Raw genomic sequence first — 228906 nt, forward strand, 5'->3', positions numbered from 1 at the left:
GAGCTTTTTTTATAAAGTGATTGTGTCCCAATATGTCAAAAATTAAATATACTCTAAGATTTCCATATTTATGAAAAATACTATAAGATTTACATATTTATTATTTATAGTAGTCTTTTTGAAGGATACTTTTTTTTTAACATTAGTGGTATTACTGTATGCTTAAAAGTAAATAAATTAAAAATATGAATATAATAATGATTAAAATAGGTAAGAAGAAATAGGAAGAAAAGTGACTTATAAGTAAAGTTTTTGACAAACAAAACCACCAGAGATTTGGTTTTTCATTGAAGTATAAAACATTTATTTTTTTTATAAAATAAACTACTAAAACTTCTAATTAAATATGATTTCTCGTAAAAGTAATTTTTTTTTTAATATTATATATGTAATAGGTGATGTATTTTAACGTCGTGAATATCTATTAAACTTTATAATCCGTTCCATAGTTATTCTAGGAAGTGGTTTTAGTGTAAAAATATATTTTTTTTAAATATATATATTTAAGGGTCTATTTTATCTGTTTTCGAAAATAATTTTGAAAAATGGCTTTTAAAAATTATTTTTTAATTTTTATAAATTGAAAACTTAAAATATTTTAAACATGTTTTTAATATCTTTAAATATATTTTAACAATAAATTTTATATATAGTGTTTTATTTTTAATCATTATATATATTTGTATAATTATTTTTTAAAATAATTATTAAAAAATAAATAAAAATAATGTAAAATAATTAAAAGATGTGATTTGGGCATAAATCGTCTTTCTAATATTTAAAAATAATATTTTTAATAAAAAAATTTAAATATTAAACAGATTAAAAATGCTTTATAAAATTATTATGAGATGAAATTTTAGAAAAAGAAATTATGGGAAAAAATAATAAGAGAAATTAAGAGGAACCTTTTTGATGTAATTATTATAAATTAAAATACATGAAAATATCATAGAGACCAATCCATTTGGAATTGTGAAAGTACTTTTCAAAATTAATTTCCGAAAACACCACGTGGGGTTCGTATTTAATGCCCACAAGTATACACCATGGGTTGGCAGTGACCGAATCATTACCCAATTACAAGTTACGAGTTACAACCACCGCCGGCGTATTCCTCCCTACCACCTATCCGCTCCTACGCTCGCCACGCGTCCCCACCGCGTCAAGGCCCCACATACATACAGTCTTGAAATTATAAGCCAAGACCACACCTCGTTTCCTCCCTTCCGCCGTCTCTACATCGGCGATTATTTATTAGTATTTCTTAATATTTTTATTTTATTTTCTCTCTCTTTAATGCAAGCCAACCGGAGATCAGTAACAAACTAACAGTTTCTTGCTCAGATCCGGTTCGTGCATTTATGGTCCTCCAAAGTTTCTCGTGATTTGCGAACATTCCACATGTAATTTTCCGTGTGTCCGTACTATCTATTATCTTTCTTCGATTTCTTCTTCACTAGGGTTTGTTGATTCAGAATGTGTCTTGTGTTCTATGCAGTTCCTGTTGGTGCGGTGATGCTCGTTTGTGTCTCTGGAGTTCTCGTGTGAAGAAGGATTCGAGAGATGTCTGGACCTCTGGATCGATTCGCGAGACCTTGTGAGTGCTTCTTTTTTTTCTTTTTCTGGTTGATTTGGTTGTGGTGGTGTTGGAGTTGTGTTGACTGGAATTGCATGTTTTGGTTCGATGAGGTTGTGTGAGCTGATTCTAGGGTTTCACTTTTTCTTGTCTTTTTTTTTTTTAATAACAAGTGTTTTAGAATTTTCCTTTAGTATGTGTTTGGTTGTTGGGTCGACTGGGAAGGAGTGGAGAAAGGAAGGGGTTGAATTATGTTGTTTTGTTTGCAATGATGAAAATGGACTCTGTTTGGTTGCTGAGAAAGCTGGGGAGAAGAAAGGGGAAATAAAGGAAGGGCTGAAAGATTGACCTAAACTGAGGCAGATAGTTGAGTTAGATTTGGATGATTCTGTTTGGCTTGTGAAGATGAAAAACGCTTTTTTTTTGGATTATGTTTTTTAGAGACTGTTTTTGGTTGTTGACAAAGCCAGGGAAACTAAAAGAAAAGGAAAGCAAGGGTTGAATTGTGTTATTTGGTTTTGGCAGATGAAAGATTGACCTAAATAAGCTGGGTAGTAGAGCTAGGTTTGAAAGATTGTTTTGTTGCTGAGAAAACTAGGTAAAAGAGAAGAGAGGGGAAATAAAGGAAGGGCTGAAAGATTGACCTAAACTGAGGCAGATAGTTGAGTTAGATTTGGATGATTCTGTTTGGCTTGTGAAGATGAAAAACGCTTTTTTTTTGGATTATGTTTTTTAGAGACTGTTTTTGGTTGTTGACAAAGCCAGGGAAACTAAAAGAAAAGGAAAGCAAGGGTTGAATTGTGTTATTTGGTTTTGGCAGATGAAAGATTGACCTAAATAAGCTGGATAGTAGAGCTAGGTTTGAAAGATTGTTTTGTTGCTGAGAAAACTATGTAAAAGAGAAGAAAAGAAAGGGTTGAGTTGTGGTGTTTGGTTTTGCTAGATGAAATATCGACTTAAACTAAGCCAGATAGTTGAGTTACATTTGGATGAGTTGATGCCTTTGTCTTCTTGGTCCTTGAATAATGAAAATTCTATAGAATTCTGTTTTTTCTGTCTAGATTTGCTCAAGGATCAGGCAGATCATTATCTCTCATAGCCTTTGTTTGACTACTAAGCAAATTAAGGAAAGATGAGGAAATGAAAGTAGTGGTGACTTGGGTAATTTGGTTTCCATTGATGAAAGACTGGCCTAAACTAAGCCATATAGATGAGTTGTTTTCTTGGTTTGTCTTATAGTGACAATTCAAAATTTCTCCCCACATTGTCACATCAACTAAGCAGTAGTTATCTCTTTCAGCCTCTGTTTTATTGCTGAGTATATCTTGGAAGAAAGGATGGAAGGGGTTGAATTCTACTGTCTCATTTTCATACAATGAGATACTGACCTGGACTAAACCAGATGGTTGACTTTGGATGGTTGGTTGGTTGTCTTTGTTTGATAGGTTCACAGAAAACAAGCAGGGCATTACTTCTTTCCTCTTTTTTGCATTGTTTTTGTTTTCATGATGATCGATTGAAGCAACTTGTTCATTGGTTTTGCATTTCAGTTTTAATGGTTGTCCATATGTGATTTTGTTAGGGTATGAGATTGCAGTAAATTCAGTTTGTTCTCCAGACTAGGTTTTACTTTTATAGGTTTCTTTAGTGATGCAATGAAAATTCCTTGTTTTGGGTATTTTAAAGATTTATGATATAGTTTTGCCGTGTCTTTCATGGGATAATTTATGTTACATAACAAGAATGTGGTTGTTTTGCATTTTTTCAAATTATATGCTTGTTCATGATTTTTCATTCTTTTGCAATTATCTGCCATTATAGGTTTGATATCATGTTGATGATGCGGGCTTTTATTTGTAACTTTGTTTTTCACTCTATATGATTCTATCTAGTCTGAAGTGGCATAACATAATGAGGGACTGGCTTATATGAACACCAATTCAGACAGTAAACATAACTCTGATGGTTCTTTATTGATATTCTGCAATTTCATTGCCTACATTTTCTAAAGCTACTTGTGAGAACTTTCTTTTTTAGGGGAACTGAATTTTAACTGTTTTGATTCTTTAAATGTTTAAGATTTGCTGAGATTAAAACTTATAAACTTGTGTCATTAATTACGCGAGTACAAAATGTTATAAATTTGTGTAATGCTTGTAATTTATCAATTCTTGACTAATATTTCGACTATGACAGGCTTTGAGGGATTCTCTGGTCATGATGAGAGAAGAGAAAGAAAGTCTGATTTTGAAAACTCGGAAGACGAAAGGAGGACAAGAATTGGGTCTCTGAAAAAGAAAGCTATAAACGCATCTACCAAATTTAAACATTCTCTCAAGAAAAAGAGCAGTAGAAGAAAAAGTGATGGTCGAGTCAGCTCCGTATCAATTGAGGATGTTCGGGATGTTGAAGAACTAGAGGCTGTTGATGCTTTTCGACAAGCATTGATTTTAGATGAACTGTTACCTACAAAACATGATGATTATCATATGATGTTAAGGTGCCCATTCCTTCAACTTTTTAAATTTTTCACTGCATGGTGCTACTATGTTTAGCTCCCCAAAATATTGGACTTTGGGACCATTGATTTGATTCCTGTGTTAGGAATCAAAGGTAAATTTGGTTGCCTTTGAGGTTTTGTTCAATGGTAAATTTATTCTTGAAACATTTATACTAAAGAAACATTTTTTGATTTGTATTCCTGAATAAAGGGTACGTAGGTTTGATGGGTTGGGTGGCATTTGGAACTCATTTGTGGCTTATGCTTTTGGGGCGACATAGTGCTCCTTTTGGGTGTCCTTGTGCCAAAATTTAGCATTATCCTCTGGATTGTATAAGTTGATTGGGTGTATTCGAGTAGGTCATTGTTGCAAATGTCCCACTATAAGTGCATGTATGATGGCACAAATAGGGTAGATTTTGATGGTGTATGACGAATGGGAAGGCTACTTTCTCAAGAAGTGTTATGTGACACCATTGCTTGCTTATACTTGGATGTTCACCTCTCCTCTCACTTTAACTAAAGTAGCTTGCTTAATCATTTTGGATTGAACAAGTGAAAACTTGACAAATGGTTAATTAAGTAAATTTCTTTTGGTAAGCATTAATAAGTTCATTACAAGGCACCAATAGAAGGGTCACAACCCAATTACACATGAAAGATGCATGAACACCTTGAAAGGGAGCTTAATTAAGTAATGAACTAAGCTTTCTATAGGGATTGCTTTCCTACAAATCACGATTATGTTACCATACCTTCTTTCCTCATGTTACTTTCATGTGGGGTGCATGTTACCATGCTTTGCAGCAAGTAGTCTAATTTGGTTCAACCATCTCATTGTTTTAATTGATTTCTTTTTCTTGTTCTTTCTGGTGTGATCAAGTTGACTTGTTTCTATAGTCGGTATCAAGAACATGCTAAATTGATTTATTATCCAATTGGACGACATATTTATAGTTTAGCATGATATAAATATTTTATGTTCCAACTATTTTTTATTATATGGTATTGCTTCAACTATGTTTTCATAATGAGTAGGTATAACATTGTTAAGAGCATTATATTACTTGCAGGTTCTTGAAAGCAAGGAAGTTTGATATTGAGAAAGCAAAGCACATGTGGACTGATATGATTCAGTGGAGGAAGGATTTTGGTGCTGACACAATTTTGGAGGTATCGATATCTGATGATTTGCCTGAATTTGGTGATGGATTATTCAAAATACTTTTGGCATCTGGCTTTGAGTTAATATATTTTCTATGCTTTTGTAAAGTTGGCATCCAAGCAGCTATTGTAGTTGTTATTCTATCATTATATGTTGTTATTATCAAATATGTATGTATGTATGTGTCTATCTATCTATATATGCATATATCCTTTCTTCAATTTTATAAGTGCTGTTTTGTACCAAATTCTTTGACATGTTTACCTGTTTGATATTGTTATCAGGATTTTGAGTTCAAAGAGTTGAATGAGGTGTTGAAATACTATCCCCATGGTCATCATGGTGTGGATAAGGAGGGAAGACCTGTTTACATTGAAAGACTAGGAAAAGTTGATCCTTACAAACTTATGCAAGTTACAACTATGGATCGGTATGTTAAATACCATGTGCAGGAGTTCGAGAAAAGCTTTGCCCTAAAGTTTCCAGCCTGTACTATTGCTGCAAAGAGGCACATAGATTCCAGCACAACTATTTTGGATGTTCAAGGCGTGGTATGCTTTCTGTAATTTTTTCTTGGTCACCATTGCAAAATATATTTTGGCCCAATCAAAATGTTTAAACTTATCTTTTCTATTTCTGATCATCAATTTTCCAGGGTTTTAAGAACCTAACAAAGGCTGCACGGGATCTCATTATGCGGCTGCAGAAGATTGATGGGGATAATTACCCTGAGGTATTCAACCTTTTTCTGTTGACATGATAAGCTATAGTTGTAATCCATTTCAAAATTGATATAGGTGACTGAATATGTGCCCTGGATCTTGAACTCTCTTAACTGCTGCAGACTCTCTGCCAAATGTTTATTATCAATGCTGGTCCTGGCTTTAGGCTGCTCTGGAACACTGTAAAGACTTTTCTAGATCCCAAAACAACTTCCAAGATTCATGTGCGTGAAAATGTTTTTCTTCTATTATTCTTACTTCATAAATTCGTAGAGCCTTCAAAATATGCTGTATAACTTTGTCTCTGGGGTTTGGAATTTCTCCTCAGGTACTTGGAAACAAATACCAGAACAAGTTGCTGGAGATAATTGATGCCAGGTAATTACAGTTGATTCATCTGTCATGGAGATAGTTTATTTGTTCTACTTTTATCCGCTAAGTGTTTGGTGATTACTTGTCACAACTGCATCTACCTGTCTCTAAACTTCTGGAAAATTTTGGGATCATTGCAGTGAGTTGCCAGAATTTCTTGGTGGTACCTGTACGTGTGCAGATCAGGGAGGTTGCCTCCGGTCTGATAAGGGACCATGGAATAACCCAGATATATTGAAGGTTCCATACTGGACTAGGATTTTTTATTTTTATTTTTTTTAAATAAATCCCATGATTAAGATGTTATTGTTTCCCTTATCCTTCATTTCATGAGCTTCATTTTATTGCTTATAATGAGAAACAATTGTGTGCATGTGCAATTTGTTGCAGATGATGCATAATGGTGACGCACGACGTGCTAGACAGGTTGTAAAAGTTTTAAACAGTGAGGGGAAGGTAATTGCATATGCTAAGCCACAGTACCCAATGGTAAGACCTCCTTACTTGGACAGAACCAGGTTTTATTTTTTATTTTATTTAATTTATTTATTTATTTATTTTCAATTAATATTGTCACATTCTCTATTTTGTTATCATCTTTAAGCAGATGAAAGGTAGTGATACATCCACAGCAGAATCAGGATCTGAAGCTGAAGATATTGCTTCCCCAAAAATGACTAAGAGTTATTCACAACTGCGGTTGACTCCTGTCCGTGAAGAAGTAGGTTTTTGACTTTTTAACTTGTGATTACTTTATTATTTAATTTTATTGACTTTGAATTTATGTTGTTTCCAATGATGTTTTTGGAGGATGCCGATTCACACATCTGATTTGAACTATTGAATCTTCAAGAGTTTCCTTTGGGATTCTGTTTGTGATTCCTAGGATAGTTTTTGTGAGGATGGATATTTTAACCATTTATCCTTCTCTAGGAATTGCAGTTGCACTCCTCTGGTTACTAGATTTGATTGATTTTCAAACTGGCGAAATGGTCATACATGCATATATAATATATGTATATGTAATTGTATATTAATAAAGGGTTTAAAATATAAGGGTCGTGTTTAACTTATTTAAGATCACTCTAAAGATGGATTGAAAATAGTATTGAGGGCATTTCTTGAGTGCAATGTCTAAGATTGAAAGAAGCTCACATTGTATAGTAGTTACTTATTCTTCAAATATTTCTTTGGTGGAAATGCAGGCTAAGGTAGTTGGAAAGGTAAGCTATGCTGGTAGCTTCGGGGGGTATGATGAATATGTTCCCATGGTCGACAAAGCTGTTGATGCAGGTTGGAAGAAGCAAGCTGCTCTTCAAAGGCCTTCCTCATCCAAAGGTTAGTAAGATCTACTTAGATGGTAAAAAAATGGTTTCTGTTTTCCAATATTTATGTTCAACATTTACCAATTTACTCCTTCGTTCATGTGATTATTCATCTCTTTGTCATGAGATGTCTTTTAAGCGTCCCTTTGAAGTATAAAGTATGGTTATTTTTTGGATGAATAGCTTGGGCATTTTCTATGGATTGGCAGAATACATGAATTATGCCTCATGTTTGGCTACCTTACTTGTGCCCTTTTCTTGTTGGAGTAATAACAGAATAATCATGTTTAGAAAAATGACTTAGGACATGAAAAATTGTTCATACGACCCTATAGGTTTTTTTTTTTTTTGGCTAGGAAACAGAACAACAATTTATTAATGCAAGGTTAAGCACAAGGGGGATGAAGGAACTCTCCTGATTCTTATTTTTGTTTTAATACATTTCGGTAAAATGATCCCTTATCCCTCCATTTAGTTACCTTAATTTTAGTACATTCTCTTGTACCTTTTAATCCCATTGGTGGTTTCAATCTCTCATGGCTTTGTTTTGCTCTTTATGCAAGATGTATGACGAATTTTCATTTCATGGCAACAAATAGAACTCTCTCTCTCTCTAAATTCAACTACTATCCCATAGACATTATGGTGTATTGAGGTTTTGTTTTGAACCTAATACAAGATATACTATGAATTTTCAGTTCATTACAATAGATTGAAAGTTATGGCAACCTCATTTCCCTCCCACACAATTCTTTTTAATTCTATACTTGTGAAAACACACCATACCATGAATGTTAGTATATTGTTCTTTTGTTTTAATCTGGTGTTTGACTTGGTATACTCTAGAAGATGAGTTAAAATAATTCAATGCAGGAACACTCCCCCTACTCGATACTCAAAAGTCTCCAGAAGGAATTCATACTAGGATTCTGTCAGCATTACTGGCATTCTTCATGACCCTTTTCACACTCTTCTGTACTGTGGCCTTGCGTGTAACTAATAAGCTTCCTGATAGAGTGGATCATGATGAAAATATCCCTCAACTCGCCCCTGATGCTACACACAAAGAGGATTTCCGCCCCCCTTCACCGATTCCTGCATTTACAGAGGCAGATCTCCTCTCCTCTGTTTTGAAAAAATTGAGTGAGCTTGAGGAAAAGGTTGATACACTTCAAGCAAAACCATCAGAGATGCCTTATGAGAAAGAGGAATTGCTGAATGCTGCTGTATGCCGTGTTGATGCCCTAGAAGCTGAGTTAATTGCTACCAAAAAGGTATGAAATCTATGGTATAAGTTGTTCATTTCCACTGACAGAAGCCCAATCTTGGTCATAATAATCTTTCTAGCTTCCTTCACACCATTTCATGATTAATATAAAGTGATTTCAGGCAATTCATAAATAGAGATAATTTTATTTTTAAATTTTTGATTCACAGACATTCACCAGTGATCTGTTTTATCTCACTACAGTGTAGTCCCCACACCTCTGCATGGCCCTGAAGCATTGGTTTCCTGGCTAAGTTCAGCCAAACCAAAATCAAAAGTTATATGAATAAGAAAAAAGAGAGTGAAAAAGAGGTGATGAACAGGTTGGCTGCCAGCTGTTCACCAGGCTTTATAGTGCCTGAATCATCTCTCTATGTCCATTTCTTTGATGGACATGCTCAATCTTGATATTGATTTGCATAATTGTAGTTCTTGACTTAAATTTTGAGTTCTCTCTTCTTCTTTTTTTCCTTATTCTTTGTGTAACCGACTTGCTGATAAATTTAGGTTGTTGCTAAGAATGCAACATTGGTCCTTTACAAATTCATAATACTGATGTATGTGGGACTGGCTTTGTGGGGGGTTTGCACATCACTATTATTCTTAGTTATCTTGCATGCCAACAGTTTCTCAATAAATGCATTGCATATATTAAACTCATTTGCACTGCCTCCTGTGCAGGCCCTGCATGAAGCTCTATTGAGGCAGGAGGAATTGCTTGCTTACATAGACAGTCAGGAAGAAGCTAAGTTTCGGGTAAGTTGAGTAGTTTTACACATAGGGGTGAACTTCTAATTCTTTCAGCTCTCAAAAGACTCCTCCTAGGTCAATGTTTTGTGAAGCTTACATTGCATAAAGATGCATTCATGCTTTTCATGCTTGGTAAACACTGTCAAGTTGATTGGTCTGGTAGCCTTCCAATTAACAACCTCATGTTTCCTTCTACTAAATATTGAAATAGAAATCAAATTTAGAACACAATATGGATGAGAGAGCTCTTAATGTCCCCAATCAACTCGGTTTCTGTCAAGGATGATGTGCTTGTGTGGTGACATCTTATCCAATGATTTGTGAAAGCCTGGAACTCAAAAAAGAGTACTTGACAGGTGTAAAATTAGAAGAGTCTTACTGATGTAATTTAATCTATATATTTTCAAATCGCCTTATGTTTTGCATTGAATGTTATTGCAGAAGAAGAAGTTTTGCTGGTGAAGTGAAGGACACTACACAGGAGGCATTTAGCTGTTACTTACATTTGTGGTTTGGATACACATTTAACAGATGTTTTTCAGAGGCTTTTCTGATTGTAACAAGGTGACTTTGTGTCTATTGAGTAGTAATGCAGAACCCCATTGTGAGAAAATACATTTGCTACCTCTCTTGCTGCTATGGTTTGTATCTATTTATGGGTGTGGTTTGGTTTGCTACAACTTTGATCCCTTTTCAATGTCCAGTGGGGATTTCTACATACTGTTCAATCTTCCTCGATCATTTTCTAGTTTGAGAAACCAGTTTGATACCATATTCAGTCTATAACTTGAGATCAATTTCATAGCATCAGAAAATATGATTGAGTGACAATGTTTTTAGAACAGAATTATTACTTGGCAAGATAAATGAACAAATGCAAATGCACCATGGGAAAAGCCAAATGGAAATCATCAATCAAAACCCAGGACCAAAGCAGTAACCTGGGAAAAAGATTAGCTTTTATTGAGAGCATTTGGCTCTATATTATTGTAATTTTGTAGTCCACAAAGAAGCATGGATATCTTCACTAAAACTAAAGTGATACCCAGATTTATTATGCACAGCTCTGAAATGAATATATGTTATACAAAAGCTTTGAACAGAGTATTTTTCACAAATAAAACATGGATTACGCTCGGTTGTACAGCATTCGGAGCCCCCAAAATCACCATTGCCACCACCTTCACTTCCTTGATTCTCAGGTCTCTTTTTATCCTCAGCATTTCACAGCTTCCTGCATCCGGTGCTTATCCCCCGCCCTCGTCACCAGCAGAATGGGTTCTGCAGTTAACAACCCGAAAAAACTTAAAGATAAATCCACTTCTCCCAAAGATGATACATAGACTAATGAAAAGCCATATGAGATGTTTGCAAACTTACCAACTTCTTTATAAACTTCTTTTTCTTCTTCTTCTTCTTCTCGATGTAGGTCATCAATTCTCCCTGTCGTATAAGAGCCTCCTCCAGAGCCTGCACCAACACAAAGTTTCAGTGAAGATGATACTTCAATATTTGCAGTGTTGGACCTAATTGAGGACAATAACAGAATTGAACATAGATGCATATGGTTACCTTCCTGTTTGCTGCCAGTTCTTGCTCCAGGGCATTGGCGCGGTTTATAGCAGCATTCATCATTTCCTCTTTCTCAGCTAGCATGGCCATGGATTTAATGCTTAGGACGCTCATCTTTTCTTCCACTTCAGCTACACGCTTGATGATGGACATGTAATCCACACTGGAAACTTCTGGTGCTGGTGACTTCTGGGGATGTTGTGCATGGCTTTTTACTATTGTGTCCACGCAGTAGTCTGGAGTAGAATAAAGGGTGGCATCTGTGAGCCTCTTTGGCATGTTTTTTGTCAAGCGGATCATTGTGATGATGCCCACCACAAAGCTCATCAACCCACTGAAAATTTGATCAGTTACTCGTCCTTGAGGCCTGCAAGGATCTCCATGTGTGGGGAAACAATCTGTAGGTTTGGAAACATAAGTGAGTTTTTTTACCGTATTGTTGGATTAACGACATGTTTCGTTCAAAAACTTCTGTACCTCTAGAAAGGGCAAATTGGGGGTTGTTGTTTACAGCTTTAGGCCAGGTTGCATCCACAGCCTTGTCAACCACTTGAATGAAGCCCTCATACTCATAACCACCATAGTCCTTTGTGTTGGGATATTTCTGCAAAAGGAAATACAAGGAAAATTTACATCAATCACTCCGTCCTTTCTGACATTATCCTCAAGAATATGTGTCAGAGTTCCAACTTGATTTGAGTTAAAAATGTGGGTCATGCAGATCTAATCTGGACGAGAAAACTTACTTCTTCTTGAACAGGAGAGAGTGGTTGATGTTCTACATGCTCCTTTGCAAGTCTGGAAGAGTGAGACCACTTATCTCCTGAGTCAAAACTGATGTCTGAGTCGAAAGAATCACATTTCTTCATGTTTTAACATGCAAGGAAACGTTGGGCAATTAATCAATAATCTGAATACTGAAACTGCACCATGCTGTCTGGCATTCAAAATGTAACAGAATGAAAGAAAAAGGGAAACTTAATAAGAAAGAAGAAGTACCTTATGTGCCATCTCTTCCCCAGAAACCGTATTCTCGTCGATGACAGGAATTAAAATTTTCTTAAAGCTTTTGGCGTCATAATTTTGAGCCATCTGCTCATCAAATTATCAAATACATGTTACTAACACACACCTTGATGTTGCTCATTCAAAATATTCAATTGGAGTCAAAGCAGAGAAGTCTCTGTTTGGGAAAAATAGTAAAACATAGTAGTAGCAAATAACCTTCAGTATTTCTGGATCATTCCAGGGGCCCTTATCCGAACGCATACAACCACCTTTATCAGCACAAGTACAAGTACCACCCAAAAACTCTGGCAGCTCACTGTTAAAAATCAGAAAAACACGATGCTGTGAGACTCTATAGGAAAGCTCAAAGAATCAATAGCAAAATTTAGACCATGGAGACTAGAAATCCTAGCAAAATTTAAGTGAAAGTGATGAACAACAAATTACCTAGCATCGATTACTTCAAGCAACTTGCTCTGGTATTTATTACCCAACACCTGGTACAATAAAACCGTTAGATGGTTAAGTGGATTTTGTTTGATCAAAACAAGTAATAGTTTAAGGTAAACAGAAGACAAATGGTCACATGAATCTTTGAAGTGGTCTTGGGGTCAAGGAAAGATTTGACAGTATTCCATAACAGCCTGAATCCAGAACCAGCATTAATGATGAACATACGGCAAAGTGTCTGCAATAGATAGAACATCCACATCCACATTGGATCAGGCAAAGTCGAAGCATCCTTTTTTCCAAAAAGGAATCAAGAAGTTCTGGCACATCAACTTAGGCTAACAGATAAAATGAGTACCTCAGGATAATTTTCGCCATCTATCTTCTGAAGTTGCATAATAAGTTCCCTTGCAGATTTGTTGAAATTTTTAAGTCCCTGAGGCAAATTTTTGAATATTAACTTACTGAAATCTTTTCACAAGCAAAGCTCAACAAAAATAAAACATCCACTTCTAAGACTTTCCAGGAAAAATCTTTTCTCAGTGATATTGATATGTAAGTAGTTTTTCTCTTGAGCCAAATTCGAACGTACCACTCCTTGCACATCCAGAATAGTGGTGCTTTGATCAATGTGTCTTTTCGCTGCTATTGAGCAAGCTGGGAACTTGACTTTGAAGGTCCTCTCAAATTCCCGTACATGGTATTTCACATAGCGCTCCAGTGTTGTGACTTGCATTAGCTTGACAGGATCGACTTTACCAAGTCTCTCAATATAAACAGGCCGCCCATCTTTATCAACTCCATGATGTCCTTGTGGGTAGTATTCAAGGACATCATCAATTTCCTTGAATTCAAAATCCTAGGAACAGAGAATTATAAGGTTAAGAACTCAGAAAATGTAAATGGTTGGACTCCACCCAATTGTGGTTTCTATACAAGTGATCTAAACCAACTATAATTGACTTTTTCCCAAGATGATACCTCCATGATTGTGTCAGCGCCAAACTCCTTCCTCCAATTGATCATATCAGCCCACATTTGCTTTGTTTTTTCAATATCAAATTTCCTGGCCTTCAAGAATCTGTCTCATAACACACTAAGTTAACAGCCCAATCAATGCGAGGATGTAAATGCAATCTCATACAATAATCTTCAGCCCGGACCTTTTTTATCAACAAAACTGATTTTTCCAAAACCTAATTGCTTCTGTTTTGATGCTAAAATCATAGACTATCATTAAAAACCTAACAAGGAAAAGAAATTAACCTTAGCATCACTCGGGAGTCATCGTGTTTTGAGGGTAGCAACTCCTCCAAGATAAGTGCTTGGCGAAATGCATCTACTGCCTGTAGTTCTTCTGCATCAAGGTCATCCTCCTCGACTGCAATGTTCATTACTTTGCTGTTTCTTCGGCCCTTTTTTGTCAAAGAATTCCTGAACTTGGAGGAGGCAGTGATTGCCTTCTTCTTGAAAGTCCCCATCTTTTTCTTCCTCTCGTCCTCGGAGTTTTCGATGTCGGATTTTTCATTGACTGTGGATTAACAATCAAAAGAAAGGACTCCCATACTCAGACATATGATAAATTGGAAATTAACAGGAGATATGAGCTCTACACTGGAAACAGGAAGTTAATCTCAACCAACATGATTCCACTAAAACCGAGCAATTAAATGGTCAATCAAGAAAACAAACCAAATAGTTTCAAGGTTTTAGGGTTCTGATTTTTTTTATCATTATCCAAACTTTTACAACCTACTGTTATAGCTCAGAAATAAAGCAATTGGATGCAATACAAATTGAAGAATCTACTGAAGTTGGATTCCTTTGTAAGCAATATCCTTTCCTCTATTTTTCTTTTGAAAAAGTTCTATAAGACTCGGGATATATAAGAATTCCAATCTAATACAAGCTCATGTGGATTTGAAGCTATTTGATTATCACCCAGGAAAACGACAGAGCATAGAATTTAGAATCTTATGTTCATTTTTCATTGACCTTGTTCCTTCAGGACCCAAATAGTGAAACATCAGAGACAAAAAATATCAATTCCTTTTCCTTTTTCAACCTTTTCTCAGCAACTAAACAGAGATAATAGATAAACAAAAAGCAACAAAAATCTATTCGTTTGAATTCAAAATATCACTTCCATCTCTGCAGGAATCATTAAAATCTCCCATAGGAATCCTACAGAAACATTACAATCAAGAAAAGGGAACAGCCTAGAAATGAAGAACATGACTAGCAAAGGAAAAAAAATTCAATCAAAGAAAACTCACCAGGCTTATTGCTTCGTTCCAGAGGTCCAGAAAAATAGTCGCTCATGACTGAATCTGTATGCTCTCCACGCGCAAAACAGTAAAAGAAAAGGGAAAGATGATCAAGCACTCATATCAGGCTGCCGGAATCAATGCCCTTGCCAACGCCTCCGTACCCTTCACCCGAAAAAAACCAACAAACAACACAATCAGATGACAATATCCTCGAAAATTTTCACCAAACCCAATCTATAAACATCAAAATACCACGACCCTTTTGAAATGAACAGCCATCATGACAGATACATATCTTGGATCTCGTTGAAACCAATTCACAAACAATACTCAGACGCCAAAAAGTAATCAAAGAAGAGCTGTTCGGGGTCGAGAGAAGAATGAAAACAAGGAAGAGAAGAAGGCAGGAAAGAGATTACCTGTGGCAAGAATGTAGGGGGGGTTGAGAGAAGAAGAGGGAGGGCTATAAAAGACCGAATAAATCTCTGAAAAAGCGGCCACCATGGACAGCCACGATGAGAGTATACAAATGTTTGTTGACAGAGTCTCAATGAGGATATTGGATTTTCCGTTAGAGAAATGCATGCCACTACGTTCAAATTACTGTTAACAGTTTTCTCTAACGTCTCTGCCTTTTCCCGGTAAAATGCTGTAACGGTTTTTTCCATTTTCACTACCCTAATTGGGAAGTGGGTCACATGTGGGATTTTCTAAACAAATTTTTGTTTTCATTTATTATAATAATAATAATTATTATTATTATCTGATTTTAATATTTAATATAAATATATATGCTTCATTTTTATATGATCAACACTTTAGGATGAAGGTCAGAGGCTCTGCATTGTGGTTCTCCACTAAGCTTGGTCATATGTCATATGCCTTTTTATTTTTATTTTTTCCTTTTTTATTTATTTAACTTAAATTTATTAACTTTAAATTGATTTAAGTCATTAAATAATATTGATATTTACCATTTTTTATTTTAAAAAGTACCGTTATTAATGTTGATAATTAAAACTAAAAGGTAACAAAAAATTTAATCTCCACAATTAATTATGGCTTTTATTCATCAACTCTTTCAATGGGATTTGAATGTAACTGTGATGACACTTTGATTTTTGGATTAATTATAGGAATATAAATTTATAAATAATATTAAGAGAGAGTAACATGGAAAAGGCTTCATAAATTTGTGGGATTTTTGTTTCAATATCTTTCTGAAGTTTTGATGTTGTTTTTAGCTTTTGGATCTGGATTCCAAGTGTATAAATCTAACTCAACTCTATCATGGTTTCTATTAATGGTTAATTAATTTTGTAATTATTCCACTATTGTTGTGATTAAATTTATATTTGCTACGTGTTATTTGATTATTTTCTTTTCATTTTTAAGCATAATGGGATGCGTTTATTATCATCTGTTAATAATGTATTCCCGTTTCATAATTGTATAGCGATTTTGCGTGGTTTCTCAGTTTTTAGTTAGATGGAGGGGATTTTTAGTAAAATTTAATACTTATTATTTAATGGATTAAGTTGATTTTAAGTTAAATTATACTTAAATTGTTAACTTAAAATTTATTATTTAATTTTTACTTTAAGTTGTTTGATAAAATTGACTTAAAATATATTTTAAATTATAAATTGATATATTTATTCTCGTAAATTATAATTAGGATAAATGAGGTAATAATGGAGGTTGTAGAATAGTAAATAAAATCATTGAGGTAATTAAAGTAAATAAAGATAAAAAGGTAAAATGAAAATACAGACTTAAAAACAAGTTAGTTTTTTTAAATATTACCTTGTTTTTTACTTTAAGTCATATAATTAAATTGTTTTATCAAACATACTTAATTTACTTAATGATTTAAATTAAGTTATTAAGTTAGTTTATTAAACATCCACATAATCTTTCTCTGTACGTATTTTTCTTTAACTATGTTTTCCGGTGTTTTACTATTATTAAATCTTGTAATTATGAATTTAGAGATAGTGATTTATTGATGTTATATGTTGTTCTTTTGAATTTCTATATAAACTCCATGTATGCTTCTTTTTCAAATTCTTGTAAAATAAAAATATACATATAGCTATTTGTCTTGACCATCTACAAATTTGAGGAATACGACCATCTTCGAGTTTAGAGATAATTATTCATTGGAATGTGTTTTGTTAGTTCTCAAATACGAAATGCCCAATGACCTCAAAAATAAATTTTTATTTGTTTATTGGTGAAAATTGAAATTTTTGTTTGAATCACCATCTATTTATTTGGTTTATAATGATGAAATTTCAAGGTCAAAGATCTTTGTACCTATAATTAACTTAAATATATATAAATTTAGGTAATTATTTTTCGACTAAATAAAAAAACCCAAAATATTTAACTTTTTTATTCAATTAAGGGTGCGTTTGTGAGTGATTTTTAAAAACATTTTTAATATTTTTAACACTTAATGATAATTTTTTTTAAATATTAAAAATATTAAAAACACTTCTTAAAATTATTATCAAATGAACTTTAAAAGTAAACAAATACCACATTGGTAAAACAAATTTCAAATTAAACTAAAGTTGTGATAAACCCATTTCAATCTAATATCCAAACCAATATTTTTATGATAATATTTTTATTAAACTCAATATAAACTTTATATTATAATAAATTAACTATAGCAACATTTTTATCAATTGAATGATCCCATTTGAGATCAAATTTTGATTTATATTAAATTAATATAAATCAATAAATTATAAGAATAATAATTTAAAATATGTAAAATTTTAAAAAATAATTTGAACAATTCTTTTATATATATATATATATATATCTTTGACAATTTTCTTGGATATCATATTTCAAGAAAAAAAATCTCATCCAATTTGATTAAGTGAAAAAATAATTATATAATAATTGCGCAAACCCTAGAGACTTCACGTGCGAATCTGTTGTTAAATATTTTTTCAGATTCCAATTAAACAGGAGTGACCGTCCGTTTCTTACTGGTCATTACTGAGTCAACTCTGGAATCTCAGCCGCTCACCTCAGCATTCGGACCTATACACATGTGGTCCCACGTGTTATCAACGGCAAGGATGCAACTAAAGCATCCATACCCTAGTCACCTTGTTCCATTTAGCATTTCTCTGCTGCTGCTTCTTCCTCATCAATGGCGGCTACTAACCTTCTCCCTCAAGCTCCCACTTTCTCCAAATCCCTAAAATACCCTTTAAACCCAAAGTCATTTTCTCCATTTCCCAACTTACTTCTCAGACCCTCCCCTAAAACCCTGACGCTCAAAGCTGTTCTATCCCAAAACCCTGCAAAAACCTTAACCCCAGACGCACAAGCCCAGAAATTTCAGCATTGTTTCAGAAAATCCGAAGATGGGTTTCTCTACTGCGAAGGTCTCAGAGTCCAAGACGTCATGGACCAAGTAGAGAAAAGGCCATTTTACCTGTATAGTAAACCACAAATTACGCGAAATTTTGAAGCTTACAAGGAGGCTTTGGAGGGTTTAAGATCGATTATTGGGTATGCGATTAAAGCCAACAATAATTTGAAGATTTTGGAGCATTTGAGGGAGTTGGGGTGCGGTGCCGTTTTGGTGAGCGGGAACGAGTTGAGGTTGGCTCTTCGAGCTGGGTTTGATCCAACAAGGTATAATTATAGATAGAAGAGTGTTACATTGTGCATTGAGGGAGAAATTCTGAGAGAGGAAGTGTTTGCTTGTGTATCAGTATCTATAAGATAATGTCAATGCATAATAGCATCAATGTTGTATTTTTAATTTGTAGAACTCTGGAAAGAATTGAAAAAAGAAAAATGCAGTAGCGGTTTTATATTTTGTTATTGCGGGGCTATGTTATAGTGGAACTTTAACCTTACCTAGTCAAGGTTAAGTACGTGTATGCAACTTCTGCGTTTGTTTTATGGGTAGACCGAATTCTTGGTTTTGATGGGTGATATTGGGAAAGTATCATAAAAGATTGGTTTTAGTGTTTGGGTGGTAGAAATCTAGGTTGTTCACTTATGTCGCATTTCAATTTTTGTTTTTGAACGATGAGTGCTTAGAAGTTTATGATGGGTGTTGTAAAGTGTTTCAATTTCTCCTTATGCCTTTTTACGACTGCGGTTTCTCACTTAATTTGCAATTAACTTTTAAGTTTTCCTACTTAACAACTAACAAATGGTTAAATTTATTTCTTGTCTGCTAGGAGAGGTGGCATCCTGTTTGGTTTTCGTTTGATCACTATTGTAGTGGGGAGATTAGTTTATTATTTGTTGGTAACTTTTTTACCCCATTGGCAAGTGAACATGGAAGCTCCTGCATCCCCAAACAATCCCTTGCCACTCAACCCAGGCCTCAAGGGCTGGGAGATTATATTATATTAAGAGGCAAATCATAAAAATGAATGCTTTCTTGCAAATGAAGGCAGCCTCCATTAGCTTATTATTTGTTTGATCATTAGGAAGGGGGAAATGCAACCAAAAAATTGAGACTTTGGTATGAGTGTAGAACAACGTAGTATAGGTAAACTTTGTGTAAATCAAAAAGTGTACTCAATTCCTGGTTTCTCGCAATTTCTAATAACCACAGAGGAAATTGCACCCTAAAAGTTAGCCTTTGATGTGATTATGAAACAGTTTAATTAATCTGATCAAAAAACAAAACAACTTAATGAACACTCTGCCCCCTGACTAGAGTGGGATCAATCAAATTAGTATTTTAAATAACCTAAGATGGCCCCAACTTTAACCCATGATGGCCTTTTTATCTCTATCCAGTGCATTTGGAAAAATTAGAATAGAAAATATTTTTGTGGACTTTAGAGGTTCGATTTATAAGAAATTAGGAAAATCGTATTAGGATAAGCACCTAACAAAAAGGATGCACAACCCTTAAAAACATGAAGCATACAAGCAGTGCACAAACAGAAAAGAAAAGCAAAACCTATGATTCTAACTAGCTAACCAATCCCCATAATATCAGCAAGGTCCAAGAAAGGCCAAGCAGTTTAGCTCACATCCCCTTTTGCCCACTAGAACCATCTTTAGAATCACATACTTGACCATTGAATAAGATCTATCCATTCCATCAAATGATCTATGATGATGCTTCTTCCAACTGATCCAGAACTACATAGTGGAGCCAGCTTCTAAATTGTCTTGTGATTGGCTCCTGCAATGCCAACCAAGAAAGAATCCTTAACTGTTCAAGGAAAAACACAAGAGATGCCAAGCATTGAAAACACCTAGGACCATAGGCCTGAAGTTTACTATAATGAATATTTAGTCAGCAAATTCGAGGTTTGGTTGGCCTTGAAAAAGCTCTTTCTCAAATCTCTGCTTTGGTGGTTGAGAGGCCTGCATGAGGTGAAAATTTGTTAACACTAGATTTTATAGATCTATTAATTTGCTTCTTTATTCGGGTTTGATTTAGTGTTATGCTTGTGCAATTCCCTGTTTAGTTTAACTCCTTGTGTTGATTTCTGGATGAACAGGTGTATCTTTAATGGGAATGGGAAGCTTTTGGAGGATTTGGTGCTAGCTGCCCAAGAAGGTGTCTTTGTCAATGTTGATAGTGAATTTGATTTGGATAATATTATATCAGCTGCAAGAATTGCTGGCAAGAAGGTCAATGTTTTACTTAGGATCAATCCAGATGTGGATCCTCAGGTATGTGCTGTCACTGTTTAATTCTAATGTTACGAATAATGTAATGTTGTAGGGTGTTCATAGAACAGGTATTGCCCTTAGGTTGGGTAAATTTGGTTATGAGACTTTAACGAGAAAACTACATGGAACTCAACTGACTACTTAAAAGTTTCTGTTGATTAAATTCACTCAAGGGTCAAGTTTTGGTTAAATATGTGGTGCAACCCCTGAAACATGTGAGAATTTGGAGTGGTCAAAATTTTATGCATCGATGGTCCTTTTTAGTTATTTTAATCTCTAGGAGAAATCTCCTTGGTGCTATTTAACTACTTCATTTTTAGTTGAGTAAATATGTTCATGTTGTGGGCTGTTCATAGAAAAGTTTTTGCTCATTCAGTTCAAAGTTTGGCTTTGTTCATTTAGTAATATGAATTGAAGAGAATAAAACATTCAAATGCAATTGACATCTCAAAAGTTTTCTGTTGATTGAATTCATACAAGAGTTGGTTTTAGTTAAATGTACGAATCTTGGAACTTGTGAAAATTTTGGGTGCTAAAACTTTATACATCCATGATTATGGTTTAGTTGTTGTCATTTTAGAGTTAATTATTATTAATTTCTTTAGGCAATAAAATTTATAGATATGCGAAAAAAGCAATACACCAAATTGCACAGTATACAACAAGCACCAAATGACAATCCCAGAAAGGAAAGAACATAAAAATCAACTCTCTCCCTCAACATGATCCCAACCAATCAAAACCAATCAAAGATATTGAGCATTTTTTATTTACAACCTAACCCATACTAAAGGATTACTTAGGAATGAACATTTTAGCTTTTAATCTAAATATTTCTTGTTTTCAAATGCTCTTCAATTTCTTTCCTTCCAAATTGTCCACAAATTCATAAAGGAGCAATTCTCCATACCTTCTTCATTTTCTTCCCATAGAGGCCAACTTAAAAGAGTCTCTTTGATCATGGAAGGGAACACCCAAACTATGCCAGATAAGTAGAATAGAACTGTCACCCTCTCCTTTGAAGTTGATCTAACGTCAACACCTTTCTTCGGCTAGCTCCCTAAGCAAAAAAGCTCGCCTTAGATGGGACCCATGAACTCCAAATTATACTCGTTGGGAAGGGAATTGATCTCCTTGACCCTCAAATAGAATAAAGAGATTTGACAGAACAACTTCATTCCTCAAATCCATCCAACCACATATCATTTTCTTCCCTCTTCACTAACTTATATTGGAATCTTGAGAAAAAAAAGTCTCAACTATATTCAATTCCCAATTGTTTAAGTGTCTAGAGAAACATGAATTCTAATGATCCTCTTCTCATCCCATAAATCTGCCACCCAAGCCTCTTTGGATAAGGCTAAAACATACAAAGAGGGAAAGGACACACACAAGGGCCTTGGTGAGAAAAAGGTCCTTGGTGCTACTTATTTGATTTTATGTCGAGTTAATTGGTCATGTTTTCCATCAAGTCAAATGTATGTTATGATATATTTGGATTTGGGTTTGGGAATAATATCATGTAATTCTGACTAAAAAAAAGTGCAATCATAGCTTTAATTGCGGTCTTGTCAATTAACCATAAATTTTAAATTATCTAGCAGCAGAAATGATTCAAAGTTCTCTAAAACTCCTCCAGAATCATCCTTCAAAAAAAAAAATCATTTTTTAAAACCCAAGCTGAGAGTACTTTATTAAGAAGTTGTTGGTGCCATCTAGTTAAGAAGGTAGATATTTGGGTATTGGAGGTTAAGACCTCTGTTTGCTGCAATCCTGTGTGAATATTTTATAATAGAGCTAGCTAGGTTCGAATTTTTCAGTGTCATAATCTTCAATTTCGCACTTAAATAGTTATGTATGTATATATTTTTTTCATAGGTCCACCCATATGTAGCTACTGGGAACAAGAACTCCAAATTTGGTATTAGAAATGAGAAGCTGCAATGGTTTCTTGATGCTGTAAAGGCACATCCCAATGAGCTGAAGCTTGTGGGGGCCCATTGCCATCTTGGGTCTACCATTACCAAGGTATGTCATTGACTTTCTTCCTTTTGTTTTTTTTTTACTATGATTTTTCAAAGTTGACTTGAGTTAATCAAAGCTTTTTCTGTTATTTGATGATTACTTGTCTTTGCATGGTTAACATTTTTTAAAAGATTAAATTATTTTAGATCTGTTTCTACTTATATCTCGCCAAATCAACTATGCGTATATGTGAATTGTGCATTCTGGAAATTGACAAGGACATCTATCTGCTAACTTCATAATAGTCATTTTGTTTTTACGTGGCAAAACCCCTATTCCTGTAAGCAAACATTAGTGTCCCTCATTGTGATAAGACAATATTGTCTTTGAGATCTTTCTTTGTTGCATGTGTCTTCTCAGCCTTTCAAGTTGATTAACTGATCTGGTACTAATACTTTCTTTCAATTGATTGGTTGAAGGTCTGTCATACCTTTTTCCTCTTGCATTCATGATTTATTTGTTTTGCTCTCTTAATAGACCTTTTTATTCTCCTCCATTTTCACTATTCTTCTTTATCAATCAGTCTTTCTAGCTTTTAAATTTTGAATTTTATTTTTCTTATTTTCAGGTGGACATATTTAGGGATGCTGCAGTTCTTATGGTCAACTACATTGACGAAATCCGAGCTCAAGGCTTTGAAATAAGTTACCTAAATATTGGAGGTGGTCTTGGGATAGATTACTATCATGCTGGTGCTGTCCTTCCCACTCCAAGAGATCTTATAGATACAGTGAGGATCATATTTCTAAATCTAGGCAAATAGCTTGTGTAATACGCAGTGTGTGCATGGTATCATGATTGTCCATATCTTCACCATGGTAGTAAGCATGTTTAAATAGGTTTTGAAAAGGACAATTCCTAATATGTGGCTAGCAATTATACTTCTTTACATTCTTGATACCTTGTGCATAATGCACTGAATACTATTGACAGAACTATAATTATAAATCTGGAAACTGGGTGAGGAAACCTTCCAATCTGGCACATCATAAGTGGGCCTTAGAATTCTAGATCTACCTAGTCCATGCCTTATTTTGAGCTTTCAGTTTTTCTGTTCCACCGTTCAGAAACAAGAAAGCAGTAAAAGACATGTAAGAAAAGGAGGGATTTAATTCATGGGGGAAACAATTGCTGCCAGCTGAATCCCGACTAAAGTGAAGAAAAAAGGACTTTTTTTGTTAATAAATAAATAAATAAAAATTGATGGATTCTTGGATGATAATGATATATAGGCGGTTAAGGGCCCCCTAATTTAGAATACTTTGATGCTTTCAACAACTTAATTCCACACACTTTTATGATATACTGTATTATAGATGTTGCGTTCATGCATACATATTTATGCATCTGTTGGTATGATTTTGGATTAAATAGGGAATCAGATTTGTATGTTTGTGGGTATCTAATGCTGGCTTGGATATATTGATCATGCCAGGCCCTGCATGTTGCAATCTTGATATGGCATATAAACTCCTAGTTCAATTTGTTATGTGGTTTTCATCGGTGCTTCCTTTTTTCAAGCAATAATCACTAGCCTAGGTTGTAGACCTTAATGCATGTCAATGATGCTCATTTCCCTGCAAGACTAAGGGTTGACTACATTGAGATAGATACTTTGAATCTTTACAAGCCACTTGAATTCATGAACAATTATGATAGTTAGTTTTATTTGAAAGGTTTCTGAGATTGGGTGAAATTTTGGGATTTCTTTTCATGAAGGATTGAAAATGATGCTCAAATGCTGATTGAGACCAAGCTTCCTAGTGGAGTATGGTCATAACGAGAATTGTCAGAATTGGCAATTATTGCTTCAAGCAACAAAAGGTCAATTAATATTTTCATTTTGGGTTACTGATAAAAAAATATATATATTTTCATTTTGGGTTGTTACTGTAGGTTCGGGAGCTGGTTCTTTCACGAGATCTTAATCTTATCATTGAACCTGGGAGATCACTTATTGCTAACACTTGCTGCCTAGTTAATCGGGTCACTGGAGTGAAAACTAATGGAACAAAAAATTTTGTTGTGATTGATGGCAGCATGGCTGAACTTATCCGTCCTAGTCTTTACGATGCTTATCAAGTAAGTAATTAAATTAGATTAGCTACTCTTGCTGTTGAATCTGCTTTTGGCTGCATGTGGTGATTAAAAATGATGAATATTCTGCTTTTTAATATAATTTTTGAGTTATTGATTTTGATTTTGATTTTTCTTAAAGAAAAAATCTTCTTAAGAGTCTGTTGGCCATTCACATCAGAAAGTTTTTGGTGGGTGTTCCTTTGGCCCTATTCCATGAAATACACATCCATACCAACTTTTTCTTGTAGTACCATGAGTGTCTTCCTGAATACTTTCAATGAAGTACTCGGAAAGCGTGATTTCTTGAGGTGTCAAATTGAAATATGCTGGTGTAGTAATATTGCATACTAATTGATCATATCTCATTCCTTAAGAATGGATCTACAATTCAGAATCTGTGTACTAAATATAAATTGTTGTTTGAGCCACTCTAGATGACAAAGGCGAATTTCCATTGTGGCAATTCTGATGCTCTCCTTTTTCACTGGAAAAGCATGCAGCTGTTTCCCACATGATATTTGGGATTAGCTCCATTACAAGTCAGGGTTTTTAGAGCACCTGAAACAGGACTTGCATTGAGTAATGAACACCTTCTTGCACACATTAACTGCTATGCACTTGTGACATCCTTTCAAAGAGCACATTCATGCCAGATGTCATCTTATTTTGAGGTTAGCCTCATTGCATTTGTACACTCCATAACTGTGGCAAACACTGACATTCATGTCCTCATGTACCTGTCTTTGCAACTTACTGAGCCGAAGAGTTTATTTGCCCCTGCCTTTTCTCCACTAAAAGCTTGACCCCTATTTTGATAGATTGATCTAGTTCTTCATGAACCAGGCTATTAATCTTCATTTTCTCAAGTTTGTCTCCCTTTTTTTTTCTGAAGAAATTATGTGGTGGTAAAGAAAGTTAGCAAACACAATTTTATAACTTGAACATTATGCTCTTGTAATATTTTCTTACAACAGTTACGTTTTTGGCATATCTTGGTTACAGTTTGCTTCTCTTTGTCTGATTGCAGCACATAGAACTGGTGTCTCCTCCACCTTCTGATGCTCAGATTTCAACTTTTGATGTGGTGGGCCCTGTTTGCGAATCTGCAGATTTCTTGGGGAAGGATAGAGAACTTCCCACTCCACCTAGGGTAATGAGCTTGGTCTTTTCTAGGGGATGTATGGACATCGGCCATATAAATTTTATTTATTTATTTATTTTTAGGCTGCAATAATCGTCAATAGTTTTGCTGATTTAGAGTTCTACTTTTCAGGGAGCTGGCTTGGTTGTTCATGATGCGGGTGCTTACTGCATGAGCATGGCATCAACTTACAATCTCAAGATGCGCCCACCTGAGTACTGGGTATGGAAGTTTCGCTTTGAATTGTTTTTACCTGATTTTTATTTATTTTCTAATTTGATTTCATCTCTTAGCTATGTCTTAGTAAATAATTCTGTTCACATTCATTGATTAGATTAAATTTTAATCGACCTTCATTTCATTAATGGCTTTTCTTTGGAGTTAAACAATCTCCTAAGATATCTTACTGCTTAGGGATCTTATTTCCATTGAAGGGCAAATCCTAGACGTGGCAACTCGCTAGTTGTAACATCAAATGATTTTCAAGGCCTCATGATGGTTTCCTTATAGAAGTCATCAGTTGGTCCATGAACCATCATTTATCACTGGCTTATAAATCCAACTTTTCCTTGTAGTAAATCTTAAAACATAGAATTAAAGTGGCTCTTCCACTCATCTCTGCCATACAAATGATGCAACAAAATTCATGATAGTGTCTGCCACTAAATTTCCAGCATGCCTCGTGCATTTAGTTAAAATTTTATTTTGCACTTTCCCAAATTCTATTCTTTCAAGAAATAAGTGCTGGGATTTTGAATTGATGTCCTAGGTTGAAGATGATGGATCCATGTCCAAGATCAGGCATGGAGAGACATTTGAAGACCATGTAAGGTACTTTGAGGGGCTTTGATTGTATGGTGGCAGACATTGACATTCCTACTTGGGGGTAAGAAGCTTGTTTGTTGCTTTCAATCTATGCATGGTCTGTTGGTGGAAATTGTGTATCTTAATACTCCATGGTAGCTGAATTTTATTGATCAGCTGATGTATCAATCTATTATGATCCATTATTAGACAAAACAAAATATGATGATGATGATGATGATAGAGAGAGAGAGAGAGAGAGAGAGAGAGAGAGAGAGAGAGAGATGTTGACAAGTCAACTTAACTATCTCCTTAAGTCTTTCTTAAACCACCCTCTATTTTTGCCAGTTGCTAGGCAAGCATGCAGTGTGCCATGCATTATCTTTCTGTTAAGAGTCATTTCCATTGTAGGCAGTTACATATGAGCATGATCTCATTTCTGAAGTAGTGCCTTTGGTTTTGCTTCACCCATAATCATCTGAAATGGGGTAGGTAGATGAGGGAGAAAAATGAGATGTTGGTAGACTATGTAGCATAGCTAAAACTCTACTAAAATGCTAGTATACCAGTAGAGGTTGTAATTTCAACATCACATACCTCACCCCACCTCACCTCACCTCACCTCATCTTTGTGAACTAACCAGGGATCACCATCTTTTCATCTATTGAACCTGGAGATTGGAACATACTGAGATTTAATATTGTGCTAATGACGATTGGATTGGTTGAGCCCGGTCTTTCAATTGGACAAAGACAAGACGTGGGAGATGGGGTTGGCATTGATGAACCCCACCACAGCTCCATAGTTTGGTGGAACACATGCATGCTCTTTAATAGACAGTAACCCTTAGGTGACACAATATTATTATTAATTTTCGGTTCATCCGTCAATTCAAACTTGGTTTGAATGGAAAAATGAAGATGATGTTCCTACTCACCCAATTAATGCATGACCTACCCCACTCTTGTAACGCGGAAAGTAATGGTGTTTGTAGAAGACAGACCTGGGTTTTTAGCCATTTGAGCGGGGTGAAACAGGGGAAAGCAGGGTGGGCATGTTGAGATTATAGGGGACCAAACATGGACATATTGTTTGTTGAGATGTTGCTCCCTTTGATTTATTGGTTTTTTTTTTTTTTTTTGTATTTTGGAAAAGGAGAATGCTCATCATTTCACCACTTTTACCCATCTCATTAGATAGAAAAAGATGATTGGGTAATCAATTAGAATGTGATCGATAATGATTTTTAAAACAATTTTTGAAAATAGTTTTCTTAAATAAAGTTTTTAAAAACAGTTTTCTATTGTAATCATTCTTCTGATAGTTATTTTTTAAAACAAGTGAAAATATATCCTGTCTTTAGGATAAATGTTCAAAACTAGTCTTCTATTAAAAATTTGTCAAATATGTTTTTGAATATGAAAAACAATTATTTGTTTTTTATAACAAAAATTATTTTTAAAATCTATACTACTTATAAAAGTACGAGTTGTTTTTCACTTTTTTATTTCTAGAAATACTCTTATTAATACTAATAATTTAGTTGGATTTTAATTACTTGACGTAACAAAAGCTATTCTTGAAATTATCTTTCAGAACTTAAAAGGTAATTCAAAATTTTTTGTTTAAGATTTTAATTACTTTAAGACTTAACAAAAATTTGTATGATCATAACTTCATTTTGATTTTATATTCAATTTCAATACTTCATCTTAATTTTATACTCAAATTCAATCTTGAAACTATTCTAAATAAACTATAAAGGAAAGGTTAGGCTTTGTTTGGGAACTGTTTTCAATAACAATTTTTTGTTTTCTAGAACAAAAAAACTTGAAAACACAGTTGGCGACCATAAATTGTTTTCTATTTTTTGTTATCATAAAATAAAAAACAAGGTGTTTTTAGAGAACACCTATTAGTTATTTTCACTTGTTTTTTTAGAGTTATTTAAAAAAATAATTATACAAACATATATAAATAATGATTAAAAATAAAGTTGTGGACATAAAAAATGTTTTTAAAAATATTAAAAATAGGTTAAAAACATTTTAAGGTCCCAAACAGATTTTTGTTCTACAAAACATTAGAAAATATTTTTCAAAAACTGTTTTTAAAAACTAATTTTCAAAATTGTTTAAAAAAACAATTACCCAACAAGACTTTAATGTTTGTGGGAAACCTCTCAAATTAGGCATTCATCTTTGGCACAACAATCTCTCATATGACACAACTACTCCATTTTTCTATTTGTTTAACGAAATGCCCTATGATTCACTAATATAATGTTTATTAGTCTCAACCATTGATTTTGGTTTATTTATAATATGTATAGAGAGAAGTTTGGTTATGGTAGGAGATTATCGTAAAGAGTTTTTCTGATTTTAGATTTAGAATTGAGATGAAGGACAGTTACGGTTTGTTTGGAACTCTTCCACGAATCAGTTTTTCTTTTTTCTTCTTCTTAATAGCAAATTTTAAGTATTTTAAATCATATTTAAGTGTGTTTTGAGAAAATAAATAAAATGTATTTAATACTTATATTTATTATTAATTTTTTCTTCTTATCATAACCTATCTTTCATTTCTTCAATGATTTTTTTTTAATTAAATTAAACTTTTTACTTTTTATAACTATAATAGTGGTTTTTATTCATTTTGAGATATTTAAATATTTTAAACTTTTATATTTAATTAAATAATAGTGAATTAACAATAAAATTTATTATATTATAGATAATTATTGAATAAAAAGTTTCATCACTCATTTACATTATTTATTTAAACAAATTTAAATATTATTAAGAAAATTACAACTTTATTTTAAAAATATTAAGATTTTGATATAAAATTTATCAAAATGATAAAAAAAAATTTATATTGAGATTTTAATTCTTTTTATTTTTTTATAATATTTTTAGAACAAAACTTATTTTTCCTTTATAATTTTTTCGTTTAATCGAATAATTTGATATATTATATATTTTTAAAAACAAATTAAAACTGTAATTTTGAAAAATAATTTTTAACAACATAATTTAAGTCAATAATTTTTTTTTAAGAAATTTAAATTTTAATATAATTTAATTTATTTTATTTTATATTTAAAAGAAAATGTATGAAAATCAATCATTATTTTTTTATTTACTCTTCGATTTTTTCATTCCAAAAATGTTTTAAAATTATAATTTTTATTTTCTTTAAAACCACACTATTAATATAATTAATGTTATAAAAATCTACTTTTAAAAGTTTGAAAACTTTTCAAATTTCTCATCCATTATAAATTTTATTCTCTTTAAAGTTTGAAAAATTTTCTTTTCCTTTTTTCATTCTCTATTCTTTTCAAAATTTTCTCTTCAACTCTTCCAATGATTTTTGTCTGATATATATATATATATATATATATATTTTAAATGTTTTTTTTTAATCCACAAGTTTTTTGCTCAAATTAATTCATTTTTATTCTATTTTTATTAAAAAGATCTTATATAAAAGGAAAAATAGTATTTAAACTATATATAAAATAATTAACACAATTTTTTTTTTATAATTTTAGTGCAAAAGAAATAAATAATGTATTTAAATTGAAATTGGTAAATATTATGACCAATGACCAATGTGGTATTTATTTATTTAATCTAAGAAAATTGGTTAAAAAATAATTTTTTATCATAATTTTTTGTATCGAAAAATGTAATCTTATTTGTATCTAATACTAATTATTTTTTTAATATGGTCTCATGTTTAATTCAATTATTTAATTTTGAATCTCTAGTTGATTTTCTATGTAAGTCTAGAAAGAATAAATTCCCATACTATTTTTTTTTTAACTTTTTTTATCTTTCTCTCACATCCTTTGGCACGTGTACATAGTATAGTAGTTCCTAAAAGTCTCAAAAAAAATTCTCTTAGGGAGATGATAGTTGGAAAGTTGGGTGGGCTTTAGTAATTGTGGAACACCGCAATTGCCTTTTGAAATGGTGTGAAAAGTGGGATGATCAATCCATCAATCAATATCCCTTTCAACCCCCACCAATTTCCCTACGAATTCATCCCTATCTAATCTTTTACCCTTCCCTTTATTTTTTTTATTTTTCTAATTATATTTTCATCATATTAATGGCATTAAAAAAACTTCTACTTTATCAAATTTAAAAATTTTTAAAAGTAAAAATAAAGTGATATTTATTTTTTACCGAGTTAAAATATTTAATTTTTTTTATTCACTTAAAAAACAAATATTATTAAGATAACGTCATAGTTTTTATATTAAAATTATTTATTAATATTTTTTTTTAAAGAAAATGGAAAATATGAAATGTACACAAATGAGGTATAATAATTCAATAAAATTATTATTAAATTAAAAGTAATAAATTTTTTAAAATCCAAATAGATTTTATATTATATTTTTTTTTGGACAATTGTGCTTTTGATCCAATTGGGTCAGAAAAATAAGTTTTGGTTCATATAAGTTACATAATTGATGGAGAGGATATGAAATATGAAGAGACCAATATACCCTTTAAAATTATATTTTACCATAACATTTAACAAACTTTTTTATCTTATTTTTTTTAAATAATTATTCTGAAAATTTATTATTTTTAGAAAACTAATTTTATAAAAAAAAATATTCTCAAAATATATCATTTTTAAAAAATAAATTTGAAATATTTTTAGTTATTTTTTATACACACAATTTAAAAAATAGATATTTTCCAAGATGTTTGATTTTTAAATAATAATAATAATAATAATAATAATAATAATAATTTATTTATATTTTTTTGGAAAATAGTGTATTTTTTTTCCAAATCACTAAATTATATTAAATTTTATTAAGGTTTACAAATGGAATAAAATTTAAATTAATATTTTTTTTTTCATAGTGAGCAAATGTTATTTTTGAAAAGATAATAAATTTATATAATTTTTCTCAATCTTCACACTTTTTCTAGGTTTTGCGCTTAAATGATGAACTTATATAGACCAAAACTTAAATTTTGGGTCAAATTGGGTCAAAAAACAACTATCCCTTTTTTGAAAGCTCTTGACTCTTGACTCTTGATTCAAAATTTCAATTTTCTTTTTTAGATTATTATTTAATATTAATAAGAAAAAATATATCAATTGGGCTAATTTTATTTATGTTCTTAAGTTTATTCTAAATAAAGGTATAATTTTAATACCATAAAACTATGTTTGGTTTGGAAAATTATGAGGAAAGAAAAAAAATAGTAAAGAAAATATTTTTCTCATATTTAGTTTTATTATAAAAAATGGAAAAAAAAAGTTAAATATAATTAAAATTATTAAAATTTTATATATTTTTAAATTATCTAAATTCAAAGTGATATATAAAATTAATTTATTGATTTTAAATAATTTATTTATTTATTTTCTATATTTTCTATGCCTCGTTTTTTTCTTCAAAATTTGTAGGAACAAAACAAAGCTCAAGTGTTTTATAATTTCTGATTTTAAATATATTTTAATGTTATCTAATATTCATTTTGAGAGGGATTTTGGTCACATTTTTCAACTTCCACCTCCACTAATCACGTAGTCACACGTGGGCATCCACAAACTACAAGTCTCGAGATCTCCCGATACGATAAGCACACGATAAATTAGGTATTAATGAAACCCACGCAAAATCTCATATGACATGGACGTCTAATAAAATACCTATTAACTATTAAATATTCGCCACCCGAACAAATGCCAAGCATTGACCCGGGCGTTCCGATCTCTGCCAAGTGGACGGCTGAGATCTGACGTAGACTGCTCCCGTCTCTGCTTTCAACCTTGCACACAGCTTTTGCCCCTGGTTTTTATCAGAAACGCTTTTACCTTTAAAACGCGTCGTTTTATGGGAAGACCGTCTTCGCAAATTCCGGATATTAATAATACAAAGAATAATTCTAGTTTTTAGATAAGATTATATTCTATGTTTGATTTATTGATATTAATTATTTTAAATTCACAGGTATTATCTAATGGGAATCTAGAAATTTCAGTCAAAATATTCTTAAAAAAAAAAAAATTAATTAATTATTATAAAATGTGTGTCACGTTGTAGACTAGAATAATGAAGTGGATAAGGTCTAAATTTTAAAATGTTATTTTGAAATAAAATTGAAATTATTTAAAATAATCTCGACTTTCAAGTTGAATTCAAAGCAACCGATGACTAATAAAAAGGCTTTAATTTTTCAACTGAAATTTGGTGGGTTGTTGGATGGAATTTTAGATTTAGGTACTTTTTCTCTTTCTACTTTATATATATTTTTAAAATAATAGTAAAAAAAAAAAACCTTGTATTTGAAAAATTTTACTGAATTTTAAAATTTTTAAGAATATAAAATAAGTTCAATGAAATAAGACTTATTTTACCTGAATATGAACGTAAAAGTACAATTGAGATACAAAAATTTGTCTATTGGGTAAAAAGAATGTTACTCGGATATGAAAAATGTCACTATGATTTAAAGAATTTGACAAAATTCTATTAATAAAAAATGTAATTAAGATACAAAGAATACGGGAGTTACAAAAAATATAAAATTTTTTATTTGCATAAAAATAATATAACAAAGTATTAAAGTATGAATGACATGTATAAAATGATAAATAAAAATTTTATTTATATATTTATAAAATAAATAAATAAATAAATAGAATAACATTAATTTCGAAAAATGAGATGTTCAACTTATTTATATTTTCCTCATCATAAAAAGGAATTTTTATTTGGCATGTCCAATTTCAAAATTATAGAATTTATTTAAAATTAGATAAATATTTAAAAAAATATATTTAATTAAAATCACAAAATAATTCCTTTTATATTTTCCAAAATTAATTAATTTTCAAAATTAAATTTTACAGTTCAAAATATATATATATACAGAGTGGGAAAATGGGGAAATGGAGAAAGAGGGTAAAATGGGAAAAATAAAGATTGGATTGGGAGGGAAGGGAAGCCACAATAAAAAGACAAAGAGTCATTGAGTGAGGTTGGCGGTACTCCGCGTCAACCGTGCTTTTGGATTTTGTGTTTTCCGCCCAGCTTCCTTTTTTTCCTCTCTCTCTCTCCCCCCTCTCCTTCTCTTCTCTCGAGTCTTAACCAAAGTGCTTTTTTCTCTCCACTTCTCTTTCTTCTTTCACCAACTTACTCTCCTATCTTTTCTCTTCCAAACCCTAGTGTCTTCACTCCAATTCTCTTACTTCCTCAGATCCACCATCGCTGCTACATTTTGGTTCAGATTTCCTCCGGTTGGGTTTTTTTTTTCATCAGATCTCTGTTTGTTTTTTTTTTTTTTTAAATTTTTTTTTTACTATTTTGCCATTTCTTTTTATTTTGGATTTTCCTTTTCTGGGTTTGGTTTGTTTGTTTTAAATTGTTTCTTGAATGCCTTGTTTCGGTTACATTTTTTTTTTCTTTTAAGGAAAAAAATGATATTTTTGTTGGTTTGTGTTAATATTTTGAGGGGAAACTCGATGAATTGATGAAGCTTACTTGTCTTTTCCTGAGCATTCGCATTGGAAATATCGCTTTATTATCATTATTTCCTGCTGTTATTTATTATTACGATTATCTATTTATTATTATTACTATTATTATTATCATAATAATAATAATAATATTGCAATTAATGTATGTTTTATAATTCTTATATTTTCAGTGTTAATCTGTGCTCTATCTCAACATTTGGGATTAGATTATGTGTTGTGATCTTGTGAATGGAAAATCTGGGTATTTTCTTTGCCTTGTAAATGTGGGTTTCTTCCTCGTTCCTGTGATATAGCTTGTAAGTATTGTTGTAAATTTTGAGAAGCTCAAAACTTATTTGTTTATTTTTAATTTCCTGAGAACCTTTTCATTTTTTTCTTTCTGTTCTGGGGTTTTTTTGGGTGTTTTTTTTTTTTGGATTAGTAGGTCACAGTGGGATCCTACTTGATTTGTACGGATGAGTTTTTGAATTTATTTATTTTTGTTGAAAATTAGAAAGAGTTTGTGGGGTTTATGATGGTTCTATGTCTTGTTGGCTGATTGCTCTTTCGATTGAGTGGAAGTGTTGTGTTTATGTAAATGCACCATATAATATGCCTGTGTGCTTGTTCTAGGGTTCTTAGTGGCATACCCAGAAACTTTACATTCGCTTGTGGAAAAGATAACATGGATATGCGGGCAAATTTCAACCAAAATGGATTGATTTCTTAAATTCTCACCAGAAACATGCATCTTGAGCAGCTTTTCGAAGCTTTGCACTGACCTTGTGTTTAATGAAAAGTCGCCTCAACTTCCGGTTCCTAAGCAATTCCCTTGGATCAAATATAAATTCCATTGATTTACACCAGGGATTGGTTAGAAAGAACCATAAGCTTACAAATCTTTGCCGATTATTTAAGCGTTGGCTGTGTATCAGCCCAGTTCAGTTTGAGGGCAGAATTTTCAGTTTGATAAGCTTGGTCCGCCACTTTTTGACATTTAAGTGGTGTCTTCTAAAAGGAAAAGCCCAGATATTAATAAGAGATTGTAATCACTGCTTGAATGCTTTATTTCTATTATCTGATTTAAATTAAAATTGTTGATGATTATGTGTTGTGTAAGATGTGTTTACATTTGTAGGCTTCCACATGATTGTACATGCTTGAGAAGTTCAAAAAATAAATTGCTGAATGTGTAATTGCCTGTGGTTTTGCTTTATGAATTTAACGGATCTAGTGTTTCATTTATTCCCTTTGTTTTCATTTTTATTTTTCAATTTCAGGTTCTACTGCACTTTTGCAAAAGTTGGTTGTGCAGTCTCAGTTTTCAGTCAACATCTTTAAGTCTTCATTGGGTTCAGGATTCAATTATGGCCAGTGACACTGTTGTGAGCCTTCCTAATGGCAATGCCAATATACAGCCTGATCCACAGAGGACGTACCAAGTTGTTGTGGCTGCAACTCGAGATATGGGTATTGGTAAGGATGGGAAACTACCCTGGAGATTGCCTTCTGACATGAAAATTTTCAAGGACATTACTATGACTGTAGCAGATACTGTGAAAAAGAATGCAGTTATAATGGGTAGAAAAACATGGGAAAGTATTCCTCTTGAGCATCGGCCTCTGCCTGGCCGCCTAAATGTTGTTCTGACTCGTTCTGGAAGTTTTGATATTGCAACTGCAGAGAATGTTGTAATATGTGGAAGCATGGCTTCTGCTTTGGAACTATTAGCTGCATCTCCCTATTGTCTGTCCATTGAAAAAGTGTTTGTTATAGGAGGTGGCCAGATACTAAGGTGTGTACTTTGTTGATCATTGCTGTATTAAGGAGCTTTTTCGTTCTTTCAGTTGATTATCTTTTCAATACAGGGAAGCTCTCAATGCACCTGGATGTGATGCTATCCACATTACAGAAATTGAGACAAGCTTCGAATGTGACACTTTCATCCCTGCTATTGATTCCTTGGTATTTCAGCCTTGGTACTCATCCTTCCCATTGGTGGAAAACAATATTCGTTATTCTTTCATGACTTATGTTCGTGTGAGAAGTTCTGCAGACGAATCCCAAATCCAGAACAATGGTGACAGTGGGTTGGAATCCATTAAATTTGAAGTAAAGAAGTTCTCTTTCTTGCCCAAGATGATCTTTGAGAGGCATGAGGAATACATCTATCTGAGATTGGTTGAAGACATCATCTCAAATGGTGTTCAAAGGGATGATAGGACAGGGACTGGTACTTTATCAAAGTTTGGTTGCCAGGTACTGCTAATTTCAGATAATTGAGAGAGTTGGTCATGTTCCTCTTCTGAATGTATGTTTCCATTATATGGTTTTATATTCAACTATTGACCAGTGTAGTAATCAATTTTTATTCACAGATGCGGTTTAATCTACGAAAAACTTTTCCGCTTCTTACAACTAAGGTATATATTTTTCAAAATGAAGATTTCCTTTACAAATAATTGTATTAGTTTGTTCTGTGGGTATTTCCTTCCGTTTCTCAGAAGTTTGGTTTTATTTGATGCATTATGAGTGAAATTCAAGTGAAAAAGGAATATTTTTTGTCAATTCATATGTTAGTTTACACATTTTTATTGTTTGCTTTGATAGAAAGTATTTTGGCGAGGGGTTGTTGAAGAACTGCTGTGGTTCATCAGTGGCTCAACAAATGCTAAGGTATGAAATGTTATTGAGTATTATGGATTGTTTACTTCATTTCTCCTTCTTTCATATCTTTCATGGTATTACCAGAACAGACTTGACTTGGCTTTCTAGGTCTATTCCATTAAAATGAAAATTTCTTAATTACTTAAATTGTTGAAATAAGGACTTATTGTGACGATTCTATAGAACCAGTCTTATAAATGTATGGAAATTTCAAGATCGAGGCTAAACCATAGTCTTAGAAACGTATGGAACTTTTAAGATTGAGACTAAGGAAAAGCCTTGAAAGATAACTTTATAAGCTTAAATTCACTAGACTTGCACATGAAGTGGAGGTTCTTATGTGGTTTTTAAGCATGCCTTGAACATCAATTGAGTGTATTGGAAAATAGTTTTGAGAGGCTATGAAAAAAATTTGAAAATAGTTTTAAGATGCATATCAAGAAAATAGAAGGTAGTTTTAAGATATGTGTTGGATGGGTTCCTTGCAATGTATATTGGAGCCTGAGATAATTGTGGTCTCATGGAGAATTCTAGAGAGTAAACTTGCATGCTTGGGGATTTTGAAGGGGTTTCCTTCTTGATGATTAAGGGACAATATGGTCATGATATGAAGATGCTTGGTCAGATCTGGGTATGATTTGTTGGTGATTGGTAAAATATTGCATTTTATGATATCCTGGATTTCTTTTCCTTTTTTTAGTGAATCAAGAAACAGTGTTAGGGTTAAAGCTCAGAACTGCTTGTTTGAATTCACTACATGTAACACCAAAAGCACTAAAGGAAGGTCACCTGTTGCAAATTTGTAAAGAACAAGGTACTCATATTATAAAATGTAGGTGATCCTTGCTGGCGGATTTTTGTAAGGGAAGCTTGTTAAATGCACGGGGCCCTTTCCCCATATTTCACATAATAGGCATAGTGACAGAATAATGTATTCTGTTCTGTGAGACACATAGAAGACTATACATGAAATGAATTCACTTAGAAGCTGAGTTTATTTGGTTGTACATGTCAGGTCATTATCAGGATTTTAGAAGTGGTTTTAGGTCTTTATTGTAATTTTTTGTGATAACTCCAATCTTCTATTTTAAAGAATCCACTATAGAATATACTTTGTTCCATTCAATCATTCAAATGATAATGTGAGCTGAATGGAACCATTTCTTCTCTGTAAAGTGTCCAAATACCTTGGTCAAGATTCTCTTCTCTTCCATCCAGTATAGATGTGAAATTCAGATCTAAGTGTACATCATTCTAAAATGTTTGTATTGTTAACAGGTCCTACAGGAAAAGGGAATTCATATATGGGATGGCAATGCATCCAGGGACTACCTTGATAGGCAAGTGGTTGTCTATCCATATCTACTTTGCTAAACTGGTGTGTTTCGTGCAATTCTTACTGATATATTCAATATTCTCTATTTCAGTATTGGCTTGGCAGACAGGGAAGAGGGTGACTTGGGACCCATATATGGGTTCCAGTGGAGGCACTTTGGTGCTAGGTTCGTGGATTTTATTCTTTGAAAGTTTATGTGGTGGACTCTATTTTTCTCGAGTAAGGATTCTGTTTTCTCGAGGTAGTTTTTCTCCAGTTTTAACCTATTGCTCATATATTTTACAGCTATATTGACATGCATGCTGACTATACTGGCCAAGGATTTGATCAGTTGTTAGATGTTATTAACAAGATCAAGAATAATCCGAATGATCGACGGATTATCCTCTCAGCTTGGAATCCTTCTGATCTCAAATTGATGGCACTTCCACCCTGCCATATGTTTGCACAGGTTAGTATTAAAGTGGCTTATTTATATTTCCTTTATCATTTATGTCTTTGATTACATTTTTCCTTTTTCTTCTTGCAGTTCTATGTAAGCCATGGGGAGTTATCATGCCAAATGTACCAGCGATCTGCTGACATGGGTCTTGGTGTGCCGTTTAACATTGCATCTTATGCGCTCTTAACATGCATGATCGCTCATGTTTGTGGTATGCATTTGTGACAAATCCAGAAACCTAACCAGTTTTGTTCACATGCAAATTTGCTAGAACGTTTAAATATCTAGATAGATGGGTACATGTAGGCATCTGAAAATTTGATAACTGCAAATGTTTCTTTGATAACATTCTTGTGGTAATTAATAGCAACCTAGTAAGGATCCCTGTGCAGATATCTACACAAGTCTTTGGACCCCTGCATATGCAATTGATGACTCTATGTGCAGGCAGAGGGTCATATCTTTACTAAACAAGGCCATCACTCGTGATTACCACACATGATTATGTTATGCAAGTGTTAATTGTAACAATGGCCACACATGATTATCTTCTTCTTCTTCTTTTCTATTTTTAATATTCAGCTCATTGGTTTTTGATTATTTGTATTAAAGAAATGTCTTTAATTGTATTTTATCTTGTACAGACCTTGTTCCTGGTGATTTCATCCATGTTATTGGGGACTCTCATGTTTATCTGACTCATATCAGGCCTCTGCAGGAGCAGCTTCAGAAGCTTCCTAAACCTTTTCCAGTTAGTATTCTTGAATTGATTAGTTCTATTCCAAATTTTTTATTTGTAAGGAGTATAATTCCTTTCTTCTTGTGTTTTTCACTCTTATTCTTTCGTATTTTTCTCTCTATTTGAGTTGTTCCATACATCCTCTTACTCGCACTTTAATGCAGATTTTGAAGATCAATCCACAGAAGAAGAACATTGATTCTTTTGTGGCAGCTGATTTCCAACTCATAGGTTATGATCCTCATCAGAAAATAGAGATGAAAATGGCGGTATAGAGCTCCAATCCATTAAAGGAAACATGGAGACTCTTCCTCCCCTTTCAGGCAATATATGCTTGTAGTTTTGAGGCAAGTACATGTCTGCTTATATCTCCTATAAATTTCACATCCTAATATAGATAAAGTCACACATCATGTGCTTAAGCGCGGCTTGTCCCATGGCATGCATCTCTTCTGCCATAGCAACTCAAAACGTTGGTTTCCCCACTGTCAGTTTGTTACCCCTTTGGCAATGAGATTCGTGTGTGTGTGTGTGTTTTCCTTTCATACTCTTATAGAAATTTATAATTTGGTGGGTTAATGTCATTGGGTGGTGTGGAGAATGATATCCCTTGCGCATGCTAGGGTTTTCAGTGTATGATTTACCCACTTGGAGATTGATGTGGTAGGGATATAATTCTGTCTGAGAAAGAGTTAGTCGCATAAAAAATTGGAATTTAAGATTTGTGGGTAGGATTGTGTTTGGATAGGATAGTATTATTTAATGCTAATAAGTACCTGAAATGAAGAAATAGGTTAACAAATATCTTCAAAATCAGGCAAATCCGATTGAGGCATAAGGGTAATAGGTAAACGGTTTGCTTCATGGTAGTATTTCGATTCACAAACAAGTCAGAGTGCAACTTTGGTTTCTACTTGCCCAGAAAGGTATCAGCTATTACCAGTGATGAGAAAAGTTGCTCCCTCGCTGTGTTCTGTTTTGTTTCATGCTTTAGTCCCACATAGTGTCACACTACTGTCTATCTTCTTGAGGATTTGGAACACACCATGTTAAATGCTGAGGAATTCTAGGTTATTTAGTTCGATTATCATCAGTTTTAATAGGTAATCTTGAATTTATTTTGCGTGATTAAAGCTCTCTGTTTTTAATGATGTTGCAGGCACGGCTAATGGAAGTTAATGTTGATAGTTATATACAAATAAAAAATTCCTAGAGTTGGATACACTTGAAGCTCTACATATGTAGTAACTGAGAATCCTTTAGTTCCTCTTACAAAATGTTGGTTCTAAGGTGATTTAGGATATATATTTATTTTCACTTTTTGGAATCTGTGTTGTTTTGTCTGTTATAATTGCTGTTTTCAGTTGCTACAAATACCTTTCGAGCACTGTTGAGAAACAAATGGGAACCTGAGATGACCCAATTTTTCATCTTGAAGTGGTTATCTAGTTGGTGGAACTATTTCTATTTTGTTGCTTAAAAGAATTCCTTTGTAGCTTCATTTGTTTATTTCTTACACCATTCTTATTTGCAAAATCATGAAAAACATTTTTGGGAAACAAATTTGATAGGGTTGCCAATCGGTCTATTGATCATATGGGTAGATTCTGGTTGCCTATTTTAGACACTGAAACTATTAATTCTGAATATGCTGTGGTTTCAATGGCTTAAAATATCCATACCTGCCTTGGACTCATTCCAAGTTTTTAAAAAAATTTACAAGTCTTCTCATTCGTTTACTTTTATCCCAATACTATTGTACTTAGATAGGACGAGTAGGATAAAAAAAACACTTTTGTCTCATTCTCATCCCTTCTGATGGGCCAAAAGTTAGAAGTGTTTTCCAAAACAGTTTGGAAATAGTTTTTGAAAATTGTTTTATAATATTTTGAAGAACAAAATCTGATTAGGAATTTAAAATGTTTTTAAATATATTTTAAAATTAACTTTTATATGTGGTGTTTTATTTTTAATCTTTGTATAATTATTTTTTAAAATTATAATTGGAAAACAAATGAAATAGTTAAAATTTGTTTTCTCAAAACATTATGTTTTTTGTTTTTTAAGAAAATAAAATTGTTTTCTATTGTTTTTTTTTTGTCAAATGTGTATATGTTTTTTATTTTTCATTTTAGAGAATGAAAAACTATTACCAAACAAGAGCTTCATTTCTTATGGTTGCTTTTCAGTTGATAGTCCTATCTTTATTAAGGCATGCCAAATTGATTTCTTTAATATTAAGACCTCAAAAATGATTTGTTTTGATATCAATAGTATTTTATTGAAGTTTTTGTACCATTTGGACTTAAATTGCAAGGTCTTTAGCCTTTTCTCTCTCTGAGGAAATAAATATCTTGAATGAATACACTACAAGATTTAGTGAGAGGAATACCCTTTGGGATGTTATCCTTAAAACCCAAAAGAAGTTAATAGGGTGGAAAATGTTTGTAATGAGACTTAGGGTGCGTTTGGGAGTGATTTTAGAAAGTGTTTATAATATTTTTAACATTTGAATGATGAAAATTTTTAAATATTAAAAATATTAAAAACGCTTCCTAAAATCACTACTAAACGAGTTATTAGTGAATTGTTTTAAGTTTAGAACTTCTTTCACAGTGATTTTAGAAAGTGTTTGTCTAAAAAGTGCTTTTGAAAATAAAATAAAATTAGTGTTTAATAAATTTTAAGAAACACTTTTAAAAGTATAAACAATTACTTGAAGTTTTGGAAAATCTATTTTTTTGAAGAAACACTTAGCAAAGTAAGCCAAATCTTGTGGAAGTCTCTCATACCTCACCCCTTTTAGGAAAGGCAAAAATAATAACTCTATGGGCTAGCTCTCTCGGGCTATTCTAATGAGTGCTTCTCTGTTGGTTCAGGTGAAGTGCTTTCATCCTTTGTTACATCAAGTCTTCTAGTGAGACCCTTTTTCAAGGAAGTAAAAAAGCCCAATTGGAGTCTTAAGGTAAAGGTGCTCCTCTTGTTGAAAGCCCATCTAATCGAGTTGTAGTGCTATCTCCTATTTCTAAAGAATTGAAAGGAAGAGTTGATAGGTGATTCTCTTAAAAATACATTGAATAGAAACATTATTAAATACGCTCTTATAAAAGTAAATAACGAGTCCTTAAAATGGGAATAACACAAAAATTATTTATGACAACCAAACATGTGATCCAATGAGTTTAAGGGCATCCCCTTGCTAGTGAGGATGTTTGTAGACCCAAGGTAAAAGGGAAAAAAATTATTTATGGCAACCAAACATGTGATCCAATGATAAGGGCATCTCCTTGCTAGTGAGGATGTTTGTAGACCCAATGTAAAAGGGAAAAAAATTATTTATGACAACCAAACATGTGATCCAATAGTTTTAAGGGCAACCCTTTGTTAGTGAGGATGTTTGTAGACCAAGGGTAAAGGGGAAAGAAGGTTTGTCACTAAAGATAAAGAAGATGCTAATGGACATTGATGAAGTATAGGGGAGATAGTGGAAGCATGTGAGCAAGAGGGAGAAGTGTATTAAGATAACATTATTTTTAGGATTCCTAATAAAAAAGGTTATTAATCATATAAAATACATTGGAGTTAGGTTGAAATGGTGGATATGGGATGATAAAAAAGTCAACTTCTAAAAGGAATTTTTAGGTATATCTGACACTTTTGGCTTTATTATTATTAGTAGGTTAGAATCATTTAAAATTGGGTATGGAGTATTTTTTGTAACTTATCTTGCTCCTAGATGAATGTGGGGAAGTTTAGTCTTAATAGGATGGGGTAGGTACAAGAACTTAACTTTCTGCCTGCCCTGCTATGCTATGAACCCACCCCCTTGACCTTTCCAATTCTAGTGACTGGAAAGGTATCTATTTTTATCTCTTTTTACTATTTTTTTTTAATTTATGCAAGAAAGAAAAAAATATCAAGTATAATAATTTTTATATAGAAAATTTAAAATGGGAAAATAAATTTGAAATAGCATATAAAAGTAATTTATTAATTTTAAACCTATGAAATAGGCTATCCTTAATTTGCAAAATTGGTAAGATTGTTTGATCGATTCTTCTCTTTCAAATGAAAGACTTGTTGTCTCGAATTAGTTTGAAAAATGGATGCGATGGATTCATCAAATTAATAGTAGCCTTAAATTGAATTTTAATAGATTAAAATCGAGATTAAAATATGATTAAAGACTCTAATTGGCTCATAAAATGATGATAAGTAGACAATCATTGCCATATTTAACACAAGAACTAAAGAAAGGGATTTTACTTCAAATTTTCCTAGAGATATTATAACAAGAATAATGATACCAAAGAGAAAACAAAATCTTGTGATAAGATTTATTTTCCTACATAAAATTTATGTCAAAGTTCTGTTACATAAATCTAAGGAGTGAGCTTCATGAAATAGATTGTATCTCCTCCAACCCACCTGCAGCAACTCACCGGATCATTTTTATTTCCACCTCTCCCCCCTTCTCTGGTTTCCCATTCTCATCTTTCTCCTTTTCCTCCTTATCACTAGCCCTGGCTGCTTCCAGCTCTGCCTCTCTAGCTTTAGCTGCGTCACTTTCTTTCTTCTCCACAAGGAACCGAATTAGGCCTTCTAGGGTGATATCAGGCTCCTCACTCTTCATCAGTTGCTCACCCACTTCTGCAGGGGTTACCTTTGCTTCCAAGATCAAGTCTTCAACCTCTGGGAAAAGAGGGTGGTTTGTGATCTCAAGGTAGTTGGAGGCTAGCATTTTGAACCCACATGGGGTGCAGTAAGACATGTTGATATGCATATCCATGCGACCAGGGCGCAACAGAGCTGGGTCAAGCTTGTCTTTGTGGTTGGTTGTGAAGACTATGATCCGCTCATCTCCACAGCTTGACCACAGCCCATCTATGAAATTGAGCAGCCCTGATAGAGTCACCTAAAATTGATGGAAATGTGTGAGAATGGGTAGGTTGGGTTATGCCCTTTTAAGGCTAAAAGGTCCAAAAAGGCACTCCCACCACCCAGAACATTTTCTTTCTACCCAAAAGACACCAATCTGGGGTCATGTAAATCCTCAAAAGACCCCTTATAGAGTCACCTACCTAAAATTGATAGAAAATGTGTGAGAATGGGTAGCTCTCTCAATTCTCAGGTAGGGTGGGGTTTTGTGTTGAAAGCTAAAAGGCCCAAAAAGGCACTCCACCACCCACCCAGAACATTTTCTTTCTGCCCAAACAGACACGTTCAAGAAACCATACAAAATTGTTTGAAAGTGTTTCAGATTTTATTTTTAAATCAATTGAAAAGTCATTGATAGTTTCCTAATAGAATATATTCTTGTAACGGGGTTTCCTATTATCATTAAAAAAAAAATGCTATTGTGAGATCTTATTTCTCGAATAGGTATCTTGGACAATTATTCAATCAAGTTCCTACATCGAATCTTCCTATACAAATAGAAAAAATATAGTAACAGATTTTGACTAAAAGAATGAGAGTCTCTTTTTGGATGTAATTGGGACTTTGGAATTTGAGGGTTTTTAGGTTATAATCTCCTTCAACAATAATAGAAGTTCTTTGTTCTATCTAAGCTACTAAGAGGGGGACCTCCTAAAAGGATCTACCAAATGAATCTGAGTTGTGCCAAAGGACCAAAACAGCCAGGCCAATCATTAATGGAATTCCTTGTTGGCTGTCTCTAAAATACTCGTTTGGTTGTTTTCACAACTATGTAAATCATTGTATGCTTTGCTTGTTTTTATTCTTGTTCTCTTGTTTTCTTCACCCTATTATTATTCTTCTTGTAGTGGTTTTTGACAACAAACTGAAATCTCAAAGTTCTAAATTCTCAAACATCATTAACAAATAAATTTGGGGATCTAAAAAGTTTTGTATGCAAGATTGATTGAAGACAAAGAGAGAAAGACAAGATGTACCTGGCTTGTTTGGTATCGATGAGGATTCATCATTCTGGCTTGAGCTAGTCTATCTTGCAATTCAAGGGAGCAATCAATATCCTCCACCACAAGTATGGATCGGTTTGCAGTAGAAATCAGCAATTTCCTGAGCTCAGAATTGCATCTAAGATCTGTGAGCTCCAAGTCATAGATATCAAAATTCAAATAATTAGCCATGGCTGCAATCAAGCTCGATTTCCCAGTACCAGGAGGCCCAAACAGCAAGTACCCCCTCTTCCAGGCCTTGCCAACTTTCCTGTAAAACCCTTTCCTCCTCACAAACCTCTCAAGATCATTCATTAAAGTCCTCTTGAGCTCCGAGTCCATCGCCAGTGTATCAAAAGTAGCCGGATGATCAAGCTTCACCGACTGCCATGGATCGCTGCTCCCTCCCTGCAACCTCTCAAACTTGAGAGTGTGGATTTTCAGGGTCTTGTTTGTTTCTTTCATGGCTTTGTATTTCTCCAGTACATATGGCAAGTAAGCCTCAAGCACCGTTTGCTTGTGCTTCTTGTGAAAGCTCAATTGAAAGAACTTGAGCTCTGACTTGGCCATGGAGTAATAATTGTCTGGATCATTGAAGTACCTGGTTGGAATGCTCCTTGAAATGAATGTCCATTTCAAGGAAACCCCATTGAAGGTATCGGCCACATCTTCATTCCGGTCCATGGTTACCGACATCTTGCTTTCCTTGTTGGGCAATGTGACTCGAAGCCTTTGAGCATTTGGGGAGATGACAGATCCCAGGTAGACCTCTGCAGCTCGGAAGAGTTGGTTGTGTCCAAACCCATCAAATTCCTCGATTACCAAGGTAAATTCGGAGGTGAATGAGCCTAAAAGGCCTCGAAATCTGGAGAAGAGGTAGTGTTGGAGCTCTGGGGGGATGAGGTCTCGGATGATCGAGCGAATCAACATGGCTGAACCAGCAAGGGAGGCTGCGGCCGAGATCATGGTTTTGGTGGAGGGCATTTGGAAGTTTTTGCGATCCATGGCCTTCACGGATTGATGGGTCTCAAAGTTTCTGATGGGGACTTTGGGATGGATGGTAAAGGGGATTTAAGGAGGGTCTGGAGATGGGATCATGGGGTTATAGGGTTTGATTTCTAGGTCTTAGGAGAAAAACATGGAGAGTTGGAAACGGTGATGCAGTGGGGGCAGTGGAAAGATGAGAGGAAAGGGCCCTTTAGCGCCTTGTTTTTTTGTGGAGACTTAGAAAAAATAGATCCAAAGGGTCTTTATTCTATGAATTTAAATATTTATTTATTTCCTCTTCTGACAACCTTTTTGTCATCCTTTGATTAGTTGGCTTGGAGTGGTTGAGTCTCTGAAGGCTCTTCACCCTTAACACAGGGCGTTTCAACGTTTCAAAACACTACACTCCACTCATTCTAAGTTGATAGTGAGGTGTTGGAAGATTTGGTAAGCATATATGGCCCATCCCAGACTAAAGTTTTGGACTATTTTGCTGAATTCTCATCCTAACTCCTAACTTCTTTGTAGGTTCGAATGAAGTTCCTAAATCCATTGCCATCCTTTTGGAAATTTTCTTCCATTGTCAATTTTAGCTTCCATTTATCATATCTTCAAGAAAACCAAAAAGTTAAAAAACCTTTAATGGGAGATGTTTGGCATTGCTTTCTTGCTAAGGGAAAATTATGTTAAAAGTGGTAGATGAATGTGGCAATGGCAAGGCTACATATTGCATATTGCATAATCATTCCCAAATCCATAAATATTTATAGATAAACTCGCATTTTACCATTCATATAGCTCTATTTACATGTTTTTTTTAATTCATATAAACTATCGGGGATATTATTTTCATATCCATAAATGTCAAATATAGTGTTTTTTTTTTCCGAACATTTTCACGCATGTACAAGATATTTGTGTGTATAAGTCTGCCTATTGTAAATATTTTTGCTCTATTTTTCTTCCTTTACTTTTTTACATCATTAGAGTCATCATTTATACACATGCGTAAATGTAAAATATATTTTTTACATATTTACAAGACATTTGTATTAAATGTATAAAACATTTATATTAGTTATATAAGACATGCATAAGCCTGTCAATTGTGATTATATTTGCATGTTTTTATTGATATTAATAAAAATGTAAAAAATGTAAAAAACGTAAAAAAATATCTTGTACACTCGGTATAATTTTCATATGTATAAATATATATGTCAAAATGTGAAGAAAATATATTTAACATATGTGCATGCATGTAAATAAATTTTTTTAATAAGAAAAATATGTAGGTAAATTCATGATATACATATTTATATATGCCTTATATAGTTCTAATTTGATTAAATTTCAAAAATAAAAAAAAATTCAAATTTAAGAATAATAATAATTGAATATTAAATTAATGAAAAAATAAATTAATGATAATAATTGCAACTTGGAAAAAAAATTATATGAATATTAAATAATTTTGGGGAAGATTTTATTTATTATTTTTTGAAAAGGTTGTCAATTTTTAGAAATGTATGTTGAATATTTTTAGATGATAAATTATTTATACATTCTTTAGAGCATTCGTCTACCACTTTAATATAATTGTTTGGACAATGCTAGTTAGGATTAGACGTTACGAAACTTCTTGCCAAGTTTCTTTTCTCACATTAATGAATGAAAATTGCTTCTTGTCTTCTCTCATCTTCGGTAGGCTCCATTAAGTCAATGTTGATGAAAAAGTCTAGTCCCATTGGAGAAACAATGAAAGCTACAATGCGTATATTGCTTTGTTAGTAGTTATACACCAATTCAATCATATCTAACATGTAATTTTGGTGATGTACCAAACCTCTCCAAATTTAAACTAAAATGACCATTGATATCTAATTGATTTCAATATTTTTAATAATTTCTCTAAATATTTTTCATTTTGAATATAAAGTTTAATACGATTCATCAACTCGAGCTGAACACGTTTTTCATGGATTTGAATTTACAGTATATAAGAGAAATCTACTATATAAATACGACCTATCAATACGAATCACTATCCCTATTTAAGAGAAATCTACTATTAGATATGATATTAGAAACTTTTTTCCTTTGGGGTATGACATTGATCTCTCATGCTGACAGCAAGTCCCTATTGTGGAGCCAAACAAGCCTTGTGACTTAAAAATGCATTACTTAGTCCTTATTGGATGGTGATATCACACTTCATCCTTTCCTCTCACTGAGCCTTCCCTGGTCGCTGCTTTCAAAGAAAAGTGGGTTGTCTTGATCCAGTGGGCCATGCTGATGTGGAAATCCGTGAAGCCAGGGCAGAGCAAAGCAGGGTCTAGTCTATTCCGTCTTTGTGAATTGTCTTTGAACCATCTTACATAGTACTGACATTTTGTGGACGTGGTTAGGCCCATCCCTATTGGTGGGGAGGTTTATGAAGGGATAAATCATTGGACTGAGGAATGAAAGCTTGAAGACGAAGGGAATTCCTGCAGCTTTCCCACACCCTTTGATCATGTCGTATACAAAAAGGTATCTTCCACTTTCCCACCAAGTCTCCCCTTATTCTGCCTAGGAGCATTGATTAATCAATTTAATCTAAGAGGAATGTCAGTCAATTAGGAACTCAGATTTTCTGATTTGAATTGCCCTGAAGCTGCATTTATTGCATATTTAAAGGAGGCCCTGAAATTGGAACTGGAGGCTCTGAATCAAAGTAATGGATTTGGAATTGATTTTAAGTTCTATGAAAACCAAAAAGCTTAGCAAAGCATGTGTTTATCAAGACCTCTGAATGCTCTTGTTAAAGAAAAATACTTCTCAAGCACAAACATGGAAGGCATATGTGCCCATACCATAAGCATAAACCTTGTAGATGAATATTCAAGCCTTCTTTGTCAAGGAAATGACCAGATTTAGGTACTGGCGTTTCTCTCTTGCCATGCAATCAATGACCTTCTTGGCAAATCTAGCAAAAAGATCATCACTGATCTCTTCTCCAATGACTTTCGAGTCTCTTGAGAGTAAATGATCCTTCTGCCTCTCATCACTTTTCTTACTTCCTCTGCAGTAGGTGCATAGTATGGCAGATTGGAAGAGTCCAATTTCGCCTCTTGGATCAACCCCTGTACTTGACCGAATAAATTATTAGAGTGGCGCATAATCAACCTGAGAAGTTAGATGTGATGTCTCACATCAGATAGGGGAGAAAGTTCCTGACGCTATATATGTAGAGGCTCCTCTTAATCAAGTAGACGCGTTTTAAAGTTGTGAGGATTTCTTTGGATCCAAAGCGGACAATATCTACACGGTTAGGAGCGGGTTGTTTGTTACATTAGATGAGAATCGGATGATATGCCAAGAAAGTTTGTTTGGGAACCGGGAATTGATGTAAAGGAAATTGTACAAGCAAAAAGCAAAGAAAATTGACAACACAACTTTCTCCCTCTTGTTTGTTTCTAGAAAAGATGTGCTGATCTTGGGTGGGTTGTAGAATGGGATGGTCCCAGTACCTGTAAGACCATGTCATTAAGTGTGATGCCAACCAACTCCCAAATGCTGCAAGGGTCATTGCTCTGGATACTCCCCATGACTGTTAGGAGCATGCCACCTCCAGCGGCAATTTCTTCTGCACGGGACTCTAGAAACAATGTTAGGTCTCTTTCAAATTGCTCATAGTATGCTTTGAAGACACCGGGAGGGCTTGTCTTTGCTATGCATATATTTCCCTCGTTCATTACTTGACCCGTTCCCAGTTCTTTGGGAACCTGTTACGCCCAATATTCAACACATGGATTCAGTAAGCTTATCAGTAGGCTAAGACAGTTCTAGTGAAGTCACCCACGATGGCTGGCCTGAGACAGCCAATGGAACTATAAGAAGAACGAACAAAATGCATGGTATTGTTAGGGAAGAGGCTGCCATACAAAGACCCAGGCGCCCCCACAATGAAACATGCCCCAAATCTTCCTCCCTTCTCCTTCTTCACCTCCTCATAAAAGCTTGGCAATGAGTTGAAAATGGTGTTTAAGTCATTTCCAGGAAGATCATTAAGGAACACCTGCAGTGCTGGTGGCTTACGGTTCAAGTGGGTGCAAGTGGTGGGAGATAGCATCCAACATCTGAGAGACTACTATAAGTGTGTTCAGGAGAGCATCCCAAGTCTGCCACCTTCAAACACTCCGGAAACATGTTGCAGTACACTAGATGTTTATCATCACATTATCCAACATATATATCTTTTTTTTTTAATTAAATAATTCAGTCAATTCTAATCACCTATTATTATGTTCTGTAAATCAAGATTTGAATATTTGAAAAAACCTAAATAATTAAATTTTATTTTTTTAAATAATCCTAAAACTACAACTCTCAAAAATTGAAATGATTTTTTAAATACTCGTCTCAAGCTATATATGTGGATTTGAAATATTAACATTTGGATTCAATACTCTAGAGAATTGGCCCAACAATGCTGCAGACATTTAAAGTCTAAACCAAAGTTAAGATTTTAATATACGCAAATGGTCTAATATTTTATTTTCTTAAATTAAATATAAAATATTGGTTTTTATTGATATATCATTAATTTGATTTTACAGATATATTAAAAAATATTGATGAGATGAAAATTGATAAAAAGTCATGAAAATATTGAGAAAAATTCTAAAAAAATGATATGAAAAATAAAAATAAAAATTTTGAAGTTGTTTTATTAAAAAAATTAATATGTATGACATAATTTATCACATTCAATAATAATACTTAGAATTTTAATTCACATTTGATAGAAATTCATATAATTTGGATGTATTTAACGATATAAAATAAATGATGATTTATATAAGTATTTTTTTTTATTTTAATATGTTGATAATTTTATTTATTGCTAAATTAAAAAATAGATTAAATTTCTTCAAGCGTTCTTTGTCAAGGAAATGAATAGATTAAAGTAGTGACATTTCTCTCTTACCATTGAATTAAGGGACAATTATGTTTTGGACCTAGTTGGACCTAAAAATTAAGTTTTGATTCATATAAGTTCATTATTTAAGTGCAAGACCTAGAGAAAGTGTGAAAATTGAGATGAAGGATATGAAGTTTTTATCTTTCCAAAAATGACATTTATTGACTATGAAAAAAAAAAAGGAGTAGAAAAATATTAATTTAAATTTTATTTATTTTGCAACTCTCAATAAAATTTAATATAATTTAGTAATTTGAAAAAAAAAAACACTATTTTCCAAAAAAATAAAAATAAATTATTATTATTTAAAAATCAAACATTTTAGAAAATATATATATTTAAAATTATGTATACAAAAAATAACTGAAAATATGTCAAATTTATTTTTTTTGAATGATATATTTTTTTTAAATGATATATTTTTTTTAAAAAATAGTTTTCTAAAAATAATAAATTTTCATAATAATTATTAAAAAAGATTTCTTCATATTTTATATCTTTCAATCAATTATACGATTTTTATGAGTTAAATCTTAATTTTTGGGCCTAACCCGATCCAAAAGACAATTACCTTGTCGGTGAATCTAGCAAAGAGATCATCAATGATCTTACCTTGTCGGTAAATCTAGCAAAGGGATCATCAATAATCTCTTTTCCAAAGTGGCTTTTCAGAATGGGCTCTCCCGCTGCTCTCACGGTATTGGCAACAATTTCTCCCCTTGTGTACTTGTCACGGGTCATGTTTGCATCCGAATCAACACTGGAATTTTGGAGTCTCTTGAGAGTAAATGATCCTTCTGACTTCCTCTGCAGTAGGCGTATAGAGTGGCAGATTGAAAGAGTCCAATTTCGCCTCTTGGATCAACCCCTGTACTTGATTAATTGAACAATCAACCTGAGAAATATACAGACAATGCAATACATGCAGAGAAAGTCTGTTTGGGAACTGGGAATTGAAGTAAAGAAAATTGAGAAAACTAGTTTCTCCCTCTTGTTTGTTAATTCTAGAAAATATGGGGTGATCTTGGGTTGTTGCGTACCTGTAAGACCATGTCATTAAGTGTGATGCCAACCAACTCCCAAATGCAGCAAGGGTTATGGCTCTGGATACTCCCCAAGATTGTTAGGACCATGCCACCCCCAGGGACTATTTCTTCCGCACGGGGACCTTAGAAACAATGTGAAATCTTTTTCAAATTGCTCAAAGTATGCTTTGAAGACTCCAGGAGGGCTGGCCTTTGATAGGTATATATTCCCCTTTTTCATTGCTTCACCTGTTTTGCTTCCCAACCCTTTAGAACCTGTCGTATATATGCAATGGGTGTGTTAAATTGCATTATGTTTATTACATCCAGGGCTTTGAAACACTGGGTCATTTTTTCCGGACGCACTGACCTGGGAAAGCCAATGAAGACCACAAGAAGAATGAACAAAGTGCATTGAATTTCCAGGGAAGAGCCTGCCTTAGAGAGACCCGGGTGCACCAAAAATGAAACATTGCCCCAACTCACCTCCACTTTCTTTTCCCATCTCTTTATAGAAGCTTGGCAATGACCTGAAAATGGTGTTGAAGTCATCTCCCTTATCATTATCCTACTTTTTTGTCATGCTTGTATCTAAATCTTTCAGGAAGAAAATTGCCTTTTGTGCTAGAAGTTGATACGAAACTGGTGATCTTTCCGAAATTTCAGATGAGCCATCCATCAAAACATTTTATTCATAAAAATGCAGCTAAATCTATATTAAGGAAAAATAAGAGAGGGATGAACACGGTTAACTGTCCCAACAGCTAAAGCCACATTTCAAATGAGCATCGAAGGAAAAAAAAAATGGAAAATATCTTGTTAAATCATTTGATACATGCCATTAGAAAATATGTCAACGATATGTACATATATTTTGTCCTTTTATACATGGATATGGCGTATGGAACTGCTGAATATTAAAGAGAGATTGAATTATATGGAGGTTCGAAGTCATGACTGGTGTGCATTTGTGTACGTAGGGCAGTGTAATGGCCGGCTCTCACTACTTTAAGAGAGATTGAAATAGTCTATGGAGGTCTAACGTGATTGAAATATTAAGTGTATAGTGTTTGAAACGTGTTACTAAACCTAAGATATCATAATTATCCTCAATAAATAGACATTTCTTATAGGATCAAAAAAACAAAATTTCCACATAGGGTAGGGATTCGTATGATATCATTTTTAATGTATGACTCAGTCTATAGATATTATTCATTATAAACCCCATTAAATTCTTATAGATTTAAGATACATGTTAAAAGAAGTCTACTTCCGTATTGGGAAAGTGTTTCAAATTCCTATTTAGAATATATATATTTTTTATAAAATGAGTATCATATATAATATTTTTAATTTTATATGTAATTGTAATTAGATTCCTTATAAAATAAGGAAAACGAATGAAAATATTTCTATAAATATTTTACGTCATGAGCCTAAAAAGTTACGAGAGAGATGACATAGATATATGAAGAAGAGCGAGAAACACCTAGTATGAAGATATGAGAAAAAGTGAGAGAGACACCTAATCAAGTAAAATGATTTATGGTTTAGGGTGAAAATACAAAAAGACCCGTATCTAATTTTTATCTTTTATAGTATTATTTATCATATAATGAAATATTCTATCACATTCGTAGTGTAAGTATTGTTGAGGCCTCGCGTCCCTGGTGATCCATGTAGTTGCCAAATGGATGGACGCACGATCTCAACCAATATAGATTCCTGGTTCAGTCGTCACCTGCAAAAGATGCCCGGACGAGGGTCCGGGCACACCCTCCGATGGTTTTGTTAGCCATGGATGGAGAGATTAATCAGTTGACCTTTTACTAGGTATAGCAAGCTTACCTTCTTCCTTATGTGAAGGTTCCTTTATATAGTGTCAGAAGCTTGTCCTCCCTCTTTAATGATGGAAAGACTTTTTGGTTCGTCATGATGCCTCTAGGTGGTGGCAGGGCCATCATCACCCTACGGGCGGCTGTTAGAGATCATGGGAGGTGACTTGCCATCATTCCTGTCCTTTCGCTCTGCAGGCGGCGGATCGTGGGAGGTGACTTGCCACCAACCCTGTCCTTTCGCTTTGTAGGCGACGGATAGTGGGCTGTGGTAGGATGTCGGAATGATGTAGTAAGACTTGCTTACTTTTAGTCAACGATCCGGACAAACATATCTGGATAGGATATGTCGGTCGTCCGGATGTGATGTTTGTGAGTGCCGTGTGCCTCTCCCTGAGGAAGTCCAGATAGGGGAAGCGCGCCACGTGTCCTCTTGGGGGAAATCCGGATGGAGCTAATCCGGATAGAAATGTGCGCCACGTGTCACTAGGGGGAGAGGTCCCTACAATGCCCTCCTTTTAACCTGCCCATTTTGTCCGGGCAAAATGAGCGGGTTAAAAATAATTTTTTTTTTTTTTTGAAACTGAGACTTACTTTTTCCGCTCATTGGGCCAAGTGGTGCGCGGGGGCGAAGAGGTAGAAAAACATTTATGATGAGCCGCCGACTCTGGGTATTTCCAAGCAGCATGTCGTTTCAATGATGGCGCAGCTGAACGTTTGGGATACCGAGGGGCTGTCTCTCTATAAATAGCAGACTGTGCCATCCTCTTGCATTTTTCCTTCTGCGTTTTTTCTGGTAGTGCTTTCTTTTCTACCTTTTGCGTATCTTCGTTCTCGAGTGAAGCTCTAGGGTTTTCTGCTGGCAATACTCATGTCGTGACGGTGACTGCACTGCGGATTTCATCTCCATTCGCCAGTTTACACTCGGTACGTTCTCTATCTCTGCCTTCTTCTCGTTTGTGTTTGCTTTGTTGGTTGTTTCTGGCTTGCTAGGCAAGTTTCTTTGCGACTGGGAGTCGATATTGGTTTCTAGGGCTTTTTTCGGGGGGTTTGATCGTGTTCTGGGTGTGTTTAGGGTTTCTGTTGCCCCCCTGTGCCTTTTGTGGGCTACCGATTCTTCTTTGTGATAGAGCCAAGGGTTGGGATGGGGATGCTGGTGATGTTTAGGTTTTCTGGGCGTTTTTGCTGTTAGGGTTGTGGGACCGGGTGCTTGTTTTTTACTGTTGGATTTCTGCCATGCAGGTTCCATTTCAGCCCCAGCCTAAAAAATGTCTACGAACAAGGAAGCTACTTCATCCAGCTAGTCCGGAGATACTCATGCTGAGAAATCCGTGGATAAGTTGAATGTGAGGGAGTTTCGCGAACGCTTCTGCATCCCGAATGGCGTGGTGTTCGTGGAACTTATGGACGGAGAGGCTGCATCGACCGAGAAAACTGAGGACAACGCTATCTTTTTTACCAAGGAGCAATTCAATGCTGGCCTCCGGTTCCCCCTCTTGTCGCTGTTCAAGGAATTTCTGCACTTCACCCAGATTCCTCCGGCTTACATCCACCCCAACATGGTCCGGGTGCTGATGGGGTGCAGCATTCTGAGCATGCTGTTCAATCTGGACCTCTCACTATTGGAGGTTCTTTTTATCTACTCTATCAAGAAGGGGAAGAATGATATCCACAGTTTTGTCGCCTGCCTTCCATCCCTTCAGTTGGTGACTAGCCTTCCGGACTCGACCAAGGGGGCCGCCAAAGGACATGTGCTGGTCAAGGGCCTATGGGCGGGTTTGTCGATGCATCCGGATAGGCAGTTCGCGCCCAACCATTCATTGCAGGTGCCAGGTATGAATAAGTTACTTCCTGTCCTTCCGAGGTTGCGAGTTAGGTCAGCATTGCTAGGTGGCTGACATGCTTTGCTTTCTTGGGTGCAGACAAGGAAAAAAATGGGAAACTGGTAGAATGGGTGGAGAAAGCCTTGTTCGACTGGTTGAACAAGCTTTTTGAGATTGGGGCAGCCGAGAGAAGTTCTGAAACGCTTCTCTTCGCGCAGAATCTCCGCTCTGTTACCCAGGAGCCCCAGCCATACGTGCTCAACATACTTCCGAGGCGGCTGCCCAAAAAGGTGGTGGCTGGGGAGCATTTTGTTCTCAAAGATCTTTATTTTTACGCGACGGCGCGAAAGGCAGACGCCCGGGCATGCAAAGCCCGTCTTAACGACTGGGAGGGGAAAAGACAAGAAGGACTTTTGCAGAAGGCTCCTGGTGGTAAACGTCCGACGTCCTCTCCACCTGCTGGCGCCCCAGCGAAAAAGAAGAAGAAGTTGGTTCTCAGCAAGGGAAAAGAAATAAAACTCCCAACTCCCCCAAGGGAGGTTGTAATACCACCTCTAACTTTCGTAAAGGAAATAACGATAAGAGAGCCAGACCCCTCCGTCTTGCCCTCTGTTTCAAGCGGCTCCGGACGTCTCGCGGGTCTAAACCATTTGGGGCCTTCAGTGCTAGTGGCTGGATGGCTGACTCTTTTGGCTGAGGAAGCGACTTCAATAAATCAACCCGGCCCTCCCCATCCGGAAGCGGATGCAGCCGGGGCCTCTTGTGCTGAAGCATTGCCTCCTACAGCGCCCCGAACGGAAGAAACGGGGGCAGAAAGTCAGGGTTTGCCTTCTTGATAGCCAAGCCTCCTTGCCTTTGTACCGGCGAAGGGGCCAGCTACAAGAAGGTCTCGTCCGGCGCGTGACTTAAAGTTTGGCCTCATCGGGCGGCTTCAGGATCGTTTTCTGGAAGCCATCGAAGTCAGCTGCTCGTCCGTCTAGGAGGATCATCCGGAGGGGAGTGAGACGGAGATGGTAGAAGAGAACCCAACCGCCCACGTGGTGGTCCCGGATGGGGGTTCACCCGGAGAGACCCAGCCGGCCGAGAATGATGGGGCCCCGGACCCGGGGGAGGAGTCACTCCCTAATGCCTCGTCAGGGGGAAGTCCAGTTGATGATGCGGCTTGCATCTCCGCTAGCCCTTTCGGCTATGCGGAGTTGGGAGAGATGCTGAAACGGATTCCACCCGGCTCAGATGTTGCTGTGCCTTCAGCAAAAATGTTCGAAGCGGCGGAAACGGTATAGTTTACTTCTTGATTTTTCTCGCCATACTGATGTGTTTGTCACATGGGTTGTAATTTTTGCACTTCTTGTTTGTGGGTTTTTTTTGCAGCTGGTGAGCGGTATTCGCGGCATGGCTCAACAACGTGATCTTTTTTCTGACCTGCTGCGGATTGCTGATTATATGAAGGCCTTCGTCTCTCAGTGCATAAACAGTGAAGAGGAACTGCGCTTGAGATTGGAGCAGGTCGAAGCCAGTTTATCCGATGCTCGAGATGACAACGAGGCTCTCCGGATAGAGCTAGCTGAGGCAAATAGTCGGGAGGAATCTACAGACACCCGCCTGCTTGAGGCGGAGGACGAGATGGTCCAGCTGAGAGGGGAAGTGAGACAACTCCGGACAGAGGTGTCTATTGAGAAAAAACAGAGAGAGGATTTGTAGTTGCGTTTATCAGCGCAAAAAGAAGAGTTGGAGGCTGAGTTTGCTGCGGAAAGGGAGGAACTTGAAGCGGACTATCAGAAGCAGGTAGACGAAATGTACTTCTTCGGCTACCGTTGCTGTATGAAGAAACATGGTAGCAAACGGGACGTCCCTTCGATTTCCCCGGGTGAGGAGAAGGAGCTGCGCGGCAAGCCTTCCCAATGAGAGTTTTTCTTTTTGTAATTTTTACTGTTATCTTCTCCCTGTATTTTATAGTTCGGAGAACTCTTTGTATACAATTTTTACAAGTATTTAATAAAACATACTTATTCAGATTGCACTTCTATCTCTCTTTCATTGGTAATACTGCTTTAGATTAGATACATTCCATGGTCGGACCAATGGGGTTCCTTCTAGCTTTTGTAGATGATAGGCTCCACTTTTACTTGTCTGAGATACTATAGAGGGGCCTTCCCAGTTGGCTTGAAACTTTCCCGCTCCTATCTCAGCAGTATTTTCGAAAACCTTTCTAAGGACCAGCGTACCATTTTTGAAGCTTCTGGGCCTTGCCTTGCGATTGTAGTGAGCGGATGCCCTTTGTTGATAGTCTACCATCTGGATGGATGCAGTTTCTCTTACTTCGTCTGCCCAGTCCAAGTTTCTTCCTAACTCCGCATTTGCATCATCCTGTCTTCCTGCCTCGGTCCGGATAGTGGGTAGCCCTATTTCAGTAGGAATGATCGCGTCCATACCGTATGCGAGGGCGAAAGGAGTGTTTCCTGTCGGACGTCCAAGTGTGGTTCGATAAGCCCACAGGACGCCGGGTAGCTCCTCCACCCACTTTGCTTTGGCTTGCTCGAGCCTCTTCTTTAAGGCAGTTATTAGGGTCTTGTTTGTGGCCTCTGCTTGCCCATTACTTTGAGGATAACGTGGTGTGGAGTATGAATTCCGGATGTTTAGTTCCGAACAGAAATTCCGGAAAGCGATGTTATCGAACTGTGGATCGTTGTCGGCTATGATGGTTTGGGGGATGCCAAAGCGACAGATGATGTTTTTCCATACGAACTTGGTGACATCTTTGTCTTTGATGCTAGCGTATGCTTCAGCTTCCACCCATTTACTGAAGTAATCCGTGGCGACGAGCAAGAATTTCTTCTGGGCGGGTGCGGTTGGTAGGGGTCTTACTATGTCCATGCCCCACTGCGCAAAGGGCCAGGGGCCTGAAATTGGATTCAACGTCTTCGACGACACATGTGGTATGGGGGCATGCGTTTGACATTTGTCACATTTTTTGACGTAGGCTGCCGCATCCTTTTTCATCGTGGGCCAGTAATACCGTTGCGAATGGGCCCTGTGCGCCAGAGATCGTCCTCCAGAATGGTTTCCACATACTCCCTCGTGCAATTTAGCTAACACATACAGGGCCTCTGAGTGGTTTAGGCACCTGAGATAGGGACCTGTAAAGGAGCGCTTGTACAAGTGCCCCTCAATCAGGGTGAAACGTGCGGCTTGCACCCGGATCTTGTGTGCCTACTTGGGCTCTTCGGGCAGAGTGCCTGCCCAGAGGTACTTTATGATGACTTCCATCCAGCCTTGGCTGTCTGCTTGGCTTGCCTCAATGGTATTGCAAGTGGAGGCTTCCGTGACGGAAGGATTGGTTTGCAAATGCACAGGCAATAATATGGCTTCTTTGATGGGGAGGGAAACAGCTATGCCTGCTAGGGCGTCAATGCGTTCATTTTCAGTTCGTCTAATTTTTTCGATTGTCCATTCGGTGAATCGTTGTAAGGTGTCCCTTACTTTAGTCAGATATCGCGCCATGCGCGCATCCTTAGCTTCATATTCCTTCTGAACGTGCCTTATCACGAGTTGGGAATCACTATAGACCCGGAGCTTGGAGACGGATAGAGCCAAGGCGAGGTCTAATCCGGATAGAATGGCCTCATACTTCGCTTCATTGTTAGAGGCGGGGAACCCCAGCCGGATGGATTACTCCAGATGTTCTCCTGTTGGGGACTGCAATAGGAGCCCTACTCAGGATCCTGATGCCCGGGAGGCTCCATCGACCCACAAAGTCCACCACTCTTTTTCACTTGGTTCCTTGTGCTGGATAGGCTTTCGGGAGTATTCCAGCACGAAGTCATCCATCACTTGTCCTTTCATGGACAACCTGGGTTGGAACTCGATTCCATATTCACTCAACTCTATGGCCCATTGAAGCATTCTTCCGGTTAAGTCCGGTTTGTGCAGAATGTTACAAGAGGCTGGTCAGTTAGCACGACCACTGGGTGGGCTTGGAAATAAGGGCGGAGCTTCTGGGCGGCACTTCGAAGCGCTAAGGCCGTTAGCTCCATCTTTGAATATCTGGTTTTTAGTCCGCCAATGCTCTGCTGACGTAGTAGATAGGTTTCTACTCCTTAGGTGAGGGGCAGCGGAATAGAACAACGCTAATTGCCTACTCCGATACAGCCAGATACATATACAGTTTTTCTTCAGGGAGGGGACTGCTCAGGATGGGCGGTTGCATGAGGCAATGTTTAATTTTTTCAAAAGCGTTTTGACAGTAGTCTGTCCATCTGTTTGCTCCAGCTTTTCGTATTGCCAAGAAGAAGGGTCGCAGTTCATCAGTGAAGCGGGCTATAAAACGCCTTAGCGCGACGAGCTTGCCTGTGAGGCACTGTAATTCCTTTTTGTTCCTGGGGGGTGGTGTTTCCATGACTGCCTTGACTTGGTCCGGGCTGACCTCTATCCCCCTTTGGCTGACCATAAATCCTAAGAATTTGCCAACACTTACGCCAAAGGCGCATTTAGAAAGATTCAACTTCATACCATACTTCCTTAAGAGGTGGAAGACTTCTTGCAAGTGGAGGACATGTTCCTCCCGGGTTTTGCTTTTAACCACGATATCGTCAATATATACCTCTACTGTACGGCCGACCAGAGGTTTGAAGATCTTCGTCATCAGTCTCTGATAAGTGGCGCCAGCGTTTTTGAGTCCGAATGACATGACTTTGTAGCAATAAAGACTGTGTGGCGTTATGAAGGCTGTCTTTTTATCATCAGTCGGGGACATGGGGATTTGGTGGTATCCGGAGAAGGTGTCCAAGAAGGAGAGCATCCCTTGCCCAGCAGTGGAGTCCACAATTTGATCTATCCTTGGCAAAGGGAAACTGTCTTTTGGGCATGCATTATTGAGGTTGGTGTAGTCGACGCACACCCGCCATTTGCCTTCCTTTTTAGGTACCACCACTACATTTACCAACCAGTCCGGGTACTCCACTTCTCTGATGAATCCAGCTTCCAGCAACTTGTCAATCTTATCCTGGATAATCTTTTTCCTGTCCGGGTGAAAACGTCTAATCCTCTGTCGGACGGGTCTTGCTGTGGGCAAGACGTTAAGTCTATGAGAGACAATGGAGGGATGAATTCCCTTCATATCAGAATGTGCCCATGCGAAGACGTCATGGTTTTATCGGAGGGCGTTCTGAATGTTCCGGGTTTCTTCAAGTGTCAAGAGGGAACTGATATATGTAAAGTGAGTTCTTTTTTCCGAAATTTGGATCGTCTGCAAGGGATTCGCTACCGGGGGATCTTTGTCCGTCGGACTCAATAATTGCTATTGGTCAAGTGCATGGTTGGACTCAGGGAGGGGTGTATCCTCCTAGCTGGTCCCTGCTTCTCGTGCTATCTGGTAGCATTGGCGAGCGGCTAACTGGCTGCCGTATAGGTCGATTTGCCCATCTTTGGTAAGGAAGCTTACCATTTGATGATACGTAGAGGGGATGGCTTTCATGTAGTGCAGCCATGCGTGCCCCAAGATGACATTATAGGGTGATAAATCTTATACCACCGAAAATTGTACGTTGAGAGTGATTGGGCCAGCTTGGACCGGCAGTACAATATCTCCCAAGGAAGTAGTTGACGCCCCGTTGAATCCGGACAAGATTCGCCCAGGATTTTCGAGGCCTGTGAGACTGTGCCCCATGTGGCTAACGACCGATGCTTGTACAAGATCGGCCGAGCTGCCCGGGTCAACTATGATGCGTCTCACGTCGAAGTCTCCCATCTCTAGGGACAGGATGAGGGCGTCGCGGTGCGGCTGTAATATCCGTGTGGGGTCTACTGGTGGGAAAATGATTGTCCCATCTATGGGGTGAGCCCCTCCCCCCAGTTATCCCAAGCCGGATGGAGTTGACACGCTCACGCACCGATGCTGCCCGCAACAACCTCTGTCTTTTTCGTTTGGAGTCATACTCCTCGTCGAATGGGCCTCCGTTAATATAGTTTATAACGGCTTTGGGGGCGGCTGGGGCCCTAGAGGTTCCAGAGTTGTGATTTCGGGAAGCATCTCCACCTCTGGCATCTGAGTGGAGGTATTGCTTTAAATGTCCAGCCTTTATGAGCCTTTCGACCAAATGGTGGAGGCACCTGCACGCCTCCGTTGTGTGACCATGTTCCTTATGGAAGGCACATGTTTTACTATGATCCCTTTTGGATGGGTCCGTTCCGAGGGGTCTAGGCCACCTGAAATCGGACATGTCTTGGATCATAGGAGAAGCTTCTCATAGGATATGGAAAGGGGTGTGAGGGGTGGCATTTCCGAGCGACTTGGCCCTTCCTGCCTTCGATCGGACGACCTTGGCCGGTTCGGAAGTTTGGCACTTCTTTCCGCACCCCTTCTGGATGCCTGTCCGGCAACCAAGACTTGCTGGGTGGCTGCTCGCACGTCATCTTCGAGCATTGAATATTTACTTGCACGTCGGAACAAGTCGTCCATCGTCGTAGGAGGCTTCTTAGCAAGTGATTCGAAAAATGGGGTGCCTGGACAGATGCTTCGTTTGAAGATCTGCAGGACAACGTCCATGCTGCAAGCCTCTACCTATAGCACGACTTGACCAAACCGCTTTACGAACTCCCTTAAGGACTCGTTATCTTGCATTTTTATGTTTTTTAGAGTGCTGATGTTTTGCTTATGTCGAGCGGAGCACAAGTATTATCCCACGAAGGCTTCTGATAGGTCCCTGAAATTATCGATAGAGTTGGGAGGTAGGCGGTGAAACCATGAGAGGGCCTGCACTTGTAGGCTGACGGGAAATACTTTGCATAGCAGCGCGTCGTTTTCTATATCGAGAGTCATGAGTTGACGATAGTGCATGATATGGTCGAAGGGGTCGTTGGACCCATCGTACGTGGAGAATTTAGACACGAGGAATCCCCTTGGGGGCTCATAATGAATAATATGAGAGCAGAAAGGCGTGGAGAGCATGTCGTCTAGCATTTTGCTAATGGAGCCAATGGGTGGCTCGTTTGGGAGGTTTCTCCCAGCTTGTCGTATTGTTAGGTGCAGTTGAACGTTCTGCACCATAGGGGTGACCATATGGTCACGGTACGGGAGAACGTTCTGCACCATAGGGGTGACCATAGGGTCAGGGTGCGCTCCCCAGGTTGTGGCTACTGGCGGCCTTGGCCTCCCAGGCTCCTGTGGGCCTAGTCTCGCGTGCATTGAGTCTGACAACTGGGGTTTTTTATCGTGTTGTCTTTTTGCTGAGAAATGAGTAGAGTCTGAGCTTTCCTCATGGGGAGCTCGGTGCATGGGCGTGTGTGGCTCATGTGGCCTAACGTTGCATGTTTCAGGGATTGCTCCTACTGCCCCAGGGTATATTGACTCTGGGTCAGGCCTTGAGTTTGCTACCTGGCCTCTTGAATGCTGACGACGGGGAGGCCCTGTCAATGAAGCTTGTATGCGCAACACAACATTTTCTTCCCTTAATCTTACTGTCTCCTGGAGGAAAGCTTGCAGTTGTCGCTCGCTTGCCAACTGTCTTCTTTCGATGGCTCGACGCCATTCAGAATTATCTTCCTCTTCCCTAACAGACGAGCGACTTCTGGAAGGTGTGGCCATCTTTGCCGGTGACTGAATCAGCGAAATGATTCCCACAGACGGCTCCAATGTTGAGGCCTCGTGTCCCTGGTGATCCACGTAGTTGCCAAATGGATGGACGCACAATCTCAACCAATATAGATTCCTGGTTCAGTCGTCACCTACAAAAGATGCCCGGACGAGGGTCCGGACACACCCTCCGATGGTTTTGTCAGCCATGGATGGAGAGATTAATCAGTTGGCCTTTTACTAGGTATAGCAAGCTTACCTTCTTCCTTATGTGAAGGTTCCTTTATATAGTGTCAGAAGCTCGTCCTCCCTCTTTAATGATGGAAAGACTTTTTGGCTCGTCATGATGCCTCTAGGTGGTGGCAGGGTCATCATCACCCTACGGGCGGCTGTCAGAGATCGTGGGAGGTGACTTGCCATCGTTCCTGTCCTTTCGCTCTGCAGGCGGCGGATCGTGGGAGGTGACTTGCCACCAACCCTGTCCTTTCGCTCTGCAGGCGGCGGATAGTGGGCCGTGGCAGGATGTCGGAATGATGTAGTAAGACTTGCTTACTTTTAGTCAACGATCCGGACAAACATATCCGGATAGGATATGTCGGTCGTCCGGATGTGATGTTTGCTAGTGCCGTGTGCCTCTCCCTGAGGAAGTCCAGATAAGGGAAGCGCGCCACGTGTCCTTTTGGGGGAAATCCGGATGGAGCTAATCCGGATAGAAATGTGCGCCACGTGTCACTAGGGGGAGAGGTCCCCTACAAGTATGATTGATCGAATCACATTAAAACCCTATGTGATAAGCATATACTGCTAACACACACCATAAAGGAGGCCGGTGAAAATGGTATCTCTTGTATTGTGAGATGTTTGTATAGGTGGCAGTGGTCTCCTGACTTTTAGTGCTTTCAAGAGAAATATTCTAATAGAGTAAGGGGTTGATTTGCTTGTATTGGAGAAATGCCCTGTGAATACTCAAAAACTTTGAGAATGCACATGCCATTAAACCATATATAGGCCGTGACTGGTTAAATTAATTGAGAGGAACTTCAACTGATCAGCAAGGATTCAATCCCTAGAATGCATATATAGTCAATCATGTTGCTAACTATGAAAGATGAGTGGCTGCTCCATCTCTCTCTCTCTCTCTCCCTCTCTACAGCATGCCACTTGAGCCCTTAGAGACCTTTTAGTTGGGAACTATCACAAAAGAACACTACTTAATTTCGAGAGGAAAAAGAAAATCAGGTAGATGTTTTCAATCATAAATTATTGGTCATGGCATATAAGTTATTGCACATAAACCTTCAAGCACCCTTCCTTGTCAAGGAAATGATTAGATTAGTGGACTGCCATTTTTCTGTCACTATACAGTCAATTATCTTCTCAGTAACCCTACTGAACAGATCATCCATAATTTCTAGTCCAAAGTGATGTTTCAGCATGGGCTCTCCCACCGCTCTCAGCATATCTGAGACAAGTTTTCCACTTTCTTGCTCGTCAAACCCCTTGTCCCTGTTCATGTTGGGATCCCACTTCATATTGAAAACTTCAAGTCTGTTGAGAGTAAAAGATCCTTGTGCCTCAATCAACCTCCTCACTTCCTCTGCAGTAGGCCCATAATATGGCAGATTGAATGAGTCCAGCTTTGCCTCTAGGACCAACCCCTGGAGTACTTGATTGAACACAATGTTTTAAGAACCGAAATTAAGGAAATTATATATACCACCAAAAAAAAAAAAATGAAATACCTGTAACACCATGTCATTGAGCGCCCTTCCAAGTAACTCCCAATGGAAACAAGGGTCATCACTCCTCACACTCCCCATGACTGTTAGGACCATGCCACCACTAGGGACTATCTCTTCTGAACGCCACCTCAAGAACAACGTGAAGTCTCTTTCAAATTGCTCAAAATATGCTTTGAACACTCCAGGAGGGCTTGTCTTTGCTATGCATATATTCCACTTGTTCAATACTTGACCCGTTTCCAGTTCTTTGGGAACCTGTTACACACAATATTCAACACATGGATTCAAAAAATATCTAAATAGTTTCTAAATTTCTACAATCAAGCATATTATGAAAGGGATCGATGGCTGACCCGAGAAAGCCAATGGAGACTATAAGAAGAATGAACAAAATGCATGGTGTTGTTAGGGAAGAGATTGCGATAGAAAGACCCAGATGCGCCAACAGTGAAACATGCCCCAAATCTTCCTCCCTTCTTTTTCACCTTCTCATAAAAGCTTGGCAATGACTTGAAAAGAGTGTTGAAGTCATTTCCAGGAAGATCATTAAGGAACACTTACAATGCTGGTGGCCTACGATTCAAGAGGGTGCAAGTGGTGGCGATAGCATCCAACATCTGAGAAACGACAATAAGTGTGTTGGGACCAGAAGAGCATCCCAAGTCTGCTACCTTCAAACACTCAGGAAACATGTTGCCGGCATACACCTCCTTGATGTTTTCCTCTAGTACAGGCTTTGCTTTGGCTATCACGGCTCTCTGCAACAAAATGTAAGCATTTTCATGAAGAAGTTTTTGGAAAATAATACTGGAAACAACGATAAAACAAAAGCCCTCGAGAGAGAGACCGCAAGACGTGAATTATTTGCATAGCTAGTCTTTCCAGTTCTATCATTCATACGGAGGACTCGTTCTACTTCCATTGTTGGCTTACTTCAAGATGCGTATTTTTTTCCTTCTTGAGATTAGGCTATCGATTGTGAAGCATCTTATAGCTCAATGCCTTATGACTGACGCTGATGGTATGTGATTCTGATCAAGTATGGCTTCCTGATACGCAATATGGAGTTGGGTGCCCCATGTGCCCCTTAGGTATATAGCAATGTCATTGTAGCGGGCATGCCTAAAAAAAAAAAGATTTAAAGTGAATATTTTAAATATGGCTCATTCAAAAATTATATAAACAAATATTTTATTCTAATCCACTTATTGAAACTAACCATGTTTCTTAAGTAATGAGACTTATATTAATAAGCTAATTTCCATGGTTTTAAAAACAGGACTATCGGTCCATCACCATTCCGGTTCGTTTGGTGATTTGAACTGTCCAACAGTTCCCCTGCTGCCTCTCCACCTCCAGAACAGTGGAGCTGACACTGTTGGCCAATGAGGACGCCGATGTCACCGATAGTCCTCTTCCACGTGGAGTTGTAAAGTTCCTAGTTCCATTGTTTTTAAATTTTTATTTTTTATTTTTGATATTTAATATTTTATTTTTTATTGCATTGTTGCATATTTTTAGTATTCATGGAATCATTTCTATTTTCTACATTTTGTTTAGAATCTTTAGATTTTATATTTTTGTGTAATTTATTTTTTTATTATTTTAATTTTACATTAATTTTTAAAATTTCTTATTTGAGTTTAAATTTAGGTAGAATTTATTATTTTTATTTTTATTTTTATAAATTTTAATACTATATAAAATATATATATATATATATATATTTATGAGGTTACCGATTCAACCATTGGTCCAACCAATGAACCATGAATCAATTAATCTTTCGATTCAATAACTAATTTCCGATCAATGAATTATGAACTGATAACTTTTTCGGTTTAATAAACCTAATTCTAAAAATATTACTAATTTTAATTATATTTTTATTCACAAATAAAAGCCAATAACTCCCATATTTTCAAGACTACTAATATTTTATTACTATTTTCCTTTCTTCCTTGTGTCTAATCCATACCTTGCAGCCATTGCAACCACAATTCTTCATCTTCACCCGCCACATCTACCCCCATTCTTTTTTACTAGCCGCCACAATTCTACAATTCTTTATTGTTACCATATCTTATGGTTTTACTTTTCTTGACGGCAGCAATTCCTCCACATTTTAATCCGTCCCTTTCATCCACAGCAACAGCCACAATTCGACCAATCAGACCGTCGACCATCAGCCCAACCGCTAAATCGGTGGGCCAGCTCGGCCGGTTCAGAACCCAAGAACATCCATTTCAAAGCCCAATGGGCTTCTTCTTCTTCTTTTTTTTCCCTTTTTTCAAAGCCCAATGTTCAATGTCCAATGTTTTTAACTTCTATTCTTCCAAAAGCCCACTAAATATAAGGCCCAATGTGAAGCCCTCATACAATCGTTTGACTCGGTTGACTGATGCACTTTGAATGGCATTTTTATGGGGCAGCTTGGGACCTTTGGGTCACTGCATTTTGATGTGGGATTCAAAGGGGCCATTTAGAGGGCTAAAAACAATGTACAAACAAAGGGAATATGCACAACATCTTTAGAAAAAAATAAATAAATAAATAAAAATTCACCACTATATTATCTTAACTACTTTTCATAGGAAAGGATTTAATATATATATAATTCAAAAATTTAAAAGTAAATATAAAAATGTGGACCCCGTATTTCGGCTCATGCGTTCCCCACTCGATGGCGAGCTCGATTTTTATTTGAAAAATTGATTTAATCGGTTAAAAAAAAGACTTGGAGTCGCCACTTATTTTTATTTTATTTTTTAAAAGGGTAAACAAAATAAGAAAGAAAACCCTAAGTGTGACTCCTTATTTGGAAAAGGTGATCTGCGAAAAACCGGATCGGGTTCGAGGGTCAGGTTACTTATCAGGAAGGTACGGTGGAGACCGTAGCACCCCTCTAAGTCCCTAGAAACGGGTCTCTACTAATAAAATGAAGCTGACATGGCAATTGATGAGAAAATCAATGAATACTCGATTCGATCATGCACATATGAGTATCAGAATATACATAGAGAATAACCAAAGTGGAAGTGGATGCATACCTGGGTGAGGAGCCACAATAAGCTATCAAAAAGTGAGGTTAGTGCACAATTAAGAAATAATTTCGAGCATGTCATGGAGCAGGATAAATCAAATATGAATAACAATCAAATCAACCAATCAATCAATTAAAAATTCACTTATGTTGGGCCCCCACCAAAGCCCGTTTATTTTGCATGAATTAATTCCATAAACTCCATCACTCGGAATTACAGAATTTAAATTCATGCTTATTTTAAATCATTTTAAAAACATGAAAAATTCGAAAGTTGCTCGCCGAAAAGAAAATGGAGGCCAAATTTATTGAAAATGGGATCTTGGGAACCTCAAGAAAATGCTCTAAGGATGGAGAAAAAGGTGGAACGTCGGCTGGACAGAATTTCGGATGCGAGATATCCGGGGAAGGTTGAATGTCAGCAGACAGGATTCCGGATGTGAGATATCCGGAGAAGGTGGAAAGTCGGCTGGGTAGAATTCCGGATGTGAGATATCCGGGTGGAATGTCGGCGGGGAAGAATTCCGGATGTGAGACATCCGGGTGGAATGTTGGCGGAGAAGAATTCCGGATGTGAGACATCCGAGTGGAGTGGCGACGGAGGAGAATTCCGGATGTGAGACATCCGGGTGGAATGTTGGCGGAGAAGGATTCCGGGTGTGAGACATCCGGATGGAATGGCGGCGGAGAAGGATTCCGGATGTGAGATATCCGGATGGAATGGCGGCGGAGAAGGATTCCGGGTGTGAGACATCCGGATGGAATGGCGGCGGAGAAGGATTCCGAGTGTGAGACATCCGGATGGAATGGCGGCGGAGAAGGATTCCGGATGTGAGACATCCGGGTGGAGTGGCGGTGGAGAAGGATTCTACAGGTAGGTGAAAGTTTAGAGGGAGAAACGGGTTTGGTGGGTCGTATGGATATGGAGGCTTGGGTGAATGGTTTTAATGGGTATGCGAAAGAGTGAAGGATAGCATGCACCCGTGAGACTCCATGTAAGTGGGGGAGTGGGATGGAGAATGAATAAGAGGAAAATGGGTGCAGTGGAGGATGCCTAATTCCTGCAAGCTTGAGTGAGGAAATGGGTATGACGACCTAGAGAGAGAGGTGGATAGATGAACGATGGGTATGGTGGATAAAGGAAAAAAAACATGGGGATGAGATGACGACACGCTTGCATGAGAATAGAGATAACAGGATAGCAACAAGAAGAAGAACATGAAGACTTTAACCATCATATCGGACCCATTTCATCGTGGCATCCACGGGTCTAACATCCAGTGAGTTACAATGGAAAATACTCGTCAGAATAGGGCATAAAACACAACAAACTCTTCCAACATTTAATCAGTAATCACCAAAACAGAACAACCCAACAAGCAGACATGAAAAAAACACTGACAATCAGATCTGGACAGTATGAAAAAAATGGAAAATATACAAAAAAACAAATGGTCATACCTGGAAATCTCCCTTCTCAGCTTCGTGTCCTGGACTCTTTCCAGCAACTCTACGCTTCCCTGTTCTTAGCTCCCTACTGCAGTTCAACCCCTACTCTTTCCCTCCAAACTCTCAGAAAAACTCTTTCTCCTTTCTTTCTTTTTTCTTCTCCCCTTTCTCTGTATCTCGGATTTGCCTTCCCAACGATCTCTACCGCAGCCACCTTTTTTTGCCACCTTTTCTCCTGCAGCCACCTTTTCTGTCCCACTTCTTCTGCAGCCGCCTAACGGCCTGCGGGACTCCCCCCCAAAAAGTTCCTCCACGTGTTAAAGCCCTACTACAGCTTCAAAAAGCGAGGTTGATTCCTTATGGCCACTAAGGATGTGACACGTGGCCCGCTGGGATAGTGACACTTGGCTAAAAATGTGATCTGCAAAAACAAATAGAGAAAAAGTGACCCATGCCTAAATGGGGGTCTACAAAAAATTTATGATTTATGATAATAAATAATAAGATAAAAGTAAAACAACTAATAATTTGAAAAATAATAAAATATATAGCTATTAAAATCTAAACAACTTTAAATAATAAATTCTTATTTTATAAAAACAATTGTAAGTTAAATATATTTAATAAAATTAAAAATATTAAATTTTTAATGAATCTTTTTGTTATCCTTATTATAATTTCATCACTCAATATTAATGATATGAAATGTGTTTAAAATTTTTAATTTTTATATATTTAAAATTTTAATAATATATAAATTCCAGTTCGATCGTGATTCAATCATCGATCAAACTATTGAACCATAAATCAATAACTTTTTTGGTTTAATTATTAGTTCGATTATAAAAAATATCAGTTCTAAGTTCGAAAAAGAAAGTGAAAATGATAATAATTGATATTCCCAATGGATAAATTGTTGCTATTATTAACTCGTATAAAGGGCCCTTTTTACATTTCGAGCCTATTATGAAGAAAATGGATACCTAAAACACATGCTTAAGATCATCCTATGATAATGTTTAAATGCTTATGTGTGATAATTATTTTAGGTTCTAATATTTAGATAGTGTTTCTTTGTTTGTTGAATTTGAATAGATTGATTTTAACTTAAATTTAAATAAAGTTGAATGTCATTAAGTGTTTAAGTTATTTATTTATTTTATCAATATTTGAATTTTTAAAATTAAAATTATTTATCACCATAAGAAAAAAGTTTTATTATGATTAATTATTTAAAAAAAATTATAATGATTAATGTCATTAAGTGTTTAAGCTATTTATTTATTTATTTTTATAAACATTTGAATTTTTTAAATATTAAATTATTTATTTTTATTAATATCTAAATATCATTAGAAGCCTATTTGACACTGCGTCTAGTGGAAGCGTTTTTAGTGAAAGTGTTTTCTTCTGCAATACTTCTATAAAAAACGCTTTTATGAAATCTAAAAAAGTGACTCTAATAATGTTTTTGATAATACATCGCATAAGTACAAAAACACTTTAAATAGTAGTAAATTATTAAAAATGACATTTATTACAAAAAAAAATTATAATAAACCATAAACTTTATTACAAAAATATATATAAACATCTAATTGTTAAAAAAATTCAAAAATTATTTTTATGAAAGAGCAATGAAAGAGAAAAAGGAGAGTGAGAAGAAAATGGAAAGTGAAATGAAATGAAGATAGTGGGAAAAGGGTATTTTAGGAATACAAGTCAAGTGTTTTTCTAAATTTTCAAAATATTATCAAACACCTATTTTTTTTTTACTTTAAAAACACTTTTAAGGATTTTTAGGGTTAGAAACACTTTTAAAAAGCATTGCTAAACGGGCTCTAGGTATTAAATCTATTTATTTTCATCTATTAAAACTATTTATAAAATTAAATATTATATTTAAATTCATTTTAATTTCAAACAAAAAAGTATTTTAATATATTTGTAAATATTTCAAAATATCATAATTTATCACCATAATAAAAATTTTGAAAAGTTGTAATAAATTTACTAATAATATAAAATTTGGTATTCTTTGGATGACAATTTTACTAATTTATAATAAATTCATTTCTCATTCAAATTGAATAAGTTTGATAGAGTTTAATTTGTTTTTAAAATAAGAGTTACTAAAATTTTGAAAAATGAATTTAATTCTATTTTATATGAGAAATTGGATTGGAGTATTATGACAAAAGTTAGAAGGTGAGACGAATTAAATTTTTTTTAAAAAGTGACTTTTTGTATTAAGATAAAAGAATAAAAATTTCTTTTTTTGGCTAAGACAAAATTATGATTAAAAAATGGCGAGTTAAAAAATAAATGACTTCAAGTTAAGTCTTTTTAAAACTTAAAAGTTAAAAAAACAAACAATCTGCAACTCTTTCAAAAAACAATTTTAAATACAAAAATCATTTTTTCAAAATGAAATTTTAGTATGAACCCAATTTATAAATTTGTACTAAAATCGTTTTTTCACGAGACGATTTTAACATAAATAATTGTAGGGCAAAATTGTGTAAGTGGACATTTCCTTTATTAAGGTTAAGCTTTAATGGGCACTAGCCCAATTGAACCATGCCATCCACTTTGAGGTTGAAATTGAAACAAGACTCAAACATGCTGAGACATTGATATTGATTATGTCTCTCCTTAGTCCTTAGTCATTAAGTCTCATCTTATGAATGCTTCTACAAATCTCCCCCAAGTTCCACTTTTTGAATTACAGTGATCACTTTTTGAATTACAGTGATCAAGAATGAAAATCAGGGATGGGTGACACGAACACTACAAGTGGTGACTAAGTAGCATGTGGGAGACTGATGGGAAAAGGTGAGGGCCAAGGGGTCATGTCAGCTTCTTTCTTGACACCCAAATTTAGTGGACATATATTTTAGGGTCAAGTCATTTACTATGTATCAACTTTTGCCCTTTGTTTGTTTTATACCAAGTTTGTGGATTCATTCTTTTGAAATTTGGTTTTATTGTGTTTTTGAAATGTAAACTATATTATTTTTTATAATATTTTAATTAATAAATTACAAATGTATATAAGGATAGAGACATGATAGTTAAATTATGGTTTAACAAACAGTCCAATTGCTAATTCATAACTCAATATTTTTTTTTTCAATTTAATGAGTAGTTCATTTTTTAAAATATTAGATATTTTTACATATTTCATCTTGTCTTTTTTGTTAAGGAACTTGATATGTATATCATATTCCTTGATACCCTTTCTTACATGCAGCTCCATATCGACACGTGGAGAGACAACCAGAATTTGAATTCATATCCAATAGACAAAATTTGAATTTACATCCAATAAAATAAATGAGATAAATAAAAATTGCGAAGATGTGATTCAAACACGAGATTTTCCATCAAATCAAATTCTAATATCATGTTGAACTATCAATTTTTTTAAAAGTTTGCGGGATTTGGGCTCGATATGTATATTATGCCCCTTAATTTTTTTTTAACTCGTTTGAACGTTTTTTTCTAAGTAATATTTTGGTGTCCCTTGTTGATATCTTAAGGTTGCTTATTGGATCATTATTATTATTCCTCTTATTGTTTGCTTGTTGCCATGGTAGAAGAATTTGGTTTGTATAAGTAAAGGTATGCTATTGGACCTTTTTTTTGTGATCTGACTCAATACTGATCTAGCATGTGTTTAAAACCTTCAATGACAGTGAAGAATATATCAATTTTTGTTTCAATGAAGAAATTATTATAAACTATAACTATGATATATTAGAGGTAATTGAAGAAAATTAATATTTATAGTAGCCAAAATTAAGGGGTGCCATAAAAGACAACAAATCTTTCAAGATCAGCCTTCTGCCAACTTCCTCAAGACAAACCCAATAACAATGTGGAGAAGGGCTTGGGTTCACATCACACTCCCAGCTCCCAGCAGTCTTAGTGGGTGTGAGGCCACTCCACTCATTGCGCCTCATTATACTTGTTGACTGTCTCTTATCACACCCAGAGGCGTGAAAGCAACAGAGGTCTTATCTTGGTTCAAGTGATAAGGAGACACCAGCATTGAACTTCTATCATTCTGTTTTGTTTCCCATCTTTCAAGCAACCCCTCGTTTTTTTCATTGTAACCACCTCCCATGCTGTGATGGTTGATGCCCGTGTCTCCTTCCCACTTCACACACCCAACTTGAACAGCTTAGTGGGTGACCAGCCTCTTTCATTTAATACCCAAATCATCACTCAGAGAGAGAGAGAGAGAGAGAGAGAGAGAGGGGTGTTTTCCCCTTCACAATTCCTTCTCCCATTCACTTAGACATAATCATTGTTCATATATTATACCGAACTTTGCTTCATATTGTGGCAGAAACTCACATGAGTCTGTCTGCTGATCACATTATGCCTGAAAATCAAAGTTAAGAAGCGGGGTTTCCTTTAGCAACACCTGCCCTTGACAAGGCACAGTAGGAAATGATGTGAGTTTCTCCCAATTTTCTTTTTCCTTGTTTTTTCTTTCTCATCAGTGTTTTTGAGATCTAAGTAAAACCCAGAATATGGAATGGCTTTATCTACAGGAAAACATATATATATATATTTTTTTTTTCCATCACTCCCAAATGGAATATATGATGAGTTCAAGTGTGAAGAAGAAGCCTCCATTAGTTATGAAAAAAAGCAGACAAAGTTGGTGCAAGTGGGTGAGAGACATGATGCTAATAGTGAGAAAATAGCTGCCCCATCATCCAACTGTAGAATTTATCCAGTTAAGCAACGCTCCTCCTCTCTCAGTTTTCCATTTTGGAGTAAAGATAAAGATTCTTAGAAAATACCATACTCCCTTGCCAGCACAGAAATTCCATAGACCTAGCATCTATTCCTTTTTTTTGTTTTTTTCTTTATCTTTTCTCTTTTTTGAGGCATAGACAACCAGTTTGATTGTAATTGAGAAGAAATAGATGGTTCAGATTTGGGTCTTCTGAATTGCACACTGCCTTATTTTGCAAAAGGTCTAAAGTTTATGTCACAAGCCTGAAACTGTAAAGATCTATGATATATTCTGAACCCCTCATTTCAAATCCTAAAATTCGATTCTCTTCCATTACTGAGAAAATATCACATGTTACAGCTCAAATTCAAAAGACTTTTGAGAATTTTATCGCAAAGAACAGTGTAGATCAGAGCTTTCCCAGTTCAATAGCATACAATTTTCTTGTTTCAGACAAGAGTAAAGACTAAAGAGTAATCTAACAGGAAAATTTCTATGGGTTTTATGATCTTAAGATTACTGTACAAATCCATACTAAAATGGACAAAAAAAAAAGAAAAGGGAAAGAAAAAGCTACAATAGTTGATGTTTTTGGTGTTGAAAACTGATTGATTTGGCTATGGATCTAAAGAACAACAGCCATGGATTCTTCTTCCCTTCGGAACCTCTGCTGCCTAGCGATGAATGCCTCTACTGCCCGGCGAAACTCCTCATTACTCATGTCATCTTCAGAGTAATTTTTCTCACAAGAATCAGTGTTTTTCCTGCATTTTTCCGTCACTGACCGCCTCAATTCCCGGCAAATTTTATCGGAATTGTCTTTGATGGGATTCTCCGATTGAGTTCTCCGATAAACCTTTGCCTCATGAGTAGTATAAGTATCCACCATGACTACAGTCTCCTCAGTACTTGTGCTAATTTCCATCCTGCCTTTTTCACTCTTCTCCACAATTTCATTGTAAAGATGGGTTTCATCGTACTTCTCAGCTTGGTTTTGGCCGGAGAACTGCCCGGATTTCGCAAAGAGAATGATGATAATGGCGTTACCGACCACAAACACAAAGCGCGGACTGATGAGGGTGACGGACAAATCCCGGAAGTACTCGCCGGAGACCTTGATGGCAAACGGCAATTGAAAGGAAAATTTGGAGACCAGGATCAGAACAAGGCATACCTCGATCACCCGGAACAGATTGGTGATCTTCCTAAGCTGGCGGTACCTCAGGATGGCGTTGGCCTTCTCGACTTTGATGCTATCGATCTCGAATGAATCCATATCAGTCGCCCGAAACTGGGAAAAACTGAGAAAAGTCTGGACAAGAAGATGGAATTGGAGGATATGTACGTATATACACACTCTCTGGTCTTTCACTCGAAAGAGAACTGGTTGGCTACGAAAACTTGGGAGCTGGCCATCTTCTTGAGCTGGGAGGAGATGGTGATGACTGCCATGTTAGAGATTTTGGTGTTTGGGGTCATGGAAAAGAGATTGGAAAACAAGAAAATCTATGGTGGAAGAGAGGAAGGAAAGAAACAGAGAGAGTGAGCTATCTGGCTGATGTTAGCGCGTAGTTTTTGTGTTTCTTCTTCTTAAACCTTGGCTCAAGGTTGGGGCGGTATTTATAGGGGCTTTATCCCTTTGATTTTTTAAAATTGGGGATTTTTCCAAGGCAAAATATGTCTTTTTATTGCCTCATTGCCTTAGGTCATTTCCACCCTTCTAGATGACTTTTTACTATTTTTGAAGCATTTTGGGGAAATTACTAGAGTGAAGTTGAAGTAGGCTTTCAAAAAGGCTTTTTTTTTTTTTTTTTTTTTTTTTTTTTTTTTTTTTTGTGAAGGTTGTGGGATGTGCCAAGCATAATAGCATTATTCCAAATGGCATACTATTCCTATTGATAAATATTTATAAAATCTATCTCAAAGGAAGAATTTTGAACCAACAAGGAAGTTGATGTACTATTTGATAATAATTTTGACAAATGATGTATTATTTGAGAATAATTTTGATCAATGATGTATTATTTGAGAATAATTTTGAATTCCAAAGGTATCTTGAAAAGAATTTACGTTTAAATCCTTCAAAAACTTTCCTTGCTCTAAATTATTGTAAAGTACAATTTTTTTATATTAAGTGGTTAATTAAATAATCAAAGGCACAATTAAAGACTAAAGATTTTATCCAAATTAGACATCATACACAGGGATGACAATGACTCTCCGTTGTCCTTATGTTAATCTCATTCTATTTATATAAACTTATTTTGATTCCCGTTTTAATAAAATGTTTAATCGGGTGGAAGGGATGCGGGTACAAGAATCCCATCTTGTTTATTTTTTTTTTAATTTTTTAATTATATTAAAATTAATATATTTTATAATTGAGCAAATATTATAACTTTTTATGGGTTTTTTTTGTATATAAATATTTTTATTATTTTATATTTATTAAAATAAGAAAATAAAAAATTAATATAATTTTAAAAAATTTAATTATATAATAATTGGATTGCCACAAGACAATATCCAAACTTAGTATTTTAAAGAAAAACTTCAAATATGCTTTGAATCCATATATCTTCATTCTAAATCCATCTCATTAGGGTAGGACAGTATCTCAAAAATACATTTGTATTCGAGTATCTCTAATAATATGTTAACTTTAAAAATTTTGTTGACTGTTGATGTTATCGTGCAATTTTGTTTAAATAAATCACACTATCGTAGTTATCCTACAATTTTGTTTGAATAAATCTTATGTGAAAGAAAGATTAAAAAATAAAATAAAGTCAATGTATAGATGAAGAGGGAAACAAAAGGGAAATGAGAGAAGATATGAGCCTAATTCAAGGATCCCCACATATTTCTTACTCACTAAGGAAGTGCCACATAGCAACTACTTTTCTTCTTTCTTTCTTTTTTTAATTTTTAATTTTTTTTCTTTTCTTTTTCTAAATAAAAACTTTTAACTTACAACTGACATTCCGTTACTCAGCTCTCTGTAGACCAACCAATAATGGAGGGAAAAGTATTTGGCTTTAAGAAGGGGAAGGGAATGTGGAAAGTGAAGATGTTGGTTTGGGCAAAGCCAAGGCCTCTCTTTCACTATTCCTAGCTTTTGAGGGGGAAGGGGACCAAGATTAGGACCCCAAATGGTGCCTTTTTCCTCTAAAGAAGACAAACCACCTTGTCTTATTGGGGTGGGGAGTCTCAATCCCACCCCTTCTCATACTTTGTGGATCTACTATTTGGTCACATTATCAATGGCCACTTCCCCTTTGCCCCCCTCCATGATATGGGGGGACCTTCCAACGCTTTGGGGCAAGTCCACCCCCCAATTTCGTTTTCCAACTTGATTGGAATGACTAGTGAGGAGAAATTGAAATTTTCCTATTGAAAATGAATCCCATTTTGTGAGTATCAAAGTCCAAAGCAACTTGTATACATATATATTGCTGATTTATAATTATTTAATGATTTAGGTGTCTAAATCATATTGATAGCTTAATATAATATTAGAATTTTGATTTATAAGTGATCATAATTTAAATTTTTCTATCAAAATATCATCAAAGGTCGATTATCCATTTTCACATAATTTCACTCTTTTTTTGGTCAATTAAGGACTTTTATCTTGTTAAATTTGATTAACGCATGTGGTCGAATGATTAAAGACTGATTTTATTCACATTTTCTAAGGTTTAGATAAATATAGTAACTTACTATTATTTTCAAGTTTTGTTGATCAGTATCACTGTAAACGTATTTCATCTATAATATATATTTTTTTTAAGAGAATAAAATTTAAATTTTCAAAAATTGTAAAGCATATCTACTTCAAATTTCTTTGAAAAATAGATTTTACAAATAAAATAAATTTATAATGATAGATGAAATTTGAAACCAATATTAGTATGTACTTTCCATTTCTAATTTAAAAATAATAAAAGTAAAGTAAATGTCTATCCAAACTATACCCTATTTTTATTTTTATTTTGATAAAAAAAATTAGGAATACCCATCCAACACATTCAAAAAAGCAAATCAAAAACACATCATCACTTTTTACAATCTAAGAAACAAAATCAACCCTACCAATTGCAAACCCACACCCACCACCATAAAGCCACCCAACCATATGAGTCAAAAACTACTAAACAGGCATTGTCCCATTCCAAAAATCAGAAGAGAGAAAAAAAGAAGGCAAGGAAAAAAAAAGTAGGATAAAACTAAAAGACTTTGGATTTAAAATAAAGCAACCCATCAACCCACAAAGTTGGTAGACAGATTGAACAATAATTGGGCTTTAGCCTCCCAACTGGGCTAGATCTCTGGGCTCCATTTGCCCCTTAATTTCTCTTATCCAATAGAGAGGCAGCAGTGGGGCCATCCCACCTGGCCTTTTCGGTCTTTGAGTTTTCACTTCTCCTACCCACAAGCACAAACCCCTCATCTGTAACTGCAACACAATGATTTGGAATCTAGTGTTGATTCAAAGCAGAAGCTTTCTTTCTAAGATCTCCCTTTCTTGCTTGTAAAGTCTCCCATCAACAAAGAGATAAGGCATATTTGCCTTAAAGTTTTTGCTTAATTAATTTAATTATGATTTTATTTATTTATTTTAATTTAATTTAGCTCATGCTTAGTATTCTTTTTGGGGTTGATGGAACGTCAAACTTTTATTTAATCTTTCTTTTTTGTTCATGGAATGGAGACTGATTCGATGCCACATTGCCACAAAGATGCCAAAATCCACAATATATATTTGGTGTTAAGAGACAGAAGTAATATACCTGCATGCACACGGCCTTCCCACGGTGGATACACTCAATAGTGAGTCAGGATTCCACTTCTCATGTTTATTCTATTCCCCCCTTGTTTTCTTTTTTTCTCCCCTTGAATCGAAAATTATAATAATTAAGCATCATGGTCCCTTTTTCTCCCTATTTGGTTTAAGTGTTGGTTTTAAGGATGAGATTCGGAAATTTTGAATATGTTACTTTGCCGGTCAGTATTTGTTTAAGGGGTATTTAGTAAAACTTAATACTTATTATTTAATAACTTGAGTTAATTTTAAGTTAAATTATACTTGAGTTGTTAATTTAAAACTTATTACTTAATTCTTATTTTAAGTATTAAGGTTGTTTGATAAAATTAACTTATAATTTATTCTAAATCATCAAATTGACATATTTATTTTCATAAATTATAATTAGGACAAAAAAGATTGAGTAATAGTAAAGATTGTGGAGTAATAAAAAAAAATTATGGAGATAATTTGGGCAAATTGGGTAAAAAGGTAAAACAAATGTGTTGATTTAAGAAAAACTTAATTGTTTTTACTTATTACTTAAAGTTGTTTTTAACTTTAAGTTATACCATTAAGTTATTTTATCAAATATATTTAATAACTTAAATTAAGTTATTAAGTTACTTTAAATTATTAAGTTTATTTATCAAACACTTATTCAGGTTTTAAGAATGTTTTTGGCTGAGTTGTTATTTCGTTAATAGGATTATCTAGCGTTGGTTGGGATGCATTTTCTATTTTATAATTTTATATAAAATACAAGAATTCTCAAAAATTTACATTGAAAACATAACGATTTTTTAAAAATTAATATATTAAACTTTTTTATTTTCTGGAATTTTTATTTTTTAAAAAATAAATTTTAAAGATGTAAGATAAATTTATACTTTTTTTTATAAGAATTTATATTTTAGATAAAAAATTTATTTTAAAAATTAAAAATATATTCAAACAAAGTTTAAACCTTGACATCCTACATAAGGCAGCCAGATGGATAGTCTAGTAATACACAATTGAAAAGTAGGTTGAGAAACATTAGATACTTATTATTTAAAAAATTGAATTTACTTGAGTTGAATTATTTGTTAGTTACTCACATAAAATTTATTCTTTCTAAATTTTTAAAAAATTATTAAATTAATATATTTACTCATCTCATTTTTAATTAATATTTATTTTTATTAATTTTAAATAATAAATTTATATGTTAAACATTTATATTAAAATACCGTAAGCACATAAAAAAAACTATAAAATACAATACGTGAATATGGAGTCATGGATATAAAAGAGAATCTCACTAAAAGTGGGAAATAGGGCAAAAAAAAAATTCAAAATAAGTTAATTGTTTTGATTTAATATTTAAAATTATTTTTAACTTTAAGTTATGAAATTAAATTATTTTACCACACATATTTAATCTATTTAATAAAATAAATTAAATTATTAAGTTATATTGAATCCATTCAACAAATCCCCTATCTTTTTCTTAATAAAGCTAAGAATGCATATGCATAGCTTCTACAATTTACAAATAGACAGAAATGCAACAGAGAATGAGCTGTAAAAGCTCTATTTATCTTCGTGATAATGTGGGATACAATGACAGCTTCTTTAATGAAGAGTAGAAAAATCCTAGACAGAGCAGAGTGGTGGAATATTGATGAGGATTCTGATCATAGATGGCACCATTGAGCTGAGACCAATATGGCTTTGTTAGGAGTCAGAAACTTGATAGATGCAGCTTAATTTAACTTCAATCTCTGTATCCTTATCATGGTTCTAAGTATTTGCCATCACCTGCAAAAGATTTTGCCACATCCAAAGTCTTTGAGTACTTCCTATGGAAGGATAAGAACAATATCACATTCAATCACAGTGTTCCAAATTGAATTGGCAAGCCATGGAAAAAGATCTTGCTATTGTAGGAATCTGATTTTAGTGCTTGAAAACGAAATTTTGGGAAATAATTCTCTTATGGCCTCCAGATCAATTCGAGCTTCTACGAAAAGAAAAAAAAAGAAACAAAACAAAAAACAAACAAATGGGCCCTTGAGGAATCACCCAACAAAAATGTCCATTCATGTTATTTGGTAAGCCAGTCCTATCTTTCTGTGCTCTGCCCTGCTCTGCTCTCCTCTGTCCCTTTTCTCTTTGAGCTCCAAAGTTACATGTGGCTTGCAAAGAGTTGGAGTTATTTGGTAAGCCAGTCCTATCTTTCTGTGCTCTGCCCTGCTCTGCTCTCCTCTGTCCTTTTTCTCTTTGAGCTCCAAAGTTACATGTGGCTTGCAAAGAGCTGGAGTCTATTTTTCATGGCCATCTAGATCATGTTGTCAAATTATACTGCTAATTTCCATTAACCTTATCATGGATTGCTTCATGGCTTATTATGTCAAGGTTGGTGTGTTCATAGCATGGCTTGGCTCATTTCACCTTTCCATTTGCTGCAATTTGAAGCAAAAAGTATGAACATAAATAGTCTCATAACATTCTTTGCACGGTGGACAGAGAGAGTCTTACATCAAGGTCGGGCAATCAACTCTTATACCATTTATACTAACCCGCTCTCTCATGTATAAATATTTTAACTCAAAACCTAATGACTCTTACAAAAAGATGCGTCCAGATATGTTCTGGGCAGACCTCTCCGATGCTTAAATTGGCTTAGATGATTTTAGAGGAATAGATGGGAATAATTATTCATACCTGTATTTTTGTCATTCTATTATTACTATTTGATGACACATGACAGTTAGATATTTATGACTGCTTAAGGCTCGGATGAGCCTTGGTCGCATGGGACCAATCGGGTTGTCTGCGTTCATCATCCCCCAACCAATCTATCAAAACAAAAGAAATGCAATCGGATTGGCTTCCCAAAGTCAATATGAGTAGTTTAATTGCTCATAAGATTTTAAGAAAGTGCAAGGAAGTTGATCAATTAGTGATTCCCCCAGCTCTCAAGGGCTAATCCACTGATTTAGTCCTAGTTTTGACACTCAAATCCAGGTTAATCTAGGACAGCACCTCAAATGATTCTCTTATTCTTGTTTCTAGATGATCCAATCTATGCAATTTTATTTTTTTTTCTCAATCCCCTACTTGTCAGTATTCAAGAGGGTTGGATCAAAAGTAAGTTTAGATTCTGATGTCTGATTTTTCTCCAAGTGACTCATCATCTTCATCAAGTAACTGACCTACCTTAGAATTGCTTAAATTTTTTAGTGGGATGGAATACAGAATACAGTCTCCAAGTTCAAGATTTGGCATCTAGACAGTTGTAAGATAAATGAAAAGGCATCAAGTAAATTGACTGATGATGTGTTCAGTTGTATCTCATCCCCACCACCATGTTCATTGGGGTTTTGTTTTCTTACTTGTCCACTGTTATGGCTTATCCTTTGAAGATTTGGACGACCTTAAAGAGAGTAGGGATCATACTTCCGTATATAAATAGGAGTGGCCTTTTTCCGGGATCCTCACCAGTCACCACCAAAAGCAGCAGAGAAATGGCTAAATATGCTGCCTTCATTGCTTTTCTTTTTGCCTTGGTATTCAGGATGGCAATGGAGTGGGTTCAAAACGGATCACCCAATCACACAGTCCTATTTATTTAAAGCAATTCCTATCCCCGCTAAAAAAATTAAACACGGTGGAGCGGGATGAGTATAGGAAATCAATTTCATTTTGAATCATACAATCTGATAAACTTGACTAATCCGTATAACACAAGCTTAAAAAAAATGAAATTGAGTTGGGCTTAAGTTTGGTACTTTGAGGACCCGACCCGACCCGAACAAGCTCCAAGTTGTGGTGTTTTGTGTTTTCCATAGAAATGCCAATTGCCAGAAGAGAAGCAAGACATGGTCTTGGATATGTGACAGCTCCCCCAACTGTTGCAGCAAAAAATTGCAAGGAGAATGAGAGGATGCAAAGCATGGCGCTTGCCAGTGGGACTTCCCTGGATTTGCATGGTTCTGCTACTTCCCACTTCCCATGCTAGAAATTCATCTCACTACCACACCCTTTGCCACTATAAGTATCAAACAACTACTAAAAGTAACCATGTGAGTGGAGTGGGTGCTGCTAAATAACAAGCCATATGCTTTTTGGTCACATGTTGTAATCTACTCTATGTTAAGTTTGTAATAAGATGGCTCTGCCCAGGATGAACCCAAGACCTAAATGGTTTGAAAAATCTTGTATACCATACTTTGGAATGACAAATTGTCTCCTATTGGTTATTTAAATCAATTTTCATTTGTAGGTATTGTTTGTTTTAAAAAAATTTTGTTGGAAGCGATTTGCTTTCAGATTTCAAATAATTTATTTATTTTTTTATTTTTTAATTGACTTGTTATTTATTTCTTAAATTTTTAATTTTTTTAATTCTAAAAGTAAAATACCATAATTAATGTGAAGTTGATTGTTTATTTTTTATTTTTTAATATTTAATAAAAATAAAAAATTTAAAAACTAAATAATTTAATACTTAACAATATTTAAGTGGTATTTATATTTTTTGTTACTTATTTAAAATAGAACTTAATTAACTTCATACTAAAAGTACTTAATGGTATTAAGTTATTTGTTTTTTTTTAAATATTTTTATTTCTATTGAGTGTTAAGTTGGTTGTTTTTTACATGCTAAAAATAAACATCTTAATGTATTAAGAAGGAAAATTTTTATTATGTGATTTTGTGAATATTAAAAATAAATTAAATTGAAAAGTAATGAAGAACAGTCCCACATGTAAAATACAACATTTTGGCTGGATGCAGGCCTATTGAAATGTTGGTAACCCACGACTGTGAGACGACGTCGTTTCAGTTCGTTAAGTTGTCGAAACCCTAGCTAGGGTTTATAAACGTACAAGGGCTGCGCTTTGGCCACTCCTGGTTCTCTCTGCGCCTCTCTTTTTCTCTGCTTTTGCTTCTTCATCCGATCCAAAATGGTATGCATCGCTTCTCATCTCAGTTCATCTTTCTCTCTCTACTTTCTATATCTAACGGTGTTTAGGGTTTTGATTGTGTTTTCAGGCTCCGAAGAAAGAGAAGGCTCCTCCACCCTCGTCCAAGCCCGCCAAGTCCGGCGGTGGCAAACAGAAGAAGAAGGTTCTACCCATAAAACCCTCATATATTCTCTCAATTTTCATTTTATTGTTTCTTCACTTTGTTTCTGTTTGTTCCTCGGTAAAAAACTGGGGACGAGAAAAGTTCTCAATCTTTGGCTCATGATGTGGGTTTGTGTTTGTGGTGGATTTTGTGAGAACAGAAGTGGAGTAAGGGGAAGCAGAAGGAGAAGGTGAACAACATGGTGCTATTTGACCAGGCTGCCTATGACAAGCTTCTTTCTGAAGCTCCCAAATACAAACTCATCACCCCTTCCATTCTCTCTGATCGTTTGAGGGTATTTTTCTCTTTTTTATTCATTCTTCATGCTCCTTTTAAGAGAAGATCGTGCATAATTCTGTGGCTTAAGAATTTAATTCATTGTCTTTCATGCGCTTCATAAACAAGTATATCCACCATATTCTATTGAGGAACCACAATGACATGATCCTGATTCATGGAATGTAGAATTGAGGTGACACTACAATTTATATCTGTCAATGAAAATTTTCAACGAAAAGAAATGGGCGAGAAATGTTATTATAGCATATAAAATGGAAATAGATTTTGAAACATCAAGGTGAGATTGAGAGGCTTTAAGAGACAGAATTAGTGGTATTTGAGATGATTGAAAAATCAGTGGAGGTGGACCTTTAAAAGAGATATCCTTCCATGTTTAATGAACCAAATTATTCATCATGAGGTGAAGAAGGCGGTGAGAACTTAATATGACTTCCAATTCCCTCTGCTTAGCTTGCATTGAATGAGCTTGGGCTGCTTAGTTTAGGGATACATGGATTAGAGTTTATTTGGTTAATTTCATTAATAATAGAGTGAAATGATCAGTTGGATGATCCTAACTACTTAGTTTGTGAACCCATGTGGGAAGTACAACGACCTGCTTTGTATGATATAAGAGTCTTTCTAGCGCTTGCTGCCAAGACCACAACACTAAAAACATAAAAAAAAGGCTGAGTAAGCCTAGTTCATAATTTTTATAACCTAGCATAACAAAGAAGCATCAAGCTGAAATCTGAGTTTCTCTTATGATAATTAATTATCAAGTGTTAGATTTATCAAAAAATAAAATAAAATTATCAAGTGTTGGATGGTCTATGTCAATGGATTACTACACCTTCTACCAATCACCATAGTTTGCTAATCTGTCATATTATATATCCTATAAAAAACAACATATTGTAGCATGGGATATTAAATAAAATATAGCATTATTTGGTTGGTTCTTAGGTAAGGTCTGTTTTCATGACCTGTTAACTCAGAATAAAACCAACCTGAGCAGGGGCAGAGCCAGGCTATGCCCAGGGGGTGCCAATGCGCTCCCCTCCCCCACCCCCTTTTCAAATTTTTTTTTTAAAAGTACTGCTAAGTAGTGGGCCTTGATTCAGGCTCAAAATTATGCACATTAAACATGGTTTCCACTAGGATATAAAAGCATTTTGGTCTCAATTTGTCCCCCCACCACCGGAACTAAAGTTCATATGTTGCCCCCCCCCCCCTCTCCTCAACTCCTTCTCTGGCTCTGCCACTGAACTAGGGCAGTTCTCTTGTGTTAATGGGGTACCAGTCCAAGCCATGTAGAACCAAATGACTACCACTCATGGAGGATGGATTGGGTCTTCTTTCTTTCCTTCTTTTTTCTTTGAAAGGTAGGATGGGTTGGTCTTTTGCATGTTGAATCATCCCAAGTTGCACCCTAGGTACCGTTAACTTGCTATTTTGGATTGTCAACCCATTGATGTTAACTTGTTCTGTTTTTGTATTAATAATTATAGTGATATTTTTTCTTATAGATGCAATACTCTCCAATAATTAATCTTGTAGATTAGGTAGAATGGTTTTGTAGTCTAGTTAGTATATCCATCTGTTCCTTAAGTTAGGATTAATTTGATGTGGCTATCATTAGCTTCTTATTTTTGGTTAGGCAAACAGTGTTGTTAGTTCAAGCCATACAATTTTTTCCTCTCTCCCACATGGGGGTTTACTACATCCATGCGTGAATTTAGCCTGTGTCGATAATTAGTCCTAGGCATGGATGGTTGGATATACTTTCTTCACTCATATAACTCTTCTCATGTTCTTCAATTTGAGATAAGACTGATGTTTTAAAAGGTGAAAGGTGGCCTTGAGGCATTTTGCCCGAATGAGATAAAGTGTAAACCTTGAGATAGAATGAGCGAAAGCCTCAACTTAAATAAATAAAATCTCAAAAAATCAGAAAAAAAACTAATAAAGTCACAAGAAAATTGAATAACAAAAAAGGCATAAACTGCATAATAATCAAATTAATTATTTTTCATTATTAATAGTTTCTAATTTAGTTCATTTTTCTCACTTTTGAAATTTAGCAGTCTTATAGCTTCATCAAATAATTTATAACACTATTGTTACTATTACTAATGGGATCCTTCAAGGAATATAATCATGTTCAATTGCTATATTATCCTCCCTATCAATGTTAATATCCACCTATTCTTCTTTGTCCACCGATTATAGTGCTATTTTTCCTTATCTATCAATAACAAGCTAATAATTATATATGAGATTAGTCACTAGGGTAGTCAACAATTCCCTATTCTTTCTACTCAATCTCTTTTTTTCCCTTCCATTTAAAGAGCCCTTATCTCATAAAACGTTTAATTCAAGCTGAGACCTAATACAAAACTGATGAAATCTATACCAAAGGCCTACAAAAGCATAGGCCCCACTAAAAACACTCACTAAATATTGAAGCTTAAGCCTCTTATAAAATATAACCAACAACCGAAGCATGCAACGATTAAAACCCTTTGGATATTTGAGTCTTAAGCCTCAACAGCCTTGAGGTTATAGCGTCAAAGTTGTAAGTCTCAACAAAGTGAGGCTTAAACCTCAGTTACCCTAACTGAGGCTCTCTATAACCTCAAGGCTAATTTGCAAAGCCTTGCAAAGACTACAAGATTTTTTTATTTTTTTTATTTTTGGCTTTCCTTTTGTGTGAATAATTTCACATGCATGACTATATTTTAGTTTTAAGTTCTGCTTTTATATACCGGCTTAACTTCATATGTGAACCTCACAGATCAATGGCTCACTGGCAAGGAGGGCAATTAAAGAACTGATGGCTAGAGGTTTGATCAGGATGGTGTCTTCCCATTCAAGTCAGCAGATATACACAAGGGCTACAAACGCTCCACCCTAGGCGTCTCATTGCTGCCTTTGTTTTATGCATTGTTGATTTTGAGTGCTACTTTCTCCTTTTTCGAATTAACTAAAATTTTCTCAATGCTCCTTACAGCAAAGGGATACATGCTATGCTGCCTTTTTCATTATACTTTGTAGGTTTGGATCCAGACAAGCAATCATCTCCTTTATGTTTAATTGAGATTTATCAGACTTTTTGATAATGTCATTGCATGTTCAATTTTCATGGTCACCATGTTCGATTGGTTTTGGTATCCAGAGCCCCGCATTATCTTAAGGATTCTTGTGAAGGACGACTCTTTTTACATCTTGAAGGGGTCTACTGTTAAATGGATTGTTCTGATCCAATAATAGTAGTTTGAATTCTCCGGTCTCCAATAAATGGTTATCAGTATAGGATTTGAGGGAGAGATGACTGGGGAGTTTGAGTGGGAAGCAAAAGCATCACCTCATTGAGGAGTACACAGTGAACGTGTGATAGAACCATGAAGTAATACATAAGCATCCATATACAAAGGGACGGCCTCTTTGGGGGAGAAAACAGAACTCCGTTAACTCTTGAGTGATCAATTGAGATCTAGCTTTTAGAAACCATGACAACATTTCCCTTGGGGAAACTTGGAACATATTCCAGCATCATCCCTGCTAGTTTCTGGGCAAAATGAGATCAGAAATGAAGTGTATAGGTCAGTAAGAATGCCAATGACTTAGCCATGTTACCAATGCAAACAAGTTTTCATAACATGGGATTGTAGTGATTCTTTTGTTTATCAGAAAAATGACATTTATAAATCGAGAATATGTTTAGAAAATAGTTCTACAAAAATAGGTTTTCAGACCAGCTCTTTGATGACAGAAGGCCTAAGGCCTAAGGCCGAAGGAAGGGTTTTGGAGCTGCACCCACTATTTACAAACATAGCATGTGAAAGTTTGGTCATCTAATGGCCTCTTGTTTTTTCATCCTTGCTCTTGTTTGTATGTATTGTTGGGGCAGTGAGCCCCTTAATTTTAAGGGACATGTCCCATGCCCCTCTCATCAATGATGATCAATCCACATCCACTGTGGGCCCTGCACTTGAGCGATTTGGTCACAAGCCTATGTAAGCCTCTAACAAGAATGGACGGCCTTCAAATTTTCTTGTATTTCATTATTTTCACTTGTTTGGAGCTTTCACGTAACAATATTATTACGTTAATCAAACGCTCAATTGGAGTATGGGAGTTCGTCCGCCCTTGACACGTGTACGGACGCAAAATTTCCGGCCATAGTAAATTATTGGTTGTGTGTCAGCTGTCTCCAACATCATAGATTCACGAGTCAACATCACCCCATGGATGTTTCTGCAGATATTCTTTTCAATGCAGTGGTTGATGATAGTGATTGTTTTTTTTTTTTTTTCTAATTTTATACTAAATTATTAAGATATTTTCGTCGTTTGGGTCTATGACTCTATGATAAGATATCATTATGATTAAAAAAGTATAAAATTGAAATTTTAATGATTAATTTTAATTTAAAAAATAAAAATAAAACATCATAAATAAAACCCATCTTTAACCCGTATTTAAAATTATAATATATTAATTAAGAACTATTTTATTATTTAAAATTATTTTTAAAACTGTTTTTAAAAATACTTTTCAAACAAAGTCTTAATTTCTATTAAATAAAAAAAATAAAAACATTATGAAGTGTTTTTACATTTTCTAAAATCATTTTTAAATAAATTCTTAAAATATATTTGATAGTAATTTTAAAAAATATTTTTTCTTTTTTTTAATATTTAAAGTTTTTTATTTTTTAAATATAAAACAAATTAAAAACACTTTTTAAAATTACTGTGAAACACACTCTTAACTTACTTCTTTAATATCTTTCAAAATATCTATCTTGTATCTTGTTTTATTCCCTTCACATATGATTTCCACCTCACTCCATCTCCTCAATAATTTTGCTTGCTTCACAAATCTAGTTGACACGAGTGATATTATGAGGCATTATCTAATCATATTATTACTATACAACTTTGCTTCATTAGGTTAAGATGAATGATGAATACAAGGAATAGGCTTTATGTTATAGGAGTCCTAACATTTATTATATAGAGAATGATTTGAATTGAAGCATGGTGGGATGGAGCAAATCTGATTGATTTGATTGGGACGGCCTCAACTCTCATGTGTAAGCTAAAGACAAATAAACCAAGAGGCACATATGGAAGAGCACGTGGGCCAAGTGAGGGCAAATTATGGGGGGCTTTTTATTTCACTCTTTGTTTAATATCAACCCCATATGTGACTTCAAAAAGTTACGTGTCCCAAAAAGACCCTGAGACATGGACTCCAACGTCATTAGAGAATCAAGTCTTTTTCATCCCACATATTACTTATTGGGTCCTCTAGCGCATATTCATGAACACACTCATTACCTATGCCAAAACTTTTTCCGTTCAATGTGTTTTACGGATTACAAAAAAACACTCGCTCAGAATTTCATATCACTCATGTTATGATCTTCTACATCTTAGATCTTCTCGTTCCGTCATTTGACTTATATTCTTCATATAGCAGACCAAATGACTATATGAAATTACGTTAATACTTTCATACATTATGGGTAACGTAGGAAATATCTCTATTTTTTCTCTAGAAAATCTTTAGAATTACCACTGCTTAACTTTTCAATTCACTTTTGACCATCAAATGAAATGTGAATAACCCGAGTTTAAAAATCAATTCTAACACCATATCGTGAAAATATTATCTACTTTATATCTAATGAGTTCTTACAATTTTAAAATATTTTTATATAATTAATTTATTAAGAATTTTTTCTCTAAATTGATACGAGATACTACAATTATGTAATAATGTTTTTAAGTCATAAGGACTCATCAAGCCAAGAAATAACACTCTCCATGATTTTAGAATCAATGAACACATCATGGATGATGATGATACAGTTGTGTTGCACTGCTTGCTCATGCACCCCAAGTGGTTCTAGTTGGTGCCCCCCTAAAAGCATTTTGAGTTGAAATAATTGTGGGGAAGGGGGCTTTCAAAGACAGGGATTATTTTACTTGTCCAAATAACAAATGTCCAAAGCCACAAATCGCATCCCAAACATATACATTGAGCCATTTTCTTGATGTAAAGGCAAAGTCTTGGGAGAATTTAGTGTACTTCACTAACAACCACCGGAAACCTCCAAATACAAGATGAACAAGGTGAATATATCTTGATCAAGTCATTGATGATATGTTCTATATGCATGAACCCATAATTTGTACTAAATTAATATTTATATTATTTTTACACCCAATTGGTTGGAATATGCTTCAAAGACTAATCTTTTGCTAGGCTTATTTGATGTAATTTTTATTTTCCATGAAAACTTTTGTGGTGAATGTATGACCAAAGGGTACGTATTTAGTTTTAGGTTCTATTTAGAATTAAGTAAAAAATACAACCACTATCCATTTTTCATATATTTGAAAGACTTGTCTTAGTCGTTATAATTGGATTTGGATTTGGAGGTATGTATAATACATTAAACTAAACCTATTAAGATACATGTCATTTACGCAATCAATTGAATATGTATTTTCTTCAACCTACTATATTACATGTATTTTTTAATCTTCAGAAGATTATATTAAGTTAATGTTAAATTAATAATTGCTTTGAGTCCATCTATGAGTGAGATCCTAAAGTAATTATTTATCCTTTTTTTACTTTGATGATTATTTAATTCAATATGTAATAAAATAGATCTTTAATATAAACAATATACAGTTTGTTTGGTAATAGTTTTTGGAAACAATTATGAAAAATAGTTTTTTAGAATAGCTTTTTAAAACTATTCTCTAAATTTTGTAAAACAAAAGTATGTTTGGAAGCCTAAAATATTTTTAATATTTTCAAATATGTTTTAAAAATAGTTTTTATATCTAGTGTTTTATTTTTAATCATTCTATATGTTTGTATAATTATTTCTTAAAGCAATCTTCAGAAAACAAGTAAAAATAACATAAAACCACTAAAAGATGTTATCTAAAAATACTCTGTTTTTTGTTTTTAAAAATAGAAAATAGAAAATAGTTTTTTATTGTTAAACATGTTTTCTGTATTTTTTATTCTAAAGAACAAAAAACTAATTTAAAAAACAATTACCAAACAGATCCATAATATCTCAAAATTTAATACAATTATATTTTTTTAAGTAATTCTAAGATTAATGATCAAATTTAATCCATACCTAAAAAATACAAGTGTATCAATTGATGATAAAAGTAAAATAGACTTATACTTTAAGGAATAAAGATATAATTCAAATAATGGATAGGAAATTCTAATTTGAATTATGAATATAAGTTTATGAGGAACATCACCCAATACTAGAAGGTTAACAAAACATTTATTAGTTAATTACTTTATTATAATTTGGAGTAAAATTACTTATAAAATTTTTGTAAAATTATTCTATGAGAGCTTGTTACTCGATGGATCATAGAGGTTCTTAGTTCTTACTTGAATTATTAACTATGCAATAACTAATTAAATATATGTTTTGATATAATTCCTATTTTTTATATTGTAAAAACCGTTGTAGTAACTTTTCTATAAAATACAAAAACTCTCAAAGATAATAAAAAGTTATGATTTTTAAAAATTATTAAAATTTTTGGGGTATTTAATCATTTTTATTATCTCAAAATATTTAAATTAATTTTGAAAAATATAAGAAAATCGTATATGTTTTTATTAGAGTTTCTACCTTTTATATAAAATTATTACTATTTTTTATTTAAAAAAAATAAGACATGTATCCAAATAAGACTTAAGCAATTAGGAAATCAGTGTTTATCATAAGGGTCATGGCTAATGTCAAGGCATTAAGGATTGTTTAGTTTTTATGCCATTTCCGTGGTCTATAAAATAACACATTTTATGGAAAATATACTTGAAAAAGAAAAACCCCATGAGCAGCCACCGTCTCTCCTTGTGTGGTGAGAAATTTTTCAACCATGTAAACGTTTTTTCAAGGTCTTTTGGGTTTTAAATCTATAATATTTATTATTTTGAGTCCCATCGAGATGTTGTGTCTCCAAGTGATTGTGATATTTTATATGGGTCAAACTAATTTATATATATGTATTGATACATTTCAAGATCATTAGGTAGAAAATATATAATATTAAGTAAATAAGTGATTACAATTTTTTTTTAAATTGTGGATGTCCGGATCAATTTAAGCACCTCGACTAATTCCACAAAGTTTTGAAGTTAACGATCAGGTAAACCTTTAGTAACTTTGAGGGAATTCGAATTAGTAATCATTGAAGAGCAAACCCACAATCGAATCAACTGAGTTATCCCTCAGAGTTGAAGTGATTACAAATTTTTTGAGTCCAATTTTAATACATGTATTGGCATCAATAATTCTTTTTGGGTCCTACTTTCGATTATATTAGCATTAATCCAATGTTTACAAGAAGTAATTATAACTTAGTAATCATACACCCCCCTTGAAATGAGAAGGCACCCATCTCTTTCACGGAAAATTAATCCAACAGTCCACATATTTTTCAAGCATCTCTCCATCCAAATATTTTCATTGGGTGGACTGTTTGATGACCCATTTTCACCTTACCTTCTAGTTCTCTCTCCCCTTGTACTTTTATAAAATGCCAAAAGTCAGGATTTGACAGGGCGTGAGCTGAATTAGAATCCCATCTTTGAAAATCAGTTCTCATTATCAATTAATTGTCTAGCACCGGGAAATGCTTCAATTTCAACCGTCAAATGAAAAGCTCACAGCTCCTTGGCCTTCACAAATGAGATCAGCAAAATATTTTCTCTCTCTCTTGTGACTCAACTTGTATCAATGTACGAACCATAATATATATGTATTATAATTGATATTTCATTTTGAAAATTCTCATGAAATGGACAGGTGTTGAGTCCATGATGAATTTTCCAAATGCCTAGAAACTTGGACTATAGAAAACAGTGGAATAGCAGAAATGCAGGGGCGAAGAGTGCCATTTTGTGAGAGAGAGATACATAGCATTATATATTTTATGCGATAAAGGCCAATATTGCTGGATTTCTCGTGAGGGCTCACGAGCCAATAAAGCTAACCGCTTCTCCTTCAACATCATTCACGCATTTCACTCCTAATCTCCCTCCTGATCTCATTTTCGACAATCTAAAACCTCTCTCGTCTCTCTCATCATTACTATCAAAACACATACTTCTTCTTCTTCTTGAAGCCACCTTTTGAGTTTTTATGGGTTCTTTTTGTCAAATTTCTGGTTCTTGAGCATCTGGGTGGTTGAGTTCTTGGTTTCTTGGGAATTATTGTGATCTGGGTGCTTGAGTTTTTGGTTTCTTGGGAATTTTTATGATCTGGGTACTTGAGTTCTCCTAAGATATTTCACCAGCTTGCTAGATTCAGCTTGGGTTTTGCTACCTTCTTTTAGGGGTTGCTTAGGTTGAGTTCTGTTGTATTATTCTATGCATGTTACTTTGAATATGTGGCACAACTGTCGGTCTATTTCTTTTTAATTTCTACCATCTTTGTGTGATCTATACTTTACTTGTTTACTTAGACTACTTTATTCAAATTTAGGTTCTGTACTTAGTCAGTACCTTCTTTTTAATCCAAGGGCTAGTTTTAGGAGTGGGGCAACTATAATGGATTCTTGTTGTGTGACCTTCAAAGCCAAAGCTCATCTGGCAAAAGCAAGCAGAGGTGGACTCAGCAATGGAGATAATGAATTTTGGGGAGAGAGGATCAGGGGCAGTCTGAATAACAGTGGTTGGGTTAGTCAGTTGGCTAAGGGTTTGAAAACTGAGAAGAGGCCCAGAAAGATCAAGCCTGGGGTTGCTTGCTCTGTTATTACATCAAACAATGGCAAAGAGACTGTGGTAAGTTAATTTAATTTAATCCAATCCTCCATTTCAAATTCTTGGGAGGATCGCTGGATCATATGTGCTCATTCTTGTATGTTCAATCTGAGTTTTGTCTGATCAATGAGCTATGAGTTTAGTTCCATTTTTTGTGATTTAATTTAATGTGGGTGTCTAATATTCGTACTCTTGGATTCAATTTCAGACTATTCAAGCACCAATATTTGAAAGAAGAAGAGCAGACCCTAAAAATGTAGCCTCCATCATACTGGGGGGAGGTGCAGGGACTCAACTCTTTCCTCTTACCATCAGACAAGCCACGCCTGCTGTAAGAGAATACTAATATTGATGACAGTTTAGATAATGACTTTTATTGTGATATTTTGAAGTTTCTGTATATTTTTAGGTGATTTGTTAAGGTTAAATTATGGGTGGTTTATTGGAGGAAATCGTCTTTTCGTGTGCTGAAGGTCTAATATGAGTCCATTGCTCCAATTTATTGGCCTTGGCAGCATCCATTTTATGTTGAGATGGCAAATTTTCAAAAGGGTCGGATTATGTGATGATTTGGTATGATCTGCAGGTTCCAGTTGGAGGATGCTATAGGCTTATAGATATTCCGATGAGCAACTGTATTAACAGCAACATAAACAAGATATTTATACTCACCCAGTTCAACTCTGCTTCCCTCAATCGTCACATTGCTCGAACATATTTTGGAAATGGAGTGAATTTTGGGGATGGATTTGTAGAGGTATGAAATCACAAATCGAGATATTCCTTACAGATAATATGAACTTAAAATCTTCTTATGGATACAAACCAATTCATAACTTGTAGAAAGATATAAACTTATGCAGTTATATCAAGCTTAAATAATTATTTTGGTTCTCATGTGAAATCCTGTTTGGGAATAGGTTCTTGCTGCCACTCAAACACCAGGGGAGGCAGGAATGAAATGGTTCGAGGGAACTGCCGATGCTGTGAGAAAATTTATTTGGGTATTTGAGGTGGGCATTCAAAATTATCATTTACTTCTGTTCCATCATCCGCAGAAATAAAACAGGAAGATTAGTTTATTCCTATCTAAACTGGAGTATGATTCTTTTTTTATTATTCTTGCAGGATGCAAAGAACAAGAACATTGAGAATATTCTGATCTTGTCTGGTGATCACCTTTACCGCATGGATTATATGGACTTAGTTCAGGTATAAGTTTTACTTCCGTACTTAGAGGCATGCTATCGTCTTATTTTCATGCTTTTCAAACCTTGCTTACCTATTTGCAATGCACCAACAGAATCACATCGACAGAAAAGCTGATATAACGGTTTCATGTGTACCTGTGGGTGAAAGGTCTGTTCTTTTTTCCTCTTTGTCACTTGGTAGCATTGTGATTTTGACTTTCTAATTCATTATTATTTACTTTTGAGGATCTTTTGATGCTCTATCTTACCTGTGTGTGGTTTCCATAGGTTTCTTTTCCTAAAAAGTACAACTATATGATAGAATTCTAATTTACTTGAACTTTTTCCCCTCTTCTGGCTCCGGGATTTCATCTGAAGTTTAATGGTCGTTTTCCAGCCGTGCATCAGATTATGGATTATTGAAGATGGACAACAGAGGCCGAATTATCCAGTTTGCTGAAAAACCCAAGGGTGCTGATCTGAAAGCAATGGTAAGCATATCTCTTTCTTGGAAGTCAGACCTACTTCCGTTTTGTCTGTTTCCAAGATAATTGCTAATTGTTATTATTCTTAATAGCCTTATTCCTAAAGCACTTGCAAAGATCTAATCAAATATGAATCCTAGACGATTACAGTATGCTACCTTTGGTTATTGGACTCCCTAAAACCTTGCAGACAACATAGCCAATTTAGCTCGTAGTGATATGACTTGGCCAGTTGAAATACCAATTGAGTCTGAAAGTTGCCAACCTGGTCTTTCCTTCACCCTTTCATTAGTCTATTTTGGTTCCAGATGGTATTAACATATTTAATCATGGGTTCTTGGTTGGATGGATGGATGCAGAAAGTAGATACCACTCGCCTAGGGCTGTCTCCACAAGAAGCCATGAAATCACCATATATTGCATCAATGGGAGTATATGTATTTAAGACAGATATTTTGTTAAATCTTCTGAGATGGAGATATCCTACATCCAATGACTTTGGATCTGAAATCATCCCCTTAGCTGTGATGGAGCACAATGTCGAGGTAAGAGAACTCTAAAACCTGAATCCCATCTTTCATATCTTTTCATTTAACTTATATACCTGTACGCTTTAAGTATATAATGTGGAAAAGACAATTTACTCTGCAACTGATGCATGCCTCTAACGTGGACAGGCATTTTTATTCAGAGACTACTGGGAGGACATTGGAACAATAAAAACATTCTATGAAGCTAACATGGGCCTCACTGAGGAGGTTGGTGATATTTTTATGGAGATGATATTTTCAGGCTTTATGTCCCTTTGGTTTCCCCATTTTTTTTAGGCTATTGAGGTACAGAATGGGGTACAATGTGCTATGCCCTGTATTTCACCCAAAAATTGAAAGCATTTTATCATCACTTTTCTTGGTAAAGTGAGCATGGCCTCCTTAGCAGCTTAGCTTGCCGTGACACCCCATGATTGCAAATAGAAAGAACGATAAGACAGGAAACTGCAAAAGATATGAGTTATTTTTATAGTATTGTGTTCTTGAACATCTAAAGCAAATAAAATTTGGATCTTCCTAATATGATAAAGAAACTGAATTTTACAATTCTATTTTCCTTTTTGAAGTGAGGCTAACTTCTGTGAATGAATCATAATGTTCTTTCATGCAGTTTCCAAAGTTTGAATTTTATAATCCAAAGACTCCCATTTTCACATCTCCTCGGTTCTTGCCACCAACCAAAATTGAGCAATGTCAGGTATGCTCATATACTCAAAGATTAGATTTATGTCATACGCATAGTATCTTGATTCTCATGGTTTAGTTGGGTTTTGCAGGTTGTGGATGCAATCATCTCACATGGGTGTTTCTTGCGTGAGTGTAGTGTCAAACACTCTATAGTGGGTGAACGCTCACGTTTAGACTATGGTGTAGAGCTCAAGGTCAGTTCTTATTGTTCCCATTTTCCTTCTAAGGGGCAAAATAACGCCTAATACGGAAGATATATATATATATATATTCATTTTTTCTGTTCTAACCCATCCCATGAGAAGCTGGATTGAGTGGGTGAACATGTTTCTTCATTATTTTCTCTTTTACAGGATACCTTGATGATGGGTGCTGACTTTTACCAAACAGAATCAGAAATTGCATCTTTGCTGGCAGAGGGGAACGTTCCAATAGGGATAGGGAGGAATACGAAAATCAGGTAAACCAGACTCAGATATTGAGAAATTTGGAAAAACTTGGAATATCAGAATGTAAAGTTTCTGACCATAATAATTTTCCTTGAAGAAACTGTATAATTGACAAGAATGCAAAGATAGGAAAAGACGCCGTCATTGTGAATAAAGATGTAAGTATAGCTACTAATTTTTTGTAAAACACGAACATCTGATATACAGTAACTTTATTTTTAACCTTTTACCTCAAACTGCTCTGGCTTTTTAGGGTGTTCAAGAAGCAGACAGGCCAGATGACGGATTCTACATTCGATCTGGAATCACCATCATACTGGAGAAGGCAACAATCAAGGATGGCACAGTTATCTAAAAGGTTCTCAAGCACTTGCATGGACTTGTATAAGAGTGTAGTTTGGAAGACGATGTAAAGCAGTCTGCATGTGGCTGCAGGAAAAGCCAAGACGATGGCGGCAGCACTACATTCTCAATAAGAAGCAAGTGGTATCTGTCCTGTATGTAGATTAGAACTTCCTCCTTTTGTATGTAAAAATTGGGCCTATAACGGTTCCTAGCTGAGAGAAGTTCTGTATGTAATAAAGAAAAGGGCTGGCTGGGCTGATCGGCTGCTTTCTTTCTTTGTTTGTAGAGGAGCCCATCCATAGGAGAGAGCTGAAGCTCAAAAAACTTTTGCTTCTGATGAGGGATAACAATAAGGAGTCAACTTGATCCTTGTATTAAACTTTCTGTCCTTGATAATGAATAAATAGCTCCACAACTACCTGATTGCCTATCTAAAATCTGCTTCAAATGCTCAGAAATCCATCATTCCTCTTCTGGATTAACTATTTTCTTTGAGAAGTTGGCATAAAAAGTTCCTTGCTTCTTATGGGACATTTCTTGATTCAGAGATTTGTGATTACATCTAGTTTATCGGTAATCAGAAAACAGAAAACCAGTAGCTGGGCTGCTGGTTCCTTTCAGAATGAAACCCTTTCCTTCAACAGATGGAGTCTTGGAAACTCCATTTAGAACCAAAATTCTGTAGTGTAGCACAGAGTGCCATTCTATGCCATACTGATCGAAGCCCTGAATTCTTGGGCATATTCAACATGGAGGGAGTTATGAATCTAGAGAGATTTCAGGTGAATATCATATATCTGGTACACCACCAGTAGCGGATTCATTCTCTGGTTCAAATTGGCTTCTACTTCTACACCAAGAAACCTTTCCCCTGGTTTTGTTTTTCTTATTGCAAAGTTCTAGGAGTTTGATTAGCACATCATATTTTCTAAGAATAGAAATTTCTGTCCCAACTGAAGACATGGTCTTCACTGCACGTGGAGGATCATGGGGAAAGTAATATCAGGAAGGACAGTGGTAGAACTCTAGGAGTTTGACACTTGGCTGTTGCATGAAACTGGAAGCACATGGAGAAGAAAGCAGAGGAAAATATATAAAAAAAAAGGGTAAATAAGAACAGGGAAATGCAACTCGATAGCTGAAGAAAAAGATGGATTTGGGGCAAGTGGAGGAGGTGGTATTGCTGAGAAGAAAGATGCCCTCATCTCTAAACCCACCAACCAACTCGACTCTGGCACTGCCCTCCAAGTCTTTCTTGATCACATCCCAATCAGCTCCATTCCCGGCCTTCAAAATTCACTCTCTGGTACCTATTCTATTTGTGTGTGTGTATATTCGTGGAGTCCCTTTTCTGTTTGATTCATTTGACACCCTTGTTGAGATTTGGATTTCCTTTTCACAAGTTCTGGAACTGAAAACTGGGGATTCTGTGAGGGATGCCATTCATTTTCTGTACGAGAAGAATGTGCTTGGAGCTCCTATAGCAGATGTGTTGGAATCATCAGATGACTCAAATGCCATCTCCAGAAGGTTTTCTGATCAGTATGTGGGTTTCATTGATTTTGCCAGTATGGTTCTTTGGTCTCTTGAGGTAAATCATGGGTGTTGATGTTCTTTCTTCCAGTCCTATATATATGGAGGCCATAACCATTGATACTCATAGAATGGCTTCCCAGGAAAGTGAAAAGGCTGAAGGGGATGGCAATTATAACATTGGCAACAATGGGATCTTCTCCATGCTAGATCAGAACCCCCACATCGGCCAAACTAAGGTGTTTTTTCTTTCCTTTTGGTTGAATCGGTTGCATCTACAATAATCAGTTTCTGGGGAAAAAATGAACAAGAATTACTTCTTTTCATGGGAACCAAACATTGGCTAAGTGTGGCATTGTTTTAATTGTTTTTATTTGATGTGTTTTCTGTTGAATGAAATGATCAAGCAGATTGGTGTGCTAGCAAAGTCATTCCTGTGGGATCCCTTCTTCCCTATAACCCTAGATGACTCCCTAATGCATGTCCTTCTGCTTCTTTCCACTCACCGGCTTCAAATCTTGCCAGTGATGGAGCAGCCCAACTCTAAAGTCATTGGCTTTGTCACCCAGGTAGTTCATCTGCTTCAACCTTACCCGGATTTTAGCATCAAGTTAACTTCCTATTTGATGAAAAGTGATTCTCATTCTTTGAAGAATAACTGCTTGCCTTTCGTAGAATGCAGTGATCCAATTGCTTCTTCAATCCAGTGGACTGGAGTGGTTTGATAACCTTGCAGACAAGGCTCTATCCGAGTTTCGGTACAGCAACTCTTTATCATTTCGGTTTGCCAGTATGCCCAGTTGCTCCATCACCCACCTGTTTTCTTTCTCTCTTCGGGTTTGAACAAGACCATGCCATTCATGTATATGAAGACCAAAGCATCGCTGAGGGTTTTCATGTCTTGTGGAAAAACCGAACTTGCCCCATTGCAGTTCTGAATAGAGAGAATAAAAGGCTCATCGGCAGTTTGAGGAGCAGCGACATCCATCTTCTTCTGGACAATGATGATCTCTTTCACGGTAGGAAGTGAGTTCCATCCATTTCTTTTCTCAGTTATGAAGAGAAAATCCTAAAGCCAGACGGAGTTCTGATGGGATTATTTTGTCAACAGGACTCGAACTATTGAAGAATTCATTCATTTGGATGCAAGAAAGTCACATGCCGATGCATCCATTGAAGGAGACCTGGGAGCTCTTGTTTCAGCAGGGATTCTCCGTCTGAGAAACAGCGTCCTTCCAAGAATGGACTGGCCGGTCACCAACAGGAAAACTGACACTCTCAAGCAGGCCATGAAAAACTTGGCAGAGACCAGGAGTAATTTCAGCTTTCTGGTTGATGAACTGCAGCACTTAACAGGAGTGCTCACAGTGAGAGACATGATCACCCAGTTTGCTCCACCTTGTGTAGATTCAAGGTTCACTGGAGGAGGTTTCTTTGAATCTGCTCTAGAACAGTCTGGCTGTCAGGTCAAAAATGGAACCTTAGTTTGTGATCATTGACCTGTTTTTCTCTGTTCAGGGTTGAAAAATACCTAAACTGAAGTGAAATTCAGGTGATAGACCAACTGGTTATAATCAAAAAGTAAAATAAAAAGAACACCTGCAAATAGAATTCTGTGTCGCCTTCAAATAGGCCATTGCCCAATGAAGAAAGAGGCTGCATTCAAAACTTCAAACTGTGAAGTTGCGGTTCATAGCTCCACACAGCATTCAGGAAATACACAAGCTCAGTTACATATTACAAGCCAAACACCGACATCTCTCTCAATCTATGCATGTATGTAGTTTTACCAACTCATTTCAGTGTAAAATAACTACTTTTCTGCTTGAGTTTACGTTCCTAGTTGATTCTACAGTTTTTGGAGTTGTGTTATCCATCCACTGCCATCGTTTATTTTTGTTCCTGCAAAGATGCATATATGCCTACCATTCTTTTCCTACTTATTTGTGTTCTTTTTCTTTTTCCCTTTTTGATGAGGAAGCGGGTGGGTAGGTGGTTGGGGGATTTTCTTTTGTATTGCAGCATGGCAGTTGCCTTCAAACTTGCCACTATGGTTGATCATTTCAGAAAAAAGGGCTTGTGTAGAAATGTTCCTCCTAGAGGCCTATCCATAATAAACTTTTATGTTTAAAAAGATACAGGAAATAGAAAATATATACATACCGATGCAGCATTTGAGCTTTCAAACTCCACAACCTGCCTACTAATTGATTATGACATGCACATGGCACCTCTTCTCATTGTTAAACAAATGTCAAACCACCAAGAGAATCAGCATGATCCCACAGATTCCTTTTCCTTCATTTGCAGCACCAATTGTTCACCAGAATTATCTCAGAAACCCTTTGGCATCCCAAACTACAAGAGATCCCCTTTTCCTGAATTCACATGGATGAAAACTGGTCATGGCCTTCCCCATCAATGCCATTGCAGCAATGCTTGGAAACTGCTTCTTTTGAAGCTCGTCCAAAGCTGCCTTTGAACTTTGTGGTTCACAAACTACCACAGCGTCAGGCTTCTTCTTTGGAGTCGCAGACCGATTACGACACCACCTCCGAATCCAAGAATGAGAGAGTGTTATATCTTGACTTTTTTTCAATGAGTCAATGGAAGAGGAATCACCATTTCTTAGCAACACTGCAGTCTGATCTAGTTCCATTGGTTCTTTACCATGACGCCTACCCCGAGTGAATTCTGAGCTAGGCATGTTGTGTTTCATAATTTTGCTGAAGAACTTATTTACCTTTTCATTAGATGAGGTTTCTCCCATTTTTGAGGTCTTAGTACCATGTGCAAAAGAATCTGAAGCACCCACCCTGAGACGCTTAACCCATCTGCTGCTTGGGTCAACTTCCAAAGAGACATCTGGGTAAGGACTAGATTTTGAATGTATAGGTTCCTCAGCATGGGCAAGGATGTGGTCCACATCAAAACTCTGAGTTCTTGATGTGCTTGCTTCCTTATCATCCATTGAGCTTGCAGGAGCCGGAAGGGCAGGAAGCTCTTGGTTCATATCAGGCAGGTCAGAATTTGGCAGTCTACCTCTAAATTCTCTAGCTGGAGCAACTGTAGCCACAGATGTTTGTTGATTCTGAGATCTCAGAACATCCTGAAAAATACAGAATTGACCACGAGACATGAGTGGTATGTATTTTGATGTGTAATGTTCAAAGACTCAGTTCCAGAATACAACCAATCGATCCTGATATAAGAAATGGCCTACCCCTGATATAAGCTCTTCAAATTACAATGTGCCTAAACATTTACTAGTTATGATTTTAAAAGTATTTTGTTCATAAGTACAAGATGTTGGAAAAAAATTTCATTCCTGCACCAAAGAGCACAAGCAGTAATCATGTTCATTTTGGTTGCATAGGAATAACAAAAAGGTAAAAATAAAAAGATCCATGTACAGATATCTAGAATCAGGATTCATAGATAATAGCTGAGGTCCCCCAAAATCATTTTTCTGATTCGGAAAAGTTCTTTCCTTTATACCTTACATTATGTTCTTCCTGGATATTTGTGCTAGGACCTAATGGGGCATTAGAGTGAATTATCATCTGCCATTGGCAGGCGACCAACACAGAAGCACTGAGATTTGCTGTCTGACTTATAAAATTAGTAGATTGCAGATAAGTGGAAAGGAAACCTACACAACCAAATTAATCATTGCCCAAAACACTTGTATAACTATTTCAGGCCAGTTTGGATCAAACCTCAACCAATCCAAAATTAAGACTAATTCGTCGAGACTTATGGAAGTTCAAGACAATGCAAAATAAATATATGTCATCCAACAAGTAATTAAGACCCATCCAAGCATGATAATGGTATGTGGCCAATCTTGCCACCCCTAACTGTGCAATGGCCATATCATGTGATGCCCTCAAGGGATTTGCGTATCAACAAACCCCCACTGGGAAAAGATTTAAGGAAAAAGAAAAAAGGTAAAGCCTGCAGGAGTTTTCTCCACCCTTTTTAGTTAGCAAATAAATCAACCAGCTTTCTAAACCCTGTTTCACTTTCGCCTCAAGGAATCTTTCTGACATGACAAAACTAATGGAACAATTGATCCATCCTAGTGCACTTTTACAAGTACATCACTTACATAAACACTATTACAATAGGAAAGACAAATACTGCTTATTTATATAAAATGATCATCTTAGGGGATGCATGTACCAAAAAAACTACTAAAAATGCTTGCGTCTTACATAGATTACACTAAAAAATGATGAAGGATTGAGTAGTTCTTTTAATGATTTCTTTTTCTTTGTTTTTCTTTTGAGATGTATCTCAAAACACAATCATTTTTTTTTTCCTTTCTGTGCTAGTCAACATGGATGCCAGCATTGGGGGGTGGTTCCTAAGACCACATGAGAGACTATACTCCCATGTTCTGCAACATAGCAGACAAACCACCAGGTCATGCCCCAGTACAAGAGTTAGACACCACATTTTTTCTGCTAAACTGCACAAACTGAGAAGCAAGCTCACCGATCTTAAAATGTCCTCAAATGACAATTTTCATGGGCACCCACATCATCATTTTCAGGCATGAACTAGCATGCAACAGAATGCCATCAAACATACAAGGGTTCAGCTCCTCTACAACCATTAAAACAGTGTCAAAATAGCCAGCATGTATCTATCATTGTACAATAGTTCACCATGGCAAGCCACTGCTGTCAGTTTGAGAGAAATTCATCCTTGTTTCCTGCTTTTTTTGTGAAATGATGACAGCTAACCTCCTTGACATGGCGTTGTGAGTTTCAGGATCAAGTTTGCAAATGCAAACACTGGATAAAACCAAATGCAGTGGAGCCAAACCCAGTAAATGGAGCCTCTCCTAATTCATTTCAGATGTATCTGAATACTAAGCACATTATGAAGATTTTATTGTTGCTTTTACATATTGATGCATCACATGAGTTTCTACACATGTAAGTTTCAAAAAAGGCTTACTATTAGAAGGTTCCTTGTCAATGTTATTTGTAGCTTAATACAATTGAAATAGATAAAACTATATGATATTAATCAGAATTAATGAATTTCAAATTACTAAGAAAAACTTCCTTAATCTTTTGCTAATGACATTGCTTCTACTCTTTTTCTACATAATGAATCTTTCCTTGTTCTACAAGACTTCACCCCTTGCCAATGCTATCCTCTGCTTCTCAATCATAGTGTTTTATTGTACCATTTCCTAGCCTTCAAACAGTGATAATCATGGTCATTCCAATTGCAAGCAAGGATGTTGCAGTGGAATGAGCATGAGTGAGAGAGCAATAATTTGTTGAAGTGTCACTAAAGAGAAAAGAATGCCTAACAGGGACAAGAAACCAGAAAGAAAACATATGCAGAGTCAGAAAATGAACATGCCTAAAAACAATTTCTCATAACAGAAGTAGCACAACTAGGTCACAATGATAAACAAGGAAATGAAATGATGATTTGGAGACAACAATATGCAAGAGCTATACTAATTGATGGGTGACACATAATATAAAAATAATAGTAACAATAATAATAAAAACAATAATCCAAAGGATCAAAATAAAGAAAAGATTACCTTGTTTAATGGAGATGAAGTGGCACCTGTAATGGAAAAGATAGAACAAACTAGTTAGATAAAACAATATATGCATTATTAACAAATAGCCTAATGCAATCCACAACTTCTTGGGAGTTACCTAAATCTATATGATGTTGCTGAACCTAGAAAGCAGTCAACAGCAACCTTATAAGAAATGGAGTCAAGTAGCTCCTAAGTAGATAGGATAGAGAGAAGATATATACCAGAAAGATGGTTCTCCTCCTGGAAAGCATCCATATTCATGGTATCAGTTTCAGCAGATGACTCATTCTTTGAATTAATTGCAGAAATTCTGACTTCTCCAACATCTTCTTTTCCTTGACTGTCAATGGAGCCTTCTATGGGTTGAAGCTTCACTCCATGCCGACCATGGGAACCAAAACCTGGAGATAAATTGAGAAGAGCCTTCAACGTATTTCCTGTAAATTCAGGGGATACTTTTGAGTCCCTAAAAATTGGACCTCCTTTAGGCAAGTTATCATCATTTTTTTTTGTGATCACCACATGATGAGTTGTCTGACAAAATTTGGGAGGGCATCCACCTAATCCATCCAGAGAATCCACAGCAGTGCATATCCTTGTAGTCTCCACATCATGAGCAGAGGCAGAGCATGGCATTTTTTGTTGTGAATAACTTCTATGATTTAACTTTTCCAATTCTCCTACAATAAGAGGACTACTCCTGCTAGGAAATGATTCAATACCATCTGGGTTTTGCATCTTCTGCCACCGTTCTTCAAGAAATAGTGCTAATTCATTATTGCTAGTGGAAGCATCATGCAACAACAGATCCTTGTCATTTTGCCTAAATAGTGAAAACTTAGAATTTCCCGGTTTTAGGTGGTCTTGCATTTTCTTCTCACAAACAAAAAACGCAGAATAGCTCTCATAATTATAATGCTCACGTTCCACTTGTGTAAGGTTAACATCCTTGAAGTGTTCTTTTGATGCCGAAATGAAGTTTGACGGATTGACTCTTTCTTGGTTACTCATGAAAGGCAGCACTGATGTTCTTCCGTTGTTAAATCGATTTGGCACAATGTTAGAACTTGACCCAATAAATTCATCGTGCAAAGACTTTGACACAGCTAAGCTATTCTTTTCGATAAAGTTATGAACCTGTGGCTGATGCTCAGGATTCTGTGCCATACCTTCAGGCTGAAAATGACATTCTCTTGATGATGTTCCCTCTTCAGGAGGAGCCCATGCAAGTACCAAGGGAAAATGGCTCTTTTTTGCAGCTAAATTAGTAGCATCATATCCAGATTTGTAATCTACTTGAGACCTTAATACTTGTTTATGAGTAGTAGTTGGATCATTCTTTCGAGCCAAAATGCTTTCTCTGTTTTGGCGAGGATTGAATATCGGAAAGGTCAGGTGATCTAATCTTTCATTTTTTGACGCCTTCATACTCATTGGCAGACCCTCCTTCATGGTATTAACTGTTCTGGCTTCAGCAACCTCTCTAAATCCTTTAGCACATTTAGAAACATCAGACGCAATCTCTAATGTGCTTGGTAAAGGATGTTGCATGGCATCACGATCATCTTCCCTATTCTCACAGTGATCAAACAAACTATTATGAACCTTAGGAGCTGCCTTACAGCTTGTTCTTGTCCAATGAGCCATCCAAGCGGATTGGTAAGATCGAATAGATTGGCCAGTTGGTCCATCAGTGTCATTATATGTTTGTACAACACGATCAGACATGACAAGTTAGAGTATATAAACCACGTTTGTTATCAACAACTTCCCTTCAGAGGTTCCTCAAGAATTTCCTGGCATTGCAATCCAGCAGTTTTCAGTGTCATATTTTGATCAAGAACATTTTCAACATATTTGATGTTAGAAACTAAAAAAAACCAGAAAGAAAAAATGCATTGCAGAAAATATTTAAGTTCTCAAAAGAAATTCACATATACAGCCAGGACAGTGAAGCAAAAAATAATGGGAAACATAAACAGAAAACACTTTCATTTACATGTATAGGGAACTTGAATTGAGAAAGAATGTAGAAACAAATGGGGAACTTTAATAAAATAAAAGTAAAGCACTAAAAAAGTCATATGGAAAATGTAAGTTTGGGGTTCAGCCAAATAAAATTGCATCACAGCTTATGAACCATCATGCATAAATGCTTGAGAAACATGGAATGGAGAAATAGGAGACATAAACAAGTTTCTATTAAGTTTGCCTAGAATTCCCTTGGCTCTGTTTGGATCATGAGGAGTACTAGGGAAATGAAAAGGAAAATAGAACATAATAAAAATTATGTGAAAACCTGCAGATTTTCAATTTTTTTTTCTACCAAAACTTCCTAAAATCCAAATAGAGCCTAGTAATTAAAACCAAAAAACCAAAAAAAAAAAAACAATCTTGCTTCAAAGTTTGTTTCTGTTTTCTCAACCCAAAACTGAATTTCCCAGTAATTGTGGGCAATATATGTCACTGTGGTAACAAAGGATCTGCAAATACAGCATAATGAATATTGACCCAGTCCAGAGGGGTAGTTCTTGCAAGTTCTATAAGGGCCAGCTTCCATTTGGAATTCACAAAGATATTTGGATCGATGTAACTATCCTTATTTATCCCATGTCGTCTATAAATCCAGACAGAGGTCCCCCCTGAAGAGGACACAATCACGGGACGATTAATTTAACACAAAAATCAAATTTATAGTCTTTATTCTATTATTTTTCGTTTTTTTAAGCTTGTATGTATCTTCAATGAAATTCATCATTAAATTTTGTCCCAGCTACTCTGGTGTTCTTAAGCAAATTTTGAATTCCAAGGATCCAAAAAAAGACCAATAGGTGAAACTAAATTTTCGTTAGTGACTCCCAAGCCATTTTCAGCAATTCGGTAAAAAAACCGTTCAGTTTCAGGAACAAGACACAATGCAGAAATCTCATTGACTTTATAATAAAAATAAACCTTCATACCAATTTGAACCAGAGTATCATTTTCCTTTCATTTCCGATCCATTCTCTCAACTAAAAATGGCAACACAGGCTAATAAATACATAAACGTACACACATCCGTGTACGGAGAACTGGACTTACAGACCGCCATGTGCAACAGAATCAAACACAAAAATACTCTCGATTTCACCAAACTATAAACCAAAACAGAAAAATAAAATAAAACAAAATAAATAAAATTCACGGTCAACAAACTTAGACTAAGCATACCAGCTCTTTCAGTTTCCGAAGAGGCAGAAGCAGAGATTTCGAAATCGGCAAACAAATCCACCATTAGAGCAACAGTCGACCACCAGATCACCAGATCCAGAGACGAAGATCCAAGCAGAGAGAAATCGCAGTAAGTTGTAGCGAGAGACAGAGAGAGCAGTGCTCGTATTTCTTGAAGCCAGTTATGGTGAAGGGCTATGGAGATTCTGCTGAATATATGCGAAAGAGAAGAAGTCGAAAATAAGGAAGGCGGAAGAGGAAGCAAAGTGAGGCATCTGAGAGCCGAGCTTTGGTGATTGTCAGCCACATTTTTAGTTCCAAGCCGAAGACACGGCGGACACAGAAGGCGATGCTGGCCCCCCCAACACATGCACTTTTTCCTTCTTTTTTTTTTTTTTTTTGTCCTTTTTTCTGGTTTGTATTTTTATTTCTTTGACAGAATTATTTTGCTGTTGCTCTCAAGGCTCTCGACAGGTCACGGGCTAGAAACCGAAACCAAAACCAAAACAAAAAATAATAAAATAATAAATAAAATAAAATTGTTTGGCACAATTTCCTTTTTATAAAATATAATAAAAATTTATCAACATTCAAATATTTTCCAAACAATTGGACACGTGTAATATAAGTTACAACACACGTGGCTATAAATTATGGCTTCATATTTCATTTTATTCTATAATTCATACTTTGTCTAAATTTAAAATTTATTACTTCAAATACTAAAAGTTAAAAAGTCAATTCCATGGCATGACTCATTTTTTATTTGAAAAAATAAAATGATTTTTAAAAAGGTTTTTAAAATCGTCATTTATTTTTATTTTTTAAAATAAATAAATAAATAAATAACCTTAAGTGTGCATTTAGAAAATGAAAAATATATTTATGAAAACCGAGTCAATGTAAAACATAATACCTCTCTAAACCTTAAAATTAGGTCGTTGTTACTTAAATTGAACAAGTATGACAATTGATTAGTTAATCGATACATATCAAAAAATGAGAATCAAAGTATGATAACAAAACATACATGATAATAAGGAATAAACAAATTGACAAGACAAGAGTGAGAGCATACCTATACAAAAAGCAAAGTGTCTCATAGAAATAAGTCATTGTATCCAAACATAAATCGGATCAAAGTCAATAAATATCTAACCATGCATCTCACTTTGATTATTATAAAAAATATATCATGGATATTGGGTTCCACCGAAGCCAAATTTTAATAAATATGAATTAATTCCACAAATTCCACTCCATATAGAATCGTGGTTGTAACCTAACCTATAAATTATGACCTCTCATCTTATTTTATTATTTAATTCATATTTTGAATTCTAAATAATTTAAAATTTTGCCCTTGTAATTACAGACATAAAAAAAATCGATTAATTAAATTATCATTAAATTGATTATCAAAATTTTAATTCTTCTAGATTTGATAAATGGTAATCAAACATATTCGACATGTGACATGTAATTCAAAATAGTAAACCTGACAAAATTTGAAAAGTTATAAAATCAAATTAATTATTTTGAAGAAATAATATTTTATTGGTAAATTTTCTAAATGAAAAGATTAATCATTGAAATCAATGAGTCAAATTTCTTAAATTGAAAAATCAAATTTAGGATTTTAAATTTCTAAATAAAAGTGACCTCCTTTAATGTTGGAGAATTGAAACGTTATTGGAAACTTATGGAATGTTATTTGCTATTTAAATGAAACCTGTCTCAAGGGTCATTTACGGTTGAGTTTGCAAAGTGAAACATCATTTAAACAATGAGTGACATAGCTTAGGATGATTGAAGTTAAATTTTATTAAATTCATTAACTTATAATTTATGAATTACTTTATTTATTGAGATTATTTAATAAAACTAAGATTTTATTGAAGTTGTTAACTTCGAATTTATTTTTTTGGTTATTATTAAATAATGAGTTCATGATTAAAAAAAATTGAGGGTTGATTTAACTTAAGCTAGGGGCAAAATATTTTAAATTTCATTAAAGTTATTAATTTACTATTTATGACTTAATTTATTTATTGAGAATATTAAGTAAAATTAAGATTTTTTTAAAACTGCTAAATTTGATGTATGGAGGTCTTGAGTGTAACCAAGTATAGCATCCGGACATACTTATCAAGTGCTCTAAACACACACCATAACTCATTACTCAATTGGGTGGTTACCACCAACATCATGCTAGATTTCACATATCAACCAAATAAACCAAGGTACCTAAATCATCCCTAGATTATACTGGTCCAAGGGGCACACTCATAAGGGTCGAACATATGAATTTGACCTTGAGAAGGAACCACTAGTGCTTGTATTGGTTTTGACATATCAATGAGGTGATCATTGCCCAAGTATCGAAGAAAGGTTCTCAAGTTGATGAGTCTTGCATACACAGGTGATGAGCCACAAATCAACGCATCCAAGCATACTTGGACTAAGTACTCCGAACTCGCACCATAACTCGTTACTCATCCTAGTGCCCATTCACAATCTTGCTCAAAAACCATCTCCTAGCCTAGGAAGGAACCACTGGTATCTTGTAGATTTCACATATCAATCTAATAAACTGGGTATTTGAATCGCCCTTGGATCACACTAGTCTAAGGGGCACACTCTCATGAGGATCGGACGTATGAATCTAGACCTAAAAGGAAACCATTGGTGCCCCTACTGAATTTAATGTATCAACTACGTTATCACTACTTGAGCTACCAATGTGCGGTTCTTAGGTCAATGCATCTACGTACTTGGGAAACGACCCATAAATCAATGCATCCTAAACTCTTATGTCATGGAATATCTAACACTAGCAACTCACACCCATAACTCATATGGAAGCTCAATCCTATGCCAAGCTCACATCCCATCAAATATAGACATCCTCCTAATAATTTGTTGAGCACTACCTAACATGGATCTAATCATTTAATAACGAACCAACTTGATACAACACCCTATGCATGCTCATGACTTGCTCGTTCACGAGGAAGGAGTTGACCATCTCATGAGCTAATCAAGATATGACAAATAAATACTTTATAGTAAATTTTAGCCTTAATCAATTGGCAAGAGGTCAATGATTACGTGAATTGCTCAAACAATCCCAATCATCCCTCTTTCGGTGGAAAAACATATAATGACTATTTATACTAGAATAAATGGTTATCTTGATTCATTAGAAATTCAGGTAAGGAAATTTTTTGTTAAGTTATATGATTACTTAAAAACGAATAAACCTCAATTCCAATAAATCATATCTTCTACCAAGACAGGAGGGTCAAGTCTATTCCCATACATTTTAACTATCTTCTCAAACTTCCATCTTATAGTTCGACCAATTTATATCCATTAGCTTCTTTGCAACTATTTTAACTTGATCATCAGACAAACATGTATAGTTAAAGGATCCCCTTGGTCACGCCTAGTTGCAAGCACTAGAAGGTAGTGGGCAAATCTCCCTATCACCAATTAGCATTGTTTGGTCGAATTAGTAGTAAGCCCAAATCTCCAAAGTGTATGTATTAACAATATATATTGATATTTTTTTTTTTGTTACGCGAAAAACAAAATACAAAAGAATTGATAGTTGTGATAAAAAGTTGATGAACAATTAAATGTTTTGACAAGTACAAACAAGCTTTTATTTCAAAACGTTGTCTATTACTTTAAATTAATTTTGATTCTAATTAATATTAATTAAATATATTTAACATAATTAATGCCTAAAATTATATCATTAAATCCTCTTTTCAAGTCATTAAATCGATTCAATTCCTAATTTTTATAAATTTTTAAAACAGTTCTTGATGAAAAATAAAAAATAATATTTTTCAAAACAAAATTTTTTTAAATTATTAAATGTTATTTTTCGAACCCTCCCATCCCACTCCCAAATAAATGTCTTCGATGACAGGAGACACACTTCTGACTTTTATTTTGAACCGGGTTCTCACGGTCTGAACAGTGGCCACAGCCTTCAAGGCCCCGTAAAAATATCTGTTCCCTCTTCTCAAAATATCTTCCCATGGCCTTATCCAACAAAACCAAATTATCATCTTCACTTTCACCAAGATTCTTCGATTCCCTCACCAAATGTATATTTTTATTTTTATTTTTTTATTATATACAACATATAATTAATATATGTTGTATTTATTTGTATTTTTTTATATCTTATTTTTATTTATTTGTATCATCGTCACTAATTTAAATTTTACACGTATTTAATGTTCCAGATGAAGAATTCAATTATATTAATTCGGTAATTTAAGGTTTGATTAGAAAAGATTTTAAAAATAGTTTTTAAATAATATTAATACGATGATTTAGGGTTTGTACAAAACATATTTTAAAACCATTCTAAATAATTAGTTTTTAAAAATAATATTCAAAAATAGTGTTCTGATTTTTTTTTTCTAAAATAAAAATTTGTTTGAAAACTTAAAATATTTTCATTATATTTTTTGTGTTTTCATTTTTTTAAAAGAAAATTAAATTATACTTTTAATATATTATTTTCCATCATTTTATGTAATTATTTTTTAAAAAATATTCTCTAAAAACCAATAAAAATACTTAAAATATGTCTTCAAAAAATAAATAGATTTTTTTATAAAAAAAATTATCAAAACACTTTTGAACCTATTTTCCGAAAAAAAAAAAAAAAAGCATATTTGGTGGGCCTTTTTATTGCCCGTCATATCATTAAAAAAATATTTTTTTAAAATTTAAATTAAACCTTAATTATTAATTTTATTTTTTTAATATAAGTTTTAATTAAAAAAATGATGCATTAATTATTAATCAAATTTTATTTTTTAATTTGAAGCCTCCATTGATAATTATGGTTTATTTTTTAAGGGAATTTTCAGTTTGAAAATTGAGATTTTATGGGAGGATGATGTTGACACTCACGTGTCGCCGGTGTAATTTTGACCCAAAATTCTCGTTGGTGGCCATCCGAAGATAAGCACACTGAGCCATGGCTGGGCCGGCTGGTGACGTCGAGGAGAGCCTAGAGCCGAGAGCCGAGAACGAGGAGAGAGGAACACATGACTGACTGTACAAAAATTATTTTTGCTGGAAAGCCGAATGCCACGCAACGTATGCGCCAACCAAGCGTTTCAACCCGTGGCTCTTACTTCTCCACGTCATCCACTTCTCCTGTTTATTTCTTTGAACTTATCTTAGGACAGTATTATATGATATTTTAAAAGCATGAAATGAGAAATCATTGTACGAGGCCACCTGTTTCTTTTTTAGTGACGTGGCAACAAATTATTTGATTTCGTCTTTTTCTTAGTTATTCGTAATTAAAAATTTTCATAGAAAAAAAAATTCAAAAAAAAATTAAAAAGGTCACATTCTATGATAAGGGCACTGTTCCTACCTTATTGAATTCGAGAGACTAAAGGGTGGTGACCACCTCTCCTTTCGGCACATGGAAGATTGTCTTTTTCATTGGACTTCATTTGGATTGGATTTGGATATGAAATGATGAAATTGAAATTATTATTTATGAGGATTAAAAAAAGTAAAAATAAAAGTTATTTTTATTAATTTTATAAAAAAATTATTTTATTTTTTATTTTTCAAAATGACACTCGTCTAGAAAGTTAATTTTATTCATCTTTCCTAAAATTTTGATTAAATAAATTTCAACAAATATCTCATTTATCTTTTTAATTTTTAATTTTTAATTTTCACTTATTTCCCATATAAAATTATGAAATAATAAAAAATAAATAAAAAACCAGAGGAGAGAAAACCCTAGAAATTTATAATTTTTATACTTTTGAAGACACCCCTGAATATCAATCTCGGTCAAGGTAAGGTGGACAACTAGAATTTTGGGCCAAGGCCCGCCAAAGCTTGGCCCAAAACCTCGGGGCACCATTTCAAGCCTTGACTCTTAATCTAAAGTCAACATCGTTATATCATCTTTACCCATTCTTCAAACCTTAAACTTAATGAAAAATTGAAAAAAAAAAAAAAGGGTGGTGCTGGCTTGAAAACGTTTTTTCAAATAGTAATAAAAAAATAATTTTTAGAAACTATTTTCAAAAAACGGAACTATTTTCTATGTTCTCGAATACTTTTAAAAAATAATACTCATTTAAAGTGTTTTACATCGTTTTTTATATTCTGATAATTATTTTTCAAAATAATATTAAAAAAAGTGAAAATAACTTAAAATAATTAAAATATGTAATAAAAAATACTTTTTATCAAAAAAAAAATTGCTAGATGTGTTTTTGAAAAACAGTTTTTTATGTTTTTAACAACAGTTCACACGAGGGGGAGGAGTGATAATAGAGGGCGGGTAGGACGTTGAATTGTTGGAATAGTAAAGGGGTAATTAATGGATGCTCATCTCCCATTTGTCTGATCAAATATTAAACATGGGATGTTTTGTGGAGGGAATTGAAGTTATCAAATCACGTGTGTGTTTGGAGAACATATCAACATGTTTTCTCTTTTATGGAGCAAATAGTAAACTTCAAAAATTATACGGTTGTTCCTAAATTTCGTAATCAATAGGCTTCTCTCTTTTTGAAACTTAAAAAATGATAAACTATCGATGTGGTACTTTCTGAATAAAAAATAAGAAATATTAAATATATGTGATGAGATTTAAGCCGTTAAACAAATATACAAACGAATGATAGTAGAATATAATAGTACAAATAAATAAAATTAAGATACAAATAATAAAATCTAAAAATATATATATAACATTACTTGATTGATGATATTTTTTTTTGTAAGTAATGAAAATTGATACATTTTTTGTAAGTACTGAAAAATACATTTTTGTTCTTAGAGTGCGTTTAATAGCATTTATCTTTAAAAGTGTTTGTACTGAAAATGTTTTATTTAAAAGTATTTTTAGGAAAATCATTTACCACTAATCTGACTCAACAAATGCTAGACTTTATTACATCTTAATAAAAAAAAAATGAATGAAGGAAAAGAATGAGAGCTAAAACTAAGTAAAAATGTACAACGATCACATCCACACCAAGCATGCAAGCTCGTCACGTTGAGTCCTTAAGGCTTCTTGAAGTGTCTCTAAAGTCTTGACATCGACATCAGTAAGCACGGGGGTTTGGGCAATAATGACGTGTTCTTTCCTCAAGCGAGAAACATCATTCTGTTTATTGGCTATAATTTCATCGATCTCCAAGATTGAGTTGTGAAGACACTACTTTTGTATACCTAGTTGCTCCAATTCCTTCTTAAGTGCTTCCTGTTTAGCATCAAGAGTAGCTAAGTCGACCTTTAATGATTGATGACGGTTTGCCTGTACACCCTTAGAGTTTAGAGTATCCACAATCTGAGACACAATAATAGCTAAACATTTGCTTTGTACTTCCAGATATATCTTCATAGAATGGGTGTGTTGCACTGCATCGAGGTGATCTACACTTTCCATGTACTTCTCAATCTGAAACTTCAATGGTGAAGGGTTCACTCCAATCTTCGTGATAGCATTGAAAAGCTTATCAATTTTTTCTCTCAATAATGGGAGACGCTCATTGGAAGTTTTGATAATCATCTCCTTAATGTCTTCTCCTATCATAAGTGTTGCCTGGCATTGGGCATTAAGGATGATTTGTTTGACATCGAACGTGTGAATGGAAGTAGAAGAAGCAACCACAATAGGGCATGGAGATTGTTGTTCAACAATTAAACATGTAACTGCTAAAAGTGTCAATTCATTATATGTTGTATCTCCAATTGTGGTGTTTTGACCTTGAGATTCAATCAAAACATCACTTAAAATGTTAGTAATACTTTCATCATCCAAACGAGAACGAGGTAAAGGTGATGGGATGATAAAGTGATTATCTCGTTACATAGTCGAGGTAAAAGTTGTTGACTCCCTAATAGCAACAACATTTTCGAACCGATCCTTAGAAGATGACTCATCCCCTTCATCGACAAATTGGTTGTCACCCACCACCTAAGGCAAATATTATTTTTGTTAGTATCAATGCTAAAAAAATAAAAAATAAAAAAAAATAAAAAATTACCTTTTCACCATCAAGATCTATCGGTTAAGTAGAAGTTGGGACGTCAGCAAAAAAAACATCTGCATCAAGAGGATGAGAGTTGGTCTCATCATAGTACACAGGGTTGGGTTTAATCTTTCGGCATTTGAAGTGACATTCACTTGTATTTTCAGAGTCGTCGTCTGATACACAAAAACCCTCTGCATTTTTATGTTGCTTCAAAGTCTTGTGATTGTGAGTATTACCACCATTGAAAATAGTTTCCTCATGCTCTAAGTATGTAAAGGTATTAGTTTGGTGTCCACCCACTGAGCGCTTAGAAGAAGCTCTTGAATCATCAGGTAAATCATCAAAATCATTCTCAACATTGTCTTTAACATTCTCCTTAGTAGAAACACTTGAGTCATTCTTACGCGTTCTACTCTCTAAAGATTTTGAGGGTATTTGCCAAGAAGAATCAGGAGGGGGCTCTATACAAGCAGTAGTAAGAATTTCCTTACCAGGATTACGCACTCTAATCCACCAATCCACATAAGCCTTGGTGACTGAAAACTCTTCAAGACTATGATAATCTGGTATAGTAACTTTGGAGTAGGTACCAAGCTAGGTGCATGACTCCCAATGTTGATACACCGCTTCTAAAGTTCCAATGCAAAAAATCTCTGGCAAACTTCCTGGAAGGTCTTGAGGATACCCAAATTGCTTGGAAAACCGATGAGGATAATACGGTTGGGTCACCCGATGGTTACCTTCTTGCAAAGATAAATAGCTAGAGTGAAGACTTATGAGATAAGAAGCTTTTGTAACACTAAGATTCATTATCAATCCAGTGCACACACTCCTTGCGGCGCAATGCGAAATGGTCCAACTTTATGCTTTTACAAGACATTATCAAAGTCTGAGCTTGCAAATCATCAAAACACTTAGCAGAAAACTCACTAGCGTAATAAGTCATCCGTGGGGGATGGTTCCAAGAAGGAAAAATGAAATGGGTGTTGAAATATTCATCTAACCATCCATATAAGTAATGAATAGGGAAAATAGATGCATTAGTCCTAGGTTTCGAAAAACAAGCAATTTCACTTAAGCCATTGTAAATGCTTGCCAACACCGGAACAACAAGGCTAAATGTCTCACCTTGAGCCATTCTACTAGCTACTTTGAAGACTCCAAGACGAATCAAATTGACACCCCCCTAAGGAAGAACAAACTTACATAACCAACATGCTAAGAAAGCGGCTAAGTAAGTTTCTTTAACATCTGTCTCAGCTACGCCAAGGTTGTAAAAAACTTCCATCTCCGACTGAGTACGGGATTTAAAAGGATCAATTTCCCTGGAGGGGTTATGAGTCTCCTTAGGCCTCTACGCCTTATTCCTTGTACTTTTATTTGGAGATTTTGCATACTTCATAGAGTCTTTGTACCAAAATGACACCCAAGAGGCTAACTTGACTGAAGACTTCCCTTTCATCTCAAAGCAAATTTGATGATATGCAAGGAATAAGTTTCAACAACTTGGTGGGAGTGAGGACTTTGTTGTATCATTACATAACTCTTCTGCGCTCAGTACCATCTCATCATAAAAAGATCCACTAATGGGTAGTCCAGCAATACGATACAAGTCCCAAAGAGAGATGGAAACCTCTCCAATGGAAGTATGCAAGGTGTTAGTGGTAGGACACCAACATTCGCAAAAGGCCCTAATCATAGAGGCATGACGATCATACCTGAATAAGGATGCAAAAATAGCTTCATAAAGCTTACATCCTTTAAGGAATGGTCCATGCTAACCCAATACCTCCTTAACCCATTCCCAATATCCTTCGATAAAGAAAGATTCCCCAAGTACTTTGAATGAGCTTCCCCATTTGGCTTCTCCATCACGAACATGAGAACCCAACAATCCAAATTCATCATAAACCTCAGTAGTAGTTGGGTGAGAGGAATTCAACAGCAGAACATCAGAAATAGGTTTCACTTTATTAAGTTTTGAATTGCTGATATTTGTAAGCTTGCAATATGAAACTCGGGACCAAGAAGAAATGTGTAATGGGTCCTTTGTCACTGGCACTAACAAAGTAGTCCCTTCCTCAAAATCTTCACTATCATCCTCAAGAATGGTTACAGTCTTCTCCTTAAAACATTTGAAGAACACCATCCTACACAAAAAAAAAAGGTAGAAAAAAAATGAATAAAATATGAGTCTAGGTTTTTAAATGTCACTATGCGTTTAAGTCAGACCAATTCACATGGCTGAAGACCTTAGCACTTAAGTCGTATTAAGTACTGAAAGTACAACACCGTGTAGCATCAAGGTCATAACTTGTTTGCATAGATACCAAGTATTATTCTGGTTTTAATTAAATATTAAAACTTGAACACCACTCTGCATTCAAGTCAAGCCAATTTACATGGGTGAAGACTTTAGCACATAAGTGCCGAAAATACGACACCGTTTTGCGTTAGGGCTACAACTTGATTACATGAGGGTCAAATCTTAAATATTCATTTTTTTTACGGATATTTAATTTTGTTAAAAATTCCCCTCAAGTATTAAGGTATTTTTTTCAATTATGAATTAATTAAATTAAAGTAAATTACCTGAAATCAAATTCGCCTTTGCGAATAATAGAGGCCGACGTGCGTTCAAAAAATGAAGGTCTTTTTCTCCCTTGAAATATCACAATGCATTCAAGTCAAGCCAATTTGCATGAGTGAAGACTTTAGCACATAAGCGCCGAAAATACAACACTGCGTAGTTTCAGGGCTATAACTTGTTTGCATAGATACCAAGTATTATTTCAGGTTTTAATTAAATATTAAAACTTGAACACCACTATGTATTCAAGTCAAGCCAATTTGCATGAGTGAAGACTTTAGCACATAAATACTGAAAATACGACACTACTCACATTAGGGTTACGACTTGATTACACAAGGGTCAAATTTTAAATATTCATTTTTTATGGATATTTAATTTTATTACAAAAAAATCCCCTCAAATATTAAGGTAATTAAAAAATTAATTAATTAATTAATTAATTAAATAAAATTACCTAAAATCAAATTCATCTCTGTAAATGATGAAGGCTCACACGTGCTCTAAAAAGTAAGTTTTTTTCTTCCTTAAAAAAAAATTAAAATTAAGGAGAACACGTGTAACATGTATATATAAATGTATGGAAATCACATGGAATGTTGACTTTTTCCATTCATGTTATATATATTAAAAGAAAATCTCCTTTCACTTTTTAGGAGATCACGTAAATGGATACTTACTACATCTTCATCCATACACCAATTGAAGCTCAAATATATATATATATATATATATATGCAGGTGAACCATTATGGCATGTTTCCATTGAATTTGACATGCCACCCACGACATGGTCTTGGTATGGCATGATATATATATATAACAAACAAAAAAAAAAAACTTACAAGTTTGAAGAGATGAAGATTTCTCGTGGTGAAATCAAGTCAGATTTCTTAAGTTGGGTTGAAGAACACTCAATGATCAAAAGAGTTCTCTGAAAAAGTTCAAGTCAAGTTTTTTAATTATTATTCCATTTATATAATATATATATATATATATATATATATATATATATATATATATATATATATATATATTTTGGAAGAGAATTGAAAGTGTAAAGCAAGAAGAAAAACGAATTGAAAGATGATTTAAAGTGTAAAACAAGAAAATGAAGTGAAGTTTGAAAAAAAAATGAGAAAGAAATATTTAAAAAAAAAATAGAAACTTCCTATTAAAATATGCGTCTTGAAGTCTTCCTTAAAAAAAAAAAAATTAAGGAGAACACGTGTAACATTATATAAATGTATGGAAATCACTCATGAAATGTTGACTTTTTCCAATCATGTTATATATATTAAAAGAAAATTTCCATTCACTTTTTAGGAGATCACATAAATGGACATTTACCAAATCTTCATCCATACACCAATTGAAGCTCAAATATATATATATATATATATATATACATGCAGGTGATCACGTTTCAAGGCAACACCATTATGGCACGTTTCCATTGAATTTGACATGTCACCCACGACATGGTCTTGGTATGGCATGATATATATATATAACAAACAAAAAAAAAAACTTACAAGTTGGGTTGAAGAATACGTAATGATTAAAAGAGCTTTTGAAAAAGTTATAAGTCAAGTTTCTTTGTCCTTTTTATATATATAAAAAAATATATATAGAAATGACAAATTGAAAGATGATTAAAAGTGTAAAATAAGAAGGAAAAATGAATTGGAAGAGGATTCAAAGTGTAAAATAAGTAGAAAAATGAAGTGTAATTTGAAAAAAAAAGTGGGAAAAAAATATTTTTTTTAAAAAAAAATAGGAAACTTCCTATTAAAATATTTCTTTGAAAAAAAAAATTACTTCAAGACTCACATGGCCACATGACAACGCATGTAACTGGTGCGTCTTGAGGTGGGGGCATTTGTAGATATAAAAAAATTAGTAGATTAAATTGCCACTAATTTGATCTTCAAAATAAATAATTTTATTTAAAAAAACAATCTTTTATGGGTAAGTTTCTCTAATCTCCGATTATAAAAAGGATAATTATCTTGTTGGTAAAACTTCCCGTAGAAGAAAATTTGCTAAAATCAATTAATTAAATCCCTTGAATTAAGCAACTAAATTTCGGGAATTTGAAATTCAAATTCCTTATCTTCATCTATTAATAGAGGTGTCTTCCATCAGGAGGAGAAAATTCAAAAATTAGAAAGGAAAATCCTAAGGAGAAAATTCAAAGATAATTTCGTATCAGGAGAAAATCCAAAGGTAACTTTGTACGGGAAAAATAGGCTTCACAACAAAACTTCATACAAGTTCGGTAAACAGAAAAGAAACTGCTACACGTGTTCTTCGGGAATAAGCCACTTGTAACCCTCAATTGATCTTCAAAATCAAGAAAACGTTATCATCGTCTTCCAAAATGTGATTAAGGCAAAAGAATCAGAGAGAAAATATTATTTTAAAAATAATATTATTTTTGAGATTGTACCCACAATATATTTTAATTTCAATAAATATTTTGTTTGCATTATTTTTCCTCTATTTTGTTTTGCTAGTATTTTCAAATTGACTTAAAATGTTTTGAGAAAACAATGACCCTTATGGAACATCGGATATTTAAAAAAAATATCTTTTAATTATTTTCACTTATTTTTTTAAGAATTAGTTTAAAAAATAATTATATAAATATATCTCATAATTAAAAATAATGTAATAAATATAAAATTATTTTTAAAACATATTTAAAAATGTTAAAAATTGATTAAAAACATTTCAGATTTTGATACAGACACTTCTATTCTATAAAATGGTTTATCACTCTCCAAGCCTTGCTCATGACTCAGTTTGGCGTAAAAGTTGGAAGTGGTATTTTATTAGGCATCTTAGGTGGAAATGTGGGAGATATATGGATTCATAACTTGCAATTTTTAAGTTAGAAATATTATAATAGGATGAAAGAGAGAAAAAGGGAGTAGTAATGCAAAAACGAAAGAAGAGGAGGAAGCAGCGGAGACTAAAAATCTGGTCAAAGTTCCTAACTTGACCATCGTAGCCGGCCATATTCCAAGATGCCTATATTCTATCTCGGTTAAAAGCCCAATCCTGGATAAGTCTAATTAGATTTAGGTGATATTTGATTTTTGGCTGAATAAAAAAAATTAAAATATTTGATTTTTTTTATTTAGCTAAAAGTAACTTATTGACATCATCCAATATAGCTAAAATAAACTTATTATCAATAGGTTTAATTTAGTTATGTTGGATGATGTCAACATGTTACTTTTAACTGAATAGAAAAAACCAAATATTTTGACTTTTTCTATTCAGCTAAAAAACAAATATCGCCTTACTGTTTACCAACCGCCGTAATTTATCTGCATTTGTTGAATGTAAAACTCAAAAAAAAAAAACATTATTATCTAAAAAAATAGTTTAACAATAAAGAAATAAATTCAAATATTAAAAAGATAAGATAAAAGACTCATTAAAGATATCTTATCAGGAATATTAATTTTTTTCAGTATAATTAAGATAAAAAATATTCATTTTTTTAGATAATTAATATAAAAATTAATTGATTAAATGTAACGACTTGTATCCAACTATGTACATATTATTCGACTCCTTCACGACTTTAAAATAAGTCTACAAGGTTAAAAAAAATTCATTTTTATATAGTGTTAGAAACTTTTTCCATGCAAATAAATTTAACTTCTATCGTTTTTGAATTTGAAAAATAATTTATTTATTTTTATATAAATTTAATTTTTAAAATAAAATATTATTTTTATAATAAAAATTAATGTTTTTTTAATAAAAATATATATTTTGTTAGGTTAAAAAATAATGGAGGGTTAGAATTGGGATGATTTCATCCTTTTAATTAAATAAAAACCTTTAGGCTATGTGTTGGTTCCCAAAAAATGCTACAAAAAAAATATTAAGAAAATAATTTTCTCATATTTAGTTTCACTATAAAAAAATATAAAAGAAAATAAAATATAATTAAAATTAATTTAAAATTTATATATTTTAAAATTATAATAGACAGAAATAAATAAAATGAGTTTGAAAAAAGATATAAAAAATAATTTATTAAATTTAAACTTATTTTTTATTCTCCTTTTTTTTTAAAACTTCTTATCTCTATTTTACTTCTTTTGCATTTTCCTTCGGATTTTTCAAAAATCAAACATAGCCTTAATAACACACTCATGTGACTTTATTGAAATCTAAATTGCATCCATAAGAAACAAACCAAAGTAATAAATTGATTATCTGTCAAATAAGTAGTTAAAATTATGAAAATGGTGAAAATCAAATTCAACTTTATATTATTACTTTTAAAAAGAGATGAAATCATCTTACTTTATAAATCTAATCCTCAACTTTTCTTAATCCTAAAAAATATTAGATTTGGACAAAAATATCCTTATACATTTTTTTACTTCTTTTTAAAACACATGTAAATAATTAATATGTTGAGGACAATTATGTAAAAAATTGGTCTATATTTTTTCTTAAAGATTAATCTATTTTTTATATAAATTTTTTTTTTTATCATTTTAAGTATTTACATGTAGATTTTAAAAATATATATTTTTATAAAAAAAATAAATATATTTTTATCAAAATAAGTCTAAAGGATTAAATTTTTTAAATTAGGTTTCAGCCACCCATTTAATCAAATATCCCTATTTTTAGCAAGGTACCATTTTTGTTTTTTCCTTTGAGAAGATCAAGTCAACCGAGTCTTTACCAAGCGGTCATTTTTTTTCTTACCGCAGTAGGAACTGAAAATTACCACGGGAGTAAAGAATCTACCCTAAAAATGCCGGTGATTCCGTCCACAAAAACGCGTCGCTGTCGGGAACTGGAGACAAAATGTCAAAAAGGCCCCCAAGGCCTTCATACACTTGCTTTTGCCTTCCGTTGCCAAAAATTTATCTCCGTTCTTCTCTGCTACAGCTCTCTGCAGTCACTGAAGAGGTGGGTTTCAGTCCCCACAGGCCGATTTGTCTTGGTTTTCCATTGGATTCCTCTTATTTGTTTTCTTTTGCTTGATCTATCAATTTTTTTTTTTTCTGATAATATTTTTCAGATTTTCTGTTGATTGGAATATAGGGTTTGGAGATTGTGGATCTGTTTCTTCTGAGGCCATGGGGCTTTTTTTTTTGTTTGGTTGCTGAGAAAAGATGGGGAAGTATAAGAAATTAGAGATAGAGAAATCATGGGTCTTGCTTTTATTTTTTTATTTTTTTGGTTGAGGTTTCTGAAAAAATTTGAAAGTTCAACTCAACCCAGTCAATTAGTTGGGTTTGGGGGTTTTCCGGTTCCGAAGCAAGGGGAAATTATGGGATTCCAATTTCTTTTTCTTGCATTTTCCCTTGTTTAACATGAGCAAATGCTTGATTTGTTGGATTGCTAGATCTGATGGAGGGTGAAGCTTAATTTATAGGGAGGCAATGGAAGATATTGGATTGATTTTAATTTGTTCCGTACATTAAATTTGAAACCAAGTAGAAACTAAGTGATAATGTGTGTAGTATTTTTGTTGTAAGTGTGTTTGCTTGAGTTGATTGGTGCTTTCTATTAGATCTACAGGAGTGTGAAGGTTGATTTTCATGGAGGGAACCGGAGGTGGTGGCCCCTCGGCAGTGTCACCTGTGATCCAATGGAAAACTGATGCGTCCAGGCTTTTTCAGTATTATCTGGATAAAACTACTCCTCACCCGGTGTATAGATGGGTTGGAACCCTAGTTGTGGCTGCGATTTATGCTTTGAGGGTTTATTATGTTCAAGGGTTTTATGTTGTTTCTTATGGTTTGGGCATATATCTTTTGAATTTGTTGATTGGGTTCCTATCTCCTCTGGTTGACCCAGAGCTAGAAACTTCGAATGAGGCTTTACTGCCCACAAAAGGTTCAGATGAATTCAAGCCTTTCATTCGCCGTCTCCCTGAGTTTAAGTTCTGGTATGTGTTTCTTATTTTGTTAGTTTGGTGCCTTGCATTATTTTGCTTTAAGGTTTCATTTATCAGTTGTTTTCATTTCAGCATGCAATATCCTATCCTATGTACTTCATTTCATTATGGGTGGCGTTAATTTGATTGGTGGTTTGTATCAAGAGAGCGCTTAGATTTCATTCATTTTTGGATTGTTGATGCTGTAAGTGATCTGTAATTTGTGCTCAATGATGGCAAGATTTGACAGAGAATCTAGAATAATCAGACAATGCAAAATTATATTAATCATTAATATACTAAAGATTCTTGAGGCTCAAAAGATTTACCCACCTTTTCAAGGAGTCGATTTGCACATTACTTGACTTTACATGATAGAGTTGTTTCATATTCACATGATTTAGTGATTTTCTGCAAAAATGTTTTGGGAGTTATTGAAAACCTATTGCTGCAAACTCGGCATTGGAATGCAAGACTCAAAAACTCTGACTTGAATTAGGTTATTATGCTTCTTGTGACCATACTTTGTAAGTTGTAGTGCCCTTCCTCACCTTTTCTTAGTACAAAACTCCTCTCTTTATCTCACTAGTTTGGATTTGGAATCACTAGTGATGTTGTCTATATACCTATTTTGTTATGTATGGGTCTTGGAATGCTGTAATGCTTACACCTATTGTATGGATGTACGGAATTTTAGAATTTTATAAAAAGATGAAAATGTGATTGTGGTTTGCAAATATATCAAACTAGAAGTCCAGCTGTTTGCATTTATAGAAGTTAATTGCGGAAGCAGCCCAAGCTTCAAAATTGTACATTATTGTTGGCTGGACTCATAATGTTTGAAATTCCTATTTCTAGCAGAGTGTCTTGCATTTGCATGTCAGATAATTCTTGGTCAGCCATGGTGGGGCAACTCATGTAAACAAAGAATGTTCTTACCTAATGTGGCTGCATACTTATATTGTTTAACCTTATCTCATTATCTGATGCTCAACTCACACTTCAATTATATATGTCTGTGCACTTAGGTGGGACATGACAATGTAATTTTGTATGCTGTTCATCAAAAGATTGTATATGGCAGGAAAAAGAAAGTGCATTCCTAATGATAGTAAATTGTTTACTCATTTAATATCTCATAGTTCAGTTCATTTATACGCATACCTGATTCACATGTCAAAGGTTTGTGCGACTCGTGAACTTCTGAAAAAATCGTTTTTAATGCGTAAATCTCTCTTCAGATTGTGCATTTTGGTAGAAGAAACAGTTTCTTCAACCTTTATTTTACCTGATTCAGTTCTCAACAACCTTTGTTTTGTTTTCTTTATGAAACATACAAGAAGTCACCCTTTGGGAAGGCAACAAGATGCATAAAGTGGACTGGTCTAAGGTTTGTAAGGACAAAAAAGTTTGGAGGTTTGGGCATTAGAAGATTGGAGGTTCTTAGTAGGGCCTTACTTGGCAAATGGTTGTGGAGGTTTGCCTTGAGCGGGAGAGCTTGTGGAGGAAGGTCATTAAAGGGAAGTTTGGGGAATAGGAAGGGGATGGAATTCCTATGAGGTGAAGGAGACTGTTGGTCTGAGTCTGTGGAAAGACATTAGAAAAGGTGGGGAGGAATTCACCCAAAGAAAAACCTTTTGGGTTAAAAATGGTGGACAAGCAAAATTTTGGTGGGACAATTGAGTGGGGAATTACTGTATGAAAGAAGCTTTTCCTTTGCTGTTCAGTTTGGCTTCTCATAAGAATGCGATGGTTTCAGACCTGTGGGAAGGGGGAGGTAGTGGAGGTCAATGGCTGGTGCAAATTAGAAGATCCTTTCAAGTTTGGAAATGGAGGGGTATCCCAATTTTTGGAACTTATTTACATGACAAATGTAAGAAGTAGAAGAAGATATCTTAATTTGGAAAGAGGGAATTTTCAGTGTAAAGTCATTCTACAGTTCTTTGTATGCATGCTGAAACTAGAGTGGAGTTCCCAGCTAAGGAAGGCTGCTTGTGCTCCTATGAGACCTTGTTGTTGTTTTTTTTACCCCTCTCTTTAACTTTGGAAGCAAGATGGGGGAAGATTTTAACTATAGACCTGTTAATGAAGAGGGGATGGTTGATGGTTAAAAGATATCTTTGAAAAGAGAGAAAAAAGTCTACTGACCACATCCTGATTCTCTATGAGAGGACAAAAGGGTTATGGATGTCTCTCTTAACAATGTTTGGCATGAATTGGGCGTTTCCAGTGATAGTGAGAAATTTGCTCCTCAAGTTAAGGGATTGGATAAAAAGAGATGACTTGTTTGGCAAATGGCATCCGTGTTTGTTCTGGTGCATTTGGAAAGAGCGCAATCATTGAATCTTTAAAATGGTGAAGAGTTCTCAGATCATAGGTTGAAGGAGAATTTCGTTAGAGCCCTCTTGGACTGCTCAAATGTTTCGTTAGATTTGGGAAATTTGTAAATGTTGGACTTCTTAGATAGTTTTAGTTGTGGGTTGTCTGGGTTTTGTGGCTGTTTTTTGTAGTTACGTGTTGGTGTTCTTTGTTTGTTTTTTTTTGTATACTTCGTGTATACATAGGGTCGCTCCCTTTTCTTGGCACTCTTTTATTTGAGCTCTATTTGCTTATCAGAAAAGAAAACATAAAATTCACCCCATCATCTCTGCAACCATTCTTTTATGATTCTTATGTTGTATCTGAATTCTTTTTAAGATTTTTTTTTTCTTTTTATGGTGATTTATTTCCTCAGCTTCAATCCTAAAATTCATGTTTGGCATTACTGTATTTTGCTTTCTTTCATTCAACACCTGAATTTCCCAGATGAATTGATAGAGTTGTTACATTATATATTTGAATCCTATGTGATATGCTTGCCAGGGGATAATTTTGTGTTTTTATTTCATGATTCTAGGTACTCCATTACAAAGGCTTTCTGTGTGGCATTTGTCTTGACCTTCTTTTCTGCATTTGATGTTCCTGTATTTTGGCCTATATTACTGTGTTACTGGATTGTTTTATTCATCCTTACAATGAAGCGCCAAATCGTACACATGATCAAATACAAGTATGTTCCCTTCAGTATGGGGAAGCAGGTGAGTTTCAAGTCCTAATTATCTTTGCTCCCATGCAACTACCTCTGGTGAAGCAGCTTTGGATGTATTTTTAAGGTAACCCACTGATTTTCATGGATTCTTGACAGAAATATGGCGGCAAAAAATCTTTTGCAAGTAGCAGTGGCTCCAATATGGACTGAACCTCGGCTGATCAATGACCACAGCAACTGAAATAACAACCAAGAAAAGGAGGGAAAAGAAAAGCAAAACAGGAATTAAGATGATTTATGGACTTCAGAGAATTTCTTCTTTCTGAAGTGACATGTATCTACTACTTTATTATGGATTTAGCATGTAGTTGATGCCTCTGCCATGTTAAAATTTGCAGATGTTGCAGGATTGAAAATTGTTTGTACACCAACATAATTAAGGTTCAATTATCTTTTTGATTGGGAAATATATCATCTGTAGGATTTTGTTCTTGACTGATTGCTTCACTATTAGTCCCCATGGAACTATAATCCTATTTATTAATTTGTATCCTCCTATTTCATTGATAACTTGTTCATTGCATTCTATCTTTTTGGGGCTTCAGGCTGTGTTTGGATGGATTTTGATGGGTAAAAGCTCTGTTTTTAAGCTTGGGTTGAGTAATTTTTAAAGTTTGATTTAAAAGGGAGTTTAATATGAAAATCCATTAATATTTTACATTTTGAATAAGCTTGATTCTACAAAAAGTTATTTTGTGAGTAATATTTTTTTTAATTATTTATAATAATAATATTAATATAATAACTCTTTAAAAGTAATGGTAAATAAAGGTTAGCATTAACCACAGTCTCCAATGGATTTCTGGACTTGATATAGCCATGGTTAAGGAATTTAGGTCATCATCTGTTTCTGCCTTCTAAACAAAATGTTTTCAAAAAGTAAATTTTAGTTGTTTTCACTAGGATTGTTTTAAAAAATGATTACATAAATAAATGAAAAATGCTTAAAAATAAAACATTATATATCATAGTTATTAAAACGTTTAAAAATATAAAAACATGTTGCAACAATTTTTTTTAGTGGAAGTGAATAGGGAAAAATCATATATGACTTTCACAACATGCTTTCGAGGTCTTTTAAAACAAAGGTCGGGTTTTAATATCTAAAGATTTTTTTATTAATTATATGGTATCGGATATTGCATTTATTTATTCTAATCATTTATTTAAATAATATCAATTTTTTTTTACAGTTTAATTAAAAGTGAATTGTTAAATTAAACCAAATGTTCACAATAATTCATATTATTATTTGATTTAAGCAATACATGAAAATTTTAAATTTTTTTAGTACATGTACAGTGAGTCAAAAGAAAAGATATAAATTAAAATAAAATCCAAACAAACCTTTAAATACCAAGGAAACGTATGCAAACAAACCTCAAAACCCCCAAAACCCTAATACCCCCGATAGCCTCTTTCGCACTGCCAAGTCCACGAGAACCCTAATCCTAACCCTAGCCTGTAACCCATTGCGAGATGGGGAAGGTGAAGGGCAAGCACCGTTTGGACAAGTTCTACCACCTCGCCAAAGAGCACGGTTACCGTTCTCGAGCCGCATGGAAGCTCGTTCAGCTCGATTCAAAGTACAACTTCCTCCGCTCCTCCCGCGCCGTCCTCGACCTCTGCGCTGCACCTGGCGGTTGGATGCAAGCCGCCGTCGAACGCGTTCCCGTCGGCAGCTTCATCCTCGGCGTTGATCTCAATCCTATCGCTCCGGTCCGCGGCGCAATCTCCATCGAAGAGGACATCACGAAGCCTGCGTGTAAGGCTAGGGTTAAGAAGCTGATGAGTGAGTACGGATGTGCCGCTTTCGATATTGTTCTCCATGACGGTTCTCCGAATATAGGAGGCGCGTGGACGCAGGAGGCCACGGCTCAGAATGCGCTGGTTATCGATGCGTTGAGGCTCGCGACTCAGTTCTTGGCTCCTAAAGGTGCATTTGTTACTAAGGTATGTGCTATGCTTCTGGTTTCATGGTTCTGTGTGGTTCTGTATATTCTAGTTTTGAGAGTTTATTATAAAATTCAAATAGATTCTTATGCTGTTAATTATCCTTCATTTGTATTGGAATTGAAACCCACGGTTCTTGTTTCTGGTTAGTTTGCTTTATACACTAATGATTTGGATTTAGAAGTTGGAATTGAATTTACATTTTGTAGAGCTAGAATCCACTAAATGAATTCGTCAGTGAAACATGGTTTTTGGATTCCACGGAATTTGGCATCCAAATTAAGTGGAACTATGCTCGAGTTCAGTTCTTTAACAACTGAACCCAATATGTTGAATTCATGTTTATTTCAGTTCATTTTATTCATGCAGGCTCCATCTGGTTTTTGAAAAGCTTAAAAGAAACCAAAGTTGAAATGATTAATACTGGATTTCTTTCTTAGATATGCTTCTCACTGTGCTAAAAAATACAAATCTGTTCATAGATGATTATCCTCTAACTTTAGTTAGTTTTGTTGATTGGTTGGGCTCTTGTTGAGGTTGTTTTAGCCCCATCTGTTTGGATGTTTTCTTTTCCTCTTTTTGTGGTTTTTGGTGGCGGGTGTATAGGTATTGCATACCTTGAGTCGCTCATTTGGCACCTCTTTTTAATAGTTCTTTTTCTTTACCTGTCCAAAAAAAAAAAAAAAAAAAAATACAAAGCTTAATAGTTATAGTTGGCTTGATACCTATCAAAAAAAAAAATATTATATTTGGCTTGATAGTGATTCTTATGTTTTTACCTTTGCATGAAATGGAGGATTTTTGTATATGAGGAGGAATTGTTAGTGTTTTATTGCCCTTCACATTAGTTTAATACTACGGTGTAGTTAATTTCCTTCTTACTTGTTTTGGTGTATGGATGTCTATGGTCGATAGTTCACAATTGTCTTTGTGTTTTGGTGCTTGGTGTTGTTTCCTATGGATGTTGCATTGGCATGAAGCTGTTCAATATTTTTTTTAGGTTAACTGAATCTGTGTGGTTTAGAAATGGGAAGAATTAGGCTTTTAATATGAGGTGCTTCGCATCTATTGTCTTGTTATAGGTTTTCAGGTCACAAGACTACAATTCAGTCCTCTACTGCCTCAAGCAGGTAATGTTTCTTTATCATTTGCTAAGATATCTTGGGAAGATTTCTACGGATGATGTATGTTTGTGATTCTTGAATATGATATGCAGCTGTTTGAGAAGGTTGAGGTTGATAAGCCAGCTGCTAGTCGTTCAACTTCTGCAGAAATTTTTGTTTTGGGCCTTAAGTATAAAGCTCCTGCAAAGATTGATCCACGCCTTCTTGATGTGAAGCATTTATTTCAGGGCACCATAGAACCTCGAAAGGTAATTTTATTGAAAAAAATTTGAGAACTGCTTGCCTTTCTTATTTACCTTCATATTCCTTTTCTTTTTCCTTTTCTCACCTTTAATTTGATGTTGTGTTTCTTGTTTGTATGAATTTCCACAATTTAGGTGGTGGATGTACTTAGGGGAACAAAGCAAAAGAGACACCGTGATGGGTAAACCTTGTTCTTGAGATGATTCTTATTTGAGTTTATCAGTTTCTTCAGATTCACATATGATCAGCATCATTCTTGCTTTAGTGATTCAACAAACAGAAAATTGCCTGACTGCCTTTGCTTCTTTGTGTGAATGTTTTTTGTATTTTAGTTTGTTAAAAAATGTTTGTGCCCATGAATTTAAAGTAATGGATCTTCTGGCTGCAATATTGCAAGGCTGGGTCCTTCTTTAATGTTTGCACATGAATTTAGAAACTGTTTTGAGATTCTTATATCCTTTTATAGTTACTGTGGTAGTGTACAGCCTTGCATGATTTTCAGTTTATACTTTACATTGTTGTTATTTGTATGCGTGCATGTAAACCTGGATCTGTGTTTTGTTTGTTGCTAATTACATTCTTGTTGCAGGTATGAGGATGGGGACACAACTTTGAGGAAAGTTTCTTCAGCTACAAACTTTATCTGGTCTGATACTCCTCTTGAGATCCTTGGTTCAGTTACTTCTATAAGCTTTGATGATCCTGCTTCTCTGCCTATAAAGGATCATGCTTTAACAACAGAAGAGGTAATTTTCTTGTCTTGTCAATGATGTAATTTATGTTGTCCTTTTCTGGAAGTTCTAACTACTTGAGTGCTGTTTTCTTGGAAGGTTAAAACTCTTTGTGATGATCTGCGTGTTTTGGGAAAGCAAGACTTCAAGCATCTTTTGAAGTAAGATACACAGACATGTCTTCTTTTTCTCTGCAATGCTCAGTATTTGTTTATGTGCTTCATTGTTTACTTTTCTTGGTTTTTTCTCTCTTCCCCCTCCCTCCTCTCCCTTTGTTGTTTTGGTTTCAGTCGGTGATGATAAGGTTTTTGGAGGTGGTAGTGGTGGTTTTTTATTTATTTATTATTATTATTTATTTACTAGATTTTCAAGGTTTTGGTGTGGCCAATTGGATGATGGTACTTGTACCATGGGATGACATTGTAGCCTGTATTGCCTCCTAATGAGTTTGGGCCTATGTGATGTAAAGCTTGATTTGAGGTTAGGATGTGGCTGGGTTTCATCAATTTTCATTAGCTTATTCTTATATGTATTTTTTCCCGTGATAATGCAGAAACCCACTATCAAAATTGGGAAAATCCCTGATACAAGGCTCCTCTCTCAAGGACCTTCTAAGCTTGAGACCCAACTTAGGACCTCCCATTTTTAAATAGCAGCAATGCCAGTTGAGCTGCTCATGGGGCTTCTTGTCTATATATATATATATATTCACGTAAAGAAGACATGTTGATGATACCTTGGAACACACTTTTATCAGGTTGACATGACATGGCTTTGGAAAGTTTTTGGGTAAAATTCTTAAGCTGGATGAGGATTGGATTAAGTTTAGTGCAGCATTATCTTTACCATTCTTTCAGAATTCATCACATTTGTAGCTTGTGGTCCACATAGCCTGTGAACCTCTATTTGAGGAGTCGTTCGTCAGAGTTCCACTAGAAGGACATTCATCTAGACTTTACAGATCTGTTCTATTTCACTATTTATTTGGATGTTTCAAGAGAATAATGTAATGGTTCACAAACAATTCATAGTATAGTGCAACTGATGATCTAACTTTTACAGTTTTAGGACGGGAATCCTGTGCTGGTAATCATTAGATGATGGGTGTCACTCCAATTCATTGTTTTGGCTATAATTCTGGAGAAGTGGGTTCTTGATATACATTTGAGGAACAAAATAAAAATTGTTGTATCCATATCATATCCATGTATTTGTAGCTCATGCAATGTGTGCCTTTTCTAGTCAATCATCTGTTCAAGGGTGCTTGAGCTTCATTATTTGACATAAGATGTGGTTCATGTTGCATATTTTCATGTTTCTGTTGTTGTGTAGGTGGCGGATGCATGTAAGGAAGGCTTTATCCCCTGTACAAAAGGCTACTTCTACTGCTGCAGAGGATGACCATGAGAAAGTTGTTGATGAAGATGAGAGAATGCTTAATGAAATGGAGGAGTTGACTTATGCTATGGAGCGCAAAAAGAAAAGAACAAAGAAACTTCTTGCAAAAAGACAAGCAAAGGTTTATAGCCTCCTTGAGGGCATTCCCTCCCTCTCTCTCTGTATGTGTGTATATATATATAATCTGAAGGTGTGTGCATGCATATGTTTATAAATGTAGTAAGTATATATAGTACAGAGACACAAGCAGCGACCATTAAGAAGGTGAGTTGGGAAACCAATGCAAAGTTATTTTTGCTGTGCTCTCCATACTACCAAACTTAAGTTATTTTATGTTTTAATACGAAAATTGATGGGTATCTTGGAACTTTAATCTATAATACATGATAATTTTTGGTGATACTAGAATTAATGGTTAACCAATATCAGTGCCTATTTTTTTATTGAAAAAAAGAAAAAAAAATCAATGCTAACAATATAGTCTACCACAACCACCTTACTGCCTTGACTCTTGAGTCCAAGATATTGATGGGCCTGGGTTTGGATACACTTGGTTGAAACATATATAGATCCATTATAGGGCCTGAATTTTTGACCTGAACTTGCAAAAGCTGTACTTGGTTCCTTGAATACAAGCCTTCATTGGTGCATTCTTTTATCAGAAAAGCTGACTTTATGTATGGGTATGCATATGTTTTAATGGGTTTTGACAATTGGCTTACCCGAGCTTGCTGATGATTGCCATCTCTGTCACCATCATTACTCCAATATTTTCAGATTGCATTAGCGTTCAGTTTTGATCCTTAAAAAAACATTTCAAAAGTTCTGAGTGTTCCATTTTGAGATTATAAATCATGGCACACAGAATTGTCATAAATTTTTAGCTGATTCTTTGCTTTACTATATTTCGAATTTCTCAGGATAAGGCTCGGAAGGTAACAGGAATGCAAGTAGATGCGCTGGAAGAGGGTTATACTGACCATGAATTATTCTCTCTTTCTTCAATCAAGGTTTGCTTCCAGTTTGCCATATATACTTTTTAAGAATTTGGTTTCATAAATAAAATCAGGTTTCTGATTTTTATTTTTTATTTTTTATTTTTTATATCTAGTTATGCTTCTACATCATGTCACAATAATCACTGCACTATCAAGTACTCTGAAATTGCTGGAGTTGGCAGCTGTATGCAATTGCATACATGTTGTGCCTATGCATTGTTTCCCGCACAGATTCTTTAAGGCTTTTTACCAATTGCTTTAATCTATATTTTGGGCATAAAATGGCAAAGCAGCTGCCACATTTGAGTTTTTGAAATGTTTTCAACCTGCTGCAACAATGTGCAAGCTTTTCTCATTAGAAGATGTGACGATCTATTGTGAGGAATTCCTTGGTGTGTTTTAATGTGAACTTGGCTGGTCATGCAAATGGAAATTTCATTTGTCTACTGAAAGTTAAATTAATCTTTACTGAAATTATCACTTTTTGATATCTATGCTGGCTTTCTCATCATTTTGTGTTTGTATCATTGCCCTTCAGGCGAAGAAAGACCTTCTTGCTGTTAATTCCACCGAGTATGATGAGGGTGATGGTGTGGTAGATAGTGAAGATGAAAGAACCCGTGAGGAAACCCAGGAGCATTCTGCCAGTGATATGGATTCTGATGAAGAACGGAGACGGTGATTCTCTTGTTCCTTACATTAAACTTCTGATAGCTTTAGAAATGTCCACACTAAAACTATGTATTTGTTGCTTAAATTATGATGTTAGATATGATGAGCAAATGGAAGAGATGCTTGATCAAGTATACGAACAGTTTGTGGCCAGAAGGGAGGGAAGTACAAAGCAGCGTAAGCGTGCAAGAAAAAAGCATTCTGAGGATGACCTTTTGGAGGTATGGTTAATGTGTTTATCAGTACAGATACAAACTTTATCTACTCTTCCACCTTCTTCCATCTCTTAGACCAACAGAGCTTGCTTGTCAAAATATGCATAGATGCCTTTCTCTTTGGGTGTTTTCATTTTGTTTTGTTTACTTTTGGTTTTTGGCTTGTTATTTTTATGACACACTTCTCAAAGACTTCCCCCTATGCTTCCTTAAATGCTTCTGATTTTCCACTTACGAGTCAGTGACTTTGCCATCACCCCATGACTGCTTAAATGTTTCTGATCTGTTTCAAGGTTCTGTTCCTGCATGCTTCTCTTTCTTCTTATTTCTGAATCTTCTTGTAGGGGGATGAGTAAATCCAACTATTATCAAATATTATTATGGAAGGGCAATGTTGGTATTAGACCTGCTTTGGTTGTACAATTTTGTTTGTTGACAGCTTGGGTTTTCCCTTTTGGCCATGCAGGATGGTGATGATGATATAATTCATTCTGATCATGATTCCGATAACGACAATCAGGCTGATCTTGAAGCAAATCCTCTCATGGTCCCACTCCATGGAGAGGAAATGCCGACTCAAAGGGAGATTACAGATAAGTGGTTTAGCCAGGACATCTTTGCTGAAGCAGCAGAGGAGGGAGATTTGGGGAAGCACGAGAGTGAAGATGAAATGGAGGTGGACAGACAGGAGAAAACACTCTCCATCCCAAAGAAGGCCAAGGAAAATAAAGCACGCAAACCTTCAGAGATCAATCCCCCTCAAATTGAAGCTTCCAAGGCAGAAGAAGATTTTGAGATTGTCCCTGCTCCAAGTACAGATTCGAGTGATGACTCATCCTCGGACGAATCAGATGATGAAGATATTCATGCAAAAGCTGAGATATTGGCTTGTGCAAAGAAGATGCTAAGGAAAAAGGAGAGGGAGAGGATACTTGATGATGCTTATAATAAGTACATGTTTCATGACAAAGGCTTGCCTCAATGGTTTGCGGATGAGGAAGCCAGACACTGCCAGACTATTAAGCCTGTGACCAAAGAGGAGATAGCTGCAATGAGAGCACAATTTAAAGAAATTGATGCCCGGCCTGCAAAGAAGGTAGCAGAGGCCAAAGCCCGAAAGAAAAGGGCAGCAATGAGGAAGCTAGAGAAGGTTAGGAAGAAGGCAAACACTATTTCAGATCAGACTGACATCTCTGATCGTTCAAAGGGGAGGCTGATTGAACAACTTTATAAGAAGGCAGCGCCTAAAAGGCCTCAAAAGGAATATGTGGTTGCAAAGAAAGGGGTTCAAGTCAGGGCTGGGAAGGGTAAAGTCCTTGTTGATCGGCGCATGAAGAAGGATGCCAGGTCAAGAGGAATGAGCAAGCAAGGGAAAGGCCCTTCAAAGAAGGGTGGTTTCAGGAAGGGAAAGAACGCAAATGGTCAAAAGGGTAATAAAGGGTCTGCAAAGGCTTCAGCTAAGAGCGGAAAGGGGGGAAGGAAAGGAAATAGGATGAACATGCACGACTGACCTGCTGATAGCCTGTTAGTCATGAAATAACTAAGTTATCGCTTCCCTTCCAAAAAGGGTTTTTGGCCTTTTTTAAAAAAAAATTATTTTCCTTTATGCTTTTTGTTTTTAATTTCTAAAGTTAACAAGAAAGATTTATGGCGGAAGTGTTGGGCTTCTGAGTGCAGGGTTCATGCATACTTTCTCATGTTCCCCTGTTGTTGTGTGGTTTTTTGTGGTAGAGGATGAACCAAACCAAGCAGATGAGGAAATTTATTTATTTATTTTCCCTTCGCCTAGAATGATTTTTCTCAAGCATAACATGCTCCATATCTTATTAGATTAATGTCTGTTTTATTATAGGAGTAGCCCTGCAGGTTGTCTCTGCAAAGGTATCGAGGTATCTAACATCATAGATTCGAGGGAGGCTGTCTCTGCAAAGCAGTATGACCCTCACTAAGATCGTAGAATTAGCTTTTACCTTTATTAAGGAGAAAAAGGTTGCGGCTCTCCGCCTTGATGTCTCAGGCAAACTGATTGAGGTACTCATCCACAGTTGTGTATTTGACGTCAGGGTATAGCTCTGAAGCTTCTACTCCAAATGATGGTTCAATTTCGAAGTTGGTCTGGTCACCCTCTATAAAAACAGAGTGACTGATTGCCATAATCACATTCACTGGAAATTCGGCTTCTGCAGGAAAAGGAAAATAAACCAAAAATAAAAACCCATCAATATGAAAGATCATTCAGATCAATCGTAAATTACCAAATAGTAAAATTAAAAATAAAAATAAAAATTTAACTTTGTTGGTAGGTATTATTTCTTTGTAGTTGAATACCATTTTTTCAACGGTTTAGATTTATTCATACGCTTTAGATATGCCTTTAGTACATGGAAATAAAAATGAAGACAGGAATGACCATGGAACCAACAAAAGTATGGAACCAAAATTTTATTAAGGTGATATTTGTGTTTTTACTTAAATCTAAATAGAAGTTAATTTAAATTAACTTTAAAAACAACTTAATAATATTAAGTATTAAATTATTTATTTTTATTAAATATTAAATATTAAATAAAGTGAACTCAACTCCATCCAGGCCAAAAAAAAAAAAATTATCGTTTTGCAGTTTTGAATTGTCAGTGTGTCATGTGAAGCTCTTGGTCTTGGGAACGCTTTAATGGTATGGAACACCATTTGGCATTTTCCAAGTTAAAACATCTGAATCAAGAATAAATTTCAATTTAAAAATTTAATGTGACCAGGATGTTATATAAGTAGATACCATTCCCATTATAAATACACTACCGAAGTAGAGATTTCCAAATGCTTCCTAAGTACTTCCCAGAAAAATAATTCTAACTCACTAACCTTGGATGTTCTTCAGAACTTGCTCCTTTGGAACATGGATCCTCTCCAGGGTTTTTCCAATCTTCTTCTCCCACAAGGAGACAAGATCGTTGAATGAGTAAATGTTCTGAGGGGGCTTGATGTAGAGGATTTTATTCAAGGTTCTCGGATCATCCACAGCCCTGATAGTATAGGTGCCAATGTCATCCTCCTTGTTAAAAACAGCTGGAGAAACAAGGATGAAACCAGTAAGACACAGCTGAATCATCTTCCACCTTTTTTGGACGCCCAAACTGTCCTGTAACTCAACTTTTCATTTATAAAACACAAAATTAAGGTTTTTTTTTTTTTTTTTTTTTTTAAATGTGAGATACAAGCAATTGTTGTCATTTTTTCCATATATGGAGAAATTACACCTGTAAAGCAAACCCTAAAAGGGCTGTTAGACCAAAAGGAGGCTGAGTATGTCCAAAGTCATTTAAAAATGGAATGCCAATAATGAGTAATTGGATATGAAGGTCCCTTTTGGTTCAGCCACTCAAGGCCATTAGCACATTCTAGTCTGGATCATAGCTCAATTGCACTGTTGTACCCAAGGGGTTGGCCAAACTGCTGGAAGGTTTTGTTTCTTGTTCCGACTGTTTGGCCAGCTGAGGAAGGAGATGGGTTGTCTAAGTTTCAATAGCCATTTGAGAGAACGCAAACCGTTCTCATCTCAACAACACAGGCAGCTAGCTTCATGGAGTTTTCTCCCAGAAGAAAATAATTCGCAGCTGGCTGTTGATAAATGGTAGATACTAAATAACGCTTTCATATGGATTACATACTCATTGAAAAACCCTTTCATTACCATTACTGTTTGGAACCACCATCATGGAATGTTTAATGAAGATGCTGTTGTCATAAAGAGAAAATATAACATAAAGTTAAATTCATCCATCATTTCCAAAAAGATATATTGCTCACCTTTTGGATTTCCATCACCTAAAATAATAACTTTATCTTTGGGGGGAGCAGTGGCTCCAGGTTGTACTAATGTAGGAAGGAAATAGCCAGCAAAGAAGTTGGAGGTCACATAGGTATAGGGAATTCCTTCAGCCTCAATAGCTCGGCGGATTTGAACTTTGATAGCAAACACTGATTTTGCTGGCTCAACAGCATGGAGACGGTCCACATCATTTCCAAACTCTGATGGGAGGAATCTCTGGATAAAGTAAAGCATTATGAGAAGAAACCATGTCATTCAATGTATGAAAATTAATCCCCAGTAGTCCATTTAGTCATATTAGTTCTCATACAGACATCATATATATATATTTGATCCACACACTTGCTATCAGTTTTAGTTTGAATGATGGAAGGAATAAGAGATCCTATCAAGATATATACCTGTAAGAAAAAGAAAAGAGAGACAAAAAGGAAGAAAAAAAGGAAACGGTAGGAGGAAGAAGAACCAAGTATTCTGATGATAAATTGGGAAAAAAACTCCTGATACTATACATGTTGTAGGTTTTGTTTTGAATTGGGAGATCCATTGGACCCAAAATGAACAATAACTGTGTGGGAGGGAGAATGGTGTTCCGATCCCCTGCAAATAATATCTACATGGGAGGGAGAATGGTATTCGGATCCCCGTCCGTCGGACTTTGTCTACCCTCCCAAATCGGAAGTTATTTGCACTGTATATGTAGTGATACTGGGATAATGAGCTCTCTTAAGTATGTAGAGGCAGGTTTAAACTTTTCCTTTTTATGTTGACTTCGTAGATCAGAAAAACGCTCAACATCCCTAACCTAGAAGAAGATTTTATTGTATTATAGGATAAAAATATTTCAGAGACATTGACAGTAATTACAAAATTCCGTAAGATTTGCCAAGAAAAGCGAAAATAGAAATAAATATCATCAATTTGAGCAGCTTTACCTTGACATTTCCAGCTTCTTTGATTGCAGCTATGATCTTCGCTTGATCCTGCAACTGCCCGCCACCAACGGTGGATATCACCACATCTACTTCCTTGATCGCCTTTACCAAACTCTGGTGATCGTTTAGATCTCCCTGTACCAAACAATAATTAAGGAATCAAACAGTTATACAAACCTAAAGCTAAGAAGAACAAATTAATATGTAAAACTCAAAGCTAGGTGAGTTTTTCACATTATTGAAATCAAAACAACCTAAAACATAAGATCCAAACTCCTCTTCTCCTGTCTTTTCTTTCTTTGAATTTTCTCATCAACCAAGCGGACCATCGTAATTCCGATGATCCCAACCCTTTTAGCCGAGTTACGTTTATGATTTTTCGTTTTCTTAGTAACTCAAAGATCCGAAAACCGAAAACGCCACGACTAGAAATTTCCTTCATTTTCTAGGCAACCAAAAGGAGCCGAAATTGGAAAAACAAAGAATGACGAGGCATGAGAGAGGATTGTACACACATGGACCAAAGTGACGCCGGAGCTCTTGAAACTCTTGATGATTTGGGACTTCGTAGGATCTGAAAGGGTGGTGTCTCTGACGAGAGCGAAGGTAGGGTGACCGGACTTGGCGCTGGCGGCGACAATGAATTTTCCTATGTATCCGGTGCCGCCGATGATGAGGATCTTGTCGGCCATTCTAAACTTCCACGTTAATCGCCGGCGAGAATTGTGGAATTGCAGAGACGACTAAGAGGTCGATGGTGCGAAAACGAATGAGCACTAACGCCAGGGACTCTTTCATGCGCACTCCTTATATACAGGAATATGCAAGACGCGTAATTACAGAAGTAACCTCATTGGGTGAAAATCTCCGTTGTGGTTATTACGTCATTTTTTCTAAATTTTAACATTCTATTAGGTCATATTTCTCGCGAAAACGAATGAGCACTAATGGCCAGGACTCTTTCTTGCGCACTCCTTTTATAGAGGAATATGCGAGACGTGTAATTACAGAAGTAACCTCATCCTTGAGTGGAAATCTCCGTTGTGGTTACTACGTGATTTTTTCTAAATTTTAACATTGTATTAGGTCACATTTCTCTTAGATGGCGTGAAAACGGAGTTTTGGGTCAAAATGGTACATTTTAAAAAAAATTTGTAACATCTAACCGCTTTTTGAAACTATGTTCAATTTAGCCTTTTTGGTGACACGTAGGCACCATGCCATTAAAAATATATTTTTTTGGTTATTTTAATTAAAATCGTAGTTCGTAACTGCGACTTTATTTTTGAATTAAAACTATAGTTGTCAACTGAGGCTTTAGTTTTTTTTTTTTTAAATTTAAAATTTAATAAAAAATTATTAAATTATAATTTATGATTGAAATTTAAAAATATACTTAAATATTAAATTATTTATATTTATATTTAAAAATCTAGTATTACTTCAATAAACATAAATTGATAAATATAAGATATTATAAATGAATATTTTATTTATTAATAATCTTAAAATAATAAATTTATATAACATATAAATAATATATAAAATTGTATAATTTATTAATTTAAGATATTTAATTTGTTGTTTTTTAAGATATTAATTTATTTGTATTATGATAAATTTATCTTTATCGAAATAATAGTATACTTTTAAGCTGCAATTGATAACTGAGATTTTAATCATAATTTTCTTTTTATGTGAAAAAAATTATAATTGAAATTTCAATTATCAACTACGACTTAAAAGTATACTATTATTTCGATAAAGATAAATTTATCATAATACAAATAAATTAATATCTTAAAAAACAACAAATTAAATATCTTAAATTAATAAATTATACAATTTTATATATTATTTATATGTTATATAAATTTATTATTTTAAGATTATTAATAAATAAAATATTCATTTATAATATCTTATATTTATCAATTTATGTTTGTTGAAGTAATACTAGATTTTTAAATTTAAATATAAATAATTTAATATTTAAGTATATTTTTAAATTTCAATTATAAATTATAATTTAATAATTTTTTATTAAATTTTAAATTTTTTTAAAAAAATAACAAAAGTCTCAGTTGGCAATTGCCGCAGTTGTAAAAAATGAAGCCGCAATTGGCAACTGCTGCTTTAATTAAAATGACGAAAAAAAATATTTTTTTTTAATGATATGACGTCTATGTGGCATCAAAGAGGCCAATTTGAACAAAGTTTTAAAAAGTGGTTAGATGTTACAATTTTTTTTTTAAAAGGGTCATTTTGACCCAAAACTCGTGAAAACGCATAAGTACTAACGATCAAGTACTTTTTCTTGCGCACTCTTTATGTACAGGAATATGAAAGATGTGTAATTATAGAAGTAACTTCATCTTTGTGTGAAAATAATAAATTTTTAGAGTAATTATTAAAAAAATATATATAAGATAAAAAAGTTTTTCAAACGTTATGGTAGAAAATAGTTTTAAAAGATATATTAGTCTCTTCATATTTTATATCCTCCCCATCAATTATGTAATTTTTATGAGCCAAATCTTAATTTTTGGGTCCAACTTAGTCCAAAATACAATTATCCTATTTTTTTTTCTTCTAAATTTTAGCATTCTATTAGGTCACATTTGTGTCTTTTGTTTTTTTTTTGTCTTAAATTTAAATAGATCTTAAATTAATTTAAATCTAAATAGTATTTAATCGTATTATATATTAAATTATTTTTAATTTTTTTTTAATATTAAAAAGTAACTTTTTTTAGGACTTAAGCGATTCTTAAATTATTAATTTTTAAAATAGTTTTATCTTAATAAAAAAGTAAATTTTGTTTATTTTTATATAAACCCTTAAAACAATTTGTTTCAAAAATTAAGAACATTGAGCCGTTGGTGTCCAGAAGAAGGGAGGGAGGTACCAAACAGCGTAAGTGGTAACTCACCTTCCAAAAGAGTTTTTGTCCTCTTTTTTTATTCTCTCTCTATTTTTTTGGGCTTTAATTTCTGAAGTTAAAAGAAAGATTTATGGCTGAAGGGTTGGGTTTCTAAGTGCACTCAATCACTCATATTTCTTCTGTAATGATTCTCATACTTTCTCGCATTTCATTTGACATCAGGGTATTCCTCTGAAGCCTCCACTCCAAATGATGGTTCGATCTCAAAGTCGGTGTGGTCTCCCTTCACAAAAACAGAGTGATTGATTGCCAATATCACATTCACTGGAAATTGGGCTTTAGTTTCCAATCCATCATAAGTTGCCAAATAATAAAGGGAGACCATACCAACTTTACCTTGAAAATAAATACAAAATTCCATGACTCTGTTTTTGTTTTGCAGTTGTGAATTGACAGTGTGTCATGTGAAGCTCTTGCAGAGTGATTAATGCTTCCTTTGTGCATTCTAGCGGCCATGTCAAGTTGCTTAGCCTGTCAACTATTGTAATGATAATGGTTGCTTCCTTTGTAAGTTGTCCAAGTGTTGCATGAGTGCTTAGGAAACACCAAAGTCTTGAATGTCCAAAAGTAGAAAATGCAACAGGGAAGTTATCTCTTTATGATTTTTTGACAGTTTGATTACCTTTTGGATTCCCATCTCCTAGGATAATAACTTTATCTCTTGGGGAAGCAGTGGCTCCAAACTGTGACAAGGTAGGAAGGAAATAGCCAGCAAATAAGTTGTTGCACACACAGGTGTAGGGAATTCCTTCAGCCTCAATAGTGCGGCGGAGTTTAGCCTTTATCTCAAATGCTGTTTTTTTTTGCAGGATCAACAGCATCGATACGATCAACATCATCTCCAAACTCTGATGGGAAGAATCTCTGGACAAAATAAAGCACTTTGAGAAAAAGCCGCTTAACTCGATGGACAAAGAACCGATTTTATCTATTTCGTCGTATTAGTTCACAGACAGAGTGGTATACACTTTGACAAGTTGATACAAGTGTTCAACAACACATTTTTATTTTTATTTTTTTTATGAATAAATAGTAGTATATTAATAAAAAGAAAAAAAGCACATAAAAGAAGCACCCCAAAGAACACAAGTGATATACAAAAGAGGTTAAAAAACCCCTTAAATAGAGTCTAACCAATCTACAAAATCCACACAGGAAGGGGGGTTAGAGTCTAAAAAACCCTTGGCTCACGCCCATAGGTTACAAAGGAAAAAAAATTTACATCCTTGAACCAAATGACCCTCATTTTCAAAGACCCTATCGTTTCTTTTCTTCCAAACTATCCAAAAAATACATAAAGGAACTAAAAACCACACTTTCTTCCTCTTCTTTCCCACACAAAACCCAAACCACCCCAATAACGCCTCTTTAACTGAATATGGGAGAACCCACAATACCCCAAAAAAGGAAAAACAATAAGTTCCATAAACTTCTTGCCAGCTCACAATGCAAAACCTTTTTTCGATCCAAGGTTAAGAGCTTTTTTCATGTAGCCTCTCAAGCAAAAAAAACTCACCCTCAAAGGCACCATAGAGTTCCAAAGCCTTATAGAGAGATTTGACAGAAAATCTACTGTCCTTTGACTTTGTCCAAACTACTTGATCTTCCGCATCACTATAAACCCTCATCCCTTGCAATCTTAAGAGAAAATGTTCCATATCGAACACCTCCTAATCGTTAAGCTGCTTAGAGAATCGAGGAACCCATACTTCCCCTCCAAAGTGGCTCCACATATCTTCCACCCAAGCCTCCTTAGCCAAGGAAATAGAAAATAAGGATGGAAAAGAATTATACAAAGAATCGTCTCCACACTACCTGTCATTCCAAAATCTAACCCTCCTACCATTCCCCACAGAATAAACCATATTGTTGCCTATCAAATCCCAATATCTACTAATAGCTTTCCACAAACCAACCCCAAAGCTACCTCTTACATCATAAGATCGCCAACCACCTGCTTCTTCCTTATACTTCCCATAGATAACTTGCCTTCACAAAGTCTCTCTCTCCACCGCAAAACACTAGCTCCATTTGTATAAAAGAGCCTTATTCAACAACGCCAAATTCCTCACACCCAAACCACCCTTTCATTTATCTGAGCAAACAATAGACCAATTTACTAAATGAGGCTTCCTTTCCAAGGCCCCTCCACCCGAAAGGAAATCCCTTTGGATATGCTCCAACTGCAAACTCACACTCCTTGGTATATAGAACAGGGACATACAATAGATAGACATATTGGATAGAGTGTTTCAGATCAAGGTCGACCTACCCCCTTTGGAAATAAATTGTCTTTTTTAAATTGAAAGTCTTTTCCTCATCCTTTCCTCTACCCCATCCCAAACTGCTATCTCCTTAAATGAGCACCCAAAGGAAGACCCAAGTAAGAAGAAGGAAGCGGCTAAACTTGCAACAAAAAGAAATATGAAATAAATTACTATATATTTCCAATTAAAGTTCTATAAATCACTTTAAGTTCCAAACATGGACAAATATCTAAGTTTGATTAACTACCTATATGCAAAGAAAAAAGTAAAGCAGGACAACAAAATATGCTCTGAACTTCTCAACAATGAAAGTCCAGAACTGAGTTGTGAGATGTAAGAGTTTAGGTATCAACAAACTCATTTTCCTTATATCGCTAATCATTTTGTTCTTCTACCTTCTTTTCCTTATTTCATATATATATATAGTTTATATGTGAATGTGCTTTGCAAATTATAGGATGATGGAAAATCCTAGAGAAGGGAAAAGAGTGGCAAATATTTTTTTTTTTCTCTTGACATGTGAATTACTCTTTTTAAATTGGTAGCATTTCCTATTAATTTGACGGGCTGTGTTTTGCTTAACTGTTGCACTAATAAGTTGCTCCTTACTTGTGAAAAATGAATTGTACATGTTTAATAAGAACAATGAATTATTTTGTTAAATTTATCAACCATGGTGAATGGAGACTTGGAACCAATTACTAATTAGTCTCATTGTAAGGAGCCATAAGTAGTTAAATGAAGGCTATATTAATACGCTGAATATTCAGTCAGATGATGGGATTAATTTATCTGGATTTTGATTCAAAGCTATGTATGATTATTTAATGACCCCTCCAGCCTCAATCATGCTTATCAAACAAGCCTTGATGATTCAAATAAAGTAACCCCACTAGCCTCAAATAATACAAACCGTATAAAGCAAAGCTCTAAAAGGCTAAACAATTCAAATAAAGTAGCTCCTAAAGCCTCAATAATGCTGCAAAAGGATAGACCATGATTAAACTCACAAAAGCTGCAGATATTATCTCTTCATCTCACTCGCCTTTATTCATCCTCCATTCCTCTTCATTCATCAATCCCACCTTCTTCACCCTCCCCATGGCTGATGCCATCGTTTCTATTGTGCTGGAACGCTTAACTTCGGTTGTTGAACAGCAGATTCATGAACAAGTTTCTCTGGTTCCGGGTGTTGAATCAGAAATTCAAAGTCTCAAAAACACACTCCGCTCCGTCCGAGATGTTCTTGAAGATGCCGAGAGGAGAAAAGTGAAGGAAAACTCTGTCCAAGGTTGGTTGGAGAGGCTCAAAGACATGGCCTACGAAATGATGGACGTGCTGGATGAGTGGAGCATTGCTATTTTTCAATTCCAGATGGAGGGAGTTGAAAATGCTTCCACGTCTAAGACGAAGGTAAGCTTCGGTATGCCCGCCCCTTTCATCCGTTTCAAGCAAGCTGCAAGTGAACGGATCGACTTTAATTTTGTCTCTAGTAGGAGTGAGGAGCGACCACAGCGACTTATAACTACCTCTGCAATTGATATTTCAGAGGTGTACGGTCGGGATATGGATGAAAAAATCATATTAGTCCATTTGTTGGGTAAGATGTGTCAAGAGAAATCTGGCATCTACTTCGTCTCCATATTTGGGACGGGAGGCATGGGAAAAACAACTCTTGCTCGACTAGCCTACAACCACCGAAAGGTGAAGACCCATTTTGATGAAAGAATATGGGTCTGTGTCTCTGATCCTTTTGAGCCAGCCAGAATTTTTAGGGATATTGTTGAAATCATCCAGAAAGCGTCTCCTAATCTCCATAATTTGGAAGCTTTACAACAAAAGTTTCAAACGTGTGTCTCTGGAAAGAAGTTCCTTCTTGTGCTAGATGATGTGTGGACTGAAGACAATCAATTGTGGGAACAACTGAAGAACACCCTCCACTGCGGAGCAGCAGGGAGTAGAATTCTGGCGACCACACGCAAAGAGAGTGTTGTTAAGATGATGAGAACTACGTACAAGCATCTCTTGGGGGAGTTGTCTTCGGAGCAATCTCGGGCATTATTCCATCAAATAGCTTTCTCTGAAAGGAGTACTTGGGAGAAAGAGGAAGAATTAAAAGAAATTGGTGAGAAAATAGCAGACAAATGCAAGGGCTTGCCCCTCGCTATAAAAACTTTAGGGAACCTCTTGCGCTTAAAAAATAGCGAGGAAGAATGGAAGAACGTATTGAATAGTGAAGTATGGCAGCTAGATGAGTTTGAGAGAGATATTTCCCCTGCTTTGTTGTTGAGTTATTATGATCTGCCCCCTGCAATTCAACGCTGCTTCTCATTTTGTGCTGTTTTTCCAAAAGACTCAGTTATTGAGAGAGATGAGCTGATCAAGTTGTGGATGGCACAAAGCTATCTCAAATCTGATGGGAGTAAAGAGATGGAGATGGTTGGGAGAACGTACTTTGAATATTTAGCTGCTCGGTCTTTCTTCCAAGATTTTGAAAAAGATGATGATGGTAATATAATAGGTTGTAAGATGCATGACATAGTGCATGATTTTGCTCAATTTTTGACTCAGAATGAATGCTTTATTGTGGAGGTTGACAACCAACAAATGGAGAGCATAAACTTATCCTCCAAAAAGATTCGTCATACCACCTTAGTTGTCCGAGAGAGTACCCCTAATTTCGCCTCCACTTATAACATGAAGAATCTACTCACCCTCTTGGCTAAGGAAGCATTCAATTCAAGTGTTCTTGAAGCCTTACCTAATTTGTTAAGGCATTTGACATGTCTCAGGGCATTGGATTTGAGCAGCAATCGGTTGATTGAGGAACTTCCTAAGGAGGTAGGAAAATTGATTCATTTAAGATTCCTTAATCTATCAAATTGTAGGCGATTGAAGAAGTTTCCTAAAACAATTTGTGATTTATATAATTTGCAAACCTTAAATATTCAAGCATGTTCCTGTATTCAGAAACTACCACAAGCAATGGGTAAACTAATTAATTTGAGGCATCTTGAAAATTATGGTGTTCTAGAGGGCTTACCAAAAGGAATTGGAAGATTAAGCTCTCTTCAGACACTGGATGTTTTCATTGTGAGTAGTGATGGCAATGATGAATGCCAAATAGGAGACCTGAGAAACTTGAACCTAAGAGGATGTCTTTCCATTAAAGGGTTAGATGATGGGGAGGCAGAAAAAGCAGAATTGAAGAATAAGATACACCTCCAACGTTTGGATTTGGAATTTGGTAGAAAGGAGGGGACCAAGGGTGTGGCTGAAGCTCTACAACCCCATCCAAACTTGAAATCTCTACGTATATTCGATTATGGTGATAGAGAGTGGCCCAATTGGATGATGGGTTCATCATTAGCTCAACTGAAAATACTCGACCTCGACTCTTGCTTAAGATGTCTGTGTTTGCCTCCTTTGGGGCAACTGCCTGTCCTTGAGAAGCTGGTGATATGGAAGATGTATGGTGTGAAATACATAGGTAGTGAGTTTTTGGGATCAGCATCAACAGTATTCCCAAAGCTGAAGCAACTGATTATTTCTCGTTTGGATGAATTGAAGCAATGGGAAATAAAAGAAAAAGAAGAGAGGTCAATAATGCCATGTCTCAAATACTTGATTACGGAATACTGCCCAAAGCTGGAGGGACTGCCGGACCACGTGCTCCAGAGGACACCATTGCAGAAATTGGACATCACATGTTCTCCTATTCTAGAACGACTCCTATTCTAGAACGACGCTATCGAAAGGATATTGGCACAAAATATCTCATATCCCACAAGTCAAATGTAGATGGTACTGAATGGTCATCACACTTCACCTCATGTTGCTCTTGTTACAGGTAATTAGAATTTATCTTAGTTTTCATTTCCATTGCATTCATAATCGCACACGTTAATCTATTCCATAAATATTCTTTTTCTGTATCTTTCCATTATCTTATATCCATAGGTCCATTTTGGTTTACATTGTTACTAAAGTGTTTATCCTATAATATATACACCTTGCAAAATTTAAAAATAAAATAAGAGAAATCTTAAAAAAAAAAAAAAAAATGAAAACCATTTCTACAAAAATACCTCATCTAAACTTGAAACCTTTTCTATTCTAAAAGTGTTTTGTTACATGATCAAATACCTTGAAAAAGCTCCAACAGCCAGGTAGAAGAGATTTTAGGTGGTCATATGTGATCTTTAGACTCTATATATACTATATAATGTTATATATTATCAAATTCCATTTTAGGGTACACTTTTGTTGGGCATGGGCCTAATTCTACTTATAGGGTTATAATTATAATGACTATAATTAATATATTTTTTTATAGTTATGAAGGTTATATGAATAGTTGAAAGGTTTAATACAAGGATGGTAACATCCACAAATTTCTACAAGTTTATAACATTCCTATTTAATTGTTAGTCATTCTTACAATATCTCCGTTAAACTTTATTAGAAGTTAAGGACAAAAAATATCGGCTTCGACAGATATATCGATAACTCGATTTTATGGATATATTGGAAAATATTGATGACTATTTTGATACAAAATATCAGTGGAAGAAATTTTGAAAAGAATTAAAAAAGATTATAAAACAAGAAATAATACATCTATTTAAGTTGTTATTCTTAAATAATATATGTATAATATAATTTGTAATATTTGACAGTAAATTAATAATATATAACACTTGAAAATATATTTCGTAGAAAAATATAATTTAGATGTATTTAATGATAAAAAAGAAATTATTCCATATGTATGATTTTTAAAATATTTATAATTTTATTTTAAAATTTAAAATTCTATATATTTAATTAATATCTAAAATATTAACAAAAACTCACTAAAAATTATGATAATGGTTTTTATATTTTTAATACTTGGTTAAATTGAATTTGGATGTAAGATAATTAAAATTCAATTTTACTAAAGTTATATATTATCAAATAGGATATATATAATGTAAAATACCTACTGCTTTTTTCCTCTTAGTTTCTTTATCTATTATGGTTCTTAATTAGACAACTAAAAGTGTTTCCAAGTGAAGCTGATCTTTGTATATCTTGGATCCTAATGGCGAGTTCTATTTATGGGAATGAGAATAAAAAATAAGATGGGTACGAAGGTGAATCATATTACCACATACAAGAGAGAAACCAAAATTCCAACAGGAATAAGATTTAATTTTCATAATGATGAAGTTTTTATTCATTTTCTTATTCCAAAAAATAATATTTTAAATTCATTAATGAATGAGAAATGAAACAAATGAAAAACATGATCTAAATGTTAACTAATTAATATTTTAATAGCCTAACCTATTAGATTATTTGCTCAAAATACTGCAAAGAAAATTTCAAAACTTATGAATAAAGACCATCTTGATTCTTGTCTCAAAATTATATCCAAAGGCATCATTTATTATTATTATTTGTCATTTTTACTTGCAAGCTTTGATCTTTATTTCTGTCTTGACTTATTTTATTTGCTTTCTTATCTCTTTTCCATCTTAATTTTATTGGTTATGGGATGTGAAGGAGATTAACACTATTGTTTTTCGTTTCAGAGAAGCAAGTTCAAATAAAGAGGAGAAAATTCCCAACACCTATGTATTGTGCAGTTGTCTATGAATCAATTTCAAATTGGTGATTTGTAAATTCTTTTTCTTTTTTTCTTTTCCCCTTTTATTGGTTTGCTTATATATGTAAGAATGTGTAAACTTCAACTTTATTGTTTGGATTTATTTCCTACAACATAAATGGTTTGCGAATTATGGGAACTTGCATGCATGCATGCATGATGTTACTTCTGATTTGTTTTAAGGACATATCTATTGTTAACCTAATGGATGAAGTGGGATGGTCTTGAAATTTCAATGCAAACAAAATTTTCTCCTAGAAGGGGCTTTGCCTAATAAATGTGAGGCATTCTCAAGTAACTTAAGGTCCGTTTGATCATGTTTTATGAAACTTATTTTTTAAAACTGTTTTTTATTCTTTAACTTAAAAACAATTTTTAAAAACAAGTAACTTAAGGTCCGTTTGATCAAACGGATCCATGTTTTCCTTCTGTTTTTAAAAATTGGTGAAAATAACTCTTATTTGTTCTCTAATTTTTTTTTTTTATCTATTTCACTTTGTTTTTAAAAATTGTTTTCAGATAATAACGATAAAACAATGTTAGAAAATTTTAAAAATAGTTTTCTGTTTTTTAAAAACAAAAAATTGTTTTAAAATATACAACCAAACAGGTTCTTAGTGTTTGTTTGGATACACTTTTTAGTTTTATAAAATGCTTTTTGTTTTTTATTTATAAAATTAGAAAATAGTAGTTTCTTTATATAAGATATAAGAACTCTAATAATTTAACAAATTGAAATATTAAAGAAAATTTACTATCTCAAAATTTAAAATTTTTTAAAATGAATTTAAAAAATATAAAGTAAATTTATACATAAGGATGTTTTTGGTAAAAATGCAAAGATGCATTAAACCTTATGATTTTTTTTTTGGATATAGTTAATTAATTAATTAGAACCTAATATAACTAAATAATCAATTAAGACTCAAGTGGATTGGTTTAGGTGACCCAAATCCAATTTAGGATCAAGTCACTTAAGTCTAACAAAGAACCCTATAAATACCCCTTAAGGGATAAGGTTTTAGTCTTCTTTCTATCATCTTCCAAAGAGCCTTCAGAGAGAAAAACCCTACTTGTCTTTTAAAGAGAAAAGTTCACCATTTTCTCATGCTTATACCCTTGAAAGAGAGTGAATGGAAGAGTACAGGGTAGACAACTTCTACAATGGTCTTTGACATCTTCATCATATTAGAAATGATTCAAAAACATTCAAATCAAAATGTATGATTATTACATTCTCTATATCTAATTATTATAATGGTTTTTTGATGTTATATATTCTGTTGCATTAGATTTAGAGATGCCTAGGTAGATATCATACACCCTATATGATCTAGGGTTAGGGAACAGAGTGATTTGAAGTTCTTCGCAATTACAAATTCTACAAAACCCTGTTAAAATCGTTGATGAAATAGAGTTTGAAGGCTAAAATGAATTAAGATGATTAAAGTGCCACCACAAATTGCAGTATAATCCTATTGAAATGATGGGTGAAATAGAAGCCAAAATTAATTGAAAAGATTAAGAACTTGTTTAATAACTGTTTTAGATCACATACTCTATGTTCAAAACAAGCCATCCAAACAGCCCTTGGAGAAACAAAATAACACACGCTGGAAATTATTTGCCAAATAGAGTTTGGAGAGAAATTCCTGAATCACCTCTTTTCTCAATTCTCATCAACCAGAGACAATAAGAATGAGAGTCAACTCCCATTTTTATTGTTTATGGAGGGCTCTGTAAATTTCAGGCTTCTCCATTGAAGAGTAAAAGACATTGAGGAAGACAACGGTTGGCGATGAATGGAGGTGATTGACTTTTTTGTAGGCTTTTGTAGGCTATTTGTAGGCTTTTTGCTAAGTGGCAAAGTGGCAACACGGTTTGTTAGGGTGACACCACTAGTGGCCAGGTCATGGGCTAGCTTGGTTTGATCTGGAGGTAATGAGTCTGGAGGATACCTCCTGCCAGACTAACATCTTCCCTTTTTGAGGACTTACTATGACTAGATATCCCCTTCCAAGGGTACCTTATTTTTGCATCACCAATATGTTAGATCATTGATCTTAACTGTGTCCATTTATAACTTATTTTATGAATTGATGTGAGTATCTCGAAATGATTTAAAGAAGTGATTACTATCATTTACTTAATTGATCTCTATACGTTGTTATATTTAATCACAAGAAAATACATACTCTATTTAAGATAATAAAACTTTGCAAGGACATGAAATATAACTAACATTCACATATTAAGCAACTTAAATTTTGATCATTTCAAATAAAATAAATCTATGTTGATTGTTCCATAAAAGTACCATAGTATATGTTTGACCTCATTTTAATGTTTTCGAATTGGTGCAGAATTATATCATGTAAGTTAACATGTAATATTATATTTGGTCGTGTATAATTTATTAGATGTCTCAATGTAACAATAACATTGAGATGAGGTACTTCTATAGAAGTACTTTTTCTTTAGGACAAAATGAGTCATTTTTTACTTGAATGAACTACCTCTAAAGAACTCATGGTAGATTGATTATACCACGGTAAGCGGTAGTGCTGGTCCTCTCTCTATATTCATTAGGACCTGCCCCAGTTGGGTTAGAACTTAAGGGGAAAGTTCACTAGTAAGCACTATTCCATGTTTTCTTCCAAGAATTGTCCTACAACCTACTCAATGGGTCTCTGACTTTCCTTAAGTTACGCTTGATTAAAGCCTTGGCGTATGACTTTTGTTGGTGACTAAATCCTTGAAACTCCAAACCTCAAAAATTTATCTTTAACAACACTTTCATTAATATTAAACTTTCTACGGTACCTTTTATGATATGGTCGAAGAAAACTATGGAATTAAAGATCAACTTATATCTATTTCGTTTAGAGAAATCTAAATGGGCTAAAAAAATTATAATTATTTATTTATTTATTTATTTTATGATACAAAAATTGTTACTTAGTACAAATAGATATATTGTAAAGAAGGATAGTAAAAGTAAAATTTGAAAAATTAAATACATACGTACGCGTGTGTGTATATATATATATATATATATATGATGAGGGTCCATAAATAAAATTTCTGACAAAATATATTTTGTTATGAAAAATATTCATAATTGATCAGGTATGCACTTGGTGCATATATATATATAGATCAAACAAGGTCAGGTTTTATTGAATGTCATATGTTCAAACAACACGTAGTAGTCTAGTACAAGACTCCAACCTCAAATGAAATATTGTACCACAGACCTCAAACAGTGTCAAATATGAGTCTACTCCTCTATCTAGAGAAAGAAACTCATGGCCACGGACACCAAGGAGGCAAGGGCACTTGCAAAGACGGCAGATGATGGAGAAGCATCTAGAGATGGATTGCAGGAGCTGGTGAACCAGTCATGGGGCTGGGTGATGGTGTCGGAGCACAATCATCAGGATTACCAGTGGGAGAAGGTGTCCCTGGAGGTGGTTCAGTGGCTGTTGGTGGTGGGGCCCCCGGAGTTTGAGTTGGGGTTGCAGCAGGAGGTGCGTCGGTCATGAGACTCAGTGACAGAGTGGGAGCGCAATCATCAGGAGTAGCAGTCGGAGGTGTCCCGGGGGTATTTCCAAATTTAAGCTTATTAGTTAACACCTTTGGTAACAACTTGTAAAGGCTACCCATCAAGCTTATAGATCAACCTAAAGTCCTTGAGATCTCTAGCTTCCCCTTTCTTAGGAATTAAAATCAGAAAAGAGACATTAATGTTCTTCACAAACTTGTCCTAATTATGAAAATCCTTAAAGAACCCTATAACTTCCTCTTTCAGAAAACTCCTGCTGAACTACCAAAACGCCATTGAAAAACCATCAAAACCAGGAGCTTTACTCCATTGAGGTCCAAGAGAGCTCCAAAAACTTCTTCCTCAGAGAAACGAGCCTTTAACATTACTGCATCCTCCTCTCCAAGGATCCTAACCTGTGGCTCATTGCATCTGGGCCTCCACTCCTCTGTTTCAATAAAAAATAAGGGAAAACCTAAACCACTCTATCTTTGATGTCTCACTCTTCCGTTACCCAAGTCTCATTTATTTTGATCTTCACCATAGAGTTACCTCTCTTATCAACAATAGCCATTTTGTGGAAAAAGCCAGTATTTCTGTCTCCCTCCCTCAACCATAACTCTCTAGACTTTTGCCTCCAATAGGTTTCTTCCATTATCACCCATTTCTTGTACTACCCCAAAGCCTACTTTCTGAGACTTTGCTCTTCTGTGGACAACATCCTATCTTCTTTTACAGAATCCCAAAATACCATCTACTTCAAGGTTGATTCCTTTCTAGCAGAGGTATTTCCAAACACTTCTCTGTTCCAAGTCTTCAAGGTAGCTTTAAGCGCTTTAAGTTTTTCAGATAGAGTGAAACTAAAAGACCCTCTGAATTGGAAACCCATCCACCAACTCCTTACCAAATCCAAAAAAAATAAAATTGTCTTCCTTCAACCACATATTCTCAAATCTAAAAGGGAAATGACCTTTCCTCGCTTATCCGCCGTCCAACAAGATTGGGTAGTGGTCAGAAACAGGTCTAGGAAGAACACATTGAACTACCCCAATGAAATAGCACTCCCAATCCTCATAAACTACAAATCTATCCAACCTTGACTTTAATTGATTATACAAACTGTCCCTCTACATGAAAGAACCCACCTGCAATGGGAGATTCCGCAATTCCAAATCCTCAATGACTTTTGAGAACCTTCTCATTGTTGAAGACAGTCTTGAAACTCTATTCCTCTTTCTCAAGAATCTAACAACATTAAAATCTCCTCCTATGCACCACAGATCTTGCCACAAACCCTTGATAGTTCCCAACTCCTCCTGGAACTCTTCCCTAAGCCTCCCAACAGAAGGCCATACATACATGTAAAAACCTTGCAGAAGCCATCCTCCACATTCTTAAACCGATAGGAAACCGAAAAATCTCCAATTTCCATTCCAACAAGCTCCACTCCAAGTCTAACACCCCTTTTCTTATCATACCCTAAGAATTAAAAGCGCCCCACTCCAAGAACCTGCCCACCCCTAAAGACCAAACCAAACTACACGACAAACTTTGGAATTTGGTTTCCTGGAGAAAAATCAAATTCGCTTTCTAAGTCTTGATTACAAATTTGATGATCTTTCTTTTATCACCATCATTTGCTCCTTTCACATTCAAAGAGAGGATTTTTAACTTCATTTACCCATAGAAACTATACCCCCACTCTCTCGGGAGAGAGCTCTTCCATATCCCAAACTTTTAAAATTAATGGAACACTCCAATCTTCTAAGTTCCCTTTCAAACCTTGAGGATTCAACCTTTACCTTTTTAGACCCAGACCACTGATCCTTTTATTCTTTCCTCAATTTCCAGTTCTTGAGCAAAACTAGAATGTCCTCCTCAAAACCAATAGTCGACATGCCCAGAAAGTCACTAAATTGGGCAAGACAACATGATTTCCATTCCTCAGCTGACTCCGCTCCACACTTAAGCCACCCCATTGAATTGTCCCTTTCCTTGAGGCTCGCCTCACCTACCACTACCAGAGCCCTTTCCTCCCCAGAAGAGGTCATTGTAGAACTCCCGTCAACCAAAACCACATTTAGAGGAGGAATCGCATACGCATCAACAACCTCTGCCCCTAGGCCACAAACAAAACTGCAGTCCCCTTTCGCAACCCTTTTCTGACAAGGAGGAGAAGAAGAGAAAGGCAGAAAAATCTACTAAGCTTCATTCTGTATCAAACCACTTCAACTTTAATTTTCATCCTTATTATTTAATCATAGTGTTTTTTATTGTATGCTGATGAAATTATCTTTTACCGCTTTCAACCGTCTCTTTATGCTTCCAATTGATAAAAAAGATATATCATTTCCGAAACCAAATCTTTGTTTGTGATAATCAAAATTTGATGGTAATGAAAACAGTACAATAGGCCCCATTATCGGCCAAGAAGAGTAGATCTCTTGTAATCGGGCTACATCAAGAATTAAAAGCAAATTTCAAACATCTGATGACTGAGATTGAGTAGATTATGGTACTTTTTCCTTGGAAAAGAAACTCAATTCAATCCAACCTCGCTGAATTAACATAGATCTAGCAACACAAAATTGTTGATCATCTGTGGTCTTTCATACACTTTTAAACACTCTTTATCATCTCTAAGTTATATATATATATATATATATAGATATATATCATAGTACTTGGATTTGCATAGCAGAGAGGGAAATGAGAAGGAGAAGAGGAGAGATTGCGTGAGTTTTACTTTGACATTTCCAGCTTCTTTGATGGCAGCAATGATCCTATCTTGATACGGCAACAGCATGTGGCCAACCGAAGAGATCACCAGATCCACTTGCTTGATCGCCTTCACCGAACTCTCGTGATCGTACAGATCTCCCTGCAACATATAACATAACTAATCCATAAACTATTTCAAAACTCTAATTCTCCAAATTAAAGAAGTTGGAATTCAAAAATAGGTGTGTGTTTTTCAAACCAAACAATTTCAAACATAAACATCAAAACTTTTCTTTTCTTTTCTTTTTTCTTTTCCTGCCGATACAGTTTTCGTTTTTTTAGGAACTTGAACATCCTAAAATTCTAGAACTCCAATTAATTTCGTTCATTTTCTCGGCAGGCAAAAGAAGCCAAAATTGGATGGCGAGACATAAGAGCGAATGGTACGTACATACAGCAGAGTCACGCCGGAGCTCTTGTAACTCTCAAAGAGTTCCGACTTCGCAGGATTCGAAAGGCCGCATTCTCTGACGAGAGAGAAAGTAGGATGACCAGACCTAGCGCTGGCAGGAACAATGAATTTTCCGATTTTGCCGGTGCCGCCGATGATGAGAATCTTGCTCTTTTCGGACATTGCGCCTGTACACAAATTTTTCTTAAAAGGAAAATTAGTGCCAAATTTGAAATTCGAATCGACCTTGGGGGATGATGCACAATCTCTATTTACTCCTCCGATTCTTCTTGCAAGAAAATTAACTTGAGCATTCATTCAGTTCGAACCTTGGTTTGGATTCTTCAGTTTGTGCTTGGACTTGACTTGTCTCGGCAACTTTGGCTTGGCTCAAGTTCACAAGTTCACGAATGCTTGATCTTGAATTGAAGGCCACTCGATTTTGCGTTTTGGAGCTTCGAATGCTTGATATTTGATGAGATTTGATATTTGTGTTTTCACGTTCAAATTCATGATTTTTATTTATTTTAATAATTATATTTTAATTACCAAAATTTTTATTTCTTTATTTACATTAAACCTTGATAAATTAATAGCTTTAATACCAAGAAAAAAAAAATATTATTAAGCAAATATTGATTAATTGGTTAATTAATAATTTAATAATTTATTGATTAATTGATAAATTATTAATTTATGAAACGTATTCCTTATTTTTTCAAAATATTGAATTTAATATTGTTTTATTGTAATTAAGTAAATTAAATATTTCTATTACAAACTAACTTTCAAGTGGACATTAATTTTAAGAAGGAACAAGTAATATTGGACACAAAGACCTTATAAATTAATCATTTGAATTTAACAACATACTAGGGAATTATTAATTTAGTACCTTAGCGGGAGTTGGGACCAATAAAAAAACATTATTCAATCAAAGTTATCAATTTATTGATGTTCCTTAATATTTTGACGACAACTCGTCTTCCTTTTGTATAGGTCATGTCACATGTCTCACAAGTTGATTTCATAGAATTATTGCCAAGTAACAATTTTTATTTTATTTTATTACACTTATTTTATATGGTATATTGTTTTTTTTCCCCTTTTTTTTTATGAAACATGACAATTATTAACTCGTTAAAAAAAAAAAAAAATCATCACTCTACAAATGTTTCATTGAAAAAGTTATTCATAAGTTTAAGGTAAAAAGTGAACAATTATTTATTTATTTCTCATCAATAAAGTTCATAAATGTAACTTGAGTGATGCTCAAACCTAATTTTGTTTGAAATATTAATTGAATTTAGAATATTTTAAAAATTGGTTATGAATTTAAAAAATCAAGTCGGAACGTGATCTATTAGCATAGGGAGTTAGCATTGTGCCTCATCGGACAAAGTTAACCTTTATCCCGATTATGTTATAAGGTATGACTAGTATCCTCCAAACCAAATAATGAACTCAAGTTCAACCTATAATGACTAACTATCATTCTATACAAATGTCATATGACGTTTTAAATAGATTATAATAAGGATTTCAAACAAGCATATGGGTGAATATGAAATTTCCCATTTATAGTGGTAGTAGGAGTTAAGAGACTTATGTATTACATATTTGTCATTACAATCGATGTTATGTAAAATTTATGTCATAATATCAAAATTATCTCCATTAATATGATTTTCTTTGTTCTCAACATTAATTCTTATTTTTGTATTAAAGAAAATCATATTGGAATGTAATATGTATAAGTTATTAGCATTTAATAAAACCAAATATTTACTCCAAATTAGTATTAAATATATATTTTCAAAATTCATGTTTCTTATCAACATATTTTATATTATTGTGAACATTATAAGTTTTATTTTCTATATATATATCAATAAAATAACTTCAATATGCATATTATGACTCGTTTTACCATTTTATAGAACTTTTCTAATGTTTTTGAGTTTTAATCGATTTTCATCTAATTATTTTTATTTTACTTTCAAATTTTCTATCCAATATTTGTGATATTTTTTTCAAAATTTTGGTAAAATCCACCACCAATATTCCATCAGTTTCCAATATTTTCATTTGGGAGGTGAATAAATCCGCTAATGAGGGGCGGTCTAATCATTGTGATTGTATATTTTATGAACCATTGTTTTTATTTTTATTTTTTTGTCAAAACAATTTTCCATACAGTTATAAAATAATTTGATTCCTGAGTAGGAATGAATGAGAACAGTGCCCAATGCCATTGCATCACACTTAATGAGTCCAACCCGCCTAATTCATGCCAAAACTGGTGATGAGTTGACATGGTCAACCACAAGTTGAGCCAAGACATGTGACGCGTACCACCGCCCGTGCCATGACGTGTGCCACGGGGCCTTACTTGGTGCCCACAAGTCGAGTCAAGACACGTGATGCGTGCCACCGCCCGTGCCATGAAGCGTGTCACGGGGCCTTGCATAGTGCCCACGAGCCGAGCCAAGACATGTGAGCCACCGGTGCCATGACACGTGCCATGAGGCCTTGCATGATGCCCACGAGTTGAGCCAAGACACGTGACGCGTGCCACCACCCGTGCCATGACACGTGCCACGGGGCCTTGCATGGTGCGCACAAGTCGAGTCAAGACACATGACACGTGCCACGAGGCCTTGCTTGGTGCCCACGAGCAGAGCCAAGACACGTCACATATGCCACCGCCTGTGCTATGACGTGTGTCACGAGGCTTTGCTTGATGCCCACAAGCCGAGCCAAGACACGTCACGCGTGTCACCGCCCGTGCCATGACGCATGTCACGAGGCCTTGCTTGGTTAGAATATATAGGAATTAGACTTTGGTTAAAAAAATACCAATCGAAAATATTAGGTTTGACATGGATTGAAAGTGCAATCAATCGGTGGAATATTATTTATTTATTTATTATTAATTATATTGTACATTGCTTTATTTAAATATAGAGAAAAAGAAAATAATAATAATAATAATAAATTCTAATATTTCTTACTTTTTAATTGTACAAGAGTAATAAGTTTATCAGTTTTATTTAATTACTAAATTATCTTTGATAGCTGAAGTTTTAGTTTATAAATATTTATTTATATTAAATCAGTAACTAATGATTTATTTTATAATTTTAAAATATTTTACTTTTAATTTCTTATTTTATAAATATAATTTATATTTTATAAATTCTATAATTATTTTGTTTGAAAATCAACATTGAGAACTCAAATTGCCCGTGAATTTGATATAGGTTTAAGAATTTTCAACCAAGCCTTGGGTCGACTTTCACACAGGTTAAAATATTAATAAGCAAATTAACATAACTGAATTTGATGTGACCGAGTTTGGCATGACTTAACCTTCTAACTCGCCCCCACCTACTTGTTTGGTATTCACATAACAATACTATATGAAGGTGCTATCGCCTTGATCAACACTAGTTGCTCCTTATACCGTGTGAGGGGACTAATGAATCAATGAAAAACTGGTCTTACTAGTCTCAAATTTCATGCATGAGTGAAGAATCAACTAAGGAACTGTTTGGTAGTGATTATAGGTAGCGCTTCTAACCTTTGTAACAATTGAACTTTTTATCAAAAGAATCATTTTTAAGTACTAAAAATATTAAAAACACTTCCTAAAATCACTGTCATTCCATCTCTAATAAAGTCATTTCTAATAAAGTATCAAGGAACATAAAATGAAAACAAAAAAAATAAGAAAAATATAATTTCATAAACATCGATCGGCACAAGATCATAAAAGCACATCATCCTGCTACAGAATATGCTCAGTGGCATGGCCAATGAAAGCCCCCACTATTTTCCACACAACAAAGACTTAGATGGTGTTTGTTTTTTTGGTTTTTTGCTGAACACCATTTAGTTTTAGAATTTAGGTTGTTTGTTTTTTTACTTTTTCATGACTTATTATAAACTTTTTACTAAACAGAAAAAGTCAAAATATGTGGCTTTTTCTAAATAGAAAAAATAACACAATGATTTTTTTTACTTTTTAATACTTAATAGAAATAAAATACTATAAAAACAAACAACCTAATATTTAATACTATTAAGTATTAAGGTTTTATTTAGAATTAAGTAAAAAAACAAACACCACCTAAGACAGAGCCACACATGTTTATTTACTAGGATGGTGCAGCATGACAATGAAAACTGCCAGGAACAGAGTTCATGTCTCAGACAAACTGATTGAGGTACTCATCCACAGTTGTGTATTTGACATCGGGATATAGCTCTGTAGCCTCAACTCCAAATGATGGCTGAATCTCAAAGTTGGTGTGGTCTCCCTTAATGAAAACAGAGTGACTGATTGATAATATCACATTGAGTGGAACAGAAGCTTCTGCAAGAAACAGAGAAAAAAACCATTCAATCTGAAGATCTTAGCCACCACTGATAGTTCTACAAAATAAGCATGTACTATGCTACCAAGTTTAACCAACTCTCTTTGTTTGTTTGTTTTCCTTTTTTTCTCTTTTCAAATCCACTGAGTTGTAGTAAATAGTTGCCCTGTCATGTAACTGAGGCCTGGGTCAGGACCGCCAAACTTAACCAGCAGGCCAGCTAGCAGTTTCAATGTTAAAACAACTGATTCAAGAATCAGTTCAATTTTAACATTTTAGCATAACTCGATGCCTGGTTATCGGTCTACTATTTGAATTTTAAATTAACTAAAGCAGCAGTCTGAAGACTTCTAAAACAGTAAAAAATTTAAAAGAAAAAAACCAACAACAACGTCTCCACTAACCTTGGATGTTCTTCAGCACTTGCTCCTCTGGTACGTAGATCTTTTCAAGGGTTTTCCCAATCTTTTTCTCCCACAAGGAGACAAGATCATTGAATGAGTAAGTATTCTGAGGGGGCCTGATGTAGAGGATTTTATTCAAAGTTCTAGGATCATTCACAGCTTTGATGGTATAGGTGCCAATGTCATCCTCCTTGTTAAAAACAGCTGGAGATGCAAAAACGAAACAGGTAAGATAGGAGTTGAACCATTTTCCTTTACCTTAGAATCTTGGGACTGCTCAGGTCTCTTTGTCATTATATATATATAGATCAAAAACTCACAGCTGGAAAGCCAACTCCAGAGAACTGTTGACTCAATAAAGGAGGCTTAGCCCATCCAATTCAGTTAAAAACAGAAGGTCAATAATGATTAATAACTGGAAATGCATGATGATTCCTTCAGTTCAACATCATGTTAGTTGCCTGGGTTATAGCTCAATTGCACTGTTGCACCCAAGCAGCATACCCAACTGCTGGAAGGCTTTGTTTCTGAGTGAACAGGTTTGGTCAGCTGGAGAAGGGGGGAGTGAGGAGGGATTTTCCAGGTTTAGAATGGCTACATTCTGATCTGAAGGAATGTAGGCCATTCTCACCTCAACAACTTTGGCAACCCTGGCTGGAGAAGATAATATGCAGATACCAGTTTATGAAATGGTAAATTAACAGTCACATGGATTTCATGGTCATTGAAATAACTTTTCATTAGAATTATTGTTCACACCCATTACCATTGGATGTTTCAGAGCAGATGCACCAGTGTATTTTAATGTCAAAAGGACAAAATGCAACAGGGAAGTTCAACTCTTTTATCATTTTCAGAAAGGTTGCTTACCCTTTGGATTCCCATCTCCTAGAATAATAACTTTATCTCTTGGGGGAGTAGTGGCTCCAGGCTGTGACAATGAAGGAAGGAAATAGCCAGCAAAGAAGTTGGAGGATACATAGGTGTAGGGAATTCCTTCAGCCTCAATAGTGCGGCGGATTTGAGCCTTAGTTGCAAATGCTGTTTTTGCTGGCTCAACAGCATGGACACGGTCCACATCATTTCCAAACTCTGATGGGAAGAATCTCTAGACAAAATAAAGCACTTTGAGACAATGTATGAAAAACCAGTTATATCTATTCAGTCATGATAGCTCACAGACACAGATCATATATGGGATAAATGTTAACAAGATGATACAAGTGTTCTACAAGGATAAAGTTGTCATGCAATTAGTACTTGGAATGGTGGAAGGAAAGAGTGCACTGATCAGGATACTTACATGTAAAGAAAAAAAATTAAATGAAAGGGAAGAAAAGAACTACAAAACTTCATTCTGTATCAAATCACTTCAACATCAATTTTCATCTTTTATTATTTAATTATAATCCCTAGGGAGTGATTTCAAAACATTTGGCAGGATTTAATCAGGCTAAATAGAACAACCACCATTAGAGAATAATGCTATGTATCGTTGAAAAATTATCCATATCCAATGACAGGCTCAGCTGCATAGTTAAGTAACAGATATGGATCCATCATCTCATAGGGTAAATATTAAGTTCTTATGGTTCTCCATTCAACATAAAGTTCAACAGCACCCATTCTAGAAGAAACAATTTGGAGCTCCTGACCTCATTGTGAAGTGACATCCAGCCACATCTCCATTATGAGAGATCTAGACATCTGAGTCTCAGGGTTCCTTTTGCAGCTTTACAAAAGTGGCGAAGGGACTATCTTATGGTAAAGGCTTATTGTTATACTAACCAAAAGAAGGAAATAGCCATACTTCAGTACTACTTGAAGAGCTAATAACATCTCTAAAATTTGAGGTTTTTTGATTCCTTTTCCTATGCTCTTTGAAAATATAGGATTTTTATTGTATGTAGATGAAATTGTCTTTTATGGCTTTCAGCAAATGATTTCTATAAGAGTAGCCTCGTCTGAGGGGTTTAATCATTTCTAAAAAAATAAATTATTTCCCAAACCAAATATTTGATTATGATAATCAAAATATGGGTTATATTATGGCCCTGAAAGCAGTACACAATAAACCCCATTTCAGCTGGGAAGAATAGATCAATTGTAATCAGGCTACATCAAGAATTAAAAGCAATTTTCAAACATCTAATAGCTGAGATTGAGTGGGTTATGGTACCTTTTTCTTGGAAAAGAACACTCAACTCAATCCAACCTCACTGAAATACCATAGATCTAGCAAGAAAAGAATGTTAAGGTCTTTCATGCACTTTCAAAGACTCTTTTAACATTTCTAAGGAAGGTGATATCATATCATGCACAAAGGATAAAGATATTTGCGACAAATGATTACAAATGCCAATAATAAATAAATATCACAGTACTAGGATCTGCAAAGAAGGGAGAAATGACAAGGAGAAGCTGAGAAATTGCATCAGTTCGGACGGTTATACCTTAACATTTCCAGCTTCTTTGATGGCAGCAATGATCTTCACTTGATCCGGCAACTGTGCGTGGCCAACCGTGGAGATCACAACATCTACTTGCTTGATCGCCTTCACCAAACTCTCGTGATCGTATAGATCTCCCTGAAACATAACATAACCAATCAATAAACTATTTCATAACCCTAATTCTCCAATTAAGAAGTAAGAATCCAAAGATAGGTGTATTTTTCCAGTTCACTGAAACCAAACAACTTAAAACAAAAACATCCGAACTTTTCTTTTCCTGAGGATCGCCAATTTTTTCTTTCTGGATGAGTGAAGAATTTCAGTTTTCGTTTTTTTAGGAACTTCAAGATCCAAAAAATTCTAGAACTCCAACAAATTTCGTTAATTTTCCCGGCGGCAATAAGAAGCAAAAATTGGAAAAGCAAGAATGGCGAGAAAAGAGAGCGAATAGAACGTACATAAACCAAAGTCACGCCAGAGCTCTTGAAACTCTCAATGATTTCAAACTTCTCCGAAACTGTGGATTCTCTGACGAGAGCGAAGGTAGGGTGACCGGACTTAGCGCTGGCAGCGACGATAAACTTTCCGATGTAGCCAGTGCCGCCGATGATGAGAATCTTGCTCTTTTCGGACATTGTTAACTTTTTTCGGGCGAATCTCCGGCGAGATATGTGGAATGAGAAGACTAAGATGAAAGGTCGCGGGGAAGTGGATGGGCTCCAAAGACCAAGGACGACGATCTTATAGGACTGAGGAAATTAAGATTGTGTAATTACGGAACTAGCCTTGTGTTTGAGCCGTAACTTCCGTTTTGGCTATATTTTGTATGCGGCTTCATTTTTATGTGATTCACGAATGTGTCCAAGTTCATTTGTTTGACACTTGGTTGGAATCAGTCAAATTACAAAACTACCAAATGTTTGGTTTGGAAAGCGAAAAAGTGTACAATCCGTTAGTAGAGGGAAAAAAAATGTGTTTTGAGTATAAAATTAATTATAAAATATTAATTTTTTAAAAATAATTTAAGTTTCGTGCATTCATCGATTAAAAATAATACTTAAAATAGTTAATAGTAATACCTATATCATTAAAATATAGTACTTAAATTATCAAAGATAATACCTTTTGATAGCGAAAAATCCTCCATTGATAATAGGAAGATATCTTCTACTGAAATCAAAAATAAATTTTTCATCAAAATCCCTATTTTACATTCAAATGTATATTCCATCTATGCATTTATCTCTTCCTTTGCATTTATCGTTTCAATATTCTCTTAATTTTGTTCCATTTTTATAGACTTACACATATATTCTTTTAAATATCAGACCCGTTTTACCTTTAATTAAAAAGTATATGAAATAATAATTATTTTTAGATAATTATATAAAATTTATAATTATATAAATTGAGTTTTGAAAAAGCATGAGAGAGAAAGGAAAAAGATATTGGTTTAATTAAGGCATACAAGTCGGTCTTCTTGAAGGGTAGTTAGATTCCCTACCTAAACTCAGTCTTCTTTTTTATTGCTATGAAACTTCTTGCCAAGTTCCAAGTTTTTAGTCAATGGATTTATTAAATTCTGGTATGACTTGGTGGGGTGTGTAGTAATTAGTCTACGGGAGAGTCATTATTAATATGAAGCAGGGATTATTATAATATTTTACTACATTTCCAATAGCAAATGCTACCTCGAAGAAGTTACACGTCACAGCGAGACGCTCGAGAACTTTCGCAGATTCCAAGACTTGACTTTCAAGCGAGCCAAAAGCCTTGGATATCAGATTCCAATTGGAATGGTTAAACCTTTTCAAATGTTTTCCATATAATTTTATTGGTTAAAAAATAATTATAAAAGGGTTATTTGATTAAAAGGACATTAAAAATCTAATCCTTTATTTTTTTTTTAATTATATTTTGATTAAAATGCCTTATTCTTTTCTTGTAAAAATAATTTTTTTAAAACCTATATATAAATAATTAAAATAATTAAGAATATTTATGTAAAAAATAATTATTTAAAAAAAAACAAAAAAAATGTTAAGTTCATAAATTTGAAAATTATTTCATCATTTTAACCAATCAATTCATTATAAAACACTAAAATCTCTTTTAAAAACACGACTTCTCTTTTTAAATTTAAATACATGCTTACCCAGTAAAATGATTACCTTTTTCCAAAGTTTTTACTATAATTTGATCCGATAAAAAAAATGATAATTATAAGAGGATGTTTAATAAATCAACTTAATGAGTTAAAGAGATTTAATAACTCAATTTAAATTATTAAGTAGATTAAACATGTTCGATAAAATAACTTAATCTCACCACTAATATTTAAAAAGAGCTTTAAGTATTCGGTCAAAATAATTAATTTAATTTTAATTTTAATTTTAATATTTTTTGTCTTATTTACCTACATGAACACATATTTAACAATCATAATATTATAGTAATATGCTAAATATTTAAATATTTTAATTATATTATATACTAATATGCTAAATATTTAAAAGCGTTACTCGTAATTAATAATATTATATATTACTATTATCATTATAAATTTTATTATACATACATTTATTAAGAAGAATACATTTATGATGTCAGCTATACTTAAGGATTGTTGTATTTAATATACAAAAGTGTGGGAAGATGCGATCGGGGTATTTAATATATATATTACTTCATTATGACATACATATAAAATAAATAAAAGGTGGATTCCACTTATTCTACCTACCATTCATGGACCATATAAGATATATTATTTTATCTTTTTATCTTATATTATATTAGATTATATTTAACAAACTAAACAAGACATAAAGGACAACCGTTGTATCAAATTTCAAACTTGAATAGTTCATGAACTAAGCATCATTGCCTTTTCTTGTCTCAATAGAATAAGCCTTTTAATTGTTTTATATACATTTATTTCTTCATCAAGCCTGTTTCTTTCAAGCTCCCTCTCTTGAGCTAGAAATATTATAGTAGGAGCTAGGTGTTCCTTTCTGTATAGCTCCATCTCTAATCAGGTATCAGAGAAGATAAAAAATCTAATTCCAGAAACTTCTACTTGGATAAGATTAGAAAGGCACATTGTCCTACTACAGAATATGCCCAATGGCATAGACAAGGAAATAACCCACTATTTTCCACACAACATAAATTAAGACAGCCACACATGTTTGCTTATTTAGATAGTGCAGCATGAAAATGAAAAAGTTGAAAACTACCAGGACCAGAGTCTAACCTCATCCTATTTGACATCAGGATATAGCTCTGAAGCCTCCACTCCAAATGATGGCTCGATCTCGAAGTTGGTCTGGTCACCCTTAACAAAAACAGAGTGATCGATCGATAATATTGCGTTGAGTGGAGCTGAGGCTTCTGCAAGAAACAGTGGAAAACCCATTAATCTAAAGGTCTTAGCCATCATTAACAGATCAACTATATAAACGGATTTTGGAGCCAAAATGGCCTCTATGGCTGAAAAATTATCCTTTGTGGAGACCTTCTTAAACTTATTATCAAGGTAGACCTCTTCATGTCAAGCAGGAGTCATTAAATTAATTTTTTCCTTTTTAAACTTAAGTTGAAACCACGTTTTGAAAAGGGTTTTTGCATGCATGGGTCAAAATAATTATCAAATTGCAAAAATGACCCCTCTCTTTAGTTTTATTGAGAGATGTTCCTCTTTAAACACTTTTACCCTTTCAGAAAGATCATCTCCCTACTTATTTTATTCATTCTATACATTTCTCAATTTCTCCAATCTCATTTATCTTTTCAGTTCATTTTTTTTTTTTTATCTCTCTTCTTCCTAACTCTCTGAGTCTCTTGCATTACCATGACTTCAGTTTTAAGTGTGACCACCAACTTAATTTTTTCATTTTTCTGGCCTTATCTTAAACTTGCTTTGTTTCTTTTTCAATGGATGACACTCTAGGAAAACTTGATCTCATTTCATAATGTCCCACCCAATTTTCTTATCTCTCAAACAACTCCTCATTCTCATTCTTGATGTTCAACTGAAGTGTTAAGTTTTATTTATTACGAATTTAACTAAGGTTAAATTTTGATTGAGAATGATAAGCTAAATTACACAAGTGTTACGTTTGGTTGCAAAAAACTTAATTAGAGTTAAATTTTCAATCATAATAGTAATATGAACCCCGCTAAGTTAAGTTTTATTTACAAAAGACTTATGTGGGGTTAGATTTCTATTTCATTTACAAAGGACTTGATTATGGTAACCTGAACTATACTCTGGTTAAGTTTCATTTAAAAATAACTTAATTAGGGTTAAGTTTTTGTTTCACCTACAAAGAACTTGAAAAAGATCAAGGTCTTGTTAAAATGCTCATTTTCACTTAACTACCGAAACATAGGGCTCGATAAAAATAGAGTTGGATAAGAGATTTAGTAAATAACAGCTTTCTATTCAATCTCATCTTCGACGTTGTAGAAGTTCAAATGAAATTGCAAAATAATCCTAACAAAAAAAATTAGAAAAAACCCTAACAAAAAACAATGACATAAAACCCAACTAAAAAGAAAGAGAAAGATGAGATTCGATCTCATCTTCGCCATTATAGAAGTTTACATGAAACTCCTAACAAAAAACAACGACAAAAAACCTCAACAAAAAGCTTCATCCAAAAACAACGAGAAAAAACGCTAACTAGAAACAAAGAGAGAGATGGAGATCTGACCTCATCTTCTATATTGTAGAAGTTCAAATGAAGCTGCAACCAAACAAAAAACAACTCCTAAAATTTGAAATGTAAAGGGCTCTAATGTTTGTTCAGGGGTTTGGACTTCACTGGAAAAAGAGATGGAACATGAACTTAGAGAGAAGGAAGAACCTAGAGAGAAGGAGAAAGCTAGGTATCAAAAATAGAAGGAACATTTTTGGAGGAAGTAAAGAAGAGTAAAAATGTCCAAAATTGGTCATTTCTCTAAAGAATGAATAAGGGAAGTCATTATTTCGATTTTAAAAGTATTTTAGTCGACTTCAATCGAGGTCTGGGGCATGATCAGCAGATTTTACCAGCAGTCCAGGTAACATTTTCTAACTCAAAACAATTGAATCAAAAACCAATTTCATTTAAACAATCTAGCATAAAGGGAATGTCATATTCACAATCTCTGTTCCAATTTAAATTCACTAGGAAAACCAAAGCTTGAACACTTCCAAAAAGGAAAATGTTTCTCACTAACCTTGGATGTTCTTCAGTCACTCTGGAACACATGTTTCTTTATTTAATGGTGCAGCATGAGAATGAAAACTACCAGAACCAGGAAGTACCTCTCACACAAACTGGTTGAGGTACTCATCCACAGTTGTGTATTTGACATCAGGATATAGCTCTGAAGCCTCCACTCCAAATGATGGCTTGATCTCAAAGTTGGTGTGGTCTCCCTTAACGAAAACAGAGTGACAGAATGCTAACATCACATTGAGTGGAACAGAGGCTTCTGCAAGAAACAGAGGAAAACCATCAATCTGAAGACATTTACCATCATTAAAACATCAACTATATGAACAGAGTTTAGGGCCAAAAAATGGCCTCTGTGGTAAAAAAATTATCCTATGTAGGAACCTTCCCTAACTTACCATCAAACTAGAACTCTTGATGCCACCTAGGCACAATTTTTTATTTTTTCCCTTTTTTAGTCATAGGTTGAAACTGCATTTTGAAAATGCGGTTTCTGATTTTATGTGAAGCCACATTTTGAACAATGGCTTGAAACATGATCCAAACTCAATATCATTTGACCAAAACAGGCCTTTTTTACCCAAAGTTCATATAAACACGTGATACTTCCAAGTTCAACCAACTCCTCTTTCTTTCTTCTTTTTATTCCCTTCTTTTTTCAAATCCAATGAGCAATAGTGAATTGTTAGTCTGTCATATGAATCTCTTAGGAAGACCTTAATCACGGTCTGGGGCATGATCACCAGATTTTACCAGTAGGCCAGCTAACATTTTCTAAGAAAAAAGAATTGAATCAAGAACCAATTACATTTTAACAATGCAGCATAATGGGAATGCTCTATTCCCAATCTCTGTTCCAATTTAAATTACTAGGAAAACCAAAGTTTGAACAGTTTCAAAAAATGAAAATGTTTCTCACTAACCTTGGATGTTCTTCAGAACTTGCTCCTCTGGAACATATATCTTCTCAAGGGTTTTTCCAATCTTCTTTTCCCATAAGGAGACAATTTCGTTGAATGAGTAGGTGTTCTGAGGAGGCCTGATGTAAAGGATTTTGTTCAAGGTTCTAGGATCATCCGCAGCTTTAATGGTATAGGTGCCAATGTCATCCTCCTTGTTAAAAACAGCTGGAGATGCAAAAATGAAATGAGTAAAATAGAGTAGAATCATCTTCCTATTCCTTCAAGCTTGGACTACTCCGTAATTCCACTTTTTTTGTTTACAGAACACAAACTTGAAATTATTTTGATATGAAACCAAGTTATTGTTTTCATTTAATGCTCATGTCAAAAACTCTCAGCTGGAGAGCAACCCAAGAGGACTGTCAATATAAAAAAAGAGGCTTTAGCCCATCCAGTTCAGATAATAATGATTAATTACTAGAAGTGCACAATGGTTCCTCAGTTTGACCACTCCAGGTCACATGGATCATGCTAGTTTCCTGTATTATGGCTCAATTGCAATGTAGCACCCAAGCAGTCAACCTCAACTGTCGGAAGGTTTTGTTTCTGGGTGAACGGGTTTAACCAGCTGGGGAAAGGGGGAGTGGGGTGGGGTTGTCCAGGTTTCAAATAGCCACATTCTGATTTTCAGGAATATAGACCATTCTCACCTCAACAACGCTGGCAACCCCATCAATTTTTTTGCCTGGAGAAGGATAATATGCAGCTATTGGTTGGTGAAATGGTAAATTACACTCTCAAAAGGATTCCATGCTCATCTACATAACCCGCTGATTAGTATTACTTTTTAAGCCCACTATCATCAGATGTCACTGATACATGGACCGGTGCATTCTAACATCAAAACGAGAAAATGCAATGGGAAATTAAGTTGTATGATTTTCAGAGGTTGCTTACCTTTTGGATTCCCATCTCCTAAAATAATAACTTTATCCCTGGGGGGAGCGGTGGCTCCAGGCTGTGAAAATGTAGGAAGGAAAAAGCCAGCAAATGTGTTGGAGGACACATAGGTGTAGGGAATTCCTTCAGCCTCAATAGTGCGGCGGATTTGAGCCTTTATCTCAAAGGCTGTTTTTGCTGGCTCAACCGCATGTACACGGTCCACATCATTTCCAAACTCTGATGGGAAGAATCTCTGGATGAAATAAAGCACTTTAAGAAGAAGCTGTATAACTCAATAGATTGAAAAACGGGTCATATCTATTTAGTCATATTAGCTCACGACAGGGATCCTATATGGGATACACTTTGACGAACTTGATACAAGTGTTCAGCAACCATAAAGACATACAATTAGCAATTCAAACGATGGAAGGAAAGAGTGCACTGATCAGGATTCTTAAAAAGTGAAAGAAAAAACCATGTAAGAAATGTGAAAAAAAAAACTACCAAACTTCATTCATAGAAGGAAAATGCGCACTAATCAGGATGCTTAGAAGATGGAAGAATAAAAACTAAATGAAAACAGGAGAAAAAAAAAAAAAAAAACTTCATTCTTGTTTAGTTGTCTTGCTGCTTTTTGAAGCCTTTTGTATACCATTTGTCTACATTGGGTGTGCTGTCTTTTTTTGTTAGGCGCTTCTCTGTTAATATAGTTTGTTTTTAGCCTATCAAAAAAAGGGGGGGGGGGGGGGTGGTGGTTGTGGGTGTATACAATGGATTGGAAGTGGTATAGCATGCCCCATGAAAGGGAATTAGTATTTAAAATTTTTTCCTTTTTACATCAAAAATTAAGATTGACTTTAAAGCATCGATCCAACCTGAGTCAATGCACATGGATCTAGACAAGAATCAAGATTGTTGATCCTCAATGAATATTGTATATATGGAATGTTCTTTCATGCACTTCCAACATTTCTAAAGAAGGTATTATTACATTATGCACAAAGGATAAAGATATCACCAACAAATTATAACAAATTCCAATAATAAATATCATAGTACTCGGATTTGCAAAGAAAAGAGGGAATTAGAAAGAAGAAAAGGAGAAAAGGAGAGAAATTTCGTCAATTTGGACAACTTTACCTTGACATTTCCAGCTTCTTTGATGGCAGCAATGATCTTGACTTGATCCGACAACTGTGCGCGACCAACGGTCGAGATGACCACATCCACTAGATTAATCGCCTTCACCAAACTCTCGTGATCGTATAGATCACCCTGCAACATAACATAACCAATCAATAAACTATTTCATAACCCTAATTCCCCAGTTAAGAAGTAAGAATCCAAAAGCAGGTGTGTTTTTTCACTTTACTGAAACCAAAATAACTTAAAACATAAACATCCGAACTTTTCTTTTCCTGAGGATCGCCACTTTTTTCTTTCTGGATGAATGAAGAATTCCAGTTTTCGTTTTTTTAGGAACTTAAACATCCAAAAATTCAAGAACTCCAATTAATTTCATTCATTTTCTCGGCGGCCAAAAGAAGCAAAAATTAGAAAACCAAGAATAGCGAGAAATGAGAGCGAATATTACGTACATACACCAAAGTCACGCCGGAGCTCTTGAAAATCTCAATGATTTCCGACTTGGAAGGATTCGAAACGGCGGATTCTCTGACGAGAGCGAAGGTAGGGTGACCGGACTTAGCGCTGGCAGCGACGATGAATTTTCCGATGTAGCCAGTGCCGCCGATTATGAGAATCTTGCTCTTTTCGGACATTGTGAGCTTTTCCGGCGAATCTCCCGCGAGAAATGTGGAATTGAGAGGACTAAGCGAAAGGTGACTGGAGAGTTGGTGGGCACCAACGGCCAAAGACAATGCTCTTGTAGGACAGAGCTCGAGGATATTAGGATTATGTAATTACGGAACTAGCCTTGTGTTTTGGTGGTAATCTCCGTTTTGGTTATATTTTGAATGTGGCTTGATTTTTATGTGATTCATGAATGTGTCAAAGTTCGCTTGTTTGAAAATTGGTTTAGATTGGAAAGTGAAAAAGTGTATATCACATGAGAGATTTATAAATAGAAAAAAATGTATTTTCACACACTAATGTAAAAATAATTACAAAATAAAAACTCTTTAAATAATTATAAAATAAAAACCCTTTAAAAATAATTTAAATTTTATGCACTCATCGAGTACATGAAATGATAATTTAATATAGTTATGTGTAACGACCCGCTCTCCCAATAATGACTCCCCTAGCTTTAAAAAAACGTCTTTAGGATTAAGATTGATACTATTTATAATAACTCGTAAAACCTAAAAAGGTCATCACGACTTTAAAATGCGTTTGCAAGATTAAAAAAAAATAAAAAAAATTATACTTAGATAGTGTTAGGAACTTTCTCCCCTATCTGATGTGTGATGTTACAAATATCCCCCATGCAGACACAACATCCTTGTTGTATCTCATGGAATTGTGGAATTAGAATGATAATTTAATGTAATTATGTGTAACGATCCACCCTATTTGATGTGGGATGTCACAAATATCCTCATGCAGACACAACGTCTTTGTTGTATCTCATGGAATTGTGGAGTTAAAATGATAATTTAATGTAGTTATGTGTAATGACTCGTTGTCCCAATCATGTAGATATTATTCGTTTTGGACCCAAAAAATGACTTTCCTGACTTTAAAAAAACGTCTATGTGATTAAGATTGATATCGTTTATAATAACTCGCAGAACCTAAAAAGGTCCCCACGACTTTAAAATGTGTTTACAAGATTTTTAAAAAAAATTATACTTATATAGTGTTAGGAACTTTCTCTCCATATGATGTGAGATGTCACAAACATCCCTATGCAGACACAACGTCCTTATTATATCTCATGGAATTATGGAGTCAAATAGACAAACACTCCCTATGAGGCAAACAAACTCCCACACCGAAATCAGAGATCAATTCCGATATTATTTGTAACGATCTACTCTCAATTATATAAATATTGTCCATTTTAATCCGAAAGGGCATTACAGTTTTAAAACGTGTGTACAGGATTAAGAAAAGCCTTTACATATACAGTGTCATGATTTTTTTTTTCCTATCGGATGTGAGATGTCATATTATGAATCCGTCATTCTGTCTTTATTCATTTGTTGCATTTAAGATATTTGAAAAATTGAGCGATTTTATAAAATGAGTTTTGAAAAGGCATGAGAGAAGGAAAAAGATACTAGTTTAATTAAGGCTTACAACCCGGTCTTCTTAAAGGGTGGTTAAATTCCCTGCCTATTAAATTTCTTATCAGGTCGTTAGTCAATGGATCTATTAAATTCTAGTATGACTTTGTAGAGTAGTAATTACTCCATGGGTGAGTAATTATTAATATGTAGCTGGGATCATTAGTATATTTTACTACATTTCCAATAGAAAATGCTACCTCAAATAAGTTACATGTCTCCGCGAGACACTCAAGAATTTCAGCATATTCCAAGACTTGACTTCCAAGTTAGCCAAAAGACATGGATATGAGATTTCAATTGAAATGATTAAACCTTTTTAGAATGTTTTCACTATAATTTCATCGGCACAAAAAAATAATTATAAAACACTAAAATCTCTTTTAAAAACATGTCTTTTATTTTTAAATTTAAACACTTACTCATCATTTTTATTAGGAATGATAATGAGACAAGTTTTTTTAGATATTTGTCTGCCTTGTTCTTAATGAAATGGGTTTAAAATTTAAATAAACGAAATTAGAATGAATTTGGGATTTTTTTAAAAACTTGGTACTAGCTATTGTCTTTTCTCATCCTATCTAAATTATATATAAAATTAATTTAGTTTTATTTTTATTTCCCTATTTGATATATATATATAATTATTTATAAAATACATTTATTTTAATGTAATTAAATTTAAAAAAATCAAAATAAATAAATAAATAAGACGAGATGGGCATGAAAAATTCACATACCTACCTTATTTAATTTTTTAAATAAGATAGAAATGAGAATTATTTTGAATAAACAAGATAAGGTTGAAATGAGATCAACTCGTCTTAAACTAGTCTCGTTGCTATCTCTATTTTTTATACTTTTTTAGTTGAAAGGGATAAATGAATTAAAGTTAAGGATTAAGATTAAATATTCTACTTTACAAAAAAAAAAATGAGACTATTAAATATTATTAGAATTTTATCAACTAGTCATAAGAGTTTAAAAAAGAAAATATTGATGAACAATTCGTAGGAGGAAATGAATTGAGAATAAATTGACCTAGTGAACCTTCAGTTGCATTGCCTCCTACTATGTTCCACTTATTCAGAAACGAAAGAGAAAGGATGAGGGATCTATAACTATAAGTTAAAAGGACAAAGGATCAGGACAAATAGAGGATATATATTATGAGATATTATTTCTAATAGAATATGATATTTTAAAATATTGCATTTAATATCATTTAGAAATTCTTCTCTTATTTTTATTTTAATAAATAATTTTTAGTATTTTAGTAATAATGTTTATGATTATAAATAATATATATATATATAAAATTATATTATATACTAATATGCTAAATATTTAAAAGCATTACTAGTAATTAAATGATACTATATATTAATATGATCATTATAAATTTTATTATACATATATTTTTTAATTCTTTTATTAAGAAGAATAAATTTATAATGTCAGTTATACCTTAGGATTGTTGTATTTAACATATAGAGATACAAAAGCGAGGAAAAATGCAAAAGAAACTATGATTGAGTTATTCTATCATTTACCGACCAAACATGATACAAAATATATTATCTCATCTTTTATCTTATATTATATTATATTCAACAAACTAAACATAACATAATAGACCGACATTCTATCAAATTTCTCGTATTGTGATTTTAAAACTTGAATAGTTCATGAACTAAACATTATTGCCTTTTCTTGTCTCAATGGAATAAGCGTTTTAATTGTTCTATATGCATTTCTTCATCAAGCTCCCTCTTTTGAGCTAGAAATATTATATTAGGAGCTAGGTACTCCTTTTTGTATAGCTCCATCTCTAATAAGGTACCAAAGAAGATAAACTACAAAGGCAAAGAAAATCTAATTCCAGAAACTTCTACTTGCATAAGATTAGAAAGGCACATTGTCCTATTACAGAATATGCCCAATGGCATAGACAAGGAAATAACCCACTATTTTCCACACAACATATATTAAGACAGCTGCACATGTTTGCTTGTTTAGATAGTGCAGCATGACAGTGAAAACTACCAGGACCGAAGTCTACCTCTCAAACAAGCTGGTTGAGCAACTCATCCACAGTTGTGTATTTGACATCGGGATATAGCTCTGAAGCCTCCACCCCAAATGATGGCTCGATCTCAAAGTTGGTTTGGTCTCCCTTAATGAAAACAGAGTGATCGATTGATAATATTGCATTGAGTGGAGCAGAGGCTTCTGCAAGAAACAGAGGAAAACCCATCAATATGAAGATTTTAGCCATCAGATCAACTATATAAACAGATTTTGGGGCGAAAATAGCCTCTATAACTGAAAAATTATCATATGTGGATACCTTCTTTAACTTATTATCAAGCTAGGCCTCTTCATGTCACCTTGGAGTCATTTAATTTAATTTTTTCCTTTTTAAATGTAAGTTGAAAATGCATTTTGAAAAGAGTGTTTGGACACACGAGTCAAAATAATTATCAAATTGTAAAAATAACCCTTTTTTCAATTTTGTTGAGAGATCCCAGCAGTCAAAATAATCATATAATCAAACCCAGTCTTTTTCTTCCCAACCTTTTTTTTTTTGGCCTTATCTTAAACTTGCTCTATTTCTTTTTCATTTAAGACACTCCAGAAAAACTCAATCTCATTTCATAATGTCCCACTGAATTTTCTTATCTCTCAAACAACTTCTCATTCTCATTCGTGATGTTCACCTAAAGTGTTCTATGATTAAATTTTATTTATTACGAATTTAACTAAGGTGAAATTTTCATTAAGATTGGTTAGCTGAATTGCACTAGTGTTATGTTTGGTTGTAAAAAACTTAGTTAGAGTTAAATTTTCAATCATAATAGTAATATGAACTCCACTATGGTTAAGTTTTATTTACAAAAAACTTAAGTGGGGTTAGATTTCTATTTCATCTACAAAGAACCTGATTATGGTAACTTGAACAATCCTCTGGTTAAGTTTCATTTAGAAAGAACTTGATCAGGGTTAAGTTTCCATTTCACCTATAAAGAACTTAAGTAAGATCAAGGTCTTAATTAAAATGTTCATTTGCATTGAACTACCAAAACATCGGACTTAGTAAAAACAAAGTTAGATGAGAGATCTAGTAAATGATAAGTTTCTATCTGATCTCGTCGTCAACATTGTAGAAGTTCAAATGAAATTGCAAAATAACCCTAATAAAAAAAAAATTAGAAAAAACCTCTAACCAAAAACAATGACAAAAAACAAAACTAAAAACAAAGAGAAAGACGAGATTCGATCTCATTTTCGTCACTATAGAAACTTACATGAAACTACAAAAAACCTTAGCAAAAAACAACGACGAAAAACAAAGAGAGATGGAGATCTGACCTCATCTTCTATATTGTAGAAGTTCAAATGAAGTTGCAAAACCCCTAACAAAAAACAACTCCTAAAATTTGAAATAGATAAGGCTCTAATCTTTGTTCAAGGGTTTGAACTTCACCAGAAAAAGAGATAGAACATGAACTTAGAGAGAAGGAGAAGGCTAGGTATAAAAAAATGGAAGGGGCATTTTTGGAGGAAAGAAAGAAGAGTAAAAATGTCCAAAATTGGTCATTTCTCAAAGGGAAGTCATTATTTCGATTTTAAAAGCATTTTAGTCGACTTCAATCGAGGTCCGGGGCATGATCACCAGATTTTACCAGCAGGTCAGCTAACATTTTCTAAGTTAAAAACAATTTAACCAAGAACCAATTTCATTTTAACAATCTAGCATAAAGAGAATGTTCTATTCACAATCTCTGTTCCAATTTAAATTCACTAGGAAAACCAAAACTTGAACACTTCCAAAAAGGAAAATGTTTCTCACTAACCTTGGATGTTCTTCAGAACTTGCTCCTCTGGAACGTATATCTTCTCAAGGGTTTTTCCAATCTTCTTCTCCCACAAGGAGACAATTTCGTTGTATGAGTAGGTGTTCTGAGGAGGCCTGACGTAAAGGTTTTTGTTCAAGGTTCTAGGATCATCCACAGCTTTAATAGTATAGGTGCCAATGTCATCCTCCTTGTTAAAAACAGCTGGAGATGCAAAAGTGAAAATGAGTAAGATAGAATAGAATCACCTTCTTATTCCTTCAAGCTTAGACTACTCTGTAATTCCACCTTTTTTCTTTTACAAAACACAAACTTAAAATTATTTTCATATGAAACCAAGTTATTGTTTTCATTTAATGCTTATTTTTTCAAAAACTCTCAGTTGGAAAGCAAACCCCAGAGAACTGTTGATAAAAAAAAGAGGCTTTAGCCCATCCTGTTCAGTTTAAAACCCAATAATAATTATTAGTTACTGGAAATGCATAATGGTTCCTTCAGTTCAACCCCTCCAGGTCACCTGGATCATGCTAGTTTCCTGGATTATGGCTCAACTGCAGTGTCACACCCAAGCAGTTGACCCCAGCTGTCCGGTTTTCAAATAGCCACATTTTGGTTTTCAGGAATACAGACCATTCTCACCTCAACAACACTGGCAACCCCATCAAATTTTCTGCTTGGAGAAGATAATATGCAGCTAGTGGTTGATGAATGCACATTCAAATAACCCATTGATTAGTATTACCTTTTAAGCCCACTATCATCAGATGTCATTGATCATGGGAGCGAGTGCATTCTAAGGTCAAAAGAAGAAAATGAAACAGAATTTCAGTTGTTTTACGATTTTCAGAGGTTGCTTACCTTTTGGATTACCATCTCCTGGAATAATAATTTTATCCCTGGGGGGACCAGTGGCTCCAGGCTGTGATAATCTAGAAACGAAAAAGGCAGCGGTGGCTTCAAGCTGTGATAATCTAGGAAGGAAAAAGCCAGCAAAGAAGTTGGAGGACACGTAGGTGTAGGGAATCCCTTCAGCCTCAATAGCGCGGCGGATTTGAGCCTTTATCCCAAATGCTGTTTTTGCAGGGCCAACCGCATGGATACGGTCCACATCATTTCCAAACTCTGATGGGAAGAATCTCTGGAGGAAATAAAGCACTTTGAGAAGAAGTCATATGACTTGATAGATGAAAAACCACTCATATCTATTTAGTCATAATAGCTCACAGACAGGGATCATCCATGGGATACACTATGATGAACTTGATACAAGTGTTCAGCAAGAATAAAGTTACACTTAGCAATTCAAATGATGGAAGGAAGAAGTGCACCGATCAGGATGCTTAAAAAGTGAGAGAAAAAACTAAATGGAGAAGGTGAAGAAAAAAGCTACCAAACTTCATTCATGAAAGGAAAAAGTGCACCAATCAGGATGCTTAAAAAGTGGAAGAAAAAACTAAAAGAAAAAAGGTAAAAAAAAAAAAAAAAAAAACCCACCAAACCTCATTCTGTCCTGAATCACTTCAGTTTTAATTTTTAATTTTTAATTATTTAATTAGTGCTCAAAACATTTGACACTATTAAATTAGTCATTTGACATAATGTATATGATGTTATCCAATACCCTATGTTTGTTGCATAAGTATAGTCTCCTTACACATGGGTTCAATAAATTGAGAAAATGAATAAACGGTGAAGTTTGAACAAATGATTTCCAACCAAAAAAAGGATCTTATGCCATGTTGGACAACCGATTTACCTAAAACTTAAGTTGTTAGGATTTAAGCCCACGGTGTATATCATGTTGCCCATCAGTATCTATATCCAACGAAAGGTCAAGAACCTCCTTGAAACGATCCTATTCTAACTTGCCCCTAGCTGCCAAACCCTCAAGGGCATTAGCCTAAGGGCACAAAGTCAATATAGCTCAAGAACCTTCCTGAGATGTTCCTATTCCAGCTGACCCTAGCGGCTAGATCTTCAAGGGCATTAGCCTAAGGGTGCAAAGTAAAAACCAAGTTTGAGAACCTCCTTGAAAGGACCCGATTATAATTGGTCCCTGGCAGCTAGGCCTTCAGGGACAGAGCATATGAGTGTAAAGCCATTCCAGGACAAGAACCTCCTTAGAAGGACCCCATCACAATAGACCCCTATTGGAGCCTAAGAACAAAAAATGAATAATCATATGAAGAAATAATAAAACAAAGCATAAAAGATAGAAGAGAAGATAAAAATAACAATATCCTATGCCACCTCATTGTCCCCTCCTTCCTTGGATGATGCCTCGCTTTTATCATTGTCCTCCTCATCGATTTCCCCCAAGGCCTTCATTCGACCCATGAGCTTGTCGACTTTCAAAAAATGCTCTTGCATTATTGAACCTTATGAATAAAATTATCTTTTACCACTGTCCACAAATGATTTTTTTTTTAAAAGAATGGCTTTGTCTTAGAGTTCTATCCTTTTCTTTCTGTTTCTCATGGATAAAAAAAACCCCAACCCAAATATTTTTTTATAACAAGGATAATTTTTTATACCTAAAGAATTAAAATCGACTTTCAAACACCTAAGCGTTGAGACTCAACTCAATCCAACCTCAGTCAATTAACATGGATCCAGCAAGAAAAGATTGTTCATCCTCAATGAATATTGTGAAGATGGAATGTTCTTCCATGCCTTTTCAACACTCTCAACATTTCTAAAGATGGTATTACTACATCATGCGCAAAGGATAAAGGAATTACCGACAAATTATTACAAATTCCAATAATAAAAATCATAGGAACTTGTATTTGCAAAGAAGAGATGGAAATAGAAAGAAGAAAAGGAGAGGAAGAGATTTCGTCAATTTGGACGACTTTACCTTGACATTTCCAGCTTCTTTGATGGCGGCAATGATCTTGACTTGATCCGAGAACTGTGCGCGACCAACGGTCGAGATGACCACATCCACTTGCTTAATCGCCTTCACCAAACTCTCGTGATCGTGTAGATCTCCCTGCAACATAACAGAACCAATCAAAAAACTATTTCAAAGCTGTAATTCTTCAATAAGAAGTAAGAATTCAAAAATTGGTGTGTGTTTCCACTTTGCTGGAACCAAAGCAAATCAAAACATAAACATCCAAAATTTTCTTTTCTTTTCCTGCGAAACACTACTTTTTCTTTCTTTCTGGATGAGTGAAGAGTCTCAGTTTTCTTTTTCTTAGGAACTTAAACTTCCAACTCCAATGAACTTCGTTCATTTTCTCCGCGGCCAAAAGAAACAAAAACTAGAAAAGAAAAAATGGCGAGAAATGAGAGCGAACAGTACGTACATATACCAAAGTCACGCCGGAACTCTTGAAACTCTCAATGATTTCCGACATGGAAGGATTCGAAACGGTGGATTCTCTGACGAGAGCGAAGGTAGGGTGACCGGACCTAGCGCTGGCAGCGACGATGAATTTTCCGATGTATCCAGTGCCGCCGATGATGAGAATCTTGCTCTTTTCGGACATTGTGAGTTTTTCCGACCAATCTCCGGCAAGAAATGTGGAATTGGAAAAGGCTAGCAAGCAGTAAGCAATGACGACTGACGAGTAGTGCAGTACTGCAGTGTTCTTATATAACAAAGCTTGAGGCTATATAGATTATGTAATTACGAAACTAGCCTTTTCTTTCAGCAGTAATTCCCGCTTTGGTCATCATATGTATGTGGCTCGATCTTTGTATGATTCACGTGTCCCGATTCATATTTGTTTGAAAATCGGCTTAGATTAGTCCAATTTACAAGACTACACCATCTTTAATTTGACAAGAGCATATAATATATATATATATTGTAGCAATCATTAATATTTTATTTTATTTTTGGCACGTGTAATTTTATCTCTAGCTCCCATATCTTATTTTATTGCACACTTTTGACTCCGTTTGGCCATATTGATATATATCATAGATTTGCCTTAGATTTTGGTTAATAAAATTTTAATCATTATTGCACGTTTTTATTCTCCACCCATGTTTAATAGTATATTTTAGAGACTTATCGTGGATAACCACCCCTTCACCTCTCCTACTGAATTGTCATTTGATATTGCTTGGGGATCCCACAGAGTTGTCTAGTTGATAGGTTGATAAAATTTACATGCACGGTCATTTTCATGTCCTTAAAGCAAATACAAATTAAAATGTGATCGATTGATGCTAAGATTTGAATTTATCTATTTAATATAAAATTGTCATGGTCAAATGTTTATTGCTACTCCACGATAGAATGATGATTTTTATTTTTGTGACAGTAACATTTCAAATTATAAAAAACAATGAATTAAACAATATTTTTATATTCTTTACAAAATCTTGGATGTTTAAAATTAGACCCTTTAAATAGACACGTGACTTAAATGGAATACCATATTTGGGAATGCACTACACTTAACTTGGATTGGAATATAATTCAAAATGGATAACAATTAGGAATGCACCATGCTTATTTGGAATTAAGGGAGAGAGGGATGACTGTTGGAATCATGAAATGTTATGGAACGGACCCCTTTTTAAAGATGTAGATGTCCCTTAAAGAAACGCTTCCATCAAAAGAGTTGCACCTAACTAATAAGAGATGGGAATGACTTCCAAAAAATGTATCACTTCATGTTGGTGGCCTTTTTATTAAACCTAGAAGCATGTGGGGTTAGGCTCACACATATCTGGTGTGGCTTGTGCACATGTGAGCCTATGTTAGGCCCAAGTCCACATTCATCTAGTTGGATATATGCATATGTGAGTTTATGTAAAAACCCATGTTTTCTTTTAAGCTTACAAAATACTTGTAAAGTACCTTTTCGACTAGTGATCTTCTAAGAAACGCTTCCATCAAAAGAGTTGCACCTATCTAATAAGAAATGGAAAAGGCGTCTAAAGAAGATCTCACTTTATGTTGTTGGTGACCTTTTTTCAATGTTTTTAAAATTGGACCGATTATTAAATATAAAAAAATTACTCATTCACGGTTCATTAATCGGACTGACAGTTGAACCAGTAACGTCATAAATATATAATTTATAAATTATTAAAATAAAAATAAAAATGTATGTATTGTTTAAAAATTAAAATTTTATTTGAAAATCAGAAAATTAGTTTTAAAATTAAAATTAAAATTAAAATCATGGGGGGGAGGGGGAGGGGAGGGGGTTCGTTCTGCCAGTGAGAGAGCGACGTCCGACCAATCAGCAATTGACGATAGTGGGAAGAAGCAGCTAGGGTAGTAGGGTAAGAGGGGTTATTGGAAAAAATAATAATAATAAAAGAAAGGTTGAACGGTTCAATGGTCAAATCGTCGGTTCAATCGGTCTAATTCTGGTTTGACTACTTTTCGACCTAATTCATCAAACCAAACCGAAATTGTGACTTGCTGGTTCGATCCAATTTTTAAAACCGTGTATTTTTATTAAACCTAAAAGGTGGGTGTAGGATCACACCTATCCAATGTGGCTTGTGCACACGTGAGCCTATGTTACGCCCATGTACACATTCATCCAATTAGGTCCATGCATATGTGAGTTGAGGTTAAAAACCATGTTTTCTTTTTACCTTACAAAATACTTATAAAGTACTTTTTCTGACTACTAATCTTCTAATGTGGGATTGCTTTTTTCCACCACATTCCACATGAATGCATAGGTAACTTTGAGCTCAATTTGTCATTAACCCATAAATGGTTTTGAGTATGTAAATTTCTTATCCACCAATACCTACTCGTGCAGACGTTATTGGTTATCATTTGGAGAAAGGTGTCCAACCTATTGATTGTTGTAATTTAGATTGTCCCAATTCTAATAGTTGTGGTTTTAAGGCCTAGAATTGTTTCGTTGATTCTCATCTTAACCCTTCTCTTTATTCAATGACTTCCCTTGAAAGTATTATTTGATGATCTCCTATCAGGGGGTTGGTCTCTTTCTTATCTTCTCTTCTTTTTAAATAGTCCATTACCTTATCATGCAATTCTTTAAATGAGATAGCAGTATCACAAGCTCTCACAACAACAGTGGTCTCTTTGTATTTTGAACCTAATTCATTGAGAGTGTAAACCACCAGATCATCATTGTGCAAGAGTGAACTAATAATAGTAAGTTCATCAACAATACTTTCGAAGATTTGGATGTATTCACTAATAGTTTTTTGTTCTTTGATCGTTTTTATAGCCTTTCCCATGAGGTTAGGATGCATGACCTTGAGTAATTGGCATTAAGTTTTTTTGGGTGAGACCATGACTCTAATGCCTTAGTAGCACAAACCACAAAACAAAAATAGACTCCAAACTACAATCTAACATGAGATGAAATAACAAATTATTTTAAGGTTAATTTTGTTGACTTTCCATGAGGTTTTGACTAAATATATTTAGTTCATATTAGTTTGAAATTTCATCAAATACCTCCTCTACCCTTCTCACAAATTATTTCACTTACCTGTCTTCTAACTCAAAATAAAGGAAGTATTTGACGATATTTTAAATTTATAAAAACTAGGTATATTTAACCAAAACTTGAGGGAAAGTAAGTGAAATTAACCTAATTATCTTACTTTTAATATAGCCAATATTCCATATCTCGTATTGGTACTTTCCTTCTCCTTTCAAATTGTTGTAGAAGGGCAAAGATATGACCGTTGTTACATGTGCTAAATCATAGTAGTATATAAAGAAGCATGCGGAACTAAACTCTTCACAATGGAAAGTTTTTAATCGTAGTTACATCACTACATCAATCAACTCTGTGGTGCTAATTTGGTAAAATGTCAAAAGACTTTGACCCATTAAAGGTAAAAAAGAATAAAAATAAAAATTTGTTGTAGCAATGGATACTCTAAAACCATAAATACAAAGAATTTATATAACCTATCACTCGTATTATTTTACATTGTATAAGTTTACAATAGAAATGATCGACTAAATATACATTGGTAATATTATAGCTTAGGGTCAAATGTCATGCGTTATGAATGTAAAGAAAAATTGAACTTGATGATTTGGTTGAGCCTTTATTTGCCATTAATATATGCCTTTATGGACTGTCCACTGTAAATTCCTTTCACTCCTCTCATTGAAGAATGAAACTCCACACTTTATTCAAGTTTAAAATGTTTTCTTGCATATTAAGGAGGAAATTAAAAAATAAATAAATAAATAAAGGAAAGGAAAATGATCCGTTAAAAAACTATATTATGAATGTTAGATATCTTAAAAAACAAAAAAATATATATTTGTAGACCCCATTTTGGGGAGCTGTCATTTTTCTCACGTTTCCTTTCTTGCAGCTAGCTGTGGCCAAGTGTCACCATCTTGCATGGCCACGTGTCACTCCCGGATTAGTCAATATGGGATCAAAATAGTGGAATTGATGGACCCATCAGAGGAAGACACCTGGAAAGTGAAGAACATTCTGGAATCAGGGGAGCGTATCTTCTGTTATGGGAAGGTTGCCAGCTGCAGGAGTAGAGGAGTGGAGGCTGGTTGCTGCAGAGAGAGTGGAGGCTGGCAGAGGAGTGGAGGAGAGGTTTTGCTTTTGAAAAGGCCGTTAGAGATATTTTTAGGATGAGGCAGCGGCATTGAAGGGGAGAGTTTGGAGAGATTCTTGAGGAGCAAGCTAGATATTGAAAAGAGAGAACGAGACAGAGAGAGCTGCATTGAGAGGGAGGGATTTCTTTTAAGCTGAGGCTGGTTGCTGCAGAGAGAGTGGAGGCTGGCAGAGGAGTTTTGGAGAGAAAGAGAAGGGTTTTTGGAGAGAAAGAGAAGGGGTTTTGGAGAGAAAGAGAAGGGTTTTTGGAGAGAAAGAGAAGGAGTTTTGGAGGGAACAGAGAGCTAGAGGGGGAGGAAAAACACTAGGAAGAAAAACAGAGAAATCAGAAGAGACGGTTTTGGGTAGAGGAGGTTATCAAGAACCAGAAGAAAAGGGCCTCCAGGTTCTTTTTGAGGGGTAAGTTTTCCACTGTGTTCTTGTTCTTTCTTTTTCTCTTCATATATTGTTGTTGAGATGCATTGTTGTTGATCTTTGGATGGGTTATACTCTGTTCTTCATGGTTGACTGCTCCCCTTTTGCTTCTGTTTATGGCTGAAAATTGATTTAAATCCATTTTTACCTTCTTTGTGGCATTTTAAAGAAAGAAAAAGACCTTTTAATTCACCCATCTGCAAACCCACTAATGAAGAGGTGAAGCATAGTTCTTCATGCTTCATCTCATTTTTCTTCCTCCATGGCTCTGTTTTTGCTACTTTTCTCTCTGCTCTTCGTGTTTGGACTTTCTTGGATATGAAGCCGTAATGGGGAGTGAGGCTATGGGATGACGAGACAGTGAGGGATTTGGACTCCTTGAATCCGTTTATCCTGTAAAGGCTACTAAGGGCTTGGTAGATCAATGTTTGAGCATATGAACAGAGAGTGGTCTACACCGGGGATACCATTATTGCCAGTGATCCGTGTGGCAGAGGTTAGTGGGCTGTAGAGAGGGGATCCTTTCTGACGGAGCAAAGGAACAAGAGATGAATTCATGGGTTTTCTGAATTGTTTTCACTAAGAAGGAGTTCACCCAGTACTCTTAGGCCTAAGAAGCTCGGCATTTCTTTGCAAACATAAGAAGCACAGGCTGGAACTATGGAGGCCATAGGTTTTACATGGTAAAAAAGTGGGTTGACTGAGGAATTGAGAAAGAAATAAAGCAAGCAAAGCCGTCATCGAATGACGCCGGCGGCGAAGCGCCTCCACTTTGACTACGTCGTGCCCTCAGTTATCGACTCTAACCACCGCTTCTCTAGTCTACGCGTGTCGCCGGAAGACTTGACGCTGATCGTTTCTCTGCCTCTCTTTATTTTCGGCTCTGTCAGGGGTCGAAACTCATCCTCCGCTGGCGATTGCGACGAGTGTCTCTCCTAGCTTAAGCCTCACGATCAGCTTCGGCTGTTCCTGATCTGCCGTCACGCTTCCCATGCTCTATACATCAACACGCTGCTGGCATCCAGTCAGGCATGTCCTTGTATCGTGTTCCGCAGGGAATTCTGGGCCTGATCTGCTCACTGTGGTGAGTGTCGCGCCATGGATTTTAACTGATGGTGTCCCGACGATTGACAAGAAGTTTTCCGGTGGATGTGGTTCTTGGCGACGGAAGAATCTTCGGTGGTGTGTCTATGTACTTCGGCGATCCTCTAAAGGACACTAATCTCCCCATTAGTTTACGCTGGTGACTGTGGAAGCAGATTCCGCTTCATCGGAAAACCCAATCCTTCTCAAGTGCCTGGAAAAGCAGTCATTTGTGATCGGAACTTCACCTCGGCGCCCAAAGTCGCAGCGTTCTCCAACTGGTTTAGACATCGACGAGAGACAAGTTGATTTTAATATAATTTCTGGCACGTCCATTGCATGTCCGTACGTGAGTGGAAATAGCGACTGTGGCAGTGTACCCAAACGGCTTCACCACTCTCAAGCATGATGCTCTGAGAGTTGAATTGAAATGGAGGGGCGTTCTCATATTGCAATTGTTGTTCCTAGAACTGATGAGTCAATCAGTAAATTGGTTCAGCAACCTCAGAAGTTAATAGATCTCCGTGAGGTTCGCGATATTACTCATATGCCATTTGCAGAAAGAGATGACTGAAGGGAAACGGGTTCCTCTGAATATTACTAAATTTGATTATGAATGTTTGAGAAAGACCGCTGACAGTCAAGCATATTAAGGGGATCCATATAAAGAATTGTGGGTGTCCTTTGTTGACCGAGTTGGTCTTAGTCACAGATATCCTCATCCATGGCTGCTGATATATCTCCTAATTCTTCTTGATGCTGCGGAAGATATTGTTGAAATAGGAAAAACTGGGTGGAGAGATCAATTGTTACTCTGATTTGATTTTGGATTGAAAAGGGATGGGTTCATTCATGGAGCATGTTCTGCCAGGAACGCTGTTTCTAGCAGTGAGTTTGTGGCACATATGCAGCGCAGTGGTGAGATTTGTGATGAACCCAAAGGGGTTTCAGGTTCGGGTTTTGAACCCAGTGTCTGGTTTTGATGGAAGGCTTAGATACTTGGAGCTTTATGTGGTGGCAATCGGAGCTTTTATTGATATGTGCATAGAGTTTTTGTATTCAACTCATCTCAAGTTCTTTGTGAATGGGGTCTTGAACCCATCTCACACGAATGACTTTGAGCACTCTGGGATGCTTCTCATGTTCTTTATTTTCGGGGTCGTCGCCTTGTTCTCCCAGCAAACCGGGCTTGTTCAAAACTGAATAACCAATGCTCAATAGCCTTCACATAGCTCCATTCTGCCCTCACATACTTCCAGCGCGTGACTTGTTTGAATGAGAGCGACTTTTATTGCCAAACAGTTACTTGGGGAACCGGTGACGTTACTCCTATTGCAGGATTGCTTGGCAAATCTCAATTCCAGATTCACTTAGGAGGGATCCTTGGCTGCTAATTGGAAGGCTTCAAGACAGAAGGAAGCGAAGAGTGATGATACCAGGGAAGTGACTCAATTATCTACTCTACACTTGCCCGCTCATGGCCCCAAAATCTCAGAAGTGGTCAAGAAGTTGGAAGACTGCATGTTCTGAAATTGACCTAGCCTTTCAAATCGGGTTCCCTACATTGAAATAAGAAGCAGTAGCATGAGTTATCCTCCAGAATGGCTCTATTCTCTGCATGGTGCATGGCCACCTTTGGGCCACAGTGCCATTTCCCATTTCACCATCTCTAATTTTGAAAAATATTCTTTTAAATCCCATTCTTCAAATAATTTTCTAGATTTTAGTTTGTTTTAAAATAATTTCAAACTCGTCCACTTTTCATCTTTAGTTTCTTTTTCTTAGATTCCAAAAATCCATTTTTCCAATAAAATTTTGCTACCACTTTTCTTCCTAGCAAGCCATTTTCATATCTCTTCTGTTTTTTTTAAATTGTTTTGAAATAAGCAAGAATTAATTCCGTAATTCCGAATAATGGAATTTATGGAATTAATTCATGCTAAGATAAATGGGCTTTGGTGGGGGCCCAACATATGAGATTTTATGATTGATTGACTGATTGATTGATTCATTAGCTATATGTGATTGATTTATTCTGTTCCTTGGTATACACATTATCCTTCTGTGTTTGTTCACTAACCCTGTTTCTGATAGCACGTTACGGCTCGTGGCCCCGGTACGCACTCTCTATACCTATTCTGTTTCTCATATGTGCATAATTGATTCGAGTATTCATTGCTTTCCTCATCAATTGCCACATCAGCTTCATTTTATTAGTAGAGACCCGATTTTAGGGACTTAGAGGGGTGCTATGGTCTTTACCGTACCTTCCCGATAAGTAACCTGACCCCCGAACCCGATCCGGTTTTTCGTAGATCACCTTTTCCAAATAAGGAGTCACACTTAGGGTTTTTCTTTCTTATTTTGTTTACCCTTTTAAAAATAAAACAAAAATACAGCTAAAATCGAGCTCGCCATTGAGTGGGAAACGCATTGAGATAGATCGAAATGCGGGGTCCACAACGCGTTCTTTTATTCTCTTTAGTTTTATAAAAAAGATGGTAAAAATGTAGTGATCTTCTTTTAGTTTCTGTTTTATAAGTGAGAGGGGACTAAGATAGTATTTATTTTTTGACTGAATATAAAAAATCAAAATATATACAAATTTACTTTAATTATATTGGACGATGTTAATAGGTTACTTTTAGCTAAATAAAAAAAAAATCAAAACCTTAGAAAAATATTTTAAGTTTTATTTACTCAAATCAATGTTTCCAAAAATATCCTTATTGTCAAAACTGACTTAAATGAAAAATAAATAAAAAAATATAAGCAAAAAACAATTTAATAGTTTTTAAAAATATTATTAAATCATCATTTGGTTCCCTTTTATTCTGTCACTTTAATTCTTTAAAACTAAATTTAATTCTTTTATAACAATAGAACATAGGGGCCTAAGGTTGGAAAATGACAATTTACCCTATTTGAAAAAAGAAAAATTATATATTCATTTCTAGCCAAAAACAACTTTATATGTAATTGTCATTTTTTATCAACCCCCACCGCTGATGCAAAAGCCTTAACCTTGAATGGAATTTTAATTTCAAAGACATTTAGCACATAGGATAAAAATTGTGCATTTCAATGATCAAAGCTTCATATCTTAAAAGGTAGGTAAATTTTAAAATTCAACTAAGTTATGTCTTCAAAAGACAATATTTAATTGGATTCTTTCGAGGTGTCATAGAATTAGAAATATTTTTTGAATTATTATATTTTAAAAAATATATTTTTTTAAATTGCCTTACTTTGTTCAAAATGCCAAGAAGCAGGCATAGGAACTATAACAAAGCTCCATCTCTATTAGGGTACCAGAGAGGATGAATTGAAAAGGCTAGGAAAATCTAATTCCAGAAACTTCTACTTGCATAAGATACAGAGTGACTACAGAATATGCTCAATGGCATAGACAAGGAGGCCACACATGCTTGCTTATTTAGATGGTGCAACATGACAATGAAAACTAGCAGGACCAGAAATTACCTCTCACACAAACTGGTCAAGGTACTCATCCACAGTTGTGTATTTGACATCGGGATATAGCTCTGAAGCCTCCACTCCAAATGATGGCTTGATCTCAAAGTTGGTGTGGTCTCCCTTAATGAAAACAGAGTGACTGATAGATAATATCACATTGAGTGGAAAAGAGGCTTCTGCAAGAAACACAGGAAAAGCCATTAATTTGAAGATATTTGTCATCATTAAGATTATGTTTGGTTTCCAAAAAATTTGAGGGAAAATGCAAGAAAAGAAAATAGAGAGGAAAAGTGGAAAGAAAAAAAAAGAAAAAAAATAAAAAAAATGGATTCAAAATCAATAAATTATTTTTAAATGCTATTTCAAACTCATTTCACCCATTTCCCCCTATTATATAAAGATTAAACAATTTTAAAATGTATAAATTTTTAATTAATTTTAATTATAATTTATTTTCTTTCATATTTTCTATAATGAAACCAAGCATGAGAAAACTATTTTCTTTAATATTTTTTTTATTTCCTTAATACTTTCCGAGAGCCAAACATAGTCTAAAAGATCAACTATATAAACAGGGGCCAAAAAATGGCCTCAATGGTAAAAAAATTATCCTATGTAGGAACCTTCCCAAACTTATTTTTCAAACTAGAACTCTTGATGCCATCTACGCCCCATTTTTATTTTATTTTTTTCCTTTTTAGTCATAAGTTGAAAATGCATTTCTGATTTTATAAAGAAGTCAAATTTTGAGCAATGGTTTGAAACATGACCCAAACTCAATATTATTTGACCAAAACAGGCCTTTTTTTTATCCAAAATTCATATAAACACGTAATGCTTGCAAGTTCAACCAACTCCTCTTTCTTTCTTTTCTTTTATTCCCTTCATTTTTCAAATCCATTGAGCAACTGCAAATTGTTAGTCTGTCATATGAATCTCTAAGGAAGACCCTAATTGAGGTCTGGGGCACGATCAAATGATTTTACCAGCAGGCCACCTAATATTTTCTAAGTTAAAACAATTGAATCAAGAACCAATTTCATTTTAACAAGGTAGCATAACGAGAATGTTTCATTCCCAATCTCTATTCCAATTTAAATTAACTAGGAAAACCAAAGTATGAACACTTTTAAAAAAAGAAAATATTTCTCACTAACCTTGGATGTTCTTCAGAACTTGCTCCTCTGGAACATAAATCTTCTCAAGGGTTTTTCCAATCTTCTTTTCCCATAAGGAGAGAATTTCGTTGAATGAGTAGGTGTTCTGAGGAGGCCTGATGTAAAGGATTTTGTTCAAGGCTCTAGGATCATCCGCAGCTTTAATAGTATAGGTGCCAATGTCATCCTCCTTGTTAAAAACAGCTGGAGATGCAAAAATGAAATGAGTAAAATAAAGTAGAATCATCTTCTCATTCCTTCAAGCTTGGACTACTTGGAAATTCCACTTTTTTTGTTTGAAGAACACAAACTTGAAATTATTTTGATGTGAAACCAAGTTATTCTTTTTCATTTAATGCTTATGTCAAAAACTCTCAGCTGGAAAGCAACCCAAGAGGACTGTCAATATAAAAAAGAGGCTTTAGCCCATCCAGTTCAGTTTAAAATCAAATAATAATGATTAATTACTAAAAATGCATAATGGTCCCTTCAGTTCAACCACTCCAGGCCACATGGATCATGCTAGTTTCCTGGATTATGGCTCACTTGTAATGTAGCACCCAAGCAGTTGACCTCAACTGTTGGAAGGTTTTGTTTCTGGGTGAACAGGTTTAACCAGCTGGGGAAGGGGGGAGTGGAGAGGGGTTGTCCAGGTTTCAAATAGCCACATTCTGATTTTCAGGAATACGGACCATTCTCACCTCAACAACACTGGCAAACCCATCAATTTTTCTGCCTGGAGAAGATAATATGCAGCTATTGGTTGGTGAAATGGTAAATTAACACTCTCAAAAGGATCCCATGCTCATTTACATAACCCACTGATTAGTATTACTTTTTAAGCCCACTATCATCAGATGTCACTGATTATATGAGCCAGTGCATTCTAACATCAAAAGGAGAAAATGCAATGGGAAATTCAGTTGTTGGATGATTTTCAGAGGTTGCTTACCTTTTGGATTCCCATCTCCCAAAATAATAACTTTATCCCTGGGGGGAGCGGTGGCTCCAGGCTGTGATAATGTAGGAAGGAAAAAGCCAGCAAAGAAGTTGGAGGACACATAGGTGTAGGGAATTCCTTCAGCCTCAATAGTTCGGCGGATTTGAGCCTTTATCTCAAATGCTGTTTTTGCTGGCCCAACCGCATGGACACGGTCCACATCATTTCCAAACTCTGATGGGAAGAATCTCTGGATGAAATAAAACACTTTAAGAAGTAGCTGTATAACTCAATAGATTGAAAAACCAGTCATATCTATTTAGTCATATTAGCTCACAAACAGGGATCCCATATGGGATACAAGTGTTCAAATAAAGACATAAAATTAGCAATTCATATTATGGAAGGAAAAAGTGCACTGATCAGGATGCTTAAAAAGTGAAAGAAAAAACCTAAGTAAAAAATGGGAAGAAAAAAACTACTAAATTTCATTCATAGAAGGAAAATGCTTACTAATCAAGATGCTTAAAAAATGGAAGAAAAAAAACTAAGGCTAAATTTGGCTCCGGTTAAGTACTAAGAAGGGAAAAAAAAAATTAAATAAAATGGTTTTCTCATGTTTGGTTTCACTATAAAAAAATATAAAAGAAAATAAAATATAATTAAAATTAGTTAGAAATTTATGTATATTTAATCTTTATATAATGAAGGGAAATAAGTGAAACAACTATGAAGAAACACATAGAAATAATTTATTAACTTTAAACCCATTTTTTATTTTCCTTCTACTTTTCCTCTCTATTTTCTTTTCTTTGCATTTTCCCTCAAATTTTCCAAGGACCAAACATAACCTAAATGAAAACGGGAGGATATAGTTTGTTAGGTGCTTCTATGTTAATATAGTCTGTTTTTAGTCTATGAAAAAAACCATGGGTTACTATGGATTGGAAGTGGTATAGCATGGCCCATTAAAGGGAATTATTATTTAAAATATTTTCCTTTTTACGTAAAAAAAATTAATATTGATTTTAAAGCATCTCAGAGTTGAGACTCAACTCAATCCAACCTCTGTCAATTCATATGTATCTAGAAAGATTGTTGATCCTCAATGAATATCATGCATATGAAATGTTCTTTCATGCACTTTCAACATTTCGAAAGGAGGTATTATTACATTATGCACAAAGGATAAAGATATCACCAACAAATTATGACAAATTCCAATAATAAATATCATAGTACTGGATTTGCAAAGAAAAGAGGGAATTAGAAAGAAGAAAAGGAGAAAAGGAGGAGAGAAATTTCGTCAATTTGGACAACTTTACCTTGACATTTCCAGCTTCTTTGATGGCAGCAATGATCTTGACTTGATCCGACAACTGTGCGCGACCAACGGTCGAGATGACCACATCCACTTGCTTAATCGCCTTCACCAAACTCTCGTGATCGTATAGATCTCCCTGCAACATAACATAACCAATCAATCAACTCTTTCATAACTCTAATCCTCCAATTGAAAGGTAGGAATTCAAGACAGGGTGTGTTTTTTTCACTTTGCTGAAACCAAAACAACTTGAAAGCATAAACATCCAAACTTCTCTTCTCTTTTCTTTTCTTTTCATGCGGATCCGTACATTCCCTTTTCTTTCCGGATTAACGACGATTTTCAGTTTTTGTTTCTTCGGAAACTTAAACATCCGAGAATGCTAGAACTCCAAATTGACTTTACTCATGTTCTCGGCAACCAAAATAAGTCAAAATTAGAAAAGAAAAAATGACCAGACATAAGAGCGAGTAGTACGTACATAGACCAAACTAACGCCGGAGCTCTTGAAACTCTCGATGATTCCCGACTTTGAAGGATTAGAAACAGTGGATTCTCTGATGAGAGCGAAGGTAGGGTGACCTAACCTGGCGCTAGCAGCTACGATGAATTTTCCGATGTAGCCGGTGCCTCCGATTATGAGAATCTTGCTCTTGTCGGACATCGTGATCCCTCCCGGCCAATCTCCGCGAGAAATGTGGAATTGAAAAGACGGCGTGAAAGATGGCGCCCAGACGAGTAAGCACTAAGCACTAAGCACTGATGAGCAGAGCAGATATAGAACTACATGCTATAAGAATGTGTAATTACAGAACTAGCCTTGTGTTTTAGTGGAAATTTCTGTTTTGGTTATGAAATTTATGAGTGCGTCCATGTTCATCTCATTGAAAATGGGTCCAGATTATTAATTTGAAAGCAATATTTTAATAAAATAAATTTAAGAATTTTAATTCAAACATCTAAGAAAAAAATAATTTCATGTGTACTTTGAAAGAATATTGATAGAAAAATGAAAAAGAGAGAACAATCTAAAAGAGAAAATCGTGTGACGGAGGGGGTTAGGTAGAAGGTGACAACTGACAAGAACGCATCTTGAACTCCACCAAACACATATGCTTTGATTCAGCCCCACAAACCTTCACCAAACTTTTACGTACAAGGTTCTTTTATTTTCCCGTGTCTATCCATTTACTTGAATGGATAGAAATTTTAATATGCAAATTATACGCCTGACTTCACAATTTTAGTTTCTACATTTAACATGAGTAAAATAAGGAGTTATGTCCAATAAAACCTGCTTAATATTAGGTGAGCTAGTGAAAAATGATGGTCCAAAAAGGAAAAGTTTTTCCTTTTTTATTTTATTCCTTATAATTATAGTAAAACTTTTCCCATTATTAGATTTTTTTTTTTCCTTTATTCTCTGGTAAAATATTTTTCTTTTCTTTTCTTTTTTTTTTTCTCAATTTTCCATTTTTAAGAAAAGTTTTTTTCCCTTTATTCTCTATAGCTTTACAAGGAGATGGTAAAACTTTTTCCTTTGTGTCTTTTTCAATTTTCCCTTTTTAAGAAAAGTTTTTTTTTTTCTTTTATTCTCTATAAAGCTAAGTGAAACTTTTCCCTTCTTCTTTCTCAATTTTTGGTAAAACTTTAACTTTCCCTTTTCCTTTTCAATTTTTGGCATATTTTTCCCTTTTTCTTTTCCAATTTTTGGCATATTATTCCCCTTTTTCCTTTTCAAACTTTCATATTATTATTCAATTTTTGGTAAAATCTTTTCCGCATTTTTAATATTATTATTATTATTTCAATATTTTCCCACTTTTCTTTTCACATTATTCCCCTTTTTCTTTTTCAATTTTTTTCTCTTTTTCATTTTCAATTAACATAAGTGGAGTTATGTCCAATAAAATCTACTTAATATTAGGTAAAGTTCTTTTTTTCCTCTGTTCTCTATAATTTTATAAGGATATGGTAGAACATTTCCCTTTTTCTTTTTCAAATATTCATATTTTTCTATTATTATTATTAACACATGATTAGAGGTTATTGAATGTGGTTAAAGATCATCTGAGGTGTGTATAAGCATGTCGTAGATGGGTTAAAAAGCAATAATAAATGAAACATTTTTAAACATGATGTTCCATAAAAGTACTAAAAAAAAGAAAAAAATCAAAATATTTTTTTTTTCATGTTTGACTTATCATAAAAAATACAAAAAAATATTAAATTTTTACTCTTATTTTCTTTCCCCAAAATTTTCCAATAATCAAATATAGGGATGACTCCTCCATTTTTCTCAACAGTAATCAAGAAAATCTCACTTCTTCTCTTATAATTTCCACAAATTATTTAGATAATCTACATTATTTTGCCAGCATGTGAATCCCTTGCCCCACAGCCTTTCATGAGATGGAAGATGAAAACATAACAGGAGAATAATTTATAAAGTAGACTTCAAAGGAAGGCCAAAAGTGACATGGAGAGAAGCATTATCAGAAATATGCATATTCCATATTCATTCCCATGCCATTTATAAAATTAATTGCAGTTGCAGAGGGTACCTTTCTGCTCATTGAAGGCATCTATCACCATTTCTGAATCTCTCCTCAACTTCAAAAATAACAACTGCCCTAAACAAAATCCATTTGCAATCCATCTGTCCTTCAGCTCTACCAACAGATGCATGCAACTCAACAAGTTGTTCAAGTTTTCAGTGTTTAATTTGAATTTAGAAGTTTCTTGTCGATCCATCAAGAAGTGAGGAAATAATTAAGGACTAGTTTATGAAGAACAGAGGTTACTTTTCTTCCAGGAGGGTGTCTAAATATTCACTGATTGTAGTATATTTCTGGTGTGGATACAGTTGTGTCCCGTCAACTCCGCCGGATGCCTCAATATCAAAATATGTCTGGTCTCCCTTCACGAAAGCTGAATATATAAATACCATATCCATGTTGTCTGGAAATGGAGTCTCTGGCATGCAAATAAGCCACAAATATTTAGTACAGAACTTCAAACTAGGTATAATATAGTACAGCCAGAATGGTTCAAGCAAAATGACAGAAAGAGAGAGGCATTCTATTTCTCTCATTCCAGAACTTGACCAATAAGAAACCAAATGCAATAAGAAATAACACATTTTTGCCATGAAAAAGTCTCAAGAGCATCATTCCTTTTCACTGCCAAAAGATGGAGATACTAACCCAAGCCCATGTCCCAACAGTCTTAGAAATATAAACAATTTTTCAATCACAAAATGAAATTGAACCTATGTTAAGCACTGCTAAGGAAGGGGCTGTGTTCTTCTTCAGCAATGCCTAAATATAGGGCAAGTACCAGCTTCAAATTAAGATGTTGATGCTCAGTATAATTGCCAACATAATTTAAGGCATAACAAAATAAGAAAAGCTATTTTTTAAATGTAGCATGAAAATGAAACTGTTCCACTTTGTTGTCAAAGCATTTAACAAGTTTATTTTTTGTTCTCAAGTTGCAATACCATTTATGAAAATACCTATATGAGGACTTCATGAATGACTATTCCTTCTACCATAGGTGAATTTGGTGTATCTAAGCAAATTAAAGCTGAATCATGCTCAAGGTAATTTCCAAATACTTTATGGAGCTTCATTTTGGCAATAAATGGTAAATGGCTCTAAGAGATACTTCCATTGGGTTTCAGACAGAGGGCATTTAGGGGGGGTAGAAAGGGATTTGCTCAGAAAATTTGAATTCCATTGTCTGGAACCAATAGGTTCTATTTGAAAAGAAAATTCCAGAATTTGCAGAAGTTACAACAAATTCTGCACAAAGATGTGGAATTCAGAATTGAACTTGATACTTACAAGAACTTTGCTACTAGCTTATCTTACCCCTGTTTTTTCTAACGTCAGAAGGCAAAAGGCAACTATAAAATTCTTCATATTTAAATCCAATTACTTTTTTTTTTCCATTCATTAAACTTCTTTGCATATTTCTAGCATACCTTTAATTTTCTTAAGAAGCTCCTCTTCTGTTACATAAACCTTCTCAAGCTTTTTTCCAATCTTACTTTCCCAAAGCTCAACCAGCTCATTCATGGAGTAAACATTTCCTGGTGGCCTCAGATACACCACCTTATTCAGAGTTCGCGGATCATCCACTGCACTAATGGTGAAGGCAGCAATGTCACTTTGCTTCACAAAGACACCTGCAGAGAAGGACCCCATATAATACCATCAATTACCAAATCTCCTTGACTCATAAGTAAAATTACAACTTACTAGCAGGCTAAAATAAGAAGATGGAGTTGAGCCATATGTTGACTAACCACACCTTTAACATTTCCATTCCCAAAAATGGTGACCTTATCCATGGGAGGGGTCTTTGCACCCAGTTGAACTAGTGATGGAAGTAAATAGTTCATGAAGAAATTGCATGAGATGCAGGTATAGGGTATGCCTTCAGCTTCTATAAGATGCCGAATTTCAGCTTTCCTTGAATAAAACCCATGGTCCAAATCGGACATTTGAGTTTTTTCTGGATCGAGTCCAAATTCTGAGGGAATGAACTTCTGCATAAATTCAAATTTATTAATATTAGCACATTATTGGACAACTCTCTCTCTCTCTCTCTCCCTATCTGCCACACACCTAATTCAAAAATAGTAAATAGAAGTTTCATTCACATGTCCAATCTACACAGGCAATTTCAGTATTAATTATGAAGAAGAAAATGCTTCAGAAAATTGTGTTCTCCATGAATGAAAAAAATGTACATGAATAGGTAAAGCTGGACACTTATTTTCCAAGATTCTGCTAATTTCAAGAAATTAATTTCTAGGGTCATCTATATATAAAAGACAACTAATTAAAATACAATTTGTACACAATCATAAAAGGAAGTCATAATCAGGAAAGTCAGCACAATCTTCAACATAATCAAGACAACATCTTCAACAATTTATTAGTTTTATCACCTTAGTAGACGAGAGGACCAGTCTCAGTCTCTCACACAAACATAAAATACAAATAATCAATAGAAGTTTCATTCATACTTAGTCTAATCTTGCACATGGGCAATTCCAGTATTATTTATTAGTATAACAATGGGACCAGTTTCCATGCCTACACACATGTACATAAAATACAAACAATCAATATGAGCTTCATTCATACTTATTTTAATCTTATACTTAGACAATCCTGGTACTATTTATTTATTAGTTTAGTCTTTAGTGGACAACAGAATCTTCCTCCATCTCAGTAGATATATAAAATACAGAAGTCAACAAGTTCAAATTTAGTCCAATCTAAGGAAGTAAATTCGTAAAATACAGAATTCCCCATATGAACATCTCCCTGTTACCTATTACCCCTCCCCCACAATGATGATCAATGAATTTGACTAAAATCTTCCACCATATATGATGCTTCCGAGATTTTACCAGCAACCAAACTGTGTACTACAAATGATGGCAGCTAATTGAGGAAAAAAACAGCCATTTTCACCTATGTCATCAACCAAGAGCAATGTAAAGAACCCTCTCCCTAAGAAAATTTGTTTGTTCATGTGATGTGATTCTTCTCCTTCGCGTAGTTTCGATTTTTCATTGTTAATAAATCTTATCTCTCTCTCTCTCCGTTTCAATTGATCTTTATTTATTATCTTTTCTAACCAAAAATTCAACATATCAACAAGTTTGACCTAGAAAAGGGTTTGTGCAATTTTCCTATTCTTTTTGCCGCAAGCATCACGCTGTCTGTGCACAACGAAATAAAATGATAACACTATTGAATCTCTACCTAAAATCTCTGCCACAGTCTCCAGAATCACCAAAAAGCAGAGAAAAATGACCTTGATGCAACCAGCTAGTTTGATAGCTTTAATAACAGGCTTCTGATCCAGAACCTGCTTGGAGGAAACAGCGCAAATCACTACATCCACTTGCTTCATCGCTTCAACGAGGCTCGATTCATCTTCAATCGAACCCTATAATTCAAACAAACAACAATTCAATACTTGAGGCCCAAGACAGAAATGCGAGAGAGACTGAAAAGGAGAGACCTTGAGAAGAGTGGCTCCGGCGTCGGAGAGGGTTTGGAGGACGTGGCGCTTGTGAGGATGAGAGAAAGCAGAGTCTCTGACGAGAGCGAAGGTTGGATGTGAAGATTGAAGGCTGGCTTTGGCGAGTTGGTGCCCTAGATTTCCGGTTGCTCCGATTATCAGTACTCTGCTCTTTCCCATCTTCCACTCCAGTTGCAGACCTCTTCTCAGGAAACAAGAGGCCGAGACTTGAGTATGAAAGTGATTTTAGGAAGCAAAAAAATTTATAAAAAAAAAAAAAAAAAAGTTTTTGAAAACAAAAAAGTGTTTGAAATAAATTTAAAAAACACTTTAAAAAATAATAGCGTTGAAAATTCCCGTGAAAAACACTTTCAAATAAATAAATAAGAAAATTTAATCTGATTTTTTTTTTCGGCTTTATTTATTTTCTTTTGAAGAATAAAGAAGTGAAAATTATAGCTATTTTCAAATAATTCATATTTTTCATGATGCTTTGGGAATTAATTCTTTTTCCCTTCACATTAATTTTTTTTAAGAATACAAACAGATAAATGAAAAGAGAAAGGGAAAATCTGAAATAAGTGCATTGAGCATAACTCTCATTTCTAACATGCCACGTGGACAAAACGAACGCCTAATATAACGGTCCTTTCACGGAGGTCTCAAATTTGAAATTTGAAACCAAGAAGAAAACATAACGGTAGCAATCGCCCTAATCTTTATAAGTTGCAGTCTCTCTCTTCATTCTGAACCCCTTCAAAGCTCAGACCTCAGAGCTCTCAACCTTTCCATCGATCTTCGACGTTTCAAAGCTCCATCTCGGAGAAAAGATCTTTGAGGGCACTCGTTCGATTTCTTCAAGGTTTGTATTGTTCCTAATTTATTCGGTTGTTTCTTTGGATTTTTTTTTTCTCTGATCGATCATTTGGTTTTGAAGATTTAAAGATATTGTGATGGTTGGTGTGCATCTATTTTCATTTTCTCGAAGACCCATTTTTTTTTTTTTTTTTACCTTTGTTTGGTTGATGAGAAAATTGAAGAAAATTGTGTCATGATGTTGTGTTGTTTTTGGATGCTTGAAATAGGATTTTGGTTTTCCTTTTTTTTTTTTTTTTCCCATCAAACAACTGACGATGCGAAATTTCAATGTCATTTTCTTTTCCTCGGTTTTCTTGAGAACCAAAAACAGAACCAAGATTGATCTCTGTCTTTGATTCAACTGCTTTGAATGATTAATCCCTCTGGTTTCAGATCCCTTGTTGGAGAAATCATAATCCCATTTATCAAAGAAACTCCAGCATCAGTACAACCCCATCACTTTTCCTTCATCTTGACCGAATCTGTGGTATCTTCTATTTAACTTCTCTGTTTCACTATTCAAATCTATGTTTCTCCATATGAGATTTTTCGTTTTACCAATTTGAATTTTCTCATTTTTTATTTCAAATTCGATAAACGTTCTAAGAAACTGACGATTTCAGATTAATTTCCAGGTGGGTATTCACAAATATCTGTGAAGATGAATGATCTTATGACAAAATCGTTCCTCAGTTATGTTGAATTGAAGAAACAGGCCATGAAAGATCTCGAATCTGAGCCAGACATCGAGATGGGAAAACTCGACCCAACAGATGAACAAAACCTTACTAACTTCTTCGAAGAAGTGGGTGCAATCAAGACAGATATGGAAGAGATCGTCAATCTCCTTCTAGACCTACAAGATCTAAATGAAGAGTCAAAATCTACGCACAGTGCTAAAGTTCTTCGAGGGCTCAGAGACCGAATAAACTCAGACATGGTAACTATTCTTCGAAAGGCGAAAAATATCAAAGCAAGATTGGGATCCCTTGATCAATCCAATATCGATAATCGCAGTATATCAGCTGCTTACAAGGAAGGAAGCCCAATTGATAGAACCAGAATGTCAGTGACAAATGGGTTGAGAATTAAGCTAAGAGACATGATGAATGATTTTCAGTCCTTGAGAGACCAGATTGTGAAAGACCACAAAGAATGTCTCAAGAGGAGGTACTTCAATGCCACTGGAGAGGAACCCAGTGAGGAAGTCGTAGAGAAGATGATTTTGGGAGGTGGGCAAGTGAATGTTTTTGATGGGAAGGCAGATTTGGTAATGGAGAATCAGGAGAGGCATGAGGCTCTGAAGGAGATACAGAGAAGCTTGACAGAGCTCCATCAAGTTTTTCTGGACATGGCTGTTTTGGTTGAGAGACAAGGGGAAGAGGTCAATGATATCGAGCAGAATGTGGCTCAGGCTGGAGATTACATCAGTGAGGGGACAAAGAAGCTTGATTCTGCTAAGCAGTTAAAGAAAAGGTCGATGAAATGGACTTATTGTCTTGGAGCTCTCATCTTTGTCTTGATATTGATATGCCTGATTTTGACTTTCTTGAAGAATTGAACAATCATATCTCTGTCTTACTGGGTTTTTCAGAGAGGAGGGGGTCTGGTATATATATACATGGATACACATATAGACGTCTTCTTTTCCAATATTGCTTGATAACAACTGAGATTTTGTTGTGGTTTTGTCATTTTCCATTCTTATACTGTAAATGAAGTGGAAACTCAGGGATTTGCTCAAGCTCTGAACAAAAGTACTCTTGGTTCTCTTCTTTTTCTTTGATTTATCAATGAGTGTTTTTGGATTTCTCAATCTGTTTCCATCTGTTTCCTTTTCTTCTCTTATAGAGTTTGTGATAGTGTTTGCTCTGTTGGCACAATTTTCCTACCTATAAAGATTGGTCAAGAATCAAGAGGCTGTATTTTGGGTTATTTGATTAAGATGGTCAAAACTTAATTTTTGAAATTTAATCAATTTTTTTTCCGATAAAAACGGCCTTATTATTTTCTTGTAAAAATAACTTTTTTTTTACATGTAAATATTTGAAATGGCAAAAGGGTATTTATGTAAAAAAATGAGTTATTTTTTAAGTAAAAACATGAGAAGAGTAGTATTCACAATTTAAGGATTATTTCAACTCTTTTAACCAAGTATTTTTTTGCATTTTCTTCTAAAACAAGGGAGAAACACAAGAATCTTCGAGTTCTAGCACAACCAAGCCCAAATTTGCATTGAACCACCTTTACAATTTGGTTTAAGATAAAAAAAAGTGAGTACCAATAACAATCTAAGTAACATATCATATTATCATACCATTGTCACATATGAGTTATTTACAAGTACGTACAATTACAATTCTGATTACTTTCAATCTTTCTAGAGTCGACGATTACTAATTCCTATGATTTGAATACACATCAATTCTCGGGCCCCATTGTTGTCCACTACATTCAAATGAGTTTGGTTATATAATTGTTTTCCAAAATAGTTTTTTGTTGTCCCAAAAAAGAAAAAAGGAAAACATGTTTGATAACTATAAAATAGAAAATGGTTTCTATTCTTAAAAACAAAAAAAAAAAATGTTGTTTTTTGAAAATATTTTTTAACTGTTTTCATTTGTTTTTTGAGGTTTATTTTAAAAATTAATTATACAAACATAAAGAATAAAGAAGGATTAAAATAAAGCATTATAAAAATTAGTTTTAAAATATATTTAAAAACAACAAAAACAAGTTAAATATTTTAAATTTTCAAATAAATATTTATTTTAACAAAATATTGTAAAACAATTTTCGAAAACTGTTTAGAAAATTCTTAGCAAAAGCAACTTAAGTTTTTCCCAAGATGACTCTTATGCTAAATTAGATGATTCTACATCAAATTACCTTTTGGATAATGAAGAAGACTGTGAAGGTATCCTTCTTCTTATAAGGAAATCAAAATAAGCTCTTCAAACATACAACACTTCTTATGGCTCTGATACCATAAACACTGAGGATGAGGTAATATACAATAAAAATATGAATTATGTTGAGAATCAAAACAAAATACACATGATATTTAATAAATAAATTTACAGAAAAGGAACATGAAACTTTATATTACATAACCTAAAAAAAAAAAATACATATTAGGAGAAACAAGGAGATGAAATTTCTTACAATGGGAAAGGCAAGGAAAAGCTTTGAATAAAGCTTTTGGGCTTGAGAGCTTACATAGTGAGAGAGGAAGAGGAGAGAAGGGAGAGCTTAAGAAGGGAAGAAGAGTGAAAATTCAATTGTGTTTACAACTGAGGATCAAGCCTCCTTAAATAGCTGAAAAAATGAATAAAAAACAGTACATAGTGTATGACAAGACACTGTGCAACTTTTGACTCCAGCTGAAAATAGTAATCATTCGTGGATGAATAGTGAATAGTAAAATTGACTTTTTTACTGTAGCAATATTGATTTGTTGGCATACGAATCTTGCTTTCGGTGGAGGAAAGTTGGTGTGCCAAGCAGGTTAAGAACTATAGTATCACATGCTTGTAGACAAAATTGCTTTCAGTGCTGACTTTTTAAAACTGCTTTTTAAAACAGTTTTCGAAAACAATTATTAAAAAGAGTTTTGTTCTTTTAGGTTATTAATCTTTTAGGCTGCTTGGTGCGACATGGCTAATCAGAAAGGAAGCCAAATTCAATGCTAGAATTGTCTTTGATTGAATGTGGGCTCAAAATCTGCAATGGCCAAATGAATGATTCTTCTCAAACTCGTTCCTCATGCTATCACTTCACCAAAAATATGCTTTTGGTTTTGAATTATTCATGTGTGGGTGGTCCATCCATGCTAAGAGGCACCAGTTTCAGAACTGTTTGAAGGCAATCACGCTTGCTTTTGAACAGTTACTATTCATTTAAGAGAGAGAAAAAATGGTGGAGATTGAAACACATCTTCCCTAATTCATGCCCATTTCTCTGGATGGGTCATTAAGAGAAAAGAAAAATCAACTACGGACAAATTTCATGAATGTCCTGCAATGTAAAGCAAAACAATAAAACAAAAATGTTAAACAAAGATTTTATTAAAATTGATAAAATTATGGGTATAATCTTCGTACTAATATTCTTTACAAAAAAACATATCCCTTTAATTCTTTCACCTTGATCATAATTTGAAAGACGGTAATAACGTTTTCTTGATTTCGAAGATCAATCGAGAGTCACATGTGACTTATTCTCTGTGAACATTGTGGTTTTTCTCTTTGTAAAGTCTCTTTTGATGTCTAGACTCTCTTATAAAGAAGTCAACAATTCTCTTATTTTGTCCATGCAAGGTCATGAATCATTATAAACAGCTTCTGAATATTAAGCATGTCTCATGTGCTAGATGCCTAGACCCAGGTCACCTCCAAAAGGTCGGTTATAATTCATCTAATCCAATGATCTTCTAAAGCTTCTAAGAACACCAAAATGAAATTTTTTGCATCTCCATTCTCCCTTGCTTACCTCATCATATTTTGAACAAAATCAACATAAACTTTCATTAGATTCCTGCAAAATATGTAGTTGGTGTTCTTTCTTTGTTTATATTTGTAGCCAAAATGAGCTCTGTTTTCTGTTCTCCATACCAGAAAGCAAAAAAAGGAATGCTAAGGATGCTTGTTAAGTACGGAAAAGAAGGGCACGCATCTATGACTAACGAGTACCTGCTGTGTCTCTGGTCTGTCCTGAATTTATTGCCTTGAAAAAAAGTTCAACTGTCCTGACAGAGCCATGGCAGTTAAAGAGGCAAGAGTTGTAGTGTATGGCTGAGAATTCAACATGTATATATGTCATGAACCCCTACTCTCAAATCTCAATTTAACCTACGATAGGAACTTGAGTGAGATACACTGGATGTCATTCACTATCACACAGTATCGAAATGAGTCACGACTCAGGAGGATAATAATCATTAAAGACATGGGCCCCCTTACATATTTCCTGATCTTATTCAAAGAGAGAGCATCAGAAGTGAACTTCAGGCATGCATACTCAGTCTTCATTTGCATCTTCCTCACTGTGGTTTCTTTCTTGTTCAGTTTGTTCATGTTACATAAGTTAGAATCTAGAACCATTAGGATCAAATCAGGCACATGTCACTTTTAGGGGAGGAGGTGTTTGGGAGCTGAGAAAGTGGGGGATTATGGAAGTAGGATGTGGTCTCTTAAACAGGGAAGCAAGAAGATGGGGTTTTGGTGTCACCTTAACCCTCATGTTGTGTTTGTCTATGAGGGTTTACATCCATGGTGTTTCTGAAGACCAGTATGCATTTATGGGGTATGTTTTCTTTCTCTTTTTTCTTACTTCAATCTTGGCTGTTGGCTAGTTGGCCTTTGCTGGATTTATAATTGAGTCTTCTGGAAGATCCTAAAAAATTGTTTTGATGATAGTTTTTTAAAGTTGTCAATTGTTTTTCAAAAACAAAATTATGTTTTGAACACAAATATAGGAAACATTTTTTTCTATTTTACGTAAAAGTATTATGGATTTATCTATGTCGTTTATATTTTCAATTATTACTCAAAAAATATTATAAAAATAAATAAATTTAAAAAATATAAAAAAAAAATAAAAAATAAATTAAAAGTTAAATAAATTATTTTTATTTACTACTTGAAATTTATTTTACTTATTTTAATTCTTTAATATAAAAATTAAATAATTTTAAAATATATAAGCTTCTAACCAATTTTAATTATATTATATTTTTTTATAGAGTAACTAAATATAAAAAGTAATTTTTTTTATATATTTTTTTTTCTTTAATATTTCTAGGAACAAACATAACCTGAAAAATTGATCATACCAATAAAAAAGACTTCATGAGAAAGTGTGGCTATAGGTAACACAAATAAAAGATAATATAAGGGTGGCCACGACTATGGACTTTTCCAAATAAATTTCCCGTCAATACCAATACCCATAGATGCGGTTGAAATGTATTTAAGGTTAGATATTTTCTTTAGGAGAATTTTATGGTACCACGTAGTACCAAATAATTATTTTGGACTATTCTTGATAAGATTTTGATAATTCTTTTTAATAGGTTTTATTTAATTTTTTATTATATTATATATATATATATATATATATAATGTGAACAAAGAAAGATTAAAACGAAATATAAAATAATTTTTTTTTAAATATTTGAAAATATGAAAAATAAGTTACAAAATTTACAGCTTAAAACATCCTTTAATTAAATTAAAAAAAAAAAAAAACCATCTAGAAGGTTTTTTAAAGCTCCTGAAAGATTATTTTTGTCTTCTCTGAAACCTTCCAAAATTTTCATTCCCGCAAGATCAAGATTCTGAGTTCATTTGACTGATCATGGCTGTGGTTTCCATGAGTTCAGGGATCTCAAGAACATGATTCTGGGCATATCAGTCGGAGAAATTTCCCCACAACACCATGATGTTGATGCAAAGAAACATGCAAAGAATGTTGTTTCTCCTAACTTAACAACGTGCCATGAATCTGTTCCTCGGCCTGGTCTCTCCGTGTACTGCTGCCCTCCAAAACCCGAATCAGAAGAGCCCTTCATCGATTTCCAGTTCCCCGATCCCTCCTCGCCTTTACGTCTGCGCCGGGCGGCCCATCTCGTTGATGATGACTACATAGCTAAGTACAGAAACGCCGTATCAATAATGAAATCCCTTCCTTATGATGATCCAAGGAGCTTCCTTAGCCAAGCGAACCTCCATTGTATTTACTGCACCGGCGCCTATAAGCAGAAAAACTCAGATATTCCTCTTCATGTCCACAGATCATGGCTGTTCTTTCCCTGGCACAGAATGATGCTCTACTTCCATGAGCGAATCCTCGGGAGTCTGATCGGAGATGACAGTTTTGCTTTGCCGTTTTGGAACTGGGACAACCCTGATGGCATGGTGATCCCTGAAATGTACGTGACTGGTTCATTAGTTGATACTGATCGGGAAAATTCTCATCTTCCACCCCAAGTTGTGGACTTGAACTACAATTTACAGGAGAAAGGATTGGGACCTGAGGAGCAGATAAAGATCAACATGGCGCTGATGTATACCCAAATGGTATCAGGTGCGAAGACGACTGAACTCTTCATGGGTTGTCCTTATAAGGGAGGTGAGGGAGGCTTCTGTGAAGGACCCGGCACCATAGAGCTTGCACCTCATAATACATTACACGATTGGACCGGTACCGGTTTGAATCCTGGAAGGGAGGACATGGGCTCATTCTACTCTGCTGGAAGGGACCCCATCTTCTATGGACACCATGGGAATGTAGACCGTCTTTGGGAAGTTTGGAGGAGGCTCCAATGGGAGTACTACAATTCAGAGATCACTGACACTGAATGGCTAGATTCTTACTTTTTCTTCCATGATGAGAAAAGGCAGCTTGTGAGGATCAAATTCCAGGATGTTGTCAACATAACAAGGCTCAGGTATGCTTATGAGGAGGTCGAGCTGCCATGGCTCAACGCCCGTCCTCGGCCTTCAGTCCCTCCCAAGATTGCCCGTGACATACTAAAAATGAGAGACCTTGATCATGAGAACAACCAGGAACTTCCAAGCAGCCCCTTTTTATCAGCAGACTTTGGACCCCATGGTCGAACTCTGGACACCACCATAAGGGTAAAGGTCCATAGGCCAAAGAAGCATAGGAGCAAGAAACAGAAAGATTTCAAAGAAGAAGAGGTCATGGTTGTGTATGGAATTGAGGTCAAGGAGGACAGTTATGTTAAGTTTGATGTGTATGTGAATGCAGTTGATGAGACATTAATGGTTGGTCCAGAGTTCAGAGAGTTTGCAGGGACCTTTGTTAACATTCCTATTGGTGTTTGGCCAGTAATGAGGAGGAAGAGTAATCTTAAATTGGGGATCTCAGAATTATTACAAGACTTGGAGGCAGATGAAGATGAGAGCATCTGGGTAACCTTGATACCAAGAGCTGAAGACTGTATGAATGTAACCATTGATGGGATTAGGATTGAATACATTGAATAAGTGAACCTGATCTTGGGTTCAACTCCAAATAAAACTGTCAAAAATAATAGATTAGTTTTGGCTTTCATGGCAGTATATATTATTTGTTAGATACTGTTATTATACAAGCAGGCATCCACTGTAAAAGAATGCCATTTCAGATGTAAAATAACTTTCTGTTCAATTACAAGTCATGTAATGCAGTTTGGTCGGTGATAAAGCTAAGGGTGAGTCTGATAAAAAAATGAAAAGAATGATTGAAACAGCTAGCTTAGTTTTCTCATTAATTATGAAAAAAAAAAAAAGGAAAGAAAGAAAAGAAGAGAAAAAGAACTTTAAATATCCATTCAAGTAGGCTAGCTCTGGGGAAAATGCCTGAAATATTTATCAACTGGTTTCATTTTCATAGACTGTGAGACAAGTGGAACAAACAGTCAAAAGAGAAATGGAAATCTTGTAGTTTGATGCATTTACATGATAAGTTGTCAGCAAGCCAATAAGTTTTACTATTCCCTTCCAACGATCTCTCTGGAGAGTTGATTCATAGATTGTATCATTTTCCCAATTAATTCAGTGTTGCTGTCCATGGAAATTGGTGGCCTGCAAAAGACCCAGCAGCCATGAAATATCAGCTGGTGATTCATGGATTGGATGTGATTAGTTGTAGTGTGCATGCAATTAGTAATGCTTGAATTGTAAATGGGTTTGGTAGGGACTAATCCCCATCATTGTTATGCTGGGACCCGCATTAATAAAGAAAAGCTTGTCCTTGATTGTGGCATTGCTGAAGAGATTTCGATAGAAGGTTGATTCATCATTGTTATGCTGGGAACTGATTGTGGCATTGCCCTCGTGAGGCTGTTGGGCTTTGTGGAGCCTAGTTTTGTTTGATCCGATTTGATGACCCGACCCGAATAATATTGTATGGCTTTTTAATGGGAGATTTATTGAGACCTGTTGGGCTCATTTAGCCCATTGTGGAACCACCTTTTTAATTAGGGTTTTTTAGTGTGGTGGGGTTGTTGTTTTATATATATAGAGAGAATATTGTAACCGCCAGGTTGTACTCTATATTCTTCCCTGATAATAGTGATATCCCTGCAACTCTGTAGATGTAGGCAAATTGCCGAACCATGTAAATATTGTCTTGTGCATGTGATTGTTTTTCTTTGGCGTGTGTTTTTCTCTAATTTTTTGTTTCTCACGGGTTGGGAATTCGGTTTAATTCCCTACAACTGGTATCAGAGCCTAGGGTTAGGTTTGAGTGGGAGCAATGGCAGAGGAAGCAGGAAAGGAGTCTGGAATAGAAAAGTTTGATGGCACAAACTTTGCGTATTGGAGGATGCAGATTGAAGATTATTTCTATGGGAGGAAATTGCATCTGCCTCTTTTGGGGACAAAACCTGAGAGTATGAAGGCTGAGGAATGGGCGCTTCTTGACAGACAGGTTCTAAGAGTTATTAGGTTAACTCTGTCTAGGTCTATTGCACACAATGTTGTAAAGGAGAAGACCACAGTAGATCTGATGAAGGCTTTGTCCGGTATGTATGAAAAGCCGTCTGCAAACAATAAGGTGCATCTGATGAAGAAATTGTTCAATTTGAAGATGGCAGAGATGCATCAGTAGCACAACATCTGAATGAATTTAATACAATCACAAATCAATTGTCGTCTGTAGAAATTGATTTTGATGATGAGATTCGTGCTTTGATCGTCTTGGCTTCTTTGCCAAATAGTTGGGAGGCAATGAGGATGGCAGTAAGCAATTCTACTGGAAAGGAAAAGCTCAAGTACAATGATATACGAGATTTAATTCTGGCTGAGGAGATTCGCCGAAGAGATGCAGGTGAAACCTCAGGATCTGGTTCTGCCCTAAATCTTGAGACAAGAGGTAGAGGTAATAACAGAAATTCAAATCAAGGTAGATCAAATTCCAGAAATTCTAATCAGAACAGAAGCAAATCTAGATCAGGCCAACAAGTACAATGCTGGAATTGTGGGAAAACAGGTCACTTTAAAAGGCAATGCAAAAGCCCTAAGAAGAAGAATGAAGATGATTCTGCTAATGCTGTAACAAAAGAGGTACAGGATGCATTACTTCTTGCAGTAGACAGTCCACTTGATGATTGGGTTTTGGATTCAGGAGCTTCGTTTCATACCACTCCACACCGAGAAATCATACAGAATTATGTTGCAGGTGATTTTGGTAAGGTGTATTTGGCTGATGGTTTAGCCTTGGATGTTGTGGGTCTGGGAGATGTCCGGATATCGTTGCCCAATGGGTCTGTTTGGTTACTGGAGAAGGTTCGATATATTCCTGACCTGAGGAGGAATCTGATTTCTGTTGGACAACTTGATGATGAAGGACATGCAATACTATTTGTTGGTGGTACTTGGAAGGTTACAAAGGGAGCTAGGGTATTAGCTCGTGGAAAGAAGACTGGCACTATGTATATGACCTCATGTCCAAGAGACACAATTGCAGTTGCTGATGCAAGTACTGATACAAGCCTATGACACCGCAGACTTGGTCACATGAGTGAGAAAGGGATGAAGATGTTGTTGTCAAAAGGAAAACTACCAGAATTGAAGTCCATTGATTTTGACATGTGTGAAAGTTGCATCTTAGGAAAGCAAAAAAAGGTGAACTTCTTGAAAACTGGCAGGACACCGAAGGCTGAAAAATTGGAACTAGTACACACTGATTTGTGAGGGCCTTCTTCGGTTGCATCCCTAGGAGGTTCAAGGTACTACATCACCTTTATTGATGACTCAAGTAGAAAGGTATGAGTTTATTTTCTGAAAAATAAATCTGATGTATTTGTAACTTTTAAGAAGTGAAGGCCATGGTTGAGACAGAAACAGGTTTGAAAGTAAAATGTTTGAGGTCAGATAATGGAGGAGAGTACATAGATGGAGGATTCAGTGAGTATTGTGCTGCACAGGGAATTAGGATGGAGAAGACCATTCCTGGGACACCACAGCAGAATGGTGTGGTTGAGCGCATGAACAGAACTCTCAATGAGCGTGCTAGAAGTATGAGGTTGCATGCTGGACTACCAAAAACTTTTTGGGCTGATGCTGTTAGCACTGCAGCTTACCTGATAAACCGAGGACCATCAGTTCCCATGGAGTTCAGACTTCCTGAGGAGGTTTGGAGCGGTAAAGACGTGAAGTTTTCACATTTAAAATTTTTGGTTGTATTTCTTATGTTCATATTGATTCTGATGCTCGTAGTAAACTTGATGCAAAGTCAAAAATATGTTTTTTCATTGGCTATGGTGATGAGAAATTTGGCTATAGGTTTTGGGATGAACAAAACAGGAAAATCATCAGAAGTAGAAATGTGATATTTAATGAACAGGTTATGTACAAAGACAGGTCATCTGTAGTGTCAGATGTTACAGAGATAGATCAAAAGAAATCTGAGTTTGTCAACTTAGATGAATTGACTGAAAGTACTGTCCAAAAAGGGGGTGAAGAAGATAAGGAGAATGTAAATTCACAGGTAGATCTGAGTACACCTGTAGTTGAAGTTCGCAGATCTTCTAGGAACATTAGACCTCCGCAGCATTATTCACCTGTTTTAAATTATCTCCTGTTGACTGATGGTGGTGAGCCAGAGTGTTATGATGAAGCCTTGCAAGATGAGAATTCAAGCAAGTGGGAGTTAGCCATGAAGGATGAGATGGATTCCCTGTTGGGGAATCAGACATGGGAACTGACTGAATTGCCAGTAGGAAAGAAGGCTTTGCACAACAAGTGGGTATACAGAATAAAGAATGAACATGATGGTAGCAAACGTTACAAGGCCAGATTAGTTGTTAAAGGGTTCCAGCAGAAGGAGGGCATTGACTACACAGAGATATTTTCTCCAGTTGTGAAGATGTCAACAATTAGACTTGTACTTGGAATGGTGGCTGCAGAAAACTTACATCTTGAGCAGTTAGATGTGAAGACAGCATTCCTTCATGGTGACTTGGAGGAAGACCTTTACATGATTCAGCCAGAAGGGTTCATTGTTCAGGGACAAGAGAATCTAGTCTACAAACTGAGAAAGAGCTTATATGACCTTAAACAAGCTCCTAGATAGTGGTACAAGAAGTTTGACAATTTTATGCATAGAATTGGGTTCAAGAGATGTGAAGCTTGTATGTTAAGTCCTTTGACAACTCTTACATCATATTACTGTTGTATGTGGATGATATGCTTATTGTAGGGTCTGACATTGAGAAGATTAATAATCTGAAGAAGCAATTGTCCAAACAGTTTGCAATGAAGGATTTGGGAGCTGCAAAGCAAATCCTTGGTATGAGAATCATTAGAGACAAGGCTAATGGTACATTGAAGCTTTCACAGTCAGAGTATGTGAAGAAAGTTCTCAGCAGGTTCAACATGAATGAAGCTAAACCAGTGAGCACACCCTTGGGTAGTCATTTCAAACTAAGCAAAGAACAGTCACCAAAGACAGAAGAAGAAAGGGACCATATGAGCAAGGTGCCCTATGCCTCAGCTATTGGCAGCTTGATGTATGCTATGGTGTGTACAAGGCCAGACATTGCACATGCAGTGGGAGTTGTGAGCAGATTCATGAGTAGGCCTGGAAAGCAGTATTGGGAGGCAGTCAAGTGGATTTTAAGATATCTGAAGGGTTCATTAGATACATGTCTTTGCTTCACAGGTGCAAGTTTGAAATTGCAGGGTTATGTAGATGCTGATTTTGCTGGTGATATTGATAGTAGAAAGAGTACTACTGGGTTTGTTTTTACTCTAGGTGGTACAACTATATCATGGGTTTCAAATCTACAGAAGATTGTTACTTTGTCTACCACAGAAGCTGAGTATGTTGTAGCAACTGAAGCTGGAAAGAAGATGATTTGGCTACATGGTTTCTTAGATGAATTGGGTAAGAAGCAGGAGATGGGCATTCTATACAGTGACAGTCAGAGTGCAATTTTTCTTGCCAAAAATTCGGCTTTTCATTCAAAGTCAAAGCATATACAAACAAAATACCACTTTATCCGTTATCTTGTTGAAGATAAACTAGTAATACTTGAGAAGATTTGTGGATCTAAGAACCCGGCAGACATATTGACTAAGGGTGTCACTATTGAGAAGTTGAAGCTGTGCGCAGCTTCAATTGGTCTTCTAGCTTGAGGACAGGAGGATGAGTTGTGGGGATGAGGGATTGTTTCTTGGAGGATAGCGGTTTGATGTTGGTGATTGGACTAGTCTCCAAGTGGGAGATTTGTTGGGCTTTGTGGAGCCTAGTTTTGTTTGATCCGATTTGACGACCCGACCCGAATAATATTGCATGGCTTTTTAATGGGAGATTTATTGAGGCTTGTTGGGCTCGTTTAGCCCATTGTGGAACCACCTTTTTAATTAGGGTTTTTTAGTGTGGTGGGGTTGTTGTGTTATATATATAGAGAGAATATTGTAGCCGCCAGGTTGTACTCTGTATTCTTCCCTGATAATAGTGATATCCCTGCAACTCCGTGGATGTAGGCAAATTGCCGAACCACGTAAATATTGTCTTGTGCATGTGATTGTTTTTCTTTGGCGTGTGTTTTTCTCTAATTTTTGTTTCTCACGGGTTGGGAATTCGGTTTAATTCCCTACGGAGGCTGCTCTAATAAAAGGGCAATGCCACAATCAGGTGCTCATTAATCCCCATCATTTTTTAAGAAGATGAGCAAGGTTGATCAACCCTTCCAAGCAGCCTCATTGTATCAGCAGCCTTTGGACCCCATGGTCAAACTCTGAACACCACCATAAGAGTAAAGGTCCATAGGCCACAGAAGCATAGGAGCAAGAAACAGAAAGATTTCAAAGAAGAAGAGGTCATGGTTGTGTATGAATTGAGGTCAAGGAGGACATTTATGTTAAGTTTGATGTGTTTGTGAATGCAGTACTTAATGAGACATCAAAGGTTGCTCCAGAGTTCATAGCGTTTGCAGGGACCTTTGTTAGCCTTCCTCATGGTGTTTGGCTGGTAATGAGGAAGAGTAGTCTCAAATTAGGGATCTCTGAATTATTACAAGACTTGGAGGCAGACGAAGATGAGAGCATCTGGGTAACCTTGGTACCAAGGTTCAACTGTATGAATATAACCATCGATGGGATTAAGATTGAGTGAAGCTGATCCTGGGTTCAACTCCAAATAAAACTGCCAGAAATAATAGACTGGTTGTGGCTTTCATGGCAGTATATGTTATTTGTTAGATACTGCTATTATACAAGCAGGCATCCACTGTCAAAGAATGCCATCTCAGATGTAAAATAGTTTTGTTTCATTAGAAGTCATGTAATGCTGTTAGATTGGTGATAAAGTTAAGGTTGAGTTTGATCTAAAAAATGGTAAGAATGATTGATGCCGCTGCTTTGTTTTCCCTTGAATCATGAAAAAGAAAAAGAACGGGGTAACTCTGGGGAATATGTCTGAAATATTTAGCAACCGATTTCATTTTCATAGACTGATGCATGACAAACGTCAATTTTGACATTGAATGTACGTTAGGGATTTGAAAGGTTCCAACTTCCAAGTGGTTGATACGTTGCCAACTAGCTATCAAGTTTTACTATTCCCTTTTAACATTCTCTCTGGAGAGTTGTATCGTTTTCTTAATTAATTCAGTGTTGTTGTCCATGGAAATTGGTGAGCCTGCGAATGGCCCATCAGCCATGAAATATCTGTTGGTGCATGATTCTTGGATTGGATTGGATGTGAGTAGTTGTAGCGTGTATGCAGTTAGTAATGCTTGAATTTTAAAAGGGTTTGGTAGAGAATATTGCATTAATGATCCCACAGCTATTATTGTGATACTCCCTTGAAGAAAAAGTTTTTGAAAAAATTTATGCATATATTTCTTTTAACCATGTAGATGCATTTAAAGTTATAAAAGTTTATTGAGTTCAACACCGATAATATCTATACAGAAGGGAGAGTTGATCCGAACTCTAGTGTGAGAGTTTGTTTGGTCTCGTCATCCATGTAAACTCTGTTATCTCTACATAGGGTGTGGGTCACTTTTAAAGCCAAGTGTAGACTCATCAAACTCACAATGGACGATATCTATAGGGAAGAGAGTGGATTGTTATGGTTTTTATTCTTGATTATGGTACCATTTTGCTCAACCTCCATCGGAAGGCATCTGAAATCATACAGACAGGGCGGTAGAAGGTTAATCTTGATTTCTTCTGGGTAATGAACTGAATTCACCCATTATTCAATGAATGGGCACATGTCTCCTCCACCATCTACTTCATCTTAGCCTCTGTTACGCAGGTAAAAAATAAGATGTGTACAGCATGTGGGCCAACATAATACTGCAGGCAGATGTTGTTCTTTCATACTAAAGTATGCACATAGTCATAAATCTTATTCACACTGTACCTCATCCATGTCACTTGTCTTTTATCTACTTTATCAGAACAAGACATTCATATTGCCCTTTTATTATTAAGTGAAGAAGATCAACGTGTACAACCAAATAAAATTTTCTATTGAATTACAAAGAATAGTTTATCAATTACAGAGACAATTCCTTAGATTCTGAAGTCCAAATTAATCAAACAATCAGTTGACAAATCCTGTGTTGTTCTAGTTTTTTCCATCAGTATTCATGGTGATAACACTAGAGCCTCTCATGAAGTAGGTTGGTGCAGGTCTAAGCCAGCCCTGCCCTCCTATCATCTCCTTCGTCAGGAAGGGTACGGCTTCATCGCTTGATAGGCTCCGCGACCATTCAACTCTTTCCGTTCTATTGGCACCAGGACCATAACACTTGTATTCGCCATAGTATACTGTGCTGTAAAACCAAAAGCACGGCAAAAAATCAATAATCGACAAACTTAGACAAGGAAATTTCAATTTTGAAAGAATTAAGTGTGATATCATGGTATGTATATATAGACTCCTTTAATCATGTAGAATGTTTTTAAAGTTGTGAGAGCATATTAAGTCCAAAACCGATAATATTTACATAATTGGGAGTGAAATATTATAAATAGTATCAAAGCTGATTTTCTCGATACGGGAGTTTATTTGTTTGATTATGTAATAAGTGTTTTTGTTTGACTCTACAATTTCATAAAATACAACGAGGACGTTATGCTGTGTAAAGATGATTGTGATATCCTAGATAGAAAAAAAAGTTTCTAATTATATATATAAACTTTTTTAAACAAATATATATAGACATTTTTTAAAGGTGGGTCCATTGATTCGGACTATATTTACATAGTTGGGTTGGGAGGGAATATGACATATATACCTTTGCTTGTTGGAGTCTCCCCAGTCATCCCATCCCTGTGGCTGTACCACACTGGACATGAAGGATAGAACAAACACCACCCTAGAGTAAGGACCCCATGGCCTTCCAAGGTAAGGAGTTCCAACGCCTGTGATCTTGCAGCCCAAGAAGGTAAAGCCATTGTTCTCTGAAGTAGACCCTCTTTGTTGGGCAGTGATGGCTCCATTTCCTTCAGAGAGTGAATGCAGGTGACACTTCTGCAAGAACATCATCCCAACTGGGTGAAAATTCTGAAACAAGGCATATCAACTCAGACTTCTTTCCCCTGAAACCTAGTAGAAATTAAACTTACTTCAAAGAGAGAAGCAGCACTTCCACAGATGAAATCAGTGGCTCCTTCAATGTAGCAGTTTCTGTAGTAATGTCTTCCAGCATCATCCAGGAGAGTGTCCTGATAAGACAGGATCCTGCAGTTGTAGAATGCAGCTCTGTCGCCCGATACCCTTACTGCAACAGCTTTGCTGCTTGTCCCAAATGTATTCTGTAAACAATCATCATATAAATTGCAAATTTCAGTAAGAGTTTGGATCTAAATAACTGTTTGTGAGGGCCAACTGTCACACTTTTTTTTTGGCAGTGTCCCACCTGCAAGTTCATTTAGCAGAAAGAACTCATTTCAAATCCTATCTGAAAACAATGGACTGATTCAGTTTTCATGGAAAAACCTCATAGGACTTCAGTTCATTTACAGAAAAATCAAGGGATGTGACTAATAATTAACCAATAGAACATGTGATTTCTGGGAAATTCAGTATAGAACATGGGAAAGAATTCAAACACTGAAATGATCAGAATAAATACCTGAATTGTGAGATATCTTCCAACAAAATCAGAAGCCAATATGGAGAGTGTTGGAGACTCAAATATCTCCCCTCCATCACCCCATGTTATTATGGTAGTAGAGGCCTGTGTGCCACTCAATGTTATGAAGGGCTTGTCAGCAGGCACAACAATCTTTTCTCTGCTCAACCATTTGATTAAAAACAAACAAACAAGAGAGAGAGAGAGATTCCCATCAGATATCAGAAACCCAATTCTTAAAAGGATATATAACCTAATTCTTATTTGAACAGCTGCAAACCAACCTGTATGTTCCTGGCTTGACCAAGATGAAATAAAGCTGTGAGTTATTAGATGGAACAGCATCAATGGCGTCTTGAATCTTGCCATAATCTCCATTTCCAGACTGGTCAACCCTTATGAGAATGGCAGTAGACATGTCATTCGAGCTTGTGGCGGAGGAAGCCATGAAAGAACAGAAAACAAGCAGTTCAACCAAAAGGACAACAATATAACCACGATGAACCATCTTCATTGCCGCAACAGCAAAACCCATGTGCAGAAGTCGAAATTTTCTGTCTTGGAGGGAGTGCAGAGAATTAATAAAAATGGGATTAAATTAAACTACTGGCTTTTGATGAAAAAAAAAATGTAGGTGAATGCATGACTTGGTGGGCTAGGCCTTATTATAACGGAAAGCCTGAGGAAAGTCAATGGATTGATGGCTGAATTGGTGGGTTGCTTACAGTTAAAGTAGAGAGATGGCTACATGTATCTGCATGAATGAAGGGGGGGAGAAAAGGGATGTTGCTGTATGAAGAAGCAGGTGCCAGAGAGTGGTGCTTGGGGAACAAGAATCAAAACTGTTTTTGAAAAATGCTTTCAGGGTTTGTGTTTTTCCAAACCTGTAACAACCAACAACCACTGCCACCAAACTGTGATTAGACCAGCAATTTTGAGTTTACCACCAGAGAAGTCTCCGGGATTCATGAATTAGAGTGTCTTAAAATGTGATGATTAGACAAACTATTAAAAAGTATTTTTAATTATTATTATTATTTTTTTTACTAAAGAAGTTTATAACTTAGAAAAAAAAATTTTGATTCAAGGAATCATAGAAAAATTTATTTTTTGTTTAATAAAACATTTATAATATAAAATTTATTTTTTAAAATTATTAATTTAATTTTTACGTTACTCTCATCTAAAGTGAAAAATAAAAATGATCCCAAACAAGCCCTTGGGATTTTGCTTTGAGGCCCAAGTCTAATTTGATGTGAGTTCAAGTCAGAAAAAAAGTAGAATTAAATATATAATTTATTGAATTTTAAAAAACATATTTAAAATTCAAAGATAAATTGATACATAAATTTATGTAAAAGCAAAACATAATTCATTTGTTTATAGTAGGAGAGCAGACATGGGAATTCAATTTTTCTGCTCCACTCAAAATTTGGGCCGGTTGCCTAGCCCAAATAGTCAAATGAAGAGAACTAAAAGCCCAAATATGAAATGTTCCGAGATCCGGCCCAAGTCCACTCTCATTTCCCTATAAATAATCCAAACGCGACCCTAAAACCCTAAATCTGCTGATTCTTTTCCTCTTTTTCTTTTCCCTTTCCTTTAGTCTCCTCAGCCTCCGGTGAGAAAAGCAAACCCTAATTTGTCGGTCTCTGTTCCATGGATGCATATAGAAAAGAGAAGGTGCTGTGATGAAGGTTAAAAGATCTCGTTAATCTGAAGATTCATTGAGGATACTTTCTTATCCATTCAATACATTCTGAGCACCTTCCTCTTTCTTCTCTTTTCTTTTCCTCTTTCATTATCCATTTCTTTATTTGTTACTTTTATTATTACCTTTCATGCTGTTGGATCCATTTACGCTGGAGGCCGATATGCTTTTTGGTTTTTCTTCTGGGCGTTTCTAATGCTCCTACGTGTAGTCCAGGAAGAGGAGAAAAATAAAATAATTTAAAAATTATTTCGGTTAATTTATCATAAAAAAAATAGAAAATTAAATTAAATGTACTTGAAATTTCAGGCTTTTTTAATTATTATATTTTTATATAAAAATGAATAAAATAATAAGTTCAAGATTGAATAAAATAGCTTATGAATTTTTATTTTTATTTTTTTCCCCTGTTTATTTTTCTCTTGAATTGACGTGGGAATGCAATTAAAATTATTTTTGTGTGCTTTGCTTGAGGATGGTAGAAGGAAATATTTAATTAAAAGGGTCAAATCATCTCTAATTTGTAAAATTAATCTTTTTTTTATTTACCTTAAAAATTATCTATTTTAGACCAGAATGTTTTATTTTACTGTAGTAATAAAAATATAAAAAACCGACTGTAATAAAAATTAATAAAAATTTTATACATTTCTAAATTATTATATTTTTATATTAAAAATTAATATAAATAAAATAAATTTAAAATCTCATATAAAAATAAATTATTAATTTTAAATATATATATTTTTTATTTTTTTTCTTTTTTTCTTTTTTTCTTTTTTTTTTTTTTTACATTTTCCCCCTATCTAAGAAATATGCTTTTGATTTTCTATTTTTAAAACTGGAAAATGGTAATAATTTTATATAAAATTTTAGAATTTTTAAAATTATTTTTTAAAAACATAAAGTAAATGTATATTAAAAATAAATAAAAAAAATCCATACTAACACTTAATTTTAAAAAAAAAATAATACTTCTACACATTAGAAAATGCACGGTAAATATAGCCTCAAACTTGTTTGTTAGAGAGCGCCATGGTAAAAGGAAATTTTGAGGAAAAGGAGTAGGCTAGCAAGAGTGAAAAGAAAGAATAAAAAATATATTAATAAATTATTTTTATATGTGTTTTAAAATTTATTTTGTTTTTTTAAGAAAAAAAAAAAAAGAGAAAGTGTTTTTTGTTTTAAAATTAAGTGACTAAATAAGTAACTCTCAAACATATTTTCAAAAATAATTATAGGATGACAATGTTACGAGTTTGTGATAATTACTCTTATCCCGATCCAATTCTATTTATTTATATTTATTTTCATCTTTATAAAAAAATTAAAACACACAAGTATAAAAAATTCTTATATCCACCCCATTCCTGGTTTTTTTTTTTTCAAGTTTTGTTTTTTTTCTTTTTAAAATTTAAATTTTATTAAAAATAAATATGATTTTTTAAAAAAAAATATTAAAAATATTTTATAATTTATTTCTATGAAAAATAATATTTATTTATGTTAAAAAAAAGTTGAAAAATTAAAATAATAACTAATTTTTTTAATTAAAATTATGTATAATTAAGATGAGGTAAGTGGAACAAAATCATACTATAATCCATTTAGATTTTTAAAGATTTCTTAAATCAGTGACAAATTTCTTTTATCTATATCCTAAACTCTTCTCATTAAGGGCAATGCATGTCAATTCCAAAAAAAAAAAACCATCTCATTATCATCCCTAAATAATCACGGGATAATTAGAAAAATTCTTTAGTATTTACTAATTAGAGCCCTTTTTAGCAAACAAGCCTCAAATTTACCAATAAGATAAATCCGATTGCAAAATTTTGGAGAGAGAATAAAAATATTATAATTACTACAAATAAAATTTATTTACTGTTTGCGGAAACCATTAATGAAAACTGTTTACGTTGTATTTTACTATTTTAAAATTTTAATTATTCCGCCTCTATTTTCATTTTTGCTTTTAGAAATGAAAAAGCTAATTAAATTTTTACCGTTATCAAAATGAGATTTCGCTTACCGAAGTAATTGAATTTTCCGGAAAAGGTTTTCAAGATACGCGGATCATTGACATTTCCACCATATCCAACGGCCACACGGAAATTCAGGGGCGGCTGCCCAATAACAAAACCAGGTGTCGCGTCGACTACCAGAAAGACAGACAGGGAGAGGGAGAGATGGAACCGGTGAAGGAAGACGTAGAAGAGTACGGATGGAGAGAAGTGAAGCTGCCGTCGCTGATTCCGGTGGTGCCCCCGCCGGAACTAGGGAGAGAGACTGGCGAGAGGAGGAGAGGCCGTGACATCATTGTGGCCGTCGATCATGGTCCCAACAGCAAGCTAGCCTTTGATTGGACACTTATCCACCTCTGCAGACTCGCTGATACCATTCACCTCGTCAACGCCGTATCCAGTATGTCTCTTTTCATCTTCATCTTCGTTTGGAATTTTTTCCCCCATTTTTTGCCTAATTTTTCTAGGTTTTATTTCAGGCGTGTCGAATGAGGTTGTTTACGAGTCAAGTCGAGCTCTAATGGAGAAGCTTGCGATAGAGGCTTATGAAGTTGCCATGGTGAGTAGCTATTTCTTCAAAATTGTGATCGAAAGAATAAGCAAAGTGACGAAATCTCTTTTCTTTATCCCACTTTTTTAATGGCAGAAATTAGGAGTTTCAATTTTTTTATTACTTTCCATACCAGTTCCCTTTGTTTGAGAGTCGGTACATGCATATCACAGAAGTTTGAGGTAAGGGATGAAACAAAAAAGAATATAGCCTTTTCTGTCACATTCTCCAACTCAAAGTAAGATTATGTAAATTAAATTCCAAGGTTATCTACATGATGAGGAGATTAGGATGATTAGATTGTTTTGTGCTTCCATATGTTAGTGGGTTATATGGTGGCAATTCCTTTTTAAAAATTTGAAATAGATTGTTCGGGATTTTGGGGTTTTCATTATCATCTTCTCAAGACATGCGGTTGGTGATAATGCCTTCCTTGGCTCAAGTAATTCAATTCTGGTTGCCCAATTTTTTCAACCCTTTTGTCAAGTGGCACTGTCTTGGTCCCAACATAATGATTTTATTCAGCATTTAGATGTCATGCAATTCTGCACTCAAGTTTCAGTGCTTAGGATTTAACAATATCAAATTTTTGTATCTCATGAACGAATTTGTTTACGTACAAGTGAATCCTCTGTAAATTAGTATCCCAGTTCATTACCTGTACTCCAATTTAACAATTGCCTGTGGTTATTCTCCATGGTTAAATTATTTACATGCAATCAATCATTTGTTTATTCTCAGTTTGGATAATGTGTTCTGAATTCAACACTTCATATGCACTTCTGAGCACCTGTCATAAACATACTCTGCCTCCCTGATCCCTGTTTCCTGTTACCCAAATTGATCATATGCTTCCTTTAAAGTTTGGTTAAATATGAGCCTTGATCAAATTAGATAAACCTAAACCAAACCATTTCAAAAGACGAAAAATCCAACAGGACTGCTTGTACGAACAAAATCCCACGTCAACTATGAACCAAGAATTTACAATAATACTGTGTTGGTATGTGAATATTTTTATCAAGGATTTTGTATAATCTACATGGAAGCAGGTGAGGACTGTGGCTAGGATCGTAGAAGGGGATGCAGGTAAGGCAATTTGCAAAGAAGCAGAAAGGATACTGCCAGTAGCTGTGGTGATGGGTACCAGAGGCCGAAGTTTACTTCAAAGGTTCTCTCTCTCTCTCTCTCTCTCTCTCTCTCTCTCCCTTCACTGTGTGTGTGCGCTCAAAAACATATCTTATTGTGGGGTTTTTGTACAGTGTGCTGCAGGGAAGTGTGAGCGAGCATGTATTCCACAACTGTACAGCAGCGCCTGTTATAATTGTTCCTGGGATTGGTATTATTTTAAATTTATTGAACCCTTGAATTTCTTATAATGAGTTTAAATTTTTAAGGAATTTTACATGTAAGTTGTTTTGGATTTTAGGAGAAGCTTGAGAGGAACATTGAACTGGTGGAACCATGGACAGATAAGAAACTGTAAGTCCTGAAGAGTTATGCTAGTGAATCATAGTGGAGCTTGGGCAGAAGACAAAGTTGGTTTTGTCATTTATGTAATCTGAAATGCATGGAAGATATATTTTTCTTTTGATATTCTATGTGAATTGCACTGAATATGGTATTGTTAACTGATATCTTTGTATTAGCTGGAATACTGTAAATGAATCTAGGATGATGGGTTTGATGTATGGTTCTGTGGAATTTTTAGGTGTACATATTAGATGTCTATTCTTATCTGCATGAGAAAATTTTGGCCTTCTCAAATTCATAAGACGATGAATATACAAATTTGAGCAATTTGCTTTTCAAATGATTTAGCTAGCCTGCATTCAGCTGACTTCCAACCATCTCAAGTTTTGTTAGGACTAGGCTACTGCAATTGCTGCTTCTTATTACTTTCCCAAACTTCCAGAGCTTGAAGAGCATTCTTCTTCAGTTCCTGTCCTGTGGAAGGATCAGATCAAGCTTTGGAGAAAAAAAATAAATATTGCACTTGCTTATCTTCCCAAATAGATCTGCATCTTTGCATTCTAGGTTCAGGGTTTCGACTTTCCTGGAAAAATAATCATTAAATTGTGGAAGGCAATTCTTAATAAAAGAGTTCAACAGAGGGTGTGTGAAGCCTAGCCATTGCAAAATCTAGAAGAACCAAATGAAAAGATGTCTCAAAGAAAATGCTCGGATGGCCAATGAAGCTAGAAACTGTGATAGGATAGAACAATTTATTTGTCCACCCATATAGATTCCATCCCTTGCATGGAAACCATAATGCCATTTGAGTGTACTTATATTTATTGAAGTTATTAATAGAACTGATAGCTTGTTCAAATTTGTAACGTTATGGTATTAAATTTTAACTATAATCTCATTACAAATTTTATTTGAAAATTTTATAGCTATATATAACCCAAATTAGTTATTCTAATATCTGCATTCTGTCGAGATTGTGTGCCTCCACTGCCTGCTCATTCAACCGATATGTTATGAAAAGAATCTTCAGTGGAATTTAGTGCTTGACCATTGTGCATATATGTCTTAGTTAAAGGCTTAAGAAATGTTGATTAGAGGCCTTTGACATGAAGCATGGGCAAGTGCAAGAAAGTATTAAGCTGCAGCTGCAGTACTACTGATCTTGATGCTAATGGGCTAGATATCCTCTATTCCCAAAAACAAAAAAAGAAAAATTCCAGTATTCAGACTTTATTAATTTCACTTTCTATATATTTTCTGTCCCAATCATTCCAATTCTAAAGTCACCTCTTTAAGGTGGCTTATTATCATTGTATTATTACTCCATTTTTTGAAACATTAAGCTGCAATATAAATTATAAACCCTGATTCTTTTACTTCAGTTTATGATTCGGTGAAAGAAAGGATCCTGCTAATGTCGACCCTTTATGCCAATTTAGCTGATAGTGGAACTGTTGACCTATAATCAGCTTTCATTTCCAAAGTTTGGCTCAGGCTTTAGGATTTATCACTTGTACGCCTCATGGATCCAACTGACACTTAGCCTAATTCCACTTCAAATAGCTCATTAGCAGTAACATCATGTCTTTAATCTTCTGCTGCTCAGTAGGAGTATGGAAAAGAAATTTCTAACATAAGGTGGGTCACAATCCAGCCCTATCATCCTCGCTTGAAATTGGACAGGATTGCTTTAGAGCACCCTTAGGGCTAGTCTGGTTCTTCATTTTATACAGGATGTGGATGAGCCTGGGATTCCAGGTTATTTTTAGAAACAGGCATGGGTCCTGTTGATCTAGACTTGGGACTCTGCTGGGAATGGCCTGGCCTTGTATTGCCCAACAAAATTGTAGTCGAGTTGGTCCCAGCAATGACAAATTTGAGGACTATCCTACTATGGGCCTTCTGCTCAAAAATTGGCATGAGGTTGAACGAACCGACTTCTTGTGCCAGCCTTGTTTGGCTTCTTCTTATTAACCAAACAACCATCTATTTTTTAGGATCATGTTAAGGAAGTTTTTAGGATTCTCATGCCAAGAAAAGGATAAAACTTGGGAGCAGACATAACATTTCTCCTAACAAGTATTGGCCCTTGAAAGTTGTACTCATATCTGCACATGGCTGAGAGAATCTGTGTTTGTGAGTTTTAGCATTTATTCTTTGGAACCGCGTTGTGTGAAAAGTGAGAAGAGTGGTAACCTCTTTAACAAGGGAAAATATCACACTAGCTTAAGTGGGCCCAGGAAAGAGAAAAGGCAAAATCATCTCTCTCCATCCATGAAGCAAAGAGAATCAAAGAGATCTTGCCTATGGATTGGTCTGGCCCCACCCTTCTCACTATTATGAATAGCTTGAAAACGAAGGAAAGCTCAGCTTCCTACAATCCAAGGGACAAGAAGATGCAGTTAAGGTGCAGGCAACGTCTGCTGGGCCCTGCCCTCTGCAGCGGCAACCCAACACTGAAAAGCTCCTTTCTTAAGTTTTAAATCTTGAATGAGAGGATCAAGTATGTTAGAAATATAGAAGAATTAGAACTTCTCATTGTTGGAGAAGTCTATCCAAATTGGTGCCTTTTGTATACCGCCTGTATGCATAGGATGCGTCCTTTTTTATTAGATGCTGTTTGATATATTCTCTGTTTGCCTATCAGAGAAAAAAAAAAACAGATTCTTTATCCAAATTACCCTTTTCATTGTGTTTCTTTATGCTGTGACCTGAATGTTATATGTTGCTAATAAAGTTATTCCAAACTTTCTACCCTAACAAACAGGGTTCAATCCTACCCAAGACCACTAAAAAGGTTCAAATTCTTATACACAAAACAAAATAGGGAAGGGAAGGAATTTTAGAAATATTAAGGTCCATTTGAAACGAAACAGGGAGAGGATTAATCGTTGGTTGATGTTCCTTTTCTACCCCCTGTGACATTCTTGTGTAGAATGACTTTTGGACTGATCCTTTATATTTTTGCATTATCCTAGTAGGGCTGTTGTAGTTCAGTGAATTGTGACCATTTGAGAACCAGAACATCATAGATGAGGACAAAGGATACAAAGCTTTTAGTCGTTAATAACGGCTATATTCAAATATTAAAAGACTTTGGAAAACTTTAGTTTCATCTTTAAGACAATGTCAAGCATTAAAGAACTTTACAAAAGGATAGTCTTCCTTTCCTAAGAGTTCTCCTTCACCTCTCTATTCATTTCATAAGCTCCAAAATGAATACTTTACTCTTCCAATTGCGAACAAAGTTTTCTTGCCAACTGATAAAACTGTAAACCTCCTTAACGATAACTATCATAGTTGTGATTAATAATGATAAGACGCTGATTTATGTACGTAAATCGGGCACGTGGAAAGTAGCTTTCCGCTTAGTTGATGGGTGATATTATCATACTATGAGTTTGTTTTATGGTTTAAAACTGATATGAATTTGAAATGGGACAACTCTTTAATGTAAAGAAGGCCTAAGCTACTTTTAACCGATTCTGAGCTCTCAGCATCTGACATGAGGTTAGATGTGAAGGGCCCAGATACCTTTGGGCAATGAGACCTTTTTCTTATGCGTTGTTGATATGATTTTTGCTTGCTTATTCACACAGGACTTGCGTAGGATGTCTGAAGCATGAATTATCTCATGATTCAGCTGGAAGATAGCTCTAAAAAAGAAAAGAAAGAAATTCTGGCTCATTGTCTAATCATGGGTCTCAATCTACATGCATTATTCTGTACCAAAAGAGAACCAAGAGGTCCACCAGTGGGCTCGTGCTCTCTGTCCTTCACTGGAATGCTGGTAGTTGTCTCTTAGGTGTATCCAACACAGGGACAAGTTGTGCCACTGGATTAGTACGTT

At 34.9% G+C, this 228906-nt stretch overlaps 27 protein-coding genes, 1 non-coding gene and 1 pseudogene across 40 annotated transcripts; 15 read left to right on the forward strand and 14 right to left on the reverse strand.

Annotated features, from left to right (window-relative positions):
* The first annotated feature begins 1055 nt into the window (after nucleotides 1-1055).
* Nucleotides 1056-10452, forward strand: LOC100252199 (phosphatidylinositol/phosphatidylcholine transfer protein SFH8). 2 transcript variants are annotated; one of them, XM_010646927.3, is made up of 15 exons: nucleotides 1056-1406; nucleotides 1502-1600; nucleotides 3776-4079; nucleotides 5153-5252; nucleotides 5529-5795; nucleotides 5900-5977; nucleotides 6089-6190; nucleotides 6295-6344; nucleotides 6479-6578; nucleotides 6729-6827; nucleotides 6943-7059; nucleotides 7544-7676; nucleotides 8537-8937; nucleotides 9612-9686; nucleotides 10122-10452. In XM_010646927.3, exons 2-15 carry the CDS (start codon nucleotides 1567-1569, stop codon nucleotides 10140-10142), a joined length of 1881 nt encoding a protein of 626 aa, XP_010645229.1. In that variant the 5' UTR covers nucleotides 1056-1406; nucleotides 1502-1566; the 3' UTR covers nucleotides 10143-10452. The 2 variants fall into 2 exon arrangements, with proteins under 2 accessions (XP_010645229.1, XP_002283681.2); XM_002283645.5 differs by having other exon boundaries at nucleotides 6946-7059.
* A 116-nt stretch (nucleotides 10453-10568) lies between these two features.
* Nucleotides 10569-15615, reverse strand: LOC100245225 (phosphatidylinositol/phosphatidylcholine transfer protein SFH12). The gene is made up of 15 exons (XM_059735827.1): nucleotides 15400-15615; nucleotides 14987-15142; nucleotides 13977-14241; nucleotides 13692-13791; nucleotides 13303-13569; nucleotides 13069-13146; nucleotides 12847-12948; nucleotides 12708-12757; nucleotides 12477-12576; nucleotides 12252-12344; nucleotides 11999-12115; nucleotides 11730-11856; nucleotides 11253-11650; nucleotides 11061-11150; nucleotides 10569-10961 (listed from the first exon to the last, which is right to left on the reverse strand). Exons 2-15 carry the CDS (start codon nucleotides 15030-15032, stop codon nucleotides 10944-10946), a joined length of 1851 nt encoding a protein of 616 aa, XP_059591810.1. The 5' UTR covers nucleotides 15033-15142; nucleotides 15400-15615; the 3' UTR covers nucleotides 10569-10943.
* A 2464-nt stretch (nucleotides 15616-18079) lies between these two features.
* LOC100247076 (diaminopimelate decarboxylase 2, chloroplastic) lies at nucleotides 18080-27061 on the forward strand. Its single transcript, XM_002283676.4, has 8 exons — nucleotides 18080-18646; nucleotides 20491-20665; nucleotides 22544-22693; nucleotides 23259-23420; nucleotides 24587-24772; nucleotides 25797-25919; nucleotides 26043-26132; nucleotides 26680-27061. Exons 1-8 carry the CDS (start codon nucleotides 18156-18158, stop codon nucleotides 26758-26760), a joined length of 1458 nt encoding a protein of 485 aa, XP_002283712.1. The 5' UTR covers nucleotides 18080-18155; the 3' UTR covers nucleotides 26761-27061.
* Nucleotides 27062-33736: 6675 nt separating this feature from the next.
* LOC100267529 (bifunctional dihydrofolate reductase-thymidylate synthase) lies at nucleotides 33737-40829 on the forward strand. 3 transcript variants are annotated; one of them, XM_002280218.5, is made up of 12 exons: nucleotides 33738-33996; nucleotides 35496-36010; nucleotides 36084-36474; nucleotides 36594-36638; nucleotides 36826-36891; nucleotides 38161-38222; nucleotides 38310-38384; nucleotides 38504-38669; nucleotides 38748-38871; nucleotides 39305-39411; nucleotides 39564-39746; nucleotides 40559-40829. In XM_002280218.5, the coding sequence occupies exons 2-11, from the start codon at nucleotides 35583-35585 to the stop codon at nucleotides 39672-39674; spliced, it is 1575 nt and encodes a 524-aa protein (XP_002280254.1). In that variant the 5' UTR covers nucleotides 33738-33996; nucleotides 35496-35582; the 3' UTR covers nucleotides 39675-39746; nucleotides 40559-40829. The 3 variants fall into 3 exon arrangements, with proteins under 3 accessions (XP_019074581.1, XP_002280254.1, XP_010645204.1); XM_010646902.3 differs by lacking the exon at nucleotides 33738-33996 and adding an exon at nucleotides 34035-34532; XM_019219036.2 differs by lacking the exon at nucleotides 36594-36638 and having other exon boundaries at nucleotides 33737-33996.
* A 2818-nt stretch (nucleotides 40830-43647) lies between these two features.
* On the reverse strand, nucleotides 43648-46564 carry LOC100241723 (AAA-ATPase At3g50940). Its single transcript, XM_002283718.4, has 2 exons — nucleotides 45315-46564; nucleotides 43648-44314 (listed from the first exon to the last, which is right to left on the reverse strand). Exons 1-2 carry the CDS (start codon nucleotides 46323-46325, stop codon nucleotides 43838-43840), a joined length of 1488 nt encoding a protein of 495 aa, XP_002283754.2. The 5' UTR covers nucleotides 46326-46564; the 3' UTR covers nucleotides 43648-43837.
* A 5270-nt stretch (nucleotides 46565-51834) lies between these two features.
* Nucleotides 51835-54051, reverse strand: LOC104878762 (1,3,7-trimethyluric acid N-methyltransferase CkTcS-like). Its single transcript, XM_059735724.1, is given in 4 exon segments — nucleotides 51835-52072; nucleotides 52074-52141; nucleotides 52314-52436; nucleotides 52438-54051. Coding segments are annotated over 4 exon segments (525 nt in total). The 5' UTR covers nucleotides 52540-54051; the 3' UTR covers nucleotides 51835-51840.
* A 9751-nt stretch (nucleotides 54052-63802) lies between these two features.
* On the reverse strand, nucleotides 63803-66215 carry LOC100258982 (probable methyltransferase TCM_000168; annotated as a pseudogene).
* An 8926-nt stretch (nucleotides 66216-75141) lies between these two features.
* LOC100264004 (uncharacterized) lies at nucleotides 75142-75792 on the reverse strand. Its single transcript, XM_002283784.5, has one exon. The coding sequence runs from the start codon at nucleotides 75790-75792 to the stop codon at nucleotides 75142-75144; it is 651 nt and encodes a 216-aa protein (XP_002283820.1).
* Nucleotides 75793-84111: 8319 nt separating this feature from the next.
* Nucleotides 84112-87842, forward strand: LOC100258834 (40S ribosomal protein S25-4-like). The gene is made up of 4 exons (XM_002283794.4): nucleotides 84112-84281; nucleotides 84367-84441; nucleotides 84602-84736; nucleotides 87518-87842. The coding sequence occupies exons 1-4, from the start codon at nucleotides 84279-84281 to the stop codon at nucleotides 87635-87637; spliced, it is 333 nt and encodes a 110-aa protein (XP_002283830.1). The 5' UTR covers nucleotides 84112-84278; the 3' UTR covers nucleotides 87638-87842.
* A 5774-nt stretch (nucleotides 87843-93616) lies between these two features.
* LOC100253688 (glucose-1-phosphate adenylyltransferase large subunit 1) lies at nucleotides 93617-98695 on the forward strand. Its single transcript, XM_002283819.5, has 14 exons — nucleotides 93617-94572; nucleotides 94760-94882; nucleotides 95138-95308; nucleotides 95472-95564; nucleotides 95680-95763; nucleotides 95855-95910; nucleotides 96139-96232; nucleotides 96586-96771; nucleotides 96904-96984; nucleotides 97388-97474; nucleotides 97554-97658; nucleotides 97818-97924; nucleotides 98011-98071; nucleotides 98167-98695. The coding sequence occupies exons 1-14, from the start codon at nucleotides 94339-94341 to the stop codon at nucleotides 98266-98268; spliced, it is 1584 nt and encodes a 527-aa protein (XP_002283855.1). The 5' UTR covers nucleotides 93617-94338; the 3' UTR covers nucleotides 98269-98695.
* On the reverse strand, nucleotides 98525-109038 carry LOC100243604 (uncharacterized). Of its 2 annotated transcripts, XR_002029765.2 has the most exons (5): nucleotides 108583-108959; nucleotides 105594-107168; nucleotides 105367-105392; nucleotides 101955-102900; nucleotides 98525-101250 (listed from the first exon to the last, which is right to left on the reverse strand). XR_002029765.2 is itself a non-coding variant. In XM_002280345.5 (4 exons), exons 2-4 carry the CDS (start codon nucleotides 107098-107100, stop codon nucleotides 102121-102123), a joined length of 2313 nt encoding a protein of 770 aa, XP_002280381.3. In that variant the 5' UTR covers nucleotides 107101-107168; nucleotides 108583-109038; the 3' UTR covers nucleotides 101869-102120. The 2 variants fall into 2 exon arrangements, 1 of the variants encoding a protein (XP_002280381.3); XM_002280345.5 differs by lacking the exon at nucleotides 98525-101250 and having other exon boundaries at nucleotides 101869-102900; nucleotides 108583-109038.
* Nucleotides 99220-101124, forward strand: LOC100248741 (uncharacterized). Its single transcript, XM_059735870.1, has 4 exons — nucleotides 99220-99254; nucleotides 99425-99564; nucleotides 99662-99849; nucleotides 99935-101124. Exons 1-4 carry the CDS (start codon nucleotides 99220-99222, stop codon nucleotides 100073-100075), a joined length of 504 nt encoding a protein of 167 aa, XP_059591853.1. The 3' UTR covers nucleotides 100076-101124.
* On the forward strand, nucleotides 100190-101290 carry LOC132253556 (SNF1-related protein kinase regulatory subunit gamma-1-like). Its single transcript, XM_059735880.1, has 4 exons — nucleotides 100190-100360; nucleotides 100467-100581; nucleotides 100724-100817; nucleotides 100903-101290. Exons 1-4 carry the CDS (start codon nucleotides 100190-100192, stop codon nucleotides 101288-101290), a joined length of 768 nt encoding a protein of 255 aa, XP_059591863.1.
* A 15021-nt stretch (nucleotides 109039-124059) lies between the features above and the next one.
* On the forward strand, nucleotides 124060-128672 carry LOC100248585 (protein RER1B). 2 transcript variants are annotated; one of them, XM_059735828.1, is made up of 4 exons: nucleotides 124060-124176; nucleotides 124792-125161; nucleotides 128046-128226; nucleotides 128334-128672. In XM_059735828.1, exons 2-4 carry the CDS (start codon nucleotides 124812-124814, stop codon nucleotides 128385-128387), a joined length of 585 nt encoding a protein of 194 aa, XP_059591811.1. In that variant the 5' UTR covers nucleotides 124060-124176; nucleotides 124792-124811; the 3' UTR covers nucleotides 128388-128672. The 2 variants fall into 2 exon arrangements, with proteins under 2 accessions (XP_059591811.1, XP_019074623.1); XM_019219078.2 differs by having other exon boundaries at nucleotides 124066-124176; nucleotides 124784-125161.
* Nucleotides 128673-129579: 907 nt separating this feature from the next.
* Nucleotides 129580-137362, forward strand: LOC100255646 (adoMet-dependent rRNA methyltransferase spb1). Its single transcript, XM_019218968.2, has 11 exons — nucleotides 129580-130190; nucleotides 131273-131320; nucleotides 131407-131562; nucleotides 131692-131738; nucleotides 132147-132303; nucleotides 132388-132449; nucleotides 133621-133807; nucleotides 134607-134696; nucleotides 135223-135362; nucleotides 135454-135577; nucleotides 136038-137362. The coding sequence occupies exons 1-11, from the start codon at nucleotides 129717-129719 to the stop codon at nucleotides 137079-137081; spliced, it is 2529 nt and encodes an 842-aa protein (XP_019074513.1). The 5' UTR covers nucleotides 129580-129716; the 3' UTR covers nucleotides 137082-137362.
* A 35-nt stretch (nucleotides 137363-137397) lies between these two features.
* On the reverse strand, nucleotides 137398-141227 carry LOC100243450 (phenylcoumaran benzylic ether reductase Pyrc5). The gene is made up of 5 exons (XM_002283885.4): nucleotides 140851-141227; nucleotides 140336-140470; nucleotides 139379-139616; nucleotides 138434-138637; nucleotides 137398-137751 (listed from the first exon to the last, which is right to left on the reverse strand). Exons 1-5 carry the CDS (start codon nucleotides 141025-141027, stop codon nucleotides 137585-137587), a joined length of 921 nt encoding a protein of 306 aa, XP_002283921.3. The 5' UTR covers nucleotides 141028-141227; the 3' UTR covers nucleotides 137398-137584.
* Nucleotides 141228-146647: 5420 nt separating this feature from the next.
* Nucleotides 146648-149287, forward strand: LOC104878761 (putative disease resistance protein RGA4). The gene is made up of 2 exons (XM_059735881.1): nucleotides 146648-148387; nucleotides 148517-149287. Exons 1-2 carry the CDS (start codon nucleotides 146648-146650, stop codon nucleotides 149285-149287), a joined length of 2511 nt encoding a protein of 836 aa, XP_059591864.1.
* Nucleotides 149288-157244: 7957 nt separating this feature from the next.
* Nucleotides 157245-158391, reverse strand: LOC109122363 (eugenol synthase 1). Of its 3 annotated transcripts, none has more exons than XR_002029766.2 (2): nucleotides 158162-158391; nucleotides 157245-157624 (listed from the first exon to the last, which is right to left on the reverse strand). XR_002029766.2 is itself a non-coding variant. In XM_019218971.2 (2 exons), exons 1-2 carry the CDS (start codon nucleotides 158231-158233, stop codon nucleotides 157594-157596), a joined length of 345 nt encoding a protein of 114 aa, XP_019074516.1. In that variant the 5' UTR covers nucleotides 158234-158391; the 3' UTR covers nucleotides 157245-157593. The 3 variants fall into 3 exon arrangements, 2 of the variants coding, with proteins under 2 accessions (XP_019074516.1, XP_019074515.1); XM_019218971.2 differs by having other exon boundaries at nucleotides 157920-158391; XM_019218970.2 differs by having other exon boundaries at nucleotides 157916-158391.
* Nucleotides 158392-161587: 3196 nt separating this feature from the next.
* Nucleotides 161588-166018, reverse strand: IFRL5 (isoflavone reductase-like protein 5). 2 transcript variants are annotated; one of them, NM_001281242.1, is given in 6 exon segments: nucleotides 161588-161767; nucleotides 162048-162293; nucleotides 162699-162902; nucleotides 163569-163806; nucleotides 165152-165286; nucleotides 165610-165848. In NM_001281242.1, coding segments are annotated over 5 exon segments (921 nt in total). In that variant the 5' UTR covers nucleotides 165787-165848; the 3' UTR covers nucleotides 161588-161767; nucleotides 162048-162126.
* A 2193-nt stretch (nucleotides 166019-168211) lies between these two features.
* Nucleotides 168212-174092, reverse strand: LOC100255484 (phenylcoumaran benzylic ether reductase Pyrc5). Of its 2 annotated transcripts, XM_002283970.5 has the most exons (6): nucleotides 173822-174092; nucleotides 173364-173498; nucleotides 172236-172473; nucleotides 171300-171503; nucleotides 170466-170635; nucleotides 168212-168544 (listed from the first exon to the last, which is right to left on the reverse strand). In XM_002283970.5, the coding sequence occupies exons 1-5, from the start codon at nucleotides 174002-174004 to the stop codon at nucleotides 170469-170471; spliced, it is 927 nt and encodes a 308-aa protein (XP_002284006.1). In that variant the 5' UTR covers nucleotides 174005-174092; the 3' UTR covers nucleotides 168212-168544; nucleotides 170466-170468. The 2 variants fall into 2 exon arrangements, with proteins under 2 accessions (XP_002284006.1, XP_059591812.1); XM_059735829.1 differs by having other exon boundaries at nucleotides 168212-170635; nucleotides 173822-174082.
* Nucleotides 174093-177350: 3258 nt separating this feature from the next.
* LOC100250304 (phenylcoumaran benzylic ether reductase Pyrc5) lies at nucleotides 177351-182922 on the reverse strand. Its single transcript, XM_002283964.4, has 5 exons — nucleotides 182646-182922; nucleotides 182192-182326; nucleotides 180190-180469; nucleotides 179332-179535; nucleotides 177351-177706 (listed from the first exon to the last, which is right to left on the reverse strand). The coding sequence occupies exons 1-5, from the start codon at nucleotides 182826-182828 to the stop codon at nucleotides 177540-177542; spliced, it is 969 nt and encodes a 322-aa protein (XP_002284000.1). The 5' UTR covers nucleotides 182829-182922; the 3' UTR covers nucleotides 177351-177539.
* Nucleotides 182923-189227: 6305 nt separating this feature from the next.
* LOC100853712 (uncharacterized) lies at nucleotides 189228-189590 on the forward strand. Its single transcript, XM_003631540.1, has one exon. It carries the CDS (start codon nucleotides 189228-189230, stop codon nucleotides 189588-189590), a length of 363 nt encoding a protein of 120 aa, XP_003631588.1.
* Nucleotides 189591-191755: 2165 nt separating this feature from the next.
* IFRL6 (isoflavone reductase-like protein 6) lies at nucleotides 191756-195987 on the reverse strand. The gene is given in 5 exon segments (NM_001281229.1): nucleotides 191756-192040; nucleotides 193022-193225; nucleotides 193974-194211; nucleotides 195287-195421; nucleotides 195767-195987. Coding segments are annotated over 5 exon segments (927 nt in total). The 5' UTR covers nucleotides 195950-195987; the 3' UTR covers nucleotides 191756-191873.
* Nucleotides 195988-197777: 1790 nt separating this feature from the next.
* Nucleotides 197778-201637, reverse strand: LOC100267485 (probable pinoresinol-lariciresinol reductase 3). Its single transcript, XM_002284038.4, has 5 exons — nucleotides 201334-201637; nucleotides 201124-201258; nucleotides 199603-199840; nucleotides 199274-199477; nucleotides 197778-198261 (listed from the first exon to the last, which is right to left on the reverse strand). The coding sequence occupies exons 1-5, from the start codon at nucleotides 201511-201513 to the stop codon at nucleotides 198086-198088; spliced, it is 933 nt and encodes a 310-aa protein (XP_002284074.1). The 5' UTR covers nucleotides 201514-201637; the 3' UTR covers nucleotides 197778-198085.
* Nucleotides 201638-202052: 415 nt separating this feature from the next.
* On the forward strand, nucleotides 202053-204009 carry LOC100262324 (syntaxin-112). Of its 2 annotated transcripts, XM_010646797.3 has the most exons (3): nucleotides 202053-202195; nucleotides 202585-202678; nucleotides 202827-204009. In XM_010646797.3, the coding sequence occupies exon 3, from the start codon at nucleotides 202853-202855 to the stop codon at nucleotides 203750-203752; it is 900 nt and encodes a 299-aa protein (XP_010645099.1). In that variant the 5' UTR covers nucleotides 202053-202195; nucleotides 202585-202678; nucleotides 202827-202852; the 3' UTR covers nucleotides 203753-204009. The 2 variants fall into 2 exon arrangements, with proteins under 2 accessions (XP_010645099.1, XP_002284067.1); XM_002284031.4 differs by lacking the exon at nucleotides 202585-202678.
* Nucleotides 204010-207163: 3154 nt separating this feature from the next.
* On the forward strand, nucleotides 207164-210402 carry LOC100257152 (aureusidin synthase). Its single transcript, XM_010646789.3, has 2 exons — nucleotides 207164-207495; nucleotides 208574-210402. Exons 1-2 carry the CDS (start codon nucleotides 207362-207364, stop codon nucleotides 210201-210203), a joined length of 1764 nt encoding a protein of 587 aa, XP_010645091.1. The 5' UTR covers nucleotides 207164-207361; the 3' UTR covers nucleotides 210204-210402.
* Nucleotides 210403-217785: 7383 nt separating this feature from the next.
* LOC100246890 (putative pectinesterase 11) lies at nucleotides 217786-219891 on the reverse strand. The gene is made up of 5 exons (XM_002280460.4): nucleotides 219583-219891; nucleotides 219299-219458; nucleotides 218790-218978; nucleotides 218459-218694; nucleotides 217786-217993 (listed from the first exon to the last, which is right to left on the reverse strand). Exons 1-5 carry the CDS (start codon nucleotides 219831-219833, stop codon nucleotides 217786-217788), a joined length of 1044 nt encoding a protein of 347 aa, XP_002280496.4. The 5' UTR covers nucleotides 219834-219891.
* Nucleotides 219892-220982: 1091 nt separating this feature from the next.
* Nucleotides 220983-221063, forward strand: LOC132253578 (small nucleolar RNA U30). Its single transcript, XR_009465440.1, has one exon. It is a non-coding gene; the product is annotated as a small nucleolar RNA U30 (small nucleolar RNA).
* A 1989-nt stretch (nucleotides 221064-223052) lies between these two features.
* On the forward strand, nucleotides 223053-225274 carry LOC100257219 (uncharacterized). Of its 3 annotated transcripts, XM_002284063.5 has the most exons (5): nucleotides 223053-223433; nucleotides 223513-223592; nucleotides 224636-224754; nucleotides 224846-224922; nucleotides 225013-225274. In XM_002284063.5, exons 1-5 carry the CDS (start codon nucleotides 223199-223201, stop codon nucleotides 225021-225023), a joined length of 522 nt encoding a protein of 173 aa, XP_002284099.1. In that variant the 5' UTR covers nucleotides 223053-223198; the 3' UTR covers nucleotides 225024-225274. The 3 variants fall into 3 exon arrangements, with proteins under 3 accessions (XP_002284099.1, XP_059591814.1, XP_059591813.1); XM_059735831.1 differs by having other exon boundaries at nucleotides 223088-223433; nucleotides 224846-225274; XM_059735830.1 differs by having other exon boundaries at nucleotides 223089-223433; nucleotides 224636-225274.
* The last annotated feature ends 3632 nt before the right edge of the window (nucleotides 225275-228906 follow it).

The sequence above is a fragment of the Vitis vinifera genome, chromosome 3 (genome assembly GCF_030704535.1).
Source record: "Vitis vinifera cultivar Pinot Noir 40024 chromosome 3, ASM3070453v1".
Taxonomy (NCBI): Eukaryota; Viridiplantae; Streptophyta; class Magnoliopsida; order Vitales; family Vitaceae; genus Vitis; species Vitis vinifera.

What these genes read in the sequence shown, in the direction of transcription:
- LOC100257152 (XM_010646789.3), top strand. Translation starts at nt 207,362, where the DNA reads ATGGAAGTAGGATGTGGTCTCTTAAACAGGGAAGCAAGAAGATGGGGT. An exon ending in GACCAGTATGCATTTATGGG is followed by an intron (nt 207,496 to 208,573) that starts GTATGTTTTCTT and finishes CCATGAGTTCAG; the next exon opens with GGATCTCAAGAACATGATTC.
- LOC100245225 (XM_059735827.1), bottom strand. Translation starts at nt 15,032, where the DNA reads ATGAGCGACTATTTTTCTGGACCTCTGGAACGAAGCAATAAGCCTG. An exon ending in GCGCTGACACAATCATGGAG is followed by an intron (nt 13,570 to 13,691) that starts GTATCATCTTGG and finishes CTCTGTTCCTAG; the next exon opens with GATTTTGAATTCAAGGAAAT. An exon ending in AGACCACTTCAAAGATTCAT is followed by an intron (nt 12,758 to 12,846) that starts GTGACCATTTGT and finishes TTATTGTACCAG; the next exon opens with GTGTTGGGTAATAAATACCA.
- LOC100252199 (XM_010646927.3), top strand. Translation starts at nt 1,567, where the DNA reads ATGTCTGGACCTCTGGATCGATTCGCGAGACCTT. An exon ending in ATGGGGATAATTACCCTGAG is followed by an intron (nt 5,978 to 6,088) that starts GTATTCAACCTT and finishes TAACTGCTGCAG; the next exon opens with ACTCTCTGCCAAATGTTTAT. An exon ending in AAGGCCTTCCTCATCCAAAG is followed by an intron (nt 7,677 to 8,536) that starts GTTAGTAAGATC and finishes AATTCAATGCAG; the next exon opens with GAACACTCCCCCTACTCGAT.
- LOC100853712 (XM_003631540.1), top strand. Translation starts at nt 189,228, where the DNA reads ATGGGTTCATTCATGGAGCATGTTCTGCCAGGAACGCTGTTTCTAGCA.
- IFRL5 (XM_010646764.3), bottom strand. Translation starts at nt 165,786, where the DNA reads ATGTCCGAAAAGAGCAAGATTCTCATCATCGGCGGCACTGGCTACATC. An exon ending in CTGGCGTGACTTTGGTTTAT is followed by an intron (nt 165,287 to 165,609) that starts GTACGTTCTATT and finishes GTTATGTTTCAG; the next exon opens with GGAGATCTATACGATCACGA. An exon ending in AGTGCTGAAGAACATCCAAG is followed by an intron (nt 162,294 to 162,698) that starts GTTAGTGGAGAC and finishes TGTTTCTTGCAG; the next exon opens with AAGCTTCTGTTCCACTCAAT.
- LOC100247076 (XM_002283676.4), top strand. Translation starts at nt 18,156, where the DNA reads ATGGCGGCTACTAACCTTCTCCCTCAAGCTCCCACTTTCTCCAAATCC. An exon ending in TTGGGTCTACCATTACCAAG is followed by an intron (nt 22,694 to 23,258) that starts GTATGTCATTGA and finishes TCTTATTTTCAG; the next exon opens with GTGGACATATTTAGGGATGC. An exon ending in TGCGCCCACCTGAGTACTGG is followed by an intron (nt 26,133 to 26,679) that starts GTATGGAAGTTT and finishes TTGATGTCCTAG; the next exon opens with GTTGAAGATGATGGATCCAT.
- LOC100243450 (XM_002283885.4), bottom strand. Translation starts at nt 141,027, where the DNA reads ATGGCCGACAAGATCCTCATCATCGGCGGCACCGGATACATAGGAAAA. An exon ending in CCGGCGTCACTTTGGTCCAT is followed by an intron (nt 140,471 to 140,850) that starts GTGTGTACAATC and finishes TGTTTGGTACAG; the next exon opens with GGAGATCTAAACGATCACCA. An exon ending in AGTTCTGAAGAACATCCAAG is followed by an intron (nt 137,752 to 138,433) that starts GTTAGTGAGTTA and finishes CTTTTCCTGCAG; the next exon opens with AAGCCGAATTTCCAGTGAAT.
- LOC100255646 (XM_019218968.2), top strand. Translation starts at nt 129,717, where the DNA reads ATGGGGAAGGTGAAGGGCAAGCACCGTTTGGACAAGTTCTACCACCTC. An exon ending in ATGCTTTAACAACAGAAGAG is followed by an intron (nt 132,304 to 132,387) that starts GTAATTTTCTTG and finishes TTTTCTTGGAAG; the next exon opens with GTTAAAACTCTTTGTGATGA. An exon ending in TCTGATGAAGAACGGAGACG is followed by an intron (nt 135,363 to 135,453) that starts GTGATTCTCTTG and finishes TTATGATGTTAG; the next exon opens with ATATGATGAGCAAATGGAAG.
- LOC109122363 (XM_019218970.2), bottom strand. Translation starts at nt 158,233, where the DNA reads ATGAATGCTCAAGTTAATTTTCTTGCAAGAAGAATCGGAGGAGTAAAT. An exon ending in CCGGCGTGACTCTGCTGTAT is followed by an intron (nt 157,625 to 157,915) that starts GTACGTACCATT and finishes TATATGTTGCAG; the next exon opens with GGAGATCTGTACGATCACGA.
- LOC100241723 (XM_002283718.4), bottom strand. Translation starts at nt 46,325, where the DNA reads ATGGATCGCAAAAACTTCCAAATGCCCTCCACCAAAACCATGATCTCG. An exon ending in ATCGATACCAAACAAGCCAG is followed by an intron (nt 44,315 to 45,314) that starts GTACATCTTGTC and finishes CATCAATTTTAG; the next exon opens with GTGACTCTATCAGGGCTGCT.
- LOC100248585 (XM_059735828.1), top strand. Translation starts at nt 124,812, where the DNA reads ATGGAGGGAACCGGAGGTGGTGGCCCCTCGGCAGTGTCACCTGTGATC. An exon ending in CTCCCTGAGTTTAAGTTCTG is followed by an intron (nt 125,162 to 128,045) that starts GTATGTGTTTCT and finishes TCATGATTCTAG; the next exon opens with GTACTCCATTACAAAGGCTT. An exon ending in CCTTCAGTATGGGGAAGCAG is followed by an intron (nt 128,227 to 128,333) that starts GTGAGTTTCAAG and finishes GATTCTTGACAG; the next exon opens with AAATATGGCGGCAAAAAATC.
- LOC132253556 (XM_059735880.1), top strand. Translation starts at nt 100,190, where the DNA reads ATGATCAAGCAGATTGGTGTGCTAGCAAAGTCATTCCTGTGGGATCCC. An exon ending in TTTATCATTTCGGTTTGCCA is followed by an intron (nt 100,582 to 100,723) that starts GTATGCCCAGTT and finishes GCCCCATTGCAG; the next exon opens with TTCTGAATAGAGAGAATAAA. An exon ending in GATCTCTTTCACGGTAGGAA is followed by an intron (nt 100,818 to 100,902) that starts GTGAGTTCCATC and finishes TTTTGTCAACAG; the next exon opens with GACTCGAACTATTGAAGAAT.
- LOC100253688 (XM_002283819.5), top strand. Translation starts at nt 94,339, where the DNA reads ATGGATTCTTGTTGTGTGACCTTCAAAGCCAAAGCTCATCTGGCAAAA. An exon ending in ACAATGGCAAAGAGACTGTG is followed by an intron (nt 94,573 to 94,759) that starts GTAAGTTAATTT and finishes ATTCAATTTCAG; the next exon opens with ACTATTCAAGCACCAATATT. An exon ending in TGATGGAGCACAATGTCGAG is followed by an intron (nt 96,772 to 96,903) that starts GTAAGAGAACTC and finishes TAACGTGGACAG; the next exon opens with GCATTTTTATTCAGAGACTA.
- LOC100267485 (XM_002284038.4), bottom strand. Translation starts at nt 201,513, where the DNA reads ATGGGAAAGAGCAGAGTACTGATAATCGGAGCAACCGGAAATCTAGGG. An exon ending in CCGGAGCCACTCTTCTCAAG is followed by an intron (nt 201,259 to 201,333) that starts GTCTCTCCTTTT and finishes TTTGAATTATAG; the next exon opens with GGTTCGATTGAAGATGAATC. An exon ending in AACTAGCTGGTTGCATCAAG is followed by an intron (nt 199,841 to 201,123) that starts GTCATTTTTCTC and finishes GAATTTATGCAG; the next exon opens with AAGTTCATTCCCTCAGAATT.
- LOC100243604 (XM_002280345.5), bottom strand. Translation starts at nt 107,100, where the DNA reads ATGTCTGATCGTGTTGTACAAACATATAATGACACTGATGGACCAACT. An exon ending in GGAGGAGAACCATCTTTCTG is followed by an intron (nt 105,393 to 105,593) that starts GTATATATCTTC and finishes TTTCCATTACAG; the next exon opens with GTGCCACTTCATCTCCATTA. An exon ending in CTTCATCTCCATTAAACAAG is followed by an intron (nt 102,901 to 105,366) that starts GTAATCTTTTCT and finishes TGTATTTTTCAG; the next exon opens with GATGTTCTGAGATCTCAGAA.
- LOC100264004 (XM_002283784.5), bottom strand. Translation starts at nt 75,792, where the DNA reads ATGGATTCATTCGAGATCGATAGCATCAAAGTCGAGAAGGCCAACGCC.
- LOC100257219 (XM_059735830.1), top strand. Translation starts at nt 223,199, where the DNA reads ATGGAACCGGTGAAGGAAGACGTAGAAGAGTACGGATGGAGAGAAGTG. An exon ending in CCTCGTCAACGCCGTATCCA is followed by an intron (nt 223,434 to 223,512) that starts GTATGTCTCTTT and finishes GTTTTATTTCAG; the next exon opens with GCGTGTCGAATGAGGTTGTT. An exon ending in AGGCTTATGAAGTTGCCATG is followed by an intron (nt 223,593 to 224,635) that starts GTGAGTAGCTAT and finishes ACATGGAAGCAG; the next exon opens with GTGAGGACTGTGGCTAGGAT.
- LOC100246890 (XM_002280460.4), bottom strand. Translation starts at nt 219,833, where the DNA reads ATGGGTTTTGCTGTTGCGGCAATGAAGATGGTTCATCGTGGTTATATT. An exon ending in GTCAAGCCAGGAACATACAG is followed by an intron (nt 219,459 to 219,582) that starts GTTGGTTTGCAG and finishes ATGGTTGAGCAG; the next exon opens with AGAAAAGATTGTTGTGCCTG. An exon ending in GTGCTGCTTCTCTCTTTGAA is followed by an intron (nt 218,695 to 218,789) that starts GTAAGTTTAATT and finishes ATGTTCTTGCAG; the next exon opens with AAGTGTCACCTGCATTCACT.
- LOC100250304 (XM_002283964.4), bottom strand. Translation starts at nt 182,828, where the DNA reads ATGTCCGAAAAGAGCAAGATTCTCATCATCGGCGGCACTGGATACATC. An exon ending in AAGAAGCTGGAAATGTCAAG is followed by an intron (nt 180,470 to 182,191) that starts GTAAAGTCGTCC and finishes TATTTCCTCCAG; the next exon opens with AGATTCTTCCCATCAGAGTT. An exon ending in AGGAGATGGTAATCCAAAAG is followed by an intron (nt 179,536 to 180,189) that starts GTAAGCAACCTC and finishes TTGCATCTCCAG; the next exon opens with CTGTTTTTAACAAGGAGGAT.
- LOC100255484 (XM_002283970.5), bottom strand. Translation starts at nt 174,004, where the DNA reads ATGTCCGAAAAGAGCAAGATTCTCATAATCGGCGGCACTGGCTACATC. An exon ending in CCGGCGTGACTTTGGTGTAT is followed by an intron (nt 173,499 to 173,821) that starts GTACGTAATATT and finishes GTTATGTTGCAG; the next exon opens with GGTGATCTATACGATCACGA. An exon ending in AAGAAGCTGGAAATGTCAAG is followed by an intron (nt 172,474 to 173,363) that starts GTAAAGTTGTCC and finishes TATTTCATCCAG; the next exon opens with AGATTCTTCCCATCAGAGTT.
- LOC100248741 (XM_059735870.1), top strand. Translation starts at nt 99,220, where the DNA reads ATGGTCTTCACTGCACGTGGAGGATCATGGGGAAA. An exon ending in CGTGGAGGATCATGGGGAAA is followed by an intron (nt 99,255 to 99,424) that starts GTAATATCAGGA and finishes ATTTGGGGCAAG; the next exon opens with TGGAGGAGGTGGTATTGCTG. An exon ending in CCTTCAAAATTCACTCTCTG is followed by an intron (nt 99,565 to 99,661) that starts GTACCTATTCTA and finishes CCTTTTCACAAG; the next exon opens with TTCTGGAACTGAAAACTGGG.
- LOC100267529 (XM_002280218.5), top strand. Translation starts at nt 35,583, where the DNA reads ATGGCCAGTGACACTGTTGTGAGCCTTCCTAATGGCAATGCCAATATA. An exon ending in CATGATCGCTCATGTTTGTG is followed by an intron (nt 38,872 to 39,304) that starts GTATGCATTTGT and finishes TATCTTGTACAG; the next exon opens with ACCTTGTTCCTGGTGATTTC. An exon ending in AGCTTCCTAAACCTTTTCCA is followed by an intron (nt 39,412 to 39,563) that starts GTTAGTATTCTT and finishes ACTTTAATGCAG; the next exon opens with ATTTTGAAGATCAATCCACA.
- LOC104878761 (XM_059735881.1), top strand. Translation starts at nt 146,648, where the DNA reads ATGGCTGATGCCATCGTTTCTATTGTGCTGGAACGCTTAACTTCGGTT. An exon ending in TTGAGGAACTTCCTAAGGAG is followed by an intron (nt 148,388 to 148,516) that starts GTAGGAAAATTG and finishes TCCTGTATTCAG; the next exon opens with AAACTACCACAAGCAATGGG.
- LOC100262324 (XM_010646797.3), top strand. Translation starts at nt 202,853, where the DNA reads ATGAATGATCTTATGACAAAATCGTTCCTCAGTTATGTTGAATTGAAG.
- LOC100258834 (XM_002283794.4), top strand. An exon ending in GTGGCAAACAGAAGAAGAAG is followed by an intron (nt 84,442 to 84,601) that starts GTTCTACCCATA and finishes TTGTGAGAACAG; the next exon opens with AAGTGGAGTAAGGGGAAGCA. An exon ending in TTCTCTCTGATCGTTTGAGG is followed by an intron (nt 84,737 to 87,517) that starts GTATTTTTCTCT and finishes TGAACCTCACAG; the next exon opens with ATCAATGGCTCACTGGCAAG.